The following is a 272078-nucleotide window of genomic DNA, read 5'->3' on the forward strand; positions in this document are numbered from 1 at the left end:
TATATTAATACCTGTAATTACACCAATTACAGCTCCGCTCTTAGAACATAGCATCTCCATATTTCGGATAAACATCCCACAGGCCTGTCCATAAAACGAGACCTTAGGGGGAGAAGTTCAACTTATTGGCTTGGCCTGTTTTAAGAACATAGGAAATAGGAGCAGGCCAGTCGGCCCCTCGAGCCTGCTCCGCCATTTAATGAGATCATGACTGATCCGATTTTGGCCTCAACTCCACTTTCCTGCCCCCTCCCCATAACCCTTGACTCCCCTGTTGCTCAAAAATCTGTCTATCTCAGCCTTGAATATATTCAATGACTCAGCTTCCACAGCTCTCTGGGGTAGAGAATTCCAAAGATTCACGACCCTCTGAGAGAAGAAATTCCTCCTCATCTCCGTCTTAAATGGGCGACCCCTTATTCTGAGACTATGCCCCCTCATTCTAGATTCCCTGACGTGGGGAAATATCCTCTCAGCATCTTCCCTGTCCAACCCATTCAGAATCTTATGGGGGAAAAATTCAGTTTTTTGCGCCTCCCGTTAGCGCCTTAAGAGGGCAACTACCGCCCGGGCGCAGAGATGTTTGCGCAGCTTGTGAAATTAACTAGACATTTTGCAGCGGTGCTAAACACTACCGCCACGATCTCCTGCGCCGCAGATTGTGATGTCAGCCGAGTGCGCAACGCCCCGTTAGCGCCCCAGACCAGATATTGAGTGGCGCCCGCTGCCTTACTGCCTGCCGCTAGCAACGACAGGTTGAGGGGAGCGTTTTGCTGTCAGAAAGGGACTGGGGGAGCGCTATTTAAAGGCGACCGCTTCCTGCCTTATTTTGTCAGTGACATTTTTGCACCACGCATTCTGAGAGAGAGAGAGAGAGAGAGACTTCTGGAGAGATTCAACGCTGTGTGAAGGAGTTTTGAGTACTGAGCAGCACTTTGCAGGTTTATTTTGATTTGCCCTTCCTTGCTTCGCCAGCGCTCTGAGGTAGCGCCTCGCGCCTCGGCCTTTGCGCCTGAGTTAGCGCTCCAATCAAGTTTGCCGTCGGAGGCGATAATTAGCGCCAGGCACTAAACTTTGCGCACAGCCGATAATGGCGCCCCAAACGGGGCAATACTGAATTTTTCCCCCTATATGTTTCAATAAGATCACCTCTCATTCTTCCAAGCTCCAATGAGTATAGACCCAACCTGCTCAACCTTTCCTCATAAGACAACCCTTCCATCCCAGGAATCAACCTAGTGAACCTTCTCTCAACTTCCTCCAATGCAAGTATATTCCTCCTTAAATAAGGGGACCAAAACTGTACACAGTACTCTCGGTGTGGTCTCACCAGCGCCCTATACAGTTGTAGCAAGACTTCCCTACTTTTATACTCCAGCCCCCTTAGAATAAAGGCCAACATTCCATTTGCCTTCCTAATTACTTGCTGCACCTGCATGTTAACTTTTTGTGTTTCATGCAGGACACCCAAATCCCACTGTACCGCCGCATTCTGTAGTCTTTCTCCATTTAAATAATTTTTTTTTTCTATTCTTCCTACCAAAGTGGATAACTTCACATTTTCCCACATTATACTCCATCTGCCAAATTCTTGCCCACTCACTTAACCTATCTATATCCCTTTGCAGACTCTATGGGGGAGAAATTCGGTATCGCCCATTTTGGGGAGCTAATATCGACTGGGCGCAAAGTTTAGCGCCTGGCACTAATTATCGCCTCCGACTGCAAAATTCGCCTCTATTGCCCCTGGAGGTGATTTGAGTGCTAAATCAGGCACTACACACCTCTCTTAAAGCGCAAACGTCAGGGAGCGAGGCGCTACCTCAGAATGCTACCGAAGCTCAGGCGATGCTAATTACCATGGAAGCCAGACACATTGGCGCCATCCAGTTCTTAAAGGGGAGGGGCCATCTTGCTGGCCAGCCACACCCTGCTCATTGCAGCCTTGAATCTCAGCCTGGAGTGACCTCAAAAGCAATTGTGTGGAAGCACTAACGGATAGGCCCAGGGAAAGAGCTCGGCGCTTAGGAACCTCAAAAGTGGTGCTGAGGGCCAAAACTCCTTAGGACAGCGTTAAAACCAAAACTTTTGTCGACAAGAAAAGGCAGGAAGCGCCCGCCTTTAACTAGCGCTCTCCCAGCCCCTTCCCGACTTGAAGCGTTCCCCTCTACCTATCGTTTTTAGCAGCAGGCGCTAAGGCAGGGGGCGCGACTCAATATCCGGTCTGGGGCGCTACCGGGATGTGGCACGCTCGACTGACGTCATGATCTGTGGGCGCAGGAGATCGTGGTGGTAGTGTTTAACGCCGCCGCAAAATGTCTGGTCAAATTTGCGAGCGGCGCAAACATCACCGCACTCGGGCGCTAGTTGCTTTGCGCCCCATTAGCGCCCTCGGGAGGCGCTAATCAACTGAATTTTTCCCCCTTTATGTCCTCCTTACAACTATCCACCTATCTTTGTATCATCCGCAAATTTGGCTACAATACACTCGCTTCCTTCATCCAAGTCATTAATAGATTGAAAATAGTTGAGGCCCCAGCACTGATCCCTGTGGCACCCCGCTAGTTACAGATTGCCATCCTGAAAATTACCTGTTTATCCCAACTTTCTGTTAGTTAGCCAATCCTCTATCCAATCTAATATATTACCCCCAAGACCATGAGCTCTTATCTTATGCAGTAACCTTTTATGTGGCACCTTGTCAAATGCCGTTTGCAAATCCAAATACACTACATCTACTGGTTCCCCTGCTCGTTAGATTTGTCAAACACGATTTCCCTTTCATAAAACCATGTTGACTCTGTTTGATTGTAATATGATTTTCTAAAACCCTACTTCCTTAATAATGGATCCGAGAATTTTGCCAATGACAGATATTAGGCTAACTGGCCTATAGTTTCCTGCTTTCTGTCTCCCTCCTTTTTTGAATAAGGGCATTACATTTCTGGTTTTCCAATCCGCAGGGACTTTTCCAGAGTCAAGGGAATTTTGGAAGATTACAACCACTGCATCCACTATCTCTGTAGCCACTTCTTTTAAGACCCTAGGATGCAGGCCATCAGGTCCAGGGGACTTGTCAGCTTTTAGACCCATAAGTTTGCCTAGCACTTTTTTCTCTAGTGATAGTGATTGTTTTAAGTTCCTCCCTCCCTTTTGCCCCTTGATTTTCTACTATTACTGGGATGTTTTTAGTGTCCTCTACTGTGAATACAGATACAAAATATTCGTTCAAAGCGTCTGCCATTTCCTTGTTTCCCATTATTATTTCCCCAGTCTCGTCCTCTAAGGGACCAACATTTATTTTAGCTACTCTCTTCCTTTTTATATACTTGTAGAAGCTCTTACTGTCAGTTTTTATATTTCTTTCTAGTTTACTCTCATAAGCTATTTTCTCCCTCTTTATTTTTTTTAGTCATCCTTTGCTGGTTTCTAAAAATGTCCCAATCTTCTGGCCTACCACTAATCTTTGCAACATTGTATGCCTTTTCTTTCAATTTGATACCATCCTTAACTTCCTTGGTTAGCCATGGTTGGTTCATCCTTCTCTTCGAGTCTTTCTTTCTCACTGAAATATATCTTTGTTGAGAGTCATGAAATATCTCTTTAAATGTCTGTCACTGCTTTTCTACCATCTTACCTTCTAATCTATTTTCCCAGTCCACTTTAGCCAACTCTCTCCGCATAACTTTGTAATTGCCTTTATTTAAGTTTTAACATTAGTTTCAGAACCAAGTTTCTCACCTTCAAACTGAATGTGTAATTGTACCATGTTATGATCACTCTTCCCTCGAGGATCCTTTACTATGAGATCAATAATTAATCTTGTTTCATTACACATTACCAGGGTTTTTTCCCGGTAAATTTTCTTTCCCACCCAATCTGGATCAGAAGTGCACCGGAGGCCATATTGGCTTGGGCACCTTTTAGTCGTCCTGGCCGCCCACCTGAAAGAGATGTTAGGCTCCTTAAATATGCAAATTGGGGTCCTACACCCCAAAATTCAGCTACAAATGGGCTAGGCTTGTGCCATGCATGCTCCGCCAAGTTGTACCAGGTCTCGAACAGTCTAACCAGTGGTCCTTAAAGGGACAGCTGGTTAGGCCATCCAAAAAAAGTCAAAGAAACTTTTACCTTTGTGGGCCCGGGAGATACAGGAGTGTTCCTCATGGGCCCACAAAAAACCCACTGCTGCCTGTGAGTTCCAGCCCATCACCCCACCCTGCCCTCCAGACCTGACCTCCCAGCCGGCTGTGTGTGACAGCTGGCAGGTTTCCTGTCCTTCCCTACCGGCCAGTCCAGTGGGCCACCCAATTGGCGCTCACAGCTCGCTGGCGGCGTTTAAATGAGGTTAGAATTTGGCTCGGGCCTCAGAGCAGCCACTCCATCCGCTTTGGGCGCATCCAAGTTCTGATGAAAGATCATCGACCTGAAATGTTGGGGATAATTTTAACCTGACCCGCCCAGCGGGGAAATCCGTGGGATCAGTTGGAACAACTTGTTTTACACCCGCCCAATATTACATCCATTGACTTCAATGGATAGTACAACGCTGAGTGTTTCCAGCATTTTCTTTTTATTTCAGATTTCCATCACCGCATTATTTTTTCTTATGGTTTTGCTGATTAATTCTCTGCCACTTCTCTTCCAGGAATGCCCACCTTGAAGAGGTTCTGCTCTTCTCTTTGATGAGATTACCGTATGTCTCTTTTACTCATATCACCTCCATTGCTATCTGTTTTCATTCACATGTTTCATCACATGTCTGCTAAAACTCGCTTTCACAGAAATTCCAGCCTCCTTGTTTTTTGGATCCAGCCTTGATCACAGATATCTCCACGATATTCAGCGTTCCTCGAACCACTGCTCTCGCCACTTCCTGAGACCCTAACACTTAATGCCATGCGTTGCCACATGCATGCTCTCGACATTTCTCGTCAGCAGGAGAGTTTCCCTGGTGGCCTGGGCCAATATTTATCTTTCAGCCAACATCACTAAAAAAAACAGATGATCTGGTCGTTATCTCAGTGCTGTTTGTGGGAGTTTGCTGTACGCAAATTGGTTGTTGCGTTTCCTACATTACAAGAGTAACTGCAAAAGTACTTCATTGGCTGTAAAGTGCTCTGTGACGTCCTGAGGTTGTGAAAGGCGCTATAGAAATGCAAATTCTTTCATTTTTCTTTACTGCAGAGCTGTCCTGGTCTTCCGTTCCCATTTCATCTGGAACTTTTTCTTCCTTTCAGGTGCCGAGGTCATAGAAATTTACCGCACAGAAGGAGGCCATTCGGCCCATCGTGTCTGCGCTGGTCGAAAAAGATCGATCCAGGTCCGCAACGACTCTTAGATACCAGGTCCTGGACAATCGTTCTTTCCCTTCACTTTGTCCTGACCCCATCTCACCTTCCAATCTCACCCTTTGGGCTGTTTCCACTGCACCCTTTGACCTTCTCCCCTCTGACCCCAAAGGATCAGTCCACAGCCAAGGCCTCCACTTCACCCCCTGACCACCCCAGCCATTTTTTATTCGTTCCTGGGATGTGGGCGTCGCTGGCAAGGCCAGCATTTATTGCCCATCCCTAATTGACCTTGAGAAGGTGATGGTCAGCCGTCTTCTTGAACCGCTTCAGTCCGCATGGTGATGGTACTCCCATAGTGCTGTTAGGGAGGGAGTTCCAGGATTTTGACCCAGTGACGATGAAGGATGGTGTGTGACTTGGGGGGGAACTTGGAGGGGATGGAGGGAGTGAATGTTTAAGGTGGTGGGTGGGGTGCCAATCAATTGGGCTGCTTTGTCCTGGATGGTGTCGAGCTTCTTGAGTGTTGTTGGAGCTGCACTCATCCAGGCAAGTGGAGAGTATTCCATCACACTCCTGACGTGTGCCTTGTAGATGGTGGAAAGGCTTTGGGGAGTCAGGAGGTGAGACACTTGCTGGAGGGTACCCAGCCTCTGACCTGCTCTTGCTGCCACAGTATTTATGTGGCTGGTCCAGTTAAGTTTCTGGTCAATGGTGACGCCCAGAATGTTGATAGTGGGGTATCGGCGATGGTAATGCCGTTGAATGTCAAGGGGAGGTGGTTAGACGCTTGCTTGTTGGAGATAGTCATTGCCTGGCATTTGTGTGGCGCGAATATTACCTGCCACTTATCAGCCCAAGCCTGAACGTCGTCCAGGTCTTACTGCATGCGGGCATGGACTGCTTCATTATCTGAGTTGTGAATGGCACTGAACACTGTGCAGTCATCAGCGAACATCCCCACTTCTGGCCTTATGACGGCGGGAAGGTCGTTGATGAAGCAGCTTAAGATGGTTGGGCCTAGGACACTGCCCTGAGGAACTCCTGCAGCGATGTCCTGGGGCTGAGATGATTGACCTCCAACAACCACAACCATCTTCCTTTGTGCTAGGTATGACTGCAGCTTCAATTCATTATCAGGCCCAGCTCTTCTTCTGCAAGTTCTGATGAAAGGCCACATACCTGAGACGTCAACTATGTTTCTCGTGTTTTTTTTGCATTTTCTGTTTTTCATTACAAATTTCTCCCCCCGGGCTGAGCCTTGCGCATAAACCGTTACTAACGGTTTGCCACCGGCCCCGCCTCCTCCGCCTTGACTGACATTCACCTCAGCCTATCAACTGTCGGGGCGAGCTGTCAATCACGAAGGGAGTCACGCCTGCCCCGCCTCCTCCCCCTTGACTGACATCCGCCTCAGCCGACCAACTGTCGAGGCGAGCTGTCAATCACGAAGGGAGTCCCGCCGGCCCCGCCTCCTCCCCCTTGACTGACATCCGGTTCAGCCGACCAACTGTCAAGGCGAGCTGTCAATCACGAAGGGAGTCCTGCCCCGGCCAATCAGCAAATCCGCGCGCCCGAGGTTGTTGCGGCCACGCTCGCCCGCGCGCTCTCTCTCTCTCTCTGAGATCCGGCAACCCCGACTCACACTACGTTTGATGATTGACGCGGCGCTGGACCAATCGAGCGCCGGCACGGCCCGTCAATCCGCCGCGGTAACGCCTTCACCTGGGGCAGACGCACCAATGGCAGGCGGCCCTGGCTGAGCTTGAGGAAGGCGGTGTTTGGTGGGATGTGGTTGCGGAGCAGCGCTGCTTCAGATTGAAGGAGTTAAGTGGGGGCTGGGAGGAAGGAAGGAAGGAAGGAGCTAGGAAGAGTTTGAGTGAAAATTGGAGGAAATGGTCTGGTGAAAGGGGGTAAGTGCTCATTTAAGGCTGGTTTTACCGATGGGGAAGGGTGGGTAAGAGCACGCTTTAGGTGGAAGGTGCAACCTGCACTGCAGTTGATAACCGTTAGCTGCCCTGCCTACATTGCCAGGACCCCAGGCTGATGCAAGTTACAACAGACATCACTCATTTGCTGGGTTACACCAATAATAGGATGGTTCAAGGAACTCAGGAGTGTGATATTGCCTCTGTGAGAAAGAACTTGCATTTATCTTGCATGACCTCCACACGTCCCACAGCGCTTTACAGCCAATTAAGTACTTATTGAAATGTGGTCATTGTTGTAAAGTTGGGAAACGCGGCAGCCAATTTGCGCACAGCAAGCTCTCACGAACAGCAATGAGATAATGGCCAGATAATCTGTTTTGCTAATGTTGGTTTAAGAATAAATATTGGCCAGGACACCGAGGAGAACACTTCCCCTGCTCTTCGAAATAGTGGCCGTGGGATCTTTTTGTGCCCACCTGCGTGGGCAGACGGGAGCTCGGTTTAACGTCTCATCCGAAAGATGGTACCTCCGGCAGTGCAGCGCTCCCTCGGTGCTTCACTGGGAGCGTTAGCCTAGATTTTATGCTTGAATCCCTGGAGTGGGACGCAAACCCACATCCTTCTGACCCAGAGGCGAGAGTGCTAGCCAGTGAGCCATGAGTGACACCACCTGGCTGTAGCCAAAGCTGCCAGGATTGAGCAAAATTCCAGGTGTGAGATTGTCAGTCGCGAGCCAGCGCGCTTTATCTCACCTGATCATCGGGCCGCCAGGGTTGTCCTGGAGTCTCTAGGAATTAAAGATGAATGAGAGGGGATCTCATTGAAACTTATAAGCCTAGAAATTCAGTGGGCTGCGCCACCCGTTGGCGCACAAAGAGGGCATTTAGTGGGTTTAATGCCACTGGCCATGCCTCCCGCTAAATTTAGCGGGACGCTAATGGCGGCACTAGCCGTTAGCGCTGCGCCGCTACCGATGAAGTCATTGGTGTGCGCAACGCCCTGCTACCGGCCCGATCGCGAAATTTGGTAGCGCCTCCTGCTTTAACGCGACCGGTTTAGGGGGGCCTACATGCGGCGGTAGAGGCGCGGAGGTGCGGGGCGGCCATTTTTTTTGCTGGCCGCCTGCCAGCACCTCTTCGCGCCGCCGTCCCCGGCCTCCTGAGCCCCGCCCCCCCCCCCCCCCACCCTCGCGTTGTGCCGGCTGTGTCCCAAGAGCCCGGCACTTCTCTTCGGTGCCGGGCTCTTTTGCCGGCACTCTCGATCGCCGATCGTGCTGCAGCAGGCCCCTCCCCTTTAAGAAGTGGAGGAATGCTTGCGGCACGTTGCACTGCGATTTTCAGTTGCAGCGCCCCAAGAGGGATGTGGGACGCCTCGAGTAGCGCTGTGTTTCCATCTGGGGCACTGAAACTGAATTTCCGGCGGGCGTTCGCGACTCCTTCCGGGGCGCTACTTCTGGCACCCTGGCGAGACTGGCGCCCCAAATGGGACGCCACTGAATTTATAGGCCATAAAATTCTAACAGGACTAGACAGACTAGATGCAGGAAGGATGTTCCCGATGGCGGGGGAGTCCAGAACCAGGGGTCACAGTCTAAGGATAAGGGGTAAGCCGTTTAGGACAGAGATGAGGAGGAATTTCTTCACCCAGAGTGGTCAACCTGTGGAATTCTCTACCACAGAAAGCAGTGGAGGCCAATTCATTAAATATATTCAAGAAGGATTTAGATATATTTCTTAAGGCTAAAGGGATCAAGGGATATGGAGAGAAGGCAGGGACAGGGTACTGAATTTGGATGATCAGCCATGATCTCATTGAATGGCAGAGTAGGCTCGAGGGCCCAAATGGCCTACTCCTGCTCCTATCTTCTATGTTTCTATGTTTCCTGGGCACGGCTGTGAGCAAAACCCAGAAAAAAAATCATGGGGGCATTTAAAAGAAAAAATTTTTTTTTTTTAGTTTGCTTGAAAGCTTTTGTTTATTGGGTATTGAAATATTGGAGATGAAGGGGAAAAATAGCTGTTTGACTGGCTGGGAGGCAGGAGGTCATGTACTGAATCCTCCAGGCACATGTCCGCCTTGCTCAACTTCACAAGGAGTGTTGGTGAAAATGTGCAAACTGCTTGCATAGCTAAAATAAAACTGACGCTGCTCCCTTCAGTGCTGTGTGAAGCCCCATTAAAATATTCACCCCTCTCACCTTTTGTGTCTCCTTTTCTCTCTCATGGAATCTTACAGCCCATCGTGCCTGTGCCGGCTCTTTCAAAGATCTCTCCAATTAGTCCCACTCCCCCTGCTCTTTCCCCATAGCCCTGCAAATTTTTCCTTTTCAAGTATTTCTCCAGTTCCAATTTGAAAGTTACTATTGAATCCGCTTCCACTGCCCCTTCAGGCAGTGCATTCCAGATTATCCTAACTCACTATGTTTAAAAAAAAACTCCTCCTCCCCTCTGGTTCTTTTGCCAATTATCCTAAATTGATGTCACAGAATCACAGAAACCCCACAGTGCAGATAGAGGCCATTTCGGCCCATCGAGCCTGCACCGACACATATCCCACCTGATCCCCGCAACCCCTACACCAACACATATCCCACCCTATCCCCGTAACCCCACGTATTTAATCCCCCTAACACTAAAGGTCAATTTATCAGAGCCAATCAACCTAACCCGCACATCTTTGGACTGTGGGAGGAAACCGGAGCACCCGGAGAAAACCCACGCAAACACGGGGAGAATGTGCAAACTCCACACAGACAGTCACCCGAGGCCGGATTCGAACCCGGGTCCCTGGCGCTGTGAGGCAACAGTGCTAACCACTATGCCACCGTGCTGTCCTCCGGTTATGGATCCTCCTGCCAATGGAAACAGTTTCTCCCTATCTACACTATCAAAATCCTTCATAATTCCCTCTTGTTCTCGCCTTTTGCTTCTTTCCATTCCTCTTCTTTCTCTCTCTCTCTCTCTCCCCCTTTGTCTTGTTCTCTTTCTCATGCCTATCTCTTCATGCTTACTGACTACAGAATTTGTGGGTTTGCCTTTAATTCCGTTGCTGGAAAGGAAGGGCTAGCCCAGTAACGAGTGAGTCAATCGGGCATAGTCCTTCAAGAGAAAGCAGGAGAGATCATGAACATGTGATGGGAGAGCATGCTGTTGTTTCATGTTTCAGATTCCACCTGGTTTGGAAGCTCCAATCATTAAACTTTTTAGAGGGGAGGGAAATGAGCCCCCAAATCATACATTTAATAGAACGCTACCTTTTACCTGTTTTGCACAGCAAGACATTTGGTTTAGAGTTCTGCATGCTTAACCAGATCAAGCAAACCGTTTTTTCAGTGTTTAACATATACAAAATATAATTTGATGTTGAATTTATCCTGCACATGACAAGGGGAGACATGGTTAAGTCAGAAATGCTACAGGGAGAAATGAGTTGGACAGCCCACATTCCCCTCAAAGGATTACATAGAAATTGCAGACCGTTTGACCCAACGAGTCCATGTTGGTCTTTATCCTCCACATTGTAACATTTGCATATTGAATTATCATTGGCCCGCAGGCATCTGTAAGGAATACCTATTATATTCACGTGATCACATGCTGAGTTGTCATTGGCCTGCAGGCATCTGTAAGGACTACTATTGTTTTGAAGACCCAGGCTAGGGGTCCTAACTCCATCTTTTCCTCACTGTGCTGTATGAGTAAGATCACAGACCTAATGCTTCATAAAAGAGTTAAACTGTAATACTCCGTTGTCCTGCAATTTATTATTTTTGTATAAATGTGCAAAACAAGACATGGTGTCAGAACAGGGATTGAAAATGGACATCGTTGGAGCTCCCTCCCTTGCCTCGAATCGATTGGGGATCTTTGAACTTACCTGTAGAATGGTGCAAGTTCAAGCAACACGTGGAATTGATGTTTGCGGGTCCGCTGAAAAGCAAAGGGGAGGAAGAAAGATGCAGCTACCTACTCCTGTGTATTGGAGAAAAAGGGAGAGACATTTTTAACACATGGTCTCTCACCGCAGATGAAGCAAAGGTACTGAAAAGTTATTTTGACCGTTTTGAATTATATGTGATGCCCAAGACAAATACGATATTCGCTAGGTACAAGTTTCAGGAGAAAGTACAAGGAGCTAGTGAGTCATTTGAACAGTTCGTGACTGAGTTAAAACTGCTGGTAAAAGACTGAATATGCAGAAGATAAAGATGAGATGGTCAGAGACCGCATCATGTTTGGAATACATTCAGCTAAAGTGAGAGAGAAACTTTTGAATGTTGGGTCCGGGCTAACGCTGGACAAAGCTATGGACATAGCTAGATCGCATGAGATAGCCCAAGCACAGTTGAAAACCATAACCGGCGCCACGAACAGCTCGTGTGAACAGACAGTGCACGCAGTTAATAGACACACACCAAAGAACACCGCCCAGAGAGCGTGTTTCAGAACAGAGAGAGTTCTAAAAATGAGCGACACAGACATAAAACGCTTCAAAAACTGTGGATATTGTGGAAACAAGATGCACGGGGAAAAGGAGCATTGCCCTGCCAAAGGAAGGCAATGTGGTAAACGGGACCACTTTGCTAAAGTTTGCAGGACTGTTTTTCGGAAATGCAGTACACACAGTGAGTGACAGCCAAATACCAGATAGAGACCCAAATGCAGAGGAACTGTTTATTGATTCCGTGTCACAGAAAAAACAGATTTCAGAGACTGAGCAAGCCTTTGCCGATATTGAGATAGGAAAACAGGGCACAGAGCTTAGGTTTAAACTAGACACTGGAGCTCAGGTTAATGTAATTCCTCTGAGTGAGTATCACAGCTTGAAGGATGAGTGTGAGCTACAGCCTACCTCACGCAGACTGACCAGCTATGGGGGTGAGCAGCTCATTGTAAAAGGCACATGCGTGATGAAATGCAAGTACAAAGAAAGCAACATGATGTTGGACTTTTACATTGTTGACACTCGCACCTCCAGTGCTAGGTCTAAAGGCATGTTTAGACATGGACCTCGTCAAGCTAGTGCTATCATTGACAGCACCAGTTGAGGAGCAGACAGTCATGGAGGAGTTTGCTGACATTTTCAAAGGAATCAGACTATTCCCAGGTGAATGCACTATTCACCTTGACCCAGCAGCATCCCCTGTGGTTTGCCCACCGAGAAGGATACCCCTTGCTCTACGTAGTCGCCTGAAGGAGGAGCTGCAGAGCATGGAGAATACAGAAATCATCGTCCGGGAAACAGAACTGACAGAGTGGGTCAACGCGTTAGTAGTGGTTGAGAAACCACGTACAGGCAAGCTCAGAGTCTGTCTCGACCCCAGAGATTTGAACAAGGCTATCAAACGCCCTCACTACCCTCTACCAACGCTAGATGACATCACACCCAAGCTAGTGGGAGCACGTTACTTCACTGTAATGGACGCACGATCAGGATACTGGAATATCAAGCTCACGGAAGAATCATCTAAGCTAACAACGTTCAACACACCATTTGGACGCTACCGATTTCTGCGTTTACCATTTGGTCTTATCTCAGCTCAGGATGAATTCCAGCGGAAGATCGACGAAACCTATGAAGGCCTCGACGGTGTAGTCGCAATCGTAGACGACATCCTCATCTATGGCAGGAATAGAGAGTAACATGACAGGAGCCTCCGTGCAATGCTGCAAAGATCACAGGAGAAAGGTATCCGGCTCAACCCTGAGAAAAGCATAATCGGATCCACCGAGATCAGTTATTTCGGGCATCGCCTCACAACTGATGGCATTAAGCCGGATCCAGAGAAAATCTCCGCCATCAAGAAGATGGAGCCGCCGAAGAACCGCGCAGAGCTAGAGACAGTACTAGGCATGGTTAACTACTTAGCCAAGTTTGCCCCGAGCCTCTCCGAAATCAACGCACCCATCCGTTAGTTGCTCAAACAATCCAATGAGTTCCTGTGGGACAAACAACATGACACAGCATTTCAGAAAATGAAAGACCCAATCACCAGAGAAACAGGACCAGTTCTTGCCTACTTCGACCCCAACAAAGAGCTCAGACTACAAGTGGACGCGTCAAAGTACGGACTAGGCGCAGTATTACTGCAAGAAGGAAAGCCCATCGGCTACGCTTCCAGATCTCTCTCAGACAGTGAAATCAACTATGCTCAAATTGAGAAAGAGTTATATGCAATTCTGTTTGGATGTAAGCGTTTCCACCAGTACGTCTATGGCCGACAAGCCATTGTGGAATCCGACCACAAGCCCCTCGAGTCAATCATGAGGAAACCACTAGCCGCAGCCCCACCAAGGCTACAGAGAATGATCCTTCAGCTACAGAAGTATGACTTCACAATCATTCACCGTCCAGGCAAAGACATTCCTGTTGCAGACACGCTCTCCAGAAAGTCTCTTAGCTACCAGGACAGCAGCCTCAGTGAAGGCATGGATGTGCAGGTGCACATGCTGTACAACAGCTTACCTGTGAGTGACTCAAAACTGAAGGAGATCTGAGCAGCAACAGAGAAAGATGCACAACTCACACTGCTGAGCAAAGTCATACATGAAGGATGGCCTGAGGAAAGGAGGAAATGCCCTCAGAGCATATCTGAATTCTGGAACCACAGAGACGAACTGTCACAAATCAACGGAATCATCTTCAAAGGGGAGAAAATCATCATTCCTACCAGTCTCGGAGAAGAGATGTTGACAAAAATTCATGCTGGATATATGGGCATGGAAAAATGCAAACAAAGAGCACATGACATTATGTTTTGGCCCGGAATGTGCAAACACATTGTCGGAAAATGTTCCATTTGTCTAGAACGCCGCCCATCAAATGTCAGAGCCCATGATACCTCACCGTATCCCAGACAGGCCCTGGCAGGTCGCGGCAACGGATCTGTTCACATGGAACCAACGAGGACTACATAGTGACTGTTGATTACTACAGCAGATTTTTTGAACTGGACATCTGCAGCTGTGATCCACAAGCTAAAGGCAGCCTTTGCCAGGCATGGCATTGTAGAGACTTTAGTCTTAGACAATGGCCCCCAATACAAATCAAGAGTTCGAGTCGTTTGCCAAGGCATGGGATTTCACACATGTCACATCAAGCCCACATTACCCTCAAAGTAATGGCCTTGCTGAAAAAACTGTCCAGATTGCAAAAACACTCATGGACAAAGCCAAAGCGGACAAAAGAGACCCCTGCATCAGTCTCCTTGAGTACCGCAACACTCCGGTTGACAACTTCAAGTCACCAGCACAGCTGTTGATGAGCCGCAGACTTCGCTCAATCCTTCCAAGCACCAACCAGCAGCTGCAGCCAGAGGTCGTCGGCTGCAAGCAAGTGCATGCAAAACGTGTACAGAGACAGCAACACCAAAAGAGATACTATGACAGGTCAGCTAGATTACTGCCACCGCTGCACAATGGAGAATCTGTCAGAATCCAGGAGCATGACTACTGGAAGCCAGCAGTCGTCATCCAACCAGCTGACACTGAGCGATCGTATCACATCCGCACCCCAGAAGGACAGGTGTACCGCCGCAATCGCAGGCACCTCCTGAACACCAAGGAACAACACCGTCATTCCAACGAGAGGATCAGTTCAACAGAGTGTGATGAACAGAGCAATACACAAAACACATCATACTTAACCTGAACCTGATTTGTTGACTGATTCAGGAGCATGCTCAGTTCCATACCACACAAGGTCGGGACGAGAGGTCAAGCCTAGAGTTATCCTTGACTTGTGAACTGTCAAAAGGTGTAGGCGGATCGCTGCCCTAAAAAAAAGTGTACATCGTTATTGAAACGTTGAGATGTTTTCAGTGCTAGTTAAATGCTGAGTTTACTTATATGTTTATGCTACCGAGAACATTATGTAGAAGAAAGGTTTAAAAGTAATGCATAACATTTTTCTTTTAAAAGAAAGGGGATGTAACATTTGCATATTGAATTATCTGTGGTGTATGTGCCTTTAAGAGCCCCTGTGTACTGTAATGCCGGTAATGGCCACTCGGGCTATATAAGCCTGTATAGTGTCTTGTATCTGTTAGTTCACCTCCAGACTTTGTTCAGTAAACACCTGTGAAACCAACTCCTGCATTCCGTGTCTCCATTAACACACGGATACAACAGTGGCGACGAATTGGAAACAGACTTACCTGCAATTCGGCAGCACCTCAAGGAGATCGATTCCTCAGACGAAAGTCAGAAGAAAAACAAGAAAGAAAAAAATAAAAAAAACTGTGGTTTCACCAGCTAGCCGAGCTGGTGGCAGGAACTGCAATAATCCTTCCTGGGCGGCGGGCTGGGGCTCCATCGGCTGGCTCTGCAGCGGGGCTGAGCAGCGAAGGCGGAGGCAAACGGAGACAGAGGGTGGAGCACTCGGGAGACGGCCGGCGCTGCAAAGCAGGTCGGCGTTCGGACCAAGCAGAGGGAGGGAAAAGTCCCAGAGAGTCCGGCGGGAACGAGTCTCCACCTATTAAAAATACCTATGTAAATAAAAACCGCGGAGAACAGCGTTGTCAGAAGCGGCAGCGGCGGGAAAGCGCGGGAGGCGCCATTTTTTTTCTGTGGGGAAGAAAGGAAAGCGCGGGAGGCGCCATTTTTTTTTCAGGATGCCTAAGACTGGCAATATTACTGATTTCGATAGCGATATAGAGGATTGGACCACATGTGGAAAGAGTGGAAGTATATTGCACAGCAAATGAAATAGAGGATGATAAAAAGGCATCAGTACTTCTAAATCTAATGGGCGCAAGGACATACGGGCTGTTACGAAACTTAATCACTCCAGCCAAACTGAAGGACAAGAATTTTAAGGAGATTGTTGATACCCTGCAGGAGCACTTAAACCCAACACCGCTGCTGATAGCGGAACGATTCAAATTCTTCAGGAGGAATCAGCACAAGAATGAAAGTAACGCTGATTACCTCACCGAATTAAGGAAGCTGTCAAAGCACTGCCAATTCGGGGCAGGACTGGCACATTCTCTTCGAGACAAATTCGTCTGCGGTCTCCTAAGTGAAGGAACACAGAAAAGGCTACTTTCTGAGAAAGATTTGACACTGGACAAGGCTTTCAGTGTGGCTGTATCATACAAAGCAGCTGCAGAGATACAGCAAAAGCCACAGGACTTCGGCACCCATGAAATGACACAGGGTTTCGAGAGATGTTATCGCTGCGGCAGATCCACCCATGACCAGAGGGACTGCTGGTTCAAGGACAAAGCATGCAGGCAATGCGGAAAGATTGGACACATTGCACGTGTATGCCGATCTGGAAACAAAAAATCAATAAGGAAAAGTACAGAAAGGTACAAATGATGACGGACAGTAGCTCCGAAGACCAGAAGAGCGATAGCGACTCCGGAAACAAGAGACTAAGCTGTCTCAAATTACATAATGTAATTGCCAAAGAAGATTACCAGACCATTTGGGTTACCCTCACGATAGCGGGGTCCCCAGTTAAAATGGAGCTAGATACAGGATCAGCTCTGACCGTCATAAGTAGACGGGATTACGAGCGGCTATTTCCGCATATACCTTTGAAAGACACATCCATTATCTTGAAAACATATACGGGGCAGAAAGTATACCCAAAAGGGAAAATAAAGGTGCCTGTTGTATACAACAGCAAGAAAATACAGAAGTTGTATTTATACGTTCTGCAAGATGGTGGTCCACCGCTGTTGGGATGTGAATGGATCAGGAAGATACGTTTAGACTGGCACTCCATTCAGGCACTGACGGTGACCAGTAAGAAAAAAAAATGATGATGACGTCATACCTGAATGATTAAAAGACATCTTGGCCAACGCCAAGGAAGCGTTTCAACAGGAACTAGGAACCTTGAAAGGCGTCACCGCCTCAATAAAAGTGGAAGATGCGGCAATTCCCAAGTTTTTTAAGGCAAGGCCGGTGCCATATGCAATTCGTCCAGCCGTCGAGGCAGAGCTGGAGAATTTGGAAAAGGCAGGCGTATTATCCAAGATAGATTGGAGCGAGTGGGCAACACCCATCGTCCCGGTCATGAAGAAAACGTTGAATAATGATAAATCTGAAGAACAGAGAAAAATTCGCATCTGTGGGGACTTCAAGGTGACTGTAAACCCGGTCCTTCACACGGTACAATATCCTCTTCCGAGGATAGAAGATATTTTCGCCTCGCTATCCGGAGGGAAACGTTTCACCAAAACTGACTTGGCACAAGCATATCTACAGATGGAGGTTGAAGAGGCCTCTAAAAAGTATCTCACGATAAATACACACAAAGGCCTGTACCAGTACAATCGACTGGTTTTCGGAGTAGCATCAGCTCCAGCTATCTGACAAAGAGCTATGGAGCAAGTCCTGCAAGGGATTCCGGGGACTCAATGCTACCTAGACGACATCCTTGTAACAGGAGAAAACGACAACGAGCACCTTGCCAATTTGGAGCAGGTGCTCGCTAGGCTGAAAGAACGGGGCCTACGAGCAAATCGCCCCAAGTGCGAATTTTTCCAGAAACAAATATCATATTGTGGCCACATAATTAATGAAGAAGGGTTGCATAAGTCACCTGAAAAAATTGAAGCAGTCATAAAAGCCCCAGCACCTGAAAATGTCTCACAATTAAGGTCGTTCCTGGGATTGATAAATTACTATCATAAATTTTTACCGAACTTGTCAACTCTTCTGCACCCTCTTAATGAACTGCTACAAACGGGAGTAATTTGGAAATGGAGCGAAGACTGTAAACGTGCCTTCCATAAATGCAAAGGCTTGATCACGCCCAAGGAAGTTTTGGCTCATTACAACCCATCACTGCCAATCAGACTGGCGTGCGATGCATCCCCTTACGGCGTAGGAGCGGTATTATCGCATAGATTCCCTGATGGCTCAGAGCGGCCGATAGCTTTTGCGTCACGCTCATTGAACTCAGCTGAGCGTAACTATGCCCAGATCGACAGGGAAGCACTCAGCCTGGTATGGGGAGTGAAGAAATTCAACCATTACCTACATGGACAAAAATTTACCTTGTTGACTGACCATCAACCCCTCGTGTCCATATTCAGCCCTAAAAAGGGTGTTCCCATTATGACAGCGCAAAGGCTACAGAGGTGGTCCCTTTTCCTAGGGGCACACCAATATGACATAGAATACAAAGGATCAAAACAGCATGGGAATGCTGACGGTTTATCGCGCCTACTGTTGCCAATGGTAGAAGAGGCACCTACAGTGGACCCAGTGGAGATGTTCCACTCAACCATAGTGGAATGTCTACCAGTAACAAATTCTGCCATTGAAAAGGAAACGAGAAATGACCCGACTCTCTCTCTCTCTCTCTCTCTCGAGTCTACGATTTAACGGTGAAGGGATGGCCAGCACATGGCGAACCACTGTTGCCAGCATTCTCGCAAAGAAGAGAACAGCTGTCAGTGTGCTGAGGAACCTTGATGTGTGGATCCAGAGTGGTGATTCCACCCAAACTCCAGGATAAAGTGCTAAAGGAGCTTCACGAGGGGCACCTGGGTGGAGTGAAAATGAAGAACCTAGCCAGAGCGTTTGTGTGGTGGCCAGGTATCGATGGAGACATCGAAGAAATGACCAAGAGCTGCCTAGGATGCCAGAAGGTCCAAAACGCCCCACCACAAGCCCCTCTACATCCATGGGAATGGCCCTCACCTCCATGGCAAAGGGTACACATCGACTTTGCTGGTCCATTTATGGACTCAATGTTCTTAATCGCGGTTGATGCACACTCCAAGTGGCCGGAGGTAATAAAGATGTCCTCCACCACCACGGAAAAAACCATCACAGTATTAAGGACCATATTTGCCAGGAATGGGCTGCCTGAACAGATCTGTTCTGATAATGGACCGCAATTTGTGTCCGAAGAATTCAGGAAGTTCTTAAAAAAACAATGGGGTTAAGCACTACACGTCCGCCCCATACCATCCCGCCACCAATGGATTGGCTGAAAGGTTTGTCCAGACCTTCAAGAAAGCCATAAAGGCCATGGGTAATGAAGACATAAATCTACAGCATAAGGTAGATAACTTCTTGTTTGCATGCAGGAAGGCAACACGTGGTTACAAACCAAACTCCCGCCATGATGTTCTTCAATAGAAGCCTAAGATGCCGGCTGGATTTGATCAAGCCAAACATCAGAAGGGACGTGGAGAACCGGCAATTTCAAGGCATGAATGAAAGGCCAACTAGAACCTTCCAGATAGGTCAACAAGTTTTGGCCCGGGACTACCGTACCGAGAAATGGCAGCCTGGAACTATTTGCACACGACTAGGACCGCTGATGTATACCGTGGACATTGGAGAAAGCATAATAAGGTGCCATGCTGACCAGATCATAGAGTCATCCGAAAAGGGACAACCTACACCACAACTCTATACGCCTAATGATGAAGCAGAGATACCCATAGTATCTACCTCCGATCCGGTGATACTGGAACCAGATGAACCCGACACTGGCATTCAAGCCGAATCGACCTTGCCAAAAGAACCTACTACACCACCAAAAACTACTACACCACCGAGGCGTTATCCGGAGCGAGTCAGGAAGCCTCCAGAGAGGCTGACTTATAATTGATTAACTGCAGCAAATGTGTAGATTACTGTTCTTGTAACATGTTAATTAATGATTACTTAAAATGTTATGTACTGGTTGTCTAAAAGGGGAGGAATTGTGGTGTATGTGCCTTTAAGAGCCCCTGTGTACTGTAATGCTGGTAATGGCCACTCGGGCTATATAAGCCTGTATAGTGTTTTCTATCTGTTAGTTCACCTCCAGACTTTGTTCAGTAAACACCTGTGAAACCAACTCCTGCATTCCGTGTCTCCATTAACACACGGATACAACATTATCATTGGCCCGCAGGCATCTGTAAGGAATACCTATTATATTCACATGCTGAGTTGTCATTGGCCTGCAGGCATCTGTGAGGACTACTATTGTTTTGAAGACCCAGGCTAGGGGTCCTAACTCCATCTTTTCCCCACTGTGCTGTATGAGTAAGATCACAGACCTAATGCTTCATAAAAGAGTTAAACTGTAATACTCCGTTGTCCTGCAATTTATTATTTTTGTACAAAGTGTGCAAAACAAGACACACATGACCAGGAGTCCTAATCCCACATTCCCGCCCTGTTCCCCTATCCCTTCATCTGTCCCAGAGAGAGGCAGAGTCCCAAAGAGAGGCAGAGTCCCTACTCTTAAAAGCTGACACAGTCAGGGAATCAGGGATATTAAAGGAATCAAGGGATATGGGGATAGTGCAGGAAGGCGGAGTTGAGGTCCAAGATCAGCCGTGATCTTATTGAAGGGCCGAATGGCTTACTCCTGCTCCTGTCTCTTATGCTTTTATGTAGTCTCTCACTAGTACATTCCACAGCCTCACAATCCTTTCTGTAAAAGCAGGTTTTTCCTGCTCTCTTCTATTCAATCTATGTCCCCCTGGTCTAGACATCTCAATCACTGGAAATGGTCTGTTTTTATCTACAATAGCAAAATACTGCGGATGCTGGAAATCTGAAACAACAACAGAAAATGCTGGAAACACTCAGCAGGTCAGGCAACATCGTGGAGAGAGAAACAGAGTTAACGTTTTAGGTCGATGACTCTTCGTCAGAACTGGAAAAAGTTGGAGAAGTAACAGATATTTAAGCAAGTGTGGGGCAGGGAAAGGGAGGAGGGGAGGAAAGAACAAAGGGAAGGTCTGTGATAGGGTGGAAGACAGGAGTGATTAAAAGACAAAATGGATGATGGTGCAAGGGAAAAGGAGATGGTAATGGGACAAGTTAACAACAACAACTTGTATTTATATAGCGCCTTTAATGTAGTAAAACGTCCCAAGGTGCTGCACAGGAGTATTTTAAGACAAGATTTGACACCGATCCACATAAAGATAAATTAGGGCAGGTGACCAAAAGCTTGGTCAAAGGTTTTAAGGAGGTCTTAAAGGAGGAAAGAGAGGTAGCGAAGCAGGTAATTCCAGAGCTTAGGGCCTAGGCAACAGAAGGCATGGCCACAAAGAAACAAAGGATGACTCTAGTGTGATGAAATATATTCCATTCATCACTGCCTGTTTTCTGTGTCTTCTAACTGCCTGCTTTCTGTGTCTTTTCCCTTCCCCCAGTCCTCATGTATTATGCATTGGAATGTGCTGGAACTGGTTGTGTGCAGGGCTCCGCCCATACCTGGCTCCTTTGTAATCTAACTTCAGTCCGGCATCAGCCTCCTGAAGGTAGACATCTCTCTATTTTACGTGTTATGTTCTGAGTTAATAAAAGCCTTACTTTTGTTCTGCTAACTTCGAGTCTCGGAATAATTGAGGCACATCAATTTTATTAACTCAATTTTCAACACTATGGATCAACTCCTGAAACCCGAACGTTTGGATTTGGATCAACATGCTCCGGACGCATCAGCACGCTTCGGACACTGGTTTGACTGTATGGAATTCTTCCTGGACAATTCCGCAGCCGTCAAAGACGCTACGGAGACTGCGAAGATGAGACTCGGAATGCTACGGAATTGGGTAAGCCACCGGGTTTACCCCCTCATCCAAGACGCCGATACGTACCTGGCCGCCTGCAACACCTTAAAGGCGCATTACCAGCAGCCTACGAATGAGGTGTATGCTAGGCATCTACTCGCTACTCGCGCACAGCGACCTGGGGAATCGGTGGAGGAGTTCCTAAGCATCCTGAAAAAGCTTGGCAAGGACTGTAAGTGCCGAGATGTAAAAGCCGCAGTGTACACTGACGAGCTTGTTCGCGATGCCTTTATCACAGGCCTCAGCTCCACTCACATCCGGCAAAGACTGCTGGAAAAAACGGGGTTGGACCTGAAACAGGCTGCGGACACCGCGCGGTCCCTGGAGATGGCCCAGAGAAACTCGGACGCCTACTCTTCAGCCCGCGCCGCCCACGCCGCCACGTGTGCGCCGAGGGCGCCGCCATCTTGGAAGGCATCTTCCCCGCCCGGCAGCCCGACACCGGCGGGGCCCAGCTCTCCCCCCAGAAGCCCTACGACAGCCGCGACGCGTCAAGGACCCAACTGCTACTTCTGCGGGCAGCCAAAGCACACCAGAAACCTGTGCCCGGCGAAAGGCACCACCTGCTTTAAGTGCGGTAAGAAGGGGCACTTCGGGAAGGTGTGCAGAGGGAACCCCGCCGGAAAACCAACCGCCGGAAGACCCGCCACCGCCGCGTGTGCGCCGTGGGAGCGGCCATCTTGGACGCCATCTTGCCCGACCTCGTGGGGTCCGCCATCTTATGAGCAGACAGCGTGGACGCCATCTTGTCTCGATCAGGGCCCTACAGTGGCATCGGTCACAGTGGACCAGACCAGGCCGCATCCGCTATCCAAATCAATGGTGGACATCGAGGTAAACGGGTGCCGGGTTAAATGCTTAATTGACAGTGGAAGCACGGAGAGTTTTATCCACCCTGAACTGGCACAACAACTCTCCCTAAAGGTGGTCCCTGCTCAGGGTACCATCTCTATGGCCGATAAAACCCAGACATCGACCATTCTGGGTTACTGCACGGTACAATTGTGCGTTAACGGAACTGTGTATGATAATTTTAAAGTATTAATCATGAAGAATCTATGTGCGAGCGTGATCTTGGGTTTGGATTTCCAGTGCAACCACCAAAGCATCACGCTCAAGTACGGTGGGTCCCAGCCGCCCCTCACAGTGTGCGGTCTGGCTACCCTGAAGGTAAAGCCGCCTTCGCTATTCGCGAACCTTACCCCTAACTGCCGGCCAATAGCGACCAAAAGCAGGAGGTACAGCTGGGAGGACAGGCGGTTTATCGCGACCGAGGTAGACAGGCTCCTGAAAGAGCGCATTATTGAACACAGCAACAGCCCGTGGCGCGCCCAAGTGGTAGTGGTAAGGGGTAGCGAGAAGAAACGGATGGTGATCGACTATAGTCAAACGATCAACAGGTACACCCTACTAGACGCCTACCCGCTACCCCACATATCAGAAATGGTGAACCAAATCGCCCAATACCGGGTGTTCTCCACCATCGACCTCAAGTCAGCGTACCACCAGCTCCCTATCAGACCAGAGGACCGCCCGTACACCGCCTTCGAGGCGAACGGACGCCTCTACCAATTCCTCAGAGTCCCCTTTGGGGTGACGAACGGGGTCTCGGTCTTTCAGAGGGAGATGGATCGCATGGTCGATGACCACCACTTGCAGGCAACCTTCCCCTACCTCGACAACGTCACCATCTGCGGTCACAACCAGCAGGATCACGACTCGAACCTCGAGAGGTTCCTGAAAACCGCACAAAAACTCAACCTCACCTATAACGAGGACAAGTGCGTTTTCAACACCACGCGCCTCTGCATACTGGGCAGCGTGGTGGAGAATGGGGAAATCGGACCAGACCCCGACCGATTGCGCCCCCTACGGGAGCTGCCCCTGCCCAACACTCCCAAAGCCCTGAAAAGGTGCCTGGGGTTATTTTCTTACTATTCCCAATGGGTCCCCAACTACTCCGACAAAGCCCGCCCCCTCTTGAAAGCATCCTCTTTTCCGCTCTCTGCTGAGGCCCACGCCGCCTTCAAAAGCATTAAGCAGGATATTGAGCGGGCCACGCTACAGGCAGTGGACGAGAACACTCCATTTCAAGTGGAAAGTGATGCGTCCGACTTCGCCTTGGCGGCCACCCTCAACCAGGCGGGGCGGCCCGTAGCTTTCTTCTCGAGGACCCTCCAAGGCCCCGAGATCAGACACTCCTCCGTGGAAAAGGAGGCCCAAGCCATCGTGGAGGCAGTGCGCCACTGGCGCCACTACCTAGCCGGCAAACGCTTCACCCTACTTACCGACCAGCGATCGGTAGCGTTTATGTTCAACAATAAACAGAGGGGGAAGATTAAAAATGATAAGATTCTTAGGTGGCGGATCGAGCTGTCCACTTTCGAGTACGACATCATTTACCGGCCAGGGGCCCTTAACGAATCCCCTGACGCCCTCTCACGAGGGATGTGTGCCAGCGCCACCGAGGATCGGCTACAGACCCTCCACAACGACCTCTGCCACCCAGGGGTCACGCGGCTGTTCCACTTCATAAAGTCCCGTAACTTACCCTACTCGATTGAGGAAGTTCGGTCTCTGACCAGGAACTGCCGCACTTGCGCTGAGTGCAAGCCTCGGTTCTACCGCCCAGATAGAGCCCACTTAATCAAAGCTACACGGCCCTTCGAGCGGCTCAGCTTAGATTTCAAGGGCCCCCTCCCGTCCGTCGACCGCAATGTTTACTTCCTGAACATTGTGGACGAATACTCCCGTTTCCCATTCGCCTTCCCCTGCCCAGACATGACCAGCGCCACGGTCATTAAATGCCTCAACAGCCTGTTCTGCCTGTTCGGTATGCCGAGCTATATCCACACGGATAGGGGGGCGTCCTTCATGAGTGAAGAGCTACGCCAGTACATGCTGTCCAAGGGGATCGCCACGAGCCGTACCACCAGCTACAACCCCCGGGGTAACGGCCAGGTGGAACGAGAGAACGGGACAGTGTGGAAAGCAGTCACTCTAGCTCTAAGGACCAAGGGCCTCCCTATCTCCCGCTGGCAGGAAGTCCTCTCGGATGTGCTCCATTCGATACGGTCGCTATTGTGTACGGCCACTAATACCACGCCTCATGAACGAATGTTTGTCTTTCCCCGGAAATCCACCTCGGGCGTATCCATGCCGTCATGGCTCTCCACCCCAGGTCCGGTACTCGTGCGAAGGCATGTGAGGGGCCACAAGACGGACCCTCTCGTGGAGCCAGTACACCTACTCCACGCCAACCCCCAATACGCATATGTCCGGCACGCCGACGGAAGGGAGGACACCGTGTCCATAAAAGACGTCGCCCCAGCCGGCATCAACAACAACCACGGCAATAGCAGCGACGACGATCACAGCAACCCTTACCCACCCACTATTCTTTCATCACCCCCGGAAGAACATCGACCAACGGCACCCCCACCAACTACCCCTTCAACAACCCCGGCGGCACCCCCGGCAGAGACCCAGGAGGCTACCGGGGACACCCAGCCGACACCCGCGGCACCACAACAGCCACGTCGGTCGCAGAGGACTATCAAACCCCCGAACAGACTAAATCTATAGAAGGGGTGAATGTGATGAAATATATTCCATTCATCACTGCCTGTTTTCTGTGTCTTCTAACTGCCTGCTTTCTGTGTCTTTTCCCTTCCCCCAGTCCTCATGTATTATGCATTGGAATGTGCTGGAACTGGTTGTGTGCAGGGCTCCGCCCATACCTGGCTCCTTTGTAATCTAACTTCAGTCCGGCATCAGCCTCCTGAAGGTAGACATCTCTCTATTTTACGTGTTATGTTCTGAGTTAATAAAAGCCTTACTTTTGTTCTGCTAACTTCGAGTCTCGGAATAATTGAGGCACATCATCTAGATGAGGTGCAAATGGCACTGGCAGATTCATCAACAGCTGCCATGTGAGAGAAAATAGAAAACAATCTGGAAAAGTGTGAGGTAATGCGTTTGGGGAGGTGCAACAAGACAAGGGAATACACAATTAATGGGAGGATACTGGGAGGTGTGGAGGAACCGAGGGACCTTGGAGTGTATGTCCACAGACCCTTAAAGGTAGCAGGACAGGTCGATAAAGGCCATATGGACTGCTTTTCTTTATTAGCCGAGGCATAGAATATAAGAGCAGGGAAGTTATGCTAGAGCTGCATACAACACAGCTTGAGTACTGCGTGCAGTTCTGGTCACCACATTACTGGAAGGGTGTGATTGCACTGGAGGGAGTGCAGAGGAGATGTTGCCAGGACTGGAAAACTTAAGCTATGAGGAAAGATTGGATAGACTGGGGTTGTTTTCCTTGGAACAGAGGAGGCTGAGGGGAGATTTAATTGAGGTGTATAAAATTATGAGGGGCCTAGATAGAGTGGATAGGAAGGACCTATTTCTCTTATCAGAGGGGTCAAGAACCAGGGGCCATAGATTTAAAGTAATTGGTAGAAGGATTAGAGGGGAGATGAGGAAAAAAAATTTCACCCAGAGGGTGGTAGGGATCTGGAACTCATTGCCTGAAAGGGTGGTAGAGGCAGAGACCCTCATCACATTTAAAAAGTACTTGGATGTGCACTTGAAGAGCCGTAACCTACAGGGCTACGGACCTAGTGCTGGCAGGTGGGATTAGGCTGGGTAGCTCTTTTCCGACCGGCATGGATGCGATGGGCCGAATGGCCTCCTGTATCGTAATTTTTCTATGATGGGGCCGAGGTTATAGTCTGAAATTGTTGAACTCGATGTTGAGTCCAGAAGGCTGTAAAGTGCCTAATCAAAAGATGAGGTGCTGTTTTTATCTACTCTGTCCCACCCCTTCAGAATTTTAAACAGCTCAATCATATTGCCCTTTAATCTCCGTTCTAACAATAACACCACCAATTTTTCAAGTCTATGCTTTTTGTACTTGTATTTCCTCGTATCTTCTTCTTAGGCAGTCCCTCGGAACCAAGGATGACTTGCTCCCACATTAAAAATGAGTTCGCAGGTGACTGATGAGTCCAGTGCGGGACCGACAGTCTCTGTCACAGGTGGGGCAGACGGTGGTTGAAGGGGCGGGTGGGTGGGGTGCTTGGGTTGACGTGCGCTCCTTGCGCTGCCTGCGCTTGGCTTCCGCTTGCTCCTGGCGAAGAGACTCGAGGTGTTCGGCGCCTTCTCGGATGCCTCTTCTCCACTTTGTGCGGTCTTGGGCCAGGGATTCCCAGGTGTCAGTGGGGATGTTGCACTTTTTTAAGGAGGCTTTGAGAGTGTCCTTGAAGTGTTTCCTCTGCCCACCTGGGGCTCTCTTGTTGTGCCGGAGCTCTGAGTAAAGTGCTTGTTTTGGGAGTCTCGTATCGGGCATGCGGATGATGTGACCCGTCCATCGGAGCTGATCGAGCGTGGTCAAAGCTTCGATGCTGGGGATGTTGGCCTCCGCGAGAACCCTGACGTTGGTGCGCCTATCCTGCCAATGGATTTGCAGGATCTTGCGAAGGCAGCATTGGTGGTACCTCTCCAGTGCTTTGAGGTGCCTGCTGTACATGGTCCATGCCTCTGAGGCATACAGGAGGGCGGGTATCACTGCTGCTCTGTAGACCATGAGCTTAGTGCCGGATTTGAGGTCCTGGTCTTCAAACACTCTTCCTCAGGCGACCGAAGGCTGCACTGGCACACTGAAGGCGGTGTTGGACTTCGTCATCGACGTCTGCCCTTGTTGACAGTAGGCTTCCGAGGTATGGAAAGTGGTCCACGTTGTCCAAGGCCTTGTCGAGTATTTTGATAATCGGGGGGCAGTACTGTGTGGCGGGGGCAGGTTGGTAGAGGACCTTTGTCTTACGGATGATTAGTGTAAGGCCCATGCTCTCGTACGCTTCGGTGAAGGTGTTGACGATGGTTTGGAGTTCGACCTCCGAGTGAGCGCAGACGCAAGCATCGTCTGCATATTGTAATTCTAGTGCAGGATGGCTCCTGGGCTGGCAGCTCCCTAGGGAGCTCCTTTGCCATCCTTGGCCATCCGTTGCCATCCTTTGCTCTTTTCTCCCCCAGTCTCCTCTTCTGCTGTTTAAGTTCCCCTGGCTCTAATAGTGGGTGCATTTTATCCCTAGCTGCAAGGTTAAAGTTACCTGAAATAACAACAGAAAATGCTGGAAAAACTCAGCAGGCCAGGCAACATCCGTGGAGAGAAATTAGAGTCGACGTTTCGGGTCTAACCCTTTTTCAAAACTGGGAAGGAAATGAAATAGATCGAAAGGCAGGGCTGGGACAGAACATTTTCTGTTGTTATTTCGGATTTCCAGCATCTGCAGTATTTTGCTATCGTATTAAAGTTACCTGAGCCCACTGCCCATCCCCCGACCATGCCTGTTGTTCTCATTGAGCACTGGCTCTTCACTTAAACTTGGCTCCCAAATTCCCAGACCCCTCTGCCGTCAAGACTATGCTCCTCCACTAGACTAGTGATCTAGTGACCAGTGGATCGCGAGTGGAGCTCGGGGCTAGGGATCACGAGAATATCAATGCTAATTTGATCCTGTGAGAGACACCACCATTTCCTCGTATGAGGCAGCATTGTCACATGTGTAATGAATACTGGATTCAGCACCTTGACTACCACCAGATTTACGGCTTTCCATGGGTTAACTACATTAAAAACCCAACAAGCAGGATGGGCTTTAGAAACTGTGATGGAAATATAATTCCTGGAACATAATGGGGGCTGTCATTGGTAGTGGGCAGTAGGGCAAAACAGGCAATAGCAAAAAGACAGTCCCTTTTACACCCTGCCCAAAATTTTCTGTTGATTTTCAAAGAAAAGAAAATTGGGCGGGGTGTAAATCGGGCGGCTGGTTTACAATCACCCATTTTGTGCTACTGACCCAGACCAATTTCACGCCCCATTGAATTCAAGGATTGTATACTAAATACTCGCATTGCAGAGTGCTGCGTTGTTTGCTGTCTGAGGGGGCGAGGGGAAATTTGACACAGTTCCTGCTACTCATTGGGGTCCACTGATCACTGCAGAAAGTATGCCCGTGAATACTGCGTGGGCACAGGATTGAGTTCAGCTGTAATGGCTTTCGCTGTCAAATTCTGAGGCTCGATTTTAAAAGTGGTTGGGATGGCGCGAAGGGAGAATGGTGCGCGCAAGCCCCAAAGCGGGTAGAGCACGGAGTTCAGAATGTGGAGGCTCAGGGCCTCGTTTAAATCTAAGTTTCCGCAGTCCCGTCCGACACCCGGCCAGATTCACTACCTGGGCAGGCAGGAGTGGGAGTTTGACAGCAGCAACCATGGACCCGTGGGGACTGCCAGTGGATGCAGAGGCTGGAGGCGATCGGGGTGGGAGGGTGGGTTGGAGCAGGTTTGGGGGGGCGGTTTGGGGGGGGGGCGGGTTGGAGCAGGTTTGGGGAGGCTCAGGAACTCCTTGCGGGGCGTGGGTGCGGAAAGCACTCCTGCTCCTCCTGGCCCACAAGGAGTTCTGATTTAAAGTAATTTTTAAAGATTACTTGGCCTCTTCTGGCCAGTCAGCTTCTCCCAGTGTGGTTCTCCTGCGGGGCTGCAGGTAGTGCGGGACCCCCACCCGGACATTGAAGTAAAGTTTAAGTCGTGACGCTGATGACCTCAAAAGGCTGTGACTTTTGAGTGTTAAGTAGGCCCCCTGCTGTCTTTAGCGGGAGCCTCGTCAGTGGTCTGATTCTCTGCCATAAAAATGGCAGCGGCCGGGAACACACCAGGTTGGAGCCGGGAGCTGGAGCTTTCAAATTTTACGTACCATTCTCACTGGGTGAGGGGTTAAAATCCTGGCCTGGAGGTCACGGCACACTCTGTCCAGTCTTTGGCCAATTGCGTGAAGTACCAGAGTTGCTGTTGCTCGGGGAATCCTGCACCAGTTTGCTTGAGTGGCTTCAGGAGAGGGGGATAAGTAGGGAAGAAAATTGGGAAGACAGGATCGGTTCCATTGGGAGCCTTTCACTGACTCAGCGCTTTGCACCTCCACCTCGCCCTTTAACCTTATGAAATGAAAGAAAGACTTGCAGTTATATAGCGCCTGTCATGACTTTGGGCCGTTCCAAAGTGCTTTACCGTCAATGAAGGACTTTTTGAAATGTAGTCACTGTTGTAATGTGTGAATCGCAGCAGCCAATTTGCGCACAGCAAGCTCCCACAAAGAGAAATGTGATAATGACCAGTGCAGCACTCCCTCAGTACTGTCCCTCCGACAGTGCAGCGCTCCCTCAGTACTGCCCTTCCGATAGTGCAGCGCTCCCTCAGTGCTGACCCTCCGACAGTGCAGCGCTCCCTCAGTACTGCCCCTCCGACAGTGCAGCGCTCCCTCAGTACTGCCCCTCCGACAGTGCAGCGCTCCCTTAGTACTGACCCTCTGACAGTGCAGCGCTTCCTCAGTACCGCCCCTCCGACAGTGCAGCGCTCCCTCAGTACCGCCCCTCCGACAGTGCAGTGCTCCCTCAGTACTGCCCCTCTGACAGTGCAGTGCTCCCTCAGTACTGCCCCTCTGACAGTGCAGCATTCCCTCAGTACTGCCACTCTGACAGGGCAACACTCCCTCAATACTGCCCCCTCCGACATTGCAGCGCTCCCTCAGTACCGCCCCTCCGACAGTGCAGCGCTCCCTCAGTACCGCCCCTCCGACAGTGCAGCGCTCCCTCAGTACTGCCCCTCCGACAGTGCAGCACTCCCTCAATACTGCCCCTCCGACAGTGCAGCGCTCCCTCAGTGCCACCACTCCGACAGTGCAGCGCTCCCCCAGTACTGCACTAGAGTGTCAGCCTAGACTTTTGTGCTCCAGTCTCTGGAGTGGGACTTGAACCCACAACCTTCTATCACTTGTATGTTTAAATGAAGACTTTCCTGTTACAAAGTTCATAATCCAAGGTTTAGCAGTGAAACAAGAATTGTGCTTCCATGTAACAAAGTGACACATTTTTTCCCCTCCATGGTTACAATTCTGAGAAACATGTTGGGTTTGAAGACCAGACGAGCAGCGTTCCGAATTGAACACTTTGTGGCCACTGACGTTTTTGTTTCATTTCCACTTATGAGTTAGTTGGCACCTTTTCAAGATTTTGTAGCTTTCCTTTTTAATCTCTGCAGTACAACATACAACCCTGACTATACCAATGTAATTGAGGACCTGTTTTAAAAGAAAGACAAATATAGTACAGGTAGACTACCTTTTATCCGAAAACCTCGGGACCAGCCATGTTTCGGTTTTCGGAAAATTTCGGATATCGGAAGGTATTTTATAAGACTGGGAAATTTGTCGGGGGTGGGGGTCGTCGGGGGGGGTTGGCGCGGGGGTCGGGGTCGGCGGCGGTGGGGTCCGGGGGGGTCGGCGGGAGTCGGGGTCCGCGGGGGGGTCGGCGGGGGTCGGGGTCGTGCGCCACTCTGGTCATATCGTGCGCACGACTTACGCTGAACGAAAAAACCTTCGGTTTTTAGAGGGTTTCAGTTTTCGGAAGTTCGGATAAAAGGTAGTCTACCTGTATAAGATAGTAGTCAATAAATCCACTAAGGAATTCAGGAGAAACTTCTTCACCCAGAGAGTGGTGAGAATGTGGAACTCGCTACCACAGGGAGTGGATGAGGTGAGTAGCATAGATGCATTTAAGGGGAAGCTGGATAAACACATGAGGGAGAAAGGAATAGAAAGTTATGCTGATAGGGTGAGAGGAGGCGCGTGTGGAGCGCAAAATCCAGCACAGAAGGGTTGGGCCGAATGGCCTGTTTCTGTGCTGTAAATTTCTATGTAATAATGTATATCCAGAGGCACAGCACATTGAGTACCGGTTTGACAACTTGGCTGTACTATGCCGGGGAAGGGATAGTAAGGTTCGAATTTCAGTACTGTAGTCCTATGTTATGAATTCCTAGGGCTAGAAATTCGGCTGTTAGCGCCACCGATTAGCGCCTAAAGAGGCCGAAAAGTGGGGCACTAACCAATTTCCGGGCAGGCGCAGTGCACCTAGCGCCTTGTCCCATATTGAGCATGCATTTAGTGCCGGCGCTAAATCTTAGCGCCCGCTCATGGGCGCAGGCAGATTATGATGTCATTTGAGTGTGCAACGCCTTTTGGGCGCCCCAGACCGGAAATTCAGTGGCGCCCCCCTCCGTAGCGCCTGGCGCTAATAGTGACAGCTTACCTGGAGCCTTACCAAGTCGCTCTCGGGCTGGAGGAGCGTTATTTAAAGGGGACTGGTGTGGTTTAAAAGCGGCAGCCATTTTTGGAGCACAACTTCCTCGAGAGCTACAAAGAGTTGCTGAGCTGCACACTGAGAGCCATTTGACCACTGAACCAGCGCAGGCAGACGAACTTCAGCCTTCTGACCATCACCTTGCTGTTGGTGAGCCTTAACAACGGGGAACCTTCCTGTGGGCACTTATAATGGGGGCTGCATTGGAGGGGAACGTCCTGCTGCTGAATCATCTGGAAAGAGCACTGAGACGCTGGGAGAGGGGGGCGGGCATGGCCAGACAGAGGAGGGCCAACAGACGTCGCCACAGCAGACCTTACACTGGCAGGGTTTTCCGACAGCAGTTTTCCTACATGTGTGTCAGAAGGCTGTGATTTAGAAAGGAGGTGGTGACTGAGCTGTGCCAGCTGCTTCAGTCAGATCTGCAGCCTCAGATAAGGTGCAGGACATCTCTGTCGGTGGCTGAGAAGATGCCTGCTGGCCTGAAATTCTACGCGAGCGGCTCTGCTCAGGCTGCACATCAGAGGCTGATCAGAAGTAGCTTCTAGGCCCCTCTCACGGAATGCTTGCTGCCACTCCAAGAACAGGAATGGAACCGGTCTGATACCCCCAAGCCTGTGAAGGGTAAGATGCATGTAAATAGCAGACATGGCCATTGTAAATGAAGAAAGTGTTTCATTACACAAAATGTGGTTCCTTCAAACATGAGAAAGCTATGGCAACAGAAAGCAAAAGTAATACACTGACACATAACTGCCTCTCACACCCGGGAGACTGTCCAAAACATAAATCATATTCCGACCATCTTCCTTGGCCTTGATTCCACTGCGCCAAACAAAGCATCCAATGCCCCATCAGTGAGGCGTTCCGCCCTCTGCCTCACCCTTTCCATGTCTTGCTAGGCTGGTGCGCCACAGGTAGGCTCCCACCGATTTGAAGGCCTACAAGGCAGTGAGTGTGTCTGGTGATGCCAATTGACCTGCCCCTTTAAGAGCTGGCCGGCGCCAGTGTGTCTCAGGGAAAGTGATTATTGACTGCACCTGCGCCGCCACGAAATTGGGTTGCGCTGCCGGGTTAGCGCCTTAGGAGTCTCGTGCAGCGCCTGATTTAGCGCCGCAATCACCTTCAGGGGCGCTGCAACCCAATATCGCGCTAGGTGGCGCTAAATTGCACCGGGCGCTAAAATTTGCGCTTCGCCAGGACTAGCGCCCCAAACGGGGCTATACCCAATTTCTAGCCCCTAGTCTCCAATAGAGGTAAAAGAAAGAAATGTTTGCATTTTTATAGCGCCTTTCATGACCTCCGGCTGTCCAAAAGCGCTTTACAGCCAATGAAGTACTTTTTGAAGTGTAGTCACTGTTGTAATGTAGGAAACACGGCAGCCAATTTGCATACAGCAAGATCCCACAAACAGCAATGTGATAATGACCAGATAATCTGTTTTTTTAGTGATGTGTTGAGGGATAAATATTGGCCAGGACACGAGGGAGAACTCCCCCTGCTCTTCTTCAAAAGTATGCTGTGGGATCTTTTACGTCCACCTGAAAGAGCAGATTGGCCTCGGTCCAAAACGTTTCATCCAAAAGACAGTCCTTCCAACAGTGCAGCACCCCCTCGGTACTGCACTGGAGTGTCAGCCTGGATTTTGTGCTGATGTCCCTGGAGTGGGACTTGAACCCACAACCTTCTGACTCAGAGGCAAGAGTGCTACCCACTGAGCCACAGTAAGTATTGGGGAAAAGGTAACCGAACAAGGAGTTTTCACTGGCTTGCAGTAGAGTTGCCTCATCAGAGGCCTGGGAACAGATTGTCTGGGAGGATTCTGAGTTTTGGAATGATACACATCACAACTAACAAAGAAGAGCAACCAAAAAAATTAGGGTTGGGAAGAGAAGGCAGATGATATTGGCCTTGCACTTTAAAAATGTGGGCGGCACTAACAAGGGAGTGTTTATTGCCCATTCCTAGTTAAGGGCAGTAAGAGTCACCCACAGAGTATGGAACTGGAGTCACGTGTAGGCCAGGGGGCCAGCTCCCTCCCCAAAGGGCAATCCAGCACCTTTCATGTTTATTTGCCTTGGCGCTAGCCCAGAAATGACCAGATTTATTGAACCAAAGCAAAACACTGCGGATGCTGGAAATCTGAAATAAAAACAGAAAATGCTGGAAACATTCCCGTGAACATTTCAGGTTAACCAGATTTATTGAGTTAATTATCACAACATGTCATGACAGGCTTTGAACTTGCAAACCGTGGGGCGGCGGGGGGGGGCCACTAGGCTAGTACCATAGCCTCCAGGCTGCCGTACCCTTAAGTTGTAGAATTGGAATGTCAGTCATTACTTCAGTACACGATGTCAGTGTTACATGAGTTTGGACATTCTCAGCACAATTATAAATCATGGTGTTTTCCCACTTTTCAGTTCCTAAAGCTTTAAACTCCGATCAAGAGTTTCATTTCACCCTTTTTGTCAGGGGAAAAACATGCACAGTTCTGAGGTTACCGGCCTCCTGTTTGAGGTCTGGTCCATTTGAAAACGTTCCTGAGAGCAGAGAAGGTTAAAGGCAGATTTGATCGATGTGTTTAAGATTATGAGGGCTTTTGTTAGAGTAGATAAGGAGAAACTATTTCCACTGGCAGGAGGGTCGATCACCAGAGGACTCAGATTTGAGGTAATAATCAAAAGAACCAGAGGGGAGATGAGGAGAAATATTTCAAAAGGCTTTCGATAAGGTCCCGCATAAGAGATTAGCGTGTAAAGTTAAGGCACATGGGATTGGGGGCAAGGTATTGACTTGGATAGAGAACTGGTTGGCGGACAGAAAGCAGAGAGTAGGAATTAACGGGTCTTTTTCCGAGTGGCAGGCAGTGACTAGTGGGGTACCGCAGGGATCGGTCCTTGGACCCCAGCTATTCACAATATACATTAATGATCTAGACAAGGGAACTAGATGTAATATCTCCAAGTTTGCAGGGGACACAAAGCTGGGTGGGCGTGTGTGCTGCGAGGAGGATACCGAGAAACTCCAGGATGATTTGGACAGGTTGGGTGATTGGGCAGAAGCATGGCAGATGCAGTATAATGTGGATAAATGCGAGGTTATCCACTTTGGTGTCAAAAACAGAAAGGCAGACTATTATCTGAATGGCAATGGATTGGGAGAAGGGGAAGTGCAACGAGACCTGGGCGTCCTTGTGCACCAGTCGCTGAAGGTAAGCATGCAGGTGCAGCAGGCGGTGAAGGCGGCAAATGGTATGTTGGCCTTCGTAGCGAGAGGGTTTGAGTACAGGAACAAGGATGTCTTGCTGCAGTTGTACAGGGCCTTGGTGAGACCACATCTTGAGTACTGTGTGCAGTTTTGGTCGCCTTATCTGAGGAAGGATGTTCTTGCCATGGAAGGAGTTCAGCGAAGATTCACAAGGCTGATCCCTGGGATGGCAGGTATGAGGAGAGATTGGGTCAATTGGGCTTATACTTGCTGGAGTTTAGAAGAATGAGAGGGGATCTCATCGAAACCTATAAAATTCTGACAGGTCTGGACAAACTAGATGCAGGTAGAATGTTCCCGATGGTTGGAGAGCCCAGAACCAGGGGTCACAGTCTAAGGATAAGGGGTAAGCCATTTAGGACAGAGATGAGGAGGAATTTCTTCACCCAGAGAGTGGTGAACCTGTGGAATTCTCTACCACAGAAGGCGGTTGAGGCCAAGTCTTTAAATATATGTAACCCCTTCACGGTTCTCTAGATATATGTGAGATGTGGTCTCTGTTGTAGACAGTATTCTATAGTCCAGTAAGGAGATCACTACTACAATGGCTTAATTCTAATTATCTTACTTTATAGTTTTAACGTCAGACAGTATAAGAAGATTACGGGTCAATGACCTAAATTAGACATTTGCATACATTAGAATGAATCTAGACATAATAAACATACATTCTCCATTTATATGGATTCAAAGGAGAATCTGTCCCTGTGTCCAAATTCGAGTGCACTCTTGCGTTGGCGCGCTTAAGTTGGAGCTCATGGTGTGTATAATGTCTGCAAGACTTACGACTCCGAACCCCTTCGTTGAATTCTCTTCACGATCACTGAATCCCACTTTGAGTTCTGGATGCAGAGCTACTAATACGAAGGGCGGCGGCCGAGTTTGGAAGCCCGGGACGGGATGCGGCAGCCATTTGCCTCCTGAGCCCTCTTTTCAGAGCTCCTGCCCTCTTCTCTTCCAGTCGCTCCTTTCTTCCCGCTCGAAAAACCTGACTCCACCCCTTCCTCCTGGGGTTTCTGCCTGGAGACTGCGCAGCCTCACTGTCTGCAACAGTCGATACTGGTGCAGAATTATGGAAAGTATGCTCTTAGTCACATTGTGTCCTTAAAAGTTCTTGCCGTACCTTCACATGGGCAACTTTAACCCAGGGATTTATAATAATGATAATACAGTGTCTAAGTTAAAGATTGATAACCATACTTAGCGTACATAACATTTCCAGTGGGTATTACACTCCCCCTCTACCAAATATAGGCATGTCCCCATGACTAATGAACTTTACACACAAGTGGTTGCATGCTTCCCAACCATGTATAAAGGGAGGTAACATATCGAACCATAGGGGCTATCATTACACTTGGCACTCCTAGTGTACTGTATGTCAATCTTTCAGGAACCTTCTTAACTCGCTGTGAGCGCCTTATTTCGGATACCCGGTCTTCAGTTCCTTCAACTGCGATGGAGGCGTTGGTTCCTTTGTTATCATGCCTTTCAGTCTCTTTTATCTCCTTCTCGGAAGCATCTGGTTCTTCCCAGACCATGTCCAAGTCTGAGCTAAATGGTTCAGACAATTCATCCAGATTCTGTCTTATGCGTCTTTCTGGGAGGTCGTACCATAGATCCCATTCTTCATCTTCCGACTCATCAGGTTCCTCATGATCCACACACTGTGTCATGGGTTTTCTGTCTTCTGGAACAAAGTTTTCCTGGTTTCTCGTTTTTTTCCTCCTTCTTCTCTGCAGGGTTCTCCTACTAGGTGTCGGCTCATTATCCGCTGGCGGATCCAGACGCACTTGCTGTCCCAATGGCAGGATATGATTCCGGTGCACTATTTTTATGGGTCCATTCCCACCTGCAGGTTTTAGCCGAAACACAGGTAGTTGTGACATTTGACTTTCAACAATGTAAGGTGTAGAAGCCCAGCGGTCTGCTAACTTATGTTTCCCTTGAAGTCCTAGGTTCCGTATGAGAACTCGGTCACCAGGCATGAGTTGGGAAAACCGGATCTTCTGGTCATACCTCTGCTTATTTCCTTTATTCTGTTTGGCAGAAACAGACTCAGCAAGTTCATCAGCAGCTTGCAATTCCTTTCTCATGTCAGATACATACTTGAGGTAAGTTCTCTGTGATGTGCCATCACTGGATACTCCGAAACACAAATCCACTGGCATCCTCGCTTCACGTCCAAACATGAGGTAGTACGGTGAAAAACCAGTAGCGTCATTTCGGGTACAATTATAAGAATGAACAAGATGTCCAATGTGCCGACTCCACTTGTTCTTTCGATTCGAATCCAGCGTTCCAAGCATGTCTAACAAAGTACAGTTAAACCGCTCAGGTTGAGGATCTCCCTGAGGATGGTATGGAGTTGTTCTTGACTTCTCAATCCCGAGCATGGACAACAACTCATGTATAAGTCTACTTTCAAAGTCTCTACCTTGATCACTGTGTATTCGCTTTGGCAGTCCATAGTGGATGAAGTATTTCTCCCACAACACTTTGGCAACGGTGGATGCTTTCTGATCCTTTGTGGGAAAAGCTTGGGCATAGCGAGTATAATGATCTGTAATGACCAAGACATTTGCGGTATTGCTGGAATCGGGTTCGATGGACAGAAAATCCATACAGACAAGGTCTAGACGTCCATCACTTTGCATGTGAAACAGAGGAGCAACTCTTTTAGGTAAAGTCTTTCTCTGGACACAACGTGCACAGGACTTGCAGAACTCCTCAACCGCAGACTTCATACGCGGCCAATAGAATCTGTCCTTGACCAACCCATCGGTCTTATCTACTCCCAGATGACCTGCGTCATCATGCAAAGACTTCATCACTATTTCCCTGTACTTTTCAGGCAGGACCAACTGTGAATGACATGGTTTAGTGGGTGGGTGAGTGATTCTACACAACACTCCCTCTTTAATTTCCAAGTGGTCCCATTCTCTTAGGAGCAGACGACAGTCAGGATGTTTTGATTTGTCGATCTGTGTAATATCACCCAGACGGAGAGCTGAAAACACCTCATGAATACAGGGATCCTCCTGTTGTGCTTTGGATATTTCAGATGAACACAACATGGGTAAGTTTTGTACATCCAAACTGGAAAGGTTGCAAAATGCCTGGGGAACAGCATGCATTGACGCTCCCAAGTGGTCAATCTCTCGGGCATGAAATGAATTCTTTGGTCCAGATACCACGGACATCTGACACATTACTTTCACATCTGCTGAAGCAACATCTTTCCACTCTGGTTTCTGGTAGTGTGGGCGACGAGACAGCATCTGCGTCAATGTTCTGGTTCCCAGGTCTGTACCTGAGACTAAAGTCGTAAGCAGATAGTGCAGCAAGCCAGCGGTGGCCGGTGGCATCAAGTTTTGCCGAAGTCAACACATAGGTTAATGGATTATTGTCTGCCCTCACTTCAAACTTCGCTCCATACAGATAATCCTGCAGCTTATCCACCACCCCCCACTTCAACGCCAAGAATTCTAGCTTATGAGCTGGGTAGTTACGCTCTGACGGCGTAAGACTGTGACTGATGAACGCTACGGGTCTCAGCCCTGCTCCTTGGTCCTGATGCAACACACCACCCAACCCTTCTTGACTGGCATCCACGTGTAGCACATATGGCAGCTGTGGGTTTGCAAAAGCCAACACGGGGGCTTGAGTAAGACTTTGCTTTAAGGTGTGGAAGGCCTCTTCGCATTTCTCATCCCATCTAACACCAAAAGGCTCAGAGGGTTTGAAGTAGTCCTTGTTCTCTTTACCTTTAGCCTTTTTCTTCCTCTCGGCTGGTGGGAGGTAACCAGCCAGCAGCTGATTCAGAGGATGGGCCACTTTGGAGTAATCCTGCACAAAGCGCCTGTAATATCCGCAGAACCCAAGAAATTACCGCAAGGCAGTCACTGTGTTCGGTTTGGGCCATGTGGTAACAGCTTCGATCTTGGATGGATCTGTGGCTACTCCATCCTGTGATACAATATGCCCCACATAGGACACGGATGTTTGGCAAAACTGACACTTGTCCAATGATAGCTTGAGACCTTCATCCTCCAGGCGACCAAGCACTTTCAGCAACCGAGCTTCGTGTTTTTCAAGGGTTGCCCCAAACACAATGATATCGTCCAAGTACACCAATACTTCGAGCAAGTTCAAGTCCCCAACTGTTTGTTCCATTATTCTTTGAAAAGTTGCTGGAGCGCCTGAAACTCCCTGTGGCATCCTTTCAAATTGGTAGAACCCAACTGGACATATAAAGGCTGTCTTTTCTTTGTCCGATTCACTCATCGGTATTTGGTAGTATCCACTTCTGATATCCAACACACTGAACCACTTGCTTCCATTAAGACAAGCCAGTGCATCCTCAATTCTTGGAACGGTGTATTGGTCGGGAATAGTACGTCTGTTAAGCGTCCTAAAGTCCACACACATCCGAATCTTTCGGTTCTTTTTCCTCACCACCACTATAGGAGATGCATAAGGACTCCTGGACTCGGTAATGATCTCAGCTTCTTTTAACTGCGACAGGTGCTGTCTCACTGCTTCGATGTCAGCTGGTGCCAGCCGTCGAGACCTCTCCCGAAAGGGTTTATCCTCGGTAATTCTGATAGAATGGCGAGTACTCTTACTACAACCAACATCAAACTCATGAATAGAGAAAACTCCTCTCCGCTCCATCATCTTCCTGACTAATCGGTCCTTGCATTCTTTAGGAACGAATGAATCTCCAAAGTTGAAGGAGGAGGGTGTCAGATCTCCGGTTGAGTTAACTTTGGACTCTTCCTTCACATGTGACGACAGTACATTTACAGGAAACAGATGCGCAATCGGCATTCCTTTCCTCAATGTGATTTCTTTGCCTGACATATTCCTCACGGTCACTGTAACTCTCCTTGACATCACAGCTGTCGGGGTCTGCAACTCTGGTCTCACCAGAAGCTCATTTGGAAACCGTGACTCTTCTGCAGGATCATCAGGTGACTCTATCAGAATGGCTTCAGTACCTGGCGTTCCAGGGAATTTTGGTATCCCAGGGATTCTAGCCACTCCTCCAGGACGCAGGGTGATAGGTTTGGCTTGAACGTACCACACAGTTCCTCTTTTGCTATCATCTTCGTCGGAAGAAAGTTCAGGCAGTTTCTCAAAAGCCTTTTTGAAAACAGGGTGAATGTGTCTGGTGCTCAAGAAGTTTTCACCTCCCTGCTCTTTGCAGCTTGTCAGGAGTCGTCTCACTATGGGTGTATTACTGCCAACCAGTATGGAAACCTCACCTTTCACCATGGGGTCAGGGCAAACCAACACAAGGGCATCAATGGTCTCGGTGGTCCCTACATCAGCTTCCAAGAACTCCAACCTCAGCGACAAATAGCCATCATATGGGTAATCAGCAGGACTAAGGCCCCAGATCTGCAGAAGACTGATTGGGGTTAACGGCAAATGCGTCAGGTATCGGTCATAGAAGGATCTGTACAGTATGGTAACCTGAGAACCCGTGTCGAGGATAGCTTTAGTATAAATGCCTTCAATCTGTATTGATACAGCAGAACTCGGCCCTACTAAACCTTCAGGTATGATGTCTTTCATAGCCCCTCGTCTATTATTGCACTTAGCGGAACGTTTCTTAACTACAGGGACAGCAGGCCGTTCCGTTACTGTGCCCCTTTGTAGTTTCCCGACTTCTTGGTAAGTTTTATGAGACGGTCATTTACTTTTTTTAGATTTTCCTCACCTCTACATTCTCGCTTGAAATGTCCATCCTTTCCACAGTTATAACAAAAGACTCCAGGTCTATCTCCTTCATGGGGATATCCTTTAGAGGAATCATTCATTTTGCTGTTAGACTTCGCAGGGTGTTCAACCTTTTGCACCCGTGCGTCATCCCTTTCTGTGTTGGGCTTAGGCTGAAAATATGCCATCTCGGCTCTCATGACATTTATTTCCTTCTTCAGCTGTTCCATCTCAGGGTTGACATCACCCTTAGGAGTAGGAACTGTAACAGGAGTCACAAGCTTGGTCATCACAGCACTCTTTGCTACATTCCGGGCCTGAAGCATATCCTCCTCCTCTCTGACTTCCCTTAGCAGCTCAGTGAAGGTAGGTGGATCTCGCAACTTATGGGTCATGCGTATGCGAAGAGCAGTCACGTCTTCGAGCAATGCACCTCGCACAACCTGTTCAATGCGGAACCGATTCATTTCAGGCAACTCAATCCCTCTTTTCCGTAACATACAATGCAGCAGTTTGTCTATTCTCAGCAGATAACTGGACAGCTTCTCTCCCTCACACTGGAATGTGCTTCTGAATCTGACCATCAAATCTGAAATGGTTTCAGTAGTTCCAAAGGCAGTTTCTAGAGCCTGCATGTAGTCAAAGGAAGTAGCAGAGGTGTTCTGCGCCTTTAAGAATCTTACAATGTCAGCAGCAGGACCCTTAAGGCTTTCTACTATTCTCTGCCTCTTCACATTGTCACTGCACTGCCATTCCTCTAGCAGAGGCAGGGTCTGCTCAGCCCAGGCGTCGTACTCCTCTTCCCCACTGGGAGTTGGTCTCACTCCTGAGAACATACGGAGCTTACGGTATCCCTGAGCCTCGAAGGGCAGATTGGTGCATTTATCCACCAGAGAACTAATGGCACTGACCAACTGAGTGTTCATATCCAGGGCCAAAGGACCTATCAGACCTTTGACATCAGCAACAGTCTTTCCTTCTTGTCTCAAGAATGACAACAACTTGGTCTGAAACCCTTCTTCTTCCTTAGTAGTAATAGGGACAAACTGAACTGGCCAGGGACCAGCCTCTTCAGAAAGCCCAACTGCCTCAGGTAAACCATGACCTCTCAGGTTCTCTGATGTCTGGATCAACACAAACTGCTTCTTGGTAGCTGTATCCAAGCAGCGCTCAACTATCCTAACCTTTCCAAAGGCTTTGACACAATTCAGAGCCCTTAGCAAGACATCATCAGGGTCATCGTTAGCAACACCATTCAGCACAATGGCATGGGTAGTAGCTATCTGCTTCCGTTTGCACCAAGCTTCAACCTCAATAACATCCATCTTTTATGCTCAAACAGCCCAGTAGAAACCACAAACCACTCTCTTAGCAATGAGCATTCAATACTGTTAGTTTACTGACATAAATAGACCACAATCCCGGACGAGCCCCCAAAATGTAACCCCTTCACGGTTCTCTAGATATATGTGAGATGTGGTCTCTGTTGTAGACAGTATTCTATAGTCCAGTAAGGAGATCACTACTACAATGGCTTAATTCTAATTATCTTACTTTATAGTTTTAACGTCAGACAGTATAAGAAGATTACGGGTCAATGACCTAAATTAGACATTTGCATACATTAGAATGAATCTAGACATAATAAACATACATTCTCCATTTATATGGATTCAAAGGAGAATCTGTCCCTGTGTCCAAATTCGAGTGCACTCTTTCGTTGGCGCGCTTAAGTTGGAGCTCATGGTATGTATAATGTCTGCAAGACTTATGACTCCGAACCCCTTCGTTGAATTCTCTTCACGATCACTGAATCCCACTTTGAGTTCTGGATGCAGAGCTACTAATACGAAGGGCGGCGGCCGAGTTTGGAAGCCCGGGACGGGATGCGGCAGCCATTTGCCTCCTGAGCCCTCTTTTCAGAGCTCCTGCCCTCTTCTCTTCCAGTCGCTCCTTTCTTCCCGCTCGAAAAACCCGACTCCATCCCTTCCTCCTGGGGTTTCTGCCTGGAGACTGCGCAGCCTCACTGTCTGCAACAGTTGATACTGGTGCAGAATTATGGAAAGTATGCTCTTAGTCACATTGTGTCCTTAAAAGTTCTTGCCGTACCTTCACATGGGCAACTTTAACCCAGGGATTTATAACAATGATAATACAGTGTCTAAGTTAAAGATTGATAACCATACTTAGCGTACATAACATTTCCAGTGGGTATTACATATATTTAAGAAGGAGTTGGATATATTTCTTAAGGCTAAAGGGATCAAGGGATATGGGGGGAAGGCAGGGACAGGGTACTGAATTTGGATGATCAGCCATGATTGCATTAAATGGCGGAGCAGGCTCGAGGGGCCGAATGGCCTACTCCTGCTCCTATCTTCTATGTTTCTATTTTTACGCAGCGAGTTGAAAAGACTGCCTGAAAGGTTGATGGAAGCAGATTCAATAGTAACTTTCAAAAGGGAATTGGATATATATTTGAAAAGGAAAAGTTTGCAGGGCTTTGGATTGGATTGGATTATCCATGGATTGGAGGGTAGCTAATGTTACCCCACTATTCAAAAAAGGTGGTAGAGAGAAAATGGGGAATTACAGACCTGACATCGGTAGTGGGGAAAATGCTACAGTCCATTAGAAAAGATGTAATAGTAGAGCACTTGGAAAACAGTGACAAGATCGGACAAAGTCAACATGGATTTACGAAAGGTAAATCGTGCTTGACTAATCTACTGGAATTTTTTGAGGATGTAACTGGTAAAATAGATAAGGTAGAACCAGTGGATGTGGTGTATTTGGACTTTCAAAAGGCTTTCGATAAGGTCCCGCATAAGAGATTAGCGTGTAAAGTTAAGGCACATGGGATTGGGGGCAAGGTATTGACTTGGATAGAGAACTGGTTGGCAGACAGAAAGCAAAGAGTTGGAATAAACGGGTCTTTTTCCGAGTGGCAGGCAGTGACTAGTGGGGTACCGCAGGGATCGGTCCTTGGACCCCAGCTATTCACAATATATATTAATGATCTAGACAAGGGAACTAGATGTAATATCTCCAAGTTTGCAGACGACACAAAGCTGGGTGGGCGTGTGTGCTGTGAGGAGGATACCGAGAAACTCCAGGATGATTTGGACAGGTTGGGTGATTGGGCAGAAGCATGACAGATGCAATATAACGTGGATAAATGCGAGGTTATCCACTTTGGTGTCAAAAACAGGAAGACAGATTATTATCTGGCAATAGATTGGGAGAAGGGGAAGTGCAACGAGACCTGGGTGTCCTTGTGCACCAGTCGCTGAAGGTAAGCATGCAGGTGCAGCAGGCGGTTAAGAAGGCAAATGGTATGTTGGCCTTCGTAGCGAGAGGGTTTGAGTACAGGAACAAGGATGTCTTGCTGCAGTTGTATAGGGCCTTGGTGAGACCACATCTCGAGTACTGTGTGCAGTTTTGGTCGCTTTATCTGAGAAAGGATGCCCTTGCCATGGAGGGAGTGCAGCGAAGATTCACCAGGCTGATACCTGGGATGGCAGGAATGACGTATGAGGAGAGATTGGGCCAATTGGGCTTATACTCACTGGAGTTTAGAAGAATGAGAGGGGATCTCATTGAAACTTATAAAATTCTGACAGGACTGGACAGACTAGATGCAGGGAGGATATTCCCGATGGCGGGGGAATCCAGAACCAGGGGTCACAGTCTAAGGATAAGGGGTAAGCCATTTAGGACTGAGATGAGGAGGAATTTCTTCACCCAGAGAGTGGTGAACCTGTGGAATTCTCTACCACAGAAGGCAGTGGAGGCCAATTCATTAAATATATTCAAGAAGGAGTTAGACATATTTCTTAAGGCTAAAGGGATATGGGGAGAAGGCAGGGACAGGGTACTGAATTTGGATGATCAGCCATGATCTCATTGAATGGCGGAGCAGGCTCGAGGGGCCAAATGGCCTACTCCTGCTCCTATCTTCTATGTTTGTATGTCTATGGGGAAAGAGCAGGGGAGTGGGACTAATTGGACAGCATGATGGGCTGAATGGCCTCTTCCTGGGCTAGATGATTCGATGATTCTCTTCCCCCTGGAGTTGAGCAGACCCAGAGTCACGGCTCAATGCTGAATTCACTGAAAGGCACAATTAGGAGAAGAATAACATTGTTTGGCTGTTTGCAAGTGTGAAGCGAATTCCACCAGGAAGTCAACAACACTCTTGACCCATGGTTGCAAACAGTGAGGGCTCCAGCTAGGCGTAACTGTTTTGTCAGTCAGTCAGTTTTGAACGTCCGTGACTCCAGTAACTTAAAACGCATCTGGCAGTGCAGTTAACCAATCTTTTGGTTTGAATAGCTGGGGGGAAGGAAATGAGAATGTATGAAATGTAGTCACTGTTATAATGAAGGAAACATAGAATGATGCAGCTCAGAAGGCGACCATTCGGCCTAGCGGGCCTGAAAGAGCTATCCAATCAGTCGCACTCCCCTGCCTCTTTCCCCACAATCCTGTAAAAGGAGAATGAAACATATTTTTCATTTTTTTAATCCAGTTGCACTTCCAAGTTCCGACAAACAGATTATTTATGGGGTGAATGGAATAATGAGCGTGTTTTTCCTGCAGATAGGCGTCGCCAGCTTTTTTCAGTGATACAAACAAAGAACTCCGCTCTCACCTAATTTTCCTTTGGCAGGTGAACTGTGCAGTTGGTGAGTTTCAGGAACAGCAGTGGTCGTTACCTCAGGCCACCAGCAATGCCGCTGGAAGGGCAGTCCGAGCAGTAAGTCTTGGCTACTTTTCAACGCTACATAACAGGCCGCCTGATTTTAAAATTCTCATCCGTTTTCAACTCGCTCCATGGCCTCGCCCCCTCCCATTCTCTGTAACTTCCTCCAGCCCTACAACCCTCCGCGATATCTGCGCTCCTCCAATTCCGGCCTCTTGCCCATCCCCGTTTTTCACCCCTCTACCATTGGCGGCCGTGCCTTCAGCTGCCTGGGCCCTAAGCTCTGGAATTCTCCCCCTAAACCATTCCGCCTCTCTACCTTTCTCACCTCCTTTCAGACGCTCCTTAAAATCTACCTCTTTGACCAAGCTTGTGGTCATGGAAACGTAGAAGATAGGAGCAGCAGTAGGCCATTCGGCCCCTCGAGCCTGCTCCGCCATTCAATGCGATCATGGCTGATCATCCAAATTCAGTACCCTGTCCCTGCCTTCTCCCCATATCCCTTAATCCCTTTAGCCTTAAGAAATATATCCAACTCCTTCTTGAATATCTTTAATGAATTGGCCTCAACTGCCTTGTGTGGTAGAGAATTCCACAGGTTCACCACTCTCTGGGTGAAGAAATTCCTCCTCATTTCTGTCCTAAATGGCTTATCCCTTATCCTTAGACTATGACCCCTGGTTCTGGACTCCCCTGCCATCAGAAACATCCTTCCTGCATCTAGTCTGTCCAGGCCTGACAGAATTTTATAAGTTTCAATGAGATCCCCTCTCATTCTTCTAAACTCCAGCGAGTACAAGCCCAATCGACCCAATCTCCTCATACGTCATTCCTGCCACCCCAGGTATCAGCCTGGTGAATCTTCGCTGCACTCCTTCCATGGCAAGAACATCCTTCCTCAGATAAGGCAACCAAAACTGCACACAATACTCAAGGTGTGGTCTCACCAAGGCCCTGTACAACTGCAGCAAGACATCCTTGTTCCTGTACTCGAATCCTCTCACTACGAAGGCCAACATACCATTTGCCTTCTTAACCGCCTACTGCACCTGCATGCTTACCTTCAGCGACTGGTGCACAAGGACACCCAGGTCTCGTTGCACTTCCCCTTCTCCCAATCTATTGCTGTCACCTGTCCTATCTCCTTATGTGGCTCGGTGCCAAATTTTGTTTGAAAATGCTCCTGTGAAGTGCCTCGGGATGTTTTACTATGTTAAAGGCGCTATATAACTGCATGTTGCTGTTGTATACTTTAAGAGGAGAAAATAAAACTGAAGGCAAGAAGTTTCACAGTTTTCAGGTACTGGGAAGGAATGTGTCGAGAGCAGAGCCATCATTTGGGAGGGCAGCATATTGGTAAAAGAAATGTTATTCTCCTTAATCAGCCAGCTGAATAGGTGGGGTGAATGAGGACTTGATGTGCAGCACCCACTTGCATTCCACAGCACCCTTGTGCATTGCACTTTTCCAAAAGGGTGGCCACAAAGTTACTGAGGCCTGTGTAAATTCACAGTGCAAGTCGGCCAACAGTGGATGGATTACCTTGAATTTTACAGCACGGAAACAGGCCATTCAGCCCAAGTGGTCTTTGCCGGTGTTTATGCTGCACACGAGCCTCCTCCCACCCTACTTCAGCTCACCCCATCAGCATATAACCTCCCAAAGATGTCGGGGAACATAGGGTCTAATGAAAAGGAGGAACTGATAGAAATCAGTATTTGTAGGGAAATGGTGTTCGGGAAATTGATGGGATTGAGGGCCGATAAATCCCCAGGGCCTGATAATCTACATCCTAGGGTACTTAAGGAAGTGGCCCTAGAAATAGTAGATGCATTGCTGGTCATCTTCCAAAATTCGATAGACTCTGGAACAGTACCCATGGATTGGAGGGTAGCTAATGTTACCTGACTGTTCAAAAAGGGTGGTAGAGAGAAAACGGGGAATTATAGACCGGTAAGCCTGACATCGGTAGTGGGGAAAATGCTAGAGTCCATTATAAAGGATGTAATAGCAGAGCACTTGGAAAAAAGTGACCGGATCGGACAAAGTCAACATGGGATTGGGGGCAAGGTACTGACTTGGATAGAGAACTGGTTGGCAGACAGAAAGCAAAGAGTTGGAATAAACGGCTCTTTCTGAGTGGCAGGCAGTGACTAGTGGGGTACCGCAGGGATCGGTCCTTGGACCCCAGCTATTCATCACAATATATATTAATTATCTGGATGAGGGAACTAGATGTAATATCTCCAAGTTTGCAGACGACACAAAGCTGGGTGGGCGTGTGTGCTGTGAGGAGGATGCCGAGAAACTCCAGGATGATTTGGACAGGTTGGGTGATTGGGCAGAAGCGTGGCAGATGCAGTATAATGTGGATAAATGCGAGGTTATCCACTTTGGTGCCAAAAACAGGAAGGCAGATTATTATCTGAATGGCAATAGATTGGGAGAAGGGGAAGTGCAACGAGACCTGCGTGTCCTTGTGCACCAGTCGCTGAAGGTAAGCATGCAGGTGCAGCAGGCGGTTAAGAAGGCAAATGGTATGTTGGCCTTCGTAGTGAGAGGGTTTGAGTACAGGAACAAGGATGTCTTGCTGCAGTTGTACAGGGCCTTGGTGAGACCACACCTTGAGTATTGTGTGCAGTTTTGGTCACCTTATCTGAGGAAGGATGTTCTTGCCATGGAAGGAGTGCAGCAAAGATTCACCAGGCTGATCCCTGGGATGGCAGGAATGACGTATGAGGAGAGAGTGGGTCGATTGGGCTTGTATTCGCTGGAGTTTAGAAAAATGAGAGGGGATCACATCGAAACTTCTAAAATTCTGACAGGAGTAGACAGGCTAGATGCTGGAAGGATGTTCCCGATGGCAGCGGAGTCCAGAACCAGGGGTCACAGTCTAAGGATAAGGGGTAAGCCATTTAGGACAGAGATGAGGAGGAATTTCTTCACCCAGAGAGTGGTGAACCTGTGGAATTCTCTGCCAAAGACGGCAGTAGAGGCCAATTCATTAAATATATTCAAGAAGGAGTTGGATATATTTCTTAAGGCTAAAGGGATCAAAGGATATGGGAAGAAGGCAGGGACAGGTTACTGAATTTGAATGATCAGCCATGATCTCATTGAATGGCGGAGCAGGCTCGAGGGGCCGAATGGCCTACTCCTGCTCCTATCTTCTATGTTTCTATGTCCTTCTAAAGAACAAATAAACGGCCTTTGCCTTTCATCTCCACAGAAAATCCCAAAATGCGTTACAGCCAACAGCTTAGTTTTGAAGTGCGGTTGCTGCTGTTTTGTATAAATTATTAAAAATCCTGCCTAGAGTGCAAAACCTCGGGGGTGAAATTGGACAATGGACAGGGACACAGAACAGGCAGTATTGCATTGGATGCCCATTATATGCCCTGGCCCATATTCAGGTGTGAGGTATAATGGGCGGCGGATGCGATTCCGTCTGTTTTGTGTCCCCCGCCCAATGTCCAATTTCACCTCCCTTTTGTGCCCACAAACTTTTTACTTTTGTCGCAATTTTTTGGTCGCGCTTTTTTGTTAGGATTTCCCATTGTTAATTGCAGCCTCGAAATTTCCTGATCACGGTGTGAGTGTTGAAGTCTCCCCAACTCTGTTGCCATCTTGTGTGTAAATTAAAAAACAGACTTTTAATTGTCAACCGATTGTGGCAGAGCCGCTGGCGTTTTACTACTGAAGACAAGAAGTTGACATGGGAGTTGCAATTTGGAAGCGTTTGGCTTACAAATGTGATTCTTACGCGCCTTCTCGGGAGTGCTGCTTTAATGCAGTTACCCCACAGGGGTAAGGCAGATTATTATTTGCATGGCAATAGACTGGGAGAAGGGGAAGTGCAAAGAGACCTGGGTGTTCTTGTGCACCAGTCGCTGAAGGTAAGCATGCAGGTGCAGCAGGCGGTTAAGAAGGCAAATGGTATGTTGGCCTTCGTAGCGAGAGGGTTCGAGTACAGGAACAAGGATGTCTTGCTACAGTTGTACAGGGCCTTGGTGAGACCGCACCTTGAGTATTATGTGCAGTTTTGGTCGCCTTATCTGAGGAAGGACGTTCTTGCCATGGAAGGAGTGCAGCGAAGATTCACCAGGCTGATACCTGGTATGACAGGAATGACGTATGAGGAGAGATTGTGTCGATTGGGCTTATACTCACTGGAGTTTAGAAGATTGAGAGAGGATCTCATCGAAACCCATAAAATTCTGTCAGGCCTGGACAGACTAGATGCAGGAAGGATGTTTCCGATGGCAGGGGAGTCCAGAACCAGGGGACATAGTCTAAGGATAAGGGGTAAGCCATTTAGGACTGAGATGAGGGGGAATTTCTTCACCCAGAGAGTGGTCGTCTTCTTATCGTGTCCACGGACAGTCTATACATAGCCCAGCCAGAACTGGACACATTTTTGCGCCTTGTTGTTGGATTCGGCAAGATCTGCAACAGTGCAGGGTTCCTCTAACGATGGGCATTGCAGGAGATGTTGCATAGTCTGTGCCTCAGTTCCACATTCACAAGTTGTCGGGCTGGTTGAATATCCCCATTTGTTTAGTGACACCTTTGAGCAACCTACACCGGTCCTAAGTCTGTTAAGGCACTTTCAGATTGCCCAGTTACAATTAGCTCCTGGGGGAAGGCTTTCATCAGGTAAAATTTCCATCGCTGGGGGTTGTTGAAGACTGGCAAGCCGGTCTTTCCACAAGGCGATGCGGGCTTCAGATGAGGTTGATTGTAATGGAACAACACTGTTCATGAAGCTCTTCCTTGACTTTAGGCGGCTGGGTGTAGGTGTATGACAATGCAGAGGGTGCCTTTCATCTGATGTTTGACGGAGTCGCTCTTTCTTGCTGGCTGCCGTTCTTCTTGTATCGGGGAGCGATACCCGCCAGGATATATAGGCTGCTGGTGTTTGTTGGTTTTAAGCAACCTGTGATAAATCGTCAGCTTGGATTCAGAACGGCACCATCTTCTTGACATGAGTAGACCTTTCCCATGCAGGGCAGGCGTATTCGGCAGTGGAATAGCAAAGAGCAAGTGCACTGGTTCGCAATGTTTTCGGGCTTGCTCCCCATCTTGTGTTAGTGGACAACCAGGAACACTACAGACAGTTACCCGCAGATCCGACCAAAGAACACACTCGCCAACTCAACAGACTGATCACAACCTTCGATCCAGACCTTCAAAGCATCCTACATGCTCTCATCCCACGTACTCCCCGCGTGGGAGACTTCTACTGCCTCCCAAAGATACACAAAGCCAACACACCTGGACGTCCTATCGCATCAGGCAATGGAACCCTGTGTGAGAACCTCTCTGGATATGTCGAGGGCATCCTGAAACCCATCGTACAGGGAACCCCCAGCTTCTGTCGCGACACTACAGACTTCTTACAGAAGCTCAGCACCCACGGACCAGTTGAACCAGGAACACTCCTCGCCACGATGGACGTCTTGGCACTCTACACCAGTATCCCCCACGATGACGGCATCGCTGCGACAGCCTCAGTACTCAACACCAACAACAGCCAATCTCCAGACGCCATCCTACAACTCATCCGCTTCACCCTTGACCACAATGTCTTCACCTTCGACAACCAGTTCTTTACCCAAACACACGGAACAGCCATGGGGACCAAATTCGCACCCCAATACGCCAACATCTTCATGCACAAGTTCAAGCCAGACTTCTTCGCTGCACAGGACCTCCAACCAACGCTATACACCAGATACATCGACAACATTTTCTTCCTATGGACCCACGGCGAAGAATCACTGAAAAGACTACACGATAACATCAACAAGTTCCATCCCACCATCAAACTCACCATGGACTATTCCTCAGAATCGGTTTCATTCTTGGACACACGAATCTCCATCAAAGACGGACACCTCAGCACTTCACTCTACTGCAAGCCCACGGACAACCTCACGATGCTCCACTTCTCCAGCTTCCACCCTAAACACGTTAAAGAAGCCATCCCCTATGGACAAGCCCTGCGAATACACAGGATCTGCTCAGACGAGGAGGAACGCGATGGACACCTACAGACGCTGAAGGACGCCCTCGTAACAACAGGATATGACGCTCGACTCATCGATCAACAGTTCCGACAGGCCACAGCGAAAAATCGCATAGACCTCCTCAGAAGACAAACACGGGACACAACCAACAGAGTACCCTTCGTCGTCCAGTACATCCCCGGAGCGGAGAAACTACACCATGTTCTTCGCAGCCTTCAACATGTCATCGATAACGGCGAACACCTCACTAAGGCCATCCCCACGCCTCCACTACTCGCCTTCAAACAGCCACCTAACCTCAAACAGACCATCGTTCGCAGCAAATTACCCAGCTTTCAGGAGAACTGCGACCACGACACCACACAACCCTGCCACGGCAACCTCTACAAGACATGCCAGATCATCAACACAGATACCATCATCACAAGTGAGGACACCACCCACCAGGTACATGGTACATACTCATGTGACTCGGCCAACGTTGTCTACCTCATACGTTGCAGGAAAGGATGCCCCGGAGCATGGTACATCGGCGAGACCAGGCAGACACTGCGACAACAGATGAACGGACACCGCACAACAATCGCCAGGCAGGAGTGTTCCCTCACAGCCGGGGAACACTTCAGCAGTCAAGGACATTCAGCCTCCGATCTTCGGGTAAACATTCTCCAAGGCGGCCTTCGAGACACACGACAACGCAAAATCGTCGAGCAGAAACTGATAGCCAAGTTCCGCACCCATGAGGACGGCCCCAACCGGGATCTTGGGTTCATGTCACGCTACATGTAACCCCACCTGACGTAGAGTCATCCAGACTCGAGTCGTCGTTGGCTTGTTCTCTCTACACAGATGCGGCCGGACCTGCTGTGATTTCCAGCCAAAAAAAATGTTTTTTGTCTTTTTTTGTTTTTCATACAGACCCCAGCATCTGCAATATTTGACCCCTTGTGACCCCACCTCATTGTTCTTTGATGTAATGTTTCCCTGACTGACCTGTTTGGACACCATTCACACCTTTGACTGCTGTGATTATCTCTCTGCCGAGGTGTGATAAATGGCAGTTGGAAAGGTTACCTGTAAACATCTGACATGATTCTCTGACTATATAAGCTGTGTCTTTATGCATTTCTCCACTTCACCTGAAGAAGGAGCAGCGCTCCGAAAGCTTGTGATTTCAAATAAAGCTGTTGGACTATAACCTGGTGTTGTGTGACTTCTTACATTAGTGAGCTTATTCAGGATGTTGTTTCGTGCGCTCACTTTTGCCTTTGTCTTCTCGATGTGGTTCTTGAAGGTGAGGCATCGGTCAAGGGTGACTCCTAAGTAGATAGGGTGCTCGCAATGCATCAGTGTTGCTCCACACCAGGTTACTTTCAACTAGCATTTGGCTTCACGGTTTCTGAGGTGGAATGCACAAACTTGCGTCTTTGATGGGTTTGCGCAAAGGTGGTTTTCTTCATAGTAGGATTTTAGTCCCTCCAAGGCCTCAGAAAGCGTTTTCTCCACGGTGTTAAAGTCAGTGCTTTGGGCAGTGACACATAAGTCATCAGCATATATAAAACGGCGTGTGACACCGTCTATAGGTTGGTCATTTGTGTAGATGTTGTACAGCAGCGGTGCAAGCACGCTTCCCTGAGGAAGACCATTCTTCTGAATACGCCATCTGCTGCGCTCCCCACCTAGTTCAACATAGAACCGGCGATTCTGAAGCATGCTTTCTAACAGCTCTGTTAAGTGAATATCTTTTGTCATCTCTAGAATCTTGCAGAGGAGACGTCTATGGTTCACTGTATCGTATGCTGCTGACAGGTCTACAAAAACAGCACCTGTTACCATCCCTTGCTCAAAACCATCTTTGATGTGTTGTGTGAGGTTGAGCAGTTGGCTTGTTGTTGATTTGCCGGGGCGGAAACCTGCTTGCTCTGGAATGATCTCATCTACAGTTGGTGCTATCCTATTGAGTATCAGGCGTTCAAACAGCTTATAGGTGTGGCAAAGCAGTGAAATTGGCCGAAAACTCTTAGGATTTGAGGGATCTTTTCCAGGCTTTTAATAGAGCTATTACATGTGCCTTCTGCCAGATATTAGGTAGCTTGTGTGTTGCCAGACAGTGGTTGAACAATTGTAGGAGCCACTTCTTTGCTTGCTGTCCAAAATGCTTTATCTGCTCCGTTGCTATGTTGTCAAGACCAATTGCTTTCCCGTGTTTTAGACTAGATTTACCAGTTTCCAGCTCTTCCATGGTGAATGGTCTAGTGAAGCCAGGATCATCGCTGTACTTCTTCCTATCTAGTTGTGCTCTTGGTTGTTTCTTGTTGATTTTTCCATTTAGGAGCAACTGGTGTGCAACTTGGTTAGCAGACACATTTGGATGTTGGGCAGCTTTCTTGGGATCACCTCCAAGTTTGCGTATGAGAGACCATGCCTTCTTGCTGTTTTTTGTAAGATCTGTTGTCTCTATCAAGGTGTTCCAGGTGTTTTGGCGTTCTTGAGAGATACTTAACATCACCCTCTCACCGGTAGATATTGTTTCCTCTGAGAAGGGGTCAGATTCAAACATTGAGACATACTCCCAGTAGAGTTCAGCATTCTCCTTGGTGAGACCAGGGATGTAGTGTACTCTGCAACCTCGGGGGATCTTCCTTCTAGCTGTTTTTTGGACAGCTTTTGCAAAGAGGTTGTAGTGCTCAGGTAGTGGTTTAATGCGTTTAACCTTGCGGTCAAGTGCTCGTGTGAAACCGTTCCAATCGGCCTTCTTGAAGTTGAAGCACTTTTTGAATGGTACAATGGTTGGTAACACTGCTGCATTTACCTGGATGCCAATAGGACGGTGTTGTGTCTGTGGTATTGGGTCTGTGACAAGTTTCTTGCAGAGGCCAGCGATGTCGTTGCTGGCAATGGCAAGATCTGGATTATACCTACACTTCCAGCGGGCACTGTGGAAGGAGGCTGGCTATTTAGGATCGTGGATGAGACTAAGCTGGTTAGCGTCCATCCATTCTTCGACTGCTTCTCCATCGTTGTTAGTCTCCTTGTACCCCCATTGGGTACTGTGGCTATTAAAGTCTCCAATGATGATCTGTGGTTTATTGTGCAGGTTGGGTACAGGGTTAGAGAAGTTGAAATCTGCGCCAGGTGGCTTGTACACTGAGGTCACTACTACTTTGCTCAGCTCTACGGTTAGAATTTCGATGTTGTCCTCCTCCCAGAGAGTGGTGAACCTGTGGAATTCTCTGCCACAGAGGGCGGTGGAGGCCAGTTCATTAAATATATTCAAGAAGGAGTTGGATATATTTCTTAAGGCTAAAGGGATCAAGGGATATGGGGAGAAAGCAGGGACAGGGTGCTGAATTTGGATGATCAGCCATGATCTCAGTGAATGGCGGATCAGGCTCGAGGGGCCGAATGGCCTACTCCTGCTCCTATCTTCTATGTTTCTATGAAACAGAAGGAACCACTTTGCATTGTTAAGCCTCAACTGTGGTTCTATGGGCAATAAAAGACGTGTAATTTACTGTGCAGTCTTTAAATGTTCCTCTTCTCTAAATTTATTCTAACTTTACTCTATCACGCCTGATTGGATGATTCTTCCTGCGTGATTAATTCCAAGCACTGACTTCCACTTTTTCAACTACTGCAGCAGACCAGAGAAGTAACTAAAATGAATCAAATAAAAAGAAAAGGAAAGATTTGCATTTCTATAGCACCTTTCATGACCACCGGATGTTCCAAAGCGCTTTACAGCCAATGAAGTGCATTTTGAAGTCTAGTCACTGTTGTAATGTAGGAAACACGGCAGCCAATTTTCACATAGCAAGCTCCCACAAACAGCAATGTTTTAGGTGTTGAGGGCGTTGGAGGTGCTGTCTTTCAGATGAGACGTTAAACCAACAGTGCGGCGCTCCCTCAGTACTGCACCTCCGACAGTGCGACGCTCCCTCAGTACTGCACCTCCGACAGTGCGGCGCTCCCTCAGTACTGCACCTCCGACAGTGCGGCGCTCCCTCAGTACTGCCCCTCCGACAGTGCGGCGTTCCCTCAGTACTGCCCCTCCGACAGTGCGGCGCTCCCTCAGTACTGCCCCTCCGACAGTGCGGCACTCCCTCAGTACTGCACCTCCGACAGTGCGGCGCTCCCTCAGTACTGCACCTCCGACAGTGCGGCGCTCCCTCAGTACTGCACCTCCGACAGTGCGGCGCTCCCTCAGTACTGCCCCTCCGACAGTGCGGCGTTCCCTCAGTACTGCCCCTCCGACAGTGCGGCGCTCCCTCAGTACTGCCCCTCCGACAGTGCGGCGCTCCCTCAGTACTGCACCTCCGACAGTGCGGCGCTCCCTCAGTACTGCCCCTCTGACAGTGCGGCGTTCCCTCAGTACTGCCCCTCTGACAGTGCGGCGCTCCCTCAGTACTGCACCTCCGACAGTGCGGCGCTCCCTCAGTACTGCCCCTCCGACAGTGCGGCGCTCCCTCAGTACTGACCCTCCAACAGTGTGGCGTTCCCTCAGTACTGCACCTCCGACAGTGCGGCGCTCCCTCAGTACTGCACCTCCGACAGTGCGGCGCTCCCTCAGTACTGCACCTCCGACAGTGCGGCGCTCCCTCAGTACTGACCCTCCAACAGTGTGGCGCTCCCTCAGTACTGAACTGGAAGTGTCAGCCTAGATTTTGTGCTCAAGTCTCTGGAGTGGGAATATAAAAGGTTAAGGGGTGATTTGATTGAGGTTTTAGGATTTTAAAAGGAATTGAATAGAAAGAAACCATATCCACTGGTGGGGGAGTCTAGGACAAGGGGGCATAAGCTTAAAATCAGAGCCTGGCTATTCAGGAGAGACGTTTGGAAACACTTCTCCACACAAAGGCTGGTAGAAGTGTGGAACTCTCTCAAAAAGCAGCAGATGCCAGCTCAATTAATCCTTTTAAATCGGAGATCGATAGGTTTTTGCTAGCCAAGCGTATTAAGAGTTATGGAGCCAAGGCAGGTAAATAGAGTTAGGATACAGATCAGCCATGATCTCATTGAATGGTGGAACAGGCTTGAGCTGAATGGCCTTCATCCTGTTCCTATGACAGAGGAGGCGCGCTATGAATGATTCACTGGTGTATTTAAAGTTGGCTGTAAGCTTTGCCTTTGGTGTACTTGGGAAACAGGAATTTACTTGCAATACAATATCCTATTCTCACACATCCGATTCTCACACACAGGCCTGTAAGTCAACTGTGCAATTGTGCTGCCTTTGCTCTTTTAGTTAAATATCTTTACATCTGTTGTGTGCATAAAAATGGAGGAAAAATTCAGCTCAATAAAGCTATTTGCAATTGTTTTTAATGGGATGGCTACACTCTCAGAAGTTTTACTCTCCACTGACCCTGCTGAAGATGGGAAGCCATCAGGCACCCCTTTCGGACCTTACCCAAGTGGTCATGCTGGTTTGCGATTAAGTGTGGCCACATTTACCCACTTTAACCCGAGAACGCTGAGGCCATTTGATGCACCGTATTGCCCCCACCTCCTGAGACAGGATAACTCACCAGAAACTGGGGAATTGAACCTGGGATCTGCCTGGTTCTATACGGCTCCTGGAGAAAGCTGTTGGCCCACCAGCGAAACCGGCGATCTCCTTTTAATGATCAATATCTCGGTCAGCCAAACCATTTTTGGCTGCTTCAAATAGAAACATAGGAGATAGGAGATAGGAGCAGGAGTAGGCCATTCGGCCCCTCGAGCCTGCTCCGCCATTCAATGCGATCATGGCTGATCATCCACGTTCAGTACCCGGTCCCTGCTTTCTCCCCATATCCCTTGATCCCTTTAGCCTTAAGCAATATATCCAACTCCTTCTTGAATATATTTAATAAATTGGCCTCTACTGCCTTCTGTGGTAGAGAATTCTACAGGTTCACCACTCTCTGGGTGAAGAAATTCCTCCTCATCTCTTTCCTAAAAGGCTTACCCCTTATCCTTAGACTGTGACTCCTGGTTCTGGATTCCCCGACCATCGGGAACATCCTCCCTGCATCTAGTCTGTCCAGTCCTGCCAGAATTTTATAAGTTTCAATGAGATCCCCTCTCATTCTTCTAAACTCCAGCGAGTACAAGCCCAATCGACCCAATCTCTCCTCATACGTCATTCCTGCCATCCCAGGTATCAGCCTGGTGAATCTTCGCTGAACTCCTTCCATGGCAAGAATATCCTTCCTCAGATAAGGCGACCAAAACTGCACACAATATTCAAGATGTGGTCTCACCAAGGCCCTGTACAACTGCAGCAAGACATCCTTGTTCTTGTACTCAAACCCTCTCGCTATGAAGGCCAACATACCATTTGCCTTTTTTTTTAACCGCCTGCTGCACCTGCATGCTTACCTTCAGTGACTGGTGCACAAGCACACCCAGGTCTCGTTGCACTTCCCTTTCTCCCAATCTATTGCTGTTCAGATAATAATCTGCCTTCCTGTTTTTGCCACAAAAGTGGATAACTTCACATTTATCCACATTATACTGCATCTGCCATACATCTGCCCAATCACCCAACCTGTCTAAATCATACTGGAGTTTCTCGGCATCCTCCTCACAGCACACACGCCCACCCAGCTTTGTGTCGTCTGCCAGCAGCTGGAAACTCCAGTGTCATTATTACGTGGAATTTATTTGGTTTGCTGACGTGTCTTAATCTTTTTGGGTATTGACATCTGCTTGATATTTTTAGCCTGGACAATCATATATTAACAAGCAGGACAGCTACTGATTTGCTGTGCACTGTCCTTTCAATACCGTTCCGATAATGAAGCATAGTCGAGGTGTCAATGCAGAATGTAAATTCTCAGCCTGTTGCATCTCGCCCTCCCCATTGCCAGAGCCCCTTTTGGGAGGTGGAGGTTCAGGGCAATGTTCGGTCGAAATTTTTTGGGGGAATTCCGCGCCAGTGTGGTTTTTCTATTTAAAAGCTGGCCCAAAGGGATCTCCGGAGCGCTGTGCGGCCGAACAGCTTAACGGGACCTCCGGAGCGCTGCGCGGCCGAGCAGCTTAACGGGAACGTTGGTTCAGGGTTGCCACTCTGGATGTATTCCTAGAGGTTTCATCACCTGACCTCTCACCTCGCCCAAACAGCCCTTCCCCCACCCCCCCCCATCTCCAATATTTTTATAACTAATAAACGAAAGTTTAAAGAAAATGAAAAAGACCCACAATTGATAGCGGTGTACAAGATTATGACGGGTTTGGATAGGTTAGACGGGGAAAGGCTGTTCCCACTAGTTGATGGTACAAGGACTAGGAGACACAGATTTAAGGTTTTGGGCAAGAGATACAGGGGGGACGTGAGGGAAAACTTTTTTACACACAGAGTAGTGATGACCTGGAGCTCGCTGCCGACGGAAGTGGTGGAACACTCAATATTTTCAAGGGGAGACTGGATAGGCACTTGAGGGAAATAAACTTACAGGGCTACGGGGATAGAGTGGGGGAATGGGACTGACTGGATTGCGCCACAGAGAACCGGCACGGACTCGATGGGCCGAATGGCCTCCTTCTGTGCCGTTATGACTCTACGGCCTAGAAATTTGGTGGGCTGCGCCACCAGTTAGCGCCTAAAGAGGGCACTCAGTGGCTTTAGCCCCACTGGCCACGCCTCCCGCGATATTTAGCGGGGCGCTAATGGCCCCGCTACCGCCCCGATCGCGATATTTGGTAGCGCCCGCCTCTAGCGCCGTTCGCAAATCGCGCCCGGTTCACGGGGCCTACCTGTGGCAGCAGTGGCGCAAATTAAGGTGGAGGTGCGGGGCGGCTATTTGTCCCGGTGGCCGCCTGCCAGCACCTCCGTCCCCGGCCTCCTGATGTCCCCCCCCCCGCCCCCCCGGGCAGTGCCGGCTGTGTCCCAAGAGCCCGGCACTTCTCCTCGGTGCCGGGCTCTTTTGCCGGCACTCGCGATCGGTCATCGCGCTGGTGCAGGCCCCTCCCCCTTAAGAAGCAGAGGAAGGCCTGCAGTACCGCAGCGCGCCGTGCCACAGCGTGTGGCGCCGCGGCACGTTGCGCTGCGATATTCAGTTTCTGCGCCCCAAGAGGGACGCGGGGCGCCTCGAGCAGCGCCCCGCGTCCCTCTTGGGGCGCACAAGCTGAATTTCCGGCGGGCGCAACGGCTCCGAGCGCAGCGGTAATTCCGGCGCCCAGGCGAGCTTGGCGCCCCGTTTGGGCCTCCACCGAATTTCTAGGCCTAGGACTTTTAATGCTACGATGATTTAAAAAAAAAATCTCCTGGGTTGCTTGCAGCGGCGTCCTGGAGATTAATCGTTAATTCCTGGAGTCGCGAGGTCCAATCGTGGAGGGTTGGCAACCCTGGGGAGGGGGTGGGGGAGAGGCTGGTACAGCTGCCCTCGAAATTGCGAGAGGGATTAGTAACAAATGAAAGTGCTGTCAGGCTGAAATAGTTGAGCAGCTGAGTTTCCTGTAAGTCATGAGACCTGCACCACCCGTCGGCCCTTGGCTATTAATGACCCAGGAGGTGCGTTCAATGCAGCGCACTGCAAGAGGAAAGTAGCAAGGAGTGCGGAGGAAACTTGAGACCACTGCCTGTGGCGACACAAGCTGTCAATCACGTGATTGTGGCAATCCCGAGCAAGTGGAAAACAAACCGAAAGAGCAAACAAAACACCAGCAGGTGACTGAAAGCAAAAAGTGGTGCGTCATCCAGCTTTATTTTCCTGCTCCAGTATTTTGCAGAGTGCTTGTGTTTTTTGTTTGTGAAAAGCAATCTGTTGCAGGTTTATTAAGACGTTAATTGGAAGTTGTACAGCACTTGATGCAAGTGGGATGTCAGATTTTACATTTAAAGTTTGTTGCTGTTCGATCCCATAATATTTGTCTTAATGATATTTACAGGTAGTCAGTAAAGGGGAGGCAGGGCAACTTGGGAACATGTTTGTGTGAGAGGGGGATTATGGTTTATCCCAAAAGCTTTATTGTGTGTTTTTCTTTCAAAATGGTAGTCAGAATGGACTGAGTAAATTAGTTCATTTTCAATAACAAACACAATTAAAGCAGTTCTGTTAGCTCGTTGTTTTGACATTACCTTTGTCAAGAGATTTCAGGCTGTTTAATCATTCTGAAGTTCACATCAGTAAATGTCTGCCCATTTAGAATGTCAGTGTGAGTCCTACTCGACAGAATGAGATTTTAAAAATCTGCTATTTCATTGTTGCTGCTGCAGCCACATTTTTGGCAGCAAGTGGCTTCTTGTTGATAACAATCATTGTGGACCGTGAAGATTGAGGCTACAGCTGCAAAGTGGAGAAGCTGTACATCAAAATGACATTAAAATGCTTTTAGCCACCATCCTCTATTATTGACAACACAATTCATTCACAGTTGTTCTGTTGTGACCGCCCTAAAGATTATTGAAAATGTTTTATCATAGGTCTTCATTAAGTTGCATCTTTCATGTGCCGTTCGCCCATAGGGATGTCGTAGTATGCTTTCTTAAAGGAGAAGTGTTTTGTGCTGAGTTGTAATATGTGTTCTATCGTTCTCTATTTCACATTTGTACCAGAAGTAAGTTTTACTTAAAAAGAAAATGACTTTTTTTTAAAATTTGAGAGCAGATTTTCTTCAATATATAAAAAGATGACGTTAGGACAGCACACGAGTCTCTGAAAGGAGGAACACAATGAGAGTTCAGGTCAACAAGACTCAATCATCCATTGTTATGTTGGTTTAATTCTGTCCCCTGGAGTTTTCATAACGTCAATTTGTGGCTACTTACTGACTCAACAACAACTTACATTTATATAGTGTCTTTGACATAGTAAAATGTCCCAAGGCACTTCACAGGAGCGTTGTCAGGCAAAATTTGATAGCGAGCAACATAAGTTACTGTAAAAGCTGCCAAATTGTTGTTATAACCCCAACTGATTGACTGACTGACTGACTGACTAGTGTTCTAGGGATGTGGGCAACTTGGGCAAGGCAGTATTTCTTGCCCATCCTTAGTTGCTCTCAGCATTGAGTCAACCACGTGGAGTGGGACTGGAGTCACGTGTAGGCCAGACCAGTTTGGAGCAAACGCTTCCCTTCCCTGAAAGACACGAGTGAACCAGTTGGGTTTTTCTGACCCTCGGGCAGCTTTCAATAACAACAGCCTGCATTCAATGTTGTAAAACATCACAAGGCACTTCAGCAGTGAGTAATCAGAAAAAACTTTGACACTGACCCAAAAGTAGGAGACACTAGGGCAGGTGACACAGTAACAGGACATTTGGATAATCATCATTTAATAGGACAAAGTCAGCATGGTTTTATGAAGGGGAAGTCATGTTTGACAAATTTGCTGGAGTTCTTTGAGGAAGTAACATATAGGGTGGATAAAGGGGAACCAGTGGACGTAGTGTATTTAGACTTCCAAAAGGCATTTGACAAGGTGCCACACAAAAGATTATTGCTCAAGATAAAAAATCACGGGATTGGGGGTAATATTCTGGCATGGATAGAGGATTGGCTATCTAACAGAAGGCAGAGAGTTGGGATAAATGGTTCATTCTCGGACTGGCAATCAGTAACTAGTGGTGTTCCGCAGGGGTCAGTGCTGGGTCCCCAACTCTTTACAATCTATATCAACGATTTGGAGGAGGGGATCGAGTGTAACATATCAAAGTTTGCAGATGATACTAAGATGGGAGGGAAAGTAGTGAGTGAGGAGGACATGGAATGTTGGCTTTCATTGCTAGGGGGATAGAATATAAAAATAGGGAGGTATTGCTTCAGTTGTACAAGGTATTGGTGAGACCGCACCTGGAATACTGCGTACAGTTTTGGTGTCCATACTTAAGAAAGGACATACTTGCTCTCGAGTCAGTACAAAGAAGGTTCACTCGGTTAATCCCGGGGATGAGGGGATGGACATATGAGGAGAGGTTGAGTAGATTGGGACTCTACTCATTGGAGTTCAGAAGAATGAGAGGCGATCTTATTGAAACATATAAGATTGTGAAGGGGTTGGATCGGGTGGATGCGGGGAAGATGTTCCTGATGATGGGTGAAACTAGAACTAGGGGGCATAGTCTTAGAATAAGGGGCTGCTCTTTCAAAACTGAGATGAGGAGGAACTACTTCACTCAGAGGGTGGTAGGTCCATGGAATATGCTGCCCCAAAAAGCTGTAGAAGCTACATCATTACATAAATTTAAAACAGAAATAGACAGTTTCCTAGAAGTAAAGGGAATTAAGGGTTACGGGGAGCGGGCAGGAATTTGGACATGAGTCTAGGTTCGGATCGGTCATGGCCCTGTGGGTAGCGGAGCGGGCCCAGGGGCCGTGTAGCCTGATCCTGCTCCTATTTTGTGTGTCTAATTCTGTTAGATTCAGGAGATGGTTCTGTGATAGTGGATTGGCGGTTAGGATCAGATCAGCCATGATCTTATTGAATGGCGGAGCAGGCTCGAGGGGCCGATTGGCCTACTCCTGCTCCTATTTCTTATGTTCTTATGTGACCAAAAGCTAGGTGAGAGGTAGGTTTTAAGGAGCATCTTGCAGGAGAGAGAGGTGGGAGGGGGGGAATTCCAGAGCGTTGGCAGCAGTGCGGGGGGAACCGTGCGAAGACCATAGGGCGTCGCCATCAAGGCATAAAAACGCCAGCAACAGCGCAGGCAGAAAGCGCGGGAGGCGCCATCTTAATCCAGCGGGGAAGAAGGCAAAGCGCGGGAGGCGCCATTTTGTTCAATCGGGGAAGAAGGCAAAGCGCGGGAGGCGCCATCTTAGATCTCCAAGATGCCGAAGACTGGCAATATCACTGCCTTCGATAATGCAATAGAAGACTGGACCACGTATGTGGAAAGAGTCGAAGTATATTGCAAGGCAAATGAAGTAGCCGATGAGAAAAAGGCATCGGTACTACTAAACTTAATGGGCGCAAGAACGTACGGCCTATTGCGGAACCTGATCACTCCAGTCAAACCGATGGAGAAGAGTTTTAACGAAATTGTTGATATCCTACAGGAACACCTAAATCCTACACTGCTGCTGATAGCAGAAAGATTTAAATTCCACAAGAGAAATCAGCATAAAGATGAGAGCAATGCTGATTACCTTACGGAACTACGCAAGCTATCAAAGCACTGCCAGTTCGGAGCAGGACTGGCAGATACCCTACGGGACAAATTTGTCTGTGGACTCCTGAGTGAAGGAACCCAGAAGAGGTTACTCTCAGAGAAAGAGCTGACGCTAGATAAGGCTTTCAGCGTGGCAGTATCGTACGAAGCAGCAGCAAGGGGAGCTGCGGAAATACAGCAAAAGCCACAGGAATACGGCACCCATGAAATGACACAGGGATTTGAAAAATGTTATCGCTGCGGCAGAACAACCTATGACCAGAAGGACTGCTGGTCCAAGGACAAAACATGCAGGCAATGCGGAAAGATGGGACACATTGCACGAGTTTGCAGGTCCGGGAAGAAGACTAACGACAACAAAAAGACTACTAAGGAAAAGTACAGGAAAGTACAAAAGATGACGGACAGTAGTTCCGAAGACCAGAAGAGCGATAGTGAATCTGGGAACAAGAGACTAAGCTGTCTCAAACTACACAATGTAATCGCAAAAGAGGATCACCGAACCATTTGGGTCACCCTCACGATAGCAGGGTCCCCAGTCAAAATGGAATTGTATACAGGATCAGCCCTGACCGTCATGAATCGACGAGACTACGAGCGGCTATTCTCACACATACCCTTGAAAGACACATCCATTGTCTTGAAGACATATACGGGGCAGAAAGTATACCCCAGAGGGAAAATAAGGGTGCCTGTCGAATACAACGGCAAGGAAATACAGAAATTGTATCTGTACATACTGCAAGATGGTGGACCACCGTTATTGGGACGTGAATGGATCAGAAAGATAAGTTTAGACTGGCACTCCATTCAGGCACTGACTGTGGCTGGTAAAAAGGATGACGACGTCACACCTGGACGATTGTCAAAAATCTTAGCTAACGCTAAAGAGGTATTTCAACAAGGACTGGGAACTCTTAAAGGCGTAACCGCCTCGATAAAAATAGAAGAGAATGCAATTCCCAAGTTTTTCAAAGCAAGACTGGTACTGTATGCAATTCGCCCAGCCGTCGAGGCAGAGCTGGAGAATCTGGAGAATGCAGGCGTGTTATCTAAGGTAGACTGGAGCGAGTGGGCGACACCCATCATTCCTGTCATGAAGAAAACGTTAAACAATAAGTCTGAGGAGCCAAGGAAGGTTCGCATCTGTGGGGACTTCAAGGTGATGGTGAACCCAGTCCTTCACACAGTACAGTATCCTCTTCCGAGGATAGAAGATATTTTCGCCTCACTATCTGGAGGGAAACGTTTTACAAAAATTGACCTAGCGCAAGCATATTTGCAGATGGAGGTTGAAGAATCCTCTAGGAAATATCTCGCGATAAACACTCACAAAGGTCTTTACCAGTATAATCGACTGGTATTCAGAGTAGCATCAGCTCCGGCTTTATGGCAAAGAGCGATGGAACAAGTCCTGCAAGGGATTCCGGGGACTCAGTGTTACTTGGACGACATCCTAGTGACAGGTGAAAATGACAGTGAACACCTTGCCAACGTAGAGCAGGTGCTCACTAGACTAAGAGAACATGGGCTACGAGCCAATCGCCCCAAGTGCGAGTTTTTAAAGAAACAAATATCGTATTGTGGCCACGTGATTGATGAAGAGGGGTTACATAAGTCCCCAGACAAAATTGAAGCGGTAGTTAAGGCTCCAGCGCCTGAAAATGTGTCGCAACTGAGGTCATTCCTCGGATTGGTGAATTACTACCATAAGTTTTTGCCGAATTTGTCCACAATTCTGCACCTACTGAACGCCCTGCTACAAACTGGAGTAGCATGGAAATGGAGCGATGAATGTAAGCGGGCCTTTCAGAAGTGTAAAGACCTGATCACTTCAAGAGAAGTATTGGCTCACTACAACCCATCACTACCGATAAGACTGGCGTGTGATGCGTCTCCCTACGGCGTTGGAGCGGTACTGTCACATAAATCCCTTGATGGTTCAGAGAGGCCGATAGCTTTTGCGTCACGCTCGTTAACTGCAGCCGAGCGTAACTACGCCCAGATTGACAGAGAGGCCCTCAGCCTGGTGTGGGGGGTGAAGAAGTTCAATCACTACCTGCACGGACAGAAATTTACTCTACTAACTGATCATCAACCTCTTGTCTCCATTTTCAACCCTAAGAAGGGCGTCCCGATAATGACAGCACAACGGCTACAGAGGTGGTCCCTTTTCCTAGGGGCACACCAATATGACATCGAGTACAAAGGAACTAAACAGCATGGGAATGCTGATGGATTGTTGCGCCTACCGTTGCCGACGGCGGAAGAAGCACCACCTGCAGTGGATCCAATGGAGATATTCCACTCGACCATAGTCGAATGTCTCCCTGTGGCGAATACAAACATAGAAAAGGAAACACGAAATGACCCGACACTCTCCAGGGTCTATGATTTAACGGTGAAGGGATGGCCAGCACATGGCGAACCACTGTTGCCAGCATTCTCGCCGAGAAGAGAACAGCTGTCAGTGTGCCGAGGAACCTTGATGTGTGGATCCAGAGTAGTAATTCCACCCAAATTGAAGGATAGAGTGCTCAATGAGCTTAGAGAAATCGAAGAGATGACCAAGAGCTGTACAAGATGCCAGAAGGTCCAAAACGCCCCACCACAAGCTCCTCTACATCCATGGGAGTGGCCCTCGTCTCCATGGCAAAGGGTACACATTGATTTTGCTGGTCCCTTCATGGACTCGATGTTTTTAATTGCGGTGGATGCACATTCAAAGTGGCCAGAGGTAATAAAAATGTCCTCAACCACCACAGAAAAAACTATCACAGTCTTACGAACCATATTCGCCAGAAATGGGCTGCCTGAACAGATTTGCTCCGAAAATGGACCACAGTTTGTGTCTGAAGAGTTCCGGAGGTTCTTAAAGAACAATGGCATTAAGCATTACACATCCGCCCCATATCATCCAGCTACCAATGGATTGGCTGAGAGGTTCGTTCAAACATTCAAGAAGGCTATCAAGGCAATGTGTAATGAAGACATACCCCTACAACACAAGGTGGATAACTTCTTGTTTGCCTACCGGAATGTGACACATGCGGTTACCAACCAAACTCCAGCCATGAGGTTCTTCAATCGAAGACTAAGATGCTGCTTGGATTTGGTTAAGCCAAACATCAGAAGAGATGTGGAGAACAGGCAGTTTCAGAATATGAATGAAAGGCCGACCAGGAGTTTCAAGATAAGTCAACCAGTTTTGGCCCGGGACCACCGCACAGAGAAATGGCAGCCAGGAACGATCTGCACACGGCAAGGACCTCTAATGTATACCGTGGACGTTGGAGAGAGCATTGTAAGACGTCATGCTGACCAGATTCTAGAGTCACTGGAAAACGTCAAATCTACACCACGATCCTATACACCTGGTGATGAAACCGAAGTACCAATTGCATCTACCTCAGAATCGGTGATATTGGAAGCAGACGAAGCAAACAACGACGTTGATCCCGAATCAACTTTGCCAGAAGAACCTGATACCCCAAAGAGGCGTTATCCGGACAGAATAAGGAAGCCTCCTCAAAGACTGAATTTATAATTGATTAACTTCAGCTAATGTATATAGCAACTGTAATTGTAAATATGTTATTTAATTATTAATCGAATGTTATGTACTGTTTAGCTAAAAGGGGAGGAATTGTAGTGTATGTACCTTGAAGAAGGAACTATATTCTGCAGCCCCTGTATACTGCAGTACTAGTAGTGACCACCCCTGTATATAAGCCTGTGTAGTAACTTTGTATAGTAGTTCCAGTTTTGTCTCCATTCAGTAAACACCTGTTATAACCAACTTCTGCAGTCCGTGTCTCAATTACACACGGACATTACAGTGCTGGTCCACAGATTTCCAGAATTATTGACTTCACTTTGACCGCTTGTCATGAATATAAGAAATAGGAGCAGGAGTAGGCCATTCGGCCCCTTGAGCCTGCTCCGCCGTTCAATAAGATCATGGCTGATCGTCACTTTCCCGTCCTATCCCCATATCTCTTGATTCCCTTAGTGCCCAGAAATCTATCGATCTCGGTCTTGAATATACTGATCGACTGAGTATCCACAGCCCGCTGGGATAGAGTTATGGTGGGATTTGAACTCACGACCTCTGGCTTGGTAGTCCAGTATATAACTGCCTGGCAAGCCACTCAATTGCAAACACAATTGCCACAGAACTGCCAACCACCACCACCAGCTCAGGGCAACTGGCGAAGGATAATAAACACAACATGTCAATGTTGCTCACGTTCCGGGGGGGCGGGGGGGGGGATTTTGACTGAAGAGTGTAAACTGAATGTGAAACTCGAATCCTTTAAAGCTAAGTGAAGACACAATTAGGCTTTGTCAGTCAGATAGCCTGCTGACACTAAAGGCTTGCAGATGAAAACTGACAACTAGGGGAAGGCACCATCCATGGTACTGTGCCTCCAGTAAAGGGAGAAAATGCCTTTTGAGAAGAAGGGGGAAGCAGTCAATGGGGGAAAAGAAAAGACTGAAAGGGAAATGATAACCTTGAAATCTCCCCACTGTATCCATTATAATATATACCCAGAGACTGGTCAGAATCTGGAACTTGCTAGGAGTAGTTGAGGCGATTGCATTTAAGGGGGAACTAGATAAACATGAGGGAGGAAGGAATAGAAGGTTTTGCTGATAGGGTGAGATGAAGAGGGGTTTGAGGAGGCTCATGTGGAGCCTAAACATTGGCATAGACCTGTTGGGCTGAATGGCCTGTTTCTGTGCTGTAAATTCTGTGCAATCCCCTTCAATTTGCAACATTGTAATCTTATTTTGGTTCTTTTTTAGATCGCAAGCAATCATGCCTAAGTTGCACCACCGTTGACTTGTCACCCTAAGTGTTGCTGATCCGGCCTGGCCCTACAGAGTCTTGTGTGTGTGGGACAAAGGAGCCACATCATTAGTGTCATGTATGAAGCAGAAACCGAGAACTATCTCGCCGTGCCACATCAGTTCATAGTTACCTCACAGAATGGCGCATGATGACAGTGGCCACAACATGTCGCCAGCACGAGCCTCCTTGACGTCATTTGAAGCTGTAGAGGAAGCAGATGTGATTCACTGGATAAATGGTATGAGACGCACATTACTAAACAATTAAATGATGACGTGACTGAGTGCAAAAGAAAGAACTTACATATTTATGCAGCGCCTTCATGACCTCAGGAAGCCGCAAAGTGCTTTACAACCAATGCAATACCTTTTTTGATGTGTAGTCACTGTTGTAATGTAGGAAACGTGGCAGCCAATTGGCACACAGCAAGATCCCACAAACAACAGTGTGATAATGACCAGATAATCTGTTTTAACAATGTTGGTTGAGGGATCAATATTGGCCAGGAAACCGGGGAGAATTCCCTGCTCTTCTTCAAAATAGTGCTGTGGGATCTTTTATGTCCACTCCTCCCTCCAACACTATCCTCTCTAACACAATCTTCACTATAACACACTCCTCACTAACACGGTTTAACGTCTCATCCGAAAGTCGGCACCTTCGACAGTGCAGCGCGCTCTCTCAGTCCTGCACTGGGAGTGTTGGCCTAGATTTTGTGCTCGAGTCTCTGGAATGGGGCTTGAACTCACAATTCTCTGATTGAGGTGAGAGCGCTCCCAGCAGAACCATGGCTAATGCCTGACAGGAGACACAATGATGTGGCTTACAGGAAGGTCATGTCACATTTGGCTTGTAAATTCAACAGTTGGGAATAAAATAGGGTGGGGAAGGGGGGTGGTTGCAGGACCTCGCATAATCAGGTCATGCCCCAATTTCCATCTCTACCTGACCTGTATTAGTGCAACTGGGGGTGTGGCCTCGTGAAGTTAGAGCAGGGACTGGCAGAAGCATTAATGAGCCAGCCCAAAGGATTGGCTCAAACTAAAACACAGGCGTCCTTTGTGCCTAGTGTTTACAAAGGGTGTAAATGTGCGAAAGGTGGTGTACCATATACCTGCCCACGAATGGCCTGGAATTTCAACGGGTGGCGGGAAGGGTGAGAACCTGCTGTTATCAGATTCTGCCTCAATTTCCACCTCCACCCACCCTGAATACAGATTCGAATAATAGAAAGGTGAAGGATGGGCCAAATGGCCGCCTTCTGTGTTGTATCATTCTATGATTCTTCTTCTCTCTCCTCTCTTTGTCCTCTCTCTCTGTCTCGCTCCCCCCTCCCCCACTCTCTTCTTTCTCTTTCTCTCTTGCTCTTCTCTCTTTCTCCCTCCCTTGCTGTCTTCTCTCCTCTCTCCCAGACTTTTCCCCTCCCACAGCACTTAGCTTGTGTCGATGACAGTTCCCCAGGGACCCTGGCAGTGGCCTCCTACCGTCTGATTTTAACAGCCAGGAAGCTGCTTCCCACCAACTTCCCGGCCGATTCTCGATGGCAGTCGGCATGTTAATGTGGCCCGACTTAGCCTGCCTGCTACCGCTCCCATACGGTCCTGCCGCTCCCGGACAGTCCTGCCGCTCGCTTTGCCGCGTTCCCACACTGGAGTTAAACCCGAGCCCAATGTGTCAGCTGTGGCTCAGTGGGTAGCACCTTTGCCTCTGAGCCAGAAGGTTGTGGATTCAAGTCCCACTCCAGGGACTTGAGCACAAAAATCTAGGCTGACACTCCTAGTGCAGTACTGAGGGAGCGCTGCACATTATCTGGTCATTATCACATTGCTGTTTGTGGGAGCTTGCTGTGTGCAAATTGGCTGCCGCGTTTCCTACATTACAACAGTGGCTATACTTCAGAAGTACTTCATTGGCTGTAAAGCGCTTTGGGACGTCCGGTGGTCGTGAAAGGCGCTATAGAAATGCAAGTCTTCTTTCAATGTGTCTCCCATACCCTCAAGCTCCATTTGACTCGATTCATTTACTGTAATCTCAATATTTTTGCTTCATATCCCTTTTCTGACAAATTACAGTAGATAAGGAACTGATTTTTGTGTCTTAGATCCAAATGGACCAAGCCTCCTTAGTCGAAGTAATAGCACAAATGATTCAGAACTGTACAACGCCGTATCTGAGAGACCAGGTAAGTCCTGAAACACACTGGGGTTTGAGAGCAAGCTGACATACTGTGTTTTCTTTCACTTGGGAGCAGCAGAAATAACTGATAGCTCGGTGAGGTTTATTCAGCGTGTAGCGACGCCAAGATCCAATGTTCGATCCTCGGTCTGTGCTGAGTCCGCTGATCTCAGCGGGTGGCCATAAGAACACTAAGTTTGGACTCTGCACCCCTGGGCGAGAGTGTGTGGGGCGGTGGTGGGTGCAGAAATCAGCCAAGGTTCCTGCTGGAAGAGGATCATGAGTGAGGACCGGATCGGACTTGGCTGTGATACTTCCCCTTAATCTGTTATTATTGAAGAATGGGTACTTGGTCGAGATGCCGTGGCGCTGGCAGCCAGAAAGGAGTCAATGACATCGGAGAGGATGGAGGGGGAACAATTGGAGAGAAGGGAGCTGGAGCACCAGAACAAAATACTGCAGTGACACATTGGGAGCAATTTTAACCTAAACCTGATAGCACCTCAAATTGAAGTGGTAATGTGGCAGAGAGAAAGTAGTTCTCAATTTAGCCCAAGGAATGATTCTTACAACACTCTCTCCTAATTAAGGCAACAATGACCATTTATAAAGTTTCCTGACAGGATCGGGCGCGACGCTGATTTTACACCCTGGCCGATTTTACGCTCCATTGAAGTCAGTGGAGAGCAATATTGGGCGGGGCGTAAAACCGGAACCCTGGGTTTCCCGCCCAGTGAGTTGGGTTAAAAAGTTGGTGGTGGTGGAGAGAACAACGCTGGGGTCTACCCTAAGATGGGCAAATGAACAGTGATGCCTGAGAATTGAGGGTGCTTGATCTCGAATCGTCCACCTTCGAGTGTGGAGTGGACGTTAGGTGCTTCCCCAATAAGTGACGGGTAAATGGAAACGTGAGTTATGCTTGTGCTGTTGTTATGCACTTTCCACCAACCGTTTACAGCACAAGCATTGGAGAAAATCGCAAGCCCACTGTGATCTCGGGATGTATTGTGGAAACCATAAAAAGTAACGTGGAGAAAATAAAAGTTTTTAAAAAACAAACAACAGCAACAACTTGCACTTGTACAGCGCCTTTAATGTAGTAAAATATCCCAAGGCGCTTCACAGGAGCGTTATCAAACAAAATTTGACACTGAGCCACATAAGGAAATACAAGAAACTCTCTTTTTACCGGCACCTAAATAACCAGAAATCTCTCTTAACCGGCAAAATTCAGGAGTAGGTTCAGGTAAGTTTTACTTCATATTAGTGGCCGTGTAACCGGGGTTCCTGCACCTGTTGCCATGCAACAGGGACGCCTGGATCTGTGGCCGTGTACGGGGCTCTCGTACCTTAGTAAGTATACCTCTGTAATCCGGACTTTTTGATCAACCGACACCACGCCGGTCCCGTCAGTGCCGGATAAAAAAGAGTTTCCTGTATTAGGGCAGACTTGGTCAAAGAGGTAGGTTTTAAGGAGCGTCTTAAAGGAGGAGAGGTAGAGAGGGGTTTAGGGAGGGAATTCCAAAACTTAGGACCTAGGCAGGTGAAGGCAAGGCAAGTGGTGGAGCGATGGAAATCGGGGATGCTCAAGGGCCCAGAATTGGTGAAACACAGAGATCTCTGGGGATTGTAGGGCTGGAGGAGATTACAGAGATAGGCCTAGAAATTGGGTTGGGGCGCAAAAGTCGCCTGAGCGCAGGATTTAGCGCAGCGTTCGAGGCTTTAGCGATCGTCAGTTTCATTGCTGCTCGAGGGACACGGGGCGAGGCTCGAGGCGCTCCGCGTCCCTCTTAGGGCGCTGAAACTGAATATCGCAGCGCAACGTGCCGCAGCGCCACATGCTGCGGCACGGCACGCTGCGGTACTGCAGGCCTTCCTCCCACTGTTAAGGGGGAGGTGCCTGCAACAGCGCGATCCCCTCTCGCGAGTGCCGGCAAATGAGCCCGGCACCAAGGAGAAGTGCCAGGCGCTCGGGAAACAGCCGGCAATGCTGCGGGGGGGTGGTTAGGAGGTCGGGGACGGAGGTGCTGGCAGGTGGCTGCCGAAAAGGCGGCCGCCCCGCACCGCCACCTTAACTTGCGCCGCTGCCGGCACAGTAGGGCCCCGTGAACCAGGCGCGGGTAGCGAGCGGCGCAACTGCAGCGTTCGCAACCAAATATCGGCAACGGGGCACAAATGGGGCGCTGCGCACACCGATGACGTCATCGGTGGCGGCGCAGCGCAAATGCCTAACGCCACCATTAGCGCCCCTACTGAATATCGCGGGAGACGCAGCCAGTGGCGCTACAGCCACTGACTGCCTCTTTAGGCGCTAACGGGTGGCGCTACTCACCCAATTTCTCCCCCATAGGGTTCTTGCTGTAACTTGCTGTTGATACAAGAAGCTTCTTTGCAAAGTCTTCTCGCTCCCAAACCATTGCAGAATACAAACATTCTCCGTTTTAAGCACACTCCTTGCTTGTGTGATGACGCAAAAGATCAAAATCTCCACCATTTGCATTACAGAGTTGTACAACGGCCGGATTTTACTGGTCCTCACTTCCAGCGGTCTCTGGTGGTCTCGGGGGTTCGATCTGGAATCTTGTGAGGAAAATCTCGCCAGATCTGGAGTTCAGGTAACACAAGGGCACAGCTCATGCATTGTTAGATAGTTCCCCCTCTTTGTTCTCCAAATTATATGCCTCATCTTCATTTTTGATGACTTGCGGCCACATGTCATCCTGTGGATGGGAGGGCAGGATGTGCTTCGCCACACACCCCATGGTGGCGAATGCAGATTCACACCAGTCACTAAGTGCCAGAAATGTGCTGTCAGCAGATCCCCTGTTGACTGATGACAAGTGCCAGCTACGGTGATGAATAATTGTTTTCTCCTTCTGCAGTAATCTCCAATGGATTGTGCGTGCCATTGTCCATGGTCAGTTGATAAATAGTATTTTTGAATATATATCTCCATCTATTTATCTATCTCTATAAGATAGCGATGGTGATAATTCACAAAATTATTCCACAGCGCCACCTACTCGCTGGAGCCTGCAGCTGCAACGTTACAGGCAACTGTTTACATACAGGATTTCCTACCATATGCTTACATAAGCAGTTTCATTGTTAAATGTTGACATATAAGCGTGACCAAAAATTGCGACAACAGCTGATGCAAAAGTACACAAGATGTTTAACAATACATATCCAGATGATGATGGGCTAAAACAAACATAATCGAAAATATTTTGGTTGAACAAAGCAGATTATTTTTCAAAGAAAGAAAGTCTTGCATTTATATAGCGCCTTTCACGACCTCAGGACATCCAAAAGCACTTTACAGCCAATGAAGTGCTTTTGAAGTGTAGTCACCATTCTAATGTAGGAAACGCAGTAGCCAATTTGCGCACAGCAAGATCCCACAAACAATAATGTGATAATGACCAGATCATCTGTTTTAGTGATGTTGATCGAGGGATAAGTATTGGCCCAGGACACCGAGGAGAACTCCCCTGCTCTTCTTCGAAATATTGCCATGGGATCTTTTACGTCTACCTGAGAGGGCAAACGGGGCCTCGGTTTAACGTCTCATCTGAAAGACGTCACCTCTCCCTCAGTACTGCAATAATCTGATTTGTGCTGTAGTCTCTGGAGTGGGACCGTCAAATATCTTTAGCATCAAGCGAGTGCTTCTTTAGACTGAAGGTCCCATTTAACCAGTCAAATTTGCTAGGAGCGTTGCATTTCAAGAGTGTTTTTATTTAATTAAAAACTTGAAACTCACCGCTTGTTTGCAAAGTATCGCAGACTGATGGGATGTGGACTGCAATTCCCCCAAATAACAAATTCCTAATTCTGCCATGTGTTTTTTGGAGGGGGGAGCGGTGGTGAAGTATGGAGCAGAGATGGTTGGATAACTCTCCAGCGAGTGAGGGGAGAACGTCAACCAAATTCACCAGGGAAGTGATTGGTGGACGCTCTTGGTTGCAGAAGTGGTTGATGGGCTGGCCTCCTGACTACAGCATGGCATGTGGTACGGCTGGAGGAATGAGATGTAGCAAAAGAGACAAGAAAACTTTTAGCAGTGGCCCAGATCCTTTTGAAGCCGTTGCCCTGCAAAAGCAACGTGTCTTCAAGTTGATTCCAAATATAACCTTGTTTCTCACTTGGCTTATTCCATAAGAGAAATTGCGGTTCCTTGGTCCGTGAAATGTTTTTGAGTTTAGCCTCCAGCATGTGACTTGTTGATTTTCTTTTTCCCCTTCTTGTTTTTATTTATCTCCTAGGATATCGTTGTTGGATATTCAAACGTAGTAAAACACCTCAAGGCGCTTCACAGAGCGATTATCAAACAGAATTTGACACCGAGCCACATAGAGATATTAGGACAGATTGGCCAAAGACATAGATTTCAAGGAGCATCTTAAAGAAGGAGAGAGGCGGAGAGATTTAGGGGCAGAGAGATTTAGGGAGAGAATTCCAGAGCTTCGAGCCCAGGAAGCTGAAGGCACGGCCACCAATGGTGGAACGATTAAAACTGGGAGATGTGCAAGTGGCCAGATTTGGAGGAGCGCTGATTTCTCCGAGGTGGGGGGCGGTGGTTGTGGGGCTGGAGGAGATTACAGAGATAGGGAGGGGCGAGGCCATGGAGGGAGTTGAAAACAAGGATGAGAATGTTAAAATCGAGGTGTTGTCGGACCGGTAGCGCAATGTTCCCTCTGATTTTTTGGGGGGGCCGCGTGGGCCCTTTAACGGGCTGCGTGGCCCATTCAAAATTCCACGCATGCATGTTTTTTTTCCATTCAAAAGCCAGTTGGCCGGCTGCCCGGGACCTCCAGCGCGCTGCGCAGCCGCACAGCTTAAAATGAACATTGGTGATGGGTGAACGGGACTTGGTGTGAGTTAGGAAAGTCAAGGATGAGGAAAGAACATTGAAGATGGAAACTTAGCTCTCCACTACCTCACCAGAGCATTGCTTTTCTGCTCCTCAGGTGCCACCAGAAGATTACGAGCTGCCCATTCGAGCATCCCTAATGAGCACAGAAGTAAGACGATACATGTACTTCAGTTCCACCGGCTTCATGATGCTTCTTGCCCCGGTAAGTGATCCTGCCATTTCCAATTGAGTGAGCTTGAATCAGCCTGAAACGGGATAACTCCTACAATTGTCAGACCCAACACAGCTTTTCGCCCATGTGTTGAGTTTTTGTTTCAGAAGCAATTTATTTGTAACCGAGAAGCTAAGACGAGCAGGGTTTCCAGAGCGTGGTCAGCATAGCTCGGGATCGCACGAGAATAATGTGGTTTGCCTCGGTGGAAGCCTCCCAAAATAGAGTTGATGGGGTAGATAGAGAGAAACTGTTCCCGTTGGTGGGGGAGTCTAGGACAAAGGGACATAACCTTGAAACCGGAGCCAGGCCATTCGATGGAAGTTGGGGAGCACTTCTTCCCGCAAAGGGTGGCAGAAGTGTGGAACTCTCTCCCTCAAAAATGGAATTTAACCCGGAAAAGTGCGAGGTGATGCACTTTGGGGGGACTAACAAGGCAAGGGAATACACAATGAATGGTAAGACCCTAGGCAAGACGGAGGGTCAGAGGGATCTGGGTGTGCAAGTACACAGATCCCTGAAGGCGGCGGAACAGGTGGATAAGGTGGTTAAAAAGGCATATGGGATACTTGCCTTCATTAGCCGAGGCATAGAATATAAGAGCAAGGAGGTTATGATGGAGCTGTACAAAACGTTGGTTAGGCCACAGCTGGAATACTGTGTGCAGTTCTGGTCGCCACACTACAGGAAGGATGTGATAGCTTTGGAGAGGGTGCAGAGGCGATTCACCAGGATGCTACCAGGGCTGGAACGCTTCAGCTATGAAGAGAGACTGGGCAGATTGGGTTTGTTTTCCTTGGAGCAGAGGAGGCTGAGGGGGGACATGATTGAGGTGTACAAAATTATGAGGGGCATAGACAGGATGGATACTAAGGAGCTTTTTCCCTTAGTAGAAGGGTCAATAACAAGGGGGCATAGATTCAAGGTAAAGGGCGGGAGGTTTAGAGGGGATTTGAGAAAGAACTTTTTCACCCAGAGGGTGGTTGGAGTCTGGAACTCACTGCCTGAAAGGGTTGTGGAGGCAGGAACCCTCACAACATTTAAGAAGCATTTGGATGAGCACTTGAAATGCCATAGCATACAAGGCTACGGACCAAACGCTGGAATATGGGATTAGATTAGACAGGGCTTGATGGCCGGCGCGGACACGATGGGCCGAAGGGCCTCTATCCGTGCTGTATAACTCTATGACTCTAAAAAGCAGTAGATGCTAGCTCAATTAATATTACATCTGAGATCGATTCGATTTTTTGCTGGACGAGCATATAAAAGGATGGAGCCATGGCAGGCGGACGGAGTTAAGCTGCAAATCAGCCATGATCTCACTGAATGGCAGAACAGGCTCCAGGAGCTAAATGGCCTCCTTCTGTTCTTACGTTCCTGCAGTTAAGGTTCAACCCATGTGTAGTTCAAGGAGCCCATATCCCGCACTGTGTCCGTGCATTAACATATGCGTCACAAGCCAACCAGTGTTTTGGCCATGTTGTTTATCCTCTCTCCAATTTTCTTCCCTAATCCCTCTTGTCCTGAAGATAGTGACTTTTGCTGTTTATAATTTGTCAAGTAGTAATTGCTGCCTCCCTGGTGCCCCAATCTTTGTGAGTGACCGTAGCTACTGAACTATGAGGGCCACCTTGATCCCATTGTCATCTCATATTCTGTGTATATAACCCGTAGAAGTCACTGGGTAATAATTCAAGCACAAGACTGGTTAATTTTATCCCTGCCTAGGCTGGAGACACTGAGGCTAATTGTTGTGCTCCAGTTGAGATCAAGAATGGGAGATCCCTGGTAACATAGAAACATAGAAGATAGGAGCAGGAGTGGGCCATTCGGCCCCTTGAGCCTGCTCCGCCATTCAGTGAGATCATGGCTGATCATTCAAATTCAGTACCCTGTTCCTGCTTTCTCCCCATATCCCTTGATCCCTTTAGCCTTAAGAAATATATCTAACTCCTTCTTGAATATATTTAATGAATTGGCTTCTACTGCCTTCTTTGGTAGAGAATTCCACAGGTTCACCACTCTCTGGGTGAAGAAATTCCTCCTCATCTCTGTCCTAAATGGCTTACCCCTTATCTTTAGACTGTGACCCCTGGTTCTGGACTCCCCCGACCATCGGGAACATCATTCCTGCATCTAGTCTGTCTAGTCCTGTTAGAATTTTATAAGTTTCAATGAGATCCCCTCTCATTCTTCTAAACTCCAGCGAGTACAAGCCCAATTGACCCAATCTCTCCTCATACGTCATTCCTGCCATCCCAGGTATCAGCCTGGTGAATCTTCGCTGCACTCCCTCCATGGCAAGAACATCCTTCCTCAGATAAGGCGACCAAAACTGCACACAATACTCGAGGTGTGGTCTCACCAAGGCCCTGTACAACTGCAGCAAGACATCCTTGTTCCTGTACTCGAATCCTCTTGTTACGAAGGCCAACATACCATTTGCCTTCTTAACCGCCTGCTGCACTTGCATGCTTACCTTCAGTGACTGGTGCACAAGGACACCCAGGTCTCGTTTCACTTCCCCTTCTCCCAATCTATTGCCATTCAAATAATAATCTGCCTTCTTGTTTTTGACACCAAAGTGGATAACCTCGCATTTATCCATGTTATATTGCATCTGCCATGCTTCTGCCCAATCACCCAACCTGTCCAAATCATACTGGAGTTTCTCGGCATCCTCCTCACAGCACACACGCCCACCTTCAGTTGGTCTGTAACATTCAGTGCTACACTCTGTAGTAGACTTACCCCTTGAGCTTTGTTGAGACCATTCTGTTCTATTTTTGTTCTCCTCTCCTAAAGATTGGGACTCATGATGGGTATGGTTCCTTAGGCACTGACAGCCCTCGAGTAAATTGCTCATTCTTCGTGGGTGAACCTCGACTGTCATTGTCAGTAGGTCATAACAACAACAAGCATTTATATAGTGCCTTTAACGTAGCAAAACGTTGTAACGTCATGTGGAAAATACCAGTCAAGCCAAATCTTTGTTTTTCTGTCTACTTGGCAACACCTTCCTGAAATAGTTGTTGGACAGCAATTAGTAGCTGGGATCCTGGCTGATTTCCCTCCGCCCCTCCTCCCTCTCCCTAGACCATGGGTGCAAATTCCAAATGTAGTGCTGCATTCAAAGCTGGGACTTCTGTTGTGTGTGGAGTACCATGTCATGGAGTGTATTTAGATACTGAGCCATCAATGTTTAGACCATTTTAAATGCTTTTTGGAACAGAATATCTTAAGATAGCAGCATAATTTATTTCTAAGTAGAAACAGGGGGGGGTACTTTTATCCTAACTCTCCGGGTGGGGCATCCCACGGGATCGGGTGGAACGCCGATTTTTACACCCCGCCCAATATTATTCTCCATTGACTGCAGTGGGGCGTAAAGTCGGGTGGGGTGTAAAACCAGCATCGCGCCCGATCCCGTCAGTTTTCCGATGGGCGGGGTAGGTTAAAATTGCCCCCACAAGTATATTTGTTTGGGAGCAGCTGAGATGTTAACTTGGTGAGGTTACAAAGAGTGTTATAGAGCAGCAAGGCACATCATTTTCCATTAATAATAGTGCAAATTGTTTCATTGATCCATTTTTTTTTTAATTGAGAAATCAAGGTGTTAGGACCAAGGTCCATAGCCAAGGACACCAATTTAAGGTTTTCACCGATAAATAAATTGATAATCCCTTAAACTCCAGTAAAAATCCTGCAATCACTTGCAATAAAAATTGAATTTGACAAATTCAGCTATTAGGACAGGTTACCAAAAGCTTGGTCAAACAGGTAAAAGAAAGACTTGCATTTATATAGCGCCTTTCACGACCACCGGACCTCCCAAAGAGCTTTACAGCCAATGGAGTACTTTTTGAAGTGTAGTCACTGTTGTAATGTAGGTTTTAAGAAGTGTCTTATAGGAGGAGAGTGAAGCGGAGAGGTTTAGGGAGGGAATTCCAGAGATTGAGGCCGAGACAGCTGAAGGCACGAATGCCAATGGATGGGGGGGTGCTGGGGGGCGAAGGAAATTGGGGATGCGCAAGAGGCCGGGATTGAAGGAGCCCAGAGATTTGGGAGGTTCGCGCCGTGTTTCAGTAGTTTTAACTTCCAGCCTTAAGCAGGGCGACGGACCGGAGACATGGCCCGTATAATGACGTCTGTTAATCTATTAGGTGTTCTATTTGGCGGTCTGGTGTTGCCTGTTCTCGACCTTTCACCTCTACCTGGGCCAGTATCTGAAGAGCTTCTTCTGGGCTTTCTGCCTGCTCATCAGTGCTGTCGCAGTGCTGCTGACCACATTCCTGCTCCTCATACTACACCAACACAACAAAAAGGTAGGAAAGAGGCGCCTGTACCCGTGACGCTGTGGTTACTTGTAAAACCAATGAAGCATTTGATTCTTTTGACTATCTGTGTAAGCTTTCATGGCTTCTGCATCTGCAAATGCGATTATATTTTTATTTGATTTTCTCCCTAGAGTCGAATGCAGCACACATAGACTAAATATAGAGTAACGACAAGTCAGGTTTGGAGTTGTGTTACGCATTTCATTTTGCAAGTGAGGGATGTCGGTGCTGAGGAATGGAACACTTTTCCCACTTGAACGCCCAGTGCCGGCATCAAAGGCTCCCAGGTCAGGATGATAGCGTGGCTGAAAAAGGGGCAAAGTGCCCTTTGTACTCTGCCCTGAACGACAGGGCAAGGTTTTCTCTCTGGTGCTGCGTGTCATTTATAAAACAGCTTGTGATTTTTTTTGTTACACGTTGGTGCACAGAGGAAATCGGCCAACCATGCGCTTTGACCACAACTTCAGATGAGGAAGGCCCCACCACAGGAGTTCGACTTTTCGGTTTCTCCCACGAACTGCCATCGTGGCCGCTGAGTGAGACTGATGACCTGTGCCAAATTAGAAACTTGCAGCACAGAAGGAGGCCAATCTTGCCTCCATTCCATGAGGATAATACGAACCAGGGCCCAGCAAAAGGTGGAAGCCTCATTTTCCCTTAACATCACCTTCAGAGATTCAGCGATCACACTGGTAACAACACAAGTATCCCGTTCAGCTCGCAGGGGGACACTATGGTTACGCACCTGGGTTGCTCTATCATATAATTAGATATAGGACTGTTCAGGCACATCCCTAAACATAAGATGCTCCGACTGCTTACAGGAGTGGCTGGCACCACTGCATCTGAGAAAATTACTAGGGCAATTCCTAAGACCCTATGCGTTAGGATCACAGAGTTCATGGTGGGATCGGCAGGCAGGAACAGTAAAGGCAGACCAATTTTAGATGTGCAGAATATCGCAACTCGCTACAGGAAACTCTCCTTTAACTGGCAAAATTCAGGAGTAGGTTCAGGTAAGTTTTACTATATATCTGTGGCCGTGTAACCGGGGTTCCTGGATCTGTGGCCGTGTAACCGGGGTTCCTGCACCTGTGGCCGTGCAACAGGGACTCCTGGATCTGTGGCCGTGTAACCGGGACTCCTGCACAAGTGCCGTGTAACCGGGGCTCCTGGATCTGTGGCCGTGCAACAGGGACTCCTGGATCTGTGGCCGTGCAACAGGGACTCCTGGATCTGTGGCCGTGCAACAGGGACTCCTGGATCTGTGGCCGTGCAACCGGGACTCCTGGATCTGTGGCCGTGTACGGGGCTCTCGTACCTTGGTAAGTATACCTCTCTGTAATCCGGACTTTTTGATCAACCGGCACCACGCCGGTCCCGTCTGTGCTGGATAAAAAGGAGTTTCCTGTACTACAGGTGGGAAGATGCAATCATCTGCTACCCTCCTCCCACCAAATGTATGTGTACTAGGCACCTGTGGCTTGTACAGCAGTCATACTTCGACCGCCGGCTAGAACTGGGTAAGAACCAAAAGGGCATACAACAAATTTCTCCTCACCAATCCTACAACACATCTCCTGAAGAATGAGGGACAGACTAATGTAGGAAGGAAGATGAGAGCACGTCAAGCTGCTCCAGGAGGCACCATAACAAAAAGCGAATCCATTTGTTTTAATCAAAACAAAATTAGAATGAGGGTGACGTGATGTGGTACTGAACGTATGGTGTTAACAGATGACCAGGGCAACAGGTCCATGCCGACAAGGATGTGATCGCGTTAGAGAGGGTGCAGAGGAGGTTCACCAGGATGTTACCAGGGCTGGAGCGCTTCAGCTATGAAGAGAGACTGGGCAGGTTGGGTTTGTTTTCCTTGGAGCTGAGGAGGCTGAGGGGGGACATGATTGAGGTGTACAAAATTATGAGGGGCATAGATAGGATGGATGCTGAGGAGCTTTTTCCCTTAGTAGAGGGGTCGATAACTAGGGGGCATAGATTCAAGGTAAAGGGCGGGAGGTTTAGAGGGGATTTGAGAAAGAACTTTTTCACCCAGAGGGTGGTTGGAGTCTGGAACTCACTGCCTGAAAGGGTTGTGGAGGCAGAAACCCTCACAACATTTAAGAAGCATTTGGATGTGCACTTGAAATGCCATAGCATACAAGGCTACGGGCCAAATGCTGGAATATGGGATTAGATTAGACAGGGCTTGATGGCCGGCGCGGACACGATGGGCCGAAGGGCCTCTATCCGTGCTGTATTACTCTATGACTCTATGACTCTAAGTCTCCGCTGCTGATCTCCTGTATGCCAAGTCAAGGCCAGGTCCATCCCCGCAGTTAAGGCGGGCATGAAAAGCAGGTCAGAAAGAACGTAGGGTTCAGAGCAGCACCGATGCCAGCCTGGAGCAGGTTGTCTGCTTGCCTTCAGTCCGACATGCAGGGATGCAAAGTCTAAAAGAAAATAAATGACCTGCATTTCCATAGCATCTTTCATAACCTCAAGACATCCCAAAGCACTTTACAGCCAATTAAGTAATTATTCAAGGGTAGGAAACATAGCAGCCTAATCTGCACACAGCAATGTGATAATGACCAGATTTTTTTTGTGATGTTGGTTGAGAGATAAATATTGGCCAGGACACCGGGGAGAACTCCCCCTGCTCTTCTTCGATAAATTGCTGTGGGATCTTTTACGCCCACCTGAGAGGGCAGATGGGCCCTCGGTTTAACGACTAATCTGAAATAGTCACCTCCGACAGTGCAGCGCCAGCCTAGATTACGTGCTCAAGTCTCTGGAGTGAGACTTGAGCCCACGGCCTTCTGACATGGGAGTGCAGCGACCCACTGACCCGCTGACACCAAAACAATGGCAGGGAAAGGAATTTTGTGCAAGTGCACTCATTATTCATGTGATAATAGCGCCAACGGTAATTTCTTCCCTTTTTCTTTTACTTATTGAGCGTATTGCCTGAACATTTTGGTGATCATGTGGTTGAACTCCTAGTTCCTACGCTCATGTAAGCGCAAAATAAATGCGACACAGAAAGCTTCACTAGATTGATTCCTGGGATGAGAGGGTTGTCCGATGAGAGATTGAGTAGAATGGGCCTATACTCTCTGGAGTTTAGAAGAATGGGAGGTGATCTCATTGAAACATATAAGATTCTGAGGGGGGTTGACAGGGTAGATGCTGAGAGGTTGTTTCCCCTGGCTGGAGAGTCTAGAACTAGGGGGCAAAGTCTCAGGATAAGGGGTCGGCCGTTTAAGACTGAGATGAGGAGGAATTTCTTCACTCAGAGGGTTGTGAATCTTTGGATTTCTCTGCCCCCGAGGGCTGTGGATGCTGAGTCATTGGGTATTTTCAAGACAGACATTGATAGATTTTGGACTCTGTGTGAATCAAGGGATATGGGGATCAGGCAGGAAAGTGGAGTTGAGGGCGAAGATCAGCCATGATCATATTGAATGACAGAGCAGGCTCGAGGGGCCGTACGGCCTAGTCCTGCTCCTATTTCTTATGCTCTTATGACCATAGATGTTAGACTGAAATGTGAAATGCTGAGTTAAATGTTATTTTTTTTTTAAACTTAGCTAAATTCTATTTTACAGATTAATATAAACACAGATGTGCGTCTCAGCTGGGCCAACGAGAACCTCATGAAGCACAACATCTTAGTCGGAGCGTTGGATGTTACAAAACATTGCACAAGCGTGCTTCACGTATCCTTCCCGGAAATCGTGATGATCCGTTCAGGGTTTTGTCACTTGACCCTGTGACAGCAGAGTGGAGAAAAATTAAGAAACTCAACATCGGCAGATTGACCCCAGGGATGAGGGACTTCAGTTACGTGGAGAGACGAGAGAAGCTGGGTTTGTTTTCCTTACAGCAGAGAAGGTTAAGGGGAGATGTAATAGAGGTGCTCGGATTTATGAGGGGTTTTGATAAGTAGATGGGGAGAAACTGTTTCCAGTGGCAGGAGGGTTGGTAATCAGAGGGGACAGATTTAAGATCATTGACACGAGAACCAGAGGGGGAGATGAAGAGAATTTTTTTTACACAGCAAGTTGTTATGATCTGGACTACACTGCCTGAAAGAATGGTGGAAGCAGATTCAATAATAACTTTCAAAAGGGAATTGGATATATAGTTGAAAAGGAAAAATTTGCAGGGCTATGGGGAAAGAGTGGAAAAGTGTGACTAATTGGATAGCTCGTTCAAAGAGCCGACACAGGCACGATGGGCTGAATGGCCTCCTCCTGTGTTGTATGATTCTGTGATTTCACTGGGGCCCTCCCTTGGCTGCGAGAGAGGCCTCTCCTCCCTGTTCAAGTGAATGTTACAAAGCTCTAATGAGTCGTCGGTAGAGTTAGCATCCTGGAAAAAGCCAATTAAATGAGCTGAGCTGCCTCCTTCGAAATGGATTGTGTATGTTGGAGCAATGGTGAATTGCCCCCATAAACTAACGTGCACAGGCAAAACAACTAACGGATCTTATTCCTTGACAAACAGCCAGCTCTGCTTCATTTATTTTAATGCTGAGGAGTGCGAGAGGAGACTCGCTTCTCTGCTGGAAGAAAGGCATCAGACGGGCTCTGGACTTCAGGTAGCATTTGGTTTCTTTGTCCGCTTGTGAATAAAAACACAATGTTAAAGTGTGGGAATGAGAAAAGGCCATCCAACCTGTCCCATTGTTGGTGCCTGTTTCAGGCTGTTGACTGATTTATTTTTAATCTCCCCTTTGTGTTCACGTCCCATCGCTGCTCATTCAGCAAGTCAGTCCACTTAGCTTCCTCAGTGCAACAACTGAATCAGCATTTAGTGGGCCTGCCAGAAAGCCTGTCCCAACATTCAACTTCCAAACATTTAACTTTCCATTTTGGTTAGTTTTTTTTTTTGAATAGCTTATTTTTTTAAATCGGCAATTGTGAAATACAGCATTGAACTTGAAGAAGGAGGAAAGGCAGAGAGTGAAGAGAATTATGGTGAAGAGTTGCTCAAGTGTAAGTGAGTTTAGAAGATTAAGGGGTGATCTAACTGAGGTGTTTAAGATGATTAAAGGATTTGACAGAGTAGATAGAGAGAAACTATTTCCTCTGGTGGGGGGAGTCCAGAACAAGGGGGCATTACCTTAAAATTAGAGCTAGGCCAATCCGGAGGGATGTCAGGAATCACTTCTTCACACACAGGCTAGTGGAAATCTGGAACACTCTTTCCCCCAAAAATCTGGGGAACAATTGGAGCTTTCAAGGCCGAGATGGATAACCTTTTGTCAGGTGAGGGTATTAAGGGATAGGGAACCAAGGCGGGTAAATGGAGTTGAGGTACAGATCAGCCATGTTCTAATTGAATGGCAGAACAGGCTCGAGGAGCTGAATGGCCTCCTCCTGTTCCTATATGGTAACCAAATAAGCACCACCTTAACCCTTATGTACTGTGTGCCCATTTACCCGTTTGTGTTTTTAATCAACAGTCCCTTTTGAATCAGAAGCTGGGTCACCTCTGCATTGTTATAGAAACAAATCAAGTCAGTCCTCTGAATGACACGGAGGTGGAGTCTGAAGAGACTCGACTGTTATCAGGGAATGATGAGGACACGCGGACTAATGACAATCACCAGTCGCAACATATTTTTAATACATTGACATGCCTAGTGCCTAAAGGCACAGCTCAGGTAACGTATTTACATTAATAGGTTACTAACTATAGTGTTTTGATATCTTGCGCATCCCTGATTTTCATCGCTCCACCATTGGCGGCCGTGCCTTCAGCTGCCTAGGCCCTAAGCTCTGGAATTTCCTCCCTAATCCTCTCCACTTCTCTACCTTGCTCTCCTCCCTTAAGTCGCTCCTTAAAACCTACCTCTTTGACCAAGCTTTTAGTCACCTCCCCTAATATCTACTTATGTGACTTTTCGATGTTAAATTTTGTTTTATAACACTCCTGTGAAGCGTCTTGGGACGTTTAACGATGTTAAAGGCACAATATAAATGCATGTTGTTGTAAAGTACAAATTCCTAAATTGCTGCACAAAGCAAGTGCTGACCCACAATAATTGCAACACTGCCCTTCCTTGGCACACAACGTTCAAGGTTTCAGAGAATTTTTCATACGTGAAAAGTGATTAGAATTCTTCTGTTCCCTGCTCAAGATTGAGAAATGGTTTGTTAATCGTGTTAAGTGGTTGTAGATTAATAAGACGGTGAAGAAGCCATTTGACGTAAGTTCTCGACAGGATCCGATTCAAGCAGGTCCCTTTCTGACATGCCTCTTGGAGACTCACAGACTGACTGACTGTTAACCTGCCCCCTGTCCAGTAGGACAGTAAACAGCAGTCGGACAGGTCTCAGCGAGATTGTGCTAATCCGATCTATTGTCACTGTAACTCGAGGAGTCAAAATCTTTTTCAACTGATATTATCAAACTACGCCATTTGTTTACATTTAATCATTGAATCTTACAGCACAAAAGGAGGCCATTCGTCCCATCGTGTCTCTGCTGGCTCTTTGAAAGAGCTCTCCAATTAGTCCCACTCCCTCGCCCCGTAGCCCTGCAATTTTTTTTCCTTTTCAAGTATTTATCCGATTCCCTTTTGAAAGTTACTATTGAATCCGCTTCCACCGCCCTTTCAGGCAGCGAAATCCAGATCATAACTCGCTGCATAAAAAAATTAAAATGTTTCCTCATCTCCCCTCTGGATTTTTTGCCTGGACGCAGGAGGGATTTCTTTACACAGAGAGTGGCGAGAATGTGGAACTCACCACCACATTACTCTTGCTATGAGTTGTCTATCTAAGATGATGCATGTACGCTCTCTGCCATTACCACAAAGTGCACGGCAAAACAACAACAACAACTTGTATTTAACAAGGATAGATTGGTTACGCAGGGTAGTGGGCGATGAGCCCTGAGAAAGCAAAAAGAGCTAACTGGTAAATATTATTTGGAAAAAAATTTAAACTGAGCAGCAGCAGAGGTATGGTGGAATGAAAGAGAAGAAACTAAGTGAAAGCAACACAAACGCAAGAACAATAATTAATTAAGTCCTTGGCGGGGATTTAATCTCATCCCAGTATCTGAACCTGCCGTTACTCCTCCTGCCCCATCATTTGAAAAGCCTTGGCTCAGTGGGTAGCATTCTCTCCTCTTGAGTCACGAGGTCGTGGGTTACAGTCCCGCTCCACAAACTTGAGCACGCAATCCAGGCCGACACTCCCGGTGCAGTACTTGGGGAGCGCTGCACTGTCGGAGGTGCCGTCTTTCGGATGAGACATTAAACCGAGACACCGTCTGCCTTCTCAAGTGGACTTGAAAGATCCCACGGCACTATTTCAAAGAAAAGCAGGGGAGTTCTCCCTGGGGTCCTGGCCAATATTTAACCCTCGACCAACATCAATAAAAAACAGATTATCTGGTCACTCTCGCATTGTTGTTTGTGGGAGCTTGCTGTGCGCAACATGGCTGCCGCGCTTCCTACCTTACAACAGTGACTACACTTCAGACGTACTTCATTGGTTGTGAAACACTTTGGGATGTCCTGAGAGTGCTACCACTGAACCAAGGTTGTGATCGATGATATTTTGCCTTGACTAATTTCATTTTTTATGTTCTGTATTATTTTCCTTTTATTACAGGAAATAGCTCATCAGTTGCTGGTCACGTACAGTGGGCTTTATGTAAAACTGCTGGCAACGCAACAGCTTCCTCACACTAGGGCCACCATTCATGCGGATGATGCACATGTTCCCTGTCTTTGTCAGTACATAGAGACTTCAATACTCAACCTGAAGTAATCATCTTCAACTGTGAACTTTGCGAGAGTTTATCAACCGTGATCCTTTCTGCAGGTAACAATATTGGACCTTGAACGCAAACTGATTTTAAACCTGTGACCAGGTTGCTTTCTGAACTTGTAAGGACTTTATGAAAATGATCTATTGAACGGCGGCCCATGTGCTCGGGGCCGATGAGCTATCTCTCTCTCTCGTGCTAGCAGCTAGCTTGCTCCAAAAAAGCACAGGCAGGATTTACTCAGCAATTGCACTTTGACCTGTTTATCCCAAAGCTGTTGATGCATCCAGTGGGCAGATTATTCCGAGTCTTCGCACCCCCCCACCACCCCTCCCCGTTTGAGCCACTATGCGCAACTTATCGAGCAGTCACGGGTGCATTGTTGGCAGTTTTTTACCCATTGACATTAACAGATGGAAAATTGCAGTCAAAATTATGAGACATTTTGATAGAGTAGATGGGGAGAAAGAGTTTCCAGTGGCAAGAGGGTCACTAGCCAGAGGAGACAGATTTAAGATAATTGGCAAAAGAACCGGAGGAGGAGATGAGTAGAATTTTTTTCACACAGCAAGTTTCTATGATCTGGAATGTACTGCCTGAAAGGGTGGTGGAAGCAGAAACTTTCAAAATGGAACTGGATCTATACTTGCTAAAAGAAAAAAAAGTTGCAGGGCTATGGGGAGCGGGTCTAATTGGATAGCTCTTTCAGAGAGCCGGTACAGGCACGATGGGCCGAATGGCCTCCTGTGCTGTATGATTCAATCAGCCACCATCACGTGAGGCCCTTGCCCGTGGCGCAAGGTTGCAGCGTATTCCAATAGAGATAACTCCATTTGCTGAGTTCATTTAACGTGTGAACAAATGCTTTGCCACAACTTATGTTTTCATACCAAAAATGAACAATTTTTTTGAAGTGTAAATATTTTTAAAGGTTTATGAAATGCAACAGAGTTTTAGTTTTAATTTGTTTAGAAATTATTTAATGGCGTGAGGAAGACAATTTGGTATTTTAATAAAAAAAGAGATTGAAGGAGAGTTGGCGTGCTTCTGGCAAAGTAGACCCTGGACAGCTCCCTCTGTATTTTAGTCTGAAATAAAAAGCTTTTCTTACCAGCAGCATTCCTTCGTACGGTTGTGCTAAAAGATTTGAGTTGTGCGTGTTGATTTGTTTAAATTATGCCACAAATGTCAAACACCACCACATGACCAGGTGAAAAGGGAAGTGTACACAATACACATTGGGTAAATTGTGATCATTTAGTCGAATTGTTCTCGAGCAGTCACAAGGTCATGGGTTTGGACAACAAAGAAGCTTAACTTGTTTGATCTCATCCTTCCAGTCAGCATCCAGCTGTTTCTCAGGTGAATCATAGCCTTTGCTCCGTTTCCTGGGTAGCGCACAAGACAGACACCACACCCACATCTGGCATGATCACCTGACGTTGGACTGCTATAGGTTCCCTCAAACCCTATCAATTAGCATCACATTTTTAAAAATAGCTTGTCAACACACATTATATGCGGTCAGATGTGTAGGGGTAGTTTTTCCTGCACCTAGATGTATTGGGCGGAGAGGAGCTCATGGTAAAAGCAGGAAAGAATTTGCACATTCAGGTACAGCAAGTAATCAGGAAAGCAAATGGAAGGTTGGCCTTTATTACAAGAGGATTTGAGGATAAGAGTAAAGACGTCTTACTGCAATTATATAGGGCCCTGATGAGACCACACCTGGAGTATTGTGTACAGTTTTGGTCTCTTTACGTAAGGAAGGATATACTTGCCTTAGAGGGAGTGCAACGAAGGTTCACCAGACTGGTTCCTGGGATGGAAGGGATTGCCCAATGAGGACAGATTGAGTAGACTAGGACTATATTCTCTAGAGTTCAGAAGAATGAGAAGCGAGCTCATTGAAACATACAAAATTCTTACAGGGCTTGACAGGGTAGCTGCAGGGAGGATGTTTCCCCTGGCTGGGGAGTCTAGAACCAGGGGTCATAGTCTCAGAATAAATCTCTGCACTGAGGGTGGTGAATCTTTGGAATTCTCTACCCCAGAGGACTGTGGAGGCTCACTAGTTGAGTATATTCAAGACAGAGAGCGATAGATTTTTGAATATTAAGGGAATCAAGGGATATGGGGATAGTTCAGGAAAGTACCAAATGGCCAACTCCTGCTCCTATTTCTTATGTTCTTGTATAGCTCTTTCCACTACCTCAGGACATCCCCATGCGCTTTACAGCCAATGGAGTACTTTTTTGAAGTGTAGTCACTGTTGTAATGTAGGAAATGTGGCAGCCAATTTACACACAGCAGGATCCCACAAACAGCAATGTGATGCCCAGATAATCTGTTTTAATGATGTTGGATAAATGTAGGCCAGGATACCAGGGATAACTCCTCTTCCAGTAGTGATGTGGGATCTTTTACGTCCGCCTGAGGGGGCAGACGGGGGCCCTCGGTTTAAAGTCTTATCGGATAGACGGCACCTCTGACAGTGCAGCGCTCCCTCAGTACTGCACTGGGAATGGCTGCCTAGATTTTGTGCTCAAGTCTCTGAAGTTGGTCTTGAACCCATGACTTTCTGACTGAGCCACAGCTGACACCATTTACTAGAACATCTATAGAACCCACAAGTTCGAGACATCGCAGACAGAGGTACTTGGCAGTTGTAGGTCTTTCCCACGCAAACTCCAGCGTCAGCTTGAGACACCCTCCAGTTTTGCACATTCCCGCCTTCCTTTGCCGCGGCTATGCCTAGCCCTGGAATTCCCTCCCTATACCTCCCCGCCTCGCTCCTTGTTTAAGACACTCCTTAAAACCTTCCCCTTTGACCAAGCTTTTGGTCACCTGTCCTAATATCTCCTTATGTGGTACAGTGTCACATTTTGTTTGGAATCGCTCCTTTTAAGCGCCTTGGGACATTTTACTAAGTTAAAGGCTCTGTGTAAATGCAAGTTGTTTTAACTCGTGTGTACTTTACATTGAAGACACGTTCTCATCGTCAAGCATGATTTGTTTTTAATTGGATAACATCGAAGCACAGCAGGTATTTTCAGAGATGCTCATCTCCCTAGTCAGCGAGTTGCTGAGCACGTCTTCATTCTTTGCCGTTATATTTACTGACTCGTCAGGAAGTTACCATAGTGCACCGGTCTGAATTGCCAACAGCTAGTCCAGTGCAAGCTTTAACCTCAGGACCCACATTGCTGAATCATGGGTCCTGAATTTGGCCCCTCCGGCACCAAGTCATCATCCAGCGACGAGTTTATCTGGTCATACTTTTCACCTGCAAAAAGAGGAACAGGCAAATAGTCATATAGTGCAATCACCGCTGTTCAGACAATTTAACAGTAATCTTGTTGCTTACATGCACAGAATTACATAGATTTTACAGCACAGAAACAGGCCATTCGACCCAACAGGTCCATGCCGGTGTTTTTGCTCCACACAAGCCTCCTCCCATTCCTATCTCACCCTATCAACATACCCTTTTATTCCTTTCTCCTTCATGTAGTTATCTAGCTTCCCCTTAAATACATTTATGCTAGCGAGTTCCACATTCTCAACCAGTGGCTCACTTGGTAGCACTCTCACCTCTGAGTCAGAAGGTTGTGGGTTCAAGTCCCACTCCAGGACTTGAGCGCAAAAATCTAGGCTGACACTTTAGTGCAGTACCGAGGGAGCGCTGCACTGTCTGAGGTGCCGTCTTTTGGATGAGACGTTAAACCAAGGCCCCGTCTGCTCTCTCAGGTGGTTGTAAAAGATCCCATGGCACTATTTCGAAGAAAAGCAGGGGAATTATCCCTGGTGTCCTGGTCAATACTTATCCCTCAACCAACATCACTAAAGCAGATTAACTGGTCATTATCACATTGCTGTTTGTGGGAGCTTGCTGTGCACAAATTGGTTGCTGCGTTTCCCACATTACAACAGTGACGACATTTCAAAAGTACTTCATTGGCTGTAAAGCGCTTTGGGACATCCGGTGGTCATGAAAGGCGCTATAGAAATGCAACTCTTTTTTTCTGTGGGTAAAGAAGTTTCTCCTGAATTCCCTATTGGATTTATTAGTGTCTATCTTGTATTTATGGCCAGTAGTTCTGGATTCCCCCATAAGTGGCAACATCTCTATGTCTACCCTATCAAACCCTATTATAATCTTAATGACTTCAATCAGTCACCCATCAGCCTTCTCTTTGTTAGAGAAAAGAGCCTCACCTGTTCAGTCACTGATGTTTACAGACACAAACTCCATGATAAATGTGGACATAGGAATTTAAATATGAAATAGTTCACAGAAATGTGACAACAGGCGTCAAATCCTACAGACATGAGGTGAAAACCGATTGTACAGCACTTTGACATACCGTGACGACGTAAGGCATGACATAAATACAAGTTCTGGTTTTCTTTCATTGTGGCCATTTTCTTGTAACTAAAGGATTTTTCAAACCAATAAAGAGTCAATTAAATGATTAGTGTGCATCTCATGCAGATTTAAACTAGACTTCTTGCTCCAGTGAGCATGAGCATAAGAAATAGGAGCAGGAGTCGGCCATTTGGCCCTTCGAGCCTGCTCCGCCATTCAATAGATCATGGCTGATTTTCTACCGCATCTCCACTTTCCTGCACTATCCCCATATCCCTTGATTCCCTTAATATTCAAAAATCTATCGATCTCTGTCTTGAATATACTCAATGACTGAGCCTCCACAGCCCTCTGGGGTAGAGAATTCCAAAGATTCCCCACCCTCGGTGAAGAAATTTCTCCTCATCTCAGTCCTAAATGGTGGACCCCTGGTTCTAGACTCTCCAGCTAGGGGAAACAACCTCCCCTGCATCACATAAGACATAGGAGCAGGAGGAGGTCATTTGGCCCCTCGAGCCTGCTCCGCCATTCAATAAGATCATGGCTGATCTGATCTTGGCCTCAACTCCACTTCCCTGCTCACTCCCCTTAACCCTTGACTCCCTTACCTTTCAAAAATCTGTCAATCTCCACCTTAAATATACTCAATGACCCAGCATCCACAGCTCTCTGGGGAAGAGAATTCCAAAGATTCACGACCCTCAGAGAAGAAATTCCTTCTCATCTCAGTTTTAAATGGGTGCCCCCTTATTCTGAAATTATGCCCCCTAGTTCTAGATTCCCCCACGAGGGGGAACATCCTCTCTGCATCTACCCTGTCAAGCTCCTTCAGAATGTTATATGTTTCAGTAAGATCCCCTCTCTTCTAAACTCCAATGAGTATCGGCCCAACCTGCTCAAACTTTCCTCATCAGACAATCCTTTCAACTCAGGAATCAACCTAGTGAACCTTCTCTGAACTGCGTCCAATGCAAGTATATCCTTTCTTAAATAAGGAGACCAAAATAATGATTTCCTCCCCTGTCCCCTGGAACTCTCAACCAAGTTTCCTGGGGCTTGCTGCCTTCCTCCCTGTTTTCAAACAAACCTTTTCTAAATCCCCTTCCTCAGCTACATAATTCAGTTTCCCTATCCTAACCTCGCCATTCTCCCCCTCTTGCTCAGCGTTCATCTCCTTCCTACACATGAAGAATTCTATATCAACGCAGGTGGCTGTTTTATTGATGCATGATTGCCGGATAGTACAGATTGTGCGAACTGGACATCGCTGTTTGAGAAATCCTTCACTGGACCACGGTGGCTGCTGGAGATGTCCGCCTAAACCAAGCTGCTGACGTACATTTGGCTCTTGCTTTTCCACAATGGTACATACATATTGCAAGTGAATTGTGAAAAATGTACCAACTGGGGTTCAAGCACCGCGTCAGTTGTGGCCTAACTTACAAGGAGCTACACTAGTGCCACAGAGGATTATCATCTTGCACTGAAGATAGACAGTGGGCATGCATCCAGGATCCATTCTAGTGTGGGCACAGCATGGAAGATTCGATACGAAGACCAATCATTTATTTAATGTGTGTTTGGACAGGTGAGGCATTGAATCGTTAATAAAGAAAGACTTGCATTTATATAGCGACCTCAGGACGTCCCATAGGAAGATAGGAGCAGGAGTAGGCCATTCGGCCCCTCGAGCCTGCTCCGCCATTCAATGCGATCATGGCTGATCATCCAAGTTCAGTACCCAGTCCCTGCTTTCTCCCCATACCCCTTGATCCCTTTAGCCTTAAGAAATATATCCAACTCCTTGAATATATTTAATGTATTGGCCTCTACTGCCTTCTGTGGTAGAGAATTCCACAGGTTCACCACTCTCTCTGGGTGAAGAAATTCCTCCTCATCTCTGTCCTAAAAGGCCTACCCCTTATCCTTAGACTGTGACCCCTGGTTCTGGACTCCCCGACCATCGGGAACATCCTCCCTGCATCCAGTCTGTCCAGACCTGACAGAATTTTATAAGTTTCAATGAGATCCCCTCTCTTCTAAACTCCAGCGAGTACAAGCCCAATCGTCCCAATCTCTCCTCATAAGTCATTCCTGCCATCCCAGGTATCAGCCTGGTGAATCTTCGCTGAACTCCTTTGGTTCTGTATTCACAAAGGAGGACACAAATAACCTCCCAGGAATATCGGCAAACATAGGGACTAATGAGAGGGAGGAGCTGACAGAAATTAGTATCTCTAGGGATATGGTGTTGGGTAAGTTGAGGGGACTGAAGGCCGACAAATCCCCGGGGCCTGATAAACTACATCCTAGGGTACTTAAGGAGGTGGCCCTGGAGATAGCAGATGCTCTAAGGATCATCTTCCGGAACTCCATTGACTCGGGAACAGTACCCGTGGATTGGAGGGTAGCTAATGTTACCCCAATATTTAAAAAGGGGGGTAGAGAGAAAGCAGGGAATTATAGACCAGTAAGCCTTACATCGGTTGTGGGCAAAATGCTAGAGTCCATTATTAAGGATAAAATAGCGGAGCACTTGACAAATGGGGAAAGGATCGGACAGAGTCAACATGGATTTACAAAGGGTAAATCGTGTTTGACTAATCTGCTGGAATTTTTTGAGGAAGTAACTGGTAAAATAGATGGGGGAGAGCCAGTGGATGTGGTGTACCTTGACTTCCAGAAAGCCTTCGATAAGGTTCCACACAAAAGATTATCATGCAAAATTAAGGCTCATGGGATTGGGGGCAAAGTATTAACGTGGATAGAGAACTGGCTGGCGGATAGAAAACAGAGAGTTGGAATAAACGGCTCGTTTTCGGAGTGGCAGGCAGTGACCAGCGGGGTGCCGCAAGGATCTGTCCTGGGACCCCAGCTGTTCACAATATATATAAATGATCTGGATCAGGGAATTGGATGCAATATTTCCAAATTCGCTGACGACACTAAACTAGGAGGAGGGGTGGGCTCTGATGAGGATGTCAGGAGGCTACAGTGCGATTTGGACAGGTTGGGGGAATGGGCGGATACGTGGCAGATGCACTATAATGTGGATAAATGCGAGGTTATCCACTTTGGGGGTAAAAACAGGAGGGTAGATTATTATCTAAATGGCAATAGATTGGGAGATGGGGAAGTGCAGAGGGACCTGGGTGTTCTTGTGCACCAGTCACTGAAGGAGAGCATGCAGGTGCAACAGGCAATTAAGAAGGCAAATGGTATGTTGGCCTTCATATCAAGGGGGTTCGAGTATAGGAATAGGGATACCTTACTACAGCTGTACAAGGTGCTGGTGAGACCGCATCTGGAGTATTGTGTACAGTTTTGGTCGCCCCATCTGCGGAAGGATGTTCTTGCCATGGAAAGAGTGCAGCGGCGATTCACCAGGCTGATACCTGGAATGGCGGGAATGACCTACGAGGAGAGATTGAATAGTTTGGGCTTGTACTCACTGGAGTTTAGAAGATTGAGAGGGGATCTCATCGAAACATATAAAATTGTGGCAGGCCTGGACAGGCTGAATTCAGAGAGAATGTTTCCAATGGCAGGGGAGCACAGAACCAGGGGCCACAGTCTAAAAATAGCGGGCAAATCATTTAAAACAGAGATGAGGAAGAATTTCTTCACTCAAAGAGTGGTGAGCCTGTGGAATTCCCTGCCACAGAGGGCTGTGAAGGCTAATTCAATAAATATTTTCAAGAGAGAATTGGATATATTTCTGAAGGCTAAGGGGATTAAGGGTTACGGAGAAAAGGCGGGGACGGGGTACTGAACTGGTAAGATCAGCTAAGATCTCAGATGAAGATCAGCCATGATCTCATTGAATGGCGGAGCAGGCTCGAAGGGCCGAATGGCCTACTCCTGTTCCTATCTCTATGTTTCTATGTTTCTAACTCCTTCCATGGCAAGAATATCCTTCCTCAGATAAGGTGACCAAAACTGCACACAATACTCAAGACGTGGTCTCACCAAGGCCCTGTACAACTGCAGCAAGACATCCTTGTTCCTGTACTCAAACCCTCTCGCTACGAAGGCCAACATACCATTTGCCTTCTTAACCGCCTGCTGCACCTGCATGCTTACCTTCAGCGACTGGTGCACAAGGACACCCAGGTCTCGTTGCACTTCCCCTTCTCCCAATCTATTGCCATTCAGATAATAATCTGCCTTCCTGTTTTTGACACCAAAGTGGATAACCTCGCAATATAATGTGGATAAATGTATCTGCCATGCTTTTGCCCAATCACCCAACCTGTCCAAATCATCCTGTAGTTTCTCGGCATCCTCCTCACAGCACACACGCGCACCCAGCTTTGTGTCGTCTGCAAATTTGGAGATATTACATCTGGTTCCCTTGTCTAGATCATTAATATATATTGTGAATAGCTGGGGTCCAAGGACCGATCCCTGCGGTACCCCACTAGTCACTGCCTGCCACTCGGAAAAAGACACGTTTATTCCAACTCTTTGCTTTCTGTCTGCCAACCAGTTCTCTATCCAAGTCAATACCTTGCCCCCAATCCCATGTGCCTCCCAAAGTGCTTTACAGCCAATGAAGTAATTTTTGAAGTACTGTCACTGTTTTAATGTAGGAAACGCGGCAGCCAATTTGCACACAGCAAGCTCCCACACGCAGCAATGAGATAATGACCATATAATCAATGATGTTGGTTGAGGGATAAATATTGAGCAGGACACTAGGGAGAACACCCCTGCTCTTCAGAATAGTGCCGTGGGATCTTTTACGTCCGCCTGAGAGGGCACATGGGCCTCGGTTTAACGTCTCATCCGAAAGACAGTGCCGTGGAGAGCTCCCTCAGTACTGCCTTGGGAGATCAGCCTAGATTTTGAACCCACAACCTTCTGACTCAGAGGTGAAAGTGCCACCAACTGAACCACAGCTGATTCTCTCCCACAAAGAATCGATTTGCCCCTCCCTCGCTCCACTTTCCACCCCCTCCTCTAGGTGTTGTTTCACACTGGATAGGGTCCCTTGGCAGCCAACTGCCCTCCAGTATCTCTCCCAAAATGGCCATACTTCAAGCAAGGAAGTTGTGCTAAACTTTTATAAAACACTGGTTCGGCTTCAGCTGGAGTATTATGTCCAATTCTGGGCACCGCACTTTAGGAGGGTGCACAAGAGATTTACTAGACTGGTACCAGGGATGAGGGACTTCAGTTATGTGGAGAGATTGGAGAAGCTGGAAGTCTTCTCCAGAAGTGCTACAGTGGCCGTAAAGTGCTTTGGGACGTTCCGTGGTCATGAAAGGCGCTAAATAAAGGCAGGTTCTTTCTTTATAGAGCAGAGAAGGTCAAGGGGAGATTTGCAGAGGTGTTCAAAATTATGGGGGGTTTTGATAGAGTAGATGGGGAGAATCTTTTTCCACTGGTAGGAAGGTCAGTAACCAGAGGACACAGATTTAAGAAAATTGGCAAAAGAATCAGGGGGAGTTGAGAATTTCTTTTTACGCACCGAGTTATTATTTGGAATGCACTGCCTGAAAAGCTGACGGAAGCAGATTCAATAGTAACTTCAAAAAGGGAATTGGATAAATACTTGAAAAGGAAAACGTTGCAGGGCTGTGGGGAAAGAGGGACTGAATGGGAGAGTTCTTTCAAAGAGCCAACACCGACACGATGGGCCGAATGGCCTCCTTCTGCGTTGTATGATTTGACGTGTGAACCGAGGCATTGAAGCCTAGATTTTCCAATTGGCAATAATCAGTTTAAAATGAATGGGATAAGAGTGATTTTACTGTGGGAATCACCACACAGTGATGAGCCCAATCCTGTCTAAGGATAAGGGGTAAGCCATTTAGGACAGAGATGAGGAGGAATTTCTTTACCCAGAGAGTGGTATAGAAACATAGAAGATAGGAGCAGGAGTAGGCCATTCGGCCCTTCGAGCCTGCTCCGCCATTCAATGTGATCATGGCCGATCATCCAAATTCAGTACCCTGTCCCTGCCTTTTCCCCATATCCCTTTAGCCTTAAGAAATATATCTAACTAGCCTCCACCGCCCTCTGTGGCAGAGAATTCCACAGGTTCACCACTCTCTGGGTGAAGAAATTCCTCCTCATTTCAGTCCTAAATGGCTTACCCCTTATCCTTAGACTATGACCCCTGGTTCTGGACTCCCCGGCCATCAGAAACATCCTTCCTGCATCTAGTCTGTCCAGACCTGACAGAATTTTATAGGTTTCGATGAGATCCCCTCTCAATCTTCTAGACTCCAGTGAGTATAAGCCCAATCGACACAATCTCTCCTCATACGTCATTCCTACCATCCCAGGTATCAGCCTGGTGAATCTTCGCTGCACTCCCTCCATGGCAAGAACGTCCTTCCTCAGGTAAGGTGACCAAAACTGCACACAATACTCAAGGTGCGGTCTCAGCAAGGCCCTGTACAACTGCAGCAAGACATCCTTGTTCTTGTACTCGAACCCTCTTGCTACGAAGGCCAACATACCATTTGCCTTCTTAACCGCCTGCTGCACCTGCATGCTTACCTTCAGCGACTGGTGCACAAGGACACCCAGGTCTCTTTGCACTTCCCCTTCTCCCAATCTATTGCCATTCAAATAATAATCTGCCTTCCTGTTTTTGCCACCAAAGTGGATAACCTCACATTTATCCACATTATAGTGCATTTGCCATGTTTCTGCCCAATCACCCAACCTGTCCAAATCATACTGGAGTTTCCCCGACATCCTCCTCGCAGCTTACTCTCCCGCCCAGCTTTGTGTTGTCTGCAAATTTGGAGATATTACATCCAATTCCCTCGTCCAGATCATTAATATATATTGTGAACAGCTGGGGTCCTAGGACCGATCCTTGCGGTACCCCACTAGTCACTGCCTGCCACTCGGAAAACGACCCATTTATTCCAACTCTTTGCCTTCTGTCCGCCAACCAGTTCTCTATCCAAGTCAATACCTTGCCCCCAATCCCATGTGCCTTAATTTTGCACGCTAATCTCTTGTGTGGGACCTTATCGAAAGCCTTCTGAAAGTCCAAATACACCACATCCACTGGTTCTCCCCTATCTATTTTACCAGTTACATCCTCAAAAAATTCCAGTAGATTAGTCAAGCATGATTTACCTTTTGTAAATCCATGTTGACTTTGTCCGATCCTGTCACTGCTTTCCAAGTGCTCTGCTATTACATCTTTTATAATAGACTCTAGCATTTTCCCCACTGCCGATGTCAGGCTTACCGGTCTATAATTCCCCGCTTTTTCTCTACCACCTTTTTTGAATAGTGGGGTAACATTAGCTACCCTCCAATCCATGGATACCGTTCCAGAGTCTATCGAGTTCTGGAAGATGACCAGTAATGCATCTACTATCTCTAGGGCTACTTCCTTAAGTACCCTGGGATGTAGACCATCAGGCCCTGGGGATTTATCGGCCTTCAGTCCCATCAATTTTCCTAACACCATTTTCCTACAAATACTGATTTCTTTCAGTTCCTCTTTTTCATCAGACCCTATGTTCCCCGGCATCTCTGGGAGGTTATTTGTGTCCTCCTTTGTGAAGACAGAACCAAAGTATGTATTTAGTTGGTCTGCCATTTCCTTGTTTCCCATTATAAATTCCCCTGATTCTGACTGTAAGGGACCTACGCTTGACTTCACTAATCTTTTTCTCTTCACATATGTATAAAAACTTTTACAGTCAGTTTTTATGTTTCCTGCTAGCTTACTCTCATATTCTATTTTCCCTTTCTTAATTAATCCCTTTGTCCTCCTTTGTTGACTCCTAAACTGCTCCCAATCCTCAGGATTATTGCTTTTTCTAGCCAATTTATATGTCCTCTCCTTGGATCTTATGCTATCCCTAATTTCCCTTGTTAGCCACAGTTGAGTCACCTTTTTTGTTTTATTTTTATGCCAAACTGGGATGAACAAATTCTGTAGCTCATCCATTCGGTCTTTGAATGTTTGCCATTGCCTATCCACCGTCAACCCTTTGAGTGCCATTCCCCAATCAATCCTACCCAACTCGCTCCTCAGACCATCGTAGTTTCCTTTATTTAAATTGAGGACCCTTGTCTCTGAGTCAACTACTTCATTCTCCATCTTAATGAAGAATTCGATCATATTATGATCGCTCCGACCCAAGGGGCCTCGTACAACAAGATTGCTAATTAATCCTTTCTCGTTACATAATACCCAGTCTAAGATGGCCTGATCTCTGGTTGGTTCCTCGAAATATTGGTCCAGGAAACCATCCCGTAAACACTCCAGGAATTCCTCCTCCACAGTATTGTTACTAATTTGGTTGGCCCAATCTATATGTAGATTAAAGTCACCCATGATGACTGCTGTGCCCTTATTGCACGCTTCTTTAATTTCCCTTTTAATGCCATCCCCAACCTCCACCTTACTGTTTGGAGGTCTATATACCACTCCCACTAATGTTTTCTCCCCCCTTAGTATTTCTCAATTCTACCCATACAGATTCCACATCATCAGAGCTAATATCCTTCATTACAATTGTATTAATCCCTTCTTTAACCAGTAATGCTACCCCACCTCCCTTTCCTTTTTGCCTATCTTTCCTGAATATCGAATACCCCTGGATGTTGAGTTCCCAGTCTTGGCCATCCTTGAGCCACGTTTCCGTAATCCCAACCAAATCGTATTCGTTTACCTTTATTTGCGCAGCCAATTCATCCACCTTATTACAAATGCTCCTCGTATTAAGACACAAAGCCTTCAGGCTTGTTTTTTTAACGCTCTTAGACCTATTAGAATTATTATTTACTGTGGCCACGTTTGATTTCTCTGACTGCCACTTTTGTTTTTCTCCTTCCTATCTTTTGCTTTTATCCCTGTTTTCCTTTCCTCTGTCTCCCTGCTCAGGTTCCCAACCCCCTGCCATTTTAGTGCAAACCTCCCCGCAAGGATATTTGTCCCGCTCTGGTTCAGGTGCAACCCGTCCGACTTGTACAAGTCCCACCTTTCCCAGAAGCAGGCCCAGTGATCCAGGAAACTAAAGCCCTCCCTCCTGCACCAACTCTTTAGCCACGCATTCATCTGCTCTATCCTCCTATTCCTATACTCACTAGCACGTGGCACCGGGAGTAATCCAGAGATTACAACCTTTGAGGTCCTGCTCTTTAATCTGCTACCTAGCTCCCTAAATTCTTGTTGCAGGACCTCATCCCTCTTCCTACCTATGTCGTTGGTCCCAATGTGAACCACGACCTCTGCCTGTTCACCCTCCCCCTTCAGAATGCCCTGCAGCCGTTCAGTGACATCCTTGACCCTGGCACCAGGGAGGCAACAAACCATCCTGGAGTCACGTCTACGGCCACAGAACCGTCTATCTGTTCCCCTTACGATAGAATCCCCTACCACTATTGCTCTCCCACTCTTTTTCCTCCCTTCCTGAGCAGCAGCAACACCCCCGGTGCCAGGAAGTTGGCTGCTGCTGCCTTCCTCTGGTGAGTCATCCCCCTCAACAGTATCCAAATTGGTATACCTGTTTGAAAGGGGGATGGAATTCTCTACCACAGAAGGCAGTAGAGGCCAATTCATTAAATATATTCAAGAAGGAGTTGGATATATTTCTTAAGGCTAAAGGGATCAAGGGATATGGAGAGAAGGCAGGAACGGGGTACTGAATTTGGATGATCAGCCATGATCTCATTAAATGGCAGAATAGACTCAAGGGGCCGAATGGCCTACTCCTGCTCCTATGTCACTTTCCATACATGCAGATTAGGGGTGGCAACTCTGGCTGATTGGAGGTTCATCCGCCATGGAGGCTCAGTACAACGGCAGCACTCGCACGACCACGGCAGTTGACATTAGCTAACACAGCATTGAGCAGCAATCAAACCCAAGACAGACAATGAAACCCATCCAGCAAACTACAAGAGATACTAACCTTTGACCTGGCTACCTGCTACCTTGGATTGGCCAGCAGAGGATGGACTTTCCTCCCTGCTTAAAATGCTGCCAATCTTGCTCAGCACGTAGCGGCAGGCTTTAAAAACACAAAATTCAGAATATATTGTAGTTTCATTAACAACTTGCATTTATAAAGTAACTTTAATGCAGTAAAACATCCCAGGGCGCTTCACAGATCGAACAAAATCTGAAACCGAAGCCACCTAAGGAGATATTAGGACAGGTGACCAAAAGCTTGGTCAAAGAGGTCGGTTTAAAAGGAGTGTCTTAAAGGAGGAGGGAGAGGCGGAGATGTTTAGGGAAGGTATTCTAGAGCTTAGGCCCTAGGCAGCTGAAGGCACGGCTGACAATGGTGGAGCAATTAAAATCGGAGATGCGCAAGAGGTCAGAATTAGAGGAACCTCAGAATCTGAGGTTTTTTAAAATTCATTCACAGGACGTGGGCGTCGCTGGCAAGGACAGCATTTATTGCCCTTGAGAAGGTGGTGGTGGTGAGCCACCTTCTTGAACCACTGCAGTCTGTGTGGTGAAGGTACTTCCACAGTGCTGTTAACGTAGGGAGTTGCAGGATTTTGATTCCGCGACGATGAAGAAACAGCAATATATTTCCAAGTCAGGGTGGTGTGTGACTTGGAGCTGGATGTGTTCCCATGCGCCTGCTGCCCTTATCCTTGCAGGTGGTAGAGGTCGCGGGTTTGGGAGTTGCTGCAGTGCATCCTGTAGATGTTACACACTGCAGCCACGGTGCGCCAGTGAATGTTTAAAGTGGTGGATGGGGTGCTGATCAAGCGGCAGCACAGTGGCATAGTGGTTAGCACGGTTGCCTCACAGCACCAGAGACCCGGGTTCGAATCCGGCCTCGGGTGACTGTCTGTGTGGAGTTTGCACATTCTCCCCGTGTTTGCGTGGGTTTCCTCCGGGTGCTCCGGTTTCCTCCCACAGTCTAAAGATGTGCGGGCTAGGTTGATTGGCTATGATAAATTGACCCTTAGTGTTAGGGGGATTAAATACGTGGGGTTACGGGGATCGGGTGGGATATGTGTTGATGTAGGGGTTACGGGGATAGGGTGGGATATGTGTTGATGTAGGGGTTACGGGGATCGGGTGGGATATGTGTTGATGTAGGGGTTACGGGGATCGGGTGGGATATGTGTCGGTGCAGGCTCGATGGGCCGAAATGGCCTCTATCTGCACTGTGGGGTTTCTGTGGCTTTGTCCTGGATGGTGTCGAGCTTCTTGACTGTTGTTGGAGCTACACACATCCAGGCAAGTCCTGACTTGTGCCTTGTAGATGGTGGAAAGGCTTTGGGGAGTCAAGAGTGTTTGTCGGGCTGGAGGAGGTTAGAGGGAGGGATTGATTTAAAAATGGAGGCGTTGCTGGACCGGGAACCAATGTAGATTGGTGAACACAAGGCGTGATGGGCGAATGGGACTTCGGATACAGGCAGCAGAGTTTTGGATGTACTCAAGTTTATGGAATAATGGCTGAATGCACATGCAGATATAAAGATGCATTTGTGACTAGATCCTTAAGAGTGGCATCCTTAAGAGTTGGAACCCTTAGTTCTTGAAATATTTGCCAATTATTAAAAAGAAACAGCATCCACCATGGAAACGGGTTATCCCTGGGCTAGCAGAACAAAGGATTTCATAAGTTATGAGACCTGTTCCAGCCCAGAGCTTTTACACGACCAGTCCATCTCCCATGGTATTACAATATGGGAACAAAAATCTTTAGAACTGACTAGGCCTCAACAACTGACACCTCTCACTTGCCTTGGAAAAATTAGACTTGGGTTTCATTATTTTTTTTAAAATCCTGCATCTTGTGCCAATAAAGCCATCTATATCCTGGATCTAAATTGTACAATAAAAAAGTCTGCAAAATGGAGTTGCAAGTCAATTGCATAACAGAAGGCTCTCAGTACAGTGCAGCCTTTCAAAGAATGGACTGCCAAGGAAGTCCAATACGGATTAAAAACCTCTACCGTCCCATAGTGCAAGTTTAAAAAGTGCCAAGAACATCTTAAAACTATGTATAGCATCTCGAATGTCGTTATTTCTATCCAGTTTCTAATCTCTGACACAATGTCAGACAGAATCCAGCAACAACATTCATCTCCCCAACCAAGTCTTTTAAATGACTTCCTGGAGTAGGCTAAAGACTGGTCTTAATAGAACCCTTCAGCTTTAAGAAAATAGAATTATCTTTGAGCAACCATGAATCTATTTTCTTAATAAAACATCTGAGTGGAGAAAATGTGAACTTTAACCAACAGGATGCCAGTGACCAACGCCCCAACCCTTCAGATTCTTTATTTAATTAATCCCACTGCTAATTATAGTTATTATTTTATTTTACAAACAGAAAACATTCTTACTCACCATTAATGATTAGTCAGACCATTTTTTTTCTTACTTTTAATCTCTTTTCTCCCCAAAAAGAGCATAGTAGCTCACAAAGTCCAACTTTTATCTTTCCCTTCCGCTTGGAACAGCTGTAGCTCTCCGGGCGCCGCGCATGCCGGGAGTTGTAGTCTTCCTTTCGTTAAACACCAACAGCGAGCGCCGCGCATGCCGGGAGTTGTAGTCTTCCTTTCGTTAAACACCAACAGCGGGCGCCGGCAGGAACTACAACTCGATGTACGCAGGCGCGTCCAGCCGGCCGTCCGTCACCCGCGCTCGTGGTTGTTGATTGGTCGCTTCAGTCCCACCTCTTTGCACTGCTGATTGCTCCAATTGCCCAAACAACAAGCTTAAAAAAAATAACTGCAGGTACTGGAAATCTGAAAATTAAATAAAAAAACAGCAAATGCTGCAAGCAATCCGTAAATCAGATGCAACACTTGCCTTTTTACCTCCTCCCTTCCCACTGTCCAGGGCCCCAAACACCCCTTCCAGGTGAAACAGTGATTTACTTGTACTTCTTGCAATTTAGTATACTGTATTCGCTGCTCACGATGTGGTCTCCTCTACATTGGGGAGACCAAACGCAGATTGGGTGACCGCTTTGCGGAACACCTCCGTTCAGTCCGTAAGCATGACCCCCGAGCTTCCGGTCACTTGTCACTTTAATTCTCCGCTCCACTCCCACTCTTGATCTCTCCGCCCTCGGCCTCTTACACTGTTCCCACGAAGCTCAATGTAAGCTCGAGGAAGTTCTGGACTCAACGTCGAGTTCAACAATTTTAGACCATAAACTCTGTCCCTATTTTTTCACTTGGCAGCTGTTGATGATTCTGCCTTTCACATTTTCACCTCATCTAGACCCATCTTTTGTTTCTTTAATTGTCCCATTACCATCTGCCTTTGCTTTGTACTATCATACGCTTTGTCATTTAATCTCTCCTACCTTCCATCCTATCACAGACCTTCCCTTTGGTTCTTTCCTCCCCTCCTCCCTTTCCCTGCCCCACACTTGCTTAAAATCTGTTCCCTCTCTAACTTTTTCCAGTTCTGATGAAAGGTCATCGACCTGAAACATTAACTCTGTTTCTCTCTCCACAGATGCTGCCTGACCTGCTGAGTATTTCTAGCATTTTCTGTTTTTAATCCCAAATCAGTCAGCATCTTTCGGGAGAGCAGAGCAGGAAACATTTTACGAATATAACCTTTTAACAGAAAGAAAGAGAGAATTTGCATTTATATAGCGCCATTCACGACGGCAGGATGTCCCAAAGTGCTTTACAGCCAGTGAAGTACTTTTGAAATGTAGTCACTGTTGTAATGTAGGAAACATGCCAGTCACTTTGCGCACAGCAAGCTCCCACAACCATCAATATGATAATGACCAGATAATATGTTTTAGTGATGCTGATTGAGGGATAAATATTGGCCAGGACACTGGGGGGAACTCTTCTGCTCTTCTTAAAAATTGTGCCATGGGATATTTCACATTCACCTGAGAGGGCAGACAGGGCCTCGGTTTAACATCTCGTCTGAAAGACGGCACCTCCAATAGTGCAGCGCTCCCCCAATACTACACTGGAAAATATTACAGATAAACATTTAAAAAGGGACAAGAACTTACGTTTATATAGCACTTTTAACATAGTAAAATGTCCCAAGGCACTTCACAAGAGCGTTATCAGACAAAATTTGACGCCGAGCCACATAAGGAGATTTAGACAGGTGACCTAAAGCTTGGTCAAAGAGGTAGGTTTTAAGGAGAGTCTTAAAGGTGGAAAGAGAGGTAGGGAGGCGGAGAGGTTTAGGGAGGGAAATCCAGAACTTGGGGCCTGGGTAGCTGAAGGCACGGCCGCCAGTGATGGTGCAAAGGAAATCGGGGATGCACAAGAATTGGAGGAACGCTGTGATCTCGGAGGGTTATAGGAGGTTATAAGGAGGGATTTGAACACAAGGATGAGCATTTTAAATATTAAAACAAAGGGGAAAGAACCTAGAGGAGTGAGGAAGCAGAATGACTTGTAAAGTGGAATGCAGGAGAGGGTTAAATGACGGGTTGGTGCTTGGGGTGGGGACACTCTAATGGAACACTGTGCTGGCCAGGCAGTCTGCATTGGGAGTCTAACATGACCTGGGATGCTGGAGTCTGCTCCACTTCACTGGCTTTTCCTGTTTCCGTTTACTCCCGATCAATTTTTCAATCAGTGTCAAAGTTTGTGATTGATTGGTGCATTGAACTGTCATGTAGAAAACTCACCACGGAGAGATCCTGATTTTCTTTCATCCAGCCCTCCTGCCACCTTTCCTGACGTGGGTAGCTCCTTTTTTTTTTATTCGTTCATGGGATCTGGCTGTTACTGGCAAGGCCAGCATTTATTACCCATCCCTAATTGCCCTTGAGAAGGTGGTGCGCCGCTGCCTTGAACCACTGCAGTCCGTGTGGTGAAGATACTCTCACAGTGCTGTTAGGTAGGGAGTTCCAGGATTTTGACCCAGCGACAATGAAGGAACGGCGATATACTTCCAAGTCAGGATGGTGTGTAACTTGGAGGTGGTGGTGTTCCCATGCGCCTGCTGCCCTTGGCCTTTGAGGTGGTAGAGGTCGTGGGTTTGGGAGGTGCTGTCAAAGAAACCTTGGTGAGTTGCTGCAGTGCATCTTGTAGATGGTACACACTGCAGCCACGGTACGTGAATGTTTAAGGTGGTGGATGGACTGCCAATCAAATGGGCTGCTTTGTCCTGGATGGTCATTGGATTGAGATCAGGAACAGCAACCCTCGCCAATATTTCCCATTCCCCAGCTGAGTAGCCTTGAGACAACTTTTGGACCAGTTTCCCCTACCACCATCAGCAAACTCAATATAGATGAGAGAATCAAGCTTGGTTAGGGATCTACCTGGTCTCTATGGTTGAATACCATGTGCTGTATTTACTCACCGTGCATCAGGGAAACAGAAGACTTTATTTCTCTGTTAGTAAACATGCAATGCAAAGATGTCACTTTGGCAATGTTATTGTGGCAGAGAAAGAGGCAAAAGGATTATAAACCCTTTCCCTTCCAAAATAGTGGAGCTAAGAGTTAAAAAGGAAAGCTGTTTGCTCCAGCACACTGGAGCAGTTTTTTTAATGCTGATTTTGAGCCAGTGCATTTAATGAACACATGATGATGCCAAGCTCTGGCCTATTATTCTTGAACCATGTGAAATTTACTGTCTCAGTCCCTTTGGACTGTGTTTAATTTTATCCCCACATTTTGCACAGATTTATTTCTCTGCTCACTGAAGGTCCCAACAGGAGTTGACTTGCTTTCTGATTTTCTCTCCCCTCCAATAGGACATTGCCCAGCCCTCCCTAACAGAATGCCTCCTCTCTGGCAGACAAGTTGACATTTGGACTTCATCACACCACAAGGAGTGGTGGGGGGAGGGGGTCGTGGGGGGAGGGGGGGAGGGAAACAAACTTACATTCTACCTAGAGCGATGTAGAAATTGCAGGTGTCAGTCCTCACACTCTCGCCTCTGAGTCACAAGGTTGTGGGTTCAAGCCCCACTCCAGAGACTGAAGCACAAAATCTAAGCTGACACTCCCAGTGCAGTGCTGAGGGAGCGCTGCACTGTCAGAGGTGCCATCTTTCGGATGAGACGTTAAACCGAGGCCCCGTCTGCTCTCTCAGGTGGACGTGAAAGATCCCACGGCCACTATTTCGAAGAAGAGCAGGAAAGTTCTCCCCGGTGTCTTGGCCAATATTTATGCCTTAACCAACATCACTAAAAAAAACTGTTTATCTGGTCATTATCACATTGCTGTTTGTGGGAGCTTGCTGTGCACAAATTAGCTGCCGCGTTTCCTACATTACAACAGTGACTACACTCCAAAAGTACTTCATTGGCTGTAAAGTGCTGTGGGTCATCGTGAAAGGCGCTATATAAATGCAAGTTCTTTTCTTTACAACATGGAAACAGGAAATTCGGCCCAACCAGTCCCTGTTGGTGTTTATCCTCCACAGGAGCAGTCCTAATCCCTTTTATCACAGTCTACTAATCTAAAATTGACTCTGACATATTTTCTTCCACTCTGAGGAGCATGTTAAAAGAAAGAAGAAAGAGTTGCATTTATACAGCGCCTTTTACGACCTCAGGACATCCCAAAGCGTCTTACAGCCAATGAAGTGCTTTTTTGAAGCGTAGTCACTGTTGTAATGTGGGAAGCACATCAGAAACAAAGGGCGTGCAACATGTTTATCCAAGCCACTTGTGCGTGAGCAACCGAATCTGTTTCACATGAGTGCAAGATGGTCTATTCATGCGTGGCACACACAAACACAGGTCCATTCATGCATAGACGGACCTCGAATGGGGCAAGCTCACGGGCTTTTCTTTTAATTACTGTTGGCATTGTTAGTTAACAAACACGAAATGTGCTCATATCACATTCTTTTGTCCCTCGCTTTTCTTTTTAAATAAAGCAGCAGCCCAAAAGGAGACTGCTAACACAAAGATATAATCGCACTCTGCCCGCAGCGCTCCCTCGATTTGTGACCTGACTGGTTCCCAGACCTTCTGGCCAGCAGTGTTCCTGTAACCAGGGTGCAGGAAAGTATCTGGAGTGACTCGTTGTGAAGGCTTGGTTCAGATGGTTGGGGGCAGGGAGATTCAGGTATAGAACATGCGATTGTGGGCACAGATCTAATCTGCTTTCGGCCTCATTTAGTAGATCACCAGTGTGCTGTGTCTCCATGGGACCTGCACGGCTTCAACGTTTAATTTATTCATTCCGCGGATGTGGGCATCGCTGGCAAAGCCGGCATTTATTGCCCATCCACTAGTTGCCCTGAGAAGGTGGTGGTGGGCCGCCTTCTTGAACCGCAGGTAGCGGTTTTTGATACAGCTGAGTGGCTTGCTAGGCCAGTTCAGAGGGCAGTCAAGAGTCAAGTGGAGTCACATATAGGCGGGGTAAGGACGGCATGTTTCCTTCCCTAAAGGACATTCATGAACCAGTTGGGTTTTTACGACAATCCAAAGGCTTCACGTTCACTTTTACTGACACCAGCTTTTTATTTCTGAATTTCTTTTAAACTTAATTCAAATTCTCAAATTACCCTGGTGGAATTTGAACTCACAGTCTCTGGATTATTATTCCAGGCCTCTGGATTACTGGTCCATATATTCTGTTGCATCAATACCGATTGTTTGAAACATTGCACAGTTAAGGCAATAGTAAAGCAAAGACCTCGTTTAGAAGAGATTAGAATAGAAATTACTGTTGGCACTGTTAATGAACAAGCAATTAATGTGCTTGTATGTCATTCTTTTGTCTCTGGACCAGTGGGTAGCAATCTCAGATCGGAGTCAGTGGGTTCAAGTCCCACTCCAGAGACTTGAGCACATAATCCAGGCTGACATTCCCAAAGCAGTACTGAGGGAGTGCTGCACTGTCGGATGTGCCTTCTTTCAGGTGAGACGTTCGACCAAGGTCTGCCCCCTCGGGTATGAGATCCTACGACACTATTCGAAGAAGAGCAGGGTGTCCTGGCCACCATTTATCCTTCAACCAAAGCCACTGAAAACAGATTATCTGGCCATTCTTCTCATTGCTGTTTGTGGGATCTTGTGCGCAAATTGCGTGCCGTGTTTTCCTGCACTGAGTGACTACACTTTAAAAGTACTTCATTGGCTGTGAAGTATTTTGGGAGGTTTAGAAACGTGCTATGTGATTACAAGTCATTTCTTGTATTTGCTATTTTAAAATAAACAGGTCAACACCGCTGCTAAAATAGCAGAGAGAGGAATGTTTTACGAACGAGTTTATCTACTACAGTCACCAATTTTGTAGTTTCTACCCTAATGCTTTTTTTTAAATCTTAAAATTTGCAATGCTGTAATACAGCTGTTCATCAGTAGGTGGTGCTGTTGCATTTTCAAAATTGATTCCTGATTCTTGCACGAGCTTTCTTCACAGAGTCAACCTGGGAACAGACGAACTGTAAATGAGAAGACTCGAGTGAAAGGGCTAATCCCCTCTGCTGGGAACTATTGTGCAGAACCGCAGGGGAGTTCTCCCTGGTGTCCTGACCAATATTTATCCCTCAACCAACATCACTAAAAAACAGATTATCTGGTCATTATCACATTGCTGTTTTGGGAGCTTGCTGTGCGCAAATTGGTTGCCGCGTTCCCAACATTACAACAGTGACTATACTTCAGAATTACTTCATTGGCTGTAAAGCACTTTGGGACGTCCTGAGGTATAAATGCAAGTCTTCCTTTTTACACTGACGGCTGTTTCGGAAGAATGATGTCTCTGTGCCACTTTCCCACTTCACACTCAGACTGGGGAGCCAGTCTTTGTGGGTGTGGTGGGCTCCACTTTTAGATGGAAGGAGCCAACATTGGGGCCCACCTCCTGCGCATACCTCACTAAAACCTGCTCCTCTGATCTGACAGGGGAATCACGAGCGTTCGTTTTCATGGATCGACAAAACCATCGATCAGTTCCTGGAACCTGGGCCTCATTTTGCTTACACTGTGGTCAACAGAGGGAGCCCCACACATCTGGAGCCAGCTGTGAGCAAACAGAGCAGGGGTGGAACTGGGACGTGGACATGTGGTTTCCGTAGCGACAGAGGCCGTGCTAGGATAGCAGTGCAACCGCTGGCTGTGCAGCCATTCAACAGAACAACACGTGAGTGGGAATTGGGAATGCCGTTGCCATAGTGATGGCTGTTGACCAAGTCGCTGTGCAAATGGTCCTCCGTGTCGCTTCTGCGTTACCGTTGGGGGCAGGCGGGTGAGTGCAACTTGGGAATGTTGTTGCCATAGTAATGTCGAAAATGTCGAAACCTGATAAGAAGCCTTTAGCCGAGGTTAAAGGTCAGAGATAGCTGGATGACCTCGAGTACAGTAGAAGTGACACAGTGTGTTGCAAGCAGCAGTTGTGACCTACACCTCTCGCAAACCTCTGTCTGACCTGAAGGCTTAATCTGCAGTACATCACCTTTAAAGACGCAATGATTGAGCTCCTGTTACGTATACACAAGGCACCAACTCAATTCTGAAAATCCCAATTCAGAGACACACCACTCCACCTTCACTAAACTTCAGTTCATCCAAAACGCTGCTGCCCGTGTCCTAACTCGCATCAAGTCCCCGTTCACCCATCAACCCTGTGCTCGCCGACCTACATTGGTTACAATTCTCATCCTTGCGTTCAAATCCCTCCATGGCCTCACACTTCCTTATCTCTGTAACCTCCTCTAGCCCTACACAACAACAGCACCTTGCATTTATAGAGCGCCTTTAACATAGTAAACCGTCCCAAGGCAATTCACAGGAGCTATTCTCAGACAATAAATTTGACACTGAGCCACGTAAGGAGATATTAAGACAGGTGACCAAAAGCTTGGTCAAAGACCTGGGTTGTAAGGAGCGTCTTAAAGGAGGAGAGAGAGGTAGAGAGGCTGAGAGATTTAGGGAGGGACTTCCAGAGCTTAGGGCCTAGGCAGCTGAAGGCACGGCTGCCAATGGTGGAGCGATGGAAATTGGGGATGCTCAAGAGGCCAGAACTGGAGGAGTGCAGAGATCTCGGAGAGTTGTAGATCATTATCACGTTGCTATTTGTGGAACCTTGCTGTACACAGATTGACTGCAGCCTTTCCTACATTACAAGATTGACCACACTTCAAAACTACTTCATTGGCTGTAAAGCTTTTAAGAACGTCCTGAGGCCGTGAAAGGGGCTGTATAAATGCAAGTCGTTCTTTAATCGATTTCTTATCACCTACATCGGAAGGTGGAGGTTGGCAGGCACTTTATTCATTGTTTGCCAATAGTAAACTCCACAGCAGTCCATAGGATGACCATCTCTTCTCAGAATGGCTCAGCAGTGCAGTTGGCTTAGCGTCTACACTTTTAATGGTAGATTTTCCTCCTCGGCGCGGGCTGTAAGAGTTTGGGAGTGAAGGCCTTTATTGCAAAATTGGGCACAAGCTGAATTGAAAGGACAGGAAATCGTGAGCTGCTTGCGCCTGATTTTAGGCTAAGGGCTTCGGTCCCACTGAGTTCTTAATCCCCAATTCTGAAGAGGAAAAAAACTACTCGTGGTTTCTCCAAGCCTTGTTCTGTGCTATTGGCTGGTATTTCCGATTGTTCAGTAATTAGATTTACTGACGTGCAGTGGGGAGAATCTCGAGCGAAAGACTCAAATTTTGAGAGGATTTGTTCCTGGAAAGTGACAATAACAAAACAAAAAATAACCTGACAGAAAGGCAGATTTTGTTCCTCCATCGCTGCCAACTGGTGCTAACTATTGTGCACTTGTTCAGTGAAGCAATAACAGAGATGGCCATGATCTTGAGTGTGCTGTTTCTGAGCCTTTGCACTACGTGGCGCCGACATGAACCAGTTTCGGCAAACGCTGCAGTACACCATTACCTCTGTAAATGTAAACCGTGATACAAATCCAAACAGCTTTCAAGCTATAAAATGGGTTCTCGCTGCTAATGCTGCAGCTTTTTAATATGAGGAGAAAGAAAAAGAAAGTAAGAAAGAAGAAAGAAAACAGAGAAAAAGAGAAAGAAAGAAAGAAATTAAGAAATTAATTGATGTTTCTCCTGCTCTTCTTCAAAATAGGGCCATGGGATCTTTTATGTCCACCTGAGAGGGCAGACAGGTCCTCAGTTTAACGTCTCATCCAAAAGGCGGCACCTCCAACAGTGCAGCGCTCCCTCAGTACTGCACTGGTGTATCGGCCTGGATTATGTGCTCAAGTCTCTGGAGTGGGACTTTATCCGGACATGACAATTATTGCTAATGCATAGTCCAACAGAGAATCGGCTGCAGGACACAGCATCTGAGAGAGGTGTAGAGAGAGGTCACCAGATTTGTTTTGCTTGGATCTTCTGCAAATACGTCATACACATCAACGGAATTGGAGGCTTCTGTGTACTGGCTGTCTCAATGAGATGTACCGGAGGACGTTAGCAGAAAAATTCATTACAAAACGCAGTTGATATTTGTGTTGCTAATCTTCTGTTCATGCTGCACTTGCGTTTGGCCTAAGAGCAAATAAACTGAAACATTTCTGTTTGGGCAAGTGGTTAATTAGTACAACGTTATAAGTAAAGTGAGATCCCGGTCGATACCAGTGTTTACTCATAGGGGCGTGGCACATTCCTCTGGTCTCCATACATAATGTGTGTGTTTGTGAAGATATTTCTCAAAAAATTGTAAATATTCTATAAAAGAAATCTTTGCAAACACACTCACCATGATGCTATACATCATTATAGTAAAGTGGAATGACATCATTTTCATATACAGTAGCAAAGTGTGCAAAAGACAATTTGATGAATCTGTCCGGTAAAATGGGGAACCTCGCCAGCTGACCTCCCTAGTCAGAAGACTGGGTGCAGAAAGCAAAAAGAAAGAACTTGCATTTATATAGCACCTTTCATGACCTCTAAAGCGCTTTACAGCCAATGAAGTACTTTTGCAGTGCAGTCATCGTTGTAATGTAGGAAACGCGGCAGCCAATTTGTGATCAGCAAGCTCCCACAAACAGCAATGTGATAATGACCAGATAATCTGTTTGGTAGTGATGTTGAATGAGGGATAGATATTGGTCAAGACACCGGGGAGAACTCACCTGCACTTCTTCGAAATAGTGCCATGGGATCTTCTACGTCCACCTGAGAGGGCAAACGGGGGCCTCGGTTTAACGTCTCATCCGAAAGACGACACCTCTGACAGTGCAGCGCTCCCTCAGTACTGCCCCTCTGTCAGTGCAGCACTCCCTCAGTACTGCCCCTCTGTCAGTGCAGCATTCCCTCAGTACTGCCCCTCTGTCAGTGCAGCGCTCCCTCAGTACTGCCCCTCTGTCAGTGCAGCACTCCCTCAGTACTGCCCCCCTGTCAGTACAGCACTCCCTCAGTACTGCACCTCTGACAGTGCAGCGCTCCCTCAGTACTGCCCCTCTGTCAGTGCAGCGCTCCCTCAGTACTGCCCCCCTGTCAGTACAGCACTCCCTCAGTACTGCACCTCTGACAGTGCAGCGCTCCCTCAGTACTGCCCCTCTGTCAGTGCAGCACTCCCTCAGTACTGCCCCTCTGTCAGTGCAGCACTCCCTCAGTACTGCCCCTCTGTCAGTGCAGCACTCCCTCAGTACTGCCCCTCTGTCAGTGCAGCACTCCCTCAGTACTGCCCCTCTGTCAGTGCAGCTCTCCCTCAGTACTGCCCCTCTGTCAGTGCAGCACTCCCTCAGTACTGCCCCTCTGTCAGTGCAGCATTCCCTCAGTACTGCCCCTCTGTCAGTCCGGCGCTCCCTCAGTACTGCCCCTCTGTCAGTGCAGCACTCCCTCAGTACTGCCCCTCTGTCAGTGCAGCAATCCCTCAGTACTGCCCCTCTGAGAGTGCAGCACTCCCTCAGTACTGCCCCTCCGACAGTGCAGCACTCCCTCAGTACTGCTCCTCTGAGAGTGCAGCACTCCCTCAGTACTGCCCCTCTGACAGTGCAGCACTCCCTCAGTACTGCCCCCTGTCAGCACAGCACTCCCTCAGTACTGCCCCTCTGTCAGTGCAGCATTCCCTCAGTACTGCCCCTCTGTCAGTGCAGCACTCCCTCAGTACTGCCCCTCCGACAGTGCAGCACTCCCTCAGTACTGCCCCTCTGAGAGCGCAGCACTTCGTCAGTACTGCCCCTCTGTCAGTGCAGCACTCCCTCAGTACTGCCCCTCCGACAGTGCAGCAATCCCTCAGTACTGCCCCTCTGAGAGTGCAGCACTCCCTCAGTACTGCCCCTCTGAGAGTGCAGCACTCCCTCAGTACTGCCCCCTGTCAGTACAGCGCTCCCTCAGTACTGCCCCTCCGACAGTGCAGCACTCTCTCAGTACTGCCCCTCTGACAGTGCAGCACTCCCTCAGTACTGCCCCTCCGACGGTGCAGCACTCCCTCAGTACTGCACCTCTGACAGTGCAGCACTCCCTCTGTACTGCACCTCTGACAGTGCAGCACTCCCTCTGTACTGCACCTCTGACAGTGCAGCACTCCCTCTGTATTGCACCTCTGACAGTGCAGCACTCCCTCTGTACTGCACTGGCATGTCAGGCTAGATCTTTATGCTCAGGTCTCTGGAGTGGGGACTTGAACCCACCGCCTTCTGACTAAGAGGTGAGGGACTCTAAGCTCCATTGATGTATCAAATTATGAGCAGACAAACTGGAATCAGAACGGAAAGTGCGCTACAAACTGCACGGAACAACAGATCAACAAGAGGGAATAGCCAAAAACTAACGAGACGCCAGGTCAGGAAAGAGAAACACAGGTTCAGCTTTTCCCCATGAACAATTGTCGACTAGCACCAGTTAGATAACAAAATCGTAACTGCAAGCTCACTAGACACATTTAAAGATAAACTGAAGAATTTGCATTAGTAATTTCAGCGTTGCGCTCGCCCAGTGACGGGGTACAGCTAGACTGCATATGCCGACTCAACTGAGACAAGATCTCAGATATCAAGAGTCACATCTAGTCTGATGAAAGGTCATTCACTTGAAACGTTAACTCTGTTTCTCTCTCCACAGCCTGAACTGCTGAGTATTTCCAGCATTTTCTGTTTTAATTTCATAACCATGCTTCCGTGTCATCAATTGAATTTGATAGCTGGCAGCAATATAAGGCACAGATTAATAAAGCTAATGTTTTCATTGTAGCCTTGTTGACCTGTTCTGTTGAGCTCAAAGGGCTTTTCCACAATTGTAACACAAATTTGATGTGTCCTGGTTGCTGTGCGGTGGGTTATGCTATGGAGGTTCTTTGAATGTGAATCACTGTGCAGTCAAAAGTCCAATGAACCTGTTTGAATAGTTTCCAAAAAAGGCAAAGGGATCTGATCATGGGCTGTCCAATTGCGTACAGCTAGCTACGCTTGGAATGTGACTGTTTCGGGATAGATGTGAGGCACCAGTCAGGCAAAGTAGGAGTGTCAAACCCTTGCGTAAAGTCAATAGAAGTTGATGTCTGCACCCGGGGAAGACACGGAGTGAAAGTAACGGAGTGATTTGGTTTCACAGATAAGTCCATCCGCAATGGCTCTGTTCAACTTGCTTCCATTCAGTCTCACCACAACCTTACTGGTTTATTCTGTATTTGTGATTTTCCTGATTTACTTCATTGCTGGCTCTCGAAGCAGGCCTCGGTTTAACTACCCCCCTGGACCCACACCCCTCCCAATAATTGGCAACCTGCACCAGCTGGATCTGAAGAGACTTTACAAATCCCTGGTTAAGGTAAGAGAGAATCATTGGCCACTGACCGGGCATTACTGGCGAGACGTTGCTGTTAACAGTGGAGGGGTGAAATATTGCTGAGGGTCCACGCCAGGGGCTTCACACACAACATGTGGCTTATTGGAAAATCGCAGGCTGTTTGCCCAAAGGTTTTCCATCCATTAATGCCTTTGGACAGAAAATCGTGGGACAGATATCCCATGATTTTCCGCTAAGCTTTCCCAGTGCATGCGAGGTGGCAATGGTGGCGAGGGAAAGTGAGAAACTCCACCTGAGATGTTTGATGATCTTATAGAGCTTGTTGATTTATTTAGAATTGATTATTTAAAATTCCCATTGAGTATGTTTCAATATGTTAAGGGGAAGTCTTGACCAGTCCCTGAGAAGAGAGGACATTTAGTGATCGGATTGTGGGGTTTAGTTGTGGCTCAGTGGGTAGCATTCTCGCCTCTGAGTCAGAAGGTTGTGGGTTCAAATCCCCCACAAGGGACTTGAGCACATAAAGCTAGGCGGACACTCCCAGTGCAGTGCTGAGGGAGCGCCGCACTGTCGGAGGTGCCGTCCTTCAGGTGAGACGTTAAACTGAGGCCCTGTCTGCTCTCTCAGGTGGACGGAGAAGATCCCAAGGCACTATTTCGAAGAAGAGCAGGGGAGTTATCCCTGGAGTCCTGGCCAATATTTATCCCTCAATCAACATAACAAAAACAGATTATCTGGTCATTATCTGTTTGCGGGAGCTTGCTTTGTGCAAATTGGCACTGTTAGTGAACAAACAATTAATGTGCTCATATGTCATTCTTTTGTCTCTGGATCAGTGGGTAGCACTCTCAGATCTGAGTCAGAAGGTTGTGGGTTCAAGTCCCACTCCAGAGACTTGAGCACATAATCCAGGCTGACATTCCCAAAGCAGTACTGAGGGAGTGCTCCACTGTCGGAGGTACCGTCTTTCAGGTGAGACGTTCGACCAAGGTCTGCCCCCTCGGGTATGAGATCCTACGACACTATTCGAAGAAGAACAGGGTGCCCTGGCCACCATTTATCCTTCAACCAAAGCCACTGAAAACAGATTATCTGGCCATTCTTCTCATTGCTGTTTGTGGGATCTTGCTGTGCGCAAATTATTTCCCTGTACTGAGTGACTACACTTTAAAAGTACTTAATTGGCTGTGAAGTATTTTGGGAGGTTTAGAAATGTGCTATGTGATTTCAAGTCCTTTCTTGTATTTGTTATTTTAAAATAAACAGGTTAACACCGCTGTTAAAATAGCAGAGAGAGGAATGTTTCACGAACAAGTTTATCTACTACAGTCACCAATTTTGTAGTTTCTACCTGAAATAAAGAGTAGATTGCCTTTCAAAAGCTAGGCTTTATTAACCTTAAAAAACCAGCAAGTACATGTTGAGCACCCAGTCTCAACCAAACTGTAGAGAACTGAATTTAAGATGGCCACCACAGGTCACATGGAATCAACTAACCAATAAGTTTACAGCATATATCTCAAGGCAGGAAAACAGGCAACCAATTACAATGCTTCTTATAAAACAAGAATAATCACCACATTCACCCCTCCTTTTAAAATATACTTCAACCTAGGTAGCCTTTACAGTTTACAATTAGTTATTTATGACTAGAGCAATACATGTATAATGCCTTCAACAATTTTAAAATTTTACTATTAAATTATTAACTATTTTAAAAGTCCATTTTTAATCGGTCGACCGGATATCTTGTTCGTGCCGACCTTCTTAGCCTTGGTGGAGTTCCTTGCCCTCCCACACCAGGAGACACAGAAATATCTTCTGCAGGGAGGCTATCAATATCCCGATTATCAACGGTTTCCGGATTGGAAGTCCCATTAGAAGGTAGACTGGGAGGATTATGAACATCCATCGGGGGCAGACTAAGAGAATTGTAAGTGTCTGCAATAGGATTGGAAATGTTCGTAGTATCTGTGACGACATCAACATTATCTGAATTATGGCTATTGTTAATGTCCTCAGGAGAGGGCTGGCCACCACAAGGAGCTAAGTCTTTAACTGAAACCGTACTTTCTTTCCCATCTTGGAATCGAATGTGAGCATATTGGGAATTTGCCTCCAATAGTTCCACCTCCTCCACTAAAGGATCATACTTTGACAGTCTAACGTGGCGTCGGAGCAGCACAGGTCCCTGCATAGTAAGCCATGAAGGTACCGAATATCCCGTAGTAGATCTCTGCGGATAGTTGAAGAGCCTTTCATGGGGGGTCACATTAGTAGCCGTTGAAAGCAATGATCTAATGGAATGCAGGGCATCAGGCAGTACCATTTCCCACTGTGTATCCTTAAGGTTCCGGGATGTCAAAGCCAACATAACTGCCTTCCAGATCACCCCATTGTATCGTTCGCACTGTCCATTACCCTGGGGATTATATGGGGTAGTTCTGCTAGTAGAAATTCCCCGACTCTGGAGGTATTCCTTCAACTGGGAAGACATAAAAGAACTTCCCTGATCCGAATGGATATACGCAGGCATCCCAAAGATAACAAAAAGTTGAGTCAGACATTTAATAACTGTAGCAGCTGATACATCTGCACAAGGAAAAGCAAAAGGGAACCTTGAAAACTCATCCACAACAGTAAATATATATCGATTCTGAGTCGTTGAAGGAAGAGGCCCCTTAAAATCAACGCTCAGGCGTTCAAAAGGAGAAGTAACCTTTATAAGATGAGCTCGTTGAGGCTTAAAGAAATTCGGTTTACACCGGGCGCAGACAGAGCATGACGAAGTCATCCGCTTGACGTCTTCAACTGAAAAGGGCAAATTCTTACTGCGTACGAAGTGTATCATCCTCGTAACACCAGGATGACACAAAGCATTATGAAGATTAATAAGCGTATCTCCGTGAAGCACAGAACAATAAGCCCTCGACAGCGCATCAGCGGCAACATTATCCTTCCCCGGACAATAGACTATATCGAAATGGTAGCATGCCAACTCAATCCTCCACCTCATTATTTTATCATTCTTAATCTTTCTGAAATGTTTGACATCAAACATGAAGGACACAGATTTTTGGTCAGTTACTAACGTAAAATGTCGCCCAGATAAATAATGTCTCCATTTACGCAGTGCTTCTACTATTGCGTACGCCTCTTTCTCTATTGATGAATGTCTTTGCTCACTATTGCTCAGAGTACGTGAGAAAAAGGCCACAGGTCTTCCATTTTGGTTCAGGGTAGCCCCAATTGCAAAATCGGAAGCATCCGTCTCAATCACAAAGGGAACCTGCTCATCAATAGAATGCACAACTGCTCCAAGGATATCCTTTTTGAGATTATCAAAACACATCCTGGCCTCCCATGATAGAGGATATGTCGTAACCCAAATAAGGGGCCGGATCTTCTGCGAGAAGTTTGCAATCCAATTAGAATAATAAGAAAACAGTCCAACAACTCGTTGCAAGGCCTTAGAATTAATAGGACAAGGTAAATCAATCAGTGGTCGCAACCGTTCTGGATCTGGTTTAATCTTGTTTCCCGAGATAATATACCCCAGTAAATTTACCTCGGTGGTCGAAAAGATACACTTCTCTTTATTGAAAGTTAAGCCAACTTTTTCCGCAACTTGAAGGAATCTTTCTAGATTAAAATCGTGCTCCACCCTTGATTTGCCACACACCGTGATGTCATCTAAATATGAGAAGGTGTCAGAGAGAGAGTTATCACTTATAAAAGCATCCATTGCCCGTTGAAAACAGGCGACACTGTTAGTAACACCGAATGGTACTTGGCAAAACTGGTACAGCTTTCCGCCAGCTTCAAAGGCCGTATATGGTTTGTCCCTCTTAACGATAGGAATCTGATGATAAGCACTCTTTAGGTCAATAGTGCTAAAAACCTTATATTGAAATACTTTATTGATAAGCTCATCAATCTTAGGCAGGGGGTACGCATCTAATTGAGTATACCTGTTAATAGTTTGAGAGTAGTCTATCACCATTCGCTTATGTCTCTCATTAGTGGTGACAACTACCTGTGCCCGCCAGGGCGAAAAACTAGGTTCAATGATTCCTTCCGATAAAAGACGTTGAACTTCAGAATTAATAAATTCTTTATCCTGACTGCTATACCTTCTTGACTTGGTAGAAATTGGCTTACAATCCGGCATCAAATTGGAAAAAAGTGATAATGGAGAAATGAATAAAGAAGTTAATCCACAAATAGACAAAGGTGGCTTAGTTCCTCCGAAAGAAAGACTGAGGGACTCATGTAATTGAAGCACATCATGACCAATCAAAATGTCCGTACAGAGATTAGGCAGAACAGATAGAAACATAGAAACATAGAGATAGGAACAGGAGTAGGCCATTCGGCCCTTCGAGCCTGCTCCGCCATTCAATGAGATCATGGCTGATCTTCGTCTGAGATCATAGCTGATCTTACCAGTTCAGTACCCCGTCCCCGCCTTTTCTCCGTAACCCTTAATCCCCTTAGCCTTCAGAAATATATCCAATTCTCTCTTGAAAATATTTATTGAATTAGCCTTCACAGCCCTCTGTGGCAGGGAATTCCACAGGCTCACCACTCTTTGAGTGAAGAAATTCTTCCTCATCTCTGTTTTAAATGATTTGCCCGCTATTTTTAGACTGTGGCCCCTGGTTCTGTGCTCCCCTGCCATTGGAAACATTCTCTCTGAATTCAGCCTGTCCAGGCCTGCCATAATTTTATATGTTTCGATGAGATCCCCTCTCAATCTTCTAAACTCCAGTGAGTACAAGCCCAAACTATTCAATCTCTCCTCGTAGGTCATTCCCGCCATTCCAGGTATCAGCCTGGTGAATCGCCGCTGCACTCTTTCCATGGCAAGAACATCCTTCCGCAGATGGGGCGACCAAAACTGTACACAATACTCCAGATGCGGTCTCACCAGCACCTTGTACAGCTGTAGTAAGGTATCCCTATTCCTATACTCGAACCCCCTTGATATGAAGGCCAACATACCATTTGCCTTCTTAATCGCCTGTTGCACCTGCATGCTCTCCTTCAGTGACTGGTGCACAAGAACACCCAGGTCCCTCTGCACTTCCCCATCTCCCAATCTATTGCCATTTAGATAATAATCCACCCTCCTGTTTTTACCCCCAAAGTGGATAACCTCGCATTTATCCACATTATAGTGCATCTGCCACGTATCCGCCCATTCCCCCAACCTGTCCAAATCGCACTGTAGCCTCCTGACATCCTCATCAGAGCCCACCCCTCCTCCTAGTTTAGTGTCGTCAGCGAATTTGGAAATATTGCATCCAATTCCCTGATCCAGATCATTTATATATATTGTGAACAGCTGGGGTCCCAGGACAGATCCTTGCGGCACCCCGCTGGTCACTGCCTGCCACTCCGAAAATGAGCCGTTTATTCCAACTCTCTGTTTTCTATCCGCCAGCCAGTTCTCTATCCACGTTAATACTTTGCCCCCAATCCCATGAGCCTTAATTTTGCATGATAATCTTTTGTGTGGAACCTTATCGAAGGCTTTCTGGAAGTCAAGGTACACCACATCCACTGGCTCTCCCCCATCTATTTTACCAGTTACTTCCTCAAAAAATTCCAGCAGATTAGTCAAACACGATTTACCCTTTGTAAATCCATGTTGACTCTGTCCGATCCTTTCCCCATTTGTCAAGTGCTCCGCTATTTTATCCTTAATAATGGACTCTAGCATTTTGCCCACAACCGATGTAAGGCTTACTGGTCTATAATTCCCTGCTTTCTCTCTACCCCCCTTTTTAAATATTGGGGTAACATTAGCTACCCTCCAATCCACGGGTACTGTTCCCGAGTCAATGGAGTTCCGGAAGATGATCCTTAGAGCATCTGCTATCTCCAGGGCCACCTCCTTAAGTACCCTAGGATGTAGTTTATCAGGCCCCGGGGATTTGTCGGCCTTCAGTCCCCTCAACTTACCCAACACCATATCCCTAGAGATACTAATTTCTGTCAGCTCCTCCCTCTCATTAGTCCCTATGTTTGCCGATATTCCTGGGAGGTTATTTGTGTCCTCCTTTGTGAATACAGAACCAAAGTATGAGTTTAATTGGTCTGCCATTTCCTTATTCTCCATTATATATTCTCCCGAATCGGACTGCAAGGGACCGACTTGGGATTTTACCAGTCTTTTCCTCCTGATATACCGATAAAAGCTTTTGCAGTCTGTCTTTATGTTTGCTGCAAGTTTACTTTCGTATTCTATTTTCCCCTTCCTGATTAATCCCTTTGTCCTCTTTTGCTGTATCCTGTACTGCCCCCAATCTTCCGGTCTGGTGCTTTTTTTTGCCAGTTGATATGCCCTTTTTTTTGATTTTATGCTGTCCCTAATTTCCCTCGTTATCCACGGTTGAGTCACCTTTTTAGGTTTATTTTTATGCCAAACCGGTATAAACATGTTCTGGAATTCTTCCATTCTATCTTTGAATGCTTGCCATTGTCTATCCACTGTCAATCCCCCCAGAAACACCACCCAATCAATCTTACCCAATTCCCGTCTCATACCCTCGTAATTCCCTTTATTTAAGTTCTGGACCTTAGTCTCTGATTCAATTTCCTCACTCTCCATCTCGACTGAGAGCTCGATCATATTATGATCGCTCTGACCCAAGGGGCCTCGTACAAGAAGATTGCTGATAAGTCCCTTCTCATTGCACAATACCCAGTCTAAAATGGCCTGATCTCGAGTCGGCTCCTCGACATATTGGTCCAGATAACCGTCCCGAAAACATTCCAGGAATTCCTCCTCCTCAGAATTTTTACTAATTTGGGTAGTCCAATCAATATGTAAATTAAAGTCACCCATGATGACAGCTGTGCTCTTATCGCACGCTTCTCTAATTTCCCTTTTTATGCCTTCCCTCACCTCCATATTACTATTTGGAGGCCTATATATCACACCCACTAACGTTTTCCTCCCCTTGCTATTTCTCATTTCTACCCATACAGATTCCGTTTCATCCGAGTTAATATCCTTCCTTTCCATTGCATTAATCCCCTCCTTTACCAGCAATGCTACCCCACCTCCCCTACCTTTTTGCCGATCCTTCCTAAATATTGTATATCCCTGGATGTTAAGTTCCCAGCCTTGCCCACCCTGCAGCCACGTTTCTGTAATCCCAATCAAATCATACTTGTTTACCTCTATTTCCACAACTAATTCATCCACCTTGTTCCTAATGCTTCTAGCATTAAGATACAAAGCCTTCAGGCTTGCTTTTTTCACACTCTCATTATGAATTAGTTTGGCCCTTTGTGTTTCTCTCCTTTGCTTATTGCTTCTCACCTTTCTACCGTCTATTTCTGACTTCATATGACTTCCCTCTTTTCCACTACCTAGGTTCCCATCCCCCTGCCAAATTAGTTTAAATCCTCCCGAACCGCCCTAGAAAATATTACCCCGAGGACATCGGCTCCCTCACAGTTCAGGTGTAGACCGTCCCCTTGGTACAGGTCACTCCTCCCCAAGAACTGGTTCCAATGCCTCAAGAATTTAAATCCCTCTCCCTTGCACCACTGTTCAAGCCACGTATTTAGCTTATCTATCTTACTCTCTCTAAACTTATTAGCTCGTGGCACTGGTAGCAATCCAGAGATTACTACCTTTGAGGTCCTACTTTTCAATTTAGCTCCTAACTCCCTAAATTCAGCTTGTAGGACCTCCTCCCTCTTTTTACCTACATCGTTGGTACCTACATGTACCACGACAACTGGCTGATCCCCCTCCCCCTTCAGAATGCTCTGCACCCGCTCCGAGACATCCTTGACCCTTGCACCAGGGAGGCAACATACCATCTTGGAGTCTCGGTCTCGGCCACAGAAACTCCTATCTATCCCCCTTACAATTGAATCCCCTATCACTATAGCCCTATCCCTCTTTTTCCCGCCCTTCTGTGCAGCAGAGCCAGTCATGGTGCCCTGAACCTGGCTGCTGGTGCCTTCCCCTGATAAGTCATCTCCCCCAACAGTACCCAAAACGGTAAACCTGTTTTGGAGGGAGATGACCGCAGGTGACTCCTGCACTACCTTCCTGTCTTTACCCTACCTTTTGGTCACCCATTTACTGTCTGAGCTAGCCTTTACCTGCGGTGTGACCAACTCACTGAATGTGCTATCCACAACATCCTCAGCATCGCGTATGCTCCAGAGTGAGTCCATTCGCAGCTCCAGCGCCGCCATGCGGTCTGCTAGGAGCTGCAGCTGGACACACTTCCTGCACACATAGTTGTCAGGGACAGTGTCCCTGATTTCCCACATGGCACAGGAGAAGCATGACACGGGTCCGAGCTGCCCTTCCATGACTTAACCCTTACAATACCCTTTTATTTACTACGATTTAGCTTAATTGTTGAATTCTACTTAGAATAAGTTTGTGAAAGTACTCACCAACCAGTCACCTACCTGTTTTCTGGTGTTGTATTTTCACTGCCGTCTCCTGTCCTGGAACCTTTTCCACCTAGGTTAGGCTCCTGAAATAAAATAAATTGAACCTACCTTTTCAACTTCCCCTAACCCCTAAAAGGTTAGAGGAGGTGGAAGGGTGGGAGACACTACACTGTAGTGTTTCGGGTTTAGCAACAGCTCCACCTATATAAGAGTTACTGGCCTCCTGCTCTCCCAACTGCACCAGCTGTGAAAGAAAAAGCCCGCGAAAGGTGAGCTTTTAAACTCACCAGTTACTGGCCTCCTGCTCTCCCGACTGCCCCAGCAGTTACTGGCCTCCTGCTCTCCCGACTGCCCCAGCTGTGGTCTCGGGCCTCGCCTCTCTCCGGTTTTTATACCGGGCTCCGACTCACTGCTCCTGACTGGTCTCGGGCCTCGCTGGTCGCCGTGTTTTCTCCCGAGCTCCTCCTCGCTGCTCCCGCTGGTCCCGACTCCGCCTCCACCCGCTGCCGATGCCGCACTGAGGCCTACCTGAGCCTCTGGGGCCTCTTGTAGTCGCTCTGCCGCTCAGCTCCGCCTCCACCCGCTGCCGATGCCGCACTGGGGCCTACCTGAGCCTCTGGGGCCTCTTGTAGTCGCTCTGCCGCTCAGCTCCGCCTCCACCCGCTGCCGATGCCGCACTGGGGCCTACCTGAGCCTCTGGGGCCTCTTGTAGTCGCTCTGCCGCTCAGCTCCGCCTCCACCCGCTGCCGATGCCGCACTGGGGCCTACCTGAGCCTCTGGGGCCTCTTGTAGTCGCTCTGCCGCTCAGCTCCGCCTCCACCCGCTGCCGATGCCGCACTGGGGCCTACCTGAGCCTCTGGGGCCTCTTGTAGTCGCTCTGCCGCTCAGCTCCGCCTCCACCCACTGCCGATGCCGCACTGGGGCCTACCTGAGCCTCTGGGGCCTCTTGTAGTCGCTCTGCCGCTCAGCTCCGCCTCCACCCGCTGCCGATGCCGCACTGGGGCCTACCTGAGCCTCTGGGGCCTCTTGTAGTCGCTCTGCCGCTCAGCTCCGCCTCCACCCGCTGCCGATGCCGCACTGGGGCCTACCTGAGCCTCTGGGGCCTCTTGTAGTCGCTCTGCCGCTCAGCTCCGCCTCCACCCGCTGCCGATGCCGCACTGGGGCCTACCTGAGCCTCTGGGGCCTCTTGTAGTCGCTCTGCCGCTCAGCTCCGCCTCCACCCGCTGCCGATGCGTAATATGTATATCAGTATACGTATTACCTAGGAGAATTAATTTCACAAGGCAACAACCAGCTACTTGTGAGGTGAGAGTCGTCTGAGCCATACACACCTGATAGGAAACAGGCGAAATTTTCAAACGCTTCTCCCTCACAAACTGAAGACTTATAAAGCTCTCAGTACTGCCCGTATCTATAAGGGCCTTCACTTCTAACCCATTAACTTGGGCCATAACTATAGCTTTGTTTAGGCCATGGGAAAAGGCGGCAGAAACTGATGCAATAAACGCCCTATCTAAAGGCTGAATAGTCGCAGAGGAGGCAACCGATTTGCAAACACGTGCGTAATGACCTCCCTTGCCGCATTTACTACACACAGCCTACCGGGCAGGGCACTTCAGACGGGGGTGCCGGGCGTTCCCGCAAAAATAACACTTCTGAATCCTAGAGGCAACAGCTGCCGAAGTAGAAACTGTTTCGGAATCTGGTAAACCACTCCTATTAAATCCACGTAACTCCTGTGATAAAAATAATAACTTCCGGGAAGTTATGTCATCACTTCCTGTGAACTGTGAACTGTGAACTATGAACTATGAACTGTGTACATACCTCACTTCCTGTCATGTGTCACTTCCTGTTGGACTGGTATAAATACTGGTCTGTTCAGTATTGTAAGAGGCTTCTACCAGAGGCATGGTAAAGACCTCTCTTGTATATAGTGTGTTTATAAGTTACTTAAAGCTTACTTTAAAGTTACTTGATGGTAAGCCTCCTTTTTCTTACATCAATTTAAGTAACTTAGTATTTACACTCACGAATACTAGACCTTCGGACAAACTCGGAATTAAGGATCCAGGGAACCACCCATCATGGAGAAAATCCTTAGACCTATTCGTCTGGACTTGGACCCGAATGCACCAGCAGCTGGCAGGGTATGGAAGCATTGGTACCGTACTTTTGAGAATTTTCTGGATGAATGTGAAGCGGATGCTCCTGCTAGATTGAAGATACTTATCAATTATGTGACCCCAAAAGTGTTCGAATATGTTGATGAATGGGATAATTACGATGAGGTGATTCGGGCACTTAAGAAGCTGTATGCCAAGACCCCAAATGAGGTCTATGCTAGACATCTACTGGCCACAGCCCGACAAGGGCCAGGGGAATCAATTGACGAATTCCTGCAAGAACTTCGCAGGCTCAGCGTAGATTGTAACTTTCAGGCAGCCTCAGCTGAGCTGTACCGCCAAGAAATGATTCGTGATGCTTTCATCTGCGGGATTGCCTCTCCATTTATACGCCAGCGTCTACTAGAAAGTAAAACACTTGAGCTACAAAAAGCTTTTGACCTAGCTTGTTCACTGGATTTGGCAAAGAGAAATGCAGACCTCTATCAGCTGCCCAGATCTCGATCTGCTGCTGTAGCTGCAACCAGACAATTCAAGCGGTCTCAGGTGAACCCTATCATGGGGGAATCTAATTCTGATAATTCTGATGAAGAAGAGGAGGACGACCCCACTTTAGCAGCCTCTTGGCAATCTAGGAAGGAATGCTTCTTTTGTGGAGATGCTTTTCACCCTAGGAAAACCTGCACTGCTCGCAATGCAATCTGCAGTTATTGCGGGAAAAAAGGACACTTTGCTAAAGTTTGCCTATCAAGGGCCTCTACGAGGGCCAATCCAGCTAAGGCCTACCAAACTGCCCCAATTAGGGCCTATCAAGATGCTCCAGCTAGGACCTATCAAGCTTCCTCTCGAGCTCTCTCCCGAAGAAGCACACCGAGAGTTTTAGCCACTCTCTGTGCAACGACACCAATTACAGCTGCTTGCCCACAGAACCTGTCTCATGCAGCCACAAAAATTTCAATTAAAGGGCATACCTTAGATGCCTTAATTGACTCAGGAAGTACTGATAGTTTCATTAAGGAACAGATTGTTGCGAAATTGAAACTACATGTCTTCCCATCGGACCAGGCAATTGCGATGGCCCAGTCGTCACTTAATACCAGAATCTCCGGCTTTTGTGTTGTTGATATGACACTTCATGGTCGTATGTATCCCTCCACCCGACTTTCGGTGCTCAAGGACTTATGTAGTGATCTCCTCTTAGGACTGGACTTCCAAAAACAGCATAAGAAACTCACCATTGAGTTTGGTGGATCCAAACCCGGACTTACTATTTCTAATATACCGTCTAAATTACCATTTTGTGCATTATCAGCAGCTTCACTTGATGAACCCTCATTATTTGCCAGTATTCCGCCTCAATGCCAACCGATAATAACGAAATCGCGGCGCTTTAATCAGGAAGACCAATCTTTTATTGCGGCTGAAATCTCTCGACTTCTAGCAGAGGATATCATTGAACCATGTTCGTCGCCCTGGCGGGCTCAAGTCGTCATTGTCAAGAACCCTCTAAAACCTCACAAACAGCGACTATGCATCGATTATTCGCAAACCATCAATCAATATACCGACTTGGACGCCTACCCATTGCCACGCATTGATGATATGGTTAATAAACTGGCCGAATACAAAGTGTTCTCAACTTACGATTTAAAAAGTGCCTATCATCAGTTACCCTTGAAGGTCTCAGATAAGCAGTACACAGCCTTTGAGGCTAATGGACGGCTGTACCAATTTCGTCGCCTCCCATTCGGGGTTACTAATGGAGTGGCTGTCTTTCAACGGGCAATGGATAGCCTGGTTAAGCAGGAAAACCTAAGGGACACTTTTCCCTATCTTGATAACATTACCATTGCAGGTCACGATCAACAGGAACACGACTCCAACCTCCAAAAATTTCGGAATGCCCTCCATCGCCGTAATTTGACCCTGAATGAATCCAAATCTGTTGAGTCGCAACCGACCATCAACATCCTTGGCTACTGCGTAGGCAATGGTATCATTAAGCCAGACCCAGAAAGACTTCGCCCGCTCCAAGAGCTCCCGTCACCTAAGAATCCGGCTTCTTTACGTCGGGCTCTCGGTCTTTTTGCATACTACGCTAAATGGATTCCTCATTTTTCGGACAAAATCCAACCCTTGCTGCATGCTAGATCATTTCCACTGGGAACAGCGGCTGTTGCAGCCTTTAACCTTCTCAAAAAACAGTTGGAGAAAGCGGCTCTTCACTCCATTGATGAGAATCTCCCTTTCGTGGTTGAATATGATGCCTCGGAGGTGGCGATCTCGGCTACTCTGAATCAGGAAGGTCGTCCTGTAGCATTTATGTCCAGGACCTTACAAGGTGCCGAGCTACATTATCCTCCGGTTGAGAAAGAAGCCACAGCCATCATAGAGGCAGTACGGAAGTGGAACCATTTTCTAGCTCACCAGCACTTTACATTGATCACGGACCAACGATCAGTCGCCTTCATGCTCGATAATCGAAAACGAACCAAAATTAAGAATAATAAAATACAACTTTGGAGGATGGAACTGGCCTCTTTTGGTTATACCATTCTCTATCGGCCTGGCAAGGAGAATGTGGCCCCGGACACCCTCACATGGGCATTCTGCTCCACTATGTCATCCTCCACCCTCATGGATGTCCACAATGGTTTGTGCCATCCTGGCGTTACGCGCATGCTACATTTCGTACGATCACGGAATCTCCCTTTTTCCACTGGAGATGTAAAGAAAATATGCTCAGAATGCCGGCTTTGTGCGGAATTAAAACCTCAGTTCTTCCGCCCCTCAGATGGTATACTCATACATGCAACCCAACCGATGCAACGACTTAGCATCGATTTTAAGGGCCCAGTGCCCTCTTCAACTCGGAACACAGATTTGCTCGCCATGATCGACGAATATTCACGTTTTCCGTTTGCCTTCCCCTGCTCCAATATGCTGGCGTCCACAGTAATCTCCTGCCTTGAGCAGGTATTTTCTCTCTGTGGCATGCCGGCTTATATTCACTCAGATCGGGGTCCATCCTTTATGTCGAGGGAACTCAAGGACTACCTCTCAGAACGGGGAATTGCTACAAGCAAAACAACACCATACCATCCCATCGGAAATGGGCAGGTAGAGAGGTATAACGGTATCATCTGGAATTCCGTACGTCTCGCTTTAAGATCTCGGGGCCTACCAGACCAGCAATGGGAAACAGTGCTTCCGGATGCATTGCACTCTATACGGTCCCTGCTTTCTACAGCCACAAATACTACACCTCATGAGCGGTTCTTTGGATTCCAGCGTCGCTCATCTCATGGGACATCACTCCCGTCATGGCTAACTACTCCTGGACCTGTATTACTCCGAAGATACGTTCGGACGTCTAAAAATGACCCTCTTGTAGACGAGGTCGAACTAACCGATGCCAACCCCACCTATGCAAACATACGATATTCCGACGGCCGAGAATCTACCGTATCATTACGGGATCTGGCTCCCTGCCCACCAGGACCTAGTGGGACATCGGGTGATGGCATTTCACCAGGAAACTCTTGGGACCTATCGGGTACCCCTCTCCAGGATCCTGATCGGACACCAACTAGCTTGGTGCCGGTAGAACCCCGTGCTCAAGGTTGCGACCCTCCCAGTACCACGCATGAAAGTACTGGTCTGCCACAGACCAGCTCTGCACCTCCCTCTGAACAGAGGCAGTCTGACTTTGAACCTATTGGGGCTCGTACTCGAAGCCATGATCTCCCCGACCCTTCACAGGGCAATCCAGGCCACACGGACTCTGGCCAATGGCCAACCGCATGTAAGTGGACCAGCGACCCTCTACGACGGGAATCCAAACGGGTGCGACTCTTCCTTGTTCGGCGGCTGCGGACCAAAAGGTAGACCACAGCCTCCTAAACCTGCAGGAGGGAAGAATGTGATAAAAATAATAACTTCCGGGAAGTTATGTCATCACTTCCTGTGAACTGTGAACTATGAACTATGAACTGTGTACATACCTCACTTCCTGTCATGTGTCACTTCCTGTTGGACTGGTATAAATACTGGTCTGTTCAGTATTGTAAGAGGCTTCTACCAGAGGCATGGTAAAGACCTCTCTTGTATATAGTGTGTTTATAAGTTACTTAAAGCTTACTTTAAAGTTACTTGATGGTAAGCCTCCTTTTTCTTACATCAACTCCCTTTCATCCGAAACTGCCGAAACCACGGTCGCAGGCCGATCAAAAAGAGCATAAGAATCTGAACTTCTCTGAGCCAAATCCAATGTAGAGGCTTGCTCAAAAGCACTCTTAAGATCCAAGGTCTTATTTTCTAATAACCGCTGATGAATTGATCTAGACAGTAATCCATTAATAAATGCATCCCGTACTGACTCTTCCTTATGTTCTTCTGCAGACACGGCCTTATAATTACAGTTAGCAGCAAGGCACCGGAGTGCTTGTAAATAAGCATCCAAGGATTCTCCCGCCTGCTGCCTCCGGGCAGATAAAAGGTGATGTGCAAATACTTCATTTTTGGGTTTAACAAAAAAAATTTCCAACGTAGCAATAGCCAATTCATAAGTTTCACAGTCCAAAATATACTTATACACACCCGGAGCAATGTAGTTGATTAGTATACCCAACTTATTTAGAGATTGCTGATCCAACACACCCAAAAAGTTTTTAAATGTACGATACCAATGTTTCCATTGATCATCCACTCCTGCAGAATTAGGGTCAGCATTAAATCGTTCCGGTCGAAGATATCGTTCCATTATAGCAAAAAGGTTAATAAATTGAAATAAAGAGTAGATTGCCTTTCAAAAGCTAGGCTTTATTAACCTTAAAAAACCAGCAAGTACATGTTGAGCACCCAGTCTCAACCAAACTGTAGAGAACTGAATTTAAGATGGCCACCACAGGTCACATGGAATCAACTAACCAATAAGTTTACAGCATATATCTCAAGGCAGGAAAACAGGCAACCAATTACAATGCTTCTTATAAAACAAGAATAATCACCACACTACCCTAATGCTTTTTTTTCTCTTAAAATTTGCAACGCTGTAATACAGCTGTTCATCAGTAGGTGGTGTTGCATTTTCAAAATTGATTCCTGATTCTTGCACGAGCTTTCTTCACAGAGTCAACCTGGGAACAGACAAATTGTAAATGAGAACACTCGAGTGAAAGGGCTAATCCCCTCTGCTGGGAACTATTGTGCAGAAGCGCAGGGGAGTTCTCCCTGGTGTCCTGACCAATATTTCTCCTTCTTCTTAGGCAGCCCCTCGGAACCGAGGATGACTTGCTTCCACATTAAAAATGAATTCTCAGGTGACTGATGAGTCCAATGTGGGACCTACCGTCTCTGTCACAGGTGCGGCAGACGGCGGTTGAAGGGGCAGGTGGGTGGGGTGCTTGGGTTGACGTGCGCTTCTTGCACTGCCTGCACTTGGCTTCCGCTTGCTCCCGGCGAAGAGACTCGAGGTGTTCGGCGCCTTCCCGGATGCTTCTCCTACACTTTGTGCGGTCTTGGGCCAGGGACTCCCAGGTGTCAGTGGGGATGTTGCACTTTTTCAAGGAGGCTTTGAGGGTGTTCTTGAAGCGTTTCCTCTGCCCACCTGGGGCTCACTTGCCCTGCCGGAGCTCTGAGTAGAGCGTTTGTTTTGGGAATCTCGTATCGGGCATGCGGACAATGTGACCCGTCCATCGGAGCTGATCGAGCGTGGTCAAAGCTTCGATGCTGGGGATGTTGACCTGAGCAATGGATTTGCAGGATCTTGCGGAGGCAGTGTTGGTGGTACCTCTCCAGTTCTTTGAGGTGCCTGCTGTACATGGTCCATGTCTCTGAGGCATACAGCAGGGCGGGTATTACTGCTGCTCTGTAGACCATGAGCTTAGTGCCGGGTTTGATGTCCTTGTCTTCAAACACTCTCTTCCTCAGGCGACCGAAGGCTGCACTGGCACACTGAAGGCGGTGTTGGACTTCATCATCGATGTCTGCCCTTGTTGACAGTAGGCTCCAGAGGTATGGAAAGTGGTCCAGGTTGTCCAAGGCCTTGTCGTGGATTTTGATAATCGGGGGGCAGTACTGTGTGGCGGGGGCAGGTTGGTAGAGGACCTTTGTCTTACGGATGTTTAGTGTAAGGCCCATGCTCTCATACGCTTCGGTGAAGGTGTTGACGATGGTTTGGAGTTCGACCTCCGAGTGAGCGCAGACGCAAACCTGGTCTGCATACTGTAATTCGATGACAGGATGGGACGACCTTGGATCTGGACTGGAGGCGACGGAGGTTGAACAGTTTCCTGTTCTATAAAAGTGGGGAGCTTACTGAGGGTGAGATGGAGCATTGCAGCAAGGAAGATCGAGAAGAGCGTTGGTGCAATGACACAGCCTTGCTTGACCCCGGTTCGTACGTGAATTGGGTCTGTGGTGGAACCATTGGTCAGGATCACGGCTTGCATGTCATCGTGGAGCAGGCGGAGGATGGTGACAAACATTTGAGGGCAGCCGAATTTGAGGAGGACACTCCATAATCCCTCACGGTTGACAGTGTCAAAGGCCCTCACAGCGCCAGGGACCCGGGTTCGAATCCGGCCTCGGGTGACTGTCTGTGTGGAGTTTGCACATTCTCCTCGTGTTTGCGTGGGTTTCCTCCGGGTGCTCCGGTTTCCTCCCACAGTCCAAAGATGTGCGGGTTAGGTTGGTTGGCTATGATAAAAAAAATTGACCCTTAGTGTTAGGGGGATTAAATACGTGGGGTTACAGGGATAGGGTGGGATATGTGTTGGTGTAGGGGTTACGGGGATCGGGTGGGATATGTGTCGGTGCAGGCTCGATGGGCCGAAATGGCCTCTATCTGCACTGTGAGGTTTCTGTGATTCTGTGATTCTGTGAAGGCCATGTACAGCGGTTGGTGCTGTTCTCTGCATTTCTCTTGTAATTAACGTGTGGTGAAGATCATGTCCATTGTGTCCCTTAGTGGGCGGAAACCGCATTGCGACTCTGGGGGGAGCACTTCAGCCACTGGGAGAAGGCGATTGAGGAGGATTCTTGCGATGACTTTCCCTGTGGAAGACAGCAGGGAAACTCCTCTGTAATATTTATCCCTCAACCAACATCACTAAAAAACAGATTATCTGGTCATTATCACATTGCTGTTTTGGGAGCTTGCTGTGCGCAAATTGGTTGCCGCGTTCCCAACATTACAACAGTGACTATACTTCAGAATTACTTCATTGGCTGTAAAGCACTTTGGGACGTCCTGAGGTATAAATGCAAGTCTTCCTTTTTACACTGACGGCTGTTTCGGAAGAATGATGTCTCTGTGCCACTTTCCCACTTCACGCTCAGACTGGGGAGCCAGTCTTTGTGGGTGTGGTGGGCTCCACTTTTAGATGGAAGGAGCCAACATTGGGGCCCACCTCCTGCGCATACCTCACTAAAACCTGCTCCTCTGATCTGACAGGGGAATCACGAGCGTTCGTTTTCATGGATCGACAAAACCATCGATCGGTTCCTGGAACCCGGGCCTCATTTTGCTTACACTGCGGTCAACAGAGGGAGCCCCACACATCCGGAGCCAGCTGTGAGCAAACAGAGCAGGGGTGGAACTGGGACGTGGACATGTGGTTTCCGTAGCGACAGAGGCCGTGCTAGGATAGCAGTGCAACCGCTGGCTGTGCAGCCATTCAACAGAACAACACATGAGTGGGATTTGGGAATGCCGTTGCCATAGTGATGGATGTTGACCGAGTCGCTGTGCAAATGGTCCTCCGTGTCGCTTCTGCGTTACCGTTGGGGGCAGGCGGGTGAGTGCACCTTGGGAATGTTGTTGCCATAGTAATGTCGGAACCCGATAAGCCTTTAGCCAAGGTGAAGGTCAGAGATAGCTGGATGACCTCGAGTACAGTAGAAGTGACACAGTGTGTTGCAAGCAGCAGTTGTGACCTACACCTCTTGCAAACCTCTGTCTGAACTGAAGGCTTAATCTCAGTACATCGCCTTTAAAGACGCAATGATTGAGCTCCTGTTACGTATGCACAAGGCACCAACTCAATTCTGAAAATCCCAATTCAGAGACACACCACTCCACCTTCACTAAACTTCAGTTCATCCAAAACGCTGCTGCCCGTGTCCTAACTCGCATCAAGTCCCCGTTCACCCATCAACCCTGTGCTCGCCGACCTACATTGGTTACAATTCTCATCCTTGCGTTCAAATCCCTCCATGGCCTCTCTGTAACCTCCTGTAGCCCTACAGCAACAGCAGCTTGCATTTATAGAGCGCCTTTAACATAGTAAACCGTCCCAAGGCAATTCACAGGAGTTATTCTCAGACAATAAGTTTCAGACTGAGCCACGTAAAGAGATATTAAGACAGATGACCAAAAGCTTGGTCAAAGACCTGGGTTGTAAGGAGCGTCTTAAAGGAGGAGAGAGAGGTAGAGAGGCTGCCGCATTTCCCACGTTACAACAGTGACTACACTTCAAAAGTACTTCATTGGCTGTAAAGCACTTTGAGACGTCCGGTGGTCATGAAAGACGCCATATAAATGCATGTCTTTCTTTCTTTGTCCACTGATCTGACATTGGTAACCATGGACTTGGTACCATGGTAACCACAACCCCCTGAGATATCTGCACTCCTCTAATTCTGCCCTCTTGAGTGTCCCTGGTTATAATCGCTCAACCATTGGTGGCCGTGCCTTCTGTTGCCTCGGTCCTAAGCTCTGGAATTCGCCGCCTAAAACTCTCCGCCTTGCTACCTCTCTTTCCTCCTTTAAGATGCTCCATAAAACCTACCTCTTTGACCAAGCTTTCGATCACCTGCCCTAATTTCTCCTTATGTGGCTCGTTGTCAAATTTTTTGTCTTTTTACACTCCTGTGCAGCGCTTTGAGATGTTTTACTACGTTAAAGGCGCTATATAAGTACAAGTTGTTGTTGTTGACTTTTGGAGCTTGCTTGATTGCTTTACAGAATAGGGAAGGATATTCCCATTGCTTTTCTTGAAGTTGGTCACCTTTTATCCTCCCTGTAATTTTCCCCCTTCGGAGTCAGTCTGAATCATGGTTGGAGAGAGCAAAATTAAAGGACTTGCATTTATATTGCGCCTTTCACGACCTCTGGACCTCCCAAAGCACTTTACGTTGAATGGAGTACTTTTGGAGTATCAGCTGTGGCTCAGTGGGTCGCACACTCGCCTCCGAGTCAGAAGTTTGTGAGTTCTAAGTCCCACTCCAGGGATTTGAGTACATAAAGCTAAATTGACACTCCAGTGCAGTGCTGAGGGAGTGCTGCACTTTCAGAGGTGCCGTCGTTAAACTGAGGCCTCGTCTGCTCTCTCAGGTGGATGTAAAAGATCCCATGGCACTATTTCAAAGATGAGCAGGGGAGTTATCCCCGGAGTTCTGGCCAATATTTATCCCTCAACCAATGTACCAAAAACAGATTATCTGGTCATTATCACATTGCTGTCTGTGGGAGCTTGCTGTGCGCAAATTGACTGCCGCGTTTCCCACATTACAACAGTGACTACACTTCAAAAAGCGCTGTAAAGCGCTTTGAGACGTCCGGTGGTTGTGAAAGGTATTATGTCCATGTATAATTGAGACACGGACTGCAGGAGTTGATTATAACAAGTCTTTACTGAATGGAGACAACCTGGAAACTGAAACTACAGAAGCCTGCTAGGGCCTTTGATACAGGGGTGGTCACTGCCGGTACTGCAGTCTGAGACCAGTTATTCCCTTAACGGTACATACACAACAATTCCTCCCCTTTTAGATAAACAGTACATAACATTCACTTAACAACTAAATAATAACTAATTACAATTACAATTACGGTTGCTAGATACATTGGTTGAAGTTAAGCAATTATAAGTTCAGTCTTTGAGGAGGCTTCCTGATTCTGTCTGGATAACGCCTCTTTGGGATATCAGGTTCTTCTGGCAAGGTTGAGTCGGGATCAATGTCGTTGTTTGGTTCGTCTGCTTCCAATATCACCGATTCTGCGGTAGATGCAATTGGTACTTCGGTTTCACCGTCAGGTGTATCAGATCGTGGTGTGGAGTTGACGTTTTCCAGTGACTCTAGAATCTGGTCAGCATGGCGTCTTACAATGCTCTCCCCAATATCCACGGTATAAATTAGAGGTCCTTGCCGTGTACAGATCGTTCCTGGCTGCCATTTCTCTGTGCGGTAGTCCCGGGCCAAAACTGGTTGACCTATCTTAAAACTCCTGGTCGGCCTTTCATTCATATTCTGAAACTGCCTGTTCTCCACATCTCTTCTGACGTTTGGCTTAACCAAATCCAAGCGGCATCGTAGTCTTCGATTGAAGAACATCATGGCTGGAGTTTGGTTGGTAACCGCATGTGTCGCATTCCGGTAGGCAAACAAGAAGTTATCCACCTTGTGTTGTAGGGGTATATCTTCATTACACATTGCCTTGATGGCCTTCTTGAATGTTTGAACAAACCTCTCGGCCAATCCATTAGTGGCTGGATGATATGGGGCAGATGTGTAATGCTTAACACCATTGTTCTTTAAGAACCTCCGGAACTCTTCAGACACAAACTGTGGTCCATTGTCAGAGCATATCTGTTCAGGCAGCCCATTCCTGGCGAATATGGTTCGTAAGACTGTGATAGTTTTTTCTGTGGTGGTTGAGGACATTTTTATTACCTCTGGCCACTTTGAATGCGCATCCACCGCAATTAAAAACATCGAGTCCATAAAGGGACCAGCAAAATCAATGTGCACCCTTTGCCATGGAGATGAGGGCCACTCCCATGGATGTAGAGGGGCTTGTGGTGGGGCGTTTTGGGCCTTCTGGCATCCTGTACAGCTCTTGGACATCTCTTCAATTTCTCTATCAATTCCCGGCCACCACACAAACGCTCTGGCTAAGTTCTTCATTTTTACCCCTCCCAGATGACCCTCATGAAGCTCATTGAGCACTCTATCCTTCAATTTGGGTGGAATTACTACTCTGGATCCACACATCAAGGTTCCTCTGCACACTGACAGCTGTTCTCTTCTCGGCGAGAATGCTGGCAGCAGTGGTTCGCCATGTGCTGGCCATCCCTTCACCGTTAAATCATAGACCCAGGAGAGTGTCGGGTCATTTTGTGTTTCCTTTTCTATGTTTGCATTCGTCACAGGGAGACATTCGACTATAGTCGAGTGGAATAACTCCACTGGATCCACTGCCAGTTCTTCTTCCACCGTCGGCAACGGTAGGCGCGACAATCCATCAGCATTCCCCTGCTGTTTAGTTCCTTTGTACTCGATGTCATATTGGTGAGCCCCTAGGAAAAGGGACCACCTCTGTAGCCGTTGTGCCGTCATTATCGGTACGCCCTTCTGAGGGTTGAAAATGGAGACGAGAGGTTGATGATCAGTTAGTAGAGTAAATTTCTGACCGTGCAGGTAGTGATTGAACTTCTTCACCCCCCACACCAGGCTGAGGGCCTCTCTGTCAATCTGGGCGTAGTTACGCTCGGCTGAAGTTAACGAGCGTGACGCAAAAGCTATCGGCCTCTCTGAACCATCAAGGAATTTATGTGACAGTACCGCCCCAATGCCGTAGGGAGACGCATCACACGCCAGTCTTATCGGTAGTAGTTAGCCAATACTTCTCTTGAAGTGATTAGGTCCTTACTCTTCTGAAAGGCCTGCTTGCATTCATCGCTCCATTCCCATGCTACTCCCGTTCGTAGTAGGGCGTTCAGTGGATGCAGAATTGTGGAGAAATTCGGCAAAAACTTATGGTAGTAATTCACCAATCCGAGGAATGACCTCAGTTGCGACACATTTTCAGGCGCTGGAGCCTTAACTACCGTTTCAATTTTGTCAAGGGACTTATGCAACCCCTCTTCATCAATCACGTGGCCACAATACGATATCTGTTTCTTAAAAAACTCGCACTTGGGGCGATTGGCTCATAGCCCATGTTCACGTAGTCTAGTGAGCACCTGCTCTAGGTTGGCAAGGTGTTCACTGTCATCTTCACCTGTCACTAGGATGTCGTCCAAGTAACACTGAGTCCCCGGAATCCCTTGCAGGACTTGTTCCATCGCTCTTTGCCATATCGCCGGAGCTGATGCTACTCCAAATACCAGTCGATTATACTGGTAAAGACCTTTGTGAGTGTTTATCGTGAGATACTTCCTAGAGGATTCTTCAACCTCCATCTGCAAATATGCTTGTGCTAGGTCAATTTTTGTAAAACGCTTCCCTCCAGATAGTGAGGCGAAGATATCTTCTATCCTTGGAAGAGGATATTGTACTGTGTGAAGGACTGGGTTTACCATCACCTTGAAGTCCCCACAGATGCAAACCTTCCTTGGCTCCTCAGACTTATTGTTTAATGTTTTTTTCATGACAGGAACGATGGGTGTTGCCCACTCGCTCCAGTCTACCTTAGATAACACGCCTGCATTCTCCAGATTCTCCAGCTCTGCCTCGACGGCTGGGCGAATTGCATATGGTACCGGTCTTGCTTTGAAAAACTTGGGAATTGCATTCTCCTCTATTTTTATCGAGGCGGTTATGCCTTTAAGAGTGCCTAGTTCTTGTTGAAATACCTCTTTGCCGTCAGCTAAGATTGTTGACAATCGTCCAGGAGTGACGTCGTCATCCTTTTTACCAGCCACCGTCAGTGCCTGAATGGAGTGCCAGTCTAAACTTATCTTTCTGATCCATTCACGTCCCAATAACAGTGGTCCACCATCTTGCAGAATGTAGAGATACAATTTCTGTATTTTCTTGCCGTTGTATTCGACAGGCACCCTTATTTTTCCTCTGGGGTATACTTTTTGCCCCGTATACGTCCTCAAGGCAATGGATGTCTCTCTCAAGGGTATGTGTGAGAATAGCCGCTCGTAGTCTCGTCGATTCATGACGGTTAGAGCTGATCCTGTATCCAATTCCATTTTGACTTGGGACCCTGCTATCGTGAGGGTGACCCAAATGGTTCGGTGATCCTCTTTTGCGATTACGTTGTGAAGTTTGAGACAGCTTAATCTCTTGTTCCCGGATTCACTATCGCTTATCTGGTCTTCGGAACTACTGTCCGTCATCTTTTGTACTTTCTTGTACGGTTCCATAGTAGCCTTTTTGTTGTCGTTGGTCTGCTTCCCAGACCTGCAAACTTGTGCAATGTGTCCCATCTTTCCGCATTGCCTGCATATTTTGTCCTTGGACCAGCAGTCCTTCTGGTCATGGTTTGTTCTGCCGCAGCGATAACATTTTGCAAATCCCCGTGTCATTTCGTGGGTGCCGTATTCCTGTGGCTTTTGTTGTATTTCCGCAGCTCCCCTTGCTGCTGCTTCATATGATACTGCCACGCTGAAAGCCTTATCTAGCGTCAGCTCTTTCTCTGAGAGTAACCTCTTCTGGGTTCCTTCACTCAGGAGTCCACAGACAAATTTGTCCCGTAAGGTATCTGCCAGTCCTGCTCCGAACTGGCAGTGCTTTGATAGCTTGCGTAGTTCTGTAAGGTAATCAGCATTGCTCTCATTTTTATGCTGATTTCTCCTGTGGAATTTAAATCTTTCTGCTATCAGCAGCGGTGTAGGATTTAGGTGTTCCTGTAGGATAGCAACAATTTCGTTAAAACTCTTCGCCTTCGGTTTGGCTGGAGTAATCAGGTCCCGCAATAGGCCGTACGTTCTTGCGCCCATTAAATTTAGCAATACCGATGCCTTTTTCTCATCGGCTATTTCGTTTGCCTCGCAATATACCTCGACTCTTTCCACATACGTGGTCCAGTCTTCTATTGCATTATCGAAGGCAGTGATATCGCCAGTCTTTGGCATCTTGAAAATCTAAGATGGCGCCTCCCACGCTTTGCCTTCGTCCCCGATGGATCAAAATGGCGCCTCCCGCGCTTTTCCTTCTTCCCCGCCGAGTTAAGATGGCGCCTCCCGCGCTTTCCCGCCGCTGCCGCTGCTGCCAACGCTGTTGCTGGCGATTATATTTATTTTACTATCCTGTAATGGCGACGCCCTATGCTCTTCACGCCTCCCCGATCGCTGCTGCCAATGCCGCTCTCCGCGGTATTTTTATTTTTCTATCGCGCTTCAATATTTGCTCCGTTAATTGAAGAACCGTTCCCGTCGTGGAGCGGACCCTCTGGGACACTTCCCTCCCTCTTCTTAGGTCCGAATGCTGCCCGGCTTCGAAGCACCAGCCGCGCCCTGTGTGCTCCACCCTCTCTCTCTCTCTTTGCTTCCCGACTCGCTGCCCGGCCCCGTTGCAGAGCCACCCGATCGAGCTCTAGCCCGCCGCAGCCCAGGAAGGATCAGTGCACTACCTGCCACCAGCCCGATTAGCTGGGAAACCACAGACTGGAGAACCAAGCCTGGCTCTCGACAGTCTCTCCTGCAACTTTTCAATTCGATGATTTGGAGGGCGGTTGCCCACGGTCGACGCCCGTTTCTCAAGTTTCTTTGGATTATTTTTTTTTCTTTATTCTGGCTCCGACCTTCAATAACGTCGTCTGAGGTGCTGCCGAGTTGCAGGTAACTTCGTTTCTTACTCGTCGCCAGTATTATGTCCGTGTATAATTGAGGCACGGACTGCAGGAGTTGATTATAACAAGTCTTTACTGAATGGAGACAACCTGGAAACTGAAACTACAGAAGCCTGCTAGGGCCTTTTATACAGTGGTGGTCACTGCCGGTACTGCAGTCTGAGACCAGTTATTCCCTTAAAGGTACATACACAACAAAAGGCGCAATAGAAATGCAAGTCTTTTTCTTTTTAACCACTGCTGTAATTTTGGAAGCACACAGAAAATTTGTGTACAGTGAGCTCCCACAAACTGCCAATGACGAGATAATCTGTTTTAAGATGTTGGCTGAGGGGTAAATATTGGCCCAGGACACTGGGGAGAACTCTCCTGCTCTCCATGGAAATGGCACCATGAAATCTTTTATGACCACCTGAGAGGGCCTCCGTTTAACGTGTCACACTCCCTCTGTACTGGCACTGACATGTCAGCCTAGATTTTGCACTCAAGTCTCTGGAGTGGGGCTTGAACGCACAACCTTGTGACTGACAGACGAGAGTGCTACCATTGAGCCAAGGGCACTTCATGAGTGGATAGAGTGAGCGTTGATGATCCCAATGGTCGTTTCTCACTTTTTGTACATTTGTAAGCTGGGAGCAGGAAATCATCCACAGTGGCCATTTACTCCTAGAGATCCAAGGATGCCTTTACTCTAAAGTATTAATGTAATGGAAATCGTTCATTCAATTTAAGACAGGTTCCAATTTAGGTCTGTCTTGTGCCTTACACTTATGCCAGGACCTTGTTACAGGAATTAACCACTGGAAATGCCTCAAATGCTATAGTATTAAACACAGCGATGCTAAGCCCTCTCAGTTGTGTAATCTTTACAGTGTCACTAGTTTTGTTTGTTTCAATTTACCTCACTCCTCACCTCAAGGTGCCTACCCATGTTGGGGTGCTGTTCAATGGGTGCTGGCTGCCCTTCAGTACCTCGCCGGTTCTTCACGCGAGTCTAGACAGTGAGCGCTAATGGGCTGCTCAACTGTGTGGGCTATCACAGCTGAGCTCAAAGCTGCTTCCACCTGACGCCGATACACACACTTATTTTCTGGCAGGTGTCACTTGTATAACAGTTGGACATTGGATCCGTGACAGATATATCCTGAGGAGGCGGTGCAACGAAGGTTCACTAGATTGATCCCTGGGATGAGAGGGTTGTCCTATGTGGAGAGATTGTTTAGAATGGGCCGTTACTCTCTGAAGTTTAGAAGAATGTTGCAAGGGGGTTGGAGTATAAGAATAAGGAAGACTTGCTACAATTGTACAGGGCCTTGGTGAGACCACACCTGGAGTACTGTGCACAGTTCTGGTCTCCTTATCTAAGGAAGGATATACTTGCCTTGGAGGCGGTGCAACGAAGGTTCACTAGATTGATTCCTGCGATGAGAGGGCTGTCCTATGATGAGAGATTCTGTAGAATGGGCCTATACTCACTGGAGTTTAGAAGAATGAGAGGTGATCTCATTGAAACATACAAGATTCTGAAGGGGATTGACAGGGTAGATGCTGAGAGGTTGTTTCCCCTGGCTGGAGTGTCTAGAACTAGGGGGCATAGTCTCAGGATAAGGGGTTGACCATTTAAGACTGAGATGAGGAGGAATTTATTCACTCAGAGGGTTGTGAATGTTTAGAATTCTCTACCCCGAAGGGATATGGGGATCGGGCGGGAAAGTGGAGTTGAGATTGAAGATCAGCCATGATCTTATTGAATGGCGGAGCAGGCTCGAGGGGCCGCATGGCCGACTCCTGCTCCTAATTCTGATGTTCTTATGTTGTTATCTTTCTCTAGTCCAGAGGTCCTTAAGGAACTGATCGAACCCCCACCAGTGACCGAGCCACGTTAACACAGACCAGGGATTGAACCCTAGGCTAAGACTGGCCTGTATGGCTCAGGACACAATTTCATTTTTTTAATTTTGAAAAAAATAAATAGATGATAACTTTTTATTGAGATGAAATAGTAACAGAGAACAGGAAAAGGGAACTTGTCTCGTGGCTATCACCATCAATTACTGAATCAGCAGAATGCCCAGGTCAGGTCACTCTCTACAGAAATGATTGTCAGATTAGCATTGGATGTGACATAATTAAAATGAGAGGAGGGAGGAGAAACCTGGGGGAGGGAGGGTGCGAATACTTGAGGCTGACATTAGATGCCCGCAATGTGAAAGTCTTTGATTACCCAGCACCAACATCACTCAACTTTATAAATAACAAAATAAGCATTAACAAGTAAAAAATCATCACTTCACCGTTAATGCCCTTGTTTCTTACAAACCCTTTACTCTCTTCCACCCTTCTTTCAGATGAGATGTTAAACCGAGACACCGTCTGCCCTCTCAGATAGACATAAAAGATCTCATGGCACTATTTTGAAGAAGAGCAGGAGAATTCTCCCAGTGTCCTGGTTATTATTTATCCCTCAATGAACATCACTAAAAAAATAGATTATCCGGTCATTTGTCTCATTGCTATTTGTGGGACCTTGCTGTGCACAAACTGGCTCCTGCATTTCTCTTCATTACAGCAGTGATTACATTTGAAAAGTACTTCATTGGCTATGAAGCACTTTGGGACTTCCTTAGGTTGTGAAAGGCACCATGGGAATGCCAGCTCATTCTTTCATATTTTATATCTTTCAAGAGACCCACCTACTGCTTCCTTGACCCTCATTTCCACTAAACTACAGACCACCCAACTTCCCATCCTGGCCCCCATGCTAGTTGATCTTGTGGATGGTTCTCTCTGCTCAGGTACTGCCCCCACCCTTTTCAAATTGTTATCATCATCATCCCCTCCTCAAGAAACCCACCCTCGATCCCTCCACCTTTCAAACTACCACCTCATCGGCACAGGCACGGTGGGCCGAATGGCTTCCCTCTGTGCTGTATCAATTTATGATCTCCAAAGTCCCTTTACTCTCCAAAGTCCTTGATTGTGTTGTTGCCTCCCAAATCCGTGCTCATATTTTGCATAATTCCCTGTGCGAATCTCTCTCACCTGGTTTCTGCACTGACCTGGCCCTAACCAAAGACACAAATGGCATCCTCTCTGATCGCGGTGTATTATTCCCGTATCCTATCCCACGCCAAGTCCTTGCTGACCTATATTGGCTCCCGATCCCGCAACACCTCAAATTTAAAATTCTCATACTTATATTAAAATCCCCTCATGTCCTCACGCCTCCCTACCTCTGTATCCTCCTCTAGCCCTGTAATCTCCCCCCAAGCCCCCACCCCAGACCACCCCCCTGCCCCCACAACTCTCCATTCCTCCGAGTCTGGCCTCATGTGCATCCCCTCTCCTTTTGCCCCACCACTGATGGCTGTGCCTTCAGCTGCCTAGACCCTATGTTCTGGATTCCTTCCCTAAACCTCTCTGTCTCTCCACCTCCCTTTGCTCCTTTAAGATCTTCCTTAAAACCCACCTCGTTGACCAAGACTTCTGTTCCCCCCTCCTAATGGTTACTTCTTTGGGTTGGTGTCCATATTTTCCTTGCACCGCTGTGAAACACCTTGGGACATTGTTTCTATGTTAAAGGCACTATATAAATGCGAGTTGTTGTTGTGAATGCATCACTTGGGCACAATTGAAATTGTAAACACTATCAATAATGCACAAGCCAAATGTACAAGGTAGAGTTTATAGAATTTTAGCAGCGCCACAAGACAGCTCTCTGAAACAGTTATCTCTTTAGTTCCATTTGCCTGCCCCAGAGCCTTTAACATTTTTCTTTCTCAAATATTTATCCACTTCCCTTTTAAAAGCTGTTTCTGGTCAGGCATTCCAAGTCCACAACCTGCTGCGTAAAAAAAATACTCTCCTAATCTCTCTCACTCGATGTGTGAAAAATTTGACTTAAGAATAAAAATGTGACCATGACATTTCACGGGGCCGCCCTTTGATCTCCAGACGCAACTTCAGGAGATTGGTGGAAACCTCAGAGAATGTGGAATAAATTAGCTAAAAGCGGGAGACTGGAGGCAGCCCTCTGGAACGTCAGGGCATGTCTTTGTAATTCTGTCGGTCCTGAGTTTCATTTTGGCTTTTTAGCCCCGTCTGAGTCGAGTGTTTGAACTCCGCCATCAGCTGTTTCCCCACAATGATGTGTGTGCCTCATTTCACAGCACCCCTCTTGACAATCCACTGGAGATTGAGAACCAGCCACTAGGTTAAATTCACCAATCCCCTGCTTCTAACAGGGGACAAGAAAGAAAGACAGACTTGCATTCATGTAGCACCTTTCACAACCTCAAGCGCTTTACAGCCAATGAAGTACTTTTGAAGTGTCATCAAGATTGTAACGCAGGAAACTTGGCAGCACATTTGCGCACAGCAGGTTCCCACAAACAGCAATGACCAGATAGATGGCACCTCCGACCGTGCAGCGCTCCCTCAGTACTGCGCTGGAGTATCAGCCTAGATTTTTGAGCGCAAGTCTCTGGAGTGGGACTTGAACCCACAACCTTCTGACTCAGAGGCAGGAGCGCTGCCGACTGAGCCACGGCTGACACATATTAAAAGGGAGGGTTGGGCTGGAGATGGAACTACAATAATAAAGTACAATTCTAGATGGTAACTTACATGGATGTCTCAATAGTACATGGCAGTTACCCATTACATCGTCGAGGTATTTTGTAAACCCTCTCTCCTTACGTAGAATGTACAGCACAGAAACAGGCCATTCGGCCCAACTGGTCTATGCTGGCGGTTATGCTCCACATGAGCCTCCTCCAACCGTTCTTTTTCTAACCCTACTAGTGTAACAAACTACCTGCTGAGTGATGGACACACTGGGCAGGATTTTCATTGTGCCGTGGAGTTGGGATTGGAGGCGTGGGGGGGGGGGGGTTAAAATCCCGAAATCAGTGGTCCCGACCCCATCCTGCACCCAAACCTGCCTCCATGCCAGTTTCAAAGGAGGCGGGTACCCTCCCCGCACTGGGACCCGCCTACCCGAGGCGGGAAGGGATTAATGCCAATTAACTGCCTGTTAACAGGTAGTTAACAGACAGTTTTTAGCCTAATCCCTATTTTGAAGGTTGTCGTGTGGGATTCCCGACGGCTCCAAACCACGCCAAGTTAGAGGAGTCGGGCCGTCGGGTTGAAGGACTTGGAGGGGTCGAGATGTCAGTGTTCAGGTGAGTGATGTGTGCATGAGTGCAAAGGTAAGTGTGTTTGGTGTGTCTAAAGTGATTAAAGAAGTTTTACCTACCTTTTCTTACCTTTACAGCCTTCCTTCCTTTAGGTCCCGGGAGTCCATCATCTCACCGACACAGAAAGCAGAATGGCTGCGAACTGTCAAAAGTGACAGCCTGCAGCTTTCTGTGCAGGAGAGATTTCTAACTGAGTCTGTGGAGAAGGACTCAGGTTAGAAGTAAGACTGTCAGTGTTTGACAGCTTCAAACAGCTGTGAAACGCTGATATTTCATCTGTCAAAACCTCTTGGCAGATGAAATGTCAGTCTGTGACATCACCTGTTGCCGGGTGGCCCTTAATTGGCCTGCTGAGCCCGCTGGGCGGGCTCAACAAGGTCAATCAAGTTAAAATCGCGTGGATTGGCCGCATCTCGATGGAGGCGGGACTACAACCCCGAAAGTTTTAGTCCCGCCTCTTACCCGACTTCTGAGTTAAATTCCTGCCCACTGTGTTTCTTTTCTTTTCAGCTGTCAGAGAAGTATGGCACAGTATATTCAGTGAGACTGGGTCCGGAGAAAGTGGTGGTGCTGGCAGGGTATGAGACAGTGAAGAATGCTCTCATTAACCATGCCGACGAATTCCTAGGAAGACCGGACGTACCAATCATGAACGTTCTTAAAGAAGGATCTGGTAATTTTCTGCTATCTGTTCTTACACAGTCTGACCTTGCTCGAGGAACGGTCCTTGGCAACGTATTGAGGTACAGAGAGTATTCCTCATACTGGCTCCTCATACTTCGAATTGCATTTTCCTGTCGTTATTGGAAATGTTACACTCAAACGAATTAATTGCTAACACTTTATAGATTAGCTGGGAAGTAAGTGGGGAAATCTATTTATTCCAACTATAGCACAGTGTAGTACAATAATAATAAGAATATTAGAAACAGTAACTGTTCCAGCTAGTCAAACACACCTGGCTGCCTCAGTAAATCATAATCTACAATAAGTGGAAGAAAATGCATTAGCATCGCAATCTCCTGGTATTGGCCGTGAGGAGGTGTGAATGACATTGTGATCATAGCATTGCAAGCAGATTCCAGCAATGTCATTAAAGTGTAAATCCACTAATATGGAGACAATAACACATGGAGAAAGAAAAAGAAAGACTTGCATTTATATAGCGCCTTTCACGACCACCAGACATCCCAAAGCGCTTTACAGCCAATGAAGTACTTTTTGAAGTGCAGTCATTGTTGTAATGTGGGAAACACGGCAGCCAATTTGCGCACAGCAAGCTCCCACAAACAGCAGTGTGATAATGACCAGATAATCTGTTTTAGTGATGTTGGTTGAGGGATAAATATTGGGCAGAACACTGGGGATAACTCCCCCCTGCTCTTCTTCCAAATAGTGACCATGGGATCTTTAATGTTCACCTGAGAGGGCAGATGTGGCCTTGGTTTAATGTCTTCTTCAGAAGACGGCACCTCCAACAGTGCAGCACTCCCTCAGTACTGTACTGGAGTGTCAGCCTAGATCTTTGTGTGCAAGTTTCTAGAGCAGGACTTGAACCCACATCCATTCTGACTCAGAGGCAAGGGTGCGACCCACTGAGCCACAGCTGTCGTGGGCTGATGGTGAGGAATTAGAAGCACAATTACAAGAGGTCGTAGACATGACCACCTTGCCAATATGGATGGTTAGTCTGGTACTGATGGGTGGAAGTTGGAAGCTGAATTACAGTTGTTTCAAAGGAATAATTATATGTGGATTGTAGGACACCAAGAATTTAGATTTACAGCGAGGGATGAATAATCCCGAGGAACATTCAAAAAAATCCCAGATAAAAAAACTTGTATTTACATAGCAACTTATCACATACAATGAATTACTTTTGAAGTGCAGTCACTGTTATTGTGTAGGGAAACACGGCAGCCAATTTGTGCACAGCAAGGTCCAACAAAGCGATCCAATTGGATGGAGGATCAGTCACTCTGCTTTTGTTGGTATTGGTTGAGAGAGGGATACTGGCCAGAGCACCAGGAGAACTCTGTGCTCTTCTTTGAATAGTGCCGTTGGATATTTAACATCCAACGGAACCAATGGATGAGGCAGACGGGATCCCAGTTTTAACGTCTCACCCTAACAAAGGCACCTGAAATGATGCAGCATTGCCTGAAGTGTCAGCCTTGATTATGTGCTCAGGAGCTTCTAACTCAGGGGTGGAGATTCCATGAACTGGGCCAATTGAAACTTATGGGAGTTTGGACATTCCAATGCATTCTAAATTCAGTCCTCGTCCAAACATCCGCAATAACCAAATAAAAACAGATGGAACTTCAGAATTTAGGGCAGGATTGGATAGGTAGGATAGCAAAATACTGCAGATGCTGGAAATCCGAAATAACAACAGAAAATGCTGGAAAAACTCAGCAGGCCAGGCAACATCGGTGGAGAGAGAAATAGAGTCAACGTTTTAGGTCGAAACCTTTTGTCAAGACTGAAGAAGCCCAGGAAATGAAACAGATTAAAAGGCCAGTTTAGGGGCTGGGAGAGAACAAAAGATAAGTGAAGAGACATTAAGGGGTATTCAAAACGAGCCGAGATGGTGATAGGACTAGTACAGAGACAAAAGACGGCTCTAGATTAGGTGTGAAATGCGCTGGCAGAATGGGAGACATCTTCCGATTAGGCACTTTACAGCCTTCCGGACTCACAGAATCACAGAAACCCCACAGTGCAGATAGAGGCCATTTCAGCCCATCGAGCCTGCACTGACACATATCCCACCCGATCCCCGTAACCCCACGTATTTAATCCCCCTAACACTAAGGGTCAATTTATCATAGCCAATCAACCTATAGAGAGTACAATCAATAGAGAGTACAACAATTTCAGATCATAACCTCTGCCTCCATTACATTTTTACATATATTTTTTATCCACACCTTTGTTTTGGCCCTCCCCCCCTTTTTTTTCTCTCCCACATGGCAGCTGTCACGTTGACTCTATTTCTCTCTCCACGGATGTTGCCTGGCCTGTTGAGTTTTTCCAGCATTTTCTGTTGTTATTTTGGATAGGTGGGGAGTATATCAACAATATGCCAGAAGAAGAAGTGAAGGTCTCTGTAGAGGAACATTTGACCAGCTCTCCTGCTCTGTTTGAACCAGAGCAGACTAGATGTTAGAGGTGAAGAGCCTGTGAGCCCCTTTATCAAAGCATTCTTACACAGAATTTTACAGCACAGAAACAGGCCATTCGGCCCAACAGATATCGCTGAGCCATACATATATAGAGGCATTGTATTAAGACTGCTGGTGGATTTGTAGCTTTTTTAAAGCCTATGTGCAGGTGGTGGGGTGTGATATATTTCACACTTCTACTGAAATAGCCTGTAAGTCTTCCTTTGTAATTCCCCAAGATAAATGGTTTTGCTTCTCTTGTATGAAGAGGATAGCTAGTGCGACTTAGCTTAAAATGAGAAAATTGTGAGGAAAAAAATTATAACGTAATCGGATATATAGGAACAGCAGTTGTTTCATAAAAACAGATGGAACGTCAGAATTTAGGGCAGGATTGGATAGGTGGGGATTATATCAACAGTATGTCAGAAGAAGAAGTGAAGGTCTCTGTAGAGGAACAAAAATGCCAGGGGGAGATGAGGAGACATTTTTTTTTTGCTCAGCGAGTTGTTATGATCTGGAATGCACTGCTTGAAAGGACAGTGGAAGCAGATTCAATAGTAACTTTCAAAAGGGAATTGGGTATATACTTGGAAAGGAAACGTTTGCAGGGCTATGGGGAAAGAGCGGGCGGAGTGGGACTAATTGGATCGCTCTTTCAACGAGCCGGCACAGGCACCATGGGCCAAATGCCTTCCTTCTGTGCTATATGATTCTGTAGGTGATAACAAGAGTGTCCCTGTCACACTTCTGTATAACACTTGGCACCAGCTGGCCTTTGACCTCGTCATCTCACTAAGGCAGGACGTACAGATTGACGAGCTCTTTGGGTTGACCTGCAGGTGTCGTTTGGTCCAATGGTGAGCCGTGGAAACAAATGCGAAGGTTCATGCTATCGACTCTGCGGGATTTCGGAATGGGCAAGAAATCCATCGAGGAAAAAATAATCGAGGAAGCTGGGTTCCTGGTGGGAAAGATTGAATCGTACAAAGGTGAGTCTGTGTGTTAGCTCAGTATTACTGTATGAGGAGTCATTGCTCACCCATCCAACAGTTCAGCCCTTAAATGTCCTGCTATACTCTCCTGCATGTGCCAAATCTGGGAGATTAAAATAATTGTGAAATAAATAAGTAGAAAAGAAGGAAATGATTAAGAGGGACAAATTTGACTCTCCATGCCCCTAGAACTATTGAATCACTTTGAGTGTATCTGATCAGCCAGGAAGGAGTGCATGCCTGGAAGGGAAGCCCGTCTGATTTTATCAATCATTAAATTAATGGATGAAAACTGGGTGAGTTCCACTGAGGGGATAAACCTGTCGGCACACACTTGTCCTGTATTTGCTGGTTGGACCCAGGTGACTCAGTAGTCCCAGATGAAGGAATAAGTGATGGGCCAAGACCCATAGTGTAAGAAATCATTAAAAACAACAATTTGCATTTATATAGCGACCTTAATGCAGTAGAATATCCCAAGGTGCTTCACAGTGTGATAATTCAGCAAAGGAGGACAAAGGGATTAATTAAGAGGGGGAAAATAGAGTATGAGAGTAAGCTTGCAGAGAGCATAAAAACTGACTGTAAAAGCTTCTATAGATATGTGAAGAGAAAAAGATTGGTGAAGTCAAGCGTAGGTCCCTTGCAGTCAGAATCAGGGGAATTTATAATGGGGAACAAAGAAATGGCAGACCAATTAAATACATACTTTGGTCCTGTCTTCACACAGGAGGACACAAATAAACTCCTAGAGATGTCGGGGAACATAGGGTGTGATGAGAGGGAGGAACTGAATGAAATCAGTATTTGTAGGGAAATGGTGTTAGGGAAATTGACGGGATTGAAGGCCGATAAATCCCCAGGGCCTGATAATCTACATCCTAGGGTACTTAAGGAAGTGGCCCTAGAAATAGTTGATGCATTGCTGGTCATCTTCCAAAATTCTATAGACTCTGGAACAGTTTCCATGGATTGGAGGATAGCTAATGTGACCCCACTATTCAAAAAAGGTGGTAGAGAGAAAATGGGGAATTATAGACCGGTAAGCCTGACATCGGTAGTGGGGAAAATGCTAGAGTCCATTATAAAAGATGTAATAGCAGAGCACTTGGAAAACAGTGACAGGATCGGACAAAGTCAACATGGATTTACAAAAGGTAAATCATGCTTGACTAATCTGGAATTTTTTGAGGATGTAACTGGTAAAATAGATAAGGGAGAACCAGTGGATGTGGTGTATTTGGACATTCAGAAGGCTTTCGATAAGGTCCCACATAAGAGATTAGCGTGCAAAGTTAAAGCACATGGGATTGGGGGTAAGGTACTGACTTGGATAGAGAACTGGTTGACAGACAGGAAGCAAAGAGTTGGAATAAATGGGTCTTTTTCCGAGTGGCAGGCAGTGACTAGTGGGGTACTGCAGGGATCGGTGCTAGGACCCCAGCTATTCACAATATATATTAATGATCTAGATGAGGGAACTAGATGTAATATCTCCAAGTTTGCAGACGACACAAAGCTGGGTGGGTGTGTGTGCTGTGAGGAGGATGCAGAGAATCTCCAGTATGATTTGGACAGGTTGGGTGATTGGGCAGATGCATGGAAGATGCAGTATAATGTGGATAAATGCGAGGTTATCCACTTTGGTGGCAAAAACAGGAAGACAGATTATTTTCTGAACGGCAATAGACTGGGAAAAGGGAAAGTGCAGTGAGACCTGGGTGTCCTTGTGCACCAGTCGCTGAAGGTAAGCATGCAGGTGTAGCAGGCGGTTAAGAAGGCAAATGGTATGTTGGCCTTCATAGCGAGAGGATTTGTTTACAGGAGCAAGGATGTCTTGCTGCAGTTGTACAGGGCCTTGGTGAGACCACAGCTTGAGTATTGTATGCAGTTTTGGTCGCCTTATCTGAGGAAGGATGTTCTTGCCGTGGAGGGAGTGCAGCGAAGATTCACCAGACTGATACCTGGGATGGCAGGAATGACGTATGAAGAGAGATTGGGTCGATATTCGCTAGAGTTTAGAAGAATGAGAGGGGATCTCATTGAAACTTATAAAATTCTAACAGTACTAGACAGACTAGATGCAGGAAGGATGTTCCCGATGGCGGGGGAGTCCAGAACCAGGGGTCACAGTCTAAGGAAAGGGGGTAAGCCATTTAGGACTGAGATGAGGAGGAATTTCTTCACCCAGAGAGTGGTGAACCTGTGGAATTCTCTACCACAGAAGGCAGTTGAGGCCAATTCATTAAATATATTCAAGAAGGAGTTAGATATATTTCTTAAGGCTAAAGCGATCAAGGGATATGGGGAGAAAGCAGGGACAGGGTAATGAATTTGGATGATCAGCCATGATCTCATTAAATGTCGGAACAGGCTCGAGGGACCGAAAGGCCTACTTCTGCCCCTATCTTCTATGTTTCTAATCAGACAGCACTTGGCACCGAGCCACAGAAGGAGACATTAGAACAGGTGCTCAAAAGCTTGGCCAAAGAGGTAGGTTTTAAGGATTGTCTTAAAGGTGGAGAGAGAGGTAGAGAGGCAGAGAGGTTTAGGGCAGGAATTCCAGAGCTTAGGGCCCAGGCTGCTGAAGGCACGGCTGCCAATGGTGGAGCGATGGAAATTGGGGATGCTCAAGAGGCCAGAATTGGAATTCAGATTGAACAGAGAAGGAGGAGGTAATGTGGTTAGGTGACAATATACTTGTTCTTTTTAATTCTGTAGATTATAGGATTAAATGAACATTAAAGTAATGAGTTCCACAGTTGTAAGAACCTTTCGTTAATGAGCTTGAATGGGAGATAGAGACAGTGAGGTACCTTTCCAGTTGTGTGTCCGGGTAGTCCAATTCTATCCAATGAGATAAGATAAAAACAAATTGATGAAATAATGTACAATTTCACAGATTTATTGTGGTGTATGTGCCTTTAAGAGCAATTGTGGTGTATGTGCCTTTAAGAGCCCCAGGTGTGCGTAATGCTGGTAATTGCCACTTGGGCTATATAAGCCTGTGTATTGTGTATATCCTTTAGCACCCCCCCCAGACTTGCTTAGTAAATACCTATGAACCAACTCCTGTCTTCAGTGTCTTTATCTACACACGGACACTACAGTGGCGACGAAGTGGAAACGGACTTACCTGCAATTCGGCAGCACCTCAAGGACATCGATTCCTCCAGCGTCCAGAAGACTCAAGGAAGTAAGAGAAACTGTGGTTTCACCAGCTGGCCAAGCTGGTGGCAGGTACTGCGCTAATCCTTCCTGGGCGTCAGGCTGGGGCTCCAGCATCGGGCTCTACAGCTGAGACAGGCAGCGAAATCGGAGGCAAGCAATAACGGACTGGGAGGGTGCACTCGGGAGACGGCCGGCGCAGCAAGCAGGTCAGCGTTTAGACCTCCGTCGGGAACGAGTCTCCAACAGTGAATAAACAGAAACCACAGTAAAACAGCGTTGTTATCGGTAACAGCGGCGGGAAAGCACAGGAAGCGCCATATCGTTGCTACAGAGAGAAAAAAAAAAAGCGCGGGAAGCGCCATATTTTTTTTTTGGAAATGCCAAGTCTGGCAATATTGATGCTTTTGATAACGAAACAGAGCCTAACTTTGGCAATATTGATGTTTTTGATAACAAGATAGAGAATTGGACCACATATGTAGAAAGAGTGGAGGTGTTTTGCACCGCAAATGGAATAGAAGATGAAAAAAAAGCTTCAGTGCTTCTGGATCTAATGGGCGCAGAAACATACAAGCTGTTACGCAACTTAATCACTCCAGCCGAACCGATGGACAAGAATTTTGAGGAGATTGTTGATACCCTACACTGCCAATTCGAGGCAGGGCTGGCAGATTCTCTGCAAGACAAATTCATCTGCGATCCCCTAAGTGTAGAAACACAAAAAAAGGTATCTTCTGGAAAAGATTTAACACTGGACAAGGCTTTCAGTGCAATAGGAGCGGCAAAGATACAGCAAAGGCCACAGGACTTCGGCACCCATGAAATGACACGGGGTTTCAAGAGATGTTATCGCTGCGGCAGATCCAACCATGACCAGAGGGATTGCTGGTTCAAAGAAAAAGCATGCAGGCGATGCGGAAAGATGGGACACATTCCACGTGTATGCCAATCTGAAAATAAAAAATCCACTAACGGGAAAAGAATCAATAAGGAAAAGCACAGAAAGGTACAAATGATGACGGACAGTAGCTCCAAAGACCAGAAGAGCGATAGCGACTCCGGGAACAAGAGACTAAGCTCTCTCAAATTACATCATGTAATTGCCAATGAAGATTACCAGACCATTTGGGTTACCCTCATAATAGCAGGGTCCCCAGTTAAAATGGAGCTAGATACAGGATCAGCTCTAACCGTAATAAATCGACGAGATTACGAGAGGCTATTTTCGCATATACCTCTAAAAGACACATCCATTATCTTAAAAACATATACGGGGCAGAAAGTATATCCCAAAGGAAAAATAAAGGTGCCTGTGGTATACAACGGCAAAGAAATACAAAAGTTGTATTTATACATTCTACAAGATGGTGGTCCACCGTTGTTGGGACGTGAATGGATAAGGAAGATATGTTTAGACTGGCACTCCATTCAGGCACTGACGGTGACCAGTAAGGAAAAAAACAAGGATGACATCATACCTGAATGATTAAAAGACATCTTGGCCAACGCCAAAGAAGTGTTTCAAGAGAAACTAGGAACCTTGAAAGGCATCACCGCCTCAATAAAAGTGGAAGATGCAGCAATTCCAAAATTTTTTAAGGCAAGACCGGTGCCATACGCAATACGTCCGGCAGTCGAGGCAGAGCTGGAGAATTTGGAAAAGGCAGGCGTATTATCCAAAATAGATTGGAGCGAATGGGCAACACCCATCGTTCCAGTCATGAAAAAAGCATTGAAAAATAACTCTGAGGAACAGAGAAAAATTCGCATCTGTGGGGACTTTAAGGTGACTGTAAACCCGGTCCTTCACACGGTACAGTATCCTCTTCCGAGGATAGAAGATATTTTCGCCTCACTATCCGGAGGAAAACGTTTCACAAAAATTGACTTGGCACAGGCATATCTACAGATGGAGGTTGAGGAGACCTCTAAAAAGTATCTCACAATAAACACACACAAAGGCCTGTACCAGTACAATCGACTGGTTTTTGGAGTAGCATCAGCTCCAGCTATCTGGCAAAGAGCTATGGAGCAAGTCCTGCAAGGGATTCCGGGGACTCAATGCTACCTAGATGACATCCTTATAACAGGAGAAAACGACAACGAGCACCTTGCCAATTTGGAGCAGGTGCTCACTAGGCTGAAAGAACGGGGCCTACGAGCAAATCGCCCCAAGTGCGAATTTTTCCAAAATCAGATATCATATTGTGGCCACATAATTAATAAGGAAGGGTTGCATAAGTCACCTGAAAAAATTGAAGCAGTTATAAAAGCCCCAGCACCTGAAAATGTTTCACAATTGAGGTAATTCCTGGGATTAATAAATTACTATCATAAATTTTTACCGAACTTATCAACTATTCTACACCCTCTTAATGATCTTCTACACACAGGACTGATTTGGAAATGGAACGAAGACTGTAAACGTGCCTTCCATAAATGTAAAGACTTAATCACATCCGAGAAAGTTTTGGCTCATTACAACCCATCACTACCAATCAGACTGGCGTGCGATGCATCCCCTTATGGCATAGGAGCGGTATTGTCCCATAGATTCCCTGATGGCTCGGAACGGCCGATAGCTTTTGCGTCACGCTCATTGAACTCAGCTGAGCGTAACTATTCCCAGATAGACAGGGAAGCACTCAGCCTGGTATGGGGAGTGAAGAAATTCAACCATTACCTACACGGACAAAAATTTACCTTGCTGACTGACCATCAACCCCTCATCTCCATCTTCAACCCTAAGAAAGGTGTCCCCATTATGACGGCACAAAGACTACAGAGGTGGTCCCTTTTTCTAGGGGCACACCAATACAACATTGAATACAAAGGGTCAAAACAGCATGGGAATGCTGACGGTTTATCGCGCCTGCCGTTGCCAACAATAGAAGAGGCACCTACAGTAGACCCAGTAGAGATATTCCACTCTACCATAGTGGAATGTCTACCGGTGACAAATTCTGCCATTGAAAGGGAGACCAGAAATGACCCTACTCTCTCACGGGTCTACGATTTAACAATGAAGGGATGGCCAGCACATGGCGAACCACTGTTGCCAGCATTCTCGCAAAGAAGAGAACAGCTGTCAGTGTGCCGAGGAAGCTTGATGTGTGGATCCAGAGTGGTGATTCCACCCAAACTCCAGGATAAAGTGCTAAAGGAGCTTCACGAGGGGCATCTGGGTGGAGTGAAAATGAAGAACCTAGCTAGGGCGTTTGTATGGTGGCCAGGTATCGATGGAGACATCGAAGACATGACCAAGAGCTGCCTAGGATGCCAGAAGGTCCAAAATGCTCCGCCACAGGCCCCTCTACATCCATGGGAGTGGCCCTCATCTCCCTGGCAAAGGGTGCACATCGACTTTGCTGGTCCATTTATGGACTCAATGTTCTTAATCGCAGTTGATGCACACTCCAAGTGGCCGGAGGTAATAAAGATGTCCTCCACCACCACGGAAAAAACCATCACAGTATTAAGGACCATATTTGCCAGGAATGGGCTGCCGGAACAGATATGTTCTGATAATGGACCGCAATTTGTGTCCGAAGAATTCAGAAAGTTCTTAAAGAACAATGGGGTAAAGCACTACACGTCCGCCCCATACCATCCCGCCACCAATGGATTGGCTGAAAGGTTTGTCCAGACCTTCAAGAAGGCCATAAAGGCCATGGGTAATGAAGACATAAAACTTCAGCACAAGGTGGATAACTTCTTATTTGCATATAGGAATGCAACGCATATGGTTACAAACCAAACTCCCGCCATGATGTTCTACAATAGAAACCTAAGATGCCGGCTGGATTTGGTCAAGCCCAACATCCGAAGGGACGTGGAGAGCCGGCAGTTTCAGGGCATGAATGAAAGGCCAACTAGGGCCTTCCAGATAGGCCAACCGGTTTTGGCCCGGGACTACCGTACCGAGAAATGGCAGCCTGGAACTATCTGCACACGACTAGGACCACTGATGTATACCGTGGACATCGGAGAAAGCATAATAAGGCGCCATGCTGACCAAATCATCAAGTCATCCGAAAAGGGACAACCTACACCACCATGCTATACATCTAACGATGAAGTAGAGATACCCATATCTACCTCCGATCCGGTGATACTGGAACCCGATGAACCCGACACTGGCCTTCAAGCCGAATCAGCCTTGCCAGAAGAACCTACTACACCACCAGAAACTACTACACCCCCGAGGCATTATCCGGACCGAGTCAGGAAGCCTCCTGAGAGACTAACTTATAATTAATTAATACAGCAATGTATATTATTTTGCATATAACATGTAATTAATAATTACTTAAAATATGATGTACTAGTTAGCTAGAAGGGGAGGAATTGTGGTGTATGTGCCTTTAAGAGCAATTGTGGTGTATGTGCCTTTAAGAGCCCCAGGTGTGCGTAATGCTGGTAATTGCCACTTGGGCTATATAAGCCTGTGTATTGTGTATATCCTTTAGCACCCCCCCCAGACTTGCTTAGTAAATACCTATGAACCAACTCCTGCCTTCAGTGTCTTTATCTACACACGGACACTACATTTATAAATACATGAGAAATATGAAATGAGCGAAGTCCATTGGACCGATCTCAAATGTACCTTCTACAGACTCAGTTTGATTTTCCGTATTGTAGAATCTGCCCAATTTATTTGATCTCCTGAATAATGCTTATGCTGTATTTTCAATGGTGACTTGACAATGTACATGTTGGATACAGATGATCTTATTAAAAATTTGGCTGCATTGTGCATTGGTATATTTAAGTTTGAAGAGTTTTTTTCTCATACATTCTGCATTGTATAAAATTGGGGGGGTTAAGGAAGCTGAGAAGTGGATGTGTGATGGTTTCCAAATGTCCGTTCGTGGGCACGGTGAATGTGCTCACTGACTTTTTATTGTGGGCGTTGAGGGTAGCTCCTGGTGAGAGAGCAGGTCCAACTGTTGCGATTTCTTCAGTTCTGCAGTGTCTTGCAAGCACCTTGGTTGAGTTTTAACTTGTGGACTTTGACATCTGACACGTGTGTGTGTGTGAGTATGTGTGTGTGTATGTGTGTGTGTATCTCTGAGTGAGTGCGTGTGTCTGGGTGTATGTCCATGGGTGCCAATATAAATAGGTATGACTGGGGAAGGCTTGGAAACGCTCACATGAATACAGATTCAGGAAAACCCCTCCTAATGACTGATATTTATCTGTCCCCATTCTGCATCTTCGTGTTTGTAGGTCGGCCGTTTGACACGGATGTTATAACAAACTTTGCCACGGCCAATGTCATCTGTTCCATAGTATTTGGAGACCGGTTTGATTACGAGGACAAGACATTTCTTACCATAGGAAACATGGTTCATGAAAGCTTTCGACTGCTTGGTAGCCCCATGGTCCAGGTAACTTTTGCTGCTTACAACTGTGGGAATGTCACGCTTTACAGGTTGCCACAATACTTTCATCGATCGGAGCTGGAACAGCGACCAGCCCTGAGCCCTGAATATATAATGAGAGGGAACTGCCGATCAATTGCATTCCGAAGGCAAAGGAGCAGCTGTCTTTGAGCGCTGCTCCATTCTTTGACTCCACTGCGAACGTCTAAACTCCTCTATCAGAAAGTTGTAGGTTCGAGCCCCACTCCAAGATTTACATTAGAGTTACGTTCCCGTGCAGTATTGAGAGTATGCGACACTGCTCGAGATATTTGGGCTTATTTTAACTTTGGGCGAAGGTGTAACATGGGTGATATTGAACAAGCTGCCCAATTGTAAACCGCCCCGATTGTACACCTCGCTCCCGATTGTACACCGCCCTCGATTGTACACCGCCCCCGAATGTAAACCGCCCCGCATTGTACACCTCGCCCGATTGTACACCGCCCCCGAATGTAAACCTCGCCCCATTGTACCCCTCGCCCCATTGTACACCTCGCCCCATTGTACACCTCGCCCCATTGTACACCTTCGCCCTATTGTACACCTCGCCCCATTGTACACCTCGCCCCATTGTACACCTCGCCCGATTGTACACCTCGCCCGATTGTACACCTCGCCCGATTGTAAACCTCGACCCATTGTACAGCTCGCCCAATTGTACACCTCGCCCGATTGTACACCTCGCCCCATTGTACACCTCGCCCCATTGTACACCTCGCCCGATTGTACACCTCGCCCGATTGTACACCTCGCCCGATTGTAAACCTCGACCCATTGTACAGCTCGCCCAATTGTACACCTCGCCCGATTGTACACTGCCCCCGATTGCACACCTCGCCCCATTGTACACCTCTCCCGGATTGTATACCTCGCCCGATTGTACACCTCGCCCGATTGTACACCTCGCCCGATTGTACACCTCGCCCGATTGTACACCTCGCCCGATTGTACACCTCGCCCCATTGTACACCGCGCCCGATTGTACACCTCTCCCCATTGTACACCTCGCTCGATTGTACACCGCGCCCGATTGTACACCTCGCCCCATTGTACACCTCACCAGATTGTACACCTCGCCCCATTGTACACCTCGCCCCATTGTACACCTCGCCCGATTGTACACCTCGCCCGATTGTACAGCTCGCCCGATTGTACACCGCCCCCGATTGTACACCTCGCCCGATTGTACACCGCCCCCGATTGTACACCGCCCCCGATTGTACACCTCGCCCGATTGTACACCGCCCCCGATTGTCCACCGCCCCCGATTGTCCACCGCCCCCGATTGTACACCTCGCCCGATTGTACACCGCGCCAGATTGTACACCTCGCCCCATTGTACACCTCGCCCGATTGTACACCTCGCCCCATTGTACACCTCGCCCGATTGTACACCGCGCCCGATTGTACACCTCGCCTGACTGTACACCGCCCCCGATTGTACACCTCGCCCGATTGGACACCTCGCCCGATTGTACACCTCGCCCGATTGTACACCTCGCCCCATTGTACACCTCGCCCGATTGTACACCGCCCCCGAATGTACACCTCGCCCGATTGTACACCTCGCCCGATTGTACACCTCGCCCAATTGTACACCTCGCCCGATTGTACACCTCGGCCGATTGTACACCGCCCCCGATTGTACACCGCTCCCGATTGTACACCTCGCCCGATTGTACACCTCGCCCCCGATTGTACACCTCGCCCGATTGTACACCGCCCCCGATTGTCCACCGTCCCCGATTGTACACCTCGCCCGATTGTCCACCGCCCCCGATTGTACACCTCGCCCGATTGTACACCGCGCCAGATTGTACACCGCGCCCGATTGTACACCTCGCCCGATTGTACACCGCGCCCGATTGTACACCTCGCCCGATTGTACACCTCGCCCGATTGTACACCGCCCCCGATTGTACACCTCGCCCGATTGGACACCTCGCCCGATTGTACACCTCGCCCGATTGTACACCTCGCCCGATTGTACACCTCGCCCCATTGTACACCGCGCCCGATTGTACACCTCTCCCCATTGTACACCTCGCTCGATTGTACACCGCGCCCGATTGTACACCTCGCCCCATTGTACACCTCACCAGATTGTACACCTCGCCCCATTGTACACCTCGCCCCATTGTACACCTCGCCCGATTGTACACCTCGCCCGATTGTACAGCTCGCCCGATTGTACACCGCCCCCGATTGTACACCTCGCCCGATTGTACACCGCCCCCGATTGTACACCGCCCCCGATTGTACACCTCGCCCGATTGTACACCGCCCCCGATTGTCCACCGCCCCCGATTGTCCACCGCCCCCGATTGTACACCTCGCCCGATTGTACACCGCGCCAGATTGTACACCTCGCCCCATTGTACACCTCGCCCGATTGTACACCTCGCCCCATTGTACACCTCGCCCGATTGTACACCGCGCCCGATTGTACACCTCGCCTGACTGTACACCGCCCCCGATTGTACACCTCGCCCGATTGGACACCTCGCCCGATTGTACACCTCGCCCGATTGTACACCTCGCCCCATTGTACACCTCGCCCGATTGTACACCGCCCCCGAATGTACACCTCGCCCGATTGTACACCTCGCCCGATTGTACACCTCGCCCAATTGTACACCTCGCCCGATTGTACACCTCGGCCGATTGTACACCGCCCCCGATTGTACACCGCTCCCGATTGTACACCTCGCCCGATTGTACACCTCGCCCCCGATTGTACACCTCGCCCGATTGTACACCGCCCCCGATTGTCCACCGTCCCCGATTGTACACCTCGCCCGATTGTCCACCGCCCCCGATTGTACACCTCGCCCGATTGTACACCGCGCCAGATTGTACACCTCGCCCCATTGTACACCTCGCCCGATTGTACACCGCGCCCGATTGTACACCTCGCCCGATTGTACACCTCGCCCGATTGTACACCGCCCCCGATTGTACACCTCGCCCGATTGGACACCTCGCCCGATTGTACACCTCGCCCCATTGTACACCTCGCCCCATTGTACACCTCGCCCGATTGGACACCTCGCCCGATTGTACACCTCGCCCGATTGTACACCTCGCCCCATTGTACACCTCGCCCGATTGTACACCTCGCGCGATTGTACACTGCCCCCGAATGTACACCTCGCCCGATTGTACACCTCGCCCGATTGTACACCTCGCCCGATTGTACACCTCGCCCGATTGTACACCTCGCCCGATTGTACACCTCGCCCGATTGTACACCTCGCCCCCGATTGTACACCTCGCCCGATTGTCCACCGCCCCCGATTGTACACCTCGCCCGATTGTACACCGCGCCCGATTGTACACCTCGCCCGATTGTACACCTCGCCCGATTGTACACCTCGCCCCATTGTACACCTCGCCCGATTGTACACCTCGCCCGATTGTACACCTCGCCCGATTGTACACCGCCCCCGATTGTACACCTCGCCCGATTGTACACCTCGCCCGATTGTACACTGCCCCCGAATGTACACCTCGCCCCATTGTACACCTCGCCCAATTGTACACTGCCCCCGAATGTACACCTCGCCCGATTGTACACCTCGCCCGATTGTACACCTCGCCCCCGATTGTACACCTCGCCCGATTGTACACCGCCCCCGATTGTCCACCGTCCCCGATTGTACACCGCGCCAGATTGTCCACCGCCCCCGATTGTACACCTCGCCCGATTGTACACCGCGCCAGATTGTACACCTCGCCCCATTGTACACCTTGCCCGATTGTACACCTCGCCCCATTGTACACCTCGCCCGATTGTACACCGCGCCCGATTGTACACCTCGCCCGATTGTACACCTCGCCCGATTGTACACCTCGCCCGATTGTACACCTCGCCCGATTGTACACCTCGCCCGATTGTACACCTCGCCCCATTGTACACCTCGCCAGATTGTACACCTCGCCCGATTGTACACCTCGCCCGATTGTACACTGCCCCCGAATGTACACCTCGCCCCATTGTACACCTCGCCCGATTGTACACCTCGTCCGATTGTACACTGCCCCCGAATGTACACCTCGCCCGATTGTACACTGCCCCCGAATGTACACCTCGCCCCATTGTACACCTCGCCCGATTGTACACCTCGTCCGATTGTACACTGCCCCCGAATGTACACCTCGCCCCATTGTACACCTCGCCCCATTGTACACCTCGCCCGATTGTACACCTCGCCCGATTGTACACATCGCCCGATTATACACCTCGCCCCATTGTACACCGCCCCCGATTGTACACCGACCCGATTGTGCACTTCGCCATTGTACACCTCGCCCCATTGTACACCGCCCCCGATTGTACACCCCCCCGATTGTACACCTTGCCCGATTGTACACCTCGCCCGATTGTACACCTCGCCCCATTGTACACCTCACCCCATTGTACACCTCGCCCGATTGTACACCGCCCCCGATTGTACACCGCCCCCGATTGTACACCTCGCACGATTGTACACCGTGCCCGATTGTACACCTCGCCCGATTGTACACCGCCCCCGATTGTACACCGCCCCCGATTGTACACCTCGCTCGATTGTACACCGCCCCCGATTGTACACCTCGCCCGATTGTACACCTCGCCCGATTGTACACCTCACCCCATTGTACACCTCGCCCGATTGTACACCGCCCCCGATTGTACACCTCACCCGATTGTACACCTCGCCCAATTGTACACCTCGACCCATTATACACCCCGCCCGATTGTACGCCTCGCCCGATTGTACACCGCCCCCGATTGTACACCGCCCCCGATTGTACACCGCGCCCGATTGTACACCTAGCCCCATTGTACACCTAGCCCCATTGTACACCTCGCGCGATTGTACACCGCCCCCGATTGTACACCTCGCCCCATTGTACACCTCGCCCCATTGTACACCTCGCGCGATTGTACACCGCCCCCGATTGTACACCTCGCCCGATTGTACACCTCGCCCGATTGTACACCGCCCCCGATTGTACACCTCGCCCGATTGTACACCTAGCCCGATTGTACACCGCGCCCGATTGTACACCGCCCCCGATTGTGCACCTCACCCGATTGTACACCTCGCCCAATTGTACACCTCGACCCATTATACACCCTGCCCGATTGTACACCTCGCCCGATTGTACACCGCCCCCGATTGTACACCACCCCCGATTGTACGCCTCGCCCGATTGTACACCGCTCCCGATTGTACACCGCCCCCGATTGTACACCGCCCTCGATTGTACACCGCCCCCGATTGTACACCTCGCCCGATTGTACACCGTCCCCGATTGTACACCGCCCCCGATTGTACACCGCGCCCGATTGTACACCTAGCCCCATTGTACACCTCGCCCGATTGTACACCGCCCCCGATTGTACACCTCACCCCATTGTACACCTCGCCCCATTGTACACTGTCCCCGATTGTACACCTCACCCCATTGTACACCTCGCCCCATTGTACACCGCCCCCGATTGTACACCACCCCCGATTGTACGCCTCGCCCGATTGTACACCGCTCCCGATTGTACACCGCCCCCGATTGTACACCGCCCTCGATTGTACACCGCCCCCGATTGTACACCTCGCCCGATTGTACACCGTCCCCGATTGTACACCGCCCCCGATTGTACACCGCGCCCGATTGTACACCTAGCCCCATTGTATACCTCGCCCGATTGTACACCGCCCCCGATTGTACACCTCACCGCATTGTACACCTCACCCCATTGTACACCGCCCCCGATTGTACACCGCCCCCGATTGTACACCGCGCCCGATTGTACACCTAGCCCCATTGTACACCTCGCCCGATTGTACACCGCCCCCGATTGTACACCTCACCCCATTGTACACCTCGCCCCATTGTACACTGTCCCCGATTGTACACCTCACCCCATTGTACACCTCACCCCATTGTACACCTCGCCCGATTGTACACCTCGCCCCATTGTACACTGTCCCCGATTGTACACCGCCCCCGATTGTACACCTCGCCCGATTGTACACCTCGCCCGATTGTACACCTCGCCCGATTGTACGCCTAGCCCGATTGTACACTGCCCCCGATTGTACACCGCCCCCGATTGTACACCGCCCCCGATTGTACACCTCGCCCGATTGTACACCTCGCCCGATTGTACACCTCACCCGATTGTACACCTCGCCCCATTGTACACTGTCCCCGATTGTACACCGCCCCCGATTGTACACCTCGCCCGATTGTACACCTCGCCCGATTGTACACCTCGCCCGATTGTACACCTCGCCCGATTGTACACCTAGCCCGATTGTACACTGCCCCCGATTGTACACCGCCCCCGATTGTACACCGCCCCCGATTGTACACCTCACCGCATTGTACACCTCACCCCATTGTACACCGCCCCCGATTGTACACCTCGCCCGATTGTACACCTCGCCCGATTATACACCGCCCCCGATTGTACACCTCGCCCGATTGTACACCTCACCCGATTGTACACCTCGCCCGATTGTACACCACGCCCAATGTCTATTTCCATTGAAGTCAATGGAGTGGAATGTCAGGTGGGCTGTATAATGGGCATCAAATCAATTTCACCCATTTTACACTATTGCCTATATTTAAAATTGCCATTGATATATACACCTCAGATCAGCCACGATCTAATAGAATGGATGAACAGGCTCGAGGGGCTGAATGGCCTACTTCCTGTTCCTATGTTCCCAGCAATTATGCTGTGCGATGTTAAGTATGACGTTTAAAGTATTGGACAAAAGATTTTGATTCTAACAGCGGTATTAGCCCATTTAAAGAAAGTGGGTTAATGGCTCCATTAAAAGAATGAATCTGATCTAAATTCAGTCATCATTCTTGCAATAACATCGTACAGCGTAACTTCCAGGCTCAGGAAACTGAGATCAAAATTGTTGCTAAGTATATTTTGATGCCACTTGTTCTCCCCCGTGCAAACTTTTGCTTGGAAGCTATGAGCTGTCGCTAATACCTAATTATTTTGACAGCAACTAATGGTTTTATATAATGTTTGGCAGGTGTTTAATGCTTATCCATTTCTGAGGTTTCTGCCTGGAAGTCACAAAGAGATTTGCAAACATTTTGAGATGCTGAAGACGTGTTTGAAGAACATCATCAAAGTTAAACAGCAAGAGATGAATGAGAATGACATCAGGAGCTTCATTGATACTTACGTTGTCAAACAGCAAGAGGTAAAGTAATAATCTGCACCCAGTAATAAATACAGCATTTACAGTGATAATCTACTCCCAAAGCCTTGGCTCAGTGGGTAGCACTCTCTCGGTGGGAGGGGCCAGGAGTGAGCAGATGCTGCTGGGTGCTTGATTACTGCAGGGAGTTGGAGTGAATTTGTAAAACGTTGGTGGTGGGTTTTTTCAGGTTTTAGGGCCTTTTTGGTCCTTAAACAGCAGCTGGATGGCTGCTGAGGGGCTCGGAGTGCCAGGCCCCTTAGAGGACAATGTCCCCAGGATGAATTTAATCAGGAGAGAAAACGTTGTGGGAAGGGAGAAAAAAAGGCCCAAAAATTTGGGCCGGGACCCCAGGAGGTTTGTAAAAGAAAACACGGCAGTGCTTCAGTGCGAGGATAAGGGGATACGAGCTTGGGATAATATCCAGGTGAGGGAAGCTGCTTTGTCTGCCAACCAAAGCCGAATGTTGGGTTCAAGGCGGAAAGACTTTTACTGAGTTTGAAGGTTGGAGATAAGTTCTTGGAGGTATCTCTGCTATATTCGGAAGAGGTGGTGGTCTCATTCTTAAACCTGCCGGTTTATATTGAGGACGATGTGCTAATAAAAAAGTTGGAGTTGTGGGACATTAAAATTTGCTCAGCAATAAAGAGGAGATACTATCCAGGAACACGGGTAGCAGATGGAACCCGTTATGTAAAGTTGGGGTTCCCAGAGGGGGTGAAGTCATTGCCATATAGCATGATAACCAGGTGAAGGTTTGTTATTATTGTCTTGGACACTACCATCTTGTAAGAAGCTCTCCAGACTTGTACTGTTATAACTGTGGTGAGTCTGGGCACATTGCTTGGAGCTGCAAGGCGGAGAGCTGTGGGGTGTGTCACAAAGGCCCCACCCGCTGTGAGTGTGCGGCAGAAGGAAGCCCCTTGAGTGATAAGATGAGAGAAGGAGAAGGAGCAGGAGGTGTGAGTGGAGCGGCTGGAGGAGTGGACACAGCTGATGAATGGAACGAGAAAAGAGCGCATGAAGCGGCAGAAAATTGTGGAGCAGCGAACAGGATGGAGATGGTGGAAAACACAACAAGTACAGTGGAAAAGGACAAAGACAGCAGCGGGCAGCACGGGTCGAGGGCAGAGTCGAGCCATAATATGGCTCGGCTCTCCCTAAAGAATCTGGTGTCCGCGGGGGGAGAGGAGGCGGGAGTGGGGTACGTGGTAAATATAAGTACTCCAAAGAAAGACAGGGAGTCGGACATCTCAGGGAGCAGGAGGGGGCAAGACCAGGAGAGGGTGCAAGAGACAGGAGCCTTATAATAATAATAATAATAATCAACTTTATTGTCATTGTTGGTGCACAAGTGCAGTACAACGAAATGTAGGCTTGCGGCTCCCGAGAGTGTACATTTAGATTAAGACATTTAAACATTCAACATTCATTTGGCTTGTAATACATTAACATAAACATAACCATAATAAAGTGCATTGTCAGATGTGCAGGCTTTAGAGTTTATTTGTGGAGTTCAGTAGGATGACAGCCCTGGGAAAGAAGCTGTTCCTAAATCTGGTCGTTCGGGTGCGAATGCATCTGTAGCGTCTCCCAGATGGCAGGAGGGCGAACAGACTGTGGCTGGGGTGGGTAGGGTCTTTGATGATGGTCCGTGACCTCCATAAACAGCGTTTCTGGTATATGTGCTCTATGGTTGGTAGCCGGGTGCCGGTAATGCGTTGGGCAGTTTTGACTACCCGCTGCAGGGCTTTCCGGTCATAGTAGCTACAGCTGCCATACCATACTGTGATACAGATCGTCAGGATGCTCTCTATTGTGCAGCGGTAAAAGTTAGAGAGGATCAGGGGTGACAGGTTACATCCCTTCAGCCTCCTTAGGAAATATAGGCGCTGCTGGGCCTTCTTCAACAGAGAGGAGGTATTGAGGGACCAGGAGAGGTCTTCCGTGATGTGGACTCCGAGGAACTTAAAGCTGTCCACCCTTTCCACCACAGCCCCATGGATGTGGATGGGGGTGTGACTTCCGCCTTTAGACTTCCTGAAGTCCACAATGATTTCTTTGGTTTTCTTGATGTTAAGGGCCAGGTTGTTATCGGCGCACCACTTCACGAGATGCTGGACCTCCTCCCTGTAGGCTGACTCATCGTTGTTGGTGATCTGGCCTACTACCGTGGTATCATCCGCAAACTTGATGATGGTGTTGGAACCATGAACAGCCACACAGTCGTGGGTGAAGAGGGAGTAGAGGAGGGGGCTCAGCACACATCCTTGTGGGGCCCCCGTGTTCAGGGTCAGGGGGGGGGAGGTGTGGTTACCTAATTTGACAGACTGGGGTCTGTTTGTTAGGAAGTCCAGGGTCCAGTTGCAGAGGGAAGTGTTCAGGCCAAGAGTGTGGAGTTTGGTGGCCAGCTTGTTGGGGACGATAGTGTTGAAAGCTGAGTTGTAGTCTATGAACAGCATTCTGATGTAGGTCTCTTTACCATCTAAATGATTCAGTGCAGAGTGTAGAGCAGTTGTGATTGCATCCTCCGTTGATCTGTTTGCACGATAGGCAAACTGGTGTTGGTCAAGAGAGGCGGGAACACTGGCTTTGATGTGAGCCAGGACCAGTCTCTCAAAACACTTAATTATGATGGGTGTGAGTGCGACAGGTCGATAGTCGTTCAGGCACGTCACAGCCGTTTGCTTTGGCACAGGAATAATGGTAGCGGTCTTGAAGCATGTAGGGACTACTGCCTGGGCCAATGACAGATTGAAGATGGCGGTGAAGACATCAGCCAGCTGATCAGCACATTCCTTGAGTACCCGTCCAGGGATGCTATCAGGTCCAGCAGCCTTTCGTGTGTTCACTCCGCGTAGAACATCCCTTACGTCGGAGGTCGACAGAGTGAGCACCTGGTCTTCCGGGGGTGGCAAGGCTTTGGTAGCCGGCTCCCTGTTGTCCCTGTCAAAGCGAGCGTAGAAGTTGTTAAGCTCCTCCGGAAGGGAGGCATCGCTAACCGGGGGGCTGGTGTTTTTACTCTTGTAGTCAGTGATGGACTGGATGCCTTGCTACATGCGCCGGGGGTCCGAGTTGTTGTGGAAATGATCCTCTATCCGCAGTGTCTGTTTCCTTTTGGCAGTCCTGATACCCTTTTTTAGGTTGGTCCTAGCTGCACTGTAAGCCGCCGCGTCGCCAGATTTAAATGCTGGAGCGGCGAGACAAAGACACCAGAAGGGAGCAATTGCCGATGCGCCATTGTCCCAGAGAGAGAAGGATCAGGGAGCAAGGGTCAGCGGTGGAGATGAGGCCGAAGGGAGTGGCACTGTTGGAGAAACCGTGATAGCAGGACAACTCTCTAAGGGAGATGATGTATCTGACGGGGAGCAGGGACAGGAGGTTACAGAAGTGCTCGAGAGTGAGGCGTCAGAGGGGGACAGAGACATGGAAGTGGGGGGTGGGGTGGCACAGTGTGGAAAGGGAAAGGTTGGTGAGGGGCAGAAGGAGGGAGAGGGGGCAGCTCCTTGGCCCAAAACTAATGCAAGGAAGAGGCTGAAACTGCAGGGAAGGTTCAAACAGGAGTTGAAAAAGGTTGCAGGAGAAAGCAACAGCTGCCGGAAAATGTTGGGAAGGAGCATGAGAGGAGGGAAGGGCCAGAGATTAAATGATGGGGGGAATTATCAGGCACGCTTCCCTTATTCGGAGCCATGATTACTGATCAATTTTTAAAGTAAAATAGATTAGTATATTTTATGGTGACAAATTAAACTTCAGGTTTTGATTTTACTATGTGGTGGAGGAATGGCTGTGCAGAGCGGCGGAATGGATTTGTATGATACAATAGAATGATCACAATGTTGTAAACGTTTTTAATGTTCAATAAATAATATAAAAAGAAAAAAGTGGGTAGCTCTCTCTCCTGAGTCAGAGTGTGTGAGTTGTAGGTTCAAGTCCCACTCCAGAGACTTGAACACAAAATCTAGGCTGACACTCCAGTGCAGTGCTGAGGGAGTGCTACACCGTTTTTTGGATGAGAAGTGAAACCGAGGCTTCGTCTGCCCTCTTAAGGTGGATGTAAAAGATCCCACAGCCACTATTTTGAATAAGAGCAGGGTAGTTCTCCTCGGTGTCATGGGCCAATATCTATCCGCAACCAACCTCACTAAAATCTGGTCATTATCACATTGCTGTTTGTGGGAGCTTACAGTCTGCAAATTGGCTGCTGCGTTTCCAACATTACAACAGTGACGACACTTCATTGGCTGTCAAGAGCTTTGGGCCATTCTGAGGTTGTGAAAGGCACTGTATAAATGCAATTTCTTCCTTTCTTTCAGATAAACAGAATCCCAGATTGTTTGTCAATCCACACAGCAGAATAATAGCAACTAGGAAAACAGTGATAACTCACAACCCCAGAGTAATAGTAACTGAGATTACAGTGTTAACACACAACCCCAGAATAATTGTAACTGATTTACAGTGATAACTCACAACCCCAGAGTAATAGTTACTGAGATTACAGTGATAACACACTACCCCAGAATAATTGTAACTGATTTACAGTGATAACTCACAACCCCAGAGTAATAGTAACTGAGATTACAGTGATAACACACAATCCCAGAGTAATAGTAACTGAGATTACAGTGATAACTCACAACCCCAGAGTAATAGTACCTGAGATTACAGTGATAACACACAACCCCAGAGTAATAGTAACTGAGATTACAGTGATAACACACAATCCCAGAATAATATTAACTGGGGTTACTGTGATAACACACAACCCCAGAGTAATATGAATGTAGGTTACAGTGATAACACACAACCCCATAGTAACAGTAACTGAAATTACAGTGATAACTCACAACCGCAGAGTAATAGCAACTGAGATTACAGTGATAACTCACAACCCCAGAGTAATAGTAACTGAGATTACAGTGATAACACACAACCCCAGAGTAACAGTAACTGAGATTACAGTGATAACACACAATCCCAGAATAATATTAACTGGGGTTACAGTGATAACTCATGACCCCAGAGTAATAGTAACTGAGATTACAGTGATAACATACAACCCCAGAGTAATAGTAACGGAGATTACAGTAATAACATACAACCCCAGAGTAATAGTAACTGAGATTACAGTGATAACACACAACCCCAGAGTAATAGTATCTGAGATTACAGTGATAACAAACAACCCAGAATAATAGTAACTGAGATTACAGTGATAACACACAATCCCAGAATAATATTAACTGGGGTTACAGTGATAACACACAACCCCAGAGTAATATGAATGTAGGTTACAGTGATAACACACAACCCCATAGTAACAGTAACTGAGATTACAGTGATGACTCACAACCTAGAGTAATATGAACTGATATTACAGTGATAACACACAACCCAGAGTAATAGTAACTGAGATTACAATGATAACACACAACTCCAGAGTAATATTAACTGAGATTACAGTGACAACACACAACCCCAGAGTAATAGTAAATGTGATTACAGTGATAACACACAACCCCAGAGTAATAGTAACTGAGATTACAGTGATAACACACAATCCCAGTGTAATATTAACTGAGGTTACAGTGATAACACACAACCCAGAATAATAGTAACTGAAATTACAGTGATGACACACAACCCCAGAGTAATAGTAACTGAGATTACTGTGATACCACACAACCCAGTGTAATAGTAACTGAGATTACAGTGATAACACACAACCCCAGGATAATAATAAATGAGGTTACAGTGATAGCACACAACGCCAGGAGTAATATTAACTGAGATTACAGTGACAACACACAACCCCAGAGTAATAGTAAATGTGATTACAGTGATAACACACAACCGCAGTGTAATAGTAACTGAGATTACAGTGATAACACACAACCCCAGAGTAATAGTAACTGAGATTACAGTGATAACACACAACCGCAGTGTAATAGTAACTGAGATTACAGTGATAACTCACAACCCCAGAGTAATAGTAACTGAGATTACAGTGATAACGCACAACCCCAGAGTAATAATAACTGGGATTTCAGTGATAACACACAAGCCACAATAATAGTAACTGTGTTTACATTGATAACTCACAACCGCAGAGTAATAGTAACTGAGATTACAGTGATAACACACAACCCCAGAGTAATAGTAGCTGAGATTACAGTGATAACTCACAACCCCAGAGTAACAGTAACTGAGATTACAGTGATAACACACAATCCCAGAATAATATTAACTGGGGTTACAGTGATAACTCATGACCCCAGAGTAATAGTAACTGAGATTACAGTGATAACATACAACCCCAGAGTAATAGTTACTGAGATTACAGTGATAACACACAACCCCAGAGTAATAGTAACTGAGATTACAGTGATAACACACAACCCCAGAGTAACAGTAACTGAGATTACAGTGATAACACACAATCCCAGAATAATATTAACTGGGGTTACAGTGATAACTCATGACCCCAGAGTAATAGTAACTGAGATTACAGTGATAACATACAACCCCAGAGTAATAGTAACTGAGATTACAGCGGTAGCTCACAACCCCAGAGTAATAGTAACTGAGATTACAGTGATACCTCACAACCCAGAATAATAATAACTGAGATTACAGTGATAACACACAACCCCAGAGTAATAATAACTGAGATTACAGTGATAACACACAACCCCAGAGTAATAGTAACTGAGATTACAGTGATAACTCACAACCCCAGAGTAATAGTAACTGAGATTACAGTGATAACACACAATCCCAGAGTAATAGTAGCTGAGATTACAGTGATAACTCACAACCCCAGAGTAATAGTAACTGAGATTACAGTGATAACACACAATCCCAGAGTAATAGTAGCTGAGATTACAGTGATAACTCACAACCCCAGAGTAATAGTAACTGAGATTACAGTGATAACACAGAACCCCAGAGTAATAGTAACTGAGATTACAGTGATAACACACAACCCCAGAGTAATAGTAGCTGAGATTACAGTGATAACTCACAACCCCAGAGTAACAGTAACTGAGATTACAGTGATAACACACAATCCCAGAATAATATTAACTGGGGTTACAGTGATAACTCATGACCCCAGAGTAATAGTAACTGAGATTACAGTGATAACATACAAACCCAGAGTAATAGTAACTGAGATTACAGTGATAACACACAACCCCAGAGTAATAGTAACTGAGATTACAGTGATAACACACAACCCCAGAGTAACAGTAACTGAGATTACAGTGATAACACACAATCCCAGAATAATATTAACTGGGGTTACAGTGATAACTCATGACCCCAGAGTAATAGTAACTGAGATTACAGTGATAACATACAACCCCAGAGTAATAGTAACTGAGATTACAGCGGTAGCTCACAACCCCAGAGTAATAGTAACTGAGATTACAGTGATACCTCACAACCCAGAATAATAATAACTGAGATTACAGTGATAACACACAACCCCAGAGTAATAATAACTGAGATTACAGTGATAACACACAACCCCAGAGTAATAGTAACTGAGATTACAGTGATAACTCACAACCCCAGAGTAATAGTAACTGAGATTACAGTGATAACACACAATCCCAGAGTAATAGTAGCTGAGATTACAGTGATAACTCACAACCCCAGAGTAATAGTAACTGAGATTACAGTGATAACTCACAACCCCAGAGTAACAGTAACTGAGATTACAGTGATAACACACAATCCCAGAATAATATTAACTGGGGTTACAGTGATAACTCATGACCCCAGAGTAACAGTAACTGAGATTACAGTGATAACATACAACCCCAGAGAAATAGTAACTGAGATTACAGTGATAACATACAACCCCAGAATAATAGTAACTGAGAATACAGTGATAACACACAACCCCAGAGTAATAGTATCTGAGATTACAGTGATAACAAACAACCCAGAATAATAGTAACTGAGATTACAGTGGTAACTCACAACACCAGAGTAATAGTAACTTAGATTACAGTGATAACACACAACACCAGAGTAATAGTAACTGAGATTACAGTGATAACACACAACCCCAGAATAATAGTAACTGAGTTTACAGTGATAACTCACAACCCCAGAGTAATAGTAACTGAGATTACAGTGATAACTCACAACCCCAGAGTAATAGTAACTGAGATTACAGTGATAACACACAACCCCAGCGTAACAGTAACTGAGATTACAGTGATAACACACAATCCCAGAATAATATTAACTGGGGTTACAGTGATAACTCATGACCCCAGAGTAATAGTAACTGAGATTACAGTGATAACATACAACCCCAGAGTAATAGGAACTGAGATTACAGTGATAACATACAACCCCAGAGTAATAGTAACTGAGATTACAGTGATAACACACAACCCCAGAGTAATAGTATCTGAGATTACAGTGATAACAAACAACCCAGAATAATAGTAACTGAGATTACAGTGATAACACACAACACCAGAGTAATAGTAACTGAGATTACAGTGATAACACACAACCCCAGTGTAATAGTAACTGCGATTACAGTGATAACACACAACCCCGAGTAATAGTAACTGAGATTACAGTGATAACTCACAACCCCAGAGTAATAGTAACTGAGATTACTGTGCTAACACACAACTCCAGAGTAATAGCAACTGAGTTTACAGTGATAACACACAACCCCAGAATAATAGTAACTGAGTTTACAGTGTTAACTCACAACCCCAGAGCAATAGTGACTGAGATGACAGTGATAATTTATACACAGAGTAACCAACATAGAATTTACACTATAGAGTAACAGAACTCACACTATAGACTAACAGAAACTGGGAATTGTGAAAATGTACACCGCAGATTAACAGAAAGGGAGTTTTTATTATTCTGGTCTCATTCTGTGCTCCTCTATTCTCTTTTCAAGGAGTCGGGGAACCCAAACACGTACTTCCATGAGAAGAACTTGCTGATCACAACCAGTGACCTGTTCATCGCTGGGATGGGAACTGCGGCCACCACCATTCGCTGGGCACTGTACATCATGATGAAGTACCCAGACATCCAGGGTAAGGAGGAGCATCAAATATCACTTTCACTTTTCCAGCTCAATTGGTCGTTTGCCAATCAGCAGCTCATGCTGGTACACAAGTGAACTTTTCAGAAGGCTAAGAAACGGCTCCTGCCTTTCCCACCCTCCCAACAAAGGAATGTCACCTTCTCTTGGTTAGTCGGGTATCTGACATGTGCGGAAACACATCACCATGCTTACCAATCTCCAAACTAAATAAATATTCACCAGGATGGTACCGGGACTAAAAGGGTTCAATTATGAGGATAAGCTAACCATCTTCATTGAGAGGGTTCAAGAAACCCAGTGAAGTGAGATGGTTAGAGTCCATGTTTAGTATTTGACAGCAACTAATGTCCTGTTCAAAAAGACTCAACTATTAGGTCAAATCAGGTTGCATAAGGTACAATATATTAAACAGGGGCACTTCCAACTACGAGTTCAGGAAGAAGAATTCAGTATCATCCTGTCTTGTTTCTGTGGAGCCCTTCTTCTCCCTGTCTGTCCTCCCTGAGCTCACCTTAGGACCCCTGCGTTACAGTGTGATAGGAGTACCGCCCCAGTCAAGAGTTTTGCAATTTATTACAATGAAAACCTACAGCAAGTGGGCTCGATTTTCTGGTGTGTGAGAAACAGAATTTGCATTTTTTATGCTGGGGGCGTGATAATCATTTTGAAAAACAAGCTCGGAGAGCCCTTCAGTAGGGAATGGTGGCTCCTGTATTCCCTTCATAGAATCGTAGAAAATTACGGCACAGAAGGAGGCCATTCAGCCCATCGTGTCTGTGCTGACCGAGAAAGAGCTATCCACCCTAATCTCACTTTCCAGCTCTTAGTCCGTAGCCTCGTCGGTTACGACACTTCAAGTGCGTATCCAAGTACTTTTTAAATGCGATGAGGGTTTCTGCCTCTACCACCTTTTCAGGCAGTGAGTTCCAGACCCCCACCACCCTCAGGGTGAAAAAAGTTCTCCTCAACTCCCCTCTAATCCTCTATCAATTACTTTAAATCTAGCAGCTTCTGGCTATTGATCTCTACTAAGGGAAATAGGTCCTTCCTAATTTTATCTAGGCCCCTCATTATTTTATACACCTCAATTAAGTCTCCCCTCAGCCTCCTCTGTTCCAAAGAAAACAGCCCCAGCCTATCCAATCTTTCCTCATAGTTAAAATTCTCCAGTCCTGGCAACATCCTCCTAAATCTCCTCCGCACGCCCTCTAGTGCAATCACATCTTTCCTGTAATGTTGTGACCAGAACTGTACGCAGTTGAATTATAGATGATTAAGGAGTGATTGAATTAAGCTGTTTAAGATGATTAATGGGTTTGATAGGGTAGATAGAGATAAACTATTTCCTCTGCTGCGCAGCACGGTGGCATAGTGGTTAGCACTGTTGCCTCACAGCGCCAGGGACCCGGGTTCGAATCCGGCCTCGGGTGACTGTCTGTGTGGAGTTTGCACATTCTCCCCGTGTTTGCGTGGGTTTCCTCCGGGTGCTCCGGTTTCCTCCCACAGTCCAAAGATGTGCAGGTTAGGTTGATTGGCTATGATAAATTGACCCTTAGTGTTAGGGGGATTAAATACGTGGGGTTACGGGGATAGGGTGGGATATGTGTTGGTGTAGGGGTTACGGGGATCGGGTGGGATATGTGTCGGTGCAGGCTCGATGGGCTGAAATGGCCTCTATCTGCACTGTGGGGTTTCTGTGATTCTCTGGTGGGGTGGGTGGTGTTGCTAGGGTGAGGGGGGAGTCGAGAACAAGGAGGAAAAAACCTTAAAATTAGAGCTCGGCCATTCAGGGGTGATGTTAGGAAGCACTTCTTCACACAAAGGGTAGTGTAAATCTGGAACTCCCTTCCCTTATTGAGGCTGGGGATCAATTGAAAATGTCAAAACTGAGTTTGATGGATTTTGTTGGATACGGAACCAAGGCGGGTAGATGGAGTTAAGATACAGATCAGCCATGATCTAATTGATTGGTGGAATAGGCCTGAGGGGTTGAATGGCCGCCTCCTGTTTCTGTGTTCCTATAAATAGAGTTTCTGTTTGCCTGATATGACATAAGTAACTCTCCTATTGGAAGACAGCACACTTACTCCAGAAAAGAATACTTGCAAATTCTGGAAATATGTAATTGGTCAATCTGCATTGCTGAAAAAGAACAGAGGGAGCTTGAGGTGCTTCAGGTGTTTCAGGATGGAAGGTACACATTCAAAACTTTAACTTGGCTTTTCTCTTGACAGAAACTAGGTCAAGGGTTGGCAGAAGCCAAGGCTTAGGGACTCCCTAAGTGTGCATAGGGGTAGAGTTTAACCAGCTAAAACCAAATAGCCTCATGGCATTGTTATGTCTGACATATGAGATGAACACTCTCAGTCCTCAAGCAGTTGGCCTATAATTCACAACGTGAGCTCTGGGCCAGTAGTGGCTTTCAAGTCATGCACAATTAACCTGAATGATGTGTGCATCCCTCTGTTGTTGGATACCGGTGTCAGCGTCTCACTGCTGAATGTGGACACATTCAAACGCTTTTTCAGCTCCCTGCCACTCCCTGCGCCCTCCACTGCCCTTTGCGGGTATGGTAATTCGAAAATTGGACTAGTGGGCTCAGTCAACCTCACTGTACGCTATGGAACAAAAGTTTTGCCAGATTTTTGTTTTCATGTGGCACGCCAAGGAGCTAACCTGATGGGACTGGATCTTTTCACTGTCCTGGGTTTTTCTTTCTTGGACACCGGCGGGTCTGCGATTCTGCACCGTGGCGCCAAACATGGCTAGCACTCTTCGAGGGTCTGGGCTGCCTGACTGCCTTCACCCACCAGCCCATGGTTGACTCCACCATTACCCCTGTCATTCAGCCACTGCGCCGCATCCCGCTTGCTCTCCGTGACGGGGGTCACAGCTGAACTAAAGCAGCTACTGGAAGCTGGCATCATCGAACCAGTTGATGCCTCCCCATGGGTCTCCAACCTGGTAGTCGCAACGAAAAAGTCAGGTGGTCTACACGTCTGTGTCGATCTTCGAGCAGTGAATAAGGCCGTAATCCCTGACAAATATCTACTGCCCACGTCAGAGGAACTCACAGCGCAGTTCTGTGGTTCCATCCTGTTCTCGAAACTGGACCTTCGACAGGGCTATCTACAGATTCCCCTCCACCCCAGCAGCAGGGACCTCACTGCTTTTGTGACACATGCTGGCGTCTTTCGGTACACCAGGATGCCATTTGGACTTAGCTCTGCACCCAGCTGCTTCCAAAAGGTGATGTCCTCTGTGCTCGCGGGCATTCCTGGGGTGGCCATCTACCTGGATGACATCGTCGTGCATGGGCCCTCGACCTCCACTCACGACGAACGCCTTCACAGAGTTTTCACGGCTCTAGCAAAACACAAGCTCACACTGAATGGTGAAAAGTGTGTCTTTGCTGTTTCAGAGATTGAATTTGTGGGGTTTCGGTTGTCGGCTGATGGTATATCCCCTCTCCAGTCAAACGTGGATGCCATTCACAGCATCCCAGAACCCAGCTCTGCAGCACAGGTTGCTTCCTTCCTTGGCATGACTGGGTACTACCTGAAGTTTTTGCCCCAGTACTCAGCCACCACAGCCCCACTGCGCCAGCTCCTGCGAAAGGGTGAGCCCTGGGTGTGGTCACAGCCTGTACGGAAGCTGTTCGCCTCCTCAAATCGCAGCTCACGTCGCCTCCAGTGTTGGCTCACTTTGACGTCACCAGCCCCACCCTCGTCACCTGCGACGCGTGCACTGCAGCTGTGGGGGCGGTGTTATCGCAGATACAGAATGGAGTGGAGAAACCAATCGCCTTTGCCTCCCGAGCCCTTAGCCCCACTGAACAGAAGTACTCAGTAGGCGAGCGTGAGGCGCTGGCGTGCATCTGGGCATGCGAGCGGTGGCACCTGTACACATATGGCTGTGCCTTCACCCTGCGAATCGATCACCAGGCTCTCACTGCCCTGCTGTCGACATCCGGTACGGGCCACAGACCACTGCGTCTATACCGCTGGTCTGACCGCCTCCGCCAATACAATTTCAGTCTCCAGTTCACACCAGGACGTGACAATGTTGTTGCAGATCTGCTCTCCCGCACTGTCTCTGCCCCAGCCCCACTCGTCAGGTCTGAACATGTGAAACAGGATATCGTCCAGATGCTGCACACGCCTCTTCAAACCACAGCCTCCCTCTAGGAGCTCAAAGCGGCCTCTGAACAGGATCCGGCCCTCTCCCAGCTGTGCACCTTCATCAGAGATGGCTGGCCTCGCAAGGTGCCTGAGGAACTGTCTGCCTACTCCAGAGTTAAAGAGGAGCTCTCCTGCTGGAATGACTCCTGTGTCGCACGTGGGCTCTGCACTGTGGTCCCAAGTGCCCTTTGTGTGCGTGTTTTATCCATGGCGCACGAGGGCCACTTGGGCATAGTGAAGCTCAAACAATGATGCCGAGACCTAGTGTGGTGGCCGGATATCGACAGGGAAATCAAGGCCCTGGTCAAGGACTGTGCAGCCTGCCTTGTAAGTGGCAAGACTGGCCACCAAGCTCCTCCACCCCTGCAGCCCCTTGCCTGGCCCTCTCAGCCCTGGGAGCACCTGCAGCTGGATGTCTGCGGGAAGATCCATGGTGTCCCCCATCATCAACGGTTCCTAGTGGTGACCTATGACCTGCACTCAAAATGGCCAGAGGTCACTGCCGTGGGCTCCGTCACCTCTCGGGTCATCATTGATATCCTGGAGTCCCTCTTCTCCCGCTGGGGGCATCCAAAGTCCATCACCACAGACAATGGCCCCCAAATGGTCTCTTCGGAACTCTCCTCTTACCTTGAGAGCAAGGGCATCCATCACGTACTACCACCCCGAGTCAAATGGGGGGGTGGAGCGTTTTAACCAGACACTGAAAAATGGCCTCAGAGCACACCTATCCCAGGGGTGTGCATTTGACAAGGCCCTCCTCCACACTGCTGCACTACAGAGCCTCCCAGCATTCCACTACAGGGGTCTCACCCGCATCCCTCATGCTAGGCCATGAGCTCATGCTGCCCCTTGGCAGGCTCCGCCCCTCGCTAGCTGAGAGCCCTGCTCCACCGGCTCAAGCCACAGTCGCTAGACAGCAGGAGAAGATGAAACTCCGCTTCGACCAATCGAAGAGGGCCAAGGCGCCCAACATCTCAGTCTCCGATTGGGTCAGAGTCCGCAGGCCTCACCGCAACAATAAGATGGCCTCATTCTGGTCCTCCCCTCTCCAAATCAGCCGCCAACTTGGACCAGCCACTTTCTGCCTCACTGACAGCTCTCGGTGGCATGCCAGCCGCCTTCGGAAGGTGCCAGCACCCCGATGCGGGATTATACGGACCTAATCCCCAAGCCTTACCCCCAGAGTGGCGGGATGCACATGTGGCTCAGCCAGCCAACCCTCAAGCAGATATTGTGCCTCAGCCTGCTCCTCACCAGTCCCCACTTCGGCCTGCTCTTCACCAGTCCGCACCTCGGCCTGTTCGTACACGTTCTCGCCCTGGCCACCTACAGGACTTTGTCACTACATTTCATGTTTGAAATTCTGTGAGGGGGGAGGAAATGTTATGTCTGACATTGGTGATAGGTACTCGATTGCCTTGGCCTGAGCACATGGAGTTTGATAGTGCTGTTATCGTTGTATTGTGTCTGACATTGGATATAGGTATTCGATTGCTTTGGCCTGACAGAGTGTGTTTGGATCAGCCATTAAAAGCAACATGAACTGAGCTCTGCATTCGGCCTCTGGATTATCTTTGCAAACGCAACAGGCATAGATCACTGGTAAGCTTGCTGCTGCTTCTCCACCTAGGACCACCCTACCCATTGTGACATTGGCTTGCAGAACTTTCATGAGCCAATTGGGAAGAATCTCAGCCCCCCCAGTGACAACCCCTTCCCCCCCACCCATACCTGCGCCACCCCTCGCCCCACACCACCCCCCAGATCCTATCAATGAGCTAGGCTGTTGCATCAATCAGCAGCAGCACCTGCAGTGGTGCAGAGCGGCCTGTTTTGGAGGGTTGACTCCAATCTGACCTCTCGTGGTCAGGTGTGCCATTGTGGAGCTGAATTCTGCTGAACCACTCCAGGAGCAGCACGTGGCACTGGTGGAATCGAAAAGAACGGGAAGGAAAGAAATCCCATACTTTTCAAAGCTGGCCGACTGATTTACACCAGGAGCCATCAGAAGCAGTGCCTTTTTCTTTATTGTATAACCTGGATTATCTATTGTGGTGTATGTAACCTGTTCCACCTTAAGAGAACTTAAGCCTGGTCCACCTTAAGAAAGGTACTACTTTCTTTGGCTGCTGTATACGTAATACTGGTGGGGACCACACCGGTATATAAGCACAGTGTAATAATATTGTATTCAGTATAGTCCGACCTCCAACCAGTAAAGACCTGTTGAATTTACTCTTGTGGTCTGTGTAGTAATTCTCACTATAACACACAGACTTAACAGTGGCGACGAGTCCGATTCTTACCCTGCTGCAGTAATTTCCACGGCGACTTCGTCCACAGACAGGATGTCGAAGAGAGGTTTCCACCCTCATCACCTACGGGAAGACACGTCGAGCGGCAGGCATCGAGCAACCGGAGTGCAGAAGACATCCTGACCTCGAAGCCTCCATCAGCGACTGTCAGCTTCTTCTACTACCTCGTGGTGGGTAAGCCGGGCAGCGACGCGACAGAAAGTCAACCGCGTTGGCTGTACAGACGGGGCTGGGAAGACGGAGGAATAAGGGCGGGGATATCGATCGCGACCGGAGATAAGGGCCGCATTCGGGCTAAAGGCGCAGCGTCTGGGGAAACTGAAGGCGCGAGAGCCGCGGTGAAGCGGAGACAGCGTCGGGGGACGGGTGAAGACCGCCAAGCGCGGGAAAACCGCCATTTTGTGGGCGGAGGACGATGGCAAGAGCGGGAAGCCGCCATCTTAGATAACATTAAAAATACGATAAATTGCTACGATGCCTAAACATGGGAACATTAATGCCTTCGACAGTGATATAGAAGACTGGGCGATGTATGTAGAACGCATACAAAACTATTGTAAGGCAAATAAAATTCCTGAGACAGATAAAGCACTAACATTACTAAACTTAATGGGTGCGAAGACATACGGGCAATTGAAACACCTGTTATCACCAGATGAACCGGCGGATAAGACGTTCGAACAGATTGTTACTGTCCTAAAAAAATCATCTTAGCCCCACGCCGCTGATGCTAGCGGAACGATTTAAATTTTACGATAGAAGACAGCGGCAAAATGAAAGCAATGCTGAATATTTGATGGAATTATGTAAGCTAGCAAAATATTGTCAGTTTGGAACGGGACTGACAGAGGCACTTCGAGATAGATTTGTGTGTGGTTTATTTAAACAGGATGCACAAAGGCGACTGCTCGAGGAGAATGAGCTGTCTCTCGAGAAGGCGGTCACTATGGCAGCAGCACACGAGGCCGCAGCGAGAGGCACGGCAGTAATGCAGCTACGGCCACCGGAACTCGGTACAAACAAATTGGGTTTGAGTTCTGTCAAATGTTGTCGTTGTGGAAAGACAATGCACGATCAGAACCAGTGTTGGTTTAAAAACCAAGAATGCAGAACGTGTGGCAGGTTTGGCCACATAGCTAAAGTATGCCGGTCAGGAAAGAAGACCAGCAATAAAAAGTCACCGCAAGGAAAATATGCAAAGGTACACAAGGTGACAAAGAACAGTTTGACTGAACAGAAGTCAGATTCAGACGCTAGCAGTAATGAACTGGATAGCTTAAGAATACACAACGTTGGTAAGGATACAGACCTCCAGACAATTTGGGTCACTTTTAAGATAGCAGGAGTCCAAGTAAAAATGGAATTGGACACTGGATCGGCATTGACGGTCATGAATAAGAAAGATTACAGAAGGTTATTCCAACATATTCCCTTACAGGATACGGAGATTATATTGAAAACGTACACGGGGCAAAGAGTGTACCCCATCGGAAAAATAGAGGTAGAAGTGGTCCACAAGGGCGAAGGAAGCCAAGTAATGGACTTATATGTGCTACCTGAAGGAGGTCCACCACTACTAGGACGGGAGTGGATTAGGAAAATGAATATGGACTGGCACGCCTTGAAAGCACTAACGGTAGATTCCGGGGAAACAGCTGTCAAACCTAAACGATTGTCCAGAATATTGGATGAGGCTAAAGAGGTGTTCCAGCCGGGACTGGGAACACTGAGAGGAATTACGGCAAACATCAAGATTGATGAACATGCACAACCAAAAATTTTTAAAGCCAGACCGGTACCCTATGCAATACAACCTGTGGTTGAAGCGGAGCTGGAAGCACTAGAACGTTCAGGGGTACTGTCTAAAGTAGATTGGAGTGAGTGGGCTACGCCCATTGTTCCCGTTATGAAACGTCCTGCGAACAATAAGCCAGGAGATCCAGGGAAGGTTCGCATCTGTGGAGATTTCAAGATCACCGTTAATCCGGTGCTTCACACGGTGCAGTATCCACTTCCACGGATTGAGGATATTTTCGCTTCACTGTCTGGCGGGAAACACTTCACCAAGATAGACCTGGCGCAGGCGTACTTGCAGATGGAGGTTGAAGAAGAGTCACGCCAATACCTCACGATCAACACGCATCGAGGGTTGTACCGGTACAATAGGCTGGTTTTTGGTGTGGCATCGGCTCCAGCAATTTGGCAGAGGGCCATGGAGCAGGTATTACAGGGAATTCCAGGCACACAATGTTACCTGGACGACATTCTGATCACAGGTGATGGTGATGAACAGCATCTCGCTAACTTGGAACTGGTGCTCAACAGACTAAAAGAGTATGGACTTAGGGTAAATCGGCAGAAATGTGAGTTCTTCCAGAAGCGGATCTCGTACTGTGGTCATGTCATTGACCGGGAGGGGCTTCATAAGTCTCCTGACAAGATAGCGGCAGTTGTAAAGGCTCCCGCTCCGGAGAATGTCTCTCAGTTGAGGTCGTTTCTAGGATTAATTAACTACTACCATAAATTTCTGCCAAATCTATCCATGGTGCTGCATCCGTTGAACGCTCTTTTACAGAAAGGGGTACCATGGGACTGGGGCGAAAACTGTAAGAAGGCATTTCGCAAAAGCAAAGAATTGATCACCTCAGAGGAAGTGTTGGCTCACTTCAACCCGACACTGCCTATTCGGTTGGCTTGTGATGCTTCTCCATATGGTATTGGGGCAGTACTCTCACATAAATTGCCAAATGGCACGGAAAGGCCAGTCGCGTTTGCATCCAGATCATTGACCTCCGCTGAGCGCAACTATGCGCAGATCGATAGGGAGGCCCTTAGCCTTGTATGGGGAGTGAAGAAGTTTAATCATTACCTACAGGGCCAAAAGTTCACACTTCTGACGGACCATCAACCGTTGGTGTCCATTTTCAACCCTAAGAAGGGTGTTTCGGTGATGACAGCACAGCGTCTCCAGAGATGGTCTCTTTTTTAGGGGCACATCAATATCAGATAGAATTCAAAGGTACGAAACAGCATGGCAATGCTGATGGCCTGTCACGCCTGCCACTACCTGAAGATGAAGACACGACGGAAGTTGACCCTGTTGAGTTATTTCATTCGACCATTATCGAGTGTTTACCTGTCACCAACGCAAGTATTGAAAGAGAAACCAGGAACGACTCAACACTGTCCAGAGTCTACGAGGTGACAGTGAAAGGATGGCCAACACGGGGTGATCCTCTGTTACCGGCATTCTCGGCAAGGCGAGACCAGCTGTCCGTCTGCCATGGTACTTTGATGTACGGGACAAGAGTGATTATTCCTCCCAAGTTAAGGGAAAGAGTTTTAAAAGAACTACATGAAGGTCATCTGGGAGGAGTTAAAATGAAAAGTCTTGCTAGGGCTTACGTATGGTGGCCGGGTATTGACCAACAGATTGAGGAGTTAACGAAAAGCTGCGCTGGGTGTCAAAAAGTGCAAAATGCACCTCCGATAGCACCGCTACACCCATGGGAATGGCCTTCAGCCCCATGGCAACGCGTACACATTGACTTTGCTGGTCCATTCATGGACTCCATGTTCCTAATCGCGGTGGACGCACATTCCAAATGGCCAGAAGTCATCAAGATGAATACCACTACTTCAGAAAAGACAATTGCGGTGTTAAGAACAATATTCGCAAGGAACGGATTGCCAGAACAGATCTGTTCGGACAACGGACCACAGTTTGTATCGGAAGAATTCCAACAATTCTTAAAGAAGAATGGAGTTAAACATTATACCTCTGCCCCATATCATCCGGCGACAAACGGGTTGGCTGAAAGATTTGCCCAGACATTCAAAAAGGCTATTAAGGCCATGAATGATGATCAGATTCCGCTGCAACACAAGGTCGATAAGTTCCTGATGTCATATAGAAACGCCGATCATGCCGTGACTAACCAAAGTCCTATGATGTTTTATAACAGGAGGTTGCGGTCCAAGTTGGACTTGTTAAAACCAAATGCGCGGAGGGAAGTGGAAAACAAACAGTTTCGGCATATTAACAGCAAGACCACTCGAACTTTCGACGTAGGACAACCAGTGATGGCAAGGGGCTATGGAAATGACAAATGGCAGTCCGGAACAATCAGGGCCAGACAAGGACCTCTGATGTACACCGTAGATATTGGTCAGAATGTGATAAGGCGTCATGCGGATCAACTGGTAGAGTCGAGAGCAAGGGTCGAACCCATGGTTGTGACAGAGACAGCTGTGGAAGACGTTCATGAACCTGAAGCATCTACCTCGGCCGAGAATGTATTTGATGATGATGACACCCAATACATTGGCAACCAACTAGAGGAGGCACCTCAACAACAAGAATCAGAGACCACTGAAAGGCGTTATCCAAGCCGAATCAGAAAGCCTCCTGAGAGACTGAACCTTTGAACTGTTATACCTGAAGTTATATATGTATATATGTTATGTTTATTTGGGGATATGACTGTTAAGCTAAAAAGGGAGGATTGCGGTGTATGTAACCTGTTCCACCTTAAGAGAACTTAAGCCTGGTCCACCTTAAGAAAGGTACTACTTTCTTTGGCTGCTGTATACGTAATACCGGTGGTGACCACACCGGTATATAAGCACAGTGTAATAATATTGTATTCAGTATAGTCCGACCTCCAACCAGTAAAGACCTGTTGAATTTACTCTTGTGGTCTGTGTAGTAATTCTCACTATAACACACAGACTTAACATCTATATATATAAATCGGTACTTCTGTCATTCTGTCATTCTGTCTATCTGTCATTCTGTCTGTCATCGCCTGTGCGTCTGGCGGGCTATGCGCTCGAAAGTTACAGGGCGTACCTTTGCGCGCGTTACCTCCAAAGAAAGCTTACGCTTCCGAGACAGTTTCAAGCGTATTTACGTTTCGGCCGGGCTAAAATCGCGCCCGCGGTATCCCAAAAACCTTCAACATTCCGCTCATTAGCATCTCATTATCCGCTCATTAGCGACAGAGTGACCTCGAGGTCGACCAATCGTACGGCGGCTTGCTGCTGCGTGCGGCCGGGCCCTCCTACGGTCGAGTGACGGGACGATTGACCAATCCTACGCTTTGGTGACCTGACGGTCGACCAATCGGTGCGTGTGTGGGCGGGCCTTATCGTTCTGAACCGAGGTGAGTCGCCGCCATCTTGCTTCCGTTCTTTTTCCTGCTTTCTGCGTCTTTCTTTTCAAATATACATTTCCAGCAAAATAAAATTGAATTTATTAAATTGTTTTAAAAAAAAACTTCATTCATTTGTAAATATTTTTTCTAACCTCAACATTCTTTTTGCTACCTTTCCCCGTTTTTTTTGTTAGGCCCTGAAAGCCTGGGCCTTTCTTGCCCAGCCAGGCCCGAGCTAGGGCTTCTGCTAAGCTCCTCATCCCCCCCCCCCCCCATGCGTCACGTTACCCGGGGCAACGGCGTCAGCCACAAGGGTCAGGGTGCACACGCAGCAGGAGCAGGTGAGACGCGGCGTCTCTGTTCCGCGCTCGGCTCGGGCGGGGGGGCTCGGCCGCCGGCCGTCTCTCGGAGCCGCAATCGGGCTCGGCCGGGGGGGGCTCGGCCGCCGGCCGTCTCTCAGAGCCGCAATCGGGCTCAGCCGGGGGGGGCGGGGGCTCGGCCGCCTGCCGTCTCTCAGAGCCGCAATTGGGCTCGGCCGGGGGGGGGCGGGGCTCGGCCGCCTGCCGTCTCTCAGAGCCGCAATCGGCCTCGGCCGGGGGGGGCGGCGTGGCTCGGCCGCCGGCCGTCTCTCAGAGCCGCAATCGGGCTCAGCCGGGGGGGGGCGGGGCTCGGCCGCCTGCCGTCTCTCAGAGCCGCAATCGGGCTCGACCGGGCGGGGGTGGGGCGGGGCTCGGCCGCCGGCCGTCTCTCAGAGCCGCAATCGGGCTCGGCCGGGGTGGGGGGCGGGGCTCGGAGAGCGAGGCTCTCGGCCGGGGGGGGCGGGGCTCGGAGAGCGAGGCTCTCGGCCTGGGCCCCCCCCCGCCCCCCCTCCCCCCCTTCCCCCCCGCCGCCCCCCCTTCCCCCAACCCCCCCTTCCCCTACCCGCCCCCCCTTCTCCCCCCCACCCCTTCCCCCCTCCCTTCCCCCCCGCCCCTTCCCCCCTCCCCTTCCCCCCCGCCCCTTCCCCCCCACTCCCTTCCCCCTCCCTTCCCCCTCCCCCCCTCCCTTCCCCCCGCCCCTTTCCCTCCTCCCTTTCCCCCTCCCTTCCCCCCTCCTTTCCCCCCTTCCCCCCCTCCTTTCCCCCCTTCCCTTCCCCCTCCCTTCCCCCTCCCTTCCCCCTCCCTCCCCCCCCTCCCTTCCCCCCGCCCTCCCTCCCTCCCCCCCTCCCTTCCCCCCGCCCTCCCTCCCCCCCTCCCTTCCCCCCCTCCCTTCCCCCCCTCCCTTCCCTTCCCTTCCCCCCCCGCCCTCCCCCCCCCCAGTCACTCTCTCTCTCTCTCTTCCAACAACAACATGCCCTCGAAAAGCCTCGGCACCGCCGGGCACTTCAGCTAGTCTATATATATAAAGCAGTATGGCCTAGAAATTGGGTTTTGGCACAGCGACGGCTTTAGCGCCGGAAGTTAGTGCCGGAGCTAAGTCGCGCTGGGCGGGCCAAAAATTCACTAGTTCTGCGCCCAAACGGCTGCCGGCGCTGCTGAAAGCTGTTTGCGCCTGAAAACTGGCGCTATGCGCTGAATTGCGGCGCTATTCCGGCGCTGCGGCGCCCGCTGCGGTGCGGCAGGTTCGGGAAGTGCAGGCCTCCTCCTTCCCTTAAGGAGGAGCTGCCTGCACCCGGCCGCGGCCCGCGAAAATCATTGTAAAAATGAGCCCGGCACCTCGGACAAGTGCTGGGCTTGCATCTGTCCCGGGGGGGGGGGGGGAGAAGTCCGGGGAGGGAGCTGCGGCCAGGCGGCCGGCCGCCGCGGGGCCTTTAATGCGCCGGCGCAAAGTCCAGTAAGGCACCTCTGCCAGAACGTTGCTTGCGGCTGCCACGGGCGAGGCGGCCGCAAGTCAATTTCGGAGTTCGGGCGGGTTACCATGGCAACCGGGACGCTGCGCACACCGATGACGTCATCGGTGCTGGCGCAGCGCTAACGGCCTAACGCCGATTTAGGGACCCACTCAATTTCCAAACTGGCCATAACTCCGGCGCTAGGCCCTCTAGCGCCTCAAAAGCGGCGCTAAGTCTACCGAATTTCTAGGCCCATGTCTCTTTGTCTCTCTGTCTGTCTGTCTGTCTGGCTATACAATCAAACGTTATAGAGCGTACCTACACATATGTTATATCAAAAGAAAGCTCATCATTAGGGGACTCTTGTAGGCATATTTACTTTTTGTTCGGACAAAAATTGTGCCGACGGTATCCAAAAAACGTTCAAAATTCCGCTCATTATCCGCTCATTAGCATTGAGTGGGGGCGGGTTCATTGTGTGTGCGGGCAGGCCATCCTAGACTTGAGTGACGTGATGATTGACCAATCCTACAGTTCAGTGACCTGACGGTTGACCAATCGGTGCGTGTGTGGGCGGGCCTTATCATTCTGAACTGAGGTGAGTGTCAGCCATCTTGATTCGTAAGTTTATTTTTTTTCCCACTTTCTGCATGTTTCTTTTCAAATCTAGATTTCCAGCAAAAAAATAGTTGCTTTTAAAACACAAATTGTTTTTAAAAAAAGTTAATTAATTTGTCAATCTTTTCTCTAACCTCTATAATTTTCCTACCTTTCACCGTTTTTGCAGGCCTGGAAGCCTGGGCCTCTGTTGCACAGCCACGCCCGAGCTAGGCACTGCCCCTCCCGCTGGGCCCGCCCCACGATCGCCGCCATCTTGGTAAAGGCTGGCGGCGCGGGACTGGGCCGAGCGTAGCCATCACCGCCATTTTGGTAAAGGCTGGCGGGGCGGGAGGGAGCCTCGCGGGAGGTGAGTTGCGGTCACCGCGGGGCTCGGGCTCAGCTGATCGGGCGCTCATCAGGGGTCGGCCCGCAACACATCGACCGGAGGAGCGGCGGCTCTCTCTCTCCTTGCCCCCTGCGGCTCGGGCGGGGGGGCCGGTGCTCGGGAGGGCGGGGCTCGGGAGGCTGGTGCTCGGGAGAGCGGGAGGGGGGGGAAGGGTTACCCCGGCAACCAGGCCCGGCCCTCTCTCAGCCTCAAGCCGCTCACGCCCGTTGCCGGGGCTTGGCTCCAGCGCAGGCCCAGCCGCAATCGGCGGTCTTGAAGCCGGGGCTCGGGAGGGCGTGGGGCGGGGCTCGGGAGGGCGGGGCTCGGGCTGACCGGGGCGCTGCGCTCGGCTGGGCCATGTCAGTGCGTGGGGCGGCACTGAGCTCCGCGGAGCCATCGCCGGCAGAGGGGAGAGGGTCTGCTGGCTCCCCCCCTCCCTTTCTTCCCCCCTCCCTTTCTCCCCCTCCCTTTCTCCCTCCCTCCCTCCCTTCCCCTCCCACCCCCCCTTTCCCCCCCACACACCCCCTCCCCACTCCTCCCCTCTCCCCCCTTCCCCTCCCCCCTTCCCCTCCTCCTCCCTTCCCCTCCCTCCCCCCTCCCCTCCCCCCTCTCTTCCCCTCTCCCCCTCCCTCCCCTCCCTCCCCCCTTCCCCTCCCCCCTGCCCCCTTCCCCTCCCCCCTGCCCCCTTCCCCTCCCCCCTCCCCCCTTCCCCTCCCACTCCTCCCCCCTCCCCTACCCCCCTCCCCCACCCCCCACCCCCTCCCCCTACCCCCCTTTCCCCCTCCCCCTTCCCCCCTCCCCCCACCCCCCTTCCCCCCAGTCGCTCTCTCCCTTCCCCCAGTCGCTCTCTCCCTTCCCCCAGTCGCTCTCTCCCTTCCCCCAAGTCGCTCTCTCCCTTCCCCCCAGTCGCTCTCTCCCTTCCCCCCAGTCGCTCTCTCCCTTCCCCCCAGTCGCTCTCTCCCTTCCCCCCAGTCGCTCTCTCTCTTCCCCCCAGTCGCTCTCTCTCTCTCTTCCAACAACAACATGCCCTCAAAAATCCCTTGGCACCGCCGGCACTTCAGCTAGTATAATATAAAACACTCTGGGGTTGAGCCAGGTCTCCCGTTATATGCCCCGCTTGATATTCAGTAGGTGCGTGTTACAGGCATCCGATGTGACGCCACCCGATTTGTGCTACAACCCAAGGCAGATTCCTACCCACTTTAGTCTTTTCCTCTTGTAGCGAAAGTGCAGGACGAAATCGACCAAGTGATTGGATCAGAGCGATCGCCCAGAATGGAGGACCGTAAGCACATGCCCTACACTGACGCAGTTATACACGAGGTCCAGAGGTTTGCCAACATCGCCCCGATGGGCATCCCACGAGCAACGACCGTGGACACCAACTTCCAAGGATATTTCATCCCTAAGGTAGGCTTCAAAAATACTGAGGTGCAAATCTGTCGTAAGTGTTTGAACGGTTCCAGGATATAAAGTCCTACCATTTTACAATATTCAGAAACATCAGCTTGTTCATTTAGCGCAAGCCGAATTAATTGCTAGTTATTTCATTGATATTATCAAGCACGAATAAGAAGCACGACTTTAAATTGTACACTATGTCACAACTGCCTGAACCTTATGTCCACTTGACCGGCTAGGTGCCTGAGGACCCATAGCAGGCGTCCACAGCTCGCCGGTCCAATTTAAACGATCAGTATTGGGCCTCGGGCCTACCTGTTCTGGTGCTGGGATTGTTCCCAGTTTGGCACAACAGACTGACGCGATCCAATTTCACCGCCAGTGTCTCTTCAAGCTTCCCGCTCATTGCATCTTTTCCAGACTGGTATCAAGATAGCAAGCTGCACTGTAAGTGAGCACTAGATACAGGCTCTTGTTTTCTCCGCAGGGTACTTACATCATTCCTTTACTGGCCTCGGTGCTTTACGATAAAACGCAGTGGGAAAAACCTGACGAGTTCAACCCAGCTCACTTTCTGGACGCCGCGGGCAAGTTTGTGACGAGAGGTGCCTTCATACCTTTCTCTACAGGTAGCTCTTCTGGAAAGTTACTCAGTATTTAAAGAATGAAAATTCTTAATTAGTTTGCATTGATCTGTATAGCTGACAGATCTTCACGGGGTAGTCATAGGAACAGGCCTTTCAGCCCCTTGGGCCTGATCTGACATTCAATTAGTTCGTGGCTGATCTGTATCTTAACTCCATCTATCCGCCTTGGCTCAGTAACTCTTAATACCCTCAACCTAACAAAAATATATCAGTCTCAGTTTTGAAATTTTCAATTGACCCCCCAACCTCAACAGCTTTTGGGGGAGTGAGTTCCAGATTTCCACTAGCCTTTGTGTGAAGAGGTGTTTCCTGACATCACCCCCCTGAACAGCCTGGCTCTAATTTTAGGGTTCTGCCCCCTTGTTCTGGACTCCCCCCACCAGAGGCAATAGTGTCTCTCTATCCACCTCTCAAATCCTTTAATCATCTTAAACACCTCAATGAGATCACCCCTTAATCTTCTACACTCGAGAGAATACGAGCCTAGTCTATGCAACCTGTCCTCATAATTTAACCCTGTTAGCCACAGTATCATTCTGGTGAATCTGCGCTGCACCCCCCGCCTCCTAGGCCAATATATCCTTCCTGATGTGCGGTGCCCAGAACTGATCACAGTGCTCCACATGGGGTCTAACCAGAGCTCTGTACAAATAAAGCATAACGTCGTCCCCTTTGTAATCCAGCCCCTTGAGATAAAGGCCAACATTCCATTAGCATTTCTGATTGCTTTTTTTGTACCTGTCTATCAGCTTTAATTGATTGTGTGCTGGGACCCCTAAATCTCCTTTGCTTCTCTACAGATTAGAATGCTCTATAAATAATCATTTGTCAAGTTGTGAATGGAACTCCAAAGCTCCCCACTGTTTGTACCGCACATGTTTGAATGCACTGCTGTTTTCTGAGTGACGTTTTCCCCCGGCCTTTATCTCTCCACTCCTGAAGTATGTATTACATCGAATTACACACAATCTCTGGATTACTACCAGTGCCACGTGCTAGTAAGAGTACAGAGAACAGGATAGTTAGGCTAAATACGTGGCTTGAGCAGTGGTGTAAGAGGGAGGGTTTTAAATTTTTGAGGCATTGGAACCAGTTTTGTGGTAGGTGTGACCTATACAAAAGGGACGGTCTACACCTGTGCAGAGATGGAACTGATGTTCTCGGGGTAATTTTTGATAAAGCAGTTCGGGAGCATTTAAACTAGTATGGCAGGGGGCTAGAAACCTATGTAGTGAAATAGAGGAAAGTGAAAGGCAGACAGAAATAAATGGTAAAAGGGTGAGGAACAAAAAACAAAGGGCCAAATTAATTCATAAAAAATGTGAGCATAAAAAAAGCCTGAGGGTTTTATACCTTAATGCGAGAAGCATCAGGAACAAGGTAGATGAATTAGCTGTGGAAATAGAGGTTAATAATTATGATCTAATTGGGATTACGGAAACATGGTTGCAGGGTGAGCAGGGCTGGGAGCTTAACATACAGGGGTATTCAGTATTTAGGAAGGATCGACAAAAAAGAAAGGGAGGAGGGGTAGCATTGCTAGTAAAAGAGGGGATAAATGCAATTGAAAGGAAGGATATTAACTCAGTTAATACAGAATCTATATGGGTGGAGCTAAGAAATAGCGAGGGGCGAAAAACATTAATAGGAGTGGTATATAGGCCTCCAAATAGTAAAATAGAGGTTAGGGAGGGCATCACGAGGGAAATTAGAGAAGCGTGCAATAAGAGCACAGCTGTCATCATAGGTGACTTTAACTTACATATAGATTGGACTAGCCTAATCAGTAAAAATAATGAGGAGGAGGAATTCCTTGAGTGTTTAAGGGATGGTTATCTGGATCAATATGTCGAGGAACCAACTCGGGAACAGGCTATATTGGACTGGGTACTGTGCAATGAGAAGGGACTAATCAGTAATCTTGTTGTACGGGGACCCTTGGGTCAGAGCGATCATAACATGATCGATTTCTCACTCGAAATGGAGAGCGAAGAAATTGACTCAGAGACTAAGGTCCTGAATTTAAACAAGGGGAATTATGATGCCATGAGACAGGAACTGAGTAGGTCTGATTGGACAACGTTCCTGAGAGGACTGGAGGTAGATAAACAATGGCAAACATTTAAAGATAGAATGACAAAATTGCAAAAATTGTTTATACCAATCTGGCATAAAAGGAAATCTAAAAAGGTGACTCAACCGTGGATAACAGGGGAAATTAGAGACAGCATAAAATCCAAAGATAGGGCGTATAAAATAGCCAAAAAAAGCGCCAGAGCGGAAGATTGGGAACAGTTTAAGATAGAGCAAAGGAGGGCAAAGGGCATGATCAAGAGGGGCAAAATAGCTTACGAAAACAAGCTGGCGGAAAATATAAAAACTAACTCCAAAAGCTTTTATAAATATATCAAAAGGAAAAGACTGGTGAAAACCAAAGTTGGTCCATTGCAGTCAGATACGGGGGAATATATAATGGGAAATAAGGAAATGGCAGATCAACTAAATGCATACTTTGGGTCAGTCTTTACGAAGGAAGACACAAAAAACCTCCCTGGGATATCGGGAAAAATAGGGACATTGGCAAAGGAGGAACTGACGCAAATCAATATCTCTAAGGATATGGTGTTAAGGAAGCTAAAGGGATTGAAGGTGGACAAATCCCCAGGGCCTGATAACATGCATCCTAGGGTACTGAAGGAGGTGGCCCTAGAGATAGCGGATGCACTAAGGATGATTTTTCAGAATTCATTAGACTCGGGAACAGTGCCGATGGATTGGAGGGTAGCTAACGTTACCCCACTATTCAAAAAGGGGGGTAGGGAAAAAGCAGGTAATTACAGACCTGTAAGCCTTACATCAGTTGTGGGCAAAATGCTGGAGTCCATCATTAAGGATGAAATAGCGGAGCACTTAGCAAATGGGGACAGGATAGGACAGAGTCAACATGGATTTACAAAGGGTAAATCGTGCTTGACTAATCTATTGGAATTTTTTGAGGGAGTAACTGGTAGAATAGATGGGGGAGAGCCAGTAGATGTGGTGTACCTGGACTTCCAAAAGGCCTTCGATAAGGTCCCACATAAAAGATTAGCATGGAAAATTGAGGCTCATGGGATAAAGGGGAAAGTTTTGGCGTGGATAGGGAACTGGCTGTCAGATAGAAAACAGAGAGTTGGAATAAACGGCTCATTTTCTGAATGGCAGGCAGTAACAAGTGGGGTACCACAGGGATCTGTCCTGGGCCCCCAGCTGTTCACAATTTACATTAATGACCTGGATCAGGGAGTCGGATGCAGCATTTCCAAATTTGCAGACGACACTAAACTAGGAGGTGGGGTGGGCTCAGAGGAAGAGACCAGGAAGCTCCAGAGCGATTTGGACAGACTGGGCGATTGGGCGGATAAATGGCAGATGCACTATAATGTGGACAAGTGCGAAGTTATCCACCTTGGGTGCAGGAACGGGAGGGCAAATTATTATTTAAATGGCAATAGATTGGGAGAGGGGGAAGTACAGAGAGACCTGGGTGTTCTTGTACACCAGTCACTGAAGGCGAGCATGCAGGTGCAACAGGCGGTCAAGAAGGCAAACGGTATGCTGGCCTTCATTGCAAAAGGGTTAGAATACAGGAACAGGGATACCTTGCTGCAGCTGTACAGGGCACTGGTGAGACCACACCTCGAGTACTGTGTACAGTTTTGGTCGCCTCATCTGAGGAAGGATGTTCTTGCCATGGAGGGGGTGCAGCGGCGATTCACCAGGCTGATACCAGGAATGGCGGGAATGACCTATGAGGAGAGACTATGTAGTTTAGGGATGTACACACTGGAGTTTAGAAGATTGAGAGGGGACCTCATAGAAGTGTATAAAATTCTGACAGGTCTAGACAGACTGGATGCAGAAGGAATGTTTCCCTTGGCGGGTGAGAACAGAACTAGAGGACATAATTTAAGGATAAGGGCTAAACCATTTAGGACAGAGATGAGGGGGAATTTCTTCACTCAGAGAGTGGTGAACCTGTGGAACTCATTGCCACAGAGGGCAGTGTACGCCAGCTCATTAAATATATTTAAGAGGGAATTAGATATATTTCTACGGGCAAAAGGGGTTAAGGGTTACGGAGAGAAGGCGGGGACGGGATACTGAATTAAAGGATCAGCCATGATCTCATTAAATGGCGGAGCAGGCACGAAGGGCCGAATGGCCTACTCCTGCTCCTATCTTCTATGTATCTATGTATCTATGTACAGCTCAGAAACAAACCATTCGGCCATATGCCAGTGTTTTTGCTCCACACGAGGCTGCTCCCACGCTATTTACTTCACCTCACCCTATCAGCACATCCTTCTATTCCTTTCTCCCTCATGTAACAGACTTGAGGGGGACAGAGATAGACTGGTGTAACGGGCAGACACATGGCAGATAAAATTTAACGTGGAGAAGTGGGAAGCGATATATTTTGATAGGAAGAATGAGGAGAGGCAATATGAACTAAATGGTACAATTTTAAAGTGGGTACAGAACCTGAGAGACATGGGGGTGTATCTTTGGCAGGACAAGTTGAAAAGGTTGTTAAAAAAGCATATGGGATCCTTGGCTTTAGAATCATAGAAACCATAGAAATTTACGGCACAGAAGGAGACTATTCGGCCCTTCGTGTCCGTGCTGGCCAAAAAGGTGCTATCCAGCCTAATCCCACATTCCAGCTCTTGGTGCGTAACCTTGTAGTGTGCAGCACTTCAAGGACATATCCTAGTACTTTTTAAATGTGATGAGGGTTTCTGCCTCTACCTTCTTCTTCTTCTTCTTTTTCTTCTTCTTAGGCAGTCCCTTGGAACCGAGGATGACTTGCTTCCACATTAAAAATGAGTTCTCAGGTGACTGATGAGTCCAATGCGGGACCTGCAGTCTCTGTCACAAGTGGGGCAGACAGTGGTTGAAGGGGTGGGTGGGTGGGGTGCTTGGGTTGACGTGCGCTCCTTGCGCTGCCTGCGCTTGGCTTCCGCTTGCTCCCGGCGAAGAGACTCGAGGTGTTTGGCGCCTTCCCGGATGCTTCTCCTCCACTTTGTGCGGTCTTGGGCCAGGGATTCCCAGGTGTCAGTGGGGGATGTTGCACTTTTTCAAGGAGGCTTTGAGGGTGTCCTTGAAGTGTTTCTTCTGCCCACCTGAGGCCCTCTTGCCTTGCCGGAACTCCGAGTAGAGCGCTTGTTTTGGGAGTCTCGTATCGGGCATGCGGACAATGTGACCCGTCCATCGGAGCTGATCGAGCGTGGTCAAAGCTTCGATGCTGGGGATGTTGGCCTGAGCAAGAACACTGACGTTGGTGCGCCTATCCTGCCAATGGATTTGCAGGGTCTTGCGGAGGCAGCGTTGGTGGTACCTCTCCAGTGCAGACATGGACCACGTACAGCAGGCACCTCAAAGCACTGCCTCTCCCACCTTTTCAGGCAGAGAGTTCCAGACCCCCACCACCCTCTAGGTGAAAAAAGTTCTCCTCCAATCCCCTCTAATCCTTCTCCCAATTACTTTAAATCTATGCCCTTTAGTTATTGACCTCTCTGCTAATGGAACTAGGTCCTTCCTATCCACTCTATCTAGGCTCCTCATAATTTTATACACCTCAATTAAATCTCCCTTCAGCCTCCTCTGTTCCAAAGAAAACAAGTCCAGCCTATCCAATCACTGGTAAAGTCTGTTCTTGTCGTTACCTGGCATCATACAAGCACATCAATTAGGGAAAGGAACGCTGGCTGGTTTATGTTGTTCCCTCCCTTGGGATGCTGAACCCAATTGCCCACTTGGGCAGCACATGGAATGATGCCCCCAACTGAGATATGCTAACTTGATACAAACCAGTGATTGTATGTGGGACCTTCCTAGTCCAGATGGTTCAGTGCCAATCAATGTAGGGACCCCCAGAAGAAGATTTACGAGTATACGGACAATGACGTACAGGTAAAGACCCTCTGGTCCATCCCCCCTGTCCCACACAATTGCGATACCTCGTGTATCGCAATATCTACACTCCCATCCCACTCAAAACCATGTGTTCTCCTGGGAGAGGCAAAAAAAAAGATAAATGCCTGGGCCAGTTTAAGGGAAAAAATCTGGTAAATTCCTCTCCGACACCCCATAAACACCCCCCCCCTCCTCCCGAGGTGATAGATACCAGTCCCGGAGATCACTCTGGCCCTGAATACCCTGCAGTAACCTACCCTTTTGTACGAGGTGAACTCTGCCCCAGCCAGAAACAGGTCCAGCTCTCGCTTGAAGGAATTCAGCAAATCGGCGTCCACCGCACGAGCCGGCAGCCTGTTCTGGAGGTCCACTATTCCCTGGGAAAAGAACCACCTCCTGACATCTAACCTAGATCTGCCCTTATACAACTTAAAATTGTGACCCCTGGTCCTGCCTAACCTATTTAATTGGAGCAAACTTTCAACTGGAACACAATCTATTCCCTTCATCGCCTTATAAACCTCGCTCAGATCACCCTTAAGTCTACGCTTCTCTAAAGTGTAGGGTCCCAGTTGTTTTAGCCTATCTTGATAACTAAGATACTTTGACCAGATCTCCTCTACATTAGGGAGACCAAGCACAGATTGGGTGATCGCTTTGCTGAACACCTCCGTTCAGCCCGACCCCGAGCTTCTGTTTGCTTGCCATTTTAATTTTCAGTCCCACTCCCACTCTGCCGCTCTGTCTTCAGCCTCCTACACTGTTCCAATGAAGCTCAATGCTTTCGAGGAGGCACTTTACAGCCTTCCGGACTCAACATCGAGTTCAACAACTTCAGACCAGAACCACTGCTCCCATTTTTTTTTTGGACAGCCAGTGCTGTTAATGGTTCTGCTGTTCATTTAATCTCTCCTGCCTTCCACCCTATCACCGACCTTCCCTTTTGTTCTTTCCTCCCCTCCCTCCCTCCCCCTTTCCCTGCTTCTGTACTTTTGCTTATAAACTTTAACATCTCTAACTTTTTTCAGTTCTGACAAAAGGTCAGTCTGTTACGCTCTCCACAGATGCTGCCTGACCCGTTGAGTATTTCCAGATATTTCCTTATATTTCAGATTTCCAGCATCCGCAGTGTTTTGCCTTTTGAATTTATGCGTTGACAAAGTAGCTGTTAACACCGGCGATTGTTCTGGTCCTATAGGTCGCAGGATTTGCCCGGGAGAGACACTGGCCAAGGTGGAGCTCTTCCTGTTCTTTGTAACCTTGCTGCAGAAGTTTGACTTGCATTCTCCCCCTGGAGTTACTGAACTGGACCTCACGCCTGTCGTAGGGGGCATATTGAATCCAAAGCCTCACCAGGTGTGCGTTGTACCTCACGTACACCATTGATGAACAGTCCTGACATTCTCGGACACACAGACAGAACGTTATAAAGACTTTGATGACTGCTGGGGTTCTACAGCTTTGCTAATCAGTCATCTACGAGATATTGGCACTCTCATCTTAGTGGAAGATATTCCTTTTGTTACGCTGTGCTTTGTATTGCTTTTATTCTGACTAGTTTAACTAAGCAGAGAGTGTTAAAATGGAGTGTTGTTGAGAAATATTCCATTTTAATGTGTTATCCTTAAAATCTATCATTGGATTCGTCCTTTCAACTTGGAGTAAATCAGATGAAATTTCCAAGCCTTGTTGTCACACCACGGTGGCCCTTTAATTGCTGCTCATTGCGTCAGCAGTGGAAATAATCAAACGTTCCCCGGGTGTCCCTGACAATGGCCTCTGAGCCGTCCAATTTTAACTGACCTCTGGCTTGTCTTGGCCAGGAAGCGGCTGCTAACGAGGCCCGGATGTTTAAATCGTCTGAGCCTCCCTGCTGCCGCTCGCTAGGCCATGATCCCGCCCAGGAGTACCAATCAACCCACCTCACCCCTCCTCACCACCTCCCATGTTTCAAAGCAAGGCGTTCCCTCCCCAATTTCAGTTGCAGGTGGTTTACTCAGAGTCAGAGTCATAACGGCACAGAAGGAGGCCATTCGGCCCATCGAGTCCGTGCCAGCTCTCTGTAGAGCAACCCAGTCAGTCCCATTCCCCCGCTCTATCCCTGCAAGTTTATTTCCCTCAAGTGCCTATCCAGTCTCCCCTTGAAAACATTGAGTGTCTCCCCTTCCACCACTTCCATCGGCAGCGTAAAAAAGTTTTTCCTGACATCTCCCCTGTATCTCTTGCCCAAAACCTTAAATCTGTGTCCCCTAGTCCTTGTAACATCAACTAGTGGGAACAGCCTTTCCCCGTCTAGCCTATTCAAACCCGTCATAATCTTGTACACCTCTATCAAATCACCCCTCAACCTCCTTTGCTCTAATGAAAACAAATCCAGCTTCTCCAACCTGTCCTTGTAGCTAAGATCCCCCATCCCCAGAACCATTCTGGTAAATCTCCTCTGCACCCTCTCAAGACTTGAATGACATTCAGGCTTGGGCTGATAAGTGGCAAATGACATTCGCGCAACACAAGTGCCAATGATTATCTCCAACAAGAGAGAGTCTAACCATCACCCCTTGACATTCAATGGCATTTCCATCGTCGAATCCCCCACAATCACCATCCAAACAGCTATTATAGTTGCTCCTCAGCCATTTATCAATCCAAAAAGTCTGTACAGGATACAAGTAGCAAAGCTTTATAAAAACCTTACACTGCCCATGGCACATTCTCCAAGGGGTATAATTTTCTGGAACCATGCATGCAGAAGGTCCAGCACAAAATTAACCATTCCCTACAGAGCCAATGTTATTGGAGCAGGCATTGGGCTGTTGCAAAGCCCTGGCTTGCCATGGCAATCCAGCATAAGCACTTCTAGATTACTGGTGCATTGGGAAAACAGGCACTCACTCAATTTTCATTCAATTGAGGCCCGCTTCTATTTAGGGGCTGCCAACCCTGATTGGACGTATTCCTGGAGGTGTCATCACATGACCTCCAACCGCCCCACTCCCGCCATTGGTCGTCCAACATGTCCAGCCTCGGGGTGGCCTGCCTTCCCACGGCCAATCGTAAAGCGAGCAGACTCTTCATTACCTGATTGGCTGATGCTTGACTGTCAGTCAAACTGTCTTTTTTTTCCCCCATCTCCAACATTTTTGTATGATTAATAAACAAAAACGTTCAAAGAAAATTTTAAAAAGCACACAATTTTTTAACACCCCTGTCATTTTTCTCCTGGGTGCTGCTCACTGTAGTGTCCTGGAGATTAGAGTTTAATTCCTGGAGACTCCAGGGCAATCCGGGAGGTTTGGCAAAACTACTTCTATCACGTATTAGAACTGGGAGGCAGGAAATCAAGTCTTAACAGCCCAGCAATGGATAAAATGATAAGTATTTCTATTCATCCCATGGTGGAATAATGTTCCAGAATGTTCCTGTTTCTTTCCAGAGGCCCTTCATATTATTTACATTTTATGAATTCTGCTTGTGGCATGTAATAATATTTTTTTTTAAAGGTAGTGGAGTCTTTTGCAGCAACTGTTTAATTATTTCCTAAGACAATTATTTTTCCTCCTCTTCAAATAAAATATAATAAATGGTATGCACACAAAAACGTGGCTATTGCATTTCTTTTGGACGGTCAACAGTCTTGGTTGCGTGTGGCTCCATGGGTAGCCACTCTCGCCTCTGAGTCAGAAGGTCATGGGTTCAACTCCCACTCCAGAGACTTGAGCACAAGATCTAGGCTGACGCTCCCAGTGCAGTACTGAGGGAGCGCCGCACTGCCGTCTTTCGGGTGAGACGTTAAACCGAGGCCCCCGTCTGCCCTCTCAGGTGGGCGTAAATGATCGCACGGCCACTATTTCGAAGAAGAGCAGGGGGATTCGCTCCGGTGTCCTGACTAATATTTATCCCTCAAACAACTTCACTAACAAACAGATTATCTGGTCATTATCACATTGCTGTGTGTTTTTTTTAATTCATTTTATGGGATGTGGGCGTCGCTGGCAAGGCCAGCATTTATTGCCCATCCCTAATTGCCCTTGAGAAGGTGGTGTTGAGCCGCCTTCTTGAACCGCTGCAGTCCGTGTGGTGAAGGTGCTCCCACAGTGCTGTTAGGGAAGGAGTTCCAGGATTTTGACCCAGCGATGATGAAGGATCGGCGATACACTTCTAAGTCAGGATGGTGTGTGACTTGGAGGGGAACTTGGAGGTGGTGGTGTTCCCATGTGCCTGCTGCCCTTGTGGAAGAGGTCGTGGGTTTGGGAGTTTCTGCCGAAGAAGCCTTAGGGCCATTACATCTCGACCTGTATATTCGACACCGCTTGCCATAAAAGCCAGTATGCCATTGAGATTTTTGTGGCCTTATCCACTAGGGGTGCATTTTTTTATATCTTGTGAACCTGGCTGTGCAGGGTCAGGAGGAGAAGCCATTGAGGATGTACTGACTGCATTGGGACAGGTAGGAATGGAACCAAGATAGGATGGTAACCATGGAGTTGGACCATGACGAGAGGTGGTGGAGAAAGTGATTGCCCATCTAAAAAGCTGCAGAGCAATTGAGAAGGATGAAAAGGGATTGCACGCCATGATCACATTGATATTTTAACCATTAAGACCCATTTCAGAAGTCAAATGGTTACAAAGCACCACAGTTTCCTTTGTTAGTGAGAATGGGTCGTTATGAACAATTCTCTTACTTATTCACGGTGGAAGAAAAGGGAAAGGAAATCAACGGGTCTCTCAATCTTCTTTCTACTTTCACTTGCTGCTAGAAGGTTAGCAGCAGGTTTCCAGTCTGCTCCCTCGATGCATCGTCGCGAAATAGAAGTTTACCTGAATGTCACAATGGCAGATGCCAGTACATGGCACAGGTCACGTGTTTGAGGTCATTGACTCATAGAGAAAATGCCATCCAGTAACCATTCGGTCATGGTGTGAGTAGACGTGCTTGCTTAACTGGACAACCTCGAGTATGTCAATCTTGTCTGGAATGATAAGGTCACAGAGGGTGACACACCCAGCCGCCCCAAGCTTACAGAACCATTCTGCAATGTAGATTTAAGTTTATTCTTAGAAACATAGAAACATAGAAGATAGGAGCAGGAGTAGGCCATTCGGCCCCTCAAGCCTGTTCCGCCACTTAATGAGATCATGGCTGTTCATCCAAATTCCGTACCCTGTCCCTGTTTTCTCCCCATATCCCTTGATCCCTTTAGCCTTAAGAAATATATCTAACTTCTTCTTGAATCTATTTAATGAATTGGCCTCAACTGCCTTGTGTGGTAGAGAATTCCACAGGTTCACCACTCTCTGGGTGAAGAAATTCCTCCTCATCTCAGTCCTAAATGGCTAACCCCTTATCCTTAGACTGTGACCCCTGGTTCTGGACTCCCCTGCCATCGGGAACATCGTTTCTGCATCTAGTCTGTCTAGTCCTGTTAGAATTTTATAAGTTTCAATGAGATCCCCTCTCATTCTTCTAAACTCTAGCGACTATAAGCCTAATCGACCCAATCTCTCCTCATACGTCATTCCTGCCATCCCAGGTATCAGTCTGGTGAATCTTCGCTGCACTTTCTCCATGGCAAGAACATCCTTCCTCAGATAAGGCAGCACGGTGGCATAGTGGTTAGCACTGTTGCCTCACAGCGCCAGAGACCCGGGTTCAAATCCGGCCTCGGGTGACTGTCTGTGTGGAGTTTGCACATTCTCCCCGTGTTTGCGTGGGTTTCCTCCGGGTGCTCCGGTTTCCTCCCACAGTCCAAAGATGTGCGGGTGAGGTTGATTGACTATGATAAATTGACCCTTAGTGTTAGGGGGATTAAATACGTGGGGTTACGGGGATAGGGTGGGATATGTGTTGATGTAGGGGTTACGGGGTTCGGGTGGGATGTGTGTCGGTGCAGGCTCGATGGGCCGAAATGGCCTCTATCTGCACTGTGGGGTTTCTGTGATTCTGTGAAGGCGACCAAAACTGCACACAATACTCAAGGTGTGGTCTCACCAAGGCCCTGTACAACTGCAGCAAGACATCCTTGTTCCTGTACGTGAACCCTCTTGCTACGAAGGCCAACATACCATTTGCCTTCTTAACCGCCTGCTGCACCTGCATGCTTACCTTCAGCGACTGGTGCACAAGGACACCCAGGTCTCGTTGCACTTCCCCTTTTCCCAATCTATTGCCATTCAGGTAATAATCTGTCTTCCTGTTTTTGCCACCGAAGTGGATAACCTCGCATTTATCCACATTATACTTCATTTGCCATGCATCTGCCCATTATACTGCATTCGCCATACATTCTTGATTGTTCATCCATGCTAAGCCCTTATAAGAACATAAGAAATAGGAGCAAGATTAGGGCATACAGCCCCTCGAGCCTGCTCCGCCATTCAATAAACTCCAAAGAATAAAGGCCCAATCTATGCAATCTCTCCTCATCGGACAACCCCCTCATCCCAGGAATCAATCTAGTGAACCTCCGGTATAAATCACTAGTTAGGTCCCAGCTGGAGTATTGTGTCCAATTCTGGGCACCACACTTTAGGAAGGATGTCAAGGCCTTGGAGAGGATGCAGAGAAGATTTACTAGAATAGTACCAGGGATGAGGGACTTCAGTCACATGGAGAGACTGGAGAAGCTGGTGTTGTTCTCCTTAGAGCAGAGATGGTTAAGAGGAGATTTAATAGAGGTGTTGAAAATCATGAAAGTTTTTGATGGAGTAAATAAGGAGAAACTGTTTCCATTGGCAGAGTTTTGGATCAGCTTAAGTTTACGGAGGGTGGAAGATGGGAGGCTCACCAGGAGATCATTGAAATAGTTGAGACTAAAAGTCACAAAGGCATGGATGAGGGTTTCAGCAACAGATGGGCGGAGGCAGGGGCAGAGACGGGCGATGTTACAGAGGTGGAAATAGGCGGTCTTGGTGATGGAGAGGATATGGGGTGAGCAGCTCAGTTAAGGGTCAAATAGGACGTCGAGGCTACAAACAGTCTGGTTCAGCCTCAGACAGTGGCCGGGATCCACAAGGATAGCTAGTACAGGAAGTGGAAAGGTTCAGCCACACAAGTTAGTGGTTTCAACTGAGTTTGGACGAATGCACATTGTTGAGTGTAACGCATATAACCGGGGCAGAGCAAAGCAGAGTAGTTTATTGAAGTCAACGGTGGGATTAAATCGGACAATGTGTTCTCATTCCATCAGTTTCCCGCCGGCTGGGTTAGGTTAAAAATACCCCCTCCCACCGACATCGATCCTAAAATACCGTTTACTAGTTTGAACCCATGTCGCCAAGTTCTAATCCTACAGGAATAATAAAACGCTATTAATGATTTTACTCCAGAGCACTGTTAACATTTGTGCTGTTGGTCACTACGTGTTTGCATTGTGCCTCAACTTATCACTAAACAAACAGGGTGAGATGCTTTATCGGGGAAGTGTGGTTAATGAGTTGCAGGTCAACCAGCATCTTCGAAAAAGAATAGTGCTGACACAAATGAGGTAAGAGAAAAAGACGTTCCACAGTGCTCCTCATTTCTCAAGTGTGTTTTGCTGAAAAGTAGGCTTTGGGAGTAGAGTGATAGCAAGTCGGCAGCCCGTTTTAAGAACATAAGAACATAAAAATAGGAGCAGGAGTAGGCCATTCGGCCCCACGAGCCTGCTCCGCTGTTCAATAAGATCACGGCTGATCTTCGACCTCAACTCCACCGCTCTCCCCATTTTTATTTCCATTGAAGTTGACAGGCAGTTCCCAGCTGCTGAATGTGAGTGTGGCGGTGTGTGTGTGGGACGTCTCCAGCCTTCTCTGTCTTGTGGAGGTACTCAATGACTGCGGGGGTCCAAGTAGTTGCTGGTCGGCCGCAAATTGTATGCCAATCTGGAGGGAGCCTCGACAGGGATACCTGCAAGGGCTTGCTTCACGTCAAAGTTCTCACTGGACTGGGCGATATCCCCCGAATTGTTGCAGTCATTGGAAGCCTGATGGTTTCGGGTTGCGCCGTGACCCCCTCTGACCTCTGCAGTCCTGGCACAGATGCACCAGCGGAACCCCCCCTCCGCTCCTGCCACCATGCGATCATCATGGGTACCATCGCTAAGGCACCAGTCTTGACTAAATCATAGAATTTAACAGCACAGATAGAGGCCATTCGGCCCATCGTGCCCGTGCCGGCTCTTTGAAAGAGCGATCCAATTAGTCCCGCTCTCCCCTGCTCTTTCCCCATAGCCCTGCCATGGTCTCAAACTGTAGGAGCACGTGCGCCTGCTCCATATGTCAAGACTGGGATAACAGGACAGTTGTACGATCTACATAAGAACATAAGAAATAGGAGCAGGAGAAGCCCATTTGGCCCCTCGAGCCTGCTCCACCATTCAATGAGATCATGGCTGATCTGATCTTGGGCTCAGCTCCACTTCCCTGCCCGCTCCCCTTAACCCTTCACTCCCTTATTGTTCAAAAATCTGTCTATCTCCACCTTGAATATATTCAGTGACCCAGCATCCACAGCTCCCTGGGGCAGAGAATTCCACAGATTTACTACCCTCTGAGAGAAGAAATTCCGCATCTCAGTTTTAAATGGGCGACCCCTTATTCTGAAACTCTGCCCCCCCCTCAATGCAGAGCAAACTCAGGTGGGGTGGAAAACCAGCATCGCACCTGATCCAGTCAGTTTCCCGATGGGCGGGTAGGTTAAAATTGCCCCCATTTCAGGTCGATGACTTTTCATCAGAGCAAAAAAGAAAAACTGCTGGGGTTTTCTCCCCCCCTCCTTATTTTGCCTCTCCCGGAAGGTCACATGGGGGGCAGGGTCTAGTCACGATGCTCCAGCCATCATGGAGTGTGGGGCAGGCTTGATGGACCAGCTGGTCTTTTCCTGCCCGTCCTATTCAGATGTCCTTACGCTTCCGAGAGGCTTGGCTGTGAAAATGCAGAATCTCAGAAAATTGGGTCACCCAGTAAATTGCATTGCACCCACGTGGAAATCAATCATTCGGACAAGGCAGTCTGAAAACGATCTGTTTCTGACAAGGTCTAATGCAACACTGTTGAGCGGTAATGTAATGCTCCTAGCCCATTACCCTCCCCACGTCTATTGACACCAGGGCGTGATGAATTGCACTGATACTCCTGTTCTATGAGCTGTCTCGGTGAGATTACTCGATTGAAGATGGATTTGTAAAGAGCTTGAGATGAGCTCAATGTTGTTAAAGCTCAAACTCTTAAATATCATTTTTGTTGTGATTTAGAGAAGTTGTCAGAAACAAATATTTTTAATAGTGTCCTGTTGAATGATTGATGTTCCTGACTTTGCAATGCAATGTTTCCTTTCATTCACAGAATGGTAACTGTGGTATTTTCAGAGCTCGCCATTCCCTTGTCAATTAGGTTTACGTCTGAAATATACTTTCAGCGAGGCCTTTTGAGGCTTGTGATTGATTGCTTATCTGTGAGTGTCACTCAGAATGTCAATAAGCATATCTCATCTGCTTGAAGCAAACTCAGAGAAGTATTAGTTTAACAGAAAGAAACTCAGCAACATTTTTTATTCACGACGCTAGTAGTATCTAATAGCACTTCAAATTCTCATTGTTGTGTCGAAATCCCTCCATGGCCTCGGCCCCTCCCTATCTCGGTAACCTCCTCCATCCCTACAACCCTCCGCGATCCCTGCGCTCCACCAATTCTGGCCTCTTGCGCATCCCCAATTTTCATCGCTCCACCATCAGCAGCCGTGCCTTCAGCTGCCTAGGCCTTGAACTCTGACATTCTCTCCCGAACCCTCTCCAGCCTCTCTACCTCTCGCTCCTCCTTTAAGTCGCTCCTTAAAACCTACCTCATTCGACCAAGCTTTGGGTCACCTGTTCTAATATCTCCTTATGTGGCGCAGTATCAAAATTTTGTCTGATAATCGCTCCTGTGAAGCGCCTTGGGACATTTCACTATGTTAAAGGCGCTATTTAAATGCAAGTTTTTGTTGTTGAATTTTTGTGGGGCTTTTCCAGATCGCCTGCTGTCATTTCAGCGGAAGAGACTCGCAGTCCCCAGAAAAGCAGCCTGATTGCCGTCTGTGCCGCGTTTCCCGGGGTTTCTGCGGCCGTTCTGCTGAAGTTCTGTCAGACGATTGCGAGAGTCCCGGGGAAATTCATTCCCTTTCTATTTGTGAACTGACTTATCTGCCCTTTGGGTTTCGGCTTACTATCGCCATCCTGTGGTGGGACAATGGTTACTACCACTGCATTTCCTGCTGATTTCAATGTGGGTGTCACAGCGACACCAAGTAAGCAGGTAAATTATCCTCTTCACCACTTGGGGGTAATGTTCACTTCCGTGCTGTATCAACCTATGATTCTAAATCAAAGATGTCTCTTGGTGGTTTCGCGCGTGGGAGGGGCATTAGTCAGGACACTGGGAACCATCCTTGCTCCTCTTCCATGGCATGTCCAATCAGACAGGCCAGGTCTACCTTTCAAGTCTCATCTGTCGAAAGGCTCCTGTGACAATGCAGCAGTACTCCCTCAGTACTGCACTCAACAAAGCCAATATCTCAGAAAATATTAAGGATGAAAGGAGTATCAAGGAAAAGAAAGTAAAGGAACTGGTGATGAATTTAAGGAAATTTAAATAATGAATCTGTCACTTCCATGATTCTCAGGAGGGGGTGATTTTAACCTAACTCCCCAGGCAGTAATCCCATGGGATCAGGTGGAATGCCGGCTTACTGTCCCACCCAATATTACTCTACACTGAAATAACAACAGAAAATGCTGGAAAAACTCAGCAAGTCAGGCAACATCCGTGGAGAGAAATTTGAGTTGACGTTTCGGGTTTGACCCTTTTGAAGAAGGGTCAAACCCGAAACGTCAACTCAAATTTCTCTCCACGGATGTTGCCTGACTTGCTGAGTTTTTCCAGCATTTTCTGTTGTTATTTCGGATTTCCAACATCTGCAGTATTTTGCTACATTACTGTACACTGACTTCAGTTGAATGTAAAGTCAGAAGGGTTGCAAAACATACGTCCGACCTGAACCTCCCCTCTTTCCTATGCTGTCCTATGATGAGAGATTGTGTAGAATGGGCCGATACTCCCTGGAGTTTAGAAGAATGAGAGGTGATCTCATTGAAACATACAAGATTCCGAAGGGGATTGACAGGGTAGATGCTGAGAGGTTGTTTCCCTTGGCTGGAGTGTCTAGAACTAGGGGGCATAGTCTCAGGATAAGGGGTAGGCCATTTAAGACTGAGATGAGGAGGAATTTCTTCACTCAGAGAGTTGTAAATCTTTGGAATTCTCTGCCCCAGAGGGCTGTGAATGCTGAGTCGTTGAATATATTCAAGGCTGAGATCGATAAATTTTTGGACTCTAGGGGAATCAAGGGATATGGGGATCGGGCAGGAAAGTGGAGTTGAATGCGATGATCAACCATGATCTTATTCAATGGTGGAGCAGGCTCGAGGGGCCGTATGGCCTACTCCTGCTCCTAATTCTTATGTTCTTATGTTCCTGCAGGATAGGTTAGGTTAAAGTCGGACTCTAATCTCTGTGGCATGAGCCTCATGGAACACTTGCTGGTGAACCAAAGGGGCTGAGGAACCACTGGTCATGAAGACGGTCTTCATCAATATGACCACTCAATAAAGTAGGTCAGAAATCCCAGGGGCAATTTTAACGCTACTCGCTCAACAGAAACCTGGCGGGTGGGCAGTTACAATCACCCTGGCCTGTCCGAAAGCCGCCATGATCGCAACATCTGCAATTTCAATCTGCTCTCCTGAGCAGACAGCAAGGAACACGAGTCTGGAGCCAACAGGGTCCTTCTTTACATAGGCATGTTGCGGCCCGATTACATCATTGAGACCCGATTGTAATTATAACTCAGGCCTGAGCGGGGAATCCACCTGGAGTTAAAATCAGAGCCATTATTACGAATAAATAGTTTCTCGCACAATTTAATGTATCAGTAATCGGTGGATAATCATAGCCTGTGAAGAATTATTTTCCTCTCTCACATCTCCATCCTCCTGAAGGCATTGATTCAAGTTGGGGTTCATGTCCAATAGAGGATTGTTTGAGTGTCAACTGAGGCTCAGTGGGCAGCACTCTCACCTCTGAGTCAGAAGGTTGTGGGTTCAAAGTCCCACTCCAGGGACTTGAGCACATAAAGCTCGGTTGACACTCCAGCGCAGTACTGAGGAAGTGCTGCACTGTCGGAGGTGCCGTCTTTCGAATGAGACGTTAAATCGAGACCTCGTCTGCTCTCTCGGGTGGACATAAAAGATCCCATGGAACTATTTTGAAGTAGAGCAGGGGTAGTTATCCCCGGTGTCCTGACCAATATTTATCCCTCAACCAACATAACAAAAACAGATTATCTGGTCATTATCACATTGCTGTTTGTGGGAGCTTGCTGTGCGCAAATTGGCTGCTGCGTTTCCCACATTACAACAGTGACTGCACTTCAAACGTACTTCATTGGCTGTAAAGCACTTTGAGACGTCCGGTGGTTGTGAAAGGCTCTATATAAATGCAAGTCTTTCTTTCTTACACTGAATGGTGGCTGGGTACTCAAATCATAATAATCATAATCATAATCATAATCTACTTTATTGTCATTGTTAGTGCACAAGTGCAGTACAACGAAATGTAGGCTTGCGGCTCCCGAGAGTGTACATTTAGATTAAGACATTTAACATTCAACATTCATTTGGTTTGTAACACATTAACATAAACATAACCATTATAAAGTGCATTGGCAGATGTGCAGGCTTTAGAGTTTATTTGTGGAGTTCAGTAGGATGACAGCCCTGAGAAAGAAGCTGTTCCTAAATCTGGTCGTTCGGGTGCGAATGCATCTGTAGCGTCTCCCAGATGGCAGGAGGGCGAACAGACTGTGGCTGGGGTGGGTAGGGTCTTTGATGATGGACCGTGACCTCCGTAAGCAGCGTTTCTGGTATATGTGCTCTATGGTCGGTAGCCGGGTGCCGGTAATGCGTTGGGCAGTTTTGACTACCCACTGCAGGGCTTTCCGGTCATAGTAGCTACAGCTGCCATACCATACTGTGATACAGTTCGTCAGGATGCTCTCTATTGTGCAGCGGTAAAAGTTAGAGAGGATCAGGGGTGACGGGTTACATCCCTTCAGCCTCCTTAGGAAATATAGGTGCTGCTGGGCCTTCTTCACCAGAGAGGAGGTATTGAGGGACCAGGAGAGGTCTTCCGTGATGTGGACTCCGAGGAACTTAAAGCTGTCCACCCTTTCCACCACAGCCCCATTGATGTGGATGGGGGTGTGACTTCCGCATTTAAACTTCCTGAAGTCCACAATGATTTCTTTGGTTTTCTTGATGTTAAGGGCCAGGTTGTTATCGGCGCACCACTTCACGAGATCCTGGACCTCCTCCCTGTAGGCTGACTCATCGTTGTTGATGATCTGGCCTACTACCGTGGTATCATCCGCAAACTTGATGATGGTGTTGGAACCATGAACAGCCACACAGTCGTGGGTGAAGAGGGAGTAGAGGAGGGGGCTCAGCACACATCCTTGTGGGGCCCCCGTGTTCAGGGTCGGTGGGGGGTGGTGTGGTTACCTAATTTGACAGACTGGGGTCTGTTTGTTAGGAAGTCCAGGGTCCAGTTGCAGAGGGAAGTGTTCAGGCCAAGAGTGTGGAGTTTGGTGGCCAGCTTGTTGGGGACGATAGTGTTGAATGCTGAGCTGTAATCTATGAACAGCATTCTGATGTAGGTCTCTTTACCATCTAAGTGATTCAGTGCAGAGTGTAGAGCAGTTGTGATTGCATCCTCCGTTGATCTGTTTGCACGATAGGCAAACTGGTGTTGGTCAAGAGAGGCGGGAACACTGGCTTTGATGTGAGTCAGGACCAGTCTCTCGAAACACTTCATTATGATGGGTGTGAGTGCGACAGGTCGATAGTCGTTCAGGCACGTCACAGCCGTTTGTTTTGGCACAGGAATAATGGTAGCGGTCTTGAAGCATGTAGGGACTACTGCCTGGGCCAATGACAGATTGAAGATGGCGGTGAAGACATCAGCCAGCTGATCAGCACATTCCTTGAGTACCCGTCCAGGGATGCTATCCGGTCCAGCAGTCTTTCGTGTGTTCACTCCGCGTAGAACACCCCTTACGTCGGAGGTCGACAGAGTGAGCACCTGGTCTTCCGGGGGTGGCAAGGCTTTGGTAGCCGGCTCCCTGTTGTCCCTGTCGAAGCGAGCGTAGAAGTTGTTAAGCTCCTCCGGGAGGGAGGCATCGCTAACCGGGGGGCTGGTGTTCTTGCTCTTGTAGTCAGTGATGGACTGGATGCCTTGCCACATGCACCGGGGGTCCGAGTTGTTGTGGAAATGATCCTCTATCCGCAGTGTCTGTTTCCTTTTGGCAGTCCTGATACCCTTTTTTAGGTTGGTCCTAGCTGCAGTGTAAGCCGCCGCGTCGCCAGATTTAAATGCTGCGTCGCGTGCTTTAAACAGCGAGCGGACCTCTCCGTTCATCCAGGGTTTCTGGTTGGGGTATGTCCTGATATTTTTATGGGTCGTGATGACCTCGACGCAACTGTTAATTTAGAATAGCACTGTGGATGCGTATTCCTCGATGTCATTATGGGCAAACATGCCCCAATCAGTGCGTTCGAAGCAATCCTGAAGCTCCGAGACTGCCCCCTCTGGCCATACTTTCACTGACCTCACTGATGTTCTCACTCTTTTGATGAGCGGTTTGTATGCCGGGGCTAGAAACAGGGAGAGGTGGTCAGACTTCCCAAGGTGGGGGCAGGGAATGGCCTTATAAGCGCCTACAATGCTCGTGTAGACTTGATCCAGTGTGTTCTCCCCTCTTGTGGGGCAGGAGACATTCTGGTGGAATTTCGGTCGTACAGTTTTTAGGTTTATGTGATTGAAGTCCCCCGCGACGATAAAAGCTCCGTCTGGGTGCGCAGTTTGCTGTTCGCTGATGGCCCTGTAGAGGTCCTTCAGTGCTAGTTTGGCATTAGCGTGTGGTGGGATGTAGACCGCAGTGATAACAGCCGTGAATTCCCGAGGCAGGTAGAAGGGTCTGCACCTTACCATGAGGAATTCCAAATCAGCTGAGCAGGATCTATCGATTATGTCAGTTAGTGCACCAGGCATTGTTAGTGTAAATGCACAAACCGCCTCCCTTGCTCTTACCGGAGTCTGCAGTTCTGTCGGCGCGGAAGACCGTGCGTCCTTCTAGTTGGATAGTGGTGTCAGGGACGCCGTTGTTCAGCCAGGTCTCTGTGAAGATCATGGCGCAGCATTCCTTTGTCCTTTTCTGTGAGGAGAGATCAAGTTTGATCTCATCCATTTTATTTTCTAGTGACCTGACGTTGGCCAGGAAAATAATTGGGAGGGTTTGTGTGGGGCCCTCTTCAGCCTATTTTGGATTCCGGCCCTCTTACCCCGCTTCTGCTTGCGTTCCCTGCGCGGTCTGCGCCGACTTCCGGCTGGGGAAGGACGCCACGCTGGTCACGGGGGTCGGGCGATGTCGGGAGGCAGATCGATGGCGCCGACTGTGAGCCGCACGCAGTCGGCCCCGATGTCGAGGAGCGTTTGCCGGCTGTACAGTAGGTCTGCCCTTAATTCCTGAATCAGCAGAGTCCAGAAGAGACTCAGAAAGAGGGTGAAAATGCTCAGACTCGGGAGAGACAAAGCCGCTGCGTCCGTGCGCGCCGCCATTTTTTTTTTTTTTTTTTTTTTTTTTTTTTTTGCAGGAGGGCATCACCACAGAGCCTAATCACAGGCATTCTTTTTCAACACTCACTGGATGGGACCAGGAGTGGGAATGCTACTTGATTTCCTCCCCGCCCCGCCCCCCACCTTCTCCCTCCCTGGCCCATGGCCTGCACTGTTGCCGTAGTTACTGTTAACAGTGGGAGCCCAGGTTGGGATTGGTCCAGCACCATCCACCTTTTATGTTAATTACTTAATTGAAGTTAGGTGTTATCGTCAATTAAAAGGTAGCAAGTAGCCGCTTCTTAAAGGGGCATAACCAATAAACTGTAACTTAAACAAATCTTAGAGGAAAACTTAATAAATTAAATTCAAATTCTGATGCGGTGGGTGATGAAGCACTCCAGTCCCTGTGGTGCCCACCAGTCACGGAAGGCCTCAAGTGTACCAGCGGACACCGTGTGCTCCATCTCCAGGCACACCCAGGCGCAAACGTAGCTGCGGAAGAGAAAAAGAAAGAAAAGAAAGACTTGCATTTATACAGCACCTTTCACGATCACCGGATGTCCCAAAGTGCTTTACAGCCAATGAAGTACTTTTGAAGTACAGTCACTGTTGTAATAGAAAAACATAGAAGGTAGGAGCAGGAGTGGGCCATTCGGCCCCTCGAGCCTGCTCCGCCATTCAATGAGATCATGGCTGATCATCCAAATTCAGTACCCTGTCCCTGCCTTCCCCCCATATCCCTTGATCCCTTTAGCCTTAAGAAATATATCCAACTCCTTCTTGAATATATTTAATGAATTGGCCTCCACTGCCTTCTGTGGTAGAGAATTCCACAGGTTCACCACTCTCTGGGTGAAGAAATTCCTCCTCATCTCAGTCCTAAATGGCTTACCCCTTATCCTTAGACTGTGACCCCTGGTTCTGGACTCCCCGACCATCGGGAACATCCTTCCAGCATCTAGTCTGTCTAGTCCTGTTAGAATTTTATAAGTTTCAATGAGATCCCCTCTCATTCTTCTAAACTCCAGCGAGTATAAGTCCAATCGACCCAATCTCTCCTTATACGTCATTCCTGCCATCCCAGGTATCAGCCTGGTGAATCTTCGCTGCACTCCCTCCGTGGCAAGAACATCCTTCCTCAGATAAGGCGACCAAAACTGCACACAATTCTCAAGGTGTGGTCTCATCAAGGCCCTGTACAACTACAGCAAGATATCCTTGCTCCTGTACTCGAATCCTCTCGCTATGAAGGCCAACATACCATTTGCCTTATTTTTTTAAATTCATTGATGGGATGTGGTGTCGCTGGCTAGGCCTGCATTTAGTGCCCATCCGTAATTGCCCTTGGGAAGATGGTGGTGAGCCGCCTTCTTGAACCGCTGCAGTCCATATGGTGTAGGTACACCCACAATGCTGTTAGGAAGGGAGTTCCAGGATTTTGGCCCAGCGACAGTGAAGGAACGGCGATACAGGTCCAAGTCAGGATGGTGTGTGGCTTGGAGGGGAACTTGTAGGTGGTGATGTTCCCATGCGTCTGCTGCCCTTGTCCTTCTAAGTGGTAGAGGTCGCGGGTTTGGAAGGTGCTGTTGAAGGAGCTTTGGCGAGTTGCTGCAGTGCATCTTGTAGCTGGTACACACTGCAGCCACAGTGCGCCGGTGGTGGAGGGAGTGAATGTTGAAGGTGGTGGATGGAGTGCCAATCAAGCGGGCTACTTTATCCTGAATGGTGTCGAGCTTCTTGAGTATTGTTGGAGCTGCACTCATCCAGGCAAGTGGAGAGTATTCCATCACACTCCTGACTTGTGCCTTGTAGATGGTGGAAAGGCTTTGGGGAGTCAGGAGGTGAGACACTCGCCGCAGAATTCCCAGCCTCTGGCCTGCTCTTGTAGCCACAGTATTTATATGGCTGGTCCAGTTCAGTTTCTGATCAATGGTAACCCCCAGGATGTTGATAGTGGGGGATTCAGCAATGGTAATGCCACTGAATGTCAAGGGGAGATGGTTAGAGTCTCGCTTGTTGGAGATGGTCATTGCCTGGCACTTGTGTGGTGCGAATGTTACTTGCCACTTGTCAGCCCAAGTCTGAATGTTGTCCAGGTCTTGCTGCATATGGACACGGACTGCGTCAGTATCTGACGAGTCTCGAATGGTGCTGAACAGTGTGCAATCATCGGCGAACATCCCCACTTCTGACCTTATGATGGAGGGCCTGCTGCACCTGCATGCTTGCCTTCAGCGACTGGTGCACAAGGACACCCAGGTCTCGTTGCAGTTCCCATTCTCCCAATCTATTGCCATTCAGATAACAATCTGCCTTCCTGTTTTTGCCACCGAAGTGGATAACCTCGCATTTATCCACATTATACTGCATTTGCCATGCATCTGCGCAATCACCCAACCTGTCCAAATCATACTGGAGTTTCTCGGCATCCTCCTCACAGCACACACGCCCACCCAGCTTTGTGTCATCTGCAAACTTGGAGATATTACATCTAGTTCCTTTGTCTAGATCATTAATATATATTGGCCCAGTAATTCGGGTCCCAACACGTGAGTACGGACGGGGTACTCACGCGTGGGCCCGATGGAAGTGCCGGTTTTCAGGATGCTCAGCGCATGCGCTGAAAACCGGCATTTCCTGTCCTCTGAAGCAAGGGGTTAAGAGGCGGAACGCGTGCGACGTTTCAGGCAGCGAGTGTGCGCTGAAATTCCTTTTTTTTTAAAGAGTTGCCCGTGCGTAAAGGCCTCCAGTTTTTATGCGTGAAAAAAGCAGACGTAAGTACTTAGTTTTAAAAGGTAAGTGGTCTATTAATAAAATTTAGAATTTTTTTTCCACAGGTTTATTATTTTTAAAGAATTTACATTAAGGTAAGTGTATCTTTAGACCCGATTTGTTAAAAAATTATTTTTTTCAAAAATTTGATTAATTGTTTAAAATAGTTTTTTTTACAGTTATTCATAGTTCATTTATTTAGTGGGATTTTTTAAAACTTTTATTTGAAGTTTAAGTACTGTTTTGGGCGCCCGGAGTTTTCATGAGTTTGACAGTTCTTACCATCAAACTCATGAATGAACTTTTGCAATCTCCGATTGGTTGCCCAGTGCTCACGTGATCCCAGCCGGCTCATCGAACTAACTAAGCCACTGGATCACGCAAGCACAGCGCGCCGGGAGCTGGACCGGGTCACAGAGCGGAAATCCACGCAGGCCCAGGCCTCAAATGTCGGCGTGATAGGTAAGTGTAGGTCGGGGGCTTGCACCCGCGGAAAGCCCCCGACCCGAATTTCTGGGCCAGTGTGAATAGCTGGGGTCCTAGCACCGATCCCTGCGGTACCCCACTAGTCACTGCCTGCCACTCGGAAAAAGACCCGTTTATTCCAACTCTTTGCTTCCTGTCTGCCAAGCAGTTCTCTATCCAAGTCAGTACCTTGCCCCCAATCCCATGTGCCTTAACTTTACACGCTAATCTCTTATGCGGGACCTTATCGAAAGCCTTCTGAAAGTCCAAATACACCACATCCACTGGTTCTCCCTTATCTATTCTACCAGTTACATCCTCAAAAAATTCCAGTAGATTAGTCAAGCATGATTTACCTTTTGTAAATCCATGTTGACTTTGTCTGTTCCTGTCACTGTTTTCCAAGTGCTCTGCTATTACATCTTTTATAATGGACTCTAGCATTTTCCCCACTGCCGATGTCAGGCTTACCGGTCTATAATTCCCCGTTTTCTCTCTACCACCTTTTTTGAACAGTGGGGTAACATTAGCTACCCTCCAATCCATGGGAACTGTTCCAGAGTCTATAGAATTTTGGACGATGACCAGCGATGCATCTACTATTTCTAGGGCCACTTCCTTAAGTACCCTAGGATGTAGATTATCAGGCCCTAGGGATTTATTGGCCTTCAATCCCGTCAATTTCCTTAACACCATTTCCCTACAAATACTGATTTCATTCAGTTCCTCCCTCTCATTAGACCCTATGTTCCCCGAAATCTCTGGGAGGTTATTTGTGTCCTCCTTTGTGAAGACAGAACCAAAGCATGTATTTAATTGGTCTGCCATTTCTTTGTTCCCCATTATAAATTCCCCTGATTCTGACTGCAAGGGACCTACGCTTGACTTCACCAATCTTTTTTCTCTTCACATATCTATAGAAGCTTTTACAGTCAGTTTTTATGTTCCCCGCAAGCTTACTCTCATACTCTATTTTCCCCCTCTTAATTAATGTAATGTAGGAAACGCGGCAGCCAAATAGCGCACAGCAAGGTCCCACAGACAGCAATGTGATAATGACCAGATAATGTTTTTGTTATGTTGGTTGAGGGATAAATATTGGCCAGGACACCGGGGATAACTCCCCTGCTCGTCGTTGAAATAGTGCCATGGGATCTTTTACGTCCACCTGAGAGCAGACGGGGCCTCGGTTTAACGTCTCATTCGAAGGACGGCACCTCCGACAGTGCAGCACTCCCCCAGCACTGCACTGGAGTGTCAGCCTAGCAGGCAGTCGGGCCAAATGACCCCCTCGACCGCCCGCCACCTGGACCTGTTAATGGCCACCTTGGCCTGGCCCAGGAGCAGTCCTAAGAGGAGGTCCTCCGACCTGCCTGCTCCCCTCTGCACCAGGTGGCCAAAGGTCAGAAGCATGGGACTGACTACCTCAGCTCATCTTCAGGCAGTGCACCTACAAAAACCAAACCATCCAACAAAGATATTAATGGCCCAGAAATTCGGGTCTCCATGGGTGAGTACGCACGGGGTACTCACCCGTCTGGCCAACGAAAGTGCCGGTTTCGCGCATGCACTGTGCATGCGCTGGAAACTGGAACTTCCGTTCCCTTGAAGGAAGGGGTTCGAGGGTCAAACGCGTGCGCAGGAGAGGCAGCGCGTAGACCTTGAACTTCCGCTTTTTTCACAGATTTCTCCGTGAAGGTAAGTCCCTAGCAGCTACGCGTGAAAAAAGGAGGCGCAAGGCCTGCTTTTAACAAGGTAAGAGGTGAATTAAGTAAAATGTAAACATTTTTTCCACAGGTTTATCATTTTTAAATACTTTAAAGAAAGGTAAGTTTATTTTTAGCCCTGTTAAAAACTTTAATAAATTTTTGTTTAAAATAGTTAATTTATGTAATTTATAGTTATTTTAAAAATGTGATTTAAAAAAAAATTTGACGTTTTATTTAGGTTTTAGGGCCGATCTCTATTCATAGATTTGACAGGCCTTCCTAGGTAAATCTATGAATGGAGATTCCCTGCTCCAATTGGCTCCCCATGGCCCACGTGATCCCAGGGGACGCTTCGAACTAACTGCACCTCTGGGATACGCAAGCATTGCACGCCGGCAGCTGGAGGAGGCCCAGGATCGGAATCCCATGCGGGCCCACAACACAATGGCAGCCGCGCAAGGTAAGCGCAGGTCGGGGGCTTGCGCCCGCAGGAAGCCTCCGACCCGAATTTCTGGCCCATTATTGTGTAGATGTAGGCAATATGCAATAGACCCTTTTTAATACCATACAAAAATACATGCTAAAGAGGGGTTACGTTTTATTTCACTCTTAGTGCGAGGGCTATGAGTAAGAAGCATTAAAACAATGGTCATAAAGGAGTCTGCCACTAACATTCCTAGCAGTCATTCTCCTTGCCACACACATTGGGCTGAATCCTCTAACATCATCCATCTTGCAGGGGTCAACGTTTCCTTGTTTTTGTCGCAAGTTGCTAGAATTACCAGTGGAGAATCGTCTTCTCCAATAGCAGTATGCTGTAATGTGGAATCAGAATCAATGTGTAGAACGAGAGGTTTATATCAGGTCATCGGCTACTAACAGGCACTGTCGGTGAACGGACTATGACTTGAGGGATAGGAGCTCCCCCATCAGTCTATCGGCGCCACTTGGCATTAATTCTAGGTGCTAAGCGTTGTACAATAGGGGCCTTTTATCGGTCTCGGTGTGCTCCAGGAACGTTATCCATGGTTGAGGTGCTGGTGGTCGGCTGGTACTGGGCATCTAACGGGGCACAGCACACACCTTGTGAGGCTGGGGCATCAGTGTCGCAGCTACAACAGGTGTGAGGTCCAGGTTAGTGACAGGAGGTGGAGCGTGCAAATGAAACCTCTGGAGCAAAGTTGTAAAGAAGAGGAAGAGTTCCACCTTGGCCAAAGTCTCCCCAGCACAAATCCTGCGACCTACAAAAAGGGAGACAGAAACGCAAGCAGCCTTACTGAAAACCTCCTTTGGAAAACACTTGACTTATTCAAACACGCGATGGGAAAGAAAGAAAGTGCTTGCATTTCTACAGTGCCTTTCATGACCTCAGGATGCCCCAGAGTGCTTTACCGCCCATGGAAGACTTTTGAAGTGTAGTCAATGTTGTCATGTAGGAAACGCGGCAGCCAATTTGTGCACAGCAAACTCCCGCAAACAGCAATGTGACAATGACACAGATCATCTGTTAAAGTGATGTTGGTTGAGGGAGAAATCTTGGGGAAAACTCCCCTGCTCTTCTTCCAAATAGTGCCGTGGGATCTTTCACGTCCACCCGAGAGGGCAGACGGGGCCTCGGTTTAACGTCTCATCTGAAAGACGGCACCTCCGACAGTGCAGCGCTCCCTCAGTACTGCACTGGAGAGTCAGCCTGGATTTTGTGCTCAGGTCTCGGGAGTGGGTTCTTGAACCACACAACCTTCTGACCCGGAGCCGAGAGTGCTACTCACTGAGCCACGGCTTCTGTCTTCGCCACTTGGGCAGTGAACTGGCAGAACGGATCACCTGCCCATTTACAATGCCCGCCCAAATCAGTGGGAAGCTGCAAATTACCCCACATGGAGTGGGAGCCACTTAGTTCCCATAGCTGTGCACTTTATTCCCAATCAGAAGGGTAATCGAGCTGGCCATCACCCCAACGTTTAGAAGTTGAATGATTTCCAAATGATAACAGAGCACTTGCACGGTGGCACTGTGGCATAGTGGTTAGCACTGTTGCCTCACAGCGCCGGGACCCGGGTTCAAATCCGGCCTCGGGTGACTGTCTGTGTGGAGTTTGCACATTCTTCCCGTGTTTGCGTGGGTTTCCTCTGGGTGCTCCGGTTTCCTCCCACAGTCCAAAGATGTGCGGGTTAGGTTGATTGGCCATGATAAAAATTGGCCCTTAGTGTTAGGGGGATTAAATACATGGGGTTATGGGGATAGGGCTTGGGTGGGATGGCTGTCGGTGTAGGGACCGGGTGCTAGGGTTTGGATGATCAGCCATGATCTCGTTGAATGGCGGAGCAGGCTCGAAGAGCCGAATGGCCTACTCCTGCTCCTAGTTTCTATGTTTCTAACAGTCTAGAAATGACCTCTGGCACTATTAATGTATGAACATTTAACACGTTTGGATCCCACTTTTCTCTCTCCAACATAATGTGCTCTAATTATTGATTAAAGCCAGATACACCTTGATGGTGAAACGCACAGCTCACCGATCTAAATATTTGAGTGTGTAAATTCACTGTGAGGTGTGGCCATAAGCTATATAGCCCCAGAGTCAATCAATCAATGATCTCACTCAATTTAGGCTGGCATAGCAATGATGTGTTCGATTCACCAGAATATGGATGGGGAAAGTTGGCCAGAGTCTTCCCTTGGGAAGTAGTGGGAAGCTTCTCAGTCTGACAGGATGCAACACGAGCAATCCATCCATGGCCATAACCATCTTTATACCAGCCGATAGTAGGGGGGATTAGTCCTGTAGGTTGGGAGCATTTTATGGGCTCCCACAACCCATACGGTGAATGGGGAGGAGGCGAGTATCTCGCTGGATGTGAACCCAGAATTTGGAGCCAGAGATTGGCAGGAGCTGGCTTCGAACCCTGCACCTTTTGACTCCGAGGTGGGAATGCTACCACTGAGCCAAAGGCTGGCTCCCTCCACTTGGTGATATTCGAAGACTCGGAAGATGCACTGAGACAGGTGATCAGCACCTTACCTGCAGAGAAAGGCATGAAGGCATCCTTGTTCACAAACTTCCCCTCAACGTCCAGAAAGTGAGCCGGGTTGAACTCATCCGGTTTTTCCCATTGAGTTTTATCGTAGAGCACGGAGGCCAGCAACGGAAAAACACACGATCCCTAGGGGCAAGGCGGGGAAGAGAAGGGAAGTTGGCCTGTTGTCCAATTTCTAGCGACACTTACATGGTTAGTAAGCTGATGATCTCACAGTGGGTCTCTGTTGCTATGGTGATGTGGCAGCTCTGCCGTTGCTACGATGTAATTGTTTAGATACCACTTGAGATGTACTCGTAGACCAAATTTATTTTTAAGTGTGCCATTGTAACGGGTTCAAAGACCACTTCAGAGTTGGAGCTCTTACCCTACACTGGCATTGTAGTGCAGTATGGAGGGAGCATTGCATTGTCTCAAGTGCAGGCCTTTGAATGAGACATTAATAGTCACTGCACTTAAAACATGATTCATTATGCAGGGCCACTGAGATATTCTTAAAATTACAACACTGTATAATTGCAGTGAGCCTTATTATTCACACAAAAGCGATGATATGAAAATTACCTTTTTATCAATGTTAAGTACAGGAAAGGAAAGGTCAAATGGTTTCACCCTTGGTTCTTCAGGCTAACATTAAATAGGCACGCGGGAGTGAAATTGGACAGTGGGCAGGGGACGCAATCCAGGCAGTATCGCACTCACACCCATCATAATGAAGTGTTGCGAGAGACTGGTCTTAGCCCACATCAAAGCCAGTGTTCCTGCCTCCCTTGACCAACACCAGTTTGCCTATCGGGCAAACAGATCAACGGAGGATGCAATCACAACTGCTCTACACTCGGCACTGAATCATTTAGATGGTAAGGAGACCTACATCAGAATGTTGTTTATAGACTACAGCTCAGCATTCAACACTATCGTCCCCAACAAGCTGGCCACCAAACTCCAAACTCTTGGCCTGAACACTTCCCTCTGCAACTGGACCCTGGACTTCCTAACAAACAGACCCCAGTCTGTCAAATTAGGTAACCACACCTCCCCCCCGCCCCGACCCTGAACACAGGGGCCCCACAAGGATGTGTGCTGAGCCCCCTCCTCTACTCCCTCTTCACCCACGACTGTGTGGCTGTTAATGGTTCCAACACCATCATCAAGTTCGCAGATGACACCACGGTAGTAGGCCAGATCACCAACAACGATGAGTCAGCCTACAGGGAGGAGGTCCAGCATCTCGTGAAGTGGTGCGCCGACAACAACCTGGCCCTTAACACCAAGAAAACAAAGGAAATAATCGTGGACTTCAGGAAGTCCAAAGGCGGAAGTCACACCCCCATCCACATCAATGGGGCGGAGGTGGAAAGGGTGGCCAGCTTTAAGTTCCTCGGAGTCCACATCACGGAAGACCTCTCCTGGTCCCTCAACACCTCCTCTCTGGTGAAGAAGGCCCAGCAGCGCCTATATTTCTTGAGGAGGCTGAAGGGATGTAATCTGTCACCCCCGATCCTCTCTAACTTCTACCGCTGCACTATAGAGAGCATCCTGACAAACTGTATCACGGTATGGTACGGCAGCTGTAGCTCCCATGACCGGAAAGCCCTGCAGCGGGTAGTCAAAACTGCCCAACGCATTACCGGCACCCGGCTACCGACCATAGAACATATATATCAGAAACGCTGCCTACGGAGGGCACGGTCCATCATCAAAGACCCTACCCACCCCAGCCACAGTCTGTTCACCCTCCTACCATCTGGAAGACGCTACAGATGCATTCGCACCCGTACGACCAGATTTAGGAACAGCTTCTTTCCCAGGGCTGTCATCCTACTGAACTCCACAAATAAACACTAAAGCCTGCACATCTGCCGATGCACTTTATTATGGTCATATTTATGCGAATATATATGTACAAATGTATGTTGAAATGTTTAAGTGTCCTAATCCAAATTGTACACTCGGGAGCCGCAAGCCTACATTTCGTTGTACTGCACTTGTGCACTAACAATGACAATAAAAGTTGATTTGATTTGATTTTGATTTGATTTGATTTGATCAGACACGTTATATGCTCCGTATTCAGTCCATTGACGTCAATAGAAGTGAACATTGGGCGTGCGGTATAACGGGCGGCAAAAGCGATTCCCTCGGTTTTGCCTCCGTCCACTCACTGTCCAATTTCACCCACACAATCTCCTCCCAGACATCTGCCAATGCTGTTCAACAGTGACTGGGTGTACAGAAGAGCTACTGGTTGACTCGCTGGAGGTAATTTCACGAGGCTGCGTTCATAGCGGGGAGCCTCGCCAGCGGCAGTCTGCCCCCTGCTCTCCACCTCCCCCCAATTATCTGATCTCTGGCTCTGAGCCCGAGGAGAAGCAGCTGCCTCCATTTATTCCAGTTCATTTCATTCTCCTCCCCACGTCACCACAAACATGGGCAGGTCCGGTGGTAAAGGAAAGAACTTACGTTTGTATAGCGCCTTTCACAACCTCAGACCGTCCCAAAGCGCTTCACAGCCAGTGAAGCACTTTTTTGAAGTGTAGTCACTGTTGTAATGTAGGAACCGCGGCAGCCAATTTGCACACAGCAAGATCCCACAAACAGCAATGAGATAATAATCTGTTCTTTTAGTGATGTTGGTTGAGGGATAAATATTGGCCAGGACACCAGGGAGAACTCCCCCTGCCCTTCTTTGAAATAGCACTTTGGGATCTTTTACGTCCACCTGAGAGAGCAGACGGGAGCTCGGTTTAACGCCTCATCCGAAAGATGAATGAGGTAGGATCGAGTGACACTGCTTCTCTCAAATCGCAACACATTATGAAAAATAAATGGAAGTCAGATAAAGAACAAAATAATTTAGAAATGAAAATTGAAGATTTGAGCACATTTAATGACCTAATGATAAAGGCAGCGGGGAGCAGAGGCCTGGGAGTCTGAGCGAGCGGACCTGCGGGAGGAACGGAGTCGGAGACCGGGGATAAAGACAGCGCGGAGCAGAGGCCTGGGAGTCTGAGTGAGCGGACTACCTGCGAGGGAGACAGTCGGCAAGTGACACAACGAAGGAGTGACGTCAGAATTCAAAGGTGTCACTGGCACAAGAGAGCTGAGAGGTATCGGGTGAGTATTTGTGGTAAGTTTTTTTTGTTCTGTTTTGAGTACATTTCTGCTAAGTAGTTCATAGCCTATCTAATAGAGGGAAGTGCTGATTGGTGAGTCGCTGTTGAGTGTTTCTTGTTAAGTTTTAAGTTTATTTCTGCTAAAATACCTCCAAAGTCTGGTAAATAGAGGAATGGCAGGGCAGCTCAGTCCCGTGATTTGCACATGCTGTGCCATGTGGGAAATCCTGGACGCTTCTTGGGGCCTGGACGACCACGTGTGCAGGAAGTGTCACCAACTGCAGCAACTCGAGCTCTGGGTTTCGGAGCTTGAGCGGCAGCTGGAGTCACTACAGTGCACCTGCGAGGCTGAGAAATACTTGGAAAGCACGTTTCTAGAAGTGGTCACCCCACAACCTCAGAATGTGCAGGCAGAGAGGGAATGGGTGACCACCAGACGGAGAAGGAGGACCAGGCAAGTAGGGCAGGAATCCCCGGAGTGCATCTTGCTCGTTAACCGGTTCACAGCTCTGGAAACTGGTGGGGGCGATGGCTCATCTGGGGAGAGCAGCCAGAGCCAGGGCCACGGCACCACAGGTGGCTCAACTGCACAGGGGGGGGGGGGGGGGAAAAAGAGTGGAAGAGCAATAGCGGTAGGGGATTCGATAGTTAGGGGGGCAGACAGGCGTTTTTGTGGCCGTAGATGTGACTCCAGGATGGTATGTTACCTCCCTGGTGCCAGGGTCAAGGATGTCACTGAGCGGCTGCAGCACAATCTGAGGGGGGGGGGGGAGGGTGAACAGCCAGAGGTTGTTGTCCATATCAGTACCAATGACACAGGCAGAAAGAGGGATGAGGTCCTGCAGGCAGACTATAGGGAGCTAGGAAAGAGATTAAAAAGCAGGACCTCAAAAAGGTAGTAATCTCCAGATTACTCCCGGTGCCACATGCTAGTGAGTACAGGAATAGGAGGATAGAACAGATGAATGCGTGGCTAGAGAGATAGTGCAGGATGGAAGGCTTTAGATTCCTGAGGTATTGGGACCATTTCTGGGGGAGGTGGGACCTGTACAAGGCGGATGGGTTACACCTCAACAGAGCCGGGACCAATATTCTCGCGGGAAGGTTTGTTAGTGCTGTTGGGGAAGGTTTAAACTAGCTTGGCAGGGCGATGGGCACCAGCATATAGGAGCAGAAAAGAGGAAGAAGGTGCATAAAAGAGTGAGTGTGTTGGATAGTACTAGAGAAGAAAGTAGTACTAGAGTCATAACGGCACAGAAGGAGGCCATTCGGTCCATTGAGTCCGTGCCGGCTCTCTGTAGAGCAACCCAGTCAGTCCCATTCCCCCGCTCTATCCCTGTAACCCTGTAAGTTTATTTCCCTCAAGTGCCTATCCAGTCTCCCCTTGAAAGCATTGAGTGTCTCCGCTTCCACCACTTCCATCGGCAGCGAGTTCCAGGTCCTCACCACTCGCTGTGTAAAAAAGTTTTTCCTCACATCCCCCTTGTATCTCTTGCCCAAAACCTTAAATCTGTGTCTCCTAGTCCTTGTACCATCAACTAGTGGGGACAGCCTTTCTCCGTCTAGCCTATCCAAACCCGTCATAATCAAATCATCCCTCAACCTCCTTTGCTCTAATGAAAACAAATTCTGCTTCTCCAACCTGTCCTTGTAGCTAAGATCCCCCATCCCCGGAATCATTCTGGTAAATCTCCTCTGCACACTCTCAAGGGCCTTCACATCCTTCCTAAAGTGTAGTGACCAGAACTATATGCAATACTCCAGTTGTAGCCTAACCAGTGCTTTATAAAGGTTCAGCATAACTAGAGGTGGAAGTAGTACCATATTAGATAGGAACAGACTAAGAAAGACTATGAAAAATTCAAAAATGGGTTTAGAATGCATGTACCTAAATGCACAAAGTGTGGTGAATAAGGTTGGTGAGCTACAAGCATAATTAGCCGTGATGAATTTAATATGATGTTGTGGCTTAAAAATGGTGAGGACTGGGCACTTAATATTCAAGGGTACAAGGTGTTCAGAAAAGATAGGGAAGGAAAAAAGGGAGGTGGGGTGGCAGTACTGATTAAGGAAGACATGGTAGTGTTGGAAAGGGAGGACAGAATTAATTTGCTTAGAGTTGAGGAGCAAAAAGAGTATGATCCCACTATTGGATGTATTCTAGAGGCCTCCAAATAGTGAGAGGGAGGTAGAGGAGCAAATCTGCAGGAAAATCGCAGAAATAGGCAAGAGGTATAGAGTGGTGATATATGGGGACTTTAATTACCCAAATATCGATTGGGATAATGCTAGGCTAAAGGGAAAGGAATTTCTGAAATGTGTCGAGGAGAATTTCCTTGGCCAGTATGTTCTTGGCCCAACTAAGAAGGAGGCATTGCTGGATCTGGTGCTGGGGAATGAGGTGGGCCAGTTTGACCAAGTGTCTGTGGGAGAACACTTGGGTACGAGTGATCATCGTATCATAAGATTTAGATTAGCAATGGAGAGGAGCAAGAAACAGTCTAGAGTAAAACTTCTAAACTGGAATAGGCATAACTTCAATGGGATGCGAAAGGATCTAGCCAGGGTAAAATGGAACCAAAGACTGACAGGAATAACTAACAGAACAATGGATGATCTTTAAAGAGGAGGGAGATGTTCCAAGTACAGGCTGGGTATATTCCAACAAGAGGGAAGGGTAAGGGAAACAAAGCAAGGGCTCCTTGGATGACAAGGGAGATACAGAAGATGATCAAAAAGAGGATGTCAGGTGAATTCTTCAAGGGAGTACTAGACCAAATATAATAAGTTGAGAGGGGAAGTGAAGATGAAAATAAGATTGGCAAAGAGAGAATATGAGAGTAGAATGGCGGTTAATATAAAAGGGAACCCAAAAAAATCTTCTACCGGCATGTAAACAGTAAGGTTGCTAAGGGAATAGCAAAATACTGCGGATGCTGGAAATCTGAAATAACAACAGAAAATGCTGGAAATACTCAGCAGGCACGGATGCTGCCTGGCCTGCTGAGTATTTCCAGCATTTTCTGTTGTTATTTAACGTTGCTAAGGGAATTGGGGAGGAGATAGCGGAAGGGATTGCCATAATTTTCCAATCTTTCCCAGATGCGGGGGAGTGCCTGAGGATTGGAAACTGGCAAATGTGACACCATTGTTCAAGAAAGGGTGTAAGGACAATCCTAGTAACTACAGGCCGGTCAGTTTAACATCAATGGTGGGTGACGTAATAAAACTCACTACGTACTTGGTTTGAGCATAAAGCAAGGCTTTAATCAACTTGTTTCAGAACATGGAGGTCTAGTTGTACTTCACTAGTTCCTTGTCTTACAAAATGTCCCTGGCAAGCTGGGCCCACGCCCGAGTATTTATACTCCTTGGACGGCGCCACCAGCTGGCCGTCCAGCGTTATTTCATAAGTAGTTTCTTGATGATGAGATTTATAACAGTGGGTAAAGTTTTAGAAACAATAATCAAGGAAAAAATTAACGGGCACTTGGAGAGGTTTAAGCTAATTAAGGAGAGCCAACACGGATTTGTAAAAGGCAGATCGTGTTTGACGAATCGAATTGAATTTTTTGATGAAGTAACAGGGAGGATTGATGAAGGGAATGCAATGGATGTTGTCTACATGGATTTTAGGAAGGCATTTGACAAAGTACCACATAGACGGCTGGTTAACAAAATTGAGGCTCATGGAATAGGTGAGTCAGTGGCAGCTTGGATAAGGAATTGGCTTAAGGATAGAAAACAGCGAGTTGTGGTAAATGGCTGTTTTTCAGACTGGAGGATGGTAGACACTGGTATTCCTCAAGGTTCAGTGCTGGGGCCACTGCTTTTTTTGATATATATATAAATGACCTGGATATTGGAATACAGAGTAGAATTTCTAAATTTGCCGATGACACCAAACTTTTGGGGGGGGGGGGGGGGGGGGGGCAAACATTGAGGATGATACCAATCGACTGCAACAGGACATAGAAAGGCTAGCAGAATGGCAGATGGAATTTAATACAGAGAAGTGTGAGGTGATGGCAGAAGGAACAGGGAGAGGCAATATACACTTAATGGCACAGTTTTAAAGAGTGACAGAGGGACCTGGGAGTTAATGTGCATAGGTCCTTGAAGGTGGCAGGATATATTGAGAGAGTGGTTAACAAAGCATATGGGCTTCGTAAATAGAGTTATTGAGAACAAAAGTAGAGAAGTTATGCTGAACCTTTATAAAGCACTTGTTAGGCCACAACTGGAGTATTGCGTACCGTTCTGGTCACCACACTTTAGGAAGGAAGTGAAGGCCCTTGAGAGGGTGCAGAGGAGATTTTCGGGTTCCGGGGATGGGGGATTTTAGCTACAAGGACAGGTTGGAGAAGCTGGATTTGTTTTCATTAGAGCAAAGGAGGTTGAGGGGTGATTTGATAGAGGTGTACAAGATTATGACGGACTTGGATAGGCTAGACAGAGAAAGGCTGTTCCACTAGTTGATGGTACAAGAGCTAAGGGACACAGATTTAAGGTTTTTGGCAAGAGATACAGGGGGAATGTGAGGAAAAACTTTTTTACACAGTGAGTGGTGATGACCTGGAACTCGCTACCGACAGAAGTGGTGGAAGCGGAGATACTCAATGCTTTCAAGGGGAGACTGGATAGGCACTTGAGGGAAATAAACTTGCAGGGCTACGGGGATAGAGCGGGGAAATGGGACTGACTGGATTGCTCTACAGAGAGCCGGCACGGACTCGATGGGCTGAATGGCCTCCTTCTGTGCCGTTATGAGTCTATGATGCTTTCTTCTACCCTGGGCTTCTGATGCATGTATTAATAACGCACGATGCATTTCTATGTTAAGAGCAACATGTTGGAGTTCCAATGGGTACCATGGAGTCAGAGAATGAGGATCCTACAGTCATGGTTCCCTACTTTAGATGTAAGGAGGTGTTCTGCAACAGGGACCTGACATTCCAGGGCCACCCATGCACCGTTGGTGGCCAGATGGGTAAATACCTGGAATACAGTCACCAGTCTGAAGTGTGTAGAGCTCGAGATGGGGAGAGCCAGAGCAAATATAACCAGGAAGAGACAACGTGTCCAAAAAAAACCTACCTTGGGTATAAAATACCCTCGGAAATTAATATCCACGGTCGTTGCCCGAGGAACACCTAGTGGCACGATGTTGGCAAACCTCTGCACCTCGTGTATAACTGCATAAGTGTAGGGCATGTGTTTCCGATCCTCCATTCTGGGAGATCGCTCTGATCCGATCACTCGGTCGATTTCTTCCTGCACTTTCTCTGAAACAGGTACAGATAAGAGATTTTATTTTAGGACAGAGAAGCACCTAAGTAATATATAACAGGGACAATATAGATAATATACAACAGGGATAATATAAGTAATATGCAACAGGGACAATATAAGTAATATATAATGGACAATATAAGTAATATATAACGGACAATATAAGTAATATATAACAGGGACAATATAAGTAATATATAACAGGGACAATATAAGTAATATATAACAGGGACAATATAAGTAATATATAACAGGGACAATATAAGTAATATATAACAGGGACAATATAAGTAACATATAACAGGCTTAATATAAATAATATATAACAGCTGCAACAACCCTCAAGAAGCTCGACACTATCCAGGACAAAGCAATCCGCTTGATTGGCACCCCATCCACCACCTTAAACATTCACTCCCTCCACCACTGGCGCACCATGTCTGCACCATCTACAAGATGCACTGCAGCAACTCGCCAAGGCTTTTTTGACAGCACCTCCCAAACCCGTGACCTCTTCTGCCTAGAAGGACAAGGGCAGCAGGCGCATGGGAACACCACCGCCTCTAATTTCCCCTCCTTGTCACACACCATCCTGCCTGGGACATGTTTTGCCAGTTCCTTCAGCATCGCTGGGTCAAAATCCTGGGACTGCCTGCCCAACAGCACTGTGGGTGTACCTTCACCACAGGAACTGCACCTTAACGTTTTTAAGATTGCAAAAAGATTGACAAAGCTGGCTAATTGCTCATTATAGTAAAAAAGGGCTGAAACATGAAGGGCGCAATTAGGAAGTTAGGAGAAATAATTTTCACCCAAAGGGTAATATGTTACCACAAAAGGTATTTGAAGTGGATACTATAATGAGCTGGAGATAATTAGGTACTTTACTGAAGTGAGAAGGTTTGAAGGATGTGGTGAGAAGGAGACTGTTTGAAAAAGGGACAGACTTGTTGTGAAGGAATAGCCATGATTCAGATTTCTAATATTATTAATACATGATATACTGGGTTTAAAAATCTAAAGCCTCAGAGACACAAGCTGTAAAACCTCAGAGACATAGGCTGTAAACAGAGAACAGGCTTCTGAGATAAAGATCAGTTGAAAACAAAGTTCCTGGGCTTTGAAATGGGAATTAGTTAAATATACTAAAACAATGAAAGATTGAAGCAAACCATTGGTGCTTCCGAAAGGTCTAGAGTTTGGAGGTAACACAATGAGAAATGCCCAATTTAAAGTGTTAAGAGCTAACACGTGAAACAGAAACACAAACATTAAAAGAGGCAAGTGCCTTTGAACAGATGACATCAAGTAAAGAAACACCTGCTGGTCAAATAGTTTTTATGTTAAACTTGGAAGACAGGAACCATAAGATTAAATATGCAACCAATTGAGATAGCTAGAAAACAAGTAAACACACAGTTAGTGGTTTTGATTTACATATTGTAAATATAATACCAACAAGAAGGCTTTGAAAATATGACTTCAATAGAAGCACCAAGCAATTACATTGTGTTTGTATTGAACTTGGAGCAATAAGGAGAGTCACAATGTCTGCTAAAAACCAGTAAAGCCAATATTAAGAATTGAATGAAAGCATTTTTTAAGAAAGACATCAAACAGAAACCATAGCTGTCATTGTTTTTATGATGGTTTTTGGAACACCTAAAGGTAGAGAAATAATTATGCATGCAATAGTTGAATTGACAGTAAGATAGAAAGCATTCAAGAGAGGTATCAATAAAGACAATTAGCTGACATCAGCAGAGAACATTAAAGAAGAAACCACTGCCAAAAGAGTATAAAACATAGACCTTTTCAACAGAAAGGCAGAACTCGCTGAATGGGCAAAGCGTTTCTCAACTCTTCAGAGGCATCTCTGTAAGTCTTTAACTATGAGTCTCGGGAAGTCAAAGCGATTGATTTTGGTGGATGTTCTGGATTTAGAAATAAGTAAGAAAAGTAGAAATGTAACATTTGAGAATAAGGATCTCTGAGAAATAAGAAATGAAAGCTAATTGTTTTTGAACTGTAATGTTGCAATGGATACACCAGCTGTTAACTACATGTCGGTTCTTTAATAAATTTATATATTTTTAGAATTGTCTCAGAGTAATTATCAACCTCGCGAACTCAAATCTCTGTATATTCCCTGGTGAAGAGTTTTGGGGGGTATTCCGGACCCTCATAATATCCGGAAGGTTACAGTCTAGTTAAACTTATTAAAAATGCTATCCGGAGGACGGTAATATCTTCAGGTCATTCCTTTCCTTTAGGGAGTGATAGCCTGAATCTTTAGACCCATTCAAGTGTCTTGTGGAGTTTGGCTGTCTCTAACTTTGGTTGAGGGTGAACGTCTGGGGAGTACGTCTGCTCTGGGGTAGTCTGAAAGGGCTAGGACTGTAATTATCCCTTCATTGTTGGGGCTTAAAGACCTGAAGTTTCCTATAGTCTTACAGTATGGTCCAAAGCCGAAATGGACAAGATTAGGTGAGTCCGGTTATAATGTGGCTCAGTCTCATCTCAAACTGTCAGATAGCACTGTTGCCTCACAGCGCCAGGGACCCGGGTTCGAATCCAGCCTCGGGCGACTGTCTGTGTGGAGTTTGCACATTCTCCGTGTTTGCGTGGGTTTACTCCGGGTGCTCCGGTTTCCTCCCACAGTCCAAAGATGTGCGGGTTAGGTTGATTGGCTATGATAAATTGACCCTTAGTGTTAGGGGGATTAAATACGTGGGGTTACGGGGATAGGGTGGGATATGTGTTGGTGTAGGGGTTACGGGGATCGGGTGGGATATGTGTCGGTGCAGGCTCGATGGGCCGAAATGGCCTCTATCTGCACTGTGTGGTTTCTGTGATTTCTGTCTGTGATATCAACTCAAGAGCCTGGAAGTTACTGTTGCTGATATTATTGACTGAGTGCTTAACACGTTCTTGAAGCAATCCTCTTCCACAATGTTAAAGACTGAAAGACTTGCATTTTTATAACATCTTTCACAACCTCAGGATGTCCCAAAGCTACAGTCACTGTAGTACTTTTGAAGTGCAGTCACTGTTGTAATGTAGGAAATGCAGCAGCCAATTTGCACACAGCAAGCTCCCACAAACAGCAGTGTGATCAGTGACCAGATCATCTGCTTTAGCTGTTGGTTGAGGGATAAATCTTGCTCTTCTGCAAATAGTGGTCATGAGATTTTTTACATCTACCTGAGAGGGCACATAGGGCCACAGTTTAACGTCTCATCTGAAAGACGGCACCTCCGACTGTGTAGCACTCCCTCAGTGCTGCACTGGCAGTGTCGGCCTGGATTATGTGCTCTAGTCTCTAGAGCGGGGGCTCGAACCCACGAACTTCTGACTTGGAGCTGAGCGTGCTACCCACTGAGCCACGGCTGACACTAGCATGGACATTGACCAGAACACTAGAATAACAAAGCATTTCAGACGAATCATTAAGTGTTGATCCACTAACTTCACAACAGTAATTTCTAGGCTAAGCTGTTACTCTGAATCTCTTGATATTTCATCATGAGGAGAAGTCCCCAGCATAAGGTGGTGGCAGTGGTCTCCATTCCAGCAGAAAACAGATCGTGGGTTGCAATCAGCAGGTTCTTGTCATGGAAAGGGGTCTCCAGATTTCCTGATTCCTTGAAAACAATTGTAGACCACAGATTGAGACTGGAACAACAACAACAACTTGCATTTATATAGCATCTGTAACATAGTAAAACATCCCAAGGCAGTTCACAGGAGAGTTGCCAGAAAAAATGTACCACCGAGCCACATAGAGATACAAGGACAGGGTGACCAAAAGCTTGGTCAAAGAGGTAGTTTTTAACGAGTGTCTTAAAGGAGGTAGAGGTGTGGAGAGGATTAGGGAGGAAAGTCCAGTGCTTGGGGCCCAGGCAGCTGAAGGCACGGCCGCCAATGGTAGAGCGAAGGAAGGGGGGGGGGGGGGGGGGGGGAAGATACACAAGACACCAGAATTGGAGGAGCACAGAGGTATCAAAAGGTTGTATGGTTGGAGAAGATTGCAGAGATAGGGAGAAGGTAAGCATGCAGGTGCAGCAGGCGGTTAAGAAGGCAAATGGTATGTTGGCCTTTGTAGTGAGAGGGTTTGAGTACAGGAACAAGGATGTCTTGCTGCCGTTATACAGGGCCTTGGTGAGACCACACCGTGAGTATTGTGTGCAATTTTGGTCGCCTTATCTGAGGAAGGATGTTCTTGCCATGGAAGGAGTTCAGCGAAGATTCACCAGGCTGATACCCGGGATGGCAGGAATGACGTATGAGGAGAGATTGGGTCGATTGGGCTTGTACTTGCTGGAGTTTAGAAGAATGAGGGAATCTCATTGAAACTTATAAAATTCTGACAGGACTGGACAGACTAGATGCAGGAAGGACGTTCCCGATGGTCAGGGAGTCCAGAACCAGGGGTCACAGTCTAAGGATAAGGGGTAGGCCATTTAGGACAGAAATTAGGAGGAATTTCTTCACCCAGAGAGTGGTGAACTTGTGGAATTCTCGACCACAGAAGGCAGTAGAGGCCAATACATTAAATATATTCAAGAAGGAGTTGGATATATTTCTTAAGGCTAAAGGGATCAAGGGGTATGGGGAGAAAGCAGGGACCGGGTATTGAATTTGGATGATCAGCCATGATCGCATTGAATGGCGGAGCAGGCTCGAGGGGCTGAATGGCCTACTCCTGCTCCTATCTTCTATGTTTCTATGAGAGGGCGAGGTCATGGAGGGATTTGAACACAAGGATGAGAATTTAAAATTCGAGGCATTGCTGGAGCGGGAGCCAATGTAGTTTTGCAAATACAGAGTAACAATTCACCCAAACTTCTTTCATGTGATGTGCACACCCGTAGCACAACGTATTACATCTGAAAAACATGCTGCAGTAGTCAGTGCTGGGGCACGGGCCTGATTACCCCCTTCCACTGAGTTCCCAATCACAGTCACACTGTCATGGTGTGGCATTAGGTGGAGAGGCAGGAAAGTCCTACCTGGGCAGCCTTGTGTGCACGATGGCAGACAGCCATTGACAGAGGTCTGTTTGACCTCCCGCTCTCAGAGTGCAGTTATTGTGTTACATCGGGAGAGCAGAGGGCAGACAGTAGACAGTAGTGTTGTGTGGCACTACCACTGTGCTAAATGGGATAGATTCAGAACAGATCTAGCAGCTCAAAACTGGGCATCCATGAGGCGCTGTGGGTCATCAGCAGCAGCAGATTTGTATTCTACTACAATCCGCAACAACTCTCTAGAAGCTCGACACCATCCAGGACAAAGCAGCCTGCTTGATTGGCACCCCATCCACCACCATAAACATTCACTCCCTCCACCAGTGGCGTACCGTGGTTGCAGTGTGTACCATCTACAAGATGCACTGCAGCAACTCGCCAAGGCTTCTTCAGCAGCATCTCCCACACCTGCAACCTCTTCCACCTAGAAGGACAAGGGCAGCAGGTGCATGGGAACACCACCACCTCCACGTTCCCCTCCAAGTCACACACCATCCTGACTTAGAAGTATATCGCCGATCCTTCATCGTCGCTGGGTCAAAATCCTGGAATTCCCTATCTAACAGCACTGTGGGAGTACCATCACCGCACAGACTGCAACAGTTCAAGAAGGCGACAAACCACCACCTTCTCAAGGGCAGCTAGGGATGGGCAAAAAATCCTGGCCTTGCCAGAGATGCCCATATCCCATAAAGAAATATATATATTTTTTAAAATCTCAGATCCTCTTAATCTGTAATGTGAGTAATCAGTGTAATCTCAGATCCTATTACTCTGTAATGTGAGTAATCGCTGTAATCTCAGATCATGTTTCTCTGTAATGTGAGTAATCACTGTAATCTCAAATCCTATTACTGTCTAATGTGAGTAAACAGTGTAATCTCAGTTCCTAATGTTCTGTACTGTAACTTATTACTGTCATCTCAGTTTCTGTTACTCCACGGTGTGGATTATTACTCTGATCTCAGTTTCTGTTACTCCTCAGTGTGGGTTATTACTGTAATCCTTGTTTTCCAATCTGCAGGTTATCACTAGTGCTCATTCCTTTGGATTTATCTATTATCACCTTACCTCTTTGCTTGACAAGAAACGCGTCAATAAAACTGCTGATGTTGTTCTCATTCAGTGTCCATCTTCTCTGGTTAATGATATTATTCAGCAATGCCTTTGTGTCCTTTATGTATTGGAAAACTTTCTTATGAACTCCTGGCAGAAATCCCAGAAATGGGTAGGAATTAAAGATCTGAAAACACAATGGAATGATCGGCAGACTATTCAGCTGTTAGCAACAGTAAATGGTCCAGATTTTAACACTAGCTAAAATATTTCTGCCCAATATTTCAGTTAAGTACCTATGTTAATTGACACCATCTTTTCCTGCTTAATATTGGGTGAGCTAGACACTGGGGTATCAAAACAAACGCTCTATTTGGAGCTCCGGCACGGCAAGAGAGCCCCAGGTGGGCAGAGGAAACGCTTCAAGGACACCCTCAAAGCCTCCTTGAAAAAGTGTAACATCCCCACCGACACCTGGGAATCCCTGGCCCAAGACCGCACAAAGTGGAGGAGAAGCATCCAGGAAGGCGCCGAACACCTCGAGTCTCTTCGCCAGGAGCAAGCGGAAGCCAAGCGCAAGTCAACCCAAGCACCCCACTGACCCGCCCCTTCAACCACCGTCTGCCCCACCTGTGACAGAGACTGTAGGTCCCGCATTGGACTCATCAGTCACTTGCGAATTCATTTTTAATGTGGAAGCAAGTCATCCTCAGTTCCGAGGGACTGTCTAAGAAGAAGAAGAAGTATTGGATTTCCTTGGCACAGGGAATTCAGGCTGGGAAGGGCGCAAGCCCATAAGGGCGCCCACTTGATTATCCATCCCTTTATATTAATGGATGTAAGATCAGGCCGGATTCGTACTATGGAGAGTGGTGCCTTGGATCAGTGGTAGCACTCTCTCCACTGAGTCAGAAGGTTGTAGGTTCAGAATCACACTCCAGAGACTTGAGCACGGGATGGGGGCTGACACACTAGGGGGTACGGTAGCATTCCAGAGATTGAGCACGGGATGTGGGCTGACACTCTAGGGAGTACAGCAGCATCCAGAGGCTTGAAGATGGGGACAGGAGTAGGTCATTTGGCCCATCGAGCTTGCTGTGCCATTTTGTTAGCCACGGGTGATCTTTATCTTACTAATCCCAATAACTCACCCATTTTGCTGTATTCCTGAATGCCCTTACTTCTCAAGTAATTATCTATTTCCCTTTAAAAGATGCCAGTTGATTTTGCCTTCTGAGGCAGTAAGTTCCACATTCTCACAAATTTTTGTGTGAAGACATTTTTCCTGATTTTTAGCCAGGGAGGGTGCTGAGATCAAGGCCAGAGGAAATTAAGTGTTGCTGGGAGCCAAAAAATAAAAAGACTTGCATTTATATAGCACCTTTCACAACCACCTCAAAGCGCTTTACAGTCAATGAAGTATTTTTGAAATGGAGTCACTGTTGTAATGTGGGAAATGTAGCAGCCAATTTTGTTATGTTGGTTGAGGGATAAATATTGGCCAGGACACCGGGGATAACTCCTCTGCTCTTCTTCGAAATAGTGCCATGGGATCTTTTACGTCCACCTGAGAGAGCAGACAGCACCTCGATTTAACGTCTCATGTGAAAGACGGCACTTCTGACAGTGCAGCACTCCACTCAAATGTCAGCCTAGGTTTATGTACTCAAGATTTGGACCCACAACCTTTTTGACTCAGAGGTGAAGTGTGCTACCAACTGAGACACGGCTGACACTGGTTAAAAAAAAAAAAAAAAAATCACACCCACTGTGTTAAGTAAAATGCTCTTCCTGCATTCAGTTCTGGGCACCACACCTCAAGAAGGATATATTGGCCTTGGAGCGGGGGTGGAGTGCAGATTCACCAGAATGATACCAGGGATAAAAAGGTTAAATTATGAGGACAGGTTGCATAGACTAGGTTTGTATTCCCTTGAGTATAGAACATTAAGGGGAAAGCTAATTGAGGTGTTTAAGATGATTAAAGAATTTGAGGGTAGATAGAGGGAAACTATTTCCTCTGGTGGGGGGAGTCCAGAACAAGGGGGCAGAACCTTAAAATTAGAGCTAGGCCAATCAGGGGTGATGTCAGGAAGCACCTCTTCACACAAAGGGTAGTGGAAATCTGGAACTCTCACCCCAAAATGTTGTTGAGGCTGGGAGTCAATTGAAAATTTCAAAACTGAGATTGGTAGATTTTTGCTCGGCAAGGGTATTAAGGGTTACGGAACCAAGGCGGGTAGATGAAGTTAAGATACAGATCAGCCATGATCTAACTGAATGGAGGAACAGGCTCGAGGGGGCTGAATGGCCTCCTCCTGTTCCTATGTTCCAAATGTTGTACTGCCATTGTAAACACCATTACGGTACCTGTATCATTCGGCTTCTAAGTAACTTGAAGTTATCGTTGGTCATCTTCACTAGGCTGAGAAATGTTTCTTCCTCATAATCGAACCGGTGTCCAAACACGATGGAACAGATGACGTTGGCTGCAGCAGAATTTAAGATGATGTTGGTGTCAAGGGGCTGCCCTGTAAATGAAATGATGGAGATTAGAGGGTGTCAAATGCCCATAGGTAAGGGGGTGAGGGACAGGACGCTCAATCTTTGGGGATGAGGAGTGAGGGGACAGAGGACTGCAAGTCCTCAGACACAAGGGACAGGATTAAATACAAATACTGTAATAGTGTATACAGTACAGAGACAGGCCACTCAGCCCAACCACTCTGTGCTGGTGTTTATACTCCACATGAGCCTCCTCCCATTCCCTCTGCCTCATCTCAGCCTTGCAGCGTATCTTTCTATTCCCTTTTCTCTCATGTACTTGTCTAGGTTCCTTTTGAAAGCATCTAAGCCATTCGCCTCAACCACTTCCTGTGGAAGCGAGTTCCACATTCTAACCACTCTGAGTAAAGGTTCATCTTTAGCTATTTAGTGTATGTATTGCAAATACATACAATACCATAGTAAGTCGGGATAAATAGACACCAATCCATCTGATGGAAAATCAGGCAGGGTTCCTTACAGGCAATGTGCTATTCCTTGCCCGATTTCCTGTATTTCTCTGTGCCCAGTTGATCCAATACACCCAGGTACAGGATCAGAAAAAAATAGCCCATATACTTAAGGGCAAACTATAAATTGTAAGGCAGAAATTTATATAGAAGCAATATAAATCACCATTTAAAATAGTAAGATCGTACTTTTACTCTCATTATTCCTTAAAACAGCCCATGTACTCCAAATGTCAAAGAATTTGAATTATTAGAGTTCTTGTCAGTCTTTTATAGATTCATTTTTTAAAATTTCATACGCGGGATATGTGCATCGCTGGCAAGGCCAGCATTTATTGCACATTGCCTAATTGCCCTTGAGAAAGTGGTGGTGAGCCACCTTCTTGAACCATTGCAGTCCATGTGGTGAAGGTGCTCCCACAGTGCTGGATCAGCGATATACTTCAAATCAGGATGGTGTGTGATTTGGAGGGGGTGGTGTTCCCATGTGTCTGTTGCCCTTGTCCTTCATGGTGGTCAAGATAGCGGGTTTGACGAGTTGCTGCAGGGATTGACAGAGTAGGTGCTGAGAGGTTGCTTCCCTCGGCTGGAGTGTCTAGAACATGGGGACACAGTCTCAGGATAAGGGCCCAGCCATTCAAGACCGTGATGAGGAGCAATTTCGTCACTCAGAGGGTTGTGAATCTTTGGAATTCTCTGCCCCAGAGGACTGTGGATGCTGAGTCTTTGAGTATATTCAAGGCTGAGATAGATAGATTTTTGGGCTCTAGGGGAATCAAGGGATATGGAGATCGGGCGGGAAAGTGGAGTTGAGGTCGATGATCAGCCATGATCTTATTGAATGGCAGAGCAGGCTCGTATGGCCTACTCCTGCTCCTATTTCTTATGTTCTTAGATGGTACACACTGCAGCCACAGTGATGGGCTATTTGCTTGATTGTGGGACAGCTCTCTCAATTTTGGCACAGGTCCCTAGATGTTAATGAGGAGGACTTTGCAGGGTTGACTGGGCTGGGTGTGCCAAATCCAGTGCCGAGGTTGATGCCGGGTGGTCCATCCGGTTTTATTTTGATTGGCTTGTTAGGCTATTTCATTCAGGAAAAACAGAGGGCAGTTAAAGGTCAATCACATTGCTGTGGGTCTGGAGTCACATATAGGCCAGACCGGGAAGGACAGCAGATTTCCTTCCCTAAAGGACATTAGTGAACTAGATGGTTTTTTACAACTGTAAGATTCTCAAAATTCACAGATACCCCCAAAGCTAGAAGAAAACCCTAAGGAAAATGACTTTGGACACTTTCTAACAAGCTTCAGGATGATAAAATACACATTGGGCCTAACAGAGGGAGATTCAAGGTCGGAAACCAAGATTTGGCATTTTAAAAAGGCATGTTGGGCCTGAAAAGGGAGAAAAGGCTGCAACAGGGAATGGGATCAACCTCTGTAAAGACAGTTTGGGTATTGGAGTAAATCAAATTGTCTGGGGAACTGTGTAACCTCACTCAGCCCCTATCAGACATTAACATCCTAACAATCGACCCACAGAGGAGCAGTCCCCACCCAAAACATAGGACCCATCTAAAACATGCATAATGCAAATCACCTCGCCAACCTACATAGAAATCTCGGGCTCAGACAGGAGACTCGAAACCTCAGTATCGCTATGACAATTAACTAGGAGCTCAACAGCTCATTGAATAAATCAGTACAGCATCCCGAAACCATTTTACACATTTCTAATCAAGTTACCATTAAAGAGCCCGCCCAAATCAAACAATAAACTGGGACTGATTTGGCGCACAGATTAGAAGGCCCCTCAAAGTATAATTGAAGGCCTGTTTTCTCAAGAAGACAGTTCTCTCTAGAAGCAACACACAAGAAACCGAAGCATCGAGACGGGGCAGCATTCTACCGTACACCCAAGTTCAACAGCTTGAGTGACCCAGGACATCATCAGACACATCGCAGCAACAAGAGCCTTACAAAACTACCAACAAAAATATTACCACCAACCAGCCTGGTAATATCGAGCCACCGTGACCAAAGAAAAACAACTCAGGAGAAAACTGAAGATTCGAAAGTTTTCCACTCTACAATCTAATCCTGACTTACCCTCAGGTAAGATTTTTACTTAAAAGGGAACTCTTAACCTTATCTCTACAGAAGAAAAGTGGGTACTCACCTCATAAATCCAAAACGCACCCTACCGCATCAGCGGACTCGCGAAGACTGACCAGCAGTCAAAGTCCTCTACCGCGTCCGGTGTACAGCAGACACCGATCAACACATCCAGTGAACCCCGAAACCGTGAACCAGCTCAACTGTCAAGGATTCATTTGGTGAGCATTATCCCTGGTCCTCTAGAGTTCAACTTAGCTAGGAAGTGGGATTGGGAGGGGGGGGGGGGGGGGGAGGTATTTTCTACTGTATTTCCCTCATATGTATTAAAATGTTCCCCATTTTTTATTAGAGTATAAGATTGTTATGTTGTATTTTCTTTCTTGAATAAAGATCAAAGTTTCTTGTACCAAAACCAGTTGTCTGCTGCACTTTTGTCATCCCCCAAATAAGCCCAAGGTCTAGAATCAAGGGAGTGGGAGCGATTCGAACCGCTCATAAGTCAGTGGTGAGGCTGACCCACACACCACCCCCTACGCAACTATCATCATTAGATACTAGTTTTTTGTTTTAAGTTCCAGATTTATTTAATTAACTGAATTTAAATTGCATAGCTGCCATGGTGGGAGTTGAACTCATGTTTCTACAATCAGTAGTCCAGGCCTACTGGATTACGTGTCCAGTAACATAACCACAATGCTACCGTTCCAAACTCCATCATGTTCTGCCAATGGGTGAGACTCCCAGCAGCTGCACAAGGTCAGAAAGTCTCCACTGAGGACTCACCTTTGTACGATTCGAACACGGCCACCAGGAACCCAGCTTCCTCCATTATCCTTTCCTCAATGGAGTTCTTGCCCATTCCGAGATCCCGCAGAGTCGATAGCGTGAACCTTCGCATTTGTTTCGACGGCTCACCATTGGACCAAACGACACCTGCAGGTCAACCCAAAGAGCTCGTCGATTCTGTAAAGACATCTTCAGTGGGGGCTTTAGTGTTGATGCAGATACAGGGCTGTTCACTCTCCCTTGATTTCTCCAGAGAGAAGACGAGGGAATGGTAACAGGAGGCAGAACTATCCCAGCCTTCATAAATCTAGTGAAAGAGCTCTAATGAGACTATAGTTTATATATGTGAGGAATTACCTGGCCACCATTCAGCAACTAACTACGGTGCTTCATCGGTTGGGAATTACAGGTGTAGACTCGTGTCCCATCACTCCATGGTACAACATGTTAGAGCTTTGCTAAGACCAGCTCTTGGGCAAGACAATGCTTCTGCTGCCGAGGCCCTAAGCTCCAGAATTCCCATCCTAAACCTCTTCGCCTCTCCAGCTCCCTCGCCTCCTTTAAGGCGCTCCGTAAAAACCTGCCTCTTTGACCCAGCTTTTTGGTCACCTGCCCTAACACCTCCTGATGTGGCTCGGTGTCAAATTTTGTCTGATAATCGCTCCCGTGAAGCGCCTCGGGACATTTTACTACGTCTTTGACCAAAGGTTTGGTCACCTATCCTAATACAGATTGAACGTCCTGAATCCGGCAACCTCGGGACCGAGGCCGAGCCGGTTGTCGTGTTTTTCCGGACTTCGGAACGTGTTTCTGCTGTCCGAATTCCAGAAATATCCCAACCTGGGCTCGGTCATTTCCGGACTTCGGACATCAGAAACACATTCCGAAGTCCGGAAATGCCTGGGCCGCTCCGCGTAGCGCTGACGCGTTTCTCCGCCCCTCCCCTTCTGTTAAAGGGGAGGGGCGCTGCGAGCTCTGCAGAGCATCCGATGGCCCACACTAGGCCACCAGGGCGGCGTGGTGCCGTGGCCGCAGCCTGGCGGAAACACTTAGTGGAGCTGTGCAGATTAAGGAGGATAAAACACAACACTGAAGTTTTATTGCATCACTCGCATTTTTCAAAAAAAAGAGAACAAAAAAGTTTTGAAGTACAGGTTGAGCGTCCAAAACCCGGAGTTCCGCATTCCGGAACCTTTTACGGATTTCGGCAACCCTGCCTCCAATCATCCCGGAGTCTGGGTTCCGGAACATTCTGGAACTCTGGATATTGGACGCTCAACCTGTACAACAACAGCTTGCATTTATATAGCGCCTTTAACGTCGCAAGACGTCCCAAGACGTTTCACAGGAGCGGTTGTCAAGCCACATAGGGAGATAGTAGAGCAGAAGCTTGGTCAAAGAGGTAGGTCTTAAGGAGAGTCTTAAGGTAGGAGAGAGAGGTAGGGAGCAATGTTCCTGCTAAGCTGTGCAGGCACGCAGTCATCTGCAAGGTCCTGTGCAGGCCACTCACCAGCTTTCACATTGTAGATATCGCTCATGCACAACGATGTGAATGGACCGCGCTGCGGGGGAGGCAGGCCGCGTACCGAGCAGTGCAGCTTACGGGGGACGTCGGTAGACAGGTGGAGAGGGTTAGGGAGGGAATTCCAGCACTTGGGGCCTAGGCACGGCTGTCAATGGTGGAGCGATTAAAATCGGGGCTGCACAAGGTGCCAGACTTGGAGGAGCGCAGAGATCTCGGAGAGTTGTAGAGCCGGAGGAGGTTACAGAGACAGGGAGGGCTGAGGCCATGGAGGGATTTGAAAACAGGGAGGAGAATTTTCAAATTCCTGCTTTGGCTCGGTGTTAAATTTTGCTTGATAATCGCTCCTGTGAAGCGCCTTGGGTTAAACATGAGCTGTTGTTGAGATGATGGTTGTCAAAAAAAAAAAAGCCCAAAAGCTAAGATGGACTTCTGGTTGGATGATTCTTCACAGCGTTCCGATCTGGATGATTCCGTGCCATTAGTTTGCCGGAAGGGACTGGTTTCTGCGTTAAATATAAGTTGATACATACTTAAATTAGCTTCATCTGTGACCAAAGTAGTTGGAGTTTTACACCCTGATGCCTTCACTCTTATTACTTGGGTTGCTTGATAATAGGTTCCAATACTTAACCACCACAAGTGTCAATCTAATAGGCCTTTAATTCCCAGGATTGCACTTTCATGGTCTTTATGTAAGGCTTGCAATAATATCAGCTCCTTCCCAATACTCTTCATAGCCTCCTCGTGCTCCATCAGCTGTGAAGAGTATCTGCCAGCTTTCCGCCCACATCTGGCCTCATTTCCTAAAGTGGTTTGCAGTCTGTTGCACCTGGTCTGGATGCCTAATGAATATTCAAGAGGTCCAGCATTCTAATGATCATCTTTCTGTGGAAATGAAGCATCTCCAATCCTCCTACCGCCAATATTTTCTGCAGTGAAGGGACGGCAATATGGCATAGATTAGATTGACTAAAAATGAGAACCTGCATTTATATAGCGCCTTTAATGTAGTAAAACACCCCAAGGCGCTTCACAGGAGCATTAATCAAACAAAATTTAACACCGAGCCAAAGATGGAATTTGAAAATTCTCATCCTTGTCTTCAAATCCCTCCATGGCCTCGCCTCCCCCTCCCTATCTCTGTAACCTCCTCCAGCCCCACAACCGCCCCCCCCCCCCCACCCCCCGAGATACCTGCACTCCTCCAATTCTGCCCTCTTGAGCATCCCTGATTATAATTGCTCAGCCATCGGTGGCCGTGCATTCAGCTGCCTAGGCCCTAAGCTCTGGAACTCCCTGCCTAAAGCTGTCTGCCTCTCTACCCCTCTCTCCTCCTTAAAACCTACCTCTTTGACCAAGCTTTTAGTCACCTGCCTAATTTCTCCTTATGTGGCTCGGTGTCAAATTTTTTGTCTTTTAACACTCCTGTGAAATGCCTTGGGATGTTTTACTACATTAAAGGTGCTATATAAACACAAGTTGTTGTTGCGGACTTACCAGAGCCTTCTTTCAGCATGTGTACAATCGGTATGGACGGTCTTCCTGCGAATTCACTGGCGTGATTGACAAGAGCATCCTTCACTGTCTCATAGCCTACCAGCACCACAGATTTATTTGCTCCTAATTGGATTGAATACACCGTGCCGTACTTCTCTGAAAGCTGTTAAAAAAAACAAATTCCGTAAAGTGAAAGGATTTCAGAATATGACAGCTACTCTCGACACCTAGAGGTGGCGCTGTAGGCACAGCGTTTTGAGACCTTTTTCTGTTCATGAGAAGTGCTGTACAAGTGTAAATGGTTCATCTTTGTGTTCACACTTACAGTTCCCACACACTTGTCATACTTCTTCCACTTTCTTTCAGTTTTGGAGGATGTCGCACCTTTCTTGTGTCAGTTAGTGGCTCAGTCGGTAGCACTCTTGCCTCGGAGTCAGACGGTTGTGGGTTCAAGTCCCACTCCAGAGACTTGAGCACAAAAATCTAGGCTGACACTCCTAGTGCAGTGTTCTCGCTCAGGCCAACATCCCCCGCAGCGAAGCTTTGACCACGCTCGATCAGCTCCGATGGACGGGCCACATCGTCTGCATGCTCGATACGAGACTCCCAAAACAAGCGCTCTACTCGGAGCTCTGACACAGCAAGAGAGCCCTAGCTGGGCAGAGGAAACGCTTCAAGGACACCCTCAAAGCCTCCTTGAAAAAGTAAAACATCCCCACCGACACCTGGGAATCCCTGGCCCAAGACCGCACAAAGTGGAGGAGGAGCATCCGGGAAGGCGCTGAACACCTTGAGTCTCTTTGCCGGGAGCAAGTGGAAGCGGAGCGCACATCAACCCAAGCACCCCACCCACCCGTCCCGTTAACCACCGTGACAGAGTCTGTAAGTCCTGCATTGGACTCATCAGTCACCTGAGAATTCATTTTTAGTGTGGAAGCAAGTCATCCTCGGTTCCGAGGGACTGCCTAAGAAGAAGAAGTACTGAGGGAGCACTGCACTGTTGCAGGTGCCATCTTTCGGATAAGACGTTAAACTGAGGTCCCATCTGCTCTCTCAGGTGGGCGTAAAAGATCCCACGGGCACTATTACGAAGAAGAGCAGCGGAGTTATCACCAGTGTCCTGGCCAATATTTATCCCTCAATCAACATCACTAAAAAAACAGAATATCTGGTCATTATCACGTTGCTGTTTGTGGGAGCTTGCTGTGCACAAATTGGCTGCCGCGTTTCCTACATTACAACAGTGACTGCACTTCAAAACTAAAGTGCTCTGGGGCATCCTGAGGTTGTGAAAGGCACCGTACACAATGCAAGTCTTTCTTCCTTTTTTGAGGTTCAGTGAAAGCCTGGACATGTCACTGCCCTGTGAAGTCTCACTAACTGACTCGAATACGATCCAATTGCCCTCAGTAATCCCCCTGGCTTATATGTTTTATTTTCCAGCTCATTTATGCTTTGTGCAGGATCCGTGTAAATCTTTCAAGGGGGACTGGTATATACAGTTGTTGCTTCGCCTTTGTGACCTGAGTTTGTACACAGATGCGTTTGACAGTATCCTGACAATCATTAACAGTTCAAGCTCTAAAGCCTCAAACAACCCCACTTCGTCAGTGACATTTCCTTTATTGATCCCCTGAAACACTGCAGCTTTAAAATAAGTTCCACTTTATTACAAATTACGAAGTATTTACAGCACAGAAACAGGCCATTCGGCCCAACAAATCCACACGAGCCTCCTCCCACCCTACTTCATCTCACCCTACCAGTATCTCCTATTCCTTTCTCCCTCATGCGCTTATCAAGCTTCCCCTTAAATCCATCATTCGCCTCAACTGCTCCCTGTGGTAACGAGTTCCACATTTTCTTATGTCATGTAAAGCTATGTGAAGGGATTGTGTGTACTTAAATGACTTTGACTTTCTGATGTTAATAATGAGCGACTTAAACCATATTATAAAGATATGGGGCAGGATTTTAACTTGGAGGCGGATAGGGAGCAGGGGAGCTGGATTGTGGTCGGGAAACCCGGGAGAACGGGTTTCTCTCAGGCCCTGCCGAATTTAAAGGCGGGGCCTGATTAACATTTTTTTTCTCTGCCTACGGCACCAGGCCGCAGCCGAGGAGCAGAAAGGAAGGAGGGAGGAATTGGAGGGCAGGATCGGGGCGGGGTGGTCGGATGGCTGGGATGGGAGTGGGGTGGTTGGAAGGCCGGGATCGGAGGAGGTCAGAGATCGGGGGGATTGGGGTGATGTTGAAAGGCCAGGATCGATGGGCCGGAGGAGGGGCTTGGGGGCCGGGGATCAGAGACTGGAGGCCTCATGGCGGTGGGTTCGGAGGCCTCGTGGGGGAGATCGGAGGCCTCGGTCGGGAGGTTGGGGGGAGATCGGAAGGGTCGGGGGAGGGGGGCTTGGCGAGGTAGTAAGTGGAAAGGCACTTACCTCCTGGATCCAGCAGTCCTCGTTTTCCTTTAGCTGTCGGGTTCCCCGAGGCCTGAGAAACCCGGCCGCCCAGAGTTAAATTTAAAATAGAGATTCAAAATGAGGCGCGCAGCCTCATTATGATATTTAAAGTGTCAACCCGGCCCCTGGGAGCAGGTTGGCTGCCCGCGACCCCCGTCCCACCTCTGTTAAAATGGGAAGTCGGAGGGTTGGAGGCAGAACTGAGATTTCGACCTCTCTAACATACCACTGACCCAAACCCGCCCGTCTTTTAGGGTTAAAGTTCCCCCATGGTCTCCCTATTACAAAAAGGACATAGAAACACTGGAGAAAGTGCAAAAAAAATGTACAAGGACGATACCAGAATTGAGAGATTATAACGGTCAGGAAAGACTGAACAGGCTGGGGCTCTTTTCTCTCGGAAAGACATGGCTGAGAGGTTGACCTGATAGAGGTCTTTAAGATTATGAAGGGGTTTGATAGGCTAGACATAGAGGAGGAGATGTTTCCACTTGGCAGCGGGGGAGGGGATAGGGGCCGTAAATATAAGATAGTCACCAATAAATCCAGTACGGAATTCAGGAGAAACTTCTTTACCCAGAGAGTGGTGAGAATGTGGAACTCGCTACCACAGGGAGTGGTTGAGGCGAATAGCATAGATGCATTTAAGGAGAAGCTAGATAAACATATGAGGGAGAAAGGAATAGAAGGATATGTTGATGGGGTAAAATGAAGAGGGGTGGGAGGAAAAAAAAGACTTGCATTTATATAGCACCTTTCATGACCACCAGACATCCCAAAGCGCTTTACAGCCAATGAAGTACTTTTTGAAGTGCAGTCATTGTTGTAATGTGGGAAACGCGGCAGCCAATTTGCGCACAGCAAGCCCCCACAAACAGCAACGTGATAATGACCAGATAATCTGTTTTTAGTGATGTTGACTGAGGGATTAAATATTGGCCAGAACACCGGGGGAGAACTCCCCCTGCTCTTGTTCGAAATAGCGCCATGGGATCTCTTACATCCACCTGAGAGAGCAGACGGGGCCTCGGTTTAACGCCTCATCCAAAAGACAGCACTGTCTGATAATACAGCACTCCCTCAGTACTGCACTGGAGTGTCAGCCTGGATTTTTTTGTGCTGCAAGTCTCCGGAGTGGGACTTGAACCCACAACCTTCTGACTCGGGTGCTATCCACTGAGCCGTGGCTAAGAGGCTGGTGTGGACCATAAACACTGACATAGACCAGTTGGGCTGAAAGAACGTATAGCACAGAAACGGGTCAATGTAATTCTAAGTAATATACATTTCCTTGACTAGCCATTTATTTTGACACCTTCATTGAAGTAGAAAACAAATAAATTTCACACTACTGCAGTAATGTTTGCTATTTTAACAATCAACATTCGCAAGGCCAAATAAAACAGTTCAATGATACAATGCAAGACACATAACTATGAATGTAAAAATAACCAGTACAAATATTACTTTAGGAAATGCAAACAGATAATTTACAAAGGTATCGGCTGAAAACTGTTAGCGGAAATGCTGTAGGTGATTACCAGCAATCGAGCCGTCAGCGTTACTGACAGCAATGGCCTGCTAGTCAGTGGCCAATGATTCCCTCTTACCTCAAGCAGAGATTTGTGAAGTCTCTTCGGATTCAGCTGGTGCAGGTTGCCAATTATTGGGAGCGGAGTGGGGCCGGGAGGGTAGTTGACTCGAGTTTTGTGTCGACGCCGGTTTATCAAACAAAGCAGGAGAACGACAATGCAGACTAACGTCCCTGAGCTGGGACTGGGAAGAAACATATTCAGTAGAGCCATGGGGTAGAGGTGAATCTGAAAGTAACTCTACAGCCTCACACTCTCTCTCTCTCTCTCTCTCTTCAGAGTTTAATTATTGTACAGTTGGACCCACCTGCAACGGCTGACCCATTCAGTCACCCTTTGAACCACTTTAACGCAGTAACAGGAATTATATTTGTTGAAAGGGCCATCACTTGCATCCCCTACAGGTGTGTACATGAAGCACGTGCGTGAAAACCCGGAGCTTGCGATCTGTCAAGAATTTTTTTGACAGACGATCGGCATCCCCGAGAAAGGGGCATCGGCGGGCAGAGAGTTGGGCTATTCTGCCCAGTGAATGCCCCTGAAACGCTTACGCCCGGTAAAAGCAGGCGGAAGGCCTGCTTTTCCCAGCGTTAGAGTTTTAAAAAACAGAAAAATAAAATGTTATCAATGATTTATACATTTAAAAACCCGTGAAATAAGGTAAGTTTATTTTTAGCCTTTTTAAAACATGTAAATTTATTTTTCCAAAAATTACATTTTTGTTTTAAATATTAACTGCCATTTTAATTAATTTTAAATTATGATGGTTTTTTAAAAATGTATTTGAAGTGTAGAGATATTTTTGGGGGTATTCCCATGCATGCTTACAGGGTTTCCGTACATATGAAATCCCCATAAGCATGAATGGGGATCCCCCTCCTTTCATTCGTTGGGCTGGCCCACGTGATCCCAGGGGTGCTCGCGAACCGCCTGCGCCCCTGGGATATGTGGGCATCTACCCGTGGGTACCCGGGGAGCCCCAGAACCGCGAGTCTCCGTACCTCCCGGATTTCATTTGCGGAGCGGAGGCATTTCCCCGCGGGAAAGCCTCCGACCCCAAATTCAGGGCCGATATTGCACGAAAGAAGGCCTTTAAAAAAAACCCCACAAGTCTGCACTTAACCACCCAGGACAGCAGCAGAACTGGTTCCTGCTATTGACTGCGGATTTTGTGTAATGCAAAATATCTGATTCAGTAGATTTTATTCTCACGTAGATCCATTAATGCAACTGGGAGTGCAGCTGAGGAAGGAAAGGTGGTGACGATGGAATTAATGGGAGTCATTTTAACCGAACCCCCAGGCGGGAATCCCATGGGATTGGGTGGAACGCTGGTTTTACACCCTCGCCCCATATCACTCACCCAATGGGTGGGTTTGGTTAAAATTGCCCCAATCCTAGCACTAGGCAATCTCCTGTGGCACTAAAAGAAAGACTTGCATTTCTATAGCGCCTTTCACGACCACCGGACATCTCAAAGCGCTTTACAGCCAATGAAGTGCTTTATTTTTAGTGCAGTCACGTTGTAATGTAGGAAATGCAACAGCCCATTTGCGCACAGCAAGCTCCCACATACAGCAATGTGATAATGACCAGATAATCTGTTCTTAGAGATGTCAGTTGAGGGGTAAATATTGGTCAGGACACTGGGGATAACTCCCCTGCTCTTCTTCAAAATAGTGACACGGGATCTTTTACGTCTGCCTGAGAGAGCAGACGGGGCCTCAGTTTAACTCTTCTGAAAGTCGGTTCCTCCGACAGCGCAACACTCCATCGGTACTGCACTGGAGTGTTGGACTAGTTTTATTTCTGTTACAAGTCTCTGGGATGGGACTTGAACCCACAACCTTCATGACTGAGAAGTGAGAGAGTTACCCACTGAGCCACTGGCTGACACGGCAAAAGCCATTGGTGCCAGTAATGGTGCTGGGGGGCCAAAACGCTATAATATACTCCAGCTGGCATAAAGGCTCATGGGAACCTAACCAGGAGAGGGAAGACAAGCGCAGCAATGGTCTCAAAGCCATTGAACGACTGTTGTTTTCACTGGGCTCCTTAAACCTGCTTCCGTATGCAGCTCAACAGCTAGCAACCCAGGTACAATGAGAGCTGCCCCACCCCGTATTTCCATAACAAGTTCCAGCAAAGGTACAGAGTGGTTTGCTTTTATTTGCACTTAATAAAAAAACAAATCGTATTTCTACCTGCAGCTGTATTTCTGTGACTGCTCGCGGGCATTTCATTCAGAGTGCTGTCACTCCACCCATCCCCAACGGGCTGCTTCAAATTGTTTAAAAAAATATTTGTTAACGTTTTACTCATTAATCGCAGTCCGTGCAAGAGAACCCATGGACTTATTTACTCAGCGATAACCCAAGAACTCAGGTCAAATACAAGAAATGGCAAATGCAGGAATGTTACGTGTGTTTTGTATTAAAGGTTGCATTTCCCTGGGCTCCTTGTACATGAAAAGCTTCATTTCATACCTCTAAATATAAAGTATTTGTACATGATTTTAATTATGTATAATCTCATGGCCTATTCTCATTTGAACACAGGAACAGGAGGAGGCCATTCAGTCCCTTGAGCCTGTTCCGCCATTCAATGAGATCATGGCTGATCTGTGACCTAATTCCATCTACTTGCCTTTGCTCCATATCCTTAATCACAGAATCACAGAAACCCCACAGTGCAGATAGAGGCCATTTCAGCCCATCGAGCTTGCACCGACACATATCCCACCCGATCCCCGTAACCCCTACACCAACACATATCCCACCCTATCCCCGTAACCCCTACACCAACACATATCCCACCCTATCCCCATAACCCCATGTATTTAATCCCCCTAACACACTAAGGGTCAATTTATCATAGCCAATCAACCTAACCCGCACATCTTTGGACTGTGGGAGGAAACCGGAGCACCCGGAGGAAACCCACGCAAACACGGGGAGAATGTGCAAACTCCACACAGTCACCCGAGGCTGGATTCGAACCCGGGTCCCTGGCGCTGTGAGGCAACAGTGCTAACCACTATGTTAACAAAAATCTATTAATCTCAGTTTTAAAATGAACAATTGACCCAGTATCAATTGTCATTGGCGGAAGAGAGTTCCAAATGTAGCAGTCGGCGCAGACTTCATGGATTTTTAGTTTTAACCCTTATTAAAAACTGGACAGGCTGTTTGCGGGGGGGGGGGGGGAGCAGTGAAAACCCACTCAAGCTGGCGATGACTCATTCGTATGGAAACGAACTGTACTTGGGAACAATGGCCCGAGAAGCCCACACCCAAGTCTTGATTAACAAGGCTGACGACTCATTGTTCTAGTCAAGATGAACTCGTTAAGTTAATCGGCAGGAAGGTCGAAAAGAGATCAAAAAACATTCAAACCATTCAAGAGATCGAAAACCATTCCCCCAGGCCATGTGTCCATCAGAACCACAGACAACGGTTTGTGTATTGGAGGGGTATAAAAGAGAGCAGTTTGGATAGCTCTCTCTCTCTCCCCTGCCCTCCACACAATGGAACATCAAGAGGAGTGGAGCCTTGCTCTTCCAACCGAGACGGACTTCGACTAAGGCTGGGACTCGCATGCCGCAAGGTCGGTGTGGAACCAGGTAGCCAAGATGTAAGGGAGAAAGCTGCAAGCAAGATCAAAAGGGGCAATCTAGGTGAGCATTGCCAAGCCTACACACCCACAAGATCACTTAGCTGTATGAGGGGGTGCCTGTATGTTCCTACCAAACCAGAGGGGGTTTAGCATTGGAAGGGTCCTGTGATAGTTTAGTTCACAGGAGGGTGTTTTTAGGCTGTGGTAAGTCTGCACGGCAGAGGCTTGTTGGACAAGTCAGGGTTGTTTTAAACTGTACTGTTGTGTTCACACTGCTCGTACTGTATGCGAGTGGAGTGGTTTTTGTTAACCTTAATAAACACTGTACGGGTGAGCCCGAAAACGCTGTCCGTGTTCAAATCTGTCCTCAGTAATCCCTATCGTCCAGAACTTGTAGTAAGGGGGTTTTCATGTTCGCTACGGGCAGGGCAAAACCACTTACAATAATTGGCGATTGCGGCAGGGGCCATAGGAAATTGGCCACCGCAAAAAACGGTTACAGATTTGGCGACCGCGGCAGGACGATAGGTTGTGGATTAGATATGGACAGTTTGGAGGGCAAGAGATCCGGAATGGAGGACAGTATTTCCTCCTACGTGTTTAAAAAGGTTAACGTATCCCAGCAATGGGTGCTGGAGATGTTGCGCTCTGAGAATCCCCAGGATAGGGCCGCAGAGTGGTCAGGGAGCCAGGAGCACAGGAAGTCCAAAGAGAAGGCGATTTGGCTCCTGTGCTTCCAAAAGCAAGTTCAACTGCTCCGGGAGCAGGTTGAAAAGCTCAAAAATGAGTTGAAGGAGTCTGAAGACAAGTCAGATGCAAGGGGGATAGTCGGGAGTAGACTAGTGGAGGAGTTGCGCGAGGAAAGACAGGAAAGCTGCGCACAGGAAGAGACCTCCCATAATATGGGGCAATACCTGCGATGCCAGGTTACGGAGGCCAGGTTAAATGAGCAGGCCTTATGGGAGGAGAACGCAAAATTAACAACGAGAGCTGAAGGTTTGGAGGGTCAGCTAAGGGACATTAAAATAGCTCATAAGGTAGCTAGAATTAGGGGCTACGAAGACTCTGATCACGGCCCCTGCAAAGAAAGGATTAGAAAATTGACCCAAGCCTTGTCTGGGGCCAGACGCATGGTCTGTTTAATGGCACCAGGAGAAACCTGGGTGGAGTGGGACGAGGAGGGTCAGGAAGCAGAGGATAAGGTTCAGGGCAGGGAAGTCCCACCGGCGCTGGAAACGCCATCGAGACCAATGTATCCTCTGCGGCAGCAAAAGTGCGGTCCACCCACACCAACGGTGACCAGGGCCCACTGCAGAGCGATTACACGGTCCCATTCACCACCCCGCAGTTGCAAGCCATGGTAGCAGAGTTGCCCAAACTAAAACAGGACGGGGACCCCTCCGTTCACTTTATGGAGGTCGAGCAGGTAGGGGGGATCAACGGGTGTAGTGAGTGCGAGATCCACAGGCTGATGCTGCTCTCCCTTGATGGGAAACTGTATCAGAGCCTGTCCGCAGCCACAAAAACGGGGCGAGGCACCACAGAGGGGTTGGAAGAGGAGATCCTGAGAGCCATGGGGCACACCCAGGGTAGTCCGTTCTCACAAGTGGAACGGACTCTACAGTTGGCCGGCGAGGCACCGGCTGCATTTGCAGACAGGCTATGGCCGGTGTACGCAAAGGCAACTGGAGGTGCGCCAGACCGCGCGCAACTGATAGGGGTCCCCAGAAATCACTGGCTCAGGACCCTGGTAGCAAACAGCCTGCCACGGATTAAAGCCAAGGCAGAAGCATGGTTTGACTCCGAGGACCTCGCGAACACGGAGGCAGGCGTGCTCCGGAAATTGGGCTTAGCTTTTAGGGCCGGTTCCGGGGAGGAGGTCAAACACAAGGGGAGGGTACATGAGATGAAGGCCAGTAAGGGGGATAGGAAGGAATGGCATCAGGAAGGGGGCAACACCGACGAGTCTAAGACTTGTTTTAAGTGTGGGAAGACAAGACACTGGAGGCGGGATTGCCCGGCCCAAAAGGGGGGGTCAGGCAAAGGGGGTCCTCCCGTGCAAAAACCCCAGGTCACTGAGGCGAAGGGGGCGACCAATGAACTGTTTGATGTTCTGGTGGCCGCCCTTCGCACGGTGCTGGGGAAGGACAAAGGAAGGCTATACGCTGCCGTCAGCAACATAACGCCGACCGCACCCGCATGTCCGCCTTCCTCCTGACTAGAACGCGCCCAGCCTGAGTACCTGTGTCCGCTCACTTATGATGAGCGGGACAGGCCCTGTGTTGAGATGGGGGTGGAGACGGTGTAGGGGAGATATTTGGTGGACACCGGAGCTTCTAGCACGGTGGTGCATTTGGAAGACCTGTCCAATTCACCCTGGTCTAACAAGGTCCCATTTAGCCTAACGGGATTCACAGGGAATGAGCAGGTGGGGGCGATGTCCAAACCGCTGAGAATAGAGCTAGGGTCCCTCCGCACCACGTGGAAGTGCATGCTAATGAAATGGGAGCAATCAGGGTGAGGAGTCCTCAGGGCTGATTTCATGTTAGCCAACCAGGTCATTGTGGACCTGAGGAATCACTGCCTGTGGGGGGCAGTGGTCTCGGACAAGACAGAGGAGGTGATAGTGATCCCCAGAGGTAAGGGAGGAACGGGTAGTGTATGCACCATGAAACCCAAAGGGAGTTACGACCTGGAACAGTTGGTTAGTAGCGCCCCAGCCCAGTACCAGGCGAATGTACGGGACAACCTCACCACATTCGCCACCCATAAACACGATTGTGGCAGGGTGACCGGGGTAGAGGTCCGTGTGCAAGGGGACCCCATGTCATGGCCACAAAGGCAGTATAGTTTCCCCCGGGAGGCAGAAGGCGACTTGGAGATGGCACTGGGATCCCTGGTAAAACAGGGGGAGTTGAGGCTAATAGCCACCCACGTGAACTCACCACTCTGGCCGGTGAAGAAACTCAACCAGTCGTGGAGAGCCACCGTGGACTATCGGGTCCTCAATAAGAACATCCCAGCTTGTGCGCCCACAGTCGCAGCTGTCGCCGATCTGATAGGGAGCATTCCAGCAATCACAACCACATTCACGGTGCTGGATATCTCCAACGGGTTTTGGTCGATTCCCCTCAGACGGGAAGACCAGTACAATTTGCATTCACTTTTAAAGGGCAGCAGTATACATGGACATGCCTTCCCCAGGGGTTCCACAACAGCCCCTCCATATTACATAAGAACATAAGAAGTAGGAGCAGGAGTAGGCCATACGGCCCCTCGGGCCTGCTCCGCCATTCAATAGGATCATGGCTGATCCGAATCTAGATTCACTTCCACTTCCCTGCCCTCTCCCCGTAACCCCTAATTCCCTTATCTGCTAGGAAACTGTCTATCTCCGTTTTAAATTTATTTAACGTTGTAGCTTCCACAGCTCTCTGGGGTAGCAAATTCCATAGATTTACTACCCTCTGAGTGAAGAAGTTTCTCTTCATCTCAGTTTTGAAAGGGCAGCTCCTTATTCTAAGATCATGCCCCCTAGCTCTAGTCTCACCCATCAGTGGAAAAATCCTCACCGCATCCACCCGATCAAGCCCCCTCACAATCTTATATGTTTTGATAAGATCGCCTCTCATTCTTCTGAACTCCAATGAGTGGAGGCCCAACCTACTCAACCTTTCCTCATACGTCAACCCCCTCATCTCCGGAATCAACCGAGTGAACCTTCTCTGAACCGCCTCGAGAGCAAGTATATCTTTTCTTAAATATGGAAACCAAAACTGCACGCAGTATTCCAGGTGTGGCCTCACCAGTACCCTGTATAACTGCAGCAAGACTTCCCTGTTTTTATACTCCATCCCCCTTGCAATAAAAGCCAAGATTCCATTGACCTTCCTGATCACCTGCTGCACCTGCATACTAACTTTTTGTGTTTCATGCACCAGGACCCCCAGATCCCTTTGTACTGTAGCACTTTGCAGTTTCTCTCCATTTAGATAATAACTTGCTCTTTGATTTTTTCTGCCAAAGTGCATAACCTCACACTTTCCAATATTATATTCCATCTGCCAAATCTCTGCCCACTCACTTAGCCTGTCTATGTCCTTTTGCAGGTTTTTTACGTCCTCCTCACTCACTGCTTTTCCTCCCATCTTTGTATCGTCGGCAAACTTGGATATGTTGCACTCGGTCCCTTCCTCCAAATCGTTAATATAGATTGTAAAGAGTTGGGGTCCCAGCACTGACCCCTGCGGAACACCACTAGTTACTGATTGCCAGCCCGAGAACGAACCATTTATCCCAACTCTTTGTTTTCTGTTAGCCAATCTTCCACCGATGCCAGTATATTACCCCCAATCCTGTGATTTTTTATCTTGATCAGTAATCTTTTGTATGGATCCTTGTCAAATGCCTTTTGGAAGTCCAAATACACTACATCCACTAGTTCCCCTTTATCCACCCTGTATGTTACGTCCTCAAAGAATGGCAGACGCATTAAAAGGCTTCAGCCGACCCCACCAGTTAATCCAGTAGGTGGACGACCTGCTTTTGTTCTCCGCAGAGGGGGAGAACCATGGGCCACCACTGGACGAGCTGCTAAAGCTGTTGCAGGAGGCGGGGTTCAAGGTCAACCCCAAGAGAGCCCAGATTGGCCAGGAGGAAGTCAAATTCCTCAGGCTGACCGTAAGGGCTGGTGAAAGGGCTATAGATGAGGCTAGGAGGAAGGCAGTACAGGAGCTACCAGCCTCCAAGAATGTGACCGGGGTAAGGTCTTTTCTGGGACTCACAGGGTACTGCCGGGACTTCATAGAGGGTTACGCAGCCACGGCAACCCCTCTGCTTCGGCTCCTCCACAAGGGAGTCGAGTGGGAGTGGGATCAGAACTGCCAGGAAGCGTTCACTCGCCTCAGAGGGGATTTGCAGATGGCACCCGCATTGGGAGCCATCAACGGTGGGGAAGAATTCTTCTTAGAGGTAGCAGCCAGCGGGGATAGCTTGAGCGCGGTGTTAAGCTACGGCCCGTGGTCTACTCATTTAGGGTTCTCACCAAGGTAGAAAGGGGATATTCCAACTGCGAGAGGCATCTCCTGGCCACGTGTTGGGCCGTAATGCACTCACAGCTCTTTACGGGATCATCCCTGATAGTTCTACTCACCCACCATACCCCCACTCAGATGTTGTTGGACGGGAGAATAAAGGACGGGACAGTGAGCAGTGCTCGCATTGCCTGCTGGACTTTATTGCTCGTGCAAATGAACTTGAGAGTGCAGGGGTTGACTGAGCCAAAGTTAGCAACCAACATGATTTACCCAGGGATGACCCACATGTGTATGGTAGAAGGGGTGTGGGATGTAGATGAAGGATTCCGGGCTGGGATACACCCGATGGGCCAGGACATCTATATAGACGGGTCCAGTTCGGTCGTGAAGGGGGAGCATCTCATCGGGTGCGGAATCTATGACCCTACGGCTAAAATAGCAAAGACCATTAAACTCCCCAACAGCCTGCACGCTCAGCACGCTGAACTGGCGGCGGTGGCGTACATGGTCACCCACCCCGACGAGTTCCCCACCTCCTACACCATTTGCTCAGACCCTATGATCACGTGCAATTCATGCACGGAATACTTGGCAATCTGGGCCAGACGCAGATTCAAGTCCGCAAATGGGAAGCCCCTAGCAACAGCACCGCTGCTAGGTAAAATTTTGGAGGCCACATGCACCCGGGGAGATCACTATATTCGCAAAGTCAAAGCCCATTCAAAGACAGAGCCCAAGTGGGAGGGCAACCAAAAGGCAGACGAGCTGGCCAAACAGGGGGCCAGGAAAGGAGTATTCTGGGATCCGTACAAAGCAGGTCCGGTACCCAAATCCGGGACAAGGGAGGCACACAGGGGGTAGCTTTGGCCCCGGACTTAAAGCAGGTCCAAGCCCAGGGTCCCGTTCTTAAGGCCATCCTGGTAAAGAGAGAGAATGGGGAGTCCATAGAAGGTCTGTTTGGGGCAGCGGACATTAGTATCAAAGAGGGGATGCTTTTCAAAGGGGATCGGTGGGTAGTCCTAGTGCAGCACCGACAGGAGTTCCTCCAGTTGACCCATGGGGGCCCAGGAGCGGGACACTCAGGGCCGGAAACTACCTGGCAAAGGGTAGAGGAGGCAGGGTGGTGGCCCCAGCTCAGGGAGGATGTCCGAGTTTTCTGTGCGCACTGTTTGGTGTGCACAGCCAATAACCCCAATCCGCAGCGCAGGAAAGCCCCCATAGGACACACCAGGAGGGCAGAGGGGCCGTGGCGGTCCCAGCAGGTCGATTTCATCGGACCACTGCCCACCACTAAAGCAGGCAACAAGTACTGTTTAGTCCTGGTGGACATATTCTCTAAGTGGGTGGAAGCCTTCCCCTGCCGAGCAGCCACGGCACTAGCAACAGCTAGGATCCTGGTGAGGGAAGTGTTCTCCTGATGGGGGCTGCCACAGGTCGTGGAGTCTGACCAAGGGAGCCATTTCACAGGGCAGGTGATGCAGGCCACCTTAAAACTCTTGGGAATACAAGGGAAGTGACATGTGGTTCACAACCCCCAGTCACCGGGGATTGTGGAGCGCATGAACCGGACACTGAAAGAAAGACTGAGGAAGGAGATAAGCCCGTTGCCACAGAGATGGGATGAGGTCTTGCTTCTAGTCTTAATGGGTGTCCGGGCCAGCCCCTCCAGAAGCACAGGGTACTCCCCACACGAGCTGATGACCGGGAGGATTATGCGCACCCCAACCCATGTGTTGGTGCCGGTCCTCACCGAAGCGCAGGTCAGGGAGGTAAAATGGGACAGGTTTGTCCAGAATCTGTACGAGACTCACTGGCAAGCAGCCAGTAACCTGGGAAACCAGCACCAGAAAAATCGGCTGCTGTTAGAACCCCAGAGAACTCACGAGTGGGAGGTGGGAGACCAGGTAATGGTCCGTAATTTCGCCTGAGTAGGGGCGTTTGAGCTGCTGTATATAAGGCCGCATAATATCGTGGATAAAGCGAGCCCCATGGTATATGCAGTAAAACTCCCGAAACGCACGAAATGGTTTCATGTCAACCAGTGCAAGTTGTTTAACCCCGAGAAGGGGAAAACAAAGGTCAAGAGGCACCAGGGCACAGTCATGAGCCTGGTGGACGCGGGTCTTCCTCCCATGGTGTGGGACGATGATGACCCGGAGGACGGGGCGGTAAGGAGGAGCAGCCGAGTCCCACGGCCTAGGGTGCCGTGGACGCCTCCCTACTCGCCGACTGCGAGCCGCAAGAGGCCCCGACGGGAGAGCTCTTAAATGGGGCGCCCGTTAATGCGGCAGGGAACACTGTAAATATTTTGTAAATAACCAAAACCAGATCTGTGGAGGAAAACCGTCTCATGGAGCGGAACTGTTTTGCTTTTGTTTTGGCAGGGAACAAAAGGAGATCAGAGGAACAAAGGGATATGGATATCGTACTTCTATTCCTAATGATGATTGGGACTGACAGCATGGAAAGAGGAGACACCGAGGTGTCCTTCCTCTACAGCTGCACAGGAGGGAACGGGCCTACCGTGACACAGTGGGGTAGGACACGGGAGAGCTACCCCGGTGGTGTCCAGTAGAATCGGAAAAATGATATGAGGCCCTGTTGAAGGAAACGTTCCGACAACTTTATGAATTAAGTTACGGGGACGTGAATCAGGAAAGTCTGTACGATTTAACGGTAAACCATCGCGTTGGTTCGGGGAGATATAGACAGGGGGTATTTAACTCTCCCAAAAGCATTTCTACACCTTTGAGCAACGGAACAGGGAAACAGGGAATGAGATAAAAGAAATAACAACAGAAAATGCTGGAAAAACTCAGCAGGCCAGGCAACATCCGTGGAGAGAAATTAGAGTCGACGTTTCAGGTCTAACCCTTTTTCAAAACTGGAAAGGAAAAAAAATAGATCGAAGGCAGGGCTGCGATAGAACAAAAGAAGTAAAGAGGTATTCAAGACCAGACGAGATGGTAATAGGACAGTGGAGACAAAAGACGGCTCAGATTAGGTGTAAAGTGTACTGGCAGGATGAGAGACAGCTGCCATGTGGGAGAGAGAAAAAAAAGGAAAGGGCGGGGGGGGGGGGGGGGAAGAGAGAAAACCCAAAACAAAGGGGTGGAAAAAAAATATAAGTAAAAATGTAATAGGGGCCAAGGTTATGATCTGAAATTGTTGAACTCGATATTGAGTCCGGAAGACTGCAAAGTGCCTAATCGGAAGATGAGGTGCTGTTCCTTGAGTTTACGTTGAGCTTCCGTGGAACAATGCAAGAGGCCAAGGACGGTGAGGTCTGAGTGGGAATGGAGCAGTGAATTGAAATGGCAGGCGACCGGAAGCTTGGGGTCACCCTTACGGACTGAACGGAGGTGTTCCGCAAAGCGGTCACCCAATCTGCGTTTGGTCTCTTGCATCACCGTCCTCGGCCTCTTGCATTGTTCCACAGAAGCTCAACATAAACTCGAGGAACAAGAACTCATCTTCCGATTAGGCACTTTGCAGCCTTCCGTACTCAATATCGAGTTCAACAATTTCAGATCATAACCTCGGCCCCTATTACATTTTTACTTATATTTTTTTTCCACCCCTTTGTTTTGGGTCTCCCCCCCCCCCCCCCGCCCTTTCCTTTTTTTTCTCTCTCCCACATGGCAGCTGTCTCTCATCCTGCCAGTACACTTCACACCTAATCTGAGCCGTCTTTTGTCTCCACTGTCCTATTACCATCTCGTCTGGTTTTGAATACCTCTTTACTTCTTTTGTTCGATCGCAGCCCTGCCTTCGATCTATTTTTTTTCCTTTCCAGTTTTGAAAAAGGGTTAGACCCGAAACGTCAACTCTAACTTCTCTCCACGGATGTTGCCTGGCTTGCTGAGTTTTTCCAGCATTTTCTGTTGTTATTTCGGATTTCCAGCATCTGCAGTATTTTGCTATTGTAACGAGATAAAAGAACTGGTTTCTCTGCCATGGTGGGACATCGGTCTGAATAGCGAGATTCCCCCATGGATTCGTGTGATTTCTCATGTGATTGCAGTAGTTCAATGTGTGTTAGTGTTTTACCTTCTCCGGTTATCATGTAGGAAGCGAAGTAAAACACTCCGAAACCGGTGGCAAGCTTTGATTAAAGAATAGCCCGGACTTGACTGTCTGTTTATATATACACCTGTAACTATGATGTGATTTGTTGTATAGAGTGTGAGATACAGGACCCTGGGGTAAAATTTGATGTACGGTTTGGTTGGGATATACAGTGTGCCTCCCGCAGCGGAAGACGACAGAACTTTTGATGATATTTCTGTTTGGGAAAGGTTGAAATATCAAAGGGTGGCCTGTAGCAGTCGGCGCAAACTTCATGGATTTTTAGATTTTAACCCCTATTTAAAACTGGACAGGCTGTTTGGAGGGGAGCGGGGGGGGGGGGGGCGGCGGAGTGGAGCAGTGAAAACCCACTCAAGCTGGAGATGACTCATTCGTATGGAAACAAACTGTACTTGGGAACAATGGCCCGAGGGGCCCACTCCCAAGTCTTGATTAACAAGGCTGACGACTCATTGTTCTAGTCAAGATGAACTCGTTAAGTTAATCGGCAGGGAGATCAAAAAGAGATCATAAACCATTCAAACCATTCAAGAGATTCAAAACCATTCCCCCAGGCCATGTGTCCATTAAAACCGCAGACAACGGTTTGTGTATTGGAGGGGTATAAAAGAGAGCAGTTTGGATAGCTCTCTCTCTCTCTGTCCTGCCCTCCACACAACGGAACATCAAGGGGAGCAGAGCCTTGCTCTTCCAACCGAGACGGACTTCGACTAAGGCTGGGACTCGCATGCTGCAAGGCCAGTACGGAACCAGGTGGCCGAGACGTACGGGAAAAAGCTGCAAGCAAGATCTAAAGGGGCAATCTAGGTGAGCATTGCCAAGCCTACACACCCACAAGATCACTTAGCTGTGTGAAGGGGTGCCTGTATGTTCCTACCAAACCAGAGTGGGTTTAGCGTTGGAAGGGTCCTGTGATAGTTTAGTTCACGGGAGGGTGTTTTTTAGGCCGTGGTAAGTCAGCACGGCAGGGGCTTGTTGGACAGGTCAGGGTTGTACTGTTTTAAATGGTACGGTTGTGTTCACACCGCTTGTATTAAATGCGAGTGGAGTGGTTTTTGTTAACCTTAATAAACACTGTACGGGTGAGCCCGAAAACGCTGTCCGTGTTCAAATCTGTCCTCAGTAATCCCTATCGTCCAGAACTTGTAGTAAGGGGGTTTGCGTGCTCGCTACGGGCGGGGCGAAACCACTGACAACAATTGGTGATTGCGGCAGGGCCCATAGGAAACTGGCCACCACAAAAAACAGTTACACAAACTTCTACCACCCTTTGTGTGTAGAAGTGTTTCCTAACTTCACTCCCAAAAGGCCCGACTCTAATTTTTAGACTGTGTCCCCTACTCCTAGACTCCCCAACAAGACTCCCACAACTTTGATTTTCATTGCATCGTCAAGAGAGAAAGGGTGACAATTAGGGGAAGCAATATAAACTGTGCGTGAGTAGGATTTCCCTATTTAGTTAAAGGAGTAGGGGTACCTTGGGGGTCAGGACTGTGATGGGTTCCCCTGGTGGGGGGAGTTTGTAACAAGGGGACATAACCTTAAAATTAGAGCTAGGCCGTTCAGGGGTGATGTCAGGAAGCACTTCTTCACACAAAGGGTAGTGTAAATCTGGAACTCTCTCCCCCAAAAAGCTCATGAGGCTGGGGGGGTCAATTGAAAATTGTAAAGTTTGAACATTTCTGCACAACCCCAGAACAGAAGGAAAGTCGTTTTTTTAAAATGATTTTGGGAACATCACAGAAGGAATCTGCAAAAAGGATAATTGTGATGGTTGGGCCAAACAGAAGGATTTTAAAGGGATTGTTTAAGGAAGACATTTTTGGACTGTTTTAAAGAGTTATTGGGCAAAAGGGATTTAAAACAAAATCCCAGGAAGTTTGGCTGGTTTTAAAAGGCATGTTCAGGCTTGCAAAAGGCTGGAACAGCAGGGAGGTGGGGTCGGCCCCTGAGGTTTGGATATTGGACTGTCTGAGGAATGTCCAGGGCCGCCCCAGTTTTACATGAGGACAATGAAGCCTGTTTTCCCACCCAGAAGTCGCAGAGCCAGGTATCAAGTAAACAGGTACGATAGCAAAATACTGCAGATGTTGGAAATCCGAAATAACAACAGAAAATGCTGGAAAAAACTCAGCAGGTCAGGCAACATCCGTGGAGAGAAATTTGAGTTGACGTTTCGGGTCGAACCCTTCTTCAAAACTGGAAAGAAAAGAAGATAGATCAGAGGCAGGGCTGCGATCGGACAAAAGAATAAAAGAAACAAAAGAAGTAAAAGAGATTAGAAGCTAGACGAGATGGTAATAGGCTGAGATTAGGTGTAAAGTGTACTGGCAGGGCAAGAGATAGCTGCCAGGTGTGAGAGAGAAACAAAAGGAAAGGGGGGGGGGGAAAGGAGAGGAAAAATTACAAGAAAAAATGAAATAGGGGCCGAGCTTATGATCTGAAATTGTTGAACTCGATATTGAGTCTGGAAGGCTGCAGAGTGCCTAATCGGAAGATGAGGTGCTGTTCCTCGAGTTTACGTTGAGCTTCCGTGGAACAATACAAGAGGCCAAGGACGGTGAGGTCCGAGTGACAATGGAGCGGTGAATTAAAATGACAGGTAACCGGAAGCTCGGGGTCACCCTTACGGACTGCATGGAGGTGTTCCGCAAAGCGGTCACCCAATCAAGTAAACAGGACATGTCCCCAGCCATACCAAAAAAAGAACATCAGCCCTACAGTTACCATAAACAATCCACAGTCCAAAGTCAATTAAAAAGATTGACAAACGTTTTGCATTTTAAATTGGTTTCAAGGCAATCCCGAAACCAGTTAAAAGCCGATTAAGTTTGGGTGAGCCATCCCCTAAACTTGTTAAGTTTGGATGGGCCATCCCCGAAGCTCGTTAAAGTTTTAAAGGACATTAAAAATAACGAGCCCGCCAAATTTAACAAAAGAAACCGAGATTTGGCGGTCGGATAAGCCAGGCCCCAAATTAGTATAATTGAGGCCTGCCTTTTCAGTTCAACAGTCAGTTTGTTACCAGTTCGAGTTTAAGATCGAGTGAGTCAAGTTCAGCCAACCAGCTCAAGAGAGACCATCATCGGAGACTCGAAGGATGAAAAGAAGAAACAGAGATCGCGGCAACCAAAGGCCTACAGAAACCAACACCAGCCAATATTACCACCAACCAGGTAATATTGGGCCACCGCGACCAACAAGGAACCAACCGCCAAAAAACCCATGAACCAAAGACTTGTTTCCACTCTACAGGCTAGTCTGACTTACCCCTGGGTAAGATTTTGGACTAAAAGACCCTAAAACTAGCCCTAACCAAAGAAAATTGGGTTCTTACCCGATAGATCCAACAGAGCGACTAACTGCATCAGCGGACTCAACCCAACTGAAGACCCAACGCAGGTGCAGTCTTCTACCACGTCCGAGGTATGGCAGGCCCCAACCACCACAACTAAAGAGAACCCTGAAATCGCGAACCTCTACATCTGTCAAGAAAGTCGTTTTGGTGAGCATTTCCTGGTCCTCTGGATTCCAGCCTAGCTAGTGTAGTGGGGTTGGGAGGGTAAGGGATTTTGTATATTGTAATTCTCCCTCGCTTATTCCGAGTGTTCCCCACCCTTTTAGAGTATAAGCTTTATTGTATTGTATATTTTCCTGTCTCAAACTAAAGATCTGAATTCTTTTTTGACAGCCCAGGTATCTGTTGCAAGTTCATTACAACCCCCAAATAAGTCCAAAGTCTAGAACAAAAGGGAGTGGGAGCAATTCGAACCGCTCAAAGGAGTCAGAGGTGAAGCTGACCCACACACACACCACCCCCTACAAAATGTCAAAACTGAGATTGACAGATTTTTGTTTGACAAGGGTGTTAAGGGTTACGGAACCAAGGCGGGTAAATGGAGTTAAGATACAGATCAGCCATGATCTAATTGAATGGCGGAACAGGCACTAGTGGCTGAATGGCCTCCTCCTGTTCCGATGTCCCAATGATATTGGAGGCATTTAAACTGCAGTTGAATCCGAGGCCGGGGAGAGCTAAGGAGCCTCGATGGGTCCATCCAATCTTTTCTCGTCCTTGACAAATCTTTTGAGAGGTACACAACTCAATCTATATTTTTGCCAGCGGTCAAAGAATTGTAAAAGTCCCAGGTGTGACATTTACAACCATGTAATTGACCCACTGTCAAGTGTGGTCCTGATCCTTGCTGCAAAGGATTTGGACGTGAGTCTAAGTTCGGATCAGCCATGATCCTATTGAATGGCGGAGCAGGCCCGATGGGCCGTATGGCCTACTCCTGCTCCTACTTCTTATGTTTATGTTCTTATGAAACATAGAAACATAGAAGATAGGAGCAGGAGTAGGCCATTCGGCCCCTCGAACCTGCTCCGCCATTCAATGAGATCATGACTGATGGGGTAGAATGACTCCATGTTGGCCAACATGCTCTCTCCCCTTGTTCTGTACAAATCTCTCCAGAATATTTTTGCCTTGTTGCATTCTTTCCTTGCAATGAATTCGTTAAAAACTATAATTGTTGACTTTTTTTACAAAGCAATGTATTTAGTCCAATACACAAAAATCTCCCGTCCGTCCATCTCCCCGCCCCCTAATCCCCCCGCCCCAGGTGAAGTATGCACATTACTCAAGCTTCATTACCTTTTTCACAATTCACATGCAATAAGCTTGAGAAACCACAGTGTTCACTCAGCAATGAAATCGAATCTGGCAGCGGAGAAACTCGTGAAAGAAAATTGAAAACTGGGGAGAAAAAAAATACATCCAAGGATAAAATTAAAAGCAAATAAACAGATCTGTGGGGGTCATGGGGTGGGTGGGTGGAAGGGGAAGCAATTTACACACATAAGCCGAGCTGATCCGAGGAATGCTGAGTCAATGGAGAGTAATATCGGGCGGGGGTGTAAAACCGGCGTTCCACCCGATCCCATGGGATAGCGCCCGGAGAGTTAGGTTAAATTTAAATTCCCCACTCTCAGATAAGGTGTTAAGCCCCGTCTTCCTGTATCAGGTGGATCAAAGATTCCATGCACTTTTTCAAGAAGACCATGGCCCAGAAATTCGGGTCGGCGGCTTCCCGAGGGTGCAAGCCCCCGACCTGCACTTACCTTGCGCGCCGGCCGTTGAGCTGTGGGTCCGCGTGGGATTCCGATCCTGGGCCTCCTCCAACTGCTGGCGCACAGTGCTTGTGTATCCCAGGGGCGCAGTTAGTTCGAAGCATCCCCTGGGATCACGTGGGCCATGGAGAGCCAATGGTAACAGGGAATGCTTCATTCATAAGTTTGACAGGAAGTCCTATCAAACCTATAAATACTATAAGCCCCAAAACATCACTAAATCTTCAAATAATTTTTTTTTTTTAAATGACATTTTCAAAATAACTATAAATTACATGAAATAACTATTTTAAACAATAATTTAAATTTTTGAAAAAATTAATTACATTTTCTAACGGGGCTAAAAATAAACTTACCTTTCTTTAAAGTATTTAAAAATAATAAACCTGTGGAAAAAATGTTTTAATTTTAATTAATTCACCACTTACCTTGTAAAAAGCAGGCCTTGTGCCTGCTTTTTAAAAGTGTAACTCCTGGAGACTTACCCTCCCGGGAAAACCTGCAAATAAAACGTAAGTTCAAGGCGCACGCGCTGCCTCTCCTGCACACGCGTTCCACCTCTGAACCCCTTCTTTCAGGGGAACAGAAGTGCCGGTTTCCCGCGCGTGCGCAGTGCATGCACGAAACCGGCACTTCCATTGGGCTTACGGGTGAGTACCCCGTGCGAACTCACCTGTGGAGACACGAATTTCTGGGCCATTATCTCCTTTAATCGAAAACAACATGAACTGTTCATAGTTGCTTGTGGGATCTCGCTGTGCGCAAAATGGCTGCTGCATTTACGTCTAGAGTCGCAACGTAATGCTGTGGGAAATGTTTTTGGTTGTTGCATTTCTTTTCAAACCTGTTTTACCAGACATTAAACTCATTTTCTGCCTCTTTGTCACATGATTAGCACATCTGCTACCAGTTATTCGCCCCCGCCTGATATTCAGTTCCAACTAAGTCAACGGACGGGGCCTGTAACGGGCGGTAGGTGCGACGACGCCGGCTTTGCAATCCTTACCCAGGTCGAATTTCACCCCCTTGGGACTCTTTGGGGGTGAAATTATTCCTGGCCAGTCGCACGAACAGGCAACAGCGAATCAGCAGCTCCATTTTGGAAAAGAAAATTGGACGGGGTGTAAATCAGGCTGCCGATTCGCCAGCGTCCGCCTTGCGCTGAAACCCAAGGCCAATTTTGCCCCCACCCCTTGGGTTTTACCCTGCTTCTGCCCAATGTTCCCCTCTTCACTCAGAGGGTGGTGAACCTGTGGAATTCTCTACCACAGAAGGCTGTGGAGGCCAAGTCACTGAATATATTTTAGAAGGAGATAGATAGATTTCTGGACACAAAAGGCATCAAGGGGTATGGGGAGAGAGCAGGAATATGGTATTGAGATAAAGGATCAGCCATGATCATATTGAATGGCGGAGCAGGCTCGAAGGGCCGAATGGCCTACTCCTGCTCCTATGTTTCTATGTTTCTACGTTTCTATGTCTCTAAGCCGCGTGGCCTATTTGATCTGTGTGGCCTGTTTCTTTTAATGCGCGGTCCCTTTAACTATCTGTGCACGCGCGATATTTACAGTGGAAAAGCCGGTGAGTGGCCTGTGCAGGCCCAGCCGTGCACCTTAGCGGGAACGTTCCTCCTGCCCCTGCCCTCCCAGCAATGTTTTGGTGAGTCCGATTCATGGGACGCTCCCACCCAACCATCCCACTTCTGATTGAGGGTGCCACCCAAAGCTTTAACTCAGCTTTTCTCTTTAAAACTGTGCCTCGTTCTGCTCACCATATTGAAAAAAAAAGCATATAGAGGCACTGGAGAAAGTGCAAAAAAGATTTCTAAGGACGATACCAGAATTGAGAGGATACAGCTATCAGGAAAGAGTGAACAGGCTGTAATGATCAATAACATGTCATTCTAGAGTGGTACACTAGATGGAGCCATAGAGCTGTATATTTAGTTGTATGTGTTTAAGACTACACTACCCACGATGCACTAGGCTACCCACAAGGCAGTAGTCAAGATGGAAGCCTGCACACAGAAGTACACATGCTGAATCTCTACAGATGCTGTACCTAGAGAACGTGTACTGAATAAATGACTAGCTAGAAGCTAACTGTTCATAATAAGAATGTCTAGTTATTAATGAACATAACACAGGCTGGGGCCCTTTTCTCTAGAAAAGAGAAGACTGAGGGGTGACCTGATTGAGGTCTTTAAGATTAAGAAAGGGTTTGATCGGGTAGACGTAGAGAAGATGTTTCCACTTGTGGGAGAGTTCAAAACTAGAGGCCATCAATATAAGATAGTCACCAATAAATCCAGTTGGGAATTCAGAAGAAACTTCTTTACCCAGAGAGTGGTGAGAATGTGGAACTCGCTACAACATGGAGTGGTTGAGGCGAATAACATAGATGCATTTCAGGGGAGGCTAAACAAGCGCATGAGGGAGAAAGGAATAGAAGGATATGTTAATAGGGTGAGATGAAATAACAACAACAACAACTTATATATTTATATAGCGCCTTTACTGTAGTAAAACGTCCCAAGGCGCTGCACAGGAGTATTTTACCACAAAAAATTTGACACTGATCCACATAAGGATAAATTAGGGCAGGTGACCAAAAGCTTGGTCAAAGAGGTGGGTTTTAAGGAGCGTCTTCAAGGAGGAAAGAAAGGTAGAGAGGCAGACAGGTTTAGGCAGGGAATTCCAGAGCTTAGGGTCGAGGCAGCAGAAGGCACGGCCACCAATGGTGGAGCGATTATAATCAGAGATGTTCAAGAGGGCAGAATTAGAGGAGTGCAGATATCTGGGGGTGGGGTTTGTGGGGCTGGAGGAGATTACAGAGATAGGGAGGGGCGAGGCCATGGAGGGATTTGAAAACAAGGATGAGAATTTTGAAATCGAGGCGCTGCTTAACCGGGAGCCAATGTAGGTCAGCGAGCACAGGGGTGATGGGCGAACGGAACTTGGTGCGGGTTAGGACACGGGCAGCCGAGTTTCGGATCACCTCAAGTTTATGTAGGGTGGAATGTGGGAGGCCAGCCAGGAGTGCATTGGAATAGTCAAGTCTAGAGGTAACAAAGGCATGGATGAGGGTTTCAGCAGCGGATGAGCTGAGGCAAGGGCGGAGACGGGCGATGTTACGGAGGTGGAAGTAGGGGGTCTTTGTTATGCTGCGGATATGTGGTCGAATAAGGTGAGAGGAGGCTTGTGTGGAGTATTAAACTCTGCACAGGCCTGTTGGGCCGAATGGCCTCTTTCTGTACTGTAAATACTATGTGGTATGTAAACTGGCTTTGCATTTCTAGAATGTTTTATATTGAACCCATGTAATTTACTGTGGCAGTCTGACTTCCCTCATGGCCGATTGCAAAATAACCCTTGGGTTAACTTGACTCGTGACACAACACTCGCAACTGCCGTCCAGCTCAGAGAACATGAGTGTGACTGAAAACAGTAGCAGGGTTTTACAAGAGGGAGGACGTCTGGGGGCTTGAACTTGCAGCCATCTGCATGCTGCGCTCACACTGTAAGTACGGCCATGGGGGCCACAATGAGGCAGCTCCAGAACTCAGCCCTCTCGCGCAATCTAATCCCCGGCTATTGAATAGCTGGACAACCCACAGGTTCCAAAACATGGGCAGCTCTCCTCCGCTACCCTTTTTGCAGAAACACCTCCAAAATACCATCAGAAAGGAGAAGTGCCGTCTGTCGCTGGCCAGCCCTTCGGCCCAGCAACAAGAAAGCAGGCGCCAGCCCAAGCCAGGTGGGATCTTGCTGTGCTTACTTAACAAGGCTGCCCTCCGGTAATCCTGCCAGGTCCTGGTGTCAGACCTTTGGGGAGGTGCATTTATATTCTTTAGCATACTAGTGGGGGACTGCCTCCCAATCCCATAGCGTCTGCTGGTAGGAGGAACCTGGGTGGTCAGGAGAGACTCGCGCTTACCAGCCCCAATCCTCAACTTCACTTTGTAAATAATCAAAACGCAGTGCCTCTGAAGATCATAGTTCATAGTTCAAGACCTGTGTTGCTCATGCCTGGTTAATGATTTAGATTGGCGAGTTAGCTCCTGTTATTCTACTTAGTTTTTTTTCGTGGCAAGATTATTTTTTTAAATCAACGGAAAGGAGGTTGAAATTAATTATAATGCCTTGTGAATGATATTTATAATTCCTTCTGGTCTAATGGTGAGATTCCCCTCTGTAAAGCATACGATTCATAGGCCCTAA

The 272078-nt window shown here is 47.8% G+C and overlaps 3 protein-coding genes and 1 long non-coding RNA gene across 11 annotated transcripts; 2 read left to right on the forward strand and 2 right to left on the reverse strand.

Annotated features, from left to right (window-relative positions):
• Positions 1–7098: 7098 nt before the first annotated feature.
• On the forward strand, positions 7099–114648 carry LOC147096250 (transmembrane protein 268-like). Of its 5 annotated transcripts, XR_015074878.1 has the most exons (12): positions 60060–60373; positions 68605–68888; positions 70752–70832; positions 73331–73440; positions 75799–75906; positions 80082–80243; positions 83864–83974; positions 84769–84858; positions 85726–85926; positions 87887–88099; positions 111184–111421; positions 113368–114609. XR_015074878.1 is itself a non-coding variant. In XM_085975096.1 (11 exons), exons 3-11 carry the CDS (start codon positions 68789–68791, stop codon positions 88043–88045), a joined length of 1122 nt encoding a protein of 373 aa, XP_085831222.1. In that variant the 5' UTR covers positions 7099–7204; positions 45639–45725; positions 68605–68788; the 3' UTR covers positions 88046–89162. The 5 variants fall into 5 exon arrangements, 3 of the variants coding, with proteins under 3 accessions (XP_085831222.1, XP_085831223.1, XP_085831221.1); XM_085975096.1 differs by lacking the exons at positions 60060–60373; positions 111184–111421; positions 113368–114609 and adding exons at positions 7099–7204; positions 45639–45725 and having other exon boundaries at positions 87887–89162; XR_015074877.1 differs by having other exon boundaries at positions 111184–114648.
• LOC147096251 (uncharacterized) lies at positions 91045–104864 on the reverse strand. 2 transcript variants are annotated; one of them, XR_015074880.1, is made up of 3 exons: positions 104720–104864; positions 102312–102410; positions 91045–91329 (listed from the first exon to the last, which is right to left on the reverse strand). It is a non-coding gene; the product is annotated as an uncharacterized LOC147096251 (long non-coding RNA). The 2 variants fall into 2 exon arrangements; XR_015074879.1 differs by having other exon boundaries at positions 104754–104844.
• Positions 114649–115577: 929 nt separating the features above from the next.
• On the forward strand, positions 115578–202422 carry LOC147096252 (cytochrome P450 2K1-like). 2 transcript variants are annotated; one of them, XM_085975098.1, is made up of 9 exons: positions 115602–117020; positions 147797–147959; positions 151296–151445; positions 159852–160012; positions 167098–167271; positions 176216–176357; positions 192041–192228; positions 192707–192848; positions 200023–202422. In XM_085975098.1, the coding sequence occupies exons 1-9, from the start codon at positions 116820–116822 to the stop codon at positions 200208–200210; spliced, it is 1509 nt and encodes a 502-aa protein (XP_085831224.1). In that variant the 5' UTR covers positions 115602–116819; the 3' UTR covers positions 200211–202422. The 2 variants fall into 2 exon arrangements, with proteins under 2 accessions (XP_085831225.1, XP_085831224.1); XM_085975099.1 differs by lacking the exon at positions 192707–192848 and having other exon boundaries at positions 115578–117020; positions 200023–200183.
• A 17619-nt stretch (positions 202423–220041) lies between these two features.
• LOC147096253 (cytochrome P450 2K1-like) lies at positions 220042–250262 on the reverse strand. 2 transcript variants are annotated; one of them, XM_085975103.1, is made up of 9 exons: positions 250004–250262; positions 245935–246097; positions 242910–243059; positions 239363–239523; positions 237003–237179; positions 234409–234550; positions 230712–230899; positions 222483–222624; positions 220042–220701 (listed from the first exon to the last, which is right to left on the reverse strand). In XM_085975103.1, the coding sequence occupies exons 1-9, from the start codon at positions 250196–250198 to the stop codon at positions 220523–220525; spliced, it is 1497 nt and encodes a 498-aa protein (XP_085831229.1). In that variant the 5' UTR covers positions 250199–250262; the 3' UTR covers positions 220042–220522. The 2 variants fall into 2 exon arrangements, with proteins under 2 accessions (XP_085831229.1, XP_085831228.1); XM_085975102.1 differs by lacking the exon at positions 234409–234550 and having other exon boundaries at positions 237008–237179; positions 250004–250260.
• Between the last annotated feature and the right edge of the window lie 21816 nt (positions 250263–272078).

This window comes from Somniosus microcephalus, unplaced genomic scaffold, assembly GCF_052327205.1.
Source record: "Somniosus microcephalus isolate GS21.2 unplaced genomic scaffold, FLI_Smic_1.0 unresolved_chr1, whole genome shotgun sequence".
NCBI lineage: Eukaryota > Metazoa > Chordata > Chondrichthyes > Squaliformes > Somniosidae > Somniosus > Somniosus microcephalus.

Coding starts and splice junctions, on each gene's coding strand:
- LOC147096253 (XM_085975103.1), bottom strand. CDS start 250,198: ATGGCTCTACTGAATATGTTTCTTCCCAGTCCCAGCTCAGGGACGTTA. Junction 243,060..245,934: donor CATGCTGAAAGAAGGCTCTG/GTAAGTCCGCAA, acceptor GTTGACCTGCAG/GTGTCGTTTGGTCCAATGGT. Junction 234,551..237,002: donor TTGTCAAGCAAAGAGGTAAG/GTGATAATAGAT, acceptor ATTGTTTTCAAG/GAATCAGGAAATCTGGAGAC.
- LOC147096252 (XM_085975098.1), top strand. CDS start 116,820: ATGGCTCTGTTCAACTTGCTTCCATTCAGTCTCACCACAACCTTACTG. Junction 176,358..192,040: donor GAAGTACCCAGACATCCAGG/GTAAGGAGGAGC, acceptor TTCCTCTTGTAG/CGAAAGTGCAGGACGAAATC. Junction 192,229..192,706: donor AAGGATATTTCATCCCTAAG/GTAGGCTTCAAA, acceptor TTTTCTCCGCAG/GGTACTTACATCATTCCTTT.
- LOC147096250 (XM_085975096.1), top strand. CDS start 68,789: ATGGCGCATGATGACAGTGGCCACAACATGTCGCCAGCACGAGCCTCC. Junction 73,441..75,798: donor TCGCCAGATCTGGAGTTCAG/GTAACACAAGGG, acceptor TCTGCTCCTCAG/GTGCCACCAGAAGATTACGA. Junction 75,907..80,081: donor TCATGATGCTTCTTGCCCCG/GTAAGTGATCCT, acceptor TTAATCTATTAG/GTGTTCTATTTGGCGGTCTG.